The sequence below is a fragment of the Rhinopithecus roxellana genome, chromosome 16, assembly GCF_007565055.1.
Source record: "Rhinopithecus roxellana isolate Shanxi Qingling chromosome 16, ASM756505v1, whole genome shotgun sequence".
Lineage (NCBI taxonomy): Eukaryota > Metazoa > Chordata > Mammalia > Primates > Cercopithecidae > Rhinopithecus > Rhinopithecus roxellana.
In genome coordinates, this window is record NC_044564.1 from 23,551,417 (window position 1) to 23,819,305 (window position 267,889).

At 41.8% G+C, this 267,889-nt stretch overlaps 1 protein-coding gene across 5 annotated transcripts; it reads right to left on the minus strand.

Moving 5' to 3' along the window:
* Positions 1-7,257: 7,257 nt before the first annotated feature.
* Positions 7,258-237,148, minus strand: UNC13B (unc-13 homolog B). Of its 5 annotated transcripts, XM_030920050.1 has the most exons (40): positions 236,830-237,148; positions 180,696-180,725; positions 177,571-177,670; positions 171,916-172,033; positions 170,693-170,816; positions 166,185-166,258; positions 155,585-155,642; positions 117,084-117,318; positions 103,941-112,184; positions 101,588-101,902; positions 98,716-98,806; positions 45,273-45,319; positions 41,885-41,963; positions 38,721-38,795; positions 37,677-37,896; positions 36,202-36,429; positions 35,462-35,603; positions 33,278-33,447; positions 32,724-32,839; positions 32,215-32,378; positions 31,410-31,560; positions 29,603-29,671; positions 28,105-28,194; positions 27,626-27,754; positions 24,438-24,565; positions 23,721-23,806; positions 16,034-16,160; positions 15,693-15,789; positions 15,319-15,462; positions 14,915-14,992; positions 14,350-14,427; positions 13,969-14,057; positions 13,579-13,731; positions 13,351-13,474; positions 13,187-13,243; positions 12,909-12,989; positions 12,188-12,335; positions 9,323-9,415; positions 8,996-9,155; positions 7,337-8,838 (listed from the first exon to the last, which is right to left on the minus strand). In XM_030920050.1, exons 1-40 carry the CDS (start codon positions 236,849-236,851, stop codon positions 8,553-8,555), a joined length of 13,020 nt encoding a protein of 4,339 aa, XP_030775910.1. In that variant the 5' UTR covers positions 236,852-237,148; the 3' UTR covers positions 7,337-8,552. The 5 variants fall into 5 exon arrangements, with proteins under 5 accessions (XP_010384132.1, XP_030775910.1, XP_030775912.1 ...); XM_010385830.2 differs by lacking the exon at positions 103,941-112,184 and having other exon boundaries at positions 7,258-8,838; positions 236,830-237,121; XM_030920052.1 differs by lacking the exon at positions 103,941-112,184 and having other exon boundaries at positions 24,438-24,562; positions 236,830-237,121.
* Positions 237,149-267,889: the final 30,741 nt, after the last annotated feature.

The following is a 267,889-nucleotide window of genomic DNA, read 5'->3' on the forward strand; positions in this document are numbered from 1 at the left end:
CACATGAACAGAATCCTGGTTGGCTTAAACGCTTTTGAGAACCTGAGGAAAGGGCTCTCACAGAAGCAGATATGCCTATCATTCCCTAAAATAAAAGCTACATTTTCCCCAAACTGTTGTATAAAATTACAAAAACTTCCAATCTACTCTGTCCGAGTTTCTCTGAATTAGCTATTACACCCAATGCACAAATCCCCAGAGTTATTCCAGAAATCAAGGTTCCCCAACCTGATTCCCAGCACATGAATCTCAGCAAAGCTAACAATTACAGAAGAAAACAAAAGGTTTTTTTTTTTTTTTTTTTTTTTTTCTAATGCTATGGAATAACATACACACACACACACAAAAAAAGGAAATAGAAAGAAAGTCTTACCCCAAAATGCATTTAAAAGGCACAGTTCCAAAACTACCAGCACTCCACAGGACACTTCTCAGTTAAACTCCCTGTCTTGTCCCCTCCTCATTTCAACTACAATGTCTTTCTCACAGGAAAACACTCTAGGAGAACCTTCTAAACTTAGGAACTTTAAAATTCTGAGAGTGGTGGGAAGATGTTCAAACAGCTACTGGTCTATGATGCCATTTAGATGACTAGATCTCCTTCAGTTTATTACTTCTGATTCCCAGCTTTTGAGAATTTGCCAAATTCTTTTATTGTAGGTTTTTTTTTTTCTGTTTCCTCTACTGAAGGAAAATGAGTGAGTCTCAAAATCCTCATTTACAACTTTCTCCTTCCCAAAGTGGTTCATGGACCCCCTGATAACTTTTCAATAAACTTAGCTTTGGTTTCAAATAGTTTAAAGCAAAGAGCTGAAGATGAATATATAATAATATTTAAACACAAAATGGAATAGCGAGGAATCTTCAAAACACTAGTTTCTTAGCTACCACCTTTTTCTATTTCCAACCTCACAGTTTCCCTCAGGAGTTCTCAGTCTATAAGGCAGGCTTTATAAAGTAACTGTGTGCTATAAATACCCCTCTGTCTACAGTTTTCACTTGGGTCTGAACAAATATTGGAGGTCACACCATGTCCTTCTGGCACTTGTAACTTCTCAATCTCACAAAGTAAACGCCTTATTAGGTATCATAATACTGATCCTTTGGGATGGCTTTTCTTCTATTTCTTTCGGTCTATAAAAATGACTGAATGTTTACTGAGCTAGTCTTAACTATTTTGCACATAGTAGGTAGTTAACAATGTTTGTTGGCTGGGTGTGGTGGTGGCTCACTCCTGTAATCCCAGCACTTTGGGAGACCGAGGCAGGTGGATCACCTGAGGTCAGGAGTTCGAGACCAGCCTGGCCAACATGGTGAAACCCTGTCTCTACTAAAAATACAAAAATTAGCCGGGCATGGTGACATATGCCTGTAATTCCAGCTACTTGGGAGGCTGAAGTAGGAGAATCGCTTGCACCCAGGAGGTGGACGTTACAGTGAGCCGAAATCGAACCACTGCACTCCAGCCTGGCTGACACAGTGAGACTCTTTCTCAAAAAAAAAGTTTGTTGAAGAGCATCTTAGAAACCAAGTGTTGTGCTTTCCTTTAAACAAGTGTTACTGGTTTTAAAATCAGGAGCAAGGGTGAGATAAAAAAATAAACAAACAAAAAACTCTAACAGGAAGTTTGGAAACCTCAGTTCTGTTTCTTAGCTTGGAATCCTAAATCATTTATACCTAAAACAAATGATTCATTCCCAGATTTCTAGCTTTTCTCATCTACAATAAAAGGCAATACCTGTCACTTTCCTTCCTTACTGAAGAAAATAATGTCAAGCAGGGGTTTTCAAAAGGAATTTTGAAAGGGGAGGCTTCTCAGAGGCTGGAGTTAAGTGTGAAGGGGAGAAGGAAGAGCAAGAGGGCGCTTTCACTCAGCTTGAACAACTGCTTTTATCTGGAATATTCCATATATTTTCCACTGAAAAGGTAGAAATGGGGTCTGCTTTTTCTCAGTGGCAGGAGGGAAACTAATAGTCTGGTTCAAAAAACAAGAGACAAAAATAAAGTGCTTTTATGATGGGTTCCTATGGGTCCCATTTATTCGCTGTTCTAGTTATATTCTGTTTGGAAGGATTTATAACAAATTAGTAACAGTAAAGTAACTAAGTAATTGGGAGGCAGAACACTAGGGGTAGAAGGGAGACTCAATTTTCACTCTATATCCTTTTGGCTACTTAAGGTTTTGTAAAACAACTTTGTGCATGAATTGTTTTTTCAAAAAATGTGGAGACTGCAACTTCCCGTAAACAATATTCAGTGCAGGGATGATATATGTCTCTTTAGAGAAACAGAACCAACAGAAATTATCTATCTATATAGAGAGAAAGAGATATATTTATATATACATATATAAAGTCTACATAGAGAGATAAAAATATACATCTCAGGAAACTCAGGTAGGACTTTGAGAGTCTTGAGGCAGGATTTCTTCCTCTTTGGTAAACCCCAGATTTTGCCCTTAATTCCTTCATCAGATGAGGCTCACTCACATTATAGAGGGTAACCTCCTTTACATAAAGTCAACTGATTGTAGATGTTAAGCACACTTACAAAATATCTTAACAGAAAAAAATAAAATTTTTGTTTTTTTTTTATGTTTTGGGGACAGAGTCTTGCTCTGTTGCCCAGGCTGGAATGCAGTGGCGCCATGTTGGCTCACTGTAACCTCCACCTCCCGGGTTCAAGTGATCCTCCCACCTCAGTCTCCCAAGTAGCTAGGATTACAAGCCTGCACTACCACGCCTGGCTAATTTTTTTTTTTTTTTTTTTTTTGAGATGGAGTCTCGCTCTGTTGCCCAGGCTAAAGTGCAGTATGGCACAATCTCGGCTCACTGCCAGCTCCACCTCCCAGATTCAGGCCATTCTCCTGTCTCAGCCTCCTGAGTAGCTGGGACTACAGGCATCCGCCACCACACCAGGCTAATTTTTTGTATTTTTAGTAGAGACAGGGTTTCACCATGTTAGCCAGGATGGTCTCCATCTCCTGACCTCGTGATCCGCCCACCTCGGCCTCCCAAAATGCTGGGATTACAGGTATGAGTCACCAAACCTGGCTGTGCCAGGCTAATTTTTGAATTTTTAGTAGAGACGGGGTTTCACCATGTTGGCCAGGCTGGTCTAGAATCTTGACCTCAAGTGATCCACCCACCTCGGCCTCCCAAAGTTCTGGGATTACAGGTGTGGACCACTGCACCCAGCCAGAAAAACCTAAATTAGTGTTTGATTAAATAATACTATGGCCCATAGATGCTGAAAATAAATAAATAAATAAATAAATAAATAAATAAATAAATAGTAATACTGTCAGAGGTGTTTAAACACCTCCATCTTGAATAGAGCCTTGGTAAAATAAGGCTGAAACCTACTGGGCTGCATTGTCAGACAGTCAGGCATTCTAAGTCACAGGATGAGATAGAAGGTCGGCACAAGATACAGATCATAAAGACCTTACTGACAAAACAGGTTGCAGTGAAGAAGCGAGCTAAATCCCACCAAAACCAAGTTGGTGATGAGAGTGACCTCTGGTCGTCCTCACTGCTACACTCCCAACAGTGCCATGACAGTTCACAAATGCCATGGCAATGTCAAGAAGTTACCCTATATAGTCTAAAAAGGGGAGGCATAATCCACCCCTTGTTTAGCATATAATAAAAAAACCCATAAAAATGGGCAACCAGCAGCCCTTTGGGCTGCTTTGCCTATGGAGTAGCCATTCTTTCATTCCTTTACTTTCTTAATAAACTTGCGTTGACTTTGCTGTATGAATTTGCCTCAAATTCTTTCTTGCACGAGATCCGAAAACCCTCTCTTGGGCTTTTCTGTAGAGACACGGTCTCGTTATGTTGTCCAGGCTGGTCTTGAATTCCTGATCTCAGGCGATCCTCCCACCTCAGCCTCCCAAAGTGTTGAGAGGCGTGAGCCCCTGTACCTGGCCTTATGGATATGTCTTGTCAGGCAGTCCTTCTTACAAAGTTGTCTCCAGCTGGGCTCTGGTAACAACACTTCCCACCTTTCCCCTTCAGGTCTAGAAGTGCTACTGATTCACCACTGTTGCTAGTCTGTTTCACCATTCCTTGTTAGTCTCCTTAACATTGACCATACCTCTATATGGGTTCTTTTCAGTTCAACCATTTTAGACATCAACTATTTTTCTGCCAGGACCGTGATACACTAGAAAAATAATAAATGGCATATTTTCTTTTCCTTTATACTTCCATTCATTCACGTCCCAATATCTGCAAGAAAATCTCCCTTTTTCCTCTAATTCAAAGCTTCCCATCCTCCCAAGTCCAACAAGTCTCTCTAAATACTCCATTACCTACAGAGCAACACTGTTGTTACCACTCTTGTGCAGGACCTAGTGTGACATCAGCACTCTTGTCCCTCTAGTTCTATGACTGTTCAGCTTTGCCAGTCTGGTTATCACATCAGGGCAATAAGCTCTTTAGGGGTAGGGAACTTTAGCAATTAGAATCGCAAGTGATAAACATATTTTAGCTGGAAAGAGCCTTAGAGATTACCTTGTTTTACAGATGAGGAAGTTCAGGCTCACACAGGGAAAAAGTCTTTCTCACACAGCTATATAGTGACAGAGTTAAATCTAGAATCCAGATTCTTCCTACTACTTCACCATGCTTTGGCGCTGCACTGGGTAATGAGTAGGCACTTAACATGCTGATGACTCACTTTTAAATTTATAAGCGGTTTTTGTCTCTTTTTGTTCAATGCTAGGCCTCATGCCTAGATGAATACCTGGCACATAGTAAGCGCTCAAAAAATATCTGTTGCATTTGAACCCAGTACCAAGCAAGACAAATTCCTTGGAAGTTAATTAGAACTCAGAGGATAACTTATAATAATCCCCTATACACTGAGAGAAAATGTATAGTTTTTAATGTGCTTTCATATATATGAGACCATTTGGTCCCTCTGAGGTAGACATGGCAGGAATTATTAGTCCTAGATGACAGATGCAAGTTATTGAGGCTCTGAGAAGTTAAAGGTCATCTCCTGACTAGAATGTAGCAGAACTGGGCCCAGTCTTCTGACTCTTACTTCAATACCATCTCCACTATTTGCTGCTTTTTCAACTTTGCCTGTCTGCTTCTGGAGTTGGGAGGATCATTCAGGGAGTTAGTCCGAATATTCACAATGAATACGTCGGCGACAACTTAAGCTGAAAGATGTGATTTTTCTTTCTTAAAAGCCCACGGTTAAAGGTACTTCTGTTCTAATTCTGATTAGATATAGCCTACAGAAATCAGTGGCTAATTCAAATCTGAAAGCTTGCTGAAGCCATGGGTAGCCAGCCAGAGTTTGACTCTTCCCTCTAGAGTAGGTATCCTATGCCGAAGAGTGGGAGGGAATGATAGCAAACGTGCCACTTCAGATCAAGTATGGGACAAGGATTATGACTTCAGAATCTGCATAGTGCTGGAAAAGTGGAAAACTCCCTGAGTTAACAAGAATGTGCAATTACTGGAGGTTTGGGGGTATCTGCTTCATAACTGGAAAAATGTGTGCCCTTTAGGAGTTATATGGGGGATAAAGCCCCCCTTTCTTAGATAATCTCGACAAATATGTCGTCTGTGGGAATGTCTGGAAAACCAGTATACTCGAATATGGGGAGTGGTCTCAAGAAAGTATGAGGATGGACAGCTACTGGAAAAACTGAGATGGGATAGTCTCTCATCAAGGAATATTGGGACGGAGAAGGCGATAACCTCTACTCGGGCGCCCCCTTTGGGCTCCTCTTGCTCACCGTCACCTCCCAGTCTCCGACTCCAGCGACTGCCATCTTAACGCTCCTTCCTGCGCAGGCGCCCTAGAGCCTCAGGTTCCGGCCTAGAGCAGAGCCCCGCCCACAAACCACGCCCATCTCCCATGAGCCCGCCCCTGGCCACACCCCTGACCTCAGGTGCCGGACCCATTATGTTTCTCCAAGGAGGGGGCCCCTAGCTGCCGATTTGGCTTTGAAGTACCCGTACTATGCTGACCGCTGAGGGAATGGAGATGAAACACTCAGATCCTGCCTTTGGGTAGGTCACCGGCTGATGAGGGGAGAGAGACAAGTAAATTATAACAATGTAGAGTGCTGTGGAGAGGCGTCCAGATATCAGAACCTAGAAAGCAGTGGAAAAGGCTGGCTGACTTTCCAGCAAGGGAAGCAGCATGTGCAGGCACGGAGGGGTAGGAGCGCATGGTGCGTGTCGGGGACCTGCCGGGGCAGTGCTTTAGAATAGCTGCAGGATAGCGGCAAGAGGGGCGGTGCCTGTTGCACATATATTGGAGGGTCCTGGAGTTTCAGCCTGGAGGCTATCGGTGATCACTGAATAGTTTAATAGGAGAAGGACTTTATATTAGAGTGTGTGAAGAGAGCAGGGTAAGAACAGAAGCAGGGGATTATCACAATAACTCAGACATGAGGACGTAAAAGCTGCCACGACTCTTGTGGTAGTCGTGGGAACTTGAGGCGACCCAATGGATTCAACAGGTAATTTTGACACAGAAATGTTAAGTGGTTGGCTTGGGAGAGGAGCAGGGAGGAGGAAGTTTTTAAATGAGCAACTGAACTCTAAGGATTTATTTAGCAAGCAGTGGAGGCGGAGCAACCCCGCTGGTGCCCCGTTAGTCCCTGCCCCACAAGTAGTGATGGTGCAGGTTGAGAGAGTAGGTGAACACCATCTTTCTTGTTTCAGCTTTTCCCATTTCCATGCCAGGAGGCCTTTTACCGTATTTCTTCCCCTTTGGGAGTAGGCATTCTACTGCAGCTCTTCTTCCTTGAACAGAGCCTGAATGAAAGGCCAAGGTACAGTCCTAAGCCTAATCTTCTGTCCTATCTGTGGCAGCCTCAGTCCTCTGCCAAGATGGGCAGGCACACCTCTCCCCAGTGGGCCCCTGCCTTGTCCTCACAACCCAGGCTGTGATCTGTCCTAGCGATTCTAGACAAAAAGAAGAGAAGCATGGACGAGTTTTCACCAGAATACCTCTACTGCTACTCTTTTGGACCTTTTGCAGGAAGCCGGTGCCTTATGTCCCATGACTCTCTTAATTAGATTGGTGGTCTCAGCTCTAGGACAGGATGTTAGCCCAGTGGTGCTTATCCAGAACCACTGTAGGCTTCACCCACTGGCTGTCAGGTATGGGGGTGGAGGAGTGAGAAGCAGCAAAGGACCATTAGGCCAAAATCTACCATTAGAGACGACAGTCATTTCCATGGCTTTCCACACATTAGCAGAATTACCAAACCCCAAAGGCTGCTATAAGATAATTTATTACAGACTAGCCTATAATCTGTAACAATGGCACATATAATAATTAACAACAGCAAAGATGCTTGGTTTCTTGTTTCATGTAATGGCCAGTACATCTGTGGACAATGTCGAGTCCTCAGGAAGTCCAGGAGGCTGCTACAGAGGAAATCCAAGAACCATGTCACATCTCTGAGCAAGTCTTGAGAAGTCCATTTGACTCTCTGAAAGTTTGTCTCTGACCTCCCAGGGAATGTTGAGGGCCCCCTCCATCCAGCCTGTACAGAGGGATCAGAGTCCAGGCTCCTTCTACAGGGTTGAATATCTGAGGGGAATAGCAAATGACCCAGATGAAAGAGAGAGACTGAGACCAAAGTCTAGATTCCCTCTGCAAGGTGGAGGATGGCTAGAAGGCAGTGGACACAGATGAGCAGGACTTTTTTTAGACTGGTTTCTATTTGGCTTTGTTCAGGGCCTACCCAAGAAGAAAATACTCCTGGATCCTTCAACTACCCCTCAGGTAGATACATGTTAGAACAGCCTGTCACGTCCTGAAGCATCACTCCCCTGCCTAGAGGAGTGAGGCAGGGAGACTCCCAGGCAGGTGGCCCCTAGTGCCTGGGGTCCAAAGAAATATTCTTCTCAGGGCTTTGAAGCACCATGTGAACCTGGTTCTACTCATCATACAATCTGGGGAAAGGCATTAGCATAGTTCATTTCTAGAAGGTATCTTGTTCAGTTTCAAAGCCTTGTTCTCATTGGAGCCACAGAAAATCAGTGGATTCTGCTCAAGGGACAGTCTAAATTCTACTCTGTGTACTCCTGCCCTGGCCATACTCCAATCCAGACCACAGGGCTCAGCAACAGGCTCAACTGACTACCCAGCCAGCCAGGCACAAGTTCCACACCCTCTACACTTGTTTTTCTAATGATTGGTGTGTATGTGTCTAACTGGACAAGCTGTGGCATGGAGATGGTAAAGGTGGGATGAGGAGTGGAGGGGTGTCTACCAAGAATGGCTGACACTCTCAGAAATGTTTGTCCTTCTCTCTTTGTGGAAAATTTCTCCATATGGTAACCCCACATACCAGCCCCTAGTACCACAGTCCTGCTGGGTCAGGGCTTCATGACCCTTTCTGTGAAAAGCAATATTATCACCACCCCAAATTTTTCCTTAAATATCTTTAACTGAAGGGGTCAGCCTCTTGACTGCAAAGATCCTAAGCTGGTTACACAGCTAACTCCCACTGGCCCTGATGTGTGAAATTGCTGCTGCCTGATTGGCACAGGAGTCGAAGGTGTTCAGCTCCCCTCCTCTGTGGAACGAGACTCTGATTTGAGTTTCACAAATTCTCGGGCCACCTCGTCATTGCTCCTCTGAGACAAAATCCGGAGAATGGTCAGGCCTGTCTCATCCATGTGGATCTTCCGGCCCAAGGGGCACCAGCAGGCACAGCTGCCCTTGGCTGTGACATCCCTCAGAGGCATCACAGCCAGCCCTAGCATGCGATCTTCCCGGGCAAAGCAGTAATCCTTCACGCATATCTGCAACTCATAGGACTCGGGCCCCTCTTCATTTCCCAGGAGGCTGTGAGCACAAGATAGAAGTTAATGAGGCCAGAGTTGAGAGTCTTCAGCTGATTTCACCCTAGTCTGCCATCACCCGGGGCCCTCCTCCCCCCTCCCACCCCTCAAGTCTTACCCCCCATCCCAGAGTCCTGCAGGTCCCCCACCCTGTAACTTACAAGTGGAATGTCTCATTGTACTTGGGGGCCCAGTTGTTGCTTTTGGACTTGGTTGTGAACTTCCTCTTCTTATCACTTTGGTGTGGGCCAACCATGGTCACCTCCACAAAAGGCCGGAACATACCCGCTGTCTGCCACTTGAGGTCATTGGCAGCCACCACTGCCCAAACAAGGGAAACCTGTGAGGGATCCCACCAGGAATTCCCAGTTCTTGAACCCCAGGTGACCTTCCCCTTGGAGGAGGGCTGAGATGAGCAGCCCCTGCTTTTGAATGATGAGTGAGGCCACTGGGCAAGGAAAGGGCAGACCTGTAAGTCCATCACTCACCTTTCACTGTGACCTTGTGCTCCCCAGTACCAGGGTGTGTAAACAAGTCCACCTGAATAGAGACTTCTCCCACAGGATCGTCCACACCAGACCCTGAGGGACAAATGGAGAGATGATCCCCCACTGGAGAACTCTAGGAGGTAAAACTGAGGGGTGAGGAGGCCACCACCCTATACCCAAAAGCAAGAAGCAATCACCACAGTAACCATGGGAAGTAAGCAATAGAAGAAGGGAAAGAAATGGGATAAAGAACAAGGCTGTGTCTTGTAACACAAGTTAAGCTGACAGCATCTTAGGCACAACATTTTCCAAAAGTGCACTAAGACTCTCTCTCAAGGATCCCCAAAACTCTATCTCCTAGGCTGAAGGATTTTTCATTAAAAGATGTTGGGGTAGGACAGTGCCATCACCTTATATCTGTGTCTGGGAATTATGCTGACTTGGTGGTGTCTCTTAATGGAAAAATTGTGGGTCTTCTCTAGCCAAAAGCAGCAACCTTCCACCTATGCCCAGGATTCCTAGAGGTCCCTGCTTGGGAGGCTGCAGAATTCCTAGAGGTCCCTGCTTGGGTGGCTGCTGTGCTCTGAAAGACTTCATCCCCCTCAAACCTGGGCCCCTCTATAGAATGAACTCCCCAGTTCCAATCTCTGAAAAGAGCCAATCTACAGGCTCCCCTTAGCAGAGACCCCACCCTATTTTAAGAAAACACCGGGCTGGGTGTGGTGGCTCATGCCTGTAATCCCAGCACTTTGGGAGGCCAAGGCGGGTGGATCATGAGGTCAGGAGATTGAGACCATCCTGGCTAATACAGTGAAACCCTGTCTCAACTAAAAATACAAAAAAAATTAGCTGGTGTGGTGGTGGGCGCCTGTAGTCCCAGCTACTCGGGAGGCTGAGGCAGGAGAATGGCGTGAACCTGGAAGACGGAGCTTGCAGTGAGCTGAAATCATGCCACTGCACTCCAGCCTGGGCAACAGAGTGAGACTCTGTCTCAAAAAAAAAAAAAAAAAAAAAGAAAAGAAAAGAAAAGAAAAAAGAAACCACCACAATCTTACACCCCAGAGAAAATCCTTCTTTGTCCCGAGGTAGAAGGGTGGGAGAATGCTGAGAACACAGACAGGGATCAACAACAGAGCCCCTTCCTGGGCTATATGAAGGCATTACCCATCTCTAAGACTTGGGATAGAGCTCCTAAACTTTGAGAGCTGGTTCCCCCACCCCCAGCACGAGTTGCTCATTCTAGCTCCCAGGGGTCAGTGTTAGCCCATGTTAGATCCATATTTGCATGGTGTACAACATACCCTTTTCCGGCCGAATGTCCTCATTAGCAGTAAATCTAATACCTTTCCCATCATGCACTGAATGAGGGCAGGCAAGTCAGAGGTAGTAGCAGCAGCAGAACAGAGAAAGAAGAATTCGTTAGCAGTCTAAGGAGTTAACAGCCATTCAAAGCAGCTCTACACATATTCTGAGGGAGCACAGAGGTGGGGCAGAGTGGAGAAAGAAGTGAAAGAGCTGGAGTCAGTGTGTGAATGCTCCAAATTAGACTTCATGGGTCAGAGACCAACCAAATCATAGGCAGAAACAGTAGAAAAAGACAGAGAGTATGTATCTGAGACCAGCAAGACAAGAGAGAGGCTGGAGGCTCTAATTTCTTAGACCCTTAAATGATAAAGCAATGAGTAGAAAATGCACACACATACATACGGATTCTTCCTGCAGTCTCCAACCTTGCTCTCACCATATGTGCGCTCATTCCAGGCTCTCCTCATCTTTTATCAAGCTTAAAGCTTAATGCTTCTAAAAAGCCTTTCTGGATTAACTCAGATCTTCTTTGATGGTGTATGCCTGCACATGTACCCAGCTCTGTAAAAGTTCTCCCTGTCCACTTAAGTAAGACTCACAGCTCTTCTTTTGCTCTCTATTCTTCCCTCTCTGGATTGGAAATGAGAACAGATGGGGAATAGAGCAGTACTTTAGGTCCCTTCCATTTTCTCACCTCCCATCACCAGTCTACCTGCTTAGACCCCTCTCCCCTCTAGGTCAGCCCTGTGTCCCAGATTCACATACAGCTCAGTAATGCCTAAGCGTCAACTTCTGCCACCACTTTCACTCCCCTAGGCAGCCTGCTCAGGTTTCCTAGGAACAAGCAGTAAGAAATGTGCCTGAGGTGCCTCTGGGGAGGGCTCTGCTCCAGCATCAGAATTTCAACCTGAGCTACATCTATGCAGATGTGTTTTGTTTTCGACAGGCCACGCTAAAGGTAGGGAGGGGTTCTGAGCACTGAAAATCACTGGGAGAAAGCTGGCTTCCTGGGTCCCCTGTGCATAAGCAGCACCCCTGAGACTGGAACTACAGCTGTGCACAGGGCCCCGGGATCCACACCCTCCCTTCAGCAGCTGCCATGGTTTGCCTCTCTTCCTTGTCTCCCTATGCATGCTGCCGAGTCTGGAAAGTCTTTTGCCTTCTCTCCCCAGGACAACTCCCAGCAAAGCTCCCCACACTACGAGCCTTCATATTTCTCATGGCTTCCATTCATTCTCAAGGCTTCCTCACAGATTTTTCCTTCTTGCAGCTTACCAGTCAGGGTGTACTCCTTGAGCTCAATAAACATGCATGGGCCAGGCAATGTCTGGGAAAAGAAATCTTAGACATATCTCCCAGGCCTCTGTTATTCTCCTGCCTGGTAATGGGTATGGGGTGGAGGTAAGTACTGAGATCCCATCAAGCAATCGAGATCTGAATTTGAAGGGTTCTCTGAAGAAGTACCTGGATCTGCCCCCAAGGGCATGAAGATACAGACTCCCTAGGGGAAGATGTGTATCAGAGAGGAGAGGTGGAAACCCAAAGCCCTCAGGGCCTTACCTTGGGTGGTCTGCGAACGCACAAAGGTCTTGATGAGAGTGTCAGTAGTCTGTGTGTACAGAGACAGGGCATACCGTAGAGACTGCAGATCTGGGCTCTTCTCCAGGAAGGTTTTCTTCAGCCCATTGCCTCCTGCATGGAAGTATTGCTGCAAGATAAAAGAGCACCTGTGACTGCTTCATCCCCTTACAGAAAGCAGCTCCCCAACATTGTCCTCAGAGAAGCAAGAAGAGGACTGTGAGAACAGGCTGTTCAGGAACACCCACAGAACCAGAGTCATAGGCTCTTGGGTGAAGAGTATTATTTGGGTATTTGGCAGGATTGGTAGGGGATGGCCACATTTTTGGAGGTAGGGTGGTGTTTGAAGGATGGGTCTTTCTGGACAGGCACAGAAATGGAATAGAAGCATTTCAGGCAAGGAGAAGGACCAAAAGTGCTCTTTTACCCATCTGAACCTTAGAGAACTTGAGACCTATGACATACCTCTCCCAGGTGCCTTGAAGCACAGTTCATAGGTTCCTGCCTTATATCACCTTACCAATGATAAGCATCTTGAACTTAGGAACCGTATCTGATTCTCTTTGTATCCTTGGCAGTACATAGTAACTCTCTTCTGGATGTGGAGTGCTAGGAGTTGGAGGGACACCTGGTCTGGGAGAGTGGGATGCCAGGGCCAAGTGAGTGTGGTGGTAAGGCTGTCTGAAAAAGGGGGGGCCTCCACCTTGATGGTGTCCAGGGCGAGGTCAAGGACTGCACACTGCTTTGGAGTGAGATTCCGTGTTTCCTCTCGCACCATGTGATCCTGTTCAGAGAAATCAGCAGCATCAGGACAGCTCAGAGCAGTCATGAAAGTCTTGCACCCACCTGCCAGCCCACAGTGCATATTCATCTCCTTTTCCTCTTCAGTCTCCAAAGCTCCAATTTCCTTCCCCCCATCCACCCTCTCTCCATGACTTCAGAAGGAGCACACCTACCAGGAGGACCCCACACCCAGAGTACCTTGAGTTTGGAAAGATGGCTCAGCTCCTTGGCAGCAGTGAAGATCATCTGGGTGCCCTGGGCAGAGGGGGAATCAGTCAAAAGCAGAGGACCCCAACTCCATCAGCAAGCAGTAAGTGAGGGGAAGGGAGACAGCAGGAGGAAGTAGAAGGAGGTGTCCTTACCGTCTGGTCAGTGAGTGGGGGCAGAACAATCATCCTCTCCATTGTGTTCATCACCACGCGCCAGAGCTCCTTCAGTACACGCTTCAGAACCGTCTTCTCACACACAGTGGCAAAGAGGGTGAGGCTGCAAGTCCAGGCAACAGGTGAGGCCAGGGTGAGAGTTTGAGAACCCCTCTTCCCAAGGAGCTCCCCTGCCGGATGGCATCTGCTCCTGAATGCTGTACTCACTTGCCATCCAGGAAGTCCATGAGAGGCCGGAGCACGCTATCTGCATCCTGAGTCGCTGAGGCCCTGGCGTCTGGAGATGCATTCCCTGTGCCCCGAACCTGGCCCAGGATGTCGGCCATTTGTCGAACACACTCATCAATCCGTACCTGGAAACTACACACGTGCCCGCAGTGTAGCCTTCCTCTCCCCAAACACACGCTGCCCCTGGAGCGGCACCAGCTATTTGGTCCCATTCCCATATGCTCATGGTGCAGTTCCAGCAGGGACAGTCAGCAGGAGTACAGGGAAGATCTCATACCTGCAGCTATATGGAGAGGTGTGGGGCAAGGGCTCTGGGATTGGCTAGGGACCACATCTGGCTCTGAGGGCTTGTATTGTGGGGTCACTGACCTGTTTCCAAACACCATGCTGAGCTCATCCAGAACCGTATTCAGTTTCACCTGCAGCTCCTTCAGACTGTCTGCAGCTTCAAGGTCCAGCTGTATTCACAGGAGGTAAGCCTGGCTAGGCTGCTTTTCTTACCCTCTTCTACCCTGCCACACCCCTACTACTCCCTTGCAGGGCCCTACCCCAGTGCCTATTCCTCCTTCGCAGGGCCCTACCCCAGTGCCTATTCCTCCCTTGCAGGGCCTTACCCCCAATGCTTATCTCAGATTAAGCCAGCCCAGACCCCAAGCTGGCCTACACCTAGTAAAGAGAGGGTGGAGTTCTGTGGCCAAGGAGCTCAGGAATAAAGGGAAAATACAGTGACTCCCAAACCCTAAGACCTACCTCCTTGCCTCCCATGGCCTCAAACATTTTCTCCAGCTGGACCCTCAGTTGCTGCATGTTGTTCATCAGGATGCAGGGCTTTGGGGACAGATGTAGCTGTTGAGTCTTGGCTCCTTTCAGCATAGGGCCCATTAGCCTAGGGTCCCTCCCTCTCTCACAAAAGCCACAGGGACTTCACATATTACATAGGTTTCTCCCTAAGCACGAAGAGCTGGGGCCAGTTCAGAGAATTCTCCTTGACTAAAAGCAAACGTTTTGATTTTTAAGCTGGGTGGTAGGTACTCAAGTATTAATGTATTATTCTTTAGAACTCGTTGAATATCTTAAGTTTATATATAAAAGACTAAACAAAGGTCTAGCTTAGCAGAGGATAATGTACCAAATGAGACTCACAGGAACTCTGTCAAGTTCTCATAATTTTGTGGCATGGATCTGAAGCAAAGCCATGGTGGGAATCAGGCATCAGAAGTGTCACCCCAACCCTCAATTCTGAGGACAGCTTCAAAAGCAAGGATTCAAATGTCTTCCACTCTCTTTCTCTAAGAGTCCCAGGGCCTGAACCTACCAGTTTCTCCTTTGTGCAATAGGTTGGGAAGTCCTTTGACAAGATGTCTGCATATTGCATCAGCACCTTCCCAATGGTCTGAGAAGAGGAGAAAAGGAAAGAAAAGGAAAGGGAACTCTTAGCTCTTCTATGGGGATCTTGCCTGAGGTGGCACTTCTCATCACAGAACAGTAACAGCAGGGAGGTAAAGGGGGAATCTCACAGTACGGGACAAAGCTCTCTCTCAACCACAGAACAGCACTAAGACAGAACCATCTGTCTGCCCCAGAAACAAGCAAAGGAGAATGGGGGTCACATAAGGCTCTACCTGCAGGCCACAATGGAGAGGTGCTGAGCTCAGGCCTGTGATGAGACTGTGAGTGTGGTGGTGGTAAGGGGGAGGGAGTAGGAAGGGTTATGGTCACCTTAGCAAACCTCCTCATGTAGTGGGCAAGGATGCTGGGGTCTGGGCATTCCAGCTTCCGGATGATCTCAAAGCTCTGATTGAGTTGTGTGAAGACATCCACCACAGAGCAGGAAAAGAGTGCATGCTCTGATGTCTGCTGGAACTAAGGAAGACCACACACAGGGTCACCATCCACAGCTTCTATCTTTTCCCAAGCTTGTAGAGTTTGAAAAGGCTCTGACCCAGCAAGGGTGGCTAGTGGCCCTCAACAGCCCTCCTGTGAACTCCACAGGACAGGCATAGCCATCCTGGCTAAAACCCAGTAACTTCTGCCGATAGCTAATTGCTGGGAGACCTGGCCTGGACCCTGTGCAGCCAAAGCCCCTGACTTACTCCATCCTTCTTATCTCGCTCCAGGGCTCCATGCAGGAATTCCAGGGATACATCCTCATTCTCATCCAGCCATTGTAGCACAAACTGCTCAAACCACCTGCAGTCAGAGCAGGAGAACAGGGGGTTAGAACTCGTGGTTGGAATATGCCATTTCCTGACAGTTCCACTAGACTGGGATCCTCTGGATGGCAGGGCACAGTTTAACACTTTTCTCTGTCTACAGTGGTACCTGGAACAGGCAGTCCCCAAGACTGACTTGCTGAAATGAATTGGGGATACTAGCCCTGCCCACCCAGAGGGCCGTCTTCCCTTCCCTCTGTAGTGCCCACATGATGACTCACGCTGGGTACTCAGGCACCTGCCCCTGGAGGACAGGCAGATCCCGCACGTATTCATTGTGGAGCCATTTCACCTTGAAGTGCAGGTTCATGTAGTCAGCACTCTTACACAGGCGGTCTTTCTCATGCTCTAGTGGTAGGGAGAAAGGTTGGGTCAGGTCCCAGCAGTAGAGTCCATGGTTCCTGAGCCTTCCCAAGGCAGCAGATCTGGTCAGGCAACTCCATCAGATGTCCTAGGACAAGGGTGACTCCAAACCTCCTCCTCACAGCCATCTCTCCCCACCAGTGTTCTGCTCAGCAACTCTCCACAAGCTTGGCCCAAATCTTCCTCTAGAAAGACTAAGCCAGACTCCCCGATAAAGCCTGCAATCTTTTTGTTCCAGCATTTCGAAGTGGTCTTTTTGCTCTAGCATCTGGCCTCTGGTGAAGGGGAGGAGAAAGGGCCATGAGTGCTGATGCTGATTAGTAGGGAGACTGCCCATGACTGTAGAGGGCAATGGTTTTCCAGGGCCTTTCTGATCATGCTAGTTGAGCTTCAGAGAGGCTTAAAGGCAGAGATGAGCAGGTGTACATGGCATGAATGGGTCAATGACAACTACAGAGACAAGGAAAATCAAACTGGGCCAAACTGACAGAGCAGTTGGGCAGCCATGGTGTAATGGAATCTTGAGGCAAACTGAACGGCTCTAGGGCAGAGCTGAGACACTGAAAAAATGAATTCTCAGGGAAGTATGCAAATATGAATAGTCAGTTTGGAAACTATGGAAACACAGCCAGATGAAAGGACATATCATGCTGCAGAAAATGGGGCACTTATTATGAACTTGAAAAGTCATCTTGCTGAATCTCCAGAACCTTCTGGAAAATCTAGGACAAAGATAACTCACAATTTGCTCAGAGTCTGGAGCACTGGCCACACCCATAGGTTCTCTTCATCTACCCCCTTTATAGCTGAAGCACTAATTTAAATAATAAAAATCAATTGTATGCTGACACATCAACATAATGGTAAAAGCAAGCAAATGTGGGAGAGGACTAAGCGGCAGAGATGAGAAGGCCACTGTCCTTGGGGACTCTGTTGCTCAACTTTGAGTTGCCATGGGCGATGCTCCTCCAAGTCAAGGTGGAACATTCAGGCTGCGGCAGCTGGCCCTTGTGAACTAGTGCAGCAGACACTGAAGGAGGAAATGGAAGCCTGGGATTAAGCCTCAAAGGTCTTCAAGTCCCAGGAATTTCATTCCCTGGCACTACAGGCAGTACTGTCTCAACCTAAAGTTGCATTTGCAGTCTCTTCTATGAAGCAGTGAGCAGGAGAAGAGGGAAAAGGTATAAGACTAGGGGCAAAAGAACACTAAAAGTTCTTACCACCCAGAAAGAGGACTTTTCGTATACGAATGACAGTGGATGCTTGTGACAGAGCAGAGACACCAATAAGCAACAAAGAGAGTAAAAAAATCAGGGACATCAGAGAGACCCTCAGGACATCGAGAGAGACCCTCTCCTCCATCCCTCTCCCCTGCTGTTCTTGAACCAGTCTAAGAACCTAGAAACATCAGGAGGGCCCTCCTCCTTCCTTTTCAAGCAGGGCTGCCCATCACTCTGTAACTCCCTCTTTCTTTTTTTTTTTTTATTTTATTTTTATTATTATACTTTAAGTTCTAGGGTACATGTGCATAACGTGCAGGTTTGTTACATATGTATACTTGTGCCATGTTGGTGTGCTGCACCCATCAACTCGTCAGCACCCATCAATTCGTCATTTATATCAGGTATAACTCCCAGTGCAATCCCTCCCCCCTCCCCATGATAGGACCCGGTTTGTGATGTTCCCCTTCCCGAGTCCAAGTGATCTCATTGTTCAGTTCCCACCTATGAGTGAGAACATGCGGTGTTTGGTTTTCTGTTCTTGTGATAGTTTGCTAAGAATGATGGTTTCCAGCTGCATCCATGTCCCTACAAAGGATGCAAACTCATCCTTTTTTATGGCTGCATAGTATTCCATGGTGTATATGTGCCACATTTTCTTAATCCAGTCTGTCACTCATGGACATTTGGGTTGATTCCAAGTCTTTGCTATTGTGAATAGTGCCGCAATAAACATGTGTGCATGTGTCTTTATAGCAGCATGATTTATAATCCTTTGGGTATATACCCAGTAGTGGGATGGCTGGGTCATATGGTACATCTAGTTCTAGATCCTTGAGGAATTGCCATACTCTTTTCCATAATGGTTGAACTAGTTTACAATCCCACCAACAGTGTAAAAGTATTCCTATTTCTCCACATCCTCTCCAGCACCTGTTGTTTCCTGACTTTTTAATGATTGCCATTCTAACTGGTGTGAGATGGTATCTCATTGTGGTTTTGATTTGCATTTCTCTGATGGCCAGTGATGATGAGCATTTTTTCATGTGTCTGTTGGCTGTATGAATGTCTTCTTTTGAGAAATGTCTGTTCATATCCTTTGCCCACTTTTTGATGGGGTTGTTTTTTTCTTGTAAATTTGTTTGAGTTCTTTGTAGGTTCTGGATATCAGCCCTTTGTCAGATGAGTAGATTGCAAAAATTTTCTACCATTCTGTAGGTTGCCTGTTCACTCTGATGGTAGTTTCTTTTGCTGTGCAGAAGCTCTTTAGTTTAATGAGATCCCATTTGTCAATTTTGGCTTTTGCTGCCATTGCTTTTGGTGTTTTAGACATGAAGTCCTTGCCCATGCCTATGTCCTGAATGGTACTACCTAGGTTTTCTTCTAGGGTTTTTACGGTATTAGGTCTAACATTTAAGTCTCTAATCCATCTTGAATTAATTTTCGTATAAGGAGTAAGGAAAGGATCCAGTTTCAGCTTTCTACTTATGGCTAGCCAATTTTCCCAGCACCATTTATTAAATAGGGAATCCTTTCCCCATTTCTTGTTTCTCTCAGGTTTGTCAAAGATCAGATGGCTGTAGATGTGTGGTATTATTTCTGAGGACTCTGTTCTGTTCCATTGGTCTATATCTCTGTTTTGGTACCAGTACCATGCTGTTTTGGTTACTGTAGCCTTGTAGTATAGTTTGAAGTCAGGTAGGGACTTTCAAGTTACCCTTTTTACATATAATTTTCACTTTCTCTGTCAATTCATTATCTGCCCTCTGGCCCCTATCCCTAATTTCTGTATTAACTTCTCTGGTGTAAAAACTAACCGACAAGTTCTGAAACACCAGCCAGACTTTCAGCTATTCTAACAAGTCCCATGGAGTCATGCTCCAGTAAAGCTGTTTGAGGTGAGGTAGTCTGTCAGAAGGGCCAATCCATAACCTCCTGCCCCTGACTTCCACCTAACTCCCTCCTTTCCTCCTGGAGAGCTCTTCCAACCTCATGATTTCAACTACCCAGTTTGCTGGTATCTCCCCCTAATCTCTCTTTGGTTCTGGTAACGTCTATATACACTTCTTATTTTTTTTGAGATGGAGTCTTGCTCTGTCGCCCAGGGTGGAGTGCAGTGGTGCTCTCTCTGCTCACTGCAACCTCTGCCTCCTGGGTTCAAGCAATTCTCCTGCCTCAGGCTCCTGAGTAGCTGGGATTACAGACTTGTGCCAGCACACCTGGCTAATGTTTGTATTTTTAGTAGAGTTGGGATTTCACCATGTTGGCCAGGCTGGTCATGAACTCCTGAACTCAGGTGATCCACTTGCCTCAGCCCTGCAAAGTGCTGGGATTACAGGTGTAAGCCACTGCACCTAGCCCATATAAGCTTCGGATGGAACATTTCATCATGCCTAGATTTAACTTGCCCCTGTCTCTCACCATCTTAAAATCTCCAGCTGAAGTGGAACAGAGTACACCAACTAATCTTACCCTCTTGTTCAATGCTGAGTTTTATCCTCGAATCTTCCTTCTACCTCTTTATTCATACCCAATTAAATCACCAGCTCCCGATTTCACCTCCAAATGTCTCTGGAATCTATCCATTCCTTCTAGCCACACTATTACCTGCCTATGTCTCATTACCACCATCTCTAACCTGGATTACTACAATAGCCTCCAGACTGGTCATTCTGCCTCCCAATCCATTCTCCACACTGTAGACAGAGCGAGTGGCCTTTCTACATAATAATCTGATCATGTCAATCCCTTGCTTAACATATGTCAGTGGCTCTCAACTACCTCAAGATAGAGTCCAAAATTCAGCTGGGTGCAGTGGCTCACACCTGTAATCCCAGCACTTTGAGAGGCTGAGCGAGGCAGATCACTTGAAGCTAAGGGTTCAAGACCAGACTGGCCAACATGGTGAAACCCCGTCTCTACTAAAAATACAAAACTTAGCTGTGTGTGGTGGTACACGCTTGTAATCCCAGCTACCCGGGTGGCTGAGGCAAGAGAATCGCTTAAATCCAGGAGGCGGAGGTTGCAGTGAGCCAAGATCAGCCCACTGCACTCCAGCCTGGGCAACACAGCAAGGCTCAAAAAAAAAAAAAAAAAAAATAGAGAGAGAGAGTCCAAAAGCCTAGGCATGGCTTACAACCTCCTTCACAATCTGACTCTGTCACACCTCTCCATCTTCAGGTCTTACTTATCTCTTCCCCTACCCTCTGAAGTGCTAGTCACACTGAACTGCTGCTTCCAGTTCTCCAAGCATGCCAGCTCTCTTTAGACCCCAGGTCTTGGACATGCTGTAGCCTCTGCATGAAATGTTCTGTGTCTCCCTATCTTGTCACTACCACGCTCCCAGCTAAGTCTTATTACCCTTCAGGTTTCAGATTGTACATCGCCTCCCCCAGGAAGCCTTCCCAGGTCCTCAGAGTCTGGGTTACATGGTTCTCCTGTGTGCTCTCAGCACCCTATACTTACTCCTCTTGTGGCATTATAACTTTGTGGTTGTTTTTTGTTTGGTTTTTTTTTTTTTGAGACGGAGTCTCATTCTGTTACCCAGGCTAGAGTGCAGTGGCACGATCTTGGCTCACTGCAACCTCCGCCTCCCAGGTTCACACGATTCTCCTGCCTCAGCCTCCTAAGTAGCTGGGATTACAGGCACACACCACCACACCTGGCTAATTTTTTGTGTATTTTTAGTAGAGACAGGGTTTCACTATGTTGGCCAGACTGGTCTTGAACTCCTGACCTCGTGATCCACCCGCCTCAGCCTCCCAAAGTGCTAGGATTACAGGTGTGAGCCACTGCGCCCGGCCATAACTCTGTGTTGTAACTGCCAATTTATATGACTGTTTTCTAGACTGCTCTGTGAGCTTCTTAAGGGATGGTACTATGCCTCGTTCATCTCATTGGGTTCCAATAACCAGCACAGTGCCTGGCGCAGAGAAAATATTCAATAAACATTTGGTGAATGGAGTGGGGATTTACTGTAAAGTGGCAAGAAGGAACTTTTGTTTCATATTTTAATTGGGAGAGTTGTTACACAGTTGGGCTTATTTGTCAAAACTCATTAAATTGTATTCTTAAAGTGGTCTTACTGTATCATCTATAAATTATACCTTAATAATGTTGACTTACAAAATATTTGGCGAAGAACAGCATTTTCAACTTTCCTTTTATAGTCGGAGTCAATGCCACTCTCCTATCATCCAGGCCCCCAAACTCCTCCCCTTCTCTTGCCCTCCATATTCTGACCATCACAAAGTCCTGTTCTGGCTTCCTTCCAATGTCTATCAAAGCCCATTCTCATCTCTCCACTTCTCTTCTCTAATCCCAGCGCCCTCCATCCCTAAATTATTACAACAGCTCATCATTATCTGTGTTCTCTGATTCTAGTCTCTCCCTGTTCTAGCTGCCCTCATCTCCCACTGAGGTAGATCTTATTAAAATACTACTGGGTTCACATTTCATCTCTGCTCATGAGCCTGTAATGGTTTCTTATTGTTCTTAAGAACTAAGATTTAGTCAGTGCTGAGTAAGTGCCAGACAGTATGCTAAATACATCTCAGTACTTCATCAAAGAAATAGATGCTATCATCACTCCCATTTTACAGATGAGAAAATGGGAGCTCATAAAAATTAAGTAGTTTGGACCAAATTCACACTGCTACGTAGGCAGTGAAATTGATGTTTGAAATCAGGCCAACATTAATTCTTTCTCTTAAAGTAGAAGTTTTCAATCCTTCTGTGTTTGTTTTAAACATTAGCAGAACTCTCCTTTCAAAAGAAATTTCACCTAGAATTCCATGTAAGAATGATAAAAGCAGAGCTGGCTGAGCTGACATCATGTAAGAGGCCTGGAGCCTAGCCTTTGGGATTTCCCTTCAACTTAGCTCCTGAGATACTTCTGTTTGAAAACCTCTGCCCCACCTTACACTACTTCTCTTGTGGGGTTGATTCACTTTTCACAAGTATTTTCTCTTTTCCCCCAAACCCACTGGAGCCAGAGTTCTTCAAGAACTGAGACTGTACTCCCCATCAGGCTCACTAAGTGGCATCTGGAGGGAGAGACCAGTGACCTCCTTCCTGGCCTGACAGCAGGCAGCCCTGCTCTGGACTTGTATTACAGAATGTACGCGTGTAGTCTGTGGCTGGCTCAAATGTAACACAGATCTTCAAGATTTCTTTCAGTCTCAAGACTCACTGATTATTTTTTGTTTTTTTGAGACGGAATCTCGCTGTGTCGCCCAGGCTGGAGTGCAGTGGCCGGATCTCAGCTCACTGCAAGCTCCGCCTCCCAGGTTCACGCCATTCTCCGGCCTCAGCCTCCGAGTAGCTGGGACTACAGGCGCCCGCCAGCACATCTGGCTAATTTTTTGTATTTTTAGTAGAGACGGGGTTTCACCATGTTAGCCAGGATGGTCTTGATCTCCTGACCTCGTGATCCACCCACCTCGGCCTCCCAAAGTGCTGGGATTACAGGCTTGAGCCACCGCACCCGGCCTCAAGACTGATTCTAAACCTCACACATTCAAGAGTCTGAGGGTGGCCCATCTGCCCTGCCATCCCACCCAAATAACAGATCCGGACTCTGCTTTGTCCTTGCCCAGATGGCTCCTCCTCCTAGATGGGCTTTCACAGAATGAGGAGACAGACTACCACACCTAAACAGGCAGGAAAGGCTGCTGAATAGGTGAGTATAGATGGGTACAGATGGGAAGGTCTGATACAGGTATGGAATGATATCTTTGTGGACCAAGGTAGGAAATGAATAAAAGAACAAGCTGAATGAGTAAGATGAATAATAATTTGCCTGTGGCCCTGCTCTATAGGAGAAGTGAGGGAAGAAGTATCTTCCTAGCATTGTCATACTAAACCAGAGCAGCTTTCAAGAAAAGGCAGGCCAGAGAGTCCCCAACATAAGAAAACAATTATATTTTTTTCTGTATATTTATCAGAAATATCTGTATATTTAAGGTTCTGATTATTTAAAACTGAAGTTTCACAAGACCATTCTCCAGGAAGTGGACAACCTCAGAACACCCACCATGGGAGAAGTTCATCTCTGGGCTGGGAAGGTCTTGAATAGGCAGTTGCTCCAAAGCTGGAAGGAGGAACCTACAGCCACACAGCCATTTTCATATTTCCTTTGGCTGCAACTTTGCCTACCAAGGTCTCCTGGGGGCCTACCTCCCACCAGGCCTAAAATTCCTTTAGTTTCTCACTATACCACTCACCAAACAACAAGTTGTTGTAGTTGTCTGGAAGAGGAAAGGGACAGTGAACAAGGAGCTTGGGCTAGGAGCCTGGCAGCCTACCAATTTGGACAGATCCTTACCCTCCAATGCATATTTCATGTCTTGGGCAAACAGATGCCACATCACTTCTGCGCTGACTTTTCCCACATTCAACTCCTGAGGAAACCTGGATGACAGAAGAAACCACAGTCAGAGAATAAGGCAAGAGCCATTTGATTTGATTCATTTCAAGGCCAAAGTGCCTAGTTCTTGGAAGTCATATTGGAGAGAGGAGAAGCTTAGAGTACAGGGCTAGGTCCAATCTGGAGAAAAGGGGCCCAGGGGCCAGTGGCAGGACAAGTGGGGGCAGAAGGGATCCCCGTAGGCAAGATGGGCCTGGGGGCAGAAGATGCCCAGAAGGCAGGCAATTGAGAGGCAGAGACTTTCCAGGCAGTGGCTGGAAAGCAAGCGCAGGCTAAATAAGATGGAGGAGAAAGGGCAAGGGAGGGGTGGGCTATAAGAAGGCCCACTTCATTCAGAGTGGACAGACACATACACACATGGTCTCTGGATCCCCTGGGGCTCCTATGGCAGCCACAGTCCCAGAAGGAGGCTGGCTCAGTCTGGGCAGGGACCCCCATTATGTTTCCACACCTTTCTCCAGAAACAGTTACCCAGACAGATACAAGGGACAGAGGGACAGATGGACGGACAGGAAGAAGAGGTGGCACTGCAAACATACAGAGACAGGAAAGAGGTTGTTAGACAGATGGACAGACCAATCACCAACAGACAGGGCCAAAGAGGGTGATACTCACTGGTTCAGAACAGGTGTGTAGGAATTCTTATCTTCCTCTATGATTGACACGATAAGTGTGATGAGCTTGGGCCAGAAATCCAGGTTCCGAATGCTGGGCCCTTGTTCCTCTGGAGGTAGCTCCTGCTTCTTGATCCAGAGGACACAGTGAGAGAGAGGGAGAGAGAGTCAGAGTAGAATGTAAAGGGTGTCTCCAATGATCCTCTTTCTCTTCCCCTCCCTATACCTCTTCCTCTAGAATCAAGGACCTTTCCTCTCCTAGAGCCTGTCTTCCACAAGACTATCCCTGTTCTGTAAGAATGGCTATTGTGAGATCCCAGAACACAGGGAGCCTGTCGCTGAGAGGTTCTGTCCTCAGCCCCAGGGCACTGCTCTGATAAACTTGGTCAGTCCAAGAGATATAAAGATGCCCATCCTCCTTCTTCCTTCTCTCAGTTGCTACGGGCAGAGTAACTCCCTGGCTAACAGAAACAGCCCCTCCAGCCTCACTAAGTAGGTCCAGTTCTATGCGGCCCCTACAGGCAGGTAGCCCTCCTCTTCTGGTGGTGTTCCCCTACTGACACCACACCACAACCACACACACACACACATCTCAGTTCTGAGCTCTTTCAATTTCTGCAGGAGCTACTGAACAGATCTAGGGTGCATTTCAGCCTTTCAGTGGAGTAGGACTTCCCTTGACCCCCTGAAGTTATTACGGGGAAGAACTGCATCTAGGAAGCTATTTGCCTAGCTGGATAAGAAATGGCCTTACTTGGGAAGAGGCAAGCCTGAAAGCTTTACCTGAAATATAGAGTAAAAAATCACTCTATAGTCACAGCCCAGAAAAGTGAGGTAGGAGTCACCACAGGGAGCCTGGAACACATATTGTCTCCCACTAAGACAAAGACGAAGATGGAGCTGCCCAGAAGTACAGGAACAGGGCCTTTATGTGGGATGTCACATGCCACTGGAAAGCTTCCACAGTCCTTAATAAGCCTGCATTATCAAGAAGTTACTAGAAACCAGGACAGAATCTTTAATATCACTTAAATACATCTCTTCCTTTTATTTTTCTGTCATTGTCCTGGCTCAGGCTCTTATCATTCAAGGATTTCTGAACTGGTCTTTGATCTTCAATCCAATCCCTACTCCTCGCAGCTATCAGTGATCTTTCTACGAAGAAAATCTCAGCGTGTTACTCCTCTGCTTAAAGCCCTTCAACGGCATTCAATACAGTTTAAATTCCTTAGTTTAGATCTTCCAGAATGTGACTCTCTCTCAACCTCATACAACTCTTTTTGTTCCAGCTTATGTGCCACACACTCTGCTAAGACCTTTATACACATTATCCTATCTAATCCTCACAACGACTCCATTGAGTAGAAATTATTATCACCTTCATTTACAGATGAGGAGAGTGAAGGACAGCAAGGTTATATGACTTGTGCAGAGTCATGCAGTTGTAAAGAGCAGAACTAAGATTTGATCTCAGATAGCTGATTCCCACAGCCTGATGCTGTAAGTACCCTAAATTGCCATACTTCTTTATTTTTATTTTGTTTTTTTGAGATGGAGTCTCCCCTCTGTCACCCAGGCTGGAGTGCAGCGGCACGATCTCGGCTCACTGCAACTTCTGCCTCCTGGGTTCAAGCAATTCTCCTGCCTCAGCTTCCCAAGTAGCTGGGATTCCAAGCGTCCACCACCATGCCTGGCTAATTTTGGTATTTTTAGTAGAGATGGGGTTTCACCATATTGGCCAGGCTACTTTCAAACTCCTGACCTCAAGTGATCCACTCGCCCCAGCTTCCCAAAGAGCTAGAATTACAGGCGTGAGCCACTGCGCCTGGCCTGCTTATATTTCTTTAAATTAACATGCTTATACATAATTCTGTGCCTCTAAGCATTCTATTTGCTCTCTGTGGTATGCCCCTTCCCTCCAGCCCCTTTCTTTAGTCAATTCCTACTCCTTCCTCAAAATTCAGATTGAACTTTGCCTCTTCTGAGAGGTTTTCCTGACATCCCTGGTACGGCCTCCCAGAGCATGCTCGCTGAACCTTTGGTGTAGATGTATCAGAAAACTACAACTACAGTAAAACATAGTAACAAAAAAATAACAAAAACAACAAAAAATAAATGTAGTAATTTGCCCTGACCTCCACTAAACAATGAGATCCCCAAAGACTGAAATGCCTCTTACTCAACTTTGCCTCTAATGCTCTGTTAAGTGAATGGATGGACGAATAAACCAATGACTGAAGGTCAGCAGAAAGAAATTTTAAAAGACATGAAGAGTTTATGCCAGTGTAAATATGAAAAAATGAAATTGAAAGAAAGTAAAAAGCAGATACCAAAACACAAAGGCTAAAGAGTATCCCTGAATAGTTTATGAACTCTCTTTCCAAGTCTAGTTCATTCTCATGCTGGGGAATAGAGACCAAATCTTCAACCAGACCTCTCCATAGTTGAAAGATCAAAGCTGAGAACAGTGTCTTGCCTCGACCAGAGAGACTTCATACACGGATGACAGAGGAGCCCAGAATGTGTCAAGTAAAACAAAGGCCTCGGAAAACCTCCCATGGACTTCAGAACCAACAGGAGGCTTTATAAACCTTAAAAGGAGGAGGCTTAAATACATGGCTGGCACAGAAAGTGCACTTGGGAATGAGAAGAGGCAGTAGGAACAAGATCTTAGTCTTTATGAGGGTGCTCCTAGGAAGCTTTACAAGTTGGATGTATTTACCTAAAAATAAGTGTCCAAGACATTTAGGTTGTCCTGCCATCATTGGTTGTCCAAATCCCACTGCCTTTTAAGGTCTATCTCAAATGTTCCTTATTTTATGTATCTTTTTCCGGTATCTGATCAAGAGTGGGAAAAGACTCTTTCTCCTTGGAATTCCTTTAATTTTATCCCTTTTTCAAGGCCCTTCAAGTCAAAAGACTCTGGGATGGACTGAGAATTCACCTACTCAACCCCTGAACCCCATGAATTTAGGTTTACTTTCTTCAACATCATTATTGTTGCCATTGCCCAGGGGTCTCTTTCCATCCACATATCTCATGGTCCACATGGTTCATACTCCACAACTCACTTACCATTAAGAACATCAAGTACTTTGTCCTGAGCGCCTTTCCACCACCATGGTGAAGGAAAGCTGAGGCTCTAGAGAGCCACTGATAGCTGGCCCCACCTGATCCCGAACCTCTTACCAGCTGGTACTGGTGGCTGTATAAGTCGTGGCAGTTGTTGAAGATATATTCATATGTGGAGTTCAAACAGGCCTTCACACAATCCTTTACCACCTGGCTGGCTCTTGGAGGGCTTTGCAGTTCTTGTACCTGCCAATTAAAAGAAGAAATATGGGCCCAAGGTCCTGCTCATCTGGGTGGGATATTCTCCTAACACTACCCCAAACCTACTCTAGATTCTTTCATCCCTCTCTGGGTCCCTAGACCTTTCCCTGTGATGAAATTGCCAGGATAGCTGACAGGGAAAACTTCCAGCCCATCCTCATGGATTTATAGTCCTTATGCTCTCTCAGAAGTAACCCAGGGAACAGGTACACAGAACTGTAAGCTTAGAGGTGATGAATCCTGTAGCTTCAGACTCTGCCCAGTGATTCTTATTTTTGATGTTCCCGTAGCCAGGTCTCCAGCCCAGAACCACCCAAACCCAGTCCATTTCTTACCTTCATTCTGAAGAAAGTAATGCTGGTCAGCAAATCCACTGTGGATTTTAAGTCCTGAAGCCGTTCAGGACTCCCAGCAGGGAAATTATTCTGTTGCAAATCAAGCAAATGTAAGAAAGGAACAGAGGACTATGAAAACCTTCCCTGCCAAAAGTGATGATATCAAAAGCTTCCCTAATTGCTACCTACTGGGTTTTTCTCTAGTCGAGCTGGCCAAAAACACTGTAATGTTACAGGTCTTCTTCTCTTTTTTCTATTGATGCAAACAGGCTCTTGCCAAAAGCAGGGGTTAATACACTCCACCCTAGAAAGCAAGACATCCTCCCTCTAGCCCTACTTCCCATGCAATGTATAAGAACTTGTACAAATGAACACACAGGCATACACACACTTACACACATGCTTTTCTTGGATGAAGATTCTTACACACCAACAGCGACTTCTTCAAAAGTTACAATCTAACTGTATATCCTGGAATATAAGTGGAGCCACACTACAGGCCAAACTGAGGTCCAGGACCTGTACTTTTTATACAATAGACCCCAGCTCTTCTACTGTTCTGCAGCCAGCAGATGGCAGATCTCTGAGCAGAACTGCTTTTGGAGTGAGGTCCTTAGGAATTTCCAGCCATCCTTACTTCATTCACTTTGACATGAGTCTTAGGAGGGAGCTGCTATGAAGAGCTGAAGGGAGATGCTGAGCCTGTCTTCACATTAATGGTCAGTTTTTAAACCTTCAAATGGCTACTTATATGCCAAATATAAGACATACAGTCAGCTGTCCATTATTTGTGCAAATGGAGGGCACTCGAGCAGACAATTAAAACCTCACTTCTTTTTAACTTTAAGGTTGTTTTTATACTTACTTTTTAATGTGCGTATATTGCCTGTTCTGAAAATTCACAGCACTTTAAAGCAAGTAATGAAGCCGTTCTAAGATCTAACATAGGAGGAACTGAGAAACTGCCCATTTCCTTATCCTGTCCTGTCCCAGGTACCCATCCTCCTACTACACCTATTTCCTCCCTTTATACTACAAATGGACATGCTCTCTGATACAAATTACTTGCAAAAACCAAGCTACTCTCTCTCCCCCTAGCCAGATTCTCACACCTCCCCTGGAAAACGAGGAGAGTATGGAAAAATGCAAAAAAGAAATGCAATTAGGTATCTAATTTTTTAAAAGGGTACTCCCGGAAGAGATTAATCTCAGGAAACTCCCTAATGAGAATGTCACCAGAGAGTTTAGTAGAGTGTTAACAGTGAGGTTGGAAAGCCAACTGTCCATAAAAAGTAACCATACCTGCTGCTATTTATACACCACATGGTCCCTGGAGTTAAAAGAACCACAGGTGTCAGTAGCATTGGCCATTTGCGTGGATGTGATGACACAGACCAGCTTTCCCTGGCCTCAATCTTTACAGCCAAGATTGGCCTACAGTCTCTCTGGGACTGTGCTTGATATCTATTATCCTGCCCACAGCCATGTCTTCACTCACCCTATATGTAGAGAGGTCGATCCTCAGTGAGTTGTGTAGCTGGTCCAGCAGTTTTACAAATCTCTCTTTCTGAGGGTGAGAAACAAATAATGTGGAAGAAAAAGAGAACCTGTGTCTGAGTCCCCTAAACTACAACAGAAACAGAACCACCTCTGGATGAGTAGAAAGAGTTGGGAGGCATTGGGCTGGAAACACATCCCTGCCTATGGGAAGAACAACAAACAGTGTAATGAGATAGATAGTCCCTGTTCTATCTCTTTGCAGCTCTGTCCCAATCTGGGAAATCTCACACTGGCAAGGAAAAAGCCAAGTCCCTGGGAGGAGAAAAGGCTCCTTCTACCCAAGAGTCAATAGGGCACAACCAGTGCATCTCTATCCCTTTGGGACTGTAACTTATCTCAGTTAGATAAGAAGAAACTCCAAACACATTCTCTCTTGAGTCTGAGGTCTCCTGACTTATCTCGGGGTAGTGCATAATAGTTATACAGCCACAGCCTAGCAGTGATGACGGGAGAGAGAAACTGATGCATTTGAAAGATAACAGGGCAGGCCTGAAGGGGTCTCTCTTTAAACCACATTCCACACACACTTCCCATAGTGTATACTTTTTAAATGTTAAAATAACTAACATATACTATTTTAATAGTTGATTTTCATAGAAAAAGTATACTTAAACATGGAATCATATGCCTGCAGGATGTTGGCATCCCACTCCTAGAACTCATATATTGATTATATGAGTAGATATTGATTAAGTCAATACATAATGAGATGAGGCAAAATGGAACATATATTTGACTGGCTTAATACATTACACATCTACAGAAAGACTCTATCAACAACAAAAAATTCATTAGTACCAAAAAATCAGGGCTCGCAGACTCAGTGAATTGGGGTGACATCAGTAACTTTATGCCCAAAATGGTCATTTTTGTGTCGGGTCAGAATGATTTTATCTAGTTTATACTGAATTAAAGTCAGGTGACATTTTGAGCAATGACTCAACTTCTCAGGTACCTTAACCCAGGAAGGGCACACCCTGGATAGGGAAAACAGTCCAGACACTAGAAAAGGTACAGGTTCAAGTGCACGTGCACAATGGCATCGTTGCTTAGACATCAGTCTCATATAAACTCAAGTAATATGAATCCGTCACAGACAGATTGAACAAGATTTTTAAAAGTCCATTTGTGGACCTGCAAGACTAAAGAATATGGAAGAATATGGTAACTCAACCAAGTTGTTGGCCCAGAGAGATTCTGGCCAAGCCCAGGTGCTACCACCCCCAACCACCTTCTCTTCTTTATCTGTGTCTGTGGAGAGGCTATTAGTATAGTCTGCATACCCATAAGGAAACAAGGTTCATCTATCAAAATGGAAGCTACCTGAATTTTAAGCACATCAAGCAACTCTACAGGACCAGCCAAGAAAAATCAAACTTGGCCGAGTGCGGTGGCTCAAGCCTGTAATCCCAACACTTTGGGAGGCCAAGGTGGGTGGATCACAAGGTCAGAAGTTCGAGGCCAGCCTGACCAACATGGTGAAACACCGTCTCTGCTAAAAAAAAAAAAAAAAAAAAAAAAAATTAGCCAGGCGTGGTGGCATGTGCCTGTAATTCCAGCTACTCAGGAGGCTGAGGCAGGAGAATTGCTTGAACCCAGAAGGTGGAGGTTGCAGTGAGCCAAGATCGCACCACTGCACTCCAGCCTGGGCAACAGAGCGAGACTCTGTCTCGAAAAGAAAAAAGGAAAATCAAACTTTATTAATTGGTAATCAATGCAGACATACGTGTTTACATGATACTTACCCCAAAGTTGGAGGCTGCGAAGCGATCAGAGGCAGAGACATTGGTAGAGGCAGTTGTGTGGGCATAGTAGGCATTGATGTTGGCCAGTAAGGTGCTCATCACTGCTGGCACACCAGGACACATGTACTTGGATGATAAACATGCAAAGTGCCTGAAAAACACAGCACCCTCAGCCTCAAAGACTCTTCAGGGCTTGCAGCAAAAGCCAAGCAGGAACTCATTAAAAGTTTATGGGCTAAGTGAAGCACAGTCAAGGCAATTGCTGCCCTCTGCTTGCCTAGGGCTGCTTTCTGTGCACAGCTCTAGGGGCAGCATCACTGACAGAAAGGCTACTCTGCTTCTCATAGCAATCTGGAATTCCCATTTAAAGAGTCCTGATTGACTCCACACACAGCTGCTTTCCCTGCAGTTTAGTGTCCTCTTTGACCCCTAGGCCAGTCTAGGCCAGACCGGCTATCACAAACACATGTACATGAGCACACATATCCTGTCTGCTCAGGCCTGTGATGTCTAGGCAGATTTGTCCTTGCATACTCTCACATGCCTTTTTCCCTGCAGAGTTCCCTCAACTCTGAGGCAGTTACTGACAAAACATTCCCTTTTCTGTGAGTTACTGACAAAACATTCCCTTTCTACGTATACCCTTCTTGCCTTGGGGTACAGAACTATCCCACCCAGCTCAGAGAGGAAAGGAAAGGAATCACTGCATGCTAACCCACTAAGGACCTGCCCACCATGTCAGTGTGCCTTAGTTAGCCACCCCAGCGATTAGCAGCCACTTCCCAGCGCCCCAGCAGAGACTCACGTCATGGCCTGATATATGGACTCAATGCCATAACGCATGGCAAATTCATCCACAATTTCTTGGGCTGTCTCATCAAAGTACACCTTCCAGGCATCGTCTCCTCGAGCTTCAGGGATACGGACTCCTCCACTGCCCTGAATGTCTGTGAGGTAATGGAAAAGGTTCTGCAGAAGACAGAGCAGAGAAAGGGAATGGGTTAAATACATATGAAAAACAAAAACAAACTTGGTGGTAAAGCCCAGGAGAATGTGAATAAGGAAGGTTCCACAGAAATTCTGTTCTTCCAGTCATTGCTCAGTTCCTTCTATGGTCCCAACAGGCTGTTCTCACATTAGTGGAAGAGAATGCAGTCTGGGTTCAATCACTTGGCCTCTCCAGGGTAGCAGAGTGAGTCAAGGATAAAATTTAAAACGGGCCTCGGATCTCCAACCACCTAGCAATCCTACTTACGGCCACAGGCCTCTCCCAGCACTGCTTTCTGATCCCCCACCTACCAAGGGCTGGCTCACCTCATGGAGACACGTATACTGCACGTGGTATGGGGCTACTTTCTCCTCCCCCTTGATCTCCACACTGATTTGTAGTCGGATAGCCCCTGAGACGGCTGATTTGTCTGTCCTCTTCTCTAGGAAGGAAAGAAGACTGGAGATTGACACCAATGCAACTAGACAGCATAGATAGTTCCATTCTGGCTCTACCCAAGGAAAAGAAGGGGCCAAGCCAAGGACTCACCATATAGGGTGAATCATTCCAGTGACCATATATTCCACAAATACCCTTGAACTAGCTGGGTAGGAGAACAGGAGTGTGGAGGGGGGACAAAGGCACTAGTATGAAGATTAACGGGCCTTCTGAAACCTAGAGAACGTTCAGCCAGAGTGAGTTGCAGCCACTGCCACTCCTCTGTCCCCCATCCCTCCCCATAGTCAGTTCTTTGCAGGTAAGACGGGCTCTGTATAGAGATATGCTTTGGGGATAGATGGTGGTTTTGGTAGAAGGACTATTCCCAGGTCCCCTTCATGCTCTCCCTTCCAAGCAACTTTCTTGGGTCCAGTTTCCTCACCCAAGTTGTACCAGACGTCCATCTCGCCACTTAGGGTCCGAACCTCAATGATGGTTTGGCCGAGGAAATCATCGGACTCTCGCTTTAGGCGTTGCTTTACTCTTGACTTGATGTCATCATCCTCATCCCACACACGCACCTTAATGCGGTCAGAGGAGTTGTGGCACTCACTGTGAGAGAATTAGGCAGGCTCTGTTACGGGCAGACCCAGTAGCGCCAAATCCTGTTACTTCCTATTCCCTCCCAAAAGCTCTGACAGCTGCACTTGAGGCCCTGGAAGAGGAGAAGTCAGAGGACAGCAGTACTAAAGTTCCAAAAAAGTTGGGCTATCCCAGCAAATGACTCTTCATTCCTCAGCCTGGGTGGCTCTATCTACTACTGTACAGTTCTTATTGTCCTAGAACAAAGGGCAAGGGGTGGAGGGAAGAGTAATTCAGGTCAATTCTGACTTCCTATACAGCTAGCTGTATCAGCAACACCAAGAGGAAAATAGCTAGATATGCCACAGAGCTCCAGGAAGCAACTGCTAGCTCCATCCTCAGAGCCTAAGACATGAAGTGAGTAAAGGTGCTACACATGTCCGTGGTAGGCCCATATAGTTATAACCGTTTAGCTTTCTATCTAACTCCCCCATCTGCCTAACTATGTGCTTGGTGAGCTTCTATATTATCCTATCATATCCCATTGAAATGTCATCTCCTCTATCAGGTTTGCTTTGGAGAAAGTTTTCCCAGGTCTTCTCTCAAGCTGTCCTCTCCAACCGTTGCTTTCTGGGTTCTGTTGTTTCACCCAAAAGTTGTAACTGGCAAAATTTGCTGTTCCTTTCCCTATGTTCTTATGACATCTTTCCACATTCCATTATAATATTACAGTATAACCACCACTCTGTGGGAAGATAATAGACAAATCAACAATGAGCTTCTTGAAGCCAGGGATTGTTCTATTCATTTTTAGATACACTATTTTATGCATAGTATCTTGTACAGAAAATGAGCTTAAAAAACTGTTTACTAAAAGTGGGCAAAAACGACCAAGAGCTAGTTGATTTTAAATTAGTCATAAGAAGAATTCAAGCAGGAACTATTCAGATTCTCAAACAGGTGCTTCTCCTAGTAGCTATTAATATTATCTCTGGATTAGAGATAAATTTTACTATATCCTAATCCTTTTTTTTTTTTTTTTTTTTTGAGACGGAGTCTCACTCTGTTGCCAGGCTGGAGTGCAGTGGCGTGATCTTGGTGCACTGCAACGTCCACCTCCTAGGTTCAGGGGATTCTCTTCCCTCAGCCTCCCGAGTAAGCTGGGACTTATAGGTGCCTGCCACCATGCCCAGTTCATTTTTGTATTTTTAGTAGATATGGGGTTTTGCCACATTAGCCAGTCTGGTCTGGAACTCCTGGCCTCAGGTGATCCGCCTGCCTCGGCCTCCCAAAGTGCTGGGATTACAGGTGTGAGCCATCGTGCTGGCCCTAATCCCTTTCTACCTGAATCTTCTGAGGAGCCAACAGAAGGAGGCCTCTACATAGCCAGCCTGCTTGGCTGATTCAAATCCAAAATCTGGACCCTAGGCCTTATTGGGGAGTGATAAAGCATGTCTATTCTCCAGATATTAGTTTGTCATTTTTCAATAACCATCCTTTACTGTCATAAGAAATAGTTTGTAAGAAAGTGAGATAATAAAAAAATCAGTGAGAAGAAACACTACCCTTATGGGAAACAGCAACTTCAGAACCCAGATTTCCACTTTCAAGCCAGAATTACCCAGTTTTAGGACAAGGACACTCCCTCCCCACTCTGTATAACAGCCTTCCTTACGAGAGCCTAACCCTACTGTACCTTCCTAGGCAAGGGTAGGAGGTACAATAAGGCAGTCAGTCCCTGGTTCTGTCACTGAGCAGTAAAGTAGTAAAATCTTTCTACTGCTAGAAAAAGCAGGATGGAGTGCCCTAGGGCCCCTTTAATAGCCCTGGTGAAGACAGGGCATGGGCATAGTAACCCTGACACAACAGGTCATGAGAAGAAAACCGGAGAAAGAATGGCTGATGCCTGAGCAAAGCATGTGAGAAATGGATTTTTCTCCCCTGCCTTTGCCCAATCTTCAAGCTCAAGCCCAGAATGGCAGGATGTGATCCTGCTCCCCCAATACACACAGTCCCAGGTAAGACAAAGCTCTCTGTGACTTACAAATGGAACTTTTCCTCCCAAACAGGATTCAAGTTTCCAAAAATGGTCTTGGTACGCTTCTTGGTTTTGCCGACTTGCACAGTCACGTAAGGGTCACTGGATCCTGTTTTATCCTTGGCTTGTAGGCCCTGGGCACACACCACTGCAACCCAAGCATGTACAGGAGGCTTCAGAGTCGGTCAGAAGCCCTCCACAGCACTACTCATATGCTCTCCATCTTAGAGCAGTCTATGCTCCTTGCACAGACACCGTAATCCCATTCCTCCATATTTATTCTTCGTCCTGGGCCACAAGCCTTTCCTTTAAAGCCCAAGCATCCCATCTCCCTACCCAACCCCTAACTGACCACTTGTCTCTACATTGGTCCTCATACCCTCTGATATATACATGCTTTAGCCCCACCCATTTAGCAAACCACTGGTTGACTACTCCCTGGTCCCCTGCCCTTCCCCTTTCCCCTCCCCCCACCTCTTGTAATATCAAACTGTTAACCAATCTACAGTGTTAGGTTGTTAGCAAATCCTTGTATTATGGTTCATGTTGTTTGCAGATAGCAGTCTTGCCTCTCCGGCACCAGGGTCTAGGTAAGGAGGAGTGATGAATAATGAGGGCTTTCCTTCCCAGTGATTTCCTTTTTCTTTCTTCCCAATCCCTTGCTCCCTCATGCTCAGGATGCTTCTTCCCCAGGCTCCTCCCCATAGCCCAGGCCTTCCTGTCCCCTCAAACTGTGGCCTGCTCACCAGTAATGGTGATCTTGGCCGACCATTTGGAGGTGCCATCCAGTACACTCTGCTTCACTGTTTTCATCTGCTGCACATGGGCAGCTTTGCTCACTGTGAAGACGTCCCGGATAACTTCAAAGATCTCTGGCTTATTTCGCTCTCGGATCTTCATGCGGTCCTTCATGGCCATGATAATGTTCTGGGTCCGGTCCTCAGCTCCATGTTTACAGCTCTTTTCTGCAGCCCCTGAACGTGGCCAGGAACAGAAATTAGGATTAAGCAACAGGTCACCTACCAGACCAAGGGTTGAGCTGAGGAATGGGGCCCAGGAGAGGCTGCAGAGCAGTGGAGAAACTCTGCAGCCAGCCTGGTTGCTACTTCTCAGCAATTAAGGCAAGGGCCCTCTGGCACCTGCACTTGCCACCTCTTCGTGATAGTTTTTGGCCAAGTCATTACTAGCATCTGTCTTCAGGCAGTCTTTTCAGAGCCCATCTCTTCTGCTGACTCTGTCCTACCTGTCTCTTCATGTCTAACTTAGCCATGCCACTGGCACCAATTTGAGGCTCTTCAAAGGGCATTTTCTATGAATAATTTCTCAAGGCCTCTCCCTGGTCCCCTTTTATATGTCATAGCTATTTTTGGGATAATGAAGTACTTGTGGGTCTGTCTAGAGGTGACCTTCCCTTCTCCTAGCACAATCCTTAAAGCTTTCAGTGCTACAGCCTGACTTGTCGGTAATACCTGGGAGGTCTGGAGGGCAGGAAAATAGTTTCCACTTCCTTCACCCCTGCTTTTCCTGGGGTCCAGCCACAGTGAGTGCAAGCAAAGCAGGAGGGTAGCAAGGAGATATAAACTTTGACCCCTACCATTTTCTCTGACAAGAACTTGTTGCTTTTCCTGCTCCTATTCTCCCCACTCCATCATGGCAGGACAAGTCATATATTTAGCCAAGGCTGTGGGGGTCTGGCATACTCTCCTCTTGGACATCTATCAGATTCATTTGACACTTCTATTTCTGGCACTATTGTCTAAAAACAAGCAATGAATGCTGCCTTCCCTGAGTCCTAGATTCTAGGCTTCAGGAGATTCCTCTGTGGGGCCTGGAACCCCACAAAACTCTATTTCTTTCCTCTCATTAGTCTCAGATCCTGATGCTTTTGTCATTTGGACTATAAGGCCGCTGTGCTGTATACACTGCAAAGCTCAGTCTCTGGGATCAACAGAATCCTAGAAGAGATTCTAGCTACATTAGAAGGCCACAGAAAGCTCACCTAAAGGTGCTTAAGAAGGTAGTGTAAGACCTGTTATTTGGAAAGGCAAGGCTCCTTGATTCAGAATCCTACCTTCTCTGAAATGGATAGGGTTTCAGAATCAGGTGGACTGGGGGAATGATTGCTTCAGCCATCCCAGCTCTTTGCCACAGACTATTTTGGAGAGCCCTTGCAGAGCCCCTACTGCCCCACTCCCTGCCCCTCACCCCACAGGGCACTCACGCTGCAGGCAGTCAGCATTGAGCAGGTCCTGGCACTTCTCATGGCACTTGACTCCACATTCACTGCAGCGCATGCCCTGCCGGGCAATGCCCCAGAGCAGGCCTTCACACTCATAGCAGTAGGTTGGGGTAGTGGCTGTCCAGACCTCAAAGTTGTGAGGAGTGGTGCACGAAATGGGGTAGATTAAGGCCTGCAGGGTTTTCTTATACACGTGGGATTTCTGAAAGATACATACCCCATCCCATGATTTTTGTTTTTTGTTTGCTTTGAGACAGAGTCTTGCTCTGTTGCCCAGGCTGGAGTGCAGTGCTGCGATCTCAGCTCACTGCAACCTCCACCTCCCAGGTTCAAGCAATTCTCATGCCTCAGCCCCCGAGTAGCTGGGATTACATGCACATGCTACCACGCCTGGCTAATTTTTGTATTTTTAGTAGAGACGGGGTTTCACCATGTTGGTCAGGCTTGTCGAACTCCTGACCTCAAGTGATCCACCTGCCTCGGTCTCCCAAAGTGCTGGGATCACAGGCGTAAGCCACCATGCCTGGTCCCCATGACTTTTGGATTCTGCAGGGAGATACCAGAACTGAGACCCTGTGGGGCAATCAGGACCTTGATTTCGTGTCTCCTCTGGCAATGAAGAAGATGCTCTATCCTGGCCCAGCCCATAGTCCAGCCTAGCAGAATGAGGCCCACAATATAGTGTGCTCCTGGTTGTCCAACACAGGTTGGACCTGATGCTGGATCTGAGCCTTGTTCCAGCATTTACACTTTCTAAGAAAACAGAAGGTACTTGGTCCATCATAAAACCCTGAGTTCAGTGGTCACACCCTTCAACATGAGACTTGGGCTTACTCTCTGATCTAGACTCGCTTAGAGCCTTACCCACTGTGGAAAACTAACACCTGATGCTATCTGTCTTTTTCATCAGCAATGTGTGCCCAGCACTCTTGAATTCCCAGAATTCCCAGTTATTAATTGCATGGCTACAGAGATGATCACCAGTCCTGAGGCCAGTGGACTTATGAAAGCACATGGGTCACTTACCAGCTCTTCGTCCTTAAGAGAAGTGCGTGTAGCCATTGCAGAAGTGATTCCTGCCTTCCGAGACTGGACCAGTGACTGTGAGGGAAGATCTACTGTTAGCCCTGACCACCACCAAGGGCTGGCAAAGTCCTGGGAAGGGAGCTTCAGTGACCAAAGCCACTTGACTATAGCTTACTACAGTACTTTCTATTTTTATTGTCACTCACAGCAATGGCCTTAACAGGTGACAAGTGTCCCAGGTTAAGATGCAAAACCCAAGGCCCTCAGGGCTTCTCTATGTTAGAACAGCACTTTCTTCAGGGTATCTATCATCCAAAGAGTTTCTTTTTCCCTCACTCTTCTTAGTGTCCTACCCCACAGAAACTCCTTGTTTATGGGAAGGAAAAGGAAAATGAAAAGCTTAGAACTATAGTAGAAAACAGGTAATTAAGAATAACAGAGACACACAACTCTGTCAGAGTCACATTCAAGAGCCATTATGGAGAAAAATGATTCCATGGTAACCTCTATACCTTGGCACCTCCCCAAGCCCACATAATCCCTTGGTGGCTGCAGAGGCCAGCAGGCCTACATGTAGGGCACTTGGCAAGTGAAAGGGGCATTGAAGCCTCAGTCAAATCAAGCAGGACAGGGAGTTAAGTCTGAGAGCTGGGGTTACCTTGCTAGCCACGCTCTTGCATAGGGGGCCCCATGTATCTGCCAAGCCCAAGCTTTAGGGGCAGCCCCTGGAGAGGCACATGGGTTCCTAAAGGCAGAGGACACTGAGAAGACAGAAGTCATAATATCAGCCTGAGCAGGTGGAACAGCTGGAAAGGGCCCAAGTGATTTGGGATGCGGACTTTTTTTGTTTGTTTTGAGACGGAGTCTTGCACTGTCACCCAGGCTGGAGTACAGTGGTGCGATCTCAGCTCATTGCAACCTCCGCCTCCCAAGTTCAAGTGATTCTCCTGCCTCAGCCTCACGAGTAGCTGAGATTACAGGCACCCGCCACCACTGCCGGCTAATTTTTTTATATTTTTAGTAGAGACAGGGTTTCACTATGTTGGTCAGGCTGGTCTTCAACTCCTGACCTCATGATCCACCCGCCTCAGCCTTCCAAAGTGTTGGGATTACAGGCGTGAGCCACTGCACCCTGCCAGGGATGCAGACTTTTAAAGAGGATGGGAAAGGGCTCCGGAGACACTCACCATAGCCTGTGTAGAGGACAGCAGAGAAAGGAACAACATGATGTTAAAGACCCGAAAAGGCACGAAAACTTTCAGAGGCAACTGAGAGGTTCTTCCCTATAGTGTAAATCATTTCCCAATCCACTCTGCTTCTGTCCACTAAAAACCGTCTTCAACCCAGACCACTGGCTAGGACCCAAAGCCTAGAGTACCTACTCTAAGGAGTATTATGCCATAAAGCCAAAGATAGGGCAAAAGACAGAGAGGGAGAGCAAGAAATAAACTGGATACTTGCTTGTGGGCAAAGAGTGAGAAAGGACAAGGAAAAAAGTAGGAAGAAAAGGAAGAGAAAAAAGAGGAGATGAGAGACATTAAGGAAAGGAAAATGGTATTGAAGAAGAGATGGCATCAGAATTTATCTTCAACCAGCTAGATGAAGAGCTGGTAGAAGAAGAGGTACATTAGAAAGGAGGAGTCGGGCATGGTGGCTCACGCCTGTAATCCCAACACTTTGGGAAGCTGAGGCAGGAGGATCACTTGAGCCTGGGAGTTTGAGGCCAGCCTGGGCAACACAGTGGGATGCTGTCGAAAGGAAGGAAGGAAGGAAGGAAGGGAGGGAGGGAGGGAGGGAGGGAGGGAGGGAGGGAAGGAAGGAAGGAAGGAAGGAAGGAAGGAAGGAAGGAAGGAAAGAAGGAAGGAAGGAAGGAAGGAAGGAAGGAAGGAAGGAAGGAAGAGAGAGAAAGAGAGAGAAAGGGGAAGATGAACAAATGGTAAGAAATAATGGGCCGGGCGCAGTGGCTCAAGCCTGTAATCCCAGCACTTTGGGAGGCCGAGACGGACGGATCACAAGGTCAGGAGATCGAGACCATCCTGGCTAACACGGTGAAACCCCGTCTCTGCTAAAAAATACAAAAAACTAGTCGGGCGAGGTGGCGGGCACCTGTAGTCCCAGCTACTCGGGAGGCTGAGGCAGGAGAATGGTGTGAACCCGGGAGGTGGAGCTTGCAGCGAGCCAGGATCCGGCCACTACACTCCAGCCTAGGTGACAGAGCGAGACTCCGTCTCAAAAAAAAAAAAAAAAAAAAGAAGAAAAATAATGGAAGGGAAGAAAAATGATGAAGAGAAAATCGCAGATGATACTTTCATTCAGTCAACTAAGGAGGGAGAAACTAGTGGAGCAGGAAATGGGGAAGAGGGAAGAGGAGTGGATAGGAAAAACAATAGATAGAATAGAGAGCAAAAAAGAAAAACAGAAACAGAAAATGGTAGTAAGGGAAAAGGGTTCATGTTTAACTGAACCCTTATACCCTATTTCTGGCTTTAGAGCTCTGAGAGAACCTGGACCTCACTTCACCCCCAACTACCCACAAGGCTACAGAAAATTCCTTGGGCTGTTTGTGCCTCACAAGGTATGACCCAGAATGGGGCTTCTGGTCATCCTGGGAAGATGGGATGGAGGCCCTGGGATCAGCTTTAACTCTTAAGCCTGTTTCAATTCAATTCCACAAATTTTTATCATTGCCTCTCAGCGCCTGATACTAGGTTACAGAGATAGTCTCGAAAGCCTATGTCTTGAGAAGAACTTTTGCTTGACTTCCAAGAAGGCATCAAGCTCCAGTCATGCTCATCCCATACCAAGCTCAATGATCTAGGTCAAGGGCTGGAGGCAGTTTCCATTACAGGTCATCAAAGAAGGCTGTAGAGATACCTGTAAGAGCTAGATGCCTACAGGAAGACACAAAATCCTAACTTTGAGAGCCCAAGCCACAAATATTCCAGATAGGAGCTTGAGCTAATAAATTCAGGACTCTGACTAGGGAGTGAGGTAGAACACAGTCCCTGTGAAGCCATTGCTAAGTCTCAGAAGGCTTTAAATGGTTGATCATCAGACCAATTTGAGTCATTAAATGGACGACTTCCAATCCTGACAGCTTGTCAAGGCCCAATGGGGGATACCCCAAGGCTACTGCCTATGCCTGCACAAGAGTCTTTACTCACCAGATCACTGACAAGTGGCAGTGGCTTCTTTCTGCGTAAATCTGGCATGCTGTCAATGCCATAGAGCCCTCCGGCTGGCCTGAGGAGAGAAGGAAATATGTCAGGACCTTCAGTCTTGCTTTGAGTTAACTGGTGTTCAGTGTTCCATTCACCTTGCTCTCCCTCTCCCCAGAGGAAGATGAACTGACCTCTATCATGTGCCTTTGAGACGGAAAGGGAAGACAGAAAGTCGGGGAAATAAAGCCATGGAAGAGTGAGCAATAGAATCTGTTCTCACAGTACCCCTCAGTGTCTTTTACAGTTTCAGCTGAGGACTGAGCCTCTTTTATCCCACAGTGATAGTTCAAGACATTTCGGTTTATTTGAAGGCACTTTTGTGCTCCATAAGGCAAGGTAGTAATTGGCACTCAAGAGAGCTTCTCCCCAAACTCAAGGCAAAGACACTGCTCCTCAAAGATAAGTTTTGCCAAGCCTGTGCTGGAACAGAACCCACAGGGTGGCTCTACGGCAACAGTCTAGGTGAGTAAGACTACCAGATAATGGCACATAGAAGGACACCATCTCCATTCAAGAGTAAAAGAGTCACCCGTTCTGTCTACCTAGGCCTCCTGAAGAAAAGCCTTCTCCATGGAGAAAGGAGCCCTCAGAATCAAGTGGAAGCAGGGGAGGTGGTATGGGAGACTTCAAAAAGACCACTTAAGGGAAGAAAAACAAAACAAAACACCATTTAGGAAGGAAACAGCAAAGGGACTCTGTAAGTGTGGCCTAGCCCTATAGACACATCAATAGAGCCTGGGGAAAAATTACAGCTACAGCAGCTGAACATTTCTAAAACTTTTATACCTTTTCTATACTGATTAATTTTATTGTTCTTTTATCACAATATGCAATAAAAACAGAAAATGTACCCAAAAGAAATTACACTGAGATAACCTGGATTTTAACTCCAGTTCTTCTATTAACGTACTATGTCTTCTCCCAAAATTCCTTCCTCACTTTAGGCCTTGGTGATACCTCTATAAAATGAGATGGATGAGCAATAAAAAACTCTCTGGCCTTAATGAAAAGAACTCATATGCCTGGTCTTAATGAGAGGAAAGAGGTTGGGAAAGTTGGGTAGCTGGGCTGTATACCACGGCTGGTCTAAAGACAGAAATATTCCAACAGAAAAGGTAGGTACTTGTAGCTATCTAGGCAAAGAATGGAACCACAAATTGGGTCAAGTCCAGAAGTTGAAACAGGCCATTCAATATGCTGATTTCTAATAAACTAGCTCCCTGAACAGAGGCAGTGAGCTTTGTTTTTAATGAGATTACCAGACCGAGGGAAGTTCTATACTTAGGACAGCTTCTAAGGACTAAGGTGAAACAAAAGGAAGAAAGACAATAGGGAATTATTTAGAAAACTACTGCATGGCTACATTTAAAAATAGTCTGGATATGTCCCATTGACATGTATGTAGTTTACAATTATTAGAAGGAAAAAAACCTAAAGATCATTGAAGCAACTGGTGCCATAACTTTGTAGCTAATTCCAGAAACTACAATATGTATCTCTTAAGCCAATAAATTTTTTTAAACATAAACAATCTTTCAATAAAAGAAGGCAGTAGCTCATTCAATGATTCATCCTTGATTAAAAGAAGACAAACTAAAAAAAAAAAAAAAACAGATGCTGACAAAACTGCAGAGAAAAGAGAACACTTATACACTGTTGGTAGGAGTGTAAAATTAGTTCAACCATTATGGAAAGCAGTGTGGTGATTCCTAAAACTAAAACAGAACCACCATTCGACTCAGCAATCCCATTATTGGGTATATACCAGAAGGAATATAAAGTGTTCTACCATAAAGACAGATGGATGAGTATGTTCACTGCAGCAGTATTCACAATAGCAAAGACATGGAATCAAGTTAAATGCCCATCAATGGCAGACTGCATAAAGAAAATATGGAACTTATACACCGCAGAATACTATGCAGCCATAAAAAAGAATGAGATCATGTCCTTTGCAGGAACATGGCTGGAGCTGGAGGCCACTATTCTTGGCAAACTAATGCAGAAACAGAAAACCAAACACTGCATGCTCTTTCTTGTAAGTGGGAGCTAAATCATGAGAACACATGGACACAAAGAGGGTGACAACAGACACGGGCCTACTTGAGGGTGAAGGGTAGGAGGAGGGAGAGGAGCAGAAAAAATAACTATTATTATAGTACTTGGGTGATGAAACAATTTGTACAACAAATCCCTGTGACACGAGTTTAACTATATAACAAACGTGCACATGTACCCCGATCCTAAAACAAAAGTTAAAAAAAAAATTTTTTTTTTAAAGACAACAAATTGCAAGGGAAAGGAGCATGTAAAAATGTAGTAGATCATCTACCTGATCTTTCTTCTTCCCTGGCCACAAGAGGAAGCAACTACTGAAAATTCTGATGTCAGAAGCCTTTGTAGGAAAAAGGGAAAAGGAAGGTACAGATAAGTAATTGGTGATATTTGTGGGAAGGAGTGGGGAATGGGAAGGTACTTGAACTCTCTTCTCTCTTTAATAACACATTGAGCAGCTTAAAATGACTCTGGTACAATCACATAGGTCTGAAACTCCCAAACAAGAAGCACAGACAGAACATACAGCGCTCAGAAAGGGATGTTACTTATGTCCTGACTACAGTGGAATGGAATAAGTAGATGACTCACAACAGCTGGAACAGGACCAAGCCTAGGGAGTAACTTAATCAGCCACACCATCAACAATGGAATGGACTGAATGAATAATGTCTAGTATCTGATAGCACAGCAGGGTGACTACAGTCAACAACAATTTATTGCACATTTTAAAATAACAGAGTATAAGTGGATTGTAACACAAAGAAAGGATAACTGCTTGAAGTGATGGATACCCCATTTACCCTGATGTGAGTATTACACATTGTATGCCTGTATCAAAATATCTAATGTAACTCATAAGTAGACACACACACATAGACTACTATGCACCCACGAAAATTAAAAAACAAAAGAAATGAAAAGAACATGTTTCCAAATGCAGATATTTTTCTAATTTCCTCTTTGCTCTACCTAAAGAGTATATCACCACTATGAAAAGATGGACCAGAAGTTATAGAGGCAAGGATGAGAAGGCCCCAAAGCTCCCTCCCCTGCCCCAGCGTAACCATTCTGCAAAGATCCCTCTTCTGCGTCCGTGGAATCCGTCAGCAGAGTTCTCTCCTCTGCCTCAGAGAAGCAACCAACCTATAGTGGAACCTTTTCCTTCCCCAGGATGCAGCTTATGAAGCTCTTTCCCCTGCTTCTCAAGGGAAAAGCTAAAAGCGTCAAGAGATACTGAATACAATCCACAGAAATCTTGCAGGGAATCACTTACCCTTCTGGGAGCCACTGAGGCAGAGAGGGGTCACCATCATCTGGAATCTTTAAAAAGAGATAGGAAACAAGTTAGATCCTGGGAAAGATGGGAGATTGCCTGTAACCCAAGCAGCGAGCAGTAGAATACAAGCCCAGAGCAGTGTAAGTCACATTCACCATGTGGTGATAGCCTATCTGACATCTAAACCAATGTCCTGATCAGCCAGGGCAACAAGCAGGCTGCTGAAATGAGTGGTATACCTGTCTCCTTGGTGAATAGGACATAAGGGAGCTTTGGCTCACTGAGGTCCCAGGACTGAAGTCTACTGGAATGGCAGAACTCATATCACTCTTATATGAACCATTGGTATAGACAGTAGTAAACCAAGCACAGGAGAAGGGCCTATGTAGGCTTCCAGGCCTCACTAAAGCAAAACAACACCTTCATATACAGTCCAGTCTTCTTCCAGCTATGTTCCTAAACTCCCTTAATGTCCCAGAGTCAGACCTGGTCTCTCTGGATTCCTATCTCATTTTGTGGTTGGATTTAGTTTGGGTGCCTTGAACCCCTGACTCACTGACACTGAGTATATTCTCGCCATTTAATAAATTCTATATAACAACAGAACCCAGGGTAGACACTTGGATTATCATTCTAGTTAATTCTATAGGCCCTAGAATGAGAATTCAAAACTTGAGGCACCAAATAATTCAAGGAAGCGAACAGTTCAAAAATCACCTTTTAAAGGTTTCTGTACCAAAAGAAAACAAAATAAACAAAAGCAAATCCTTCAAGCGGCATGCAGAGAGTTCCACAGCTGCCAGAGTGCTCCAGAGATCCAATAGCACATGCTTTTTTCAGGCTAACAGGTCTGGGGCTTCCTGCCCCTCCTTGTTTTCTTCCACCCCCAACAACTTCCCTGCCTCCTAACTATCCTGGAGCAAATGAGCTCCAGAAGGGAGGCAAAATTAAGGTGCTTAGCTTTGAACAGTGAGCGATGTTTTGGAGAGCTGAAGTGGGGAGAAGTTATGGATAGAATGAGGCAATACAAAGGAGAATAGGGACAGACAGGACAGAGCTAACGGTGATGGAAAAGTGAGGGAGATTTACCTGGGTCAGCAGTAGGCTCACATGAATTTTGGATTTAAGACTCCTCTTAGGTTGTCTATGTTTTAATCAAGCCTATCTCCCTACTGCCCAGAGCCCCCATTCCACCCCATCTGCCTCCTATCCTTTCTATAGGTAGGATGATATTGGTAATGGGAGGGCCAGGTCCAAAAGGCAGCCAGAAGTGGCTGAAGCAAAAGACAATGAGGATAGTATAGAAGAAACAACAGTAGGTGGGAAGTAACAGAAAAACTGCAAGTCTTCTAACGTTGCTTATGGAAGGGGTAAGGGTTGAGTGTGGGGGAGCCAATCCCTAAGTCCCCAGATCTTACCAACCAGAACTTATCTTCCCTCTGGCAATAGCCACCACACTCAGCAGATTCTTATTTCCTACTTAGAGTGAGATATTTGCCAGAAACCACTGAGCTTAAGGAAACAAAGTCACAAAAAGTCTCTGAGAGCCTGGCTCAGATCATGCACATTTCCTGTGCTCAGAGGGGATAACAATATGTCTGCAAAAGCCTGCACACACAGCACATACAACTTGTGTCTGAAGGAAACACATGGTGAGCATGAATCCTAGGCTTATGGCTTCAGAATACAAGCTTCAGAGTATACAGTGATCTGCAGAAACTCATCTGAGGAGGATTCACAGTGTTTACTATGGCCCAAATCACAGGCAAAGCAAATCCTCATGGTCTTCAAAAGCCAGTGCCTGCAAGCACAGGGCATTAGTATACTATGCATTCATATGGTTTTGGGAAACCACACAATAGGTCTACAGAAGCCTGTGCTCAACTGAGAGGTCAGGAAGCCTGTTCAGAGCACAAGTACCTTCACACTTAGGGCCTCAGGCAAGAGGCATGAAATGCCTGCAGCAAAGCCTGCTCTCAAATACAAAGTACACATGCGTGCTAGGCTCAGCCAAGGTTTTACAGCATATGCCAGAGTTTGCAGCAACAGGTAGAAAATGGACACACACTGAGCAGAGTAGGAGAAAAGGAGGGTAATCAGTGTCTGGGGGAGTCAAACTGGGTATAAGTATAAGCACACACATGCTACATTGAATGCACATCCATGCTGGTACACATACATTCTCACAATGTGCTCCAGGGATATCTGCAGGAGCACACACAAGCAAGGAGCATGCACACAAACTGCTTTTCAGAAAAATGGACTGCATGAGCCAAAGCTCAGAGGCACAAATCATGCACGCACATGTGCATGTACACACACACACACACACACACACACACACAGTGCTCAGGAAGGAGGGGAGGGAAATAGACAAAAAAGGACCCAAAGGGTCAGAGGCACAACCTGAAGGGCTCCTCGCTTTCCTTCTGCAAGGAGAGAAAGAGCAGAAAAAAAGGGCAGAAAGGTTAGTAGATTCAGTCCTATAAGTAAGGAACCCAAAGAAAATGCCAGCTAAACTCCAATGGACATGGAAGAGAGGGAGAGGTCCTCCGGACAACTAGGCAGTTCACAGAGCCCAGCTGACTGGCTTCCAGAATCCTTCCTACCTGTATTTGCTGGCCAAGGCTTTTTAGTTTGGAACATCCCTGGAGCTACTTAAATCAAGGGACAAAATCTACCCAGGGGTTCCAGTCATCCTTTTCCCCTTTCCAAAGTAGCCTGCATCAAGGGTCAGGCTGCCAAGGCTGCAAGACCAGCTTTGTTACCAAGGACCACTCCAACAGGCTATCTAAGCTGGCTGAGCACAGAGTGATTTCCTTCCTCAGAAGCCACATGAGCTTATTCTAGATCTGGTGTAAGACCTCAAACTCCAAAGGCCCTGGTGGCTGAGCCTTTTCCATTTTGCAATGCAGGCTTGGCCACGCATTCACCCAATGAGCTTTGGCCTGTTTCTCAGACCCAAAATTAAGTTGGGCCAGGGTAGGGCCTAGAGTTAAGTCCAGGACCAGGATGCTGAATGGCTACAGGCCTGGGGGCATTGACTGGCTGCTTTCCTAATAGAAATCACAGTGATCTAGATGATAAAACCATGACTGCAATCCCAAATCTGATTATTTATCAAACCCAGGACAATACTCTAAAGGAAACTGACATTGCCAGAAGGGTCCAATAAAGCCATAACAGGATAAAAATAAAGATTACTCCTTTTCTATTCATCAGAGTCTGCACTGCCTTCTAGGCCATACATGGATAGGCCAACAGGCTTCTTTCTGTAAGGAAAGTCCACCCACCTTTGTCCATTAGTACCCCACCACATTCTTTTCTCTTTTAAAGGCCCATTGATATTACATCACAAGTAGAGGGAAGAATTCAAGAATCGAATTCACAGGTTCCCAATTTTTCAAGCTATTTCTGCCTACTTAATGCGTCACCTGTCCTGGACTAGCTGACCAAGAATCCTCCAAAACAGTACAGCTCCAGGAAGGTGGGAAAGATGAGAAAGACACTTCCTGGAATGGGGACATATCTCTTCCATATCTACATCCCAACCCCCCAGGATAATGTGTTCCCTTTGAGTAAGAAAATTAGGCAATCCTTTAACTGACCCCATGACTCAAAATGGAAATGTACCTCTCCCCCTCCACTATCTTAAATACATTCTACAACCATGTCAAAGTTGATTGTGTCCTTCTGTTCCCCACAGATCTCCCCATAATGCCTAAAGACTAAATCCAATCAATCCATTGACAGAATCATCAAGGCTTTCCATGATCTGACTCAAATCCCCAAATTCCTCTCCTCTGCCTCTTTCCTGACCCCATATACATTCCTAGAATCTAATTGTCTTATTTCACAAAGAAGTCACATACTCAAAACCCCACATATTTATTTACTCATTCTGTTCCATTACCCTGAAACAGCATCTCACACCTCCTTTCTATAGAGGAAAATTTAACTCCTCCTCCAAAGCACAGTTCTGGGAAGGCTTCTCTGATGCCCACGCAAGCAAGAGTTAATAAGGCCATCCTAGTGCACCTAAGTTACATTCATCCTTCTCATGGTATTTAACATATAATGCCTTGACAAGTCCCACTATTGTACAGATGAGAACCAGAGCAAATAGATGCAGATTTTTAACTTCAACTGGGCCCTCTGTGTCACTTGATAAGTTTCTCCATTCCATTAGTCAGGTCCTTCTTCCACTTCTCAAAGGAGTTATACCTAACCTTCAGATACCTACTTTATCACAACACATTAACCACTGTTTAGTGTGTATCACCTAGATATCGCATGCTTAGCTCAAATTCAACATATCCAAACACTAAACTTGTATCTTCCATCTCTAAACTTCTCCTCCTGTCCCCAGCCAGACAATGGATCTCTCCCTCTCTGCACTCTGTCCCTATCCAATCACTCAGCTCTGTACCTTCTATCTCCTAAATATCTCTGGCATCCACTCCTGCCTTTCCATTTCACACTACCATTATCATCTTCTCTTAACTGGACTATAACAGGAGACTCCAAGCTGACCTCTCTGCCACTAGACTTGCTCCTCTCCAATCCATACTCCACATTTCCCATTTCAAAATTCTGATCGCATTTTTTTCTTTGCTTAACTTCATCAATTCTCCCCGTTGCTTACTGTAGCACATAAAGTGCTTCAAGATGTGTACTCTCCCTACAGTTCTAGCTTACTTTCCTTCCGCTCCTCATGTGTCCTGTATTCAAGTCTTACTGAACATTGTCTATCACATCTGAGACTTTTCACACCTCCCTCCCACACCCAGCCTACTGGGTGGACTCAGGCATATTCCTTAAGACTTAGTTCAAATACTAATGACTCTGTGAAATTTCTTTATCTGCTTTCCTTCCCAAGGTAGGATTAGGTGCCTCTCCACTAGCTGCCCCGGTCTCCACCATTTTATGTCCATACTTCTAAGACAGTGTGTCGTTAATACTGTTTTGTAGTATGGTATATTGTAGATGTCTGTATAAACATCTTCCTTTATACTATTTCTCACTTTATACTACTTCTTCAGGAAAAAAAGGATTATATATTATTTCACCTTTGTAGCCTGAGGGCTTAGCACAGTATTTGGAAAACAACAGCTATTCTAAGAAGTGTCACCTGCCTAACCAGAGAAGGTATAAGTCTCTTAACCAGTAGCCAGTACCATTTCCAGACCCTGAGGAACTGCTATACTGGCTCTTCAGTTTGTCCCACCCATTGGACAAACATTAAAAAACAATTATTTTCTTGTTGAGAATCAAACTTTCTGTGCTTCCTAACTCCCTAAAATGTCTTAGGATTTTTCTACTTAGATTTGTTTGCAGGTTAAGTTATAAATGTCTACAAAACAACTGCTTTGCAGGAAAACCCCTGACCCCCCAAGAATGATCTCTCTCACTCTTTCAGATGGTCCATTTTATAAGGAAGTGACATTCCTCCTCACCAGCCCTCCCCTCAGTATACCCAATAATACAATCTTAACTCCATTATTGAGAGTCAAAAGACTTGAGATGCTCAACTTATTTGAGCCTACATTTCCTTACCTATAAAAAGATAGGTATAAGAACAACTACCTCTCAGCGTTATTGCAAGGATTCATTTCTTAAGAACCTATTATACTAAGGGCTGGTCATGGTGGCTCATGTCTATAATCCCAACACTTTGGGAGACTAAGGCAGGAGGAAGGATAACTTGAGGCCAGGAGTTCAAGAACAACCTGGGTAACAGTGAGACCTCATCTCTACAAAACATGAAAAAATCAGCTGGGTGTGGTGGCATATGCCTATAGTGGTGGCATGTGCCTGCATGTGCAGTGCAGCTACTTGAGACTGGGTTGGGAGGATCCATTGAGCCCAGGAGATCAAGGCTGCAGTGAGCTCTGATCACTCCACTGCACTCCACCCAGGGTGACAGACTGAGACTCTGTCTTTAAAAAAAAAAATTCAACTAAAAAAATTTTAAAAGAACCTAATGTGCACACTAGGCACTGTCCTCAGTCAGTGCTGGTGATGTGGCAACGAATGAAACAAACTCCCTGATCCTGAGAGGCTTTTATTTTTGTAAGAGGAGCAGATAACAAACAATGTTGAAGATGATGATAGTAGCTGATACTAATCAAACACTTATTTTGTATCTGGCATTTTATTTGGGTAAACTCATTTATTTCTCACAACTCCACACTGGGTAAATACCATTATTACCTCCACTTCTTTGATAATTAAATTGAAGATCAGAGAGGTTAAGAAAGATGCCAGCAAGTGGTAAAGCCAAAATTCATAACAGGCATTCTTGTTCCAGGGTCTGCTTTCCATAAGAAATAACAATATACTATGTCACATGTGATAGGAACTCTGCTGAAAAGTTCAGATAAGGGAAAAAGATAATGCCCCCTGACGATGGAGGTAGAGTTGTTATTAAAAATCTAAAAACAGGTTGCTAGGGTGGCCTCATTGACAGGTGGTATCAAAGCAGACACTTGAAAGAAATTAGTAAAGAAGTCATTTGGAGTTCTGGGAAAAAGTATTTTCAGAAGAACATATAGCAAATGCAAAGCGTGAGGTGAGAGCATAATTGGTGTGGAGAAACAGCAAGTTTGCAATAAAGTACCAGTTCAAATAGGGCTCTACAGACCTTTGTAAGAATGCTGGTGTCTATTCTGAGTGAGACAGGAAATCATTGAGCAGAGAAGTGATATAACCTGACTCATGCTCTATGGGGATTACTCTGATTGCTGTGAGAACAGACTGTAGAGGAACAAGATTCTAGAAGCAGGGAGACTAGTGAGACCATTGCAGTAATCTAGATGAGAGAAAATGGTGGCTTAAACAAAGATGACAGTCGTGGAGGTAGAAATAGTGGCAAGATTCAAGATATTTTTTAAAGGTGGAGGAAGTGGAATTTACTAATGGACTGAATACAGGTTGTGAGAGAAAAGGGGGAGTCAAGAATGACTCTATGGATTGGGCCTGAGTAGCTGCAAGAATAAAGATGCCACTGATGGGTAAGAAAGACAATAGGAAAGGCAGGTTTGGCAGGGGCTTGGGAAGAAGGATCAGGAGTTTGGTTTTGGATATGTCAAATGAGATGCCTTTTTACATCCATATGGAGGTGTTAGGTGGATTTGGAGTCTGGTGTTCATGGAAGATGTCTGGGCTGGAGATGTAAACCTGGGAATGCTTATGAAACTCACGGGATTGAAAGATTATCATCTAGGAAGTAAGTATAGGAAGTCAAGATTGAATCCTAGGATGCTACAAGGTTGGGGAGAGGAAGAGCAAAGATAACTAAGAAGGAATGGCCAGTAATGTTGGGGGAAAGGGGGAAACCAAGACAGAGAGGTGTTCTGGAAGCCAAATGAAGAAAGTGTTTCAAAAAGAAGGAATTGAGCACAAAGACAGACTGAATATCAATAGAATAAAATTGAGTCCAGACATAAACTCTTACATTTATAGTCATTGATTTTTGACAAGAGTGCTAAGAGTACTCAATGAAAAAAGAGTAATCTTTTCAACAAAATCATTCTGGGACAACTAGATATCCATATGCACAAGAATAAAGCATATGAATAAAGCACAAGAATAAAGCATACTCCTACCTGATACTATGCACAAAAATTAACTCAAAACTGGCTGGGTGTGGTGGCTCAAGCCTGTAATCCCAGAACTTTGGGAAGCCAAGGCGGGAAGGTCACTTCAGATCAGGAGTTCGAGACCAGCCTGGCCAACATGGTGAAACCACCTCTCTACTAAAAATACAAAAAATTAACCAGGCTTGGTGGTGGATGCCTGTAATCCCAGCTACTCTACTCAGGAGGCTGAGGCAGAAGAATTGCTCCAACTCAGGAGGTGGAGGTTGTTGTGAGCCGAGATCACACCACTGCATTCCAGTCTGGGTGACAGAGCGAAACTCCGTCTCAAAAAAAACAAAGCAAAACTCTTAAAAAAACATAGAAGCAAATCTTTCAGACTTCAGATTAACCAATGATTTCTCAGCTGTGACACCAAGAGCACAATCAAAACAAGAAAAAAATGGATAAATTGCACTTCATCAAAATTTAAAACTTTTGTGCTCTACTTCATACTCATTACAATGGCTATTACTTAAAAAAAAAAAAACAAAAAAACAGAAAATAACAAGTGTTGAAGAAAATGTAGGAAATTGGAAGGAACCCTTGTGCCCTGATGGTGGGAATGTAAAACAGTGCAGCCACTATGGAAAATGGTATGGGGATTCTTCAAAAAATTAGAATTACCATATAATTCGATCAATTCACTTTGGGGTACATAGCCAAAAGATATCAAAGCAAGGACTCAAAAAGATATTTGTACACCCCTGTTTAGAATAGCATTGTTTACAATAGCCAAAAGGTGGAGCAATGTGTGTCCCGATGAGTGAACAAATAAAATGTGATATATGTGTACAATGGGATACAATGCAGCCTTAAAAAGGAGTGAAATTCTGACACATTACAACATGGATGAACCTTGAGGACATTATGCTAAGTGGAATAAGCCAGTCAAAAAAGGACAAATGTTATTTGATTCCACTTACATGAGGTATTTAGAGTAATCAAATTCATAGAGACAGAAAGTAGAGTGGCAGTTACCAGGGACTGGGGTGAGATAGGGTGAGGAGTTATTATTTAATAGGTACAGAGTTTCAGCTTTGCAAGATGAGAAGCATTCTGGAGATGACCAGTGGTGACGGTTGCAGAACAATATGAAAGTACTTGATGTTATGGAACTATACATTTTTAAATGGTTAAAATGTTTCACATAACATTCAGAAAAAAATATGGTTTAAATAATAAATTTTATGTTACGTATATTTTAGCACAAAAAAATTGTTTTTTGATTTTTAGTAAAGATACGGTCTCACTATGTTGGCCAGGCTGGCCTCAAATTTCTGAGCTCAAGTGATCCTCTCGCCTTGGCCTCCCAAAGTGCTGGGATTACAGACCTGAGCCACCAGAACTGGCCAATAGGATTTTTGAAAAAAACAAAACAATAAAAAAATGTATGCTTCAAAGGACACTGTTAAGAAAGTGAAAAGACAACCCACAGAATGAGAAAAAATATTTACAAATAATATATCTGATAAGGGACTTATATCCAGAATATATAAATAATTATTACAGCTCAAAAACAAAAGGAAAGAAAACTCAATTTAAAAGTGGGCAAAGGCTTAAATAGACATTACTCCAGAGAAGACAGAAAAATGGCCAATGAGCACATGAAAAGATGTTCAACATCATTAGTCACTAGAGAAACACAAATCAAAACCACAATGAGATACCACTTCATATCCACTAGGATGGCTATAATAAAAAAGATAATAACAAGTGTTGCCAAAGATGTAGAGAAATTAGAACCTTCATCTGTTACAGGTGGGAATGTAAATAGTACAGTACTTTGGAAAACAGTCTGGCAGTTCCTCAAATGGTAAACAGAATTACCATATGACCCAGCAATTTTACTTCTAGGTAAATACCCAAGAGAACTGAAAATATAGTTCCATAGAAAAACTTGTATACAAATGTTCATAGCAGCATTATTCATAATAGGCAAGAAGTGGTAACAATAACTCAAATGTCCACAAACTGATGGATTAAAAAAAAATCCATCGGCCAGGCGCGGTGGCTGAAGTCTGTAATCCCAGCACTTTGGGAGGCCGAGACGGGCAGATCACGAGGTCAGGAGATCGAGACCATCCTGGATAACCTGGTGAAACCCCCGTCTCTACTAAAGAATACAAAAAACTAGCCGGGTGAGGTGGCAGGCGCCTGTAGTCCCAGCTACTTGGGAGGCTGAGGCAGGAGAATGGCGTGAACCCGGGAGGCGGAGCTTGCAGTGAGCTGAGATCCGGCCACCGCACTCCAGCCTGGGCGACAGAGTGAGACTCCGTCTCAAAAAAAAAAAAAAAAAAAAAAAAAATCCATCAATAAATATCGTTCAGCCAGAAAAAGAAATGAAGTACTGACACATGCTACAACATCCTTAAAAACATTATGACAGACTCAAAAGGGCACATATTTTATAAATCCATTTATATGAAATGTCCATAATACGTAAATTCATAGAAACAGGAAGTAAATTAATGGTTGCCAGAGGCTAGGGGGCAAAGAGAATTGGCGAGTGACTGCCAATGGGTAAGAGGTTTCTTATGGGGTGATGGAAATGTTGTGAAATTAGATAGTGGTGATGTCTGCATAACTGTGAATAAACTAAAAAACATTTGATTCTATACTTTTTAAGTGACTTTAAGGTGAATTTTATGGCATATGAATTATAACTCAATAAAGCTGTTACAATAAAAAGAGGGAAGTGATTATCAACTGTGTCAAATTGCTGACTGATAAAAAGAAGACTGAAAATGAACCATTACTTTGGCAATATGATGGACATCTAATGGCCCTGACCAAAGCTATTTTGGTGGAGTGACAGGAATAAAAGAATTGAATTTTATACAATACACCTGAGAGTACTTAAAACAGTACCTGGCACATACCAAGAAAAAAAAGATGAAAACTAACTCAAATTAATCATAAGCTACAACTAGTAAGTTTAGGCCCTAAAAGATCCCAGGCAGAACTGTAAAGAAAGCAGAGTTTTCAAATGCTTCGTTATGCTGGTAGTCTCTGTGATACTGAATCAGTTTACTAGGTTAAGGGACTGCTCCAATGAAGTCTATTTGGTGAGAGTCTGGCCTGTGTGCTTGTCCTGCTCTATGCATAGGAGTGCTGGAGCACCCTGTCCATGATTCTTTCTGCGGCCCTCAGGCCAGACAGAGTCTTGGATAGGACCCAGAACTGTGGCTTGCTTTCTTATTGGTGCTTTAGAAAACCTTCTATTCATCACGACTGCTGCTACTACCACCTGCCTACCACGGCGCCACAAGTTTCTGCATTGCCTAGAAGGATGCAGCCCAGAAAGGAAACTCTGCAAGCTGAAGAGTTAGACACAAGTGTCCTCGTCATTGGTGCTCATGCTAACATCAACTCCACCAATATTTAGAGTTTGTAAGAAGTATTGCTTTGATATTTGTTGTTTCTATTGTTGCTGTACTGAAATAATTTCTCAGTGCCTGGGAAGAAGAAAAAGAGACTGCAAAGTTATGAAGAGAGAGAAATCCCTTACAGCTGAGGAACTACTGCCTCAGAAAGCTTCCTGGAAGAGGTGATCTATGTTGAAGAATAGGTAAATTCTGCTAGGTTGAAATGGCAAACAGCATTTTATGTTAGAAGGAAGCATGTATATATGAATATGCTAAGAACAGAAAGTGCAAGGCAAATTTGTATGACAGCAAAGCTTCCTTTTGAAAAATTTATGGTGTGACAAAGGGAGATAAGCCTGGAAATATAAACTAGAGACAAATTGCAGTGACCCTGGATGCAAAGTGAAGGAATTTAGACTCTTTTTGATAAGTTCTAAGAAGGAGCTCTAGGGAAATTTGAAAAGAGAATGACATAATTTTCATTTTTAAATGTAACTTTATGGCTTAGTATTATATTCATATGATTCAAATTCTAAAAATTAAAAGAAGGCACAAAGAGAAAAATCTCCCTCCCATTCCATTAGTTCACCTAATACATTTCCCCATGGGCAACAATGTACCTGTTTCTTACATATCTTTCATTAGATAGTCTATACACATACAAGCAGACATTATAAGTATGTATATTGTATTTTTCTCTCTTTTTATACAAATGAAAGCATCTTATACATACTGCTCTGCACTTTGCTTTTTTTTGTATGTCAATATATCTTAGATAACTTTCCATTTCAGGAGAGCTACCTCATTCTTTTTATAGCTACATGTACTATATCCCATTGTTTGGACATGTCAATAATTTATTTAACCAGTATTTCCTGATGAATGTTTAGGTTATTTTTAATTTGTGCTATTAAAAGCAATGCTTCAAAAATAGCCTTGTACATATGTCACTTCCACATGTGAAAATATGTCTGCAGGATACATTCCTGTAAATGGTGTTGAGGACTTAAAGGGTATATATATTTGTAATTTTGATAAATTTTGCCAATTGTCTTCCTTAGAGATTATGCCAATTTATACTCCCATCCCACCAGCAATGTACAAGTGCATATTCCCTTACACCTTTGCCAACACAATATGCCTCATAATTTAGATGTTGCCTTAGGAAGATTAATCAGGTTACATGCATAAGAGGACAACCCCATTTAAATTTAAAACTGGATGAATATAGCATATGCTCTTTGGATAAATTTAATTTTGATTGGGAGGAGTAATTTTAAAGCTACATATCTCCATACTGCCTAGAAAAATGTTCTCTTACTTCTTGTAGTCAAAAAACATTCCATTTGCCAGCTCTCAGGTGAACAGCTTTTAGGGGGAGATGGAAGAAAGGGAGTAAGACTGGTGGAGGGCAACGCTGGGCTCTAGGGCTAGGTCAGCACTATAAGTAGCTCCTGGATGCCCCAAATCAGAAATAAGGTTCTGTGTCAGCAAGTCAGGTACTAGGAAGAGACAGGATGGGGTAGGGGAAATTCCCACAGAGGCCTGTGAGAGAAGCCTCACTAGCTACTGGGGAAATGGCAATCTTATCTCAGCAAAAAACCCACGGAGAATTTTTAAATGCAACACAGGATTCTTTCTCAGCCGTTCTAGTGCCTGTGAGCAAGTATGTCTCATCCCCAACTCCTGCCTCTCACTCCCACCCCTTCTTTACATCTGATATCCTAAAAGCTCTGCAGCTGCAAACTACTTCCGCTCCAGATGCTCCTCCCTCTTTTGAACAGGTATAGCAACCCAACAAGAGATTGGAAGCTCCCTAAGGACAGCTTCCTCTTGCTTGAGAACCCCCTTTCACTCCAGTTCCCACAGGATTAGCTTAAGCTCTCTACTTGAGTAATTTAGCCTGATTCAAGCTATGGACATCAATCAACACCTTATTAAACTTGCCACCACACCAGGTCTCATGCTGGCCAGATGGAGGTCATACTTTAGCCAGCTGGGACCCTGTTAAATAGGGACTCAGAATACCTGAGTGCATGTCTTCTACTGAGAGACGGTTTGCCTTCTGTACTAGCTCGTGCAAAAGTTTTTTCTGCCTTAGTCTTTTCTCTCTTAGAACATTCTTAAAATTGTTGATGCACTTGTTGAGATAAATGGTCTCTGTACACACTTGCTCTAGGCTCAGTCTGCCCTGTTTGGGAGATTCAGGCCTGGAACAAGTCTCACTTCCCAGACATGGAGCCAGAGCAAAACTTGGCAATGAGTTATTAGAAGCAAGAGAGAAGTTGCTTGGATCCTGAGGGGTTTGCTCTCCCTGTGTGGAGATGCCAACTCCACCAGAGACCACACTGAGCAAGCTTTCACTCCCCTGACTCCCAGGACTCTCCAGTGAGCAATCCTGGGCACCCCCTGAACTCACTGTCCCAAGAAGTCGATCACTGTTCTCTGACTGGGAACCACTCTCATTGCTTTCCAAGTCCTCAGGACTGATGGACCCACTGTTCTCCAGCTTCTGAAACACACCCTGCAGAGCAGAACGAAAGTGGTGAATTGCTCGGCCCAGTTTACTTGTATAAAACTTGATTTCCACATCCTCATCCTCCTGAGAGCCACCCAGAACACAAGAGGACTTGTCAAAGACATCCTTAAGGACGTGAGCAGCACACTCCTCCTCTTCATTCAGGTCAATATGAATCATGTCATTTAAAGTCTCAGGCCCTATGATAATTTCCTCCATCATGCTGTCGCAGCTCAGAGCTGTAAGCCTTCTGGACTTGTCTGCCAAAAGGTCCTCTAGTTCCTTTGAGCTCAGAATATCGAGCCCAGCTTCACAGCCCAGGAGCTTGTCCTCCGTGTTTATTCTCTCTGTCTTCAGCAACCCAGACAGTGACAGGCAGCTGCTGGCCTCACTTTTATCGTGGCAGTCATTTTCTGGTTTTCCTACTTTATATGCTTCACCTTTGTGACTGTACTGTTTGAAAAACTGCGACTTCCCAGAATCCTCCTCTTTTGAGATTAATACTACGGCAGGTTCCTCAGATTGATGGGGGGTAGACAGAGAAGGCTTTTTCTCTGACAGTTCATCACAGCTGCCACTGATAACTTGAGATGTTCTTGATGTTCCTTTTATTTCATCCCCTAGCTTGGGCACATCACTTTCCTTTGATAAATTGTTCTGGAGTAGAAAGCAAGGGCCTTGCTGCTCAGGGGCCTGGTGCTCTCTATGTTGATCCTGAGCCTTCATCTGATATGTCCCTGTTATGGGTCCCCTGTCCCCTGTTTCCATCTGAAGAACTGGTTCATCCTGGTTTAAAGAAGTCCGACTATAATCCTGATGTTGTTGTTGAAAAAATGATATAGACTCCTTTTGGGGATTCTTATAAGCCTTTGGGCAGCTTGGTTCTTCTCTGGTGGCAATTCGGACTCCCATATTCTGCAAGAGGATGGATTTCTGCAAGATGAAGTCTCTATGCTCTAGATGGGCAAGCTTCACAACAGTGGGTCTAGGGCAAGGGGATGTGCCTGCCCTGTAAGCCTTTTTAATGTACCTGTTGCACTGCATGCCATTAACGCAAAGGTGCTTGGCTAGAAAGCTTTCCACCAGTTCCATAGTATTTTCTCCATCTTGTTCAGGAAGGCCATACAAATATAGAATGGCTTCCTCACTGGGTCTGTCCGCATGGGGTTCCTGGGCCTTTTCCCCCTCACACACCTTGGCCAGGGAACAGCTGCTCACCTGTAAGCCTTCTATTTCACTCAGTACTGAGTCTACACAGCTAGAGACTTCATCCACGGAGCCCCGGACTTGGCTCAAGTGCTGCCGCAGCTCAGCAATCTCAGTCTGGAGACGGCTGATGCCTTGCAGCTCTCTGATGATGTATTCTACTACATCCCCCAAAGGTTCCCGCTGTTCATGGCTACAGCCTTGGCCATGGCCTCTGGACAAAAGGGTCTTGGCTTGGTTCCCCTCTGGGAGCTCATGACAGCTTGTGGTTATGCTGACAGATGAGGGATCCTGAGAACCAGACCCTGAAACATAGGCAGTGGAGCCCAGAGAACGCTGGCTGTTGTTCTGCTGCCCAAAGCTGCAAAGCTGGGCCAGGTCCCCATCTCTATCTCCACCAATGGCTAAGGCTGCTGACCCACAGCATGGGGGCAGGGAGTTGTCCTCTGGTAAGGATCCAGCAGGGCCAGAGGATTTGCTCTTGGTGCTACACATGGTCTCTGCTTTAGCCTTATCTGGGGAAAGCCTGGAGGAGGGTCCCAAGGTAACCATGATTTCTTCCTCTGACTCTTGCAACAATCGCTTCATTTTCTCCCTCAGGGTGTGAGGGGTTCTCTGCTTCTTCCTCTTATTTCTGGTCAGGATGCTTAATAGAGATTACCGTGGAAGGCAACAGCCTGTTCTGCTCTTTTCAGTTTGTTTCTAGCAATTATTGCTGGCTGATGCTTTGGGTTTAGCCCACAGTGCTGCCTGGAATGGCCCCATGTGTGGCCTCCAAACCTGGCACATGCCCCTGGATCCTGGCTTGATTTATCCTATAGCTAGTGAAAAAGGAAAATAGTGCACTCAGGTCAGAAAGTAGCAGGATGATTTTAGTTTGAATCAAGTTGTCAAGCAGGAATAAAAACATTATCTTCTAAGATTATAGGAATCAACCCTGACCTGCCTCCCAACCCCAGCCTTAAAGGCTATGGGCAGTCAGTTCTTTCTCATTAGCTTCCCATTAGAGTATCAGTGTAAAATTAAAATAAAGTCCTTGTGTTCTAGGCAAGTACCCAAAGTCAACGGTATTGAGACAAGCTGCTGGGAGGTAGATGAGGTAAGGTCAATGAGTAACTCCTTATTTGAACTTTCACAAAATTCAGTACTAGGAGTCTGGCTCAGAAATAAACAAACAAATGCTTAACCACCAAGGCTCGAACCACATACATAGTAAAAGACAAGACAAGGAATGTTTCTTTCTTTCTTTTCCAGTTTGTTGTTCTGGTGAAGACTCTATTTACTCAAAAGTTGACCTCTGCCTGTGCTTATAGCACAAAGTATTTTCCCTTTGTTGAGTGATGGCAACCATTAACTTGGAGAAAGGACTATGGCAAGTATTTTAAACTTAGCAGGAAAAATATTTCTTTACCTAACTCTAGAATAAAGTGGCACAGTATGCACACACTGTCCAGATGTAGGTGGCATTTAGCATGTTTAAATCTAGAGAGGCAGGTAGCCAAAGACACAGGTATCATGAACTCACAACGGGGGATGAAGGAGGTTTAGGCTTAGCTTGGTGCTCCTGAGCTCCACTTAATACTAAGGGCTTGCTGCAGCTAATCAATATCTGGGTTTGGCTTTTCTGGCCCGCAGAGGATCTTTCAGAGCACCACAATAAGTGATTGTCCAGCACACTGTCCACTGCTCAAGTATTAATAACAAAGGGTTGCTCTACCCCTCTGCCTGGCCTAGAGAGAATATCACATGGGACACGTGGGGGAGGGTTACCTCACAGAGGGCTCCAGGGTGTTTACTCTTCTCCAATTAGGTAAAGACAGACTTGCCACCAGTCTAGTCCCTACACCCTAAGCTATTGGTGACTGCATTACAGAGGCAGAGATGATGATTACCGCATGTGGAGTGAGAATACATTCCCTTTTTACCGAGAATGTGGAGAGTGGATGGAAGCAGTAGAGTGGAAAGTACAAGGGGGAAAGCAGAGATCCAGGAGGCACATGGGACAACTAACACTCCAGTCCTGCTAGGTCTCCTGGGAGGGGTAAGATGGATTGGTGGGAGACATGCTACTCTTCACGTTCTTTGACCAGGGATGCTTTCCCCATTTTCTAGATTTGATGGAGATTTCTAAATCTTCTAAACTCCACCTCCTTTTATTTTCCCAGTACTGAAGTTAACCCTAAAAGTGGGAAAATGCCTTAAAGAACACAGGCAGACTGCTCTCATGGCAACCCATTTTCAGGAAAGGCCACCACCTACATCTTGTCTGTGGGCCTGGAATTTAAAAGCATTGTGCTTCCCCAGACTAGGAGGAACCAGAAGGACGAGTCAGAAGACTTGAGATAAAGATGAAGCTGATTCTTTTTACTAGAAATAACTAGGCCAAGAACCAAGAGACAAAAACTGCATGTATTCCCATTTCACATCTCTCCTCTTCTTTCCAGCTTATCTAACAACTCTAATTCATTGAGGAATTCTTCATCTAAGAACCCTATCCATCATGTGAGGCATTACTGCTTCATCTCAAGGTCTCATGGGGCCAGGACCAGCCACGCCCCTAATCTGGCCAACTGAGTCTAGCCTGCAAAGATGCACTACGTGCACAACCAGAATTTCTGGGTCTTGGGCTTGGTGCCCAGCTGCCTAGGTAGACCATGCTCCCAAGTCTAGCGGATGTCAAATTCTTCCTTCTCTCTTTCCACAAGGACAAAACCTGAATTTCCAAAGATAATCTTTTTTTTTTTTTTTTCTCTCCCCAACCATGTAGGGATTGGGTATCCCTGATTTGCTCTTGGTATTAACCCTGAACAATGTTCCTGGCTCTACAAGGGCTGGAGCTGCCAAGTGGCCTTTCAAGTTTGTCTTTAAAAAAGAAGTACTGCGGCCAGGCACAGTGGCTCGTGCCTGTAATCTCAGCACTTTGGGAGGCCAAGGCAGGCAGATCACAAGGTCAGGAGTTTGAGACCAGCCTGGCCAATATGGAGAAACCCCCTCTCTACTAAAAATATGAAAATTAGGTGGGTGTGGTGGCGGGTGCCTGTAATCCCAGCTACTCAGGAGGCTGAGGCAGGAGAATTGCTTGAACCCAGGAGGCAGAGGTTGCAGTGAGCCAAGATTGCACCACTGTACTCCAGCCTGGGCAACAGAGCAAGACTCTGTCTCAAAAAAAAAAAATTAGAATTGTTTAGTAAGCTTAGTAAACCAAGATGGAAGCTCTGTATACAACTACATGAAGCCACGAGCAAGTGCTACTGGACTGACAATCAAGAGACTTAAGTTTGGGTCTTGTTCCACCAGTGACCTTGGATTAAACACTTGACCTCTTTGTGAATTAGTTTCCTCATCTGTAAAATGGGGAAGATAATTACAGGAATGTTATTATATAAAGCTAAAATGCGAGATCCGTACTTAGTAGACTGTAAAGCACTGTCCTGTTGTTATTGCTACTGATGTGGCAAGTATCTGAGTCAACAAAGTAAGGAAACCCATATCTAAAGCAAGCATCCAACCACCTAAATGGCACAATTTGAGTGAGCCATGACTTTTACTTCTGCCCCAGACTCCTGCCTTTCCCAGTCCCTTCTAATGGTCTGCAGCAGTGCCTGGAATCCTGCGAGGAGAGTGTCACCCTTAAAGTTAGTCCTGTTTTCTCCTACAAGTTTTCTTTTTAAGTTAAGGAGAAGGAGGAGTAAATCATTCAGTTCCCAACACCCCATTCAAGTGTCAGGAGGCTGGCCATCTCTCAGACACCATGAAAGCATGAGGAAGGTACAAACGGCTATAGGAGCCAAGCTTTATCTTTCCATTGGTGGTGAGGCCCAGAATTCATTGCCGGGTCTTCTAAGGCCAGCCTCACTTTGGTCCAGATATAAGGCAGTTTGTCGGGAACAATAATGAAGCTGACTTCCCTGCTACTGATTCAGTGTAGACCAGGCTAACCTGGGGCCTATCTGCTTCTGCCCCTCAGATCAATACTGCAGACATACTTTTCTTTTTTTTAGTAGAGATGGGGTTTCTCCATGTTGGTCAGGCTGGTCTCGAACTCCCGACCTCAGGTGATCTGCGCATCTCGCCTCCCAAGTGCTAGGATTACATGTGTGAGCCACCGTGCCCAGCCTTCCAGACATACTTGGCCTCATTTCCTGGACATCTTACAAGGTATTCCCTCCCAAACTGCAGTGCTTACAACACTGGCTGGCCAACCACACAGAGGGCAAATGGCATAGCCACTGGGTTCAGAGTCCTTTCCTGTGGCCTCCTGAGGACTGAAGACAGAGCTGCCTGGTTCCCTATGTTACTGACAAATAGGAAAATTTCAGCTAGAGCTGCCATAGCAACTTCTCCCAGCCTCAAACAAAGATGCTTGCTTCCATATTAAACAAACAAAACCCTCCACACCTTCTTCTGAGTTGGTAGCCACTGCCCTGGGATGAACTTTGAACTCAAGAATCTCTTCTGGTGATACAGAAGGGGCACCAAACTCACTTAGTAACCCAGTCTTTGGGCGTTGAAGCAGGGGATGGAGCTCGATGTGATGCTCAGAGGACCAACCAGTCACTGTGCTGAGCTCAACTGAATATCAGAAGCCAGAATGGGCTGAAAGGGCAACCCTCAGGGACAGGAGGCCCAATTCACCTCCTTCCCAGCCTCTCTTTGCTACTACTGTCCACAGAAGTGAAATGACAGCGAGCAAACTGTTAAGAAGGACCATTTGATCTCCAAGTCAGTTGAACTGCATGAGTACTTACTGTGTGTGCCAGGGAGATAAGATGCAGTCCCTGCTCTCTAATATATTAAGATTTGGAGAGAAAGTATCACTTTATATCACAATATAAAGTGATACATATTATAATAAAAGTTATAATAAAAAGTAAGCATTTAGCTGGGCACAGCGGCTCATGCCTGTAATCACAACACTTTGGGAGCCCAAAGCAGGAAGATCCTTTGAACCCAGGAGTTAAGAGACCAGCATGGGCAAGGTAGGGAGATCACATCTCTACAAAAAAATAAAAAATTAGCTGGGCATGGTGGCATGTGCCTGTGGTCCCAGCTGCTTGGGAGGCTGAAGTGGGAGGATCGCTTGAGCACAGGAGGTTGAGGCTGTACTCCAGCTTGGGTGACAGAACAAGACCCTGTCTAAAAAAAAAAGAAAAGAAAAACAAATTAAGATTTAATTCAGGAGTGGGGAATGGAAAGGAGGTGAGAGGCCCAGCAAAATGAGGCAGATAAGGCCACAGAAAAGTAATGTTTGAGCTGGGATGTGGTAAGTAGGCTCTGGAGTCCACCTAGCCTTGGAGTTTCCTTTAAGGCACCCAGTGTTATCACTCTGCCCTACCTTGTGGGCCTACTGACTCTGGACAACTCTCCAAATTTCATACACACGCATTCTGAAAAAAAACCATACCTTTCTGCACTCTTTTCCTAAGGACTGCCTAAGGCTGGGAAAAATTAGGCAGCCCTTTCAAGGAATATCTGCATTTGAAAAGGTAGCACATCAAAACAAAATGAATTAATCAAAAAGATTAAAGCTTTAATGATGGAAAGCTAACAATTACTGCAGGGAGTAGACCCCTTAAACCACATTGCATCGCCACCAGCCTACCAACAAAAAAGTGAAAATAAAACACCTCAGTTTTTTGAAATGGCTGATTCTTTTATCCTTCTCTCTGACTTGTCAAATAAATGTGATTAGGAGTGTAACTATTCCTTGTAAAAATTGCTTCTGACCCAAATCTGGCTTAGAGGAAACAACCAGGGTGCCTCTGGGAACAGGCCAGGGCTCGATGTACATATATCAAGCAGCTTCTCAGTTAGTGTGAAACAATCCTAGCAAGCAGCAATTCAAGAGCTCTGAGCCCCAACAGAGGACAGAGCATTTCTGGGTCATATGTCAATTATGCGGTATGGCTAATATGGGCTAAGAGGAATGGATTTCTAGGGCCACAGCAGGTATGGGGATTCTCAGGATGTTAATCATCAAAATGATCAGGGCACAAGATACGACAAGGGAGATTAGGCAAAGGGAATGGGAAATGCCCTAGATCAAAGGCTTAGCAAGGTCCCAGTATTGCAGTTCCTAGGACTTGCCATCCCTCCTCATCAGCATTAAAAGCAGCCCCATTTATAGGCCAGAAGCTAGACATATACAAGGGAAAGAAAACTTCAAGCCTCTATATCCAAGAAGGGAGACAATCTCAGGTAACATACAGTTAAAAGACAGTGGCATGAGAGCGGACCTAGCCTTCAGAGGGCGGGCATATCAACACCTCATAACGAAGACTGAATGCCAGGCAGGGGAGCAGGCTATTCTGTGCCCTGCCCAGGGCTCCCTTTCAGTGGTAGCAAGGTTTATTATACCAAGGAGTATAACAAACCATACAACAAATACAATCACACCCAGAATCTAACCCATGACAAAGACTCTTCTTTGTCCAAACATGAGTCAGGCTCCTCTGAGTCGTCTTTCTGAGTAGGCCCCTGACGTTGGCCCATTTAGTCCAGTTTTAACAAGAATCCAGCTAGGTTATTTTAGTGAACATTCCCACCCTTGATTTCTGATCAAATTCCTCATCTTTTACCCTTAGTATCTGTCTATGCTTGATATCTGACCAAATTTCTTATCCCCTACCCCTGATATCTTACCACCTTGGTCTGCCTTCAGCAAAAATCCTGTCAAGTAAGTTTAGCCAAAATCCCCTTTGATACTTCATCTTAGTAATTTCCATCCACTGATCCCCCACCCTGCTCCTTGGCTAAATTCCCACTTTTCCTTATATTTGGAGTTGAGCTCAATCATTCACCCCTACTACAAAATCCCAGTGTTGTCGTCCCCCCACATAAAGTCTGTCTTACCATATTTAACAAGCGTCAAAATAATTTTTTGTTTAACACTCACATGCCCTCTTTTTCCTTACTACCTTCTGCTCTTGTGAGTAGACTGAAAAAGATACGAGCGCAGGAGAATCTACTCACTGAACACCCCACCACAAAAAAACCCATCTCTATCCTCTTACTCTAGAATTTCCTTCACAGAACTTATTCCCAACTGATAGATAATATATTTGTTTGCTTGTTCATTATCTGTCTCCCTCCCCGACCTCTGCATCCTACAACATGAGCAGGCACTTTGTTTTGTTCATAACTGTATCCTCAGCACCTAAAACACTGCCTGTGCTCAAAACAAACAAACAAAAAACCAAAATGAACCAACCTTGTCATTGAATAAAAAAAAACAGAATATAGTTGGACAAACCCTTTAGAGGGTATCTAGGCCTGGAATCTCACATTACATTGTGATCTAGGCTATGGAGTAGTCTTATCATCATAGTGCTTTCCTAAATTTTGAATTTGAAAGTTTTTAGGCAGGGCAGGTACTCTAGCTTCTCAAAAGCCCTACTGCCCTTGACCTAGAATGAGACCCTTGTTGTCATTAATCTGTTTTGCTGTGGCAGACTACTAGATGGGAGGCTCCTATTCAAAGACCCACAGCGGGTGTGAACTCCATTACATTGGAAGCTGTGTCTTCTTTGTTTCTGAATTTCCAGTGCCTAGAACAGGGCATTACTATGCCTGTCACACAGTGATAATTCATTGCCATGGAAAGAAAAATGAACTGATGGCAGAGCTGAATTAGAATCCAGGTCTCCTAACGTTCTCATCCATTTCCGTTTCCATGACAACATGCTGCATTCAAGTTCTAGGTTTCCTTCTAGATTGATGGCTTACAATCCTCTTTCATTGTAAAACTAAAGTGGAAATATTTCCCCAATTGTACTTAAAATTCTCTGGGAACTCACTCAGGACAAAAAAAGAAAAAAGAGGAAAAAAAAAGAGGGTGGGGACAAGGCAGCACTGGTCTCTGCCAGACTGTCAATTAGCTGGTATCTCTCCAGTGTATGAGACTGGCAGGGAGAGGCCCTGCTGTGGTTCCTGTTATCCCAGGGATGCTGTGACGGGGCTCCCATCCCCCACTCCAAGTTGGAAAAGCTGCCCCAATCCTTGTGCTAGTGATGGGTGAGTCTAGAGCAGCACTAAAAGAAATATAATGTGAACCACATGTGTTATTTTAAAATTTCAAATAGTCTCATAAAAAAGAAACAGGTAGAATTAATTTTAATATATTTTATCTAACCCAATAGCCAAAGTATTATGTCAACATGTAATCAATATAAAAAATTATTAATCATATACTTGCATTTGTTTCCAATACTAAGTTCTTGAAATCTGGTACGTATCTTATGTTTAGAATGCATCTCAAATTAGACTAGCCACATTTCAAGTACTCAGAAGTCACATGTGGATAGTAGCTACCACATTGGACAGCACGGGTCTAGAATTCCGGGGTGGGAAATACTCTGGCGAGCCTCCCAAAGCTGACAGTAGAAGCTCACTGTAAAGGGTACACTGTCATCCCAGAGGCAGTCAAATGTTACGTTCTTTCACTCATCTTTTCACCTGCTCACTTTGATCCTGGCTGGAAGCAGCCCATTTCCATTTTGTGTGAGGTTCAATCCTCCTCAAGGCTACAAAGAACAAAGTATCAAGGCCCCAACCTGCAGAAGATGAGAGCTTTTCTCCCTCTCAACCTGACCCTTTCATGGTACCCTGCTTCTTTCCAATACTCTGCAGAAAACCACAGGATAAACCTGGTTACCTCAACAGAAGCTTCCCCTTCACATGGAAGGCTTAGCAACCTCTCACAGACAAGAACATAATTTCAGTGCAACTGGACCAAGAGTATGCTATCCTATCCAACTCATACTAGAGGGACACATAGTAGTAAGAGATATATTTGTTTAGAATTTTCGGTTTATATGATTCCTATTTTATCATCACAACAACCCTGTGAGGCAGGAGGGTTGTTGTTATCGTTCTGATTATACTGATTTCATAGATGAGAAAAATGAAGCTCAGTGAGGCTAAATGACTTGACCAAGGTCACTGAGTATAGCTAGGATTTAAAAGTGAGTCTTCATCAATCTGCAAAGTTAGTGCTCTTTTATCATACATGCAAGACACAAGTGGACACACTGTTTATTGCGCATGTGTGCATACATTCAAGACTGAGAAAACTCAAGATGACTTTTCTGTTTATATAGCATATGCACACATGAAAGAGATGAATTAATACATTAGGATGGTGGTTTTTCCTCTTTCTCTCTGTCTCTCTCTCGCTCTCTCACATACACACACACACACACAGGAAGGATGGAAAGGATACAGAATATATTCAAGAACAGAAAGGTTACTTGAGTACATGCATACACACAGGAGATGAAGGGATGGATTATATATGTATGTGCAAGTAGGGAGAGATGAATTTTGCATATTCATATATGCAAGCTGAATGAATGAGTTGTCTATACATATGCACATGCAGGAGAGGAATGGACAGGTCATTTATTCATTAACACATATGGACACATCAAAAGGGAGAAACAGATTATTTGTATATGAGTATGCACACATCCAGAGGGTGGCTGGGTTATCTATATACATAAAGTACCACAGAGGAATGGACGGTCAGATTATCAGCACACAAACACATGCATGTGAAGATTCTACCCCAGGGCCGCGTATGCTACTTTTCACTCATTATAATGACCCCCCTCACCAGCAAGTTGACTCAAGCAGTTATGTAATTAATGTAGCTGCTCCATATTCCACCCACAAATGCTTTCCTTTTGTCCCTGCTTGTCGTTCAGTCAGTCATACACACTCGGTACCACTTACCTTGCTGCTGCAACCAAAATAAGGGTTAAAGAAATTTAAAAAAAAAACACACACATTAAAATCATGAATTCTCAAGTTTTAGAATGCAAATGCTGTCTTTAAGAGGAAATCCATCCAGGAGGACTCCTTGGTTTGACAGAGAAGCCACAGGATGAACTTTCTGAGCCAAAACTCCACTGCTTGCCCAACCGACAAACACAGCCAAGGAGCTATTATTCTCAGTTGCACCCAGCTGGCTGGCTCCACGGTACAAAGTTGATGATAGAAACAATGCCCTGCAAAAAAAACCCCTCAGTGAAGGGCTGGACAGGAGTCTCACTGGCTGCAAACGTAGAAATCTAATCTGGTCCACCTCTCTGGCAAGGGGGATTCTAAGATCAGCCTGCTGAAGGCAACAGCAGCCAAACTTCAACTGGATGTGGAATTCTAACTCAATCGATTCTGGGCTTTGAGACTGAGGCAGAAAGCAGGGCAGCTCCTGCTCCTGCTGCTGCTCCTCCTCCTCTCCAGCTGCTTCCTGCCTGCAACCTCCCATAGGGCACCAGCCCTCCTCACACGTTCCTGGCGCACACACCCCCTTCCCAGCACACTCACGCACACACAACCCTTGCCAGCAAGCTCACTCACACACCCTTGGTGAATGTCTCTCCCTTTCGCTAAATATAGATCTTACTCTCTCCCTTCCTCCATTTCCTTCCCTCATTCTTCTCCTCCCTCCTTTCTTTTCCCCTATCTACCTCTCTCACATCTGGGCTATAGGATATAAACAGACACAGATGGCGACCTATACTTTCAGGAGCTCCTAGTCTCAGAGGGAAGCCAGAATGCAGCATGCCAGCCGTGGAAATGCTGGAGCACAATATAAAGGGAGTCTTCCCTTCTACTGAGACGAGCTCTAAGTTGGTTGGTTGGTTGGTTGGTTGGTTGGTTTCGTGTGTATATAATCTGTTGTCAGCATTTGGCAAAGCTGAAGAATAGGTACAGTGATCAAGTGCAGTTAAAATCACACAATGCCATGTTCTTGGAGTAGACATCTAGTCCAGTTCTTACTGAACAGCCGCCACAAGAGAACCAACTGGAAAGTAAGAGCTCCCTCAGGCTATGCCAAAGCAACAACCAGGGAGAAGGAGGGGAAGTTAGGTGAGCTGAGATGAACTCTGTACTGCAGAAGCCTAGACCAAAGATGGTTTTGGAATCCAGAATTAGGAATAAAGTAACCTAAAATGATACCACAGTGACCACAAAGCTGCCTAAGGTACAGGGCCCTTTTTATGACCCCAAATTTCATAACCCTTCTTTGCCAATGGATGCCCTATCTCCCTGGAGACTCACTAGCCAGGTGGCTCTCATGTGACTCTAATTCCTAATAATTCAACAATTCTAGTTAGGACTCACTGGGAAATTGAATGTCCTTATCTTCAAAGAACACTCAAGTTGTTCACTGCAACATAATGTCCAGGCACAAGCCAGGACCCCTTGAAACTCTGGAGAATAAAATCCAAAATACATGAAACATGATATCCCCTTTCCACTCTGCAACCACAGGACATGAAAAACATTGCTTAACGAACCTAGATAACCTCAGAATCCTTCTCAATATAGAGCTCTGATCCGCCAGTAACAATCCAGTGAAGTCATTCCTCTTCTACCTCCCCTGAGATTGATCTAATGAGAAAAGGCCCTCCTCCTCCTTAGGCCAACAGTAGGTGGGCAAGTTTAATTTACCCAGCATGTTCAAAACAGGTTCTCAAACCTTGTGACTTCTGCTGCCCTGCAACATTCCTCATGGCAATCCACAATACAGTATGGCCTCTTTAGCCCACAAATCAGGTACTCAGTCTATGGGGGCCATCCTAGGATCTGTCATTGCAGAACCCGCAGCCCTTTATGGTAGATAAAACAAGCTTTTAAATTAAGAATGATTTATTTGGCTTATCCAAGATCCTGAGAAGAAAGGGTTGATTTCAGAGCCAACATTTGCCTCCCTACTGCCTTCTTCCAATAACATTGCTTCCCCCTCAACCAAGGAAGAAAATTTAGATTCCAAGAGATGCTAAACAACCCATTTCTTAGCCATCCACCTCATTATGCAGCCAACACTGACAGCAGAGCACATACCTCCTAACCTAGTTGGGAGCTGGCTAGATGACAGAAGAGATAAGGGCTGACAGCACAACTATAACCACATCTAAATACAGAGGAAAAAAATAACTTGAAAACTGTCAAGTTTCTGTGGAAGTCACAGCCAATTTACTGTGGAGTTTCCCATCCTTCAGCCAGAAGAAGGAGGTAAAAGGTTTAAAACAAGAAATATAGGAAGACTGATTAAATTAGAATGCCCTCCCCCAAATCTGCAGCCACTCGTAAAGAGCCCAGAACAGTGGCTGTCATTATCAGGTTTGGTTGGGCTTCCTAGGCTAAGAAGAAGCTCAAACTTTCAAGAGTGGAAAAGATTCCCCAGAGGTAGGACCCTGCCAAAGGAACCTACTTCTTCCTGCCTAATTGACAAAGTGTCCCCAAGCCCTGGCTAAGGTCTCCAGATGGCATTCCTGAGGCTAATGGAACCCTGTTTGTCACCCAAACACATTCAGCCCATTTTTCTAAGCAGCTTGGGCTTCCCAGAAAAACAAAGGCTCAGGCAGTAGAAGATGTGGTTAGCATATGAGGCACAACAAATCTGCTATCTCCAGTTATAATCTTCAAACTTCACAGGAGAGCTCATGCAGCTTTGACCACAAATTACCTTTGTATCCTTCCACCTTCCCACGTTCCAGCAAAAGCAAGAAACAGAGTAAGTGGGGAAGTGGTAAACAGTCAGTTAAAGCTCTTGTAAAAGAGCATGGCCACTTCTGCCACTGCTCTACACGGCCCACAGAGTGCCAGACACCACATGGCCAAAGGACATCAGGACTCCTCAGTAGACAAGCTCTTTGGGACAAGCAGGCAATTTGTTTCGTGAGCCACATGAACAACAATGCAGCCCCCTCGTCACAGTGGATCTGGCCCTGGGGAAGCCTGAGTAGGCCGAAAGGATGGGGTGCTTTTAGAGTTAAGAAACAGCACAGCACCCACCTCAGTTGGGAAGCTTCCTCAAAGTAGGCTGCTCAGGAGCTAGCTGGGCAGAACTGGAAAAACAGATTGGGTTAAGAAGGAAAAGGCATTTATCCAGAAGCTGTGAAATGCTCTGAACAGACATTCTCAAGGTCTGGTTCCCAATTTAAATCCTTGCAGGGATCTTCGCCTAGAGACAGATGAGTCAAGATGGAAATTCAACATGATACACTGACACTCACGCAGAGTTGTGGGAAGGTTCAGACCTGCAGGAGTTCTAAAGGGGAGCCGAATGGGTGGGTTAGTCAGAAAACCACCTGGCATACAAAATTCATCTTCAGCTAAAGCAACTGAGTGGTGTCACAGGAATACTGGAGGAGGGCCTCACCAATCACAATTCTCCCCACTCATACAAACCAGTCTAAGTCTCCCTGATGCCAGATACAACTGGTCCAGAAGCAAAGAATATGCCAGCTCCAAACCTGGCCTGCCTTTTCAGGTGTCAATGCTAGAGACAGGCTGGGTCAGGACCAGCAGGTGCTTACCTTATTTCCCAATAACAACACAGATGCAAGGTACAAAGGATGGGTGTGGCCAATGTCTATATCATGCAGGAGTCAGCTTGTGACTGTTTTCCTTCTCTACTGCTAAGGAAAGCCAGAAGCAACCTGAAAAGCCTGACATATAGTCACACAGCTGGGATTTATTTCATGAGGAGGATGGTTTTACTGGTGGCTAAGAAAAGTCATTTTTCCCCCTGTAGAATGATGCCCTCCCTACACCACGGAGAAACCATATGCAGCAGAGAATGACGGGCAACGTGAGGTAATCCTCCTCCTTCCCTGAGGAGCATGCCATCCTAGGGGAGTGACGAGCCTGGCAGAGATGTGCTGACTTTACTGACATAGCTGCTTTGTTACCTAATCAGACCCGACAAGCTGCAAGGCAGGCCCTAAGAGTCATAAATTGCTGACAAGTCTTAGTCCTACAATCAGGTCAAGGACCATCCCTGATTAGCAGAAACTTGAACATAAGGAGCTGATAAACTTCTTGGAACTGCCCAGCTAACCAGTTAGGTTTTCAGCCTGTACCTCCAAAGGCTGTGGCCCCACATCTATTTCAGGATCAAATAATTAACAATTCGTGATCATAAGAAACCTAAATGTCTAACTGCCCTCTCACATAAACCTGATCAAAAGTCACAGCTCCCAGATTTAGGACTAATGCCGGTCCTAAAGTAGTATTTGTTTATATATGTATCTCCCAGCCCAAGCCACAGACTGCATTGGCCCTGCCTCAATCTCTATACCTGAAGGAAACAAAGAGGCCATATACTGAGGATCCTCTAAAAGGAATCCAAAGTTTGAAATCCCAGGGAGAAATGAACCTCTTGTACTAAGTGGAAACTAACTGGGTTCATATTGATCAAATATCCCCTCAGTTCTTTGTGGCTTGTTCTAAGATATATCTAAGAATAAGATATAGGGCAAACCCAAATCTGGAGAATTCTCTTGGCTTAGGCCCCTATTTCTACAATCTTGTGGAACTACGTCCCGAGCCAGTAGATGAGTTTCAAGTGTCTTGAGATTCAACAAAGGGACCCCAGAGAGGTGGGTTTTTCCCTATAGGATTCTCCAAATGTTCAAAAATATCTGATATGAGGTACTGAGTTACAGGAAGGCAGCTAATGTACAAAGGGGAAAAGAAGACTTAATGGAGACGTATCCTCCACTGGAGATCTCTGACAGTAAGAGGGAAGCATGGTGGAAAGAAAGGGAAGCACTCAACTAGGTAAGTCAGAAGAGAGAACTATGTGTTTAGAGCCCTAGGCTGCCAGCTCACCCATATCAACTCCATGCAGAGATTATTCTCTGCTCAGACGCTGGATCACTGGAGTTCATATATTCTAATTCTTTGCCCAGTGAGAGAAGCCCCTGCAAAGCCCTTTGTGCCTCTGTCGTAATCTATTTTACCTTCTTATCTATCGATGTCTCCTCTGCAATCTTTAGTCCAGGCTTATTTCTCACTTCAACTATTGCAAATATTCATTCTCCCTAGTCTCCACTCCTTCAGAACCACCTCCCACTCACTCCTCTTTACCCTTGATCCATGATGCATAATTTGCTAGGGGGATATTTCTAAGATGTACATAAGTTTTTGTCACTCATTTTCTTAAAAATCCATGAGTGACTGTGCTAAAAAAAAAAAAAGTCCTAGTTTTTTACCATGTTATCAAAGTTCTTTCTTGACCTGCCCATGTCTAGAGGAATTTTGCTTCCCAATACCCTAACTTTAGTCAAAGCAAACCCCTTGAACTCACTTAATGTCCCATCTCATCCTTTCTGTTTCCAGATGGCTCTATCTAGAGTGCCATCAGAGAGTAAATATGAGGATGGTGAGAAGGTAGGAACCTTTCCAAGTGCTTTGTCAGAAGATAAGATGTGTAAATAAACATGAAAAACTACTTTGGTACCTGTTATGGGCTGAATTGCCTGAACGTCTGAGTCACTCCAAAATTTGTATGTTAAAATCCTAACCCCCAAGGTGATGGTATTAGGAGGTGAGCCTTTGGGGAGGTGAATAGATCATGAAGGCACAGCCCTAATGAATGGGATTAGTGCCTTTATAAAAGAGGCCCACAGGAGCTCTTTTGCCCCTTCCACCATGAAGACACAGTGAGAAGATGCTGCCTATGAACCAGAACATAGGCCCTCACTAGACACTGAATCTGTCAGTGCTTTGATCTTGAACTTCCCAGCCTCCAGAAATGTGAGAAATAAATTGCTGTTGTTTATAAATTACCCAGTTTATAAGTATTTTGTTAAAGCAGCCCAAATGAATGAAGATAAATTTTGTTTTCCCAAATTTCAGATGTTGAAGTCCTAACCCCCAGCACCTCAGAATGTGACCTTATTTGGAGATAGGGCCTTTAAAGAGGCAATCACATTAAAACGAAGTCATTAGTGTGGGCCCTAATCCAATATGATATAAAAAGGGGAAATTTAAACATAGGGATACACAGAGGGAAGAATATGTGAAAAGAAACAGGGAGAAGATGGTCATCTACAAGTCAATAAGGACTATAAAGATCCTTCCCTTACAGCCCTCCGCAGGAACCAACCCCACCAACACCTTAATTTTGGACTTCTAGCTTCCAAAACTATGAGACAAGAAATTTCTTGTTTAAACCACCCAGTCTACGGTACGTTGTTATGGTAGCCCTAGCAAGCTAATATAGTGCCTTTCAGAATTACTACTACAATTCCACATAAAAATATTTTACAAAGTTAATAAATAAACACCTAGTACACCTGTAGTCCCATACTTGGGAGGCTGAGGTGGGAGGATAACCTAAGCCCAGGGCGTCAAGGTGGCAGTAAGCCATGATCACACCACTGCACTCCAACCTGGGTGACGAGAGTGAGAACCTTTCTCAAAAAAATAAAATAAATAAAAAACAAAAAATAAATGAATACCTATTAAGTAACAACATCTTGTTAACAGGCATAATGAAAAGATACAATCCTTGCCCTTAAGAAGTTCATAACCTAACGGGGGAAATGTTATATTATGAGGCATTGTTATACCCATGTTATATATTCTGAGGGAGAGGAGTGTTAGATTTTATGTTTGATGGGTTAGTAAGAAAGGATATATAGAAGAGGAAGTAAAGGAGAAAAAAAAGATGATGAGTACAGTGTGAACACAATGTATGAAGTGCCTATGAACATTCAGATGACAATATCCACGGGCAGCTGGATAAAAAAGTCTGGAGCTCATGAAAGAGGACTGAGGTAGAGACAGTAATTTGGGATTTATCAGTTACAGGTTAGGACATGGATGAAACTAACTAGAGAAGAAAATGAGGTAGAAAACAAAGCCTGGGAATGTCAAGTTTTTAAGGGGCAAGCAGAGAAAGAGAAATGCTATGAAGAAACCAAAGGTGGGGCCAGGCACAGTGACTCAGGCCTGTAATCCTATCACTCATGGAGGCTGAAGCAGAAGAACTGTTTGAGGCCAGGAATACAAGACCGGCCTGGGCAACATGGGGAGGACCCCATCTCTACAAAAAAAATTTTAAAATTAGCCAGGCCTGCTGGCACGTCCTTGTAGTCCTAGCTATTCTAATCCCATCTACTTGGAGGCTGAGGCAGGAGGTCTGTCTGACCCCAGGAGTTTGAGGTTACAATAAGCCATGATTGTGCCACTGCACTCCAGCTTGAGTGACAGAGTGAGACTCTGTCTCTTAAAAAAAAATAAAAATAAAAAAGCCAAGAAGGAAGAATATTTTAGAGAGAAATCAGTCAACGGTTTTATCTCATCTGTCATTAATAAATGCTCCAGGAGGTTGGTTTTCACCTAAAATGATCTTCCTAACTTGTCTTCTTTGGCTGTTTAAGTCTGAGTGTTCTCAGGTGAGGACTGAATAACACATTTCCTTAGCATGCTTGAAGGTGACAACCAGCAAAGAGAAGAAGAAGTTTAAGGAATGGGCTACAACTTACCTCTTCCCTTTGGCTTCAGGAAGTTTTACTGAAGTCTTACAATATGACTGCACTTCAGGGCATAGTGGCAGCTGCATTGTCCACAGGAAGAACACAACATGCCACTTGCAAGAGGCCATGGATCTCCCCATGACATACGCTTGCAAACACAGGAAGCAAGTTATCCCTTGATTTCCATCTTTAGAAGCTCATGTTATTTTATTTCTTGGCCATTTCCTGATACTTAACTGCTAACTTAGTATCCTCTGGGAATTCCTCTGAGAAGACGTCTCTGATCAGCCTAATCCAAAGGGCTTGTTCCTTAAAGTCCTGTGGCAATTATTTTTAGTTAAAAGAGTTAATCATTTCTTTTGCAACCAATTATTTAGGGCCTTGTAACACCACTTAATTTTTTTTCTTTTTTTGAGACGGAGTCTCACTCTCGTCGCCCAGGCTGGAGTGCAGTGGTGTAATCTCGGCTCACTGCAACCTCCACCTCCTGGGTTCAAGCGATTCTCCTCTCAGCCTCCTGAGTAGATGGGATTACAGGCACCCGCCACCATGCCCGGATAATTTTTGTACTTTTAGTAGAGACGGGGATTTCGGGTGGCCAGGCTGGTCTGGAACTTCTGACCTCAGGTAATCCACTTATCTCGGCCTCCCAAAGTGCTGGGATTACAGGCATGAGCTGACGCGTCTGGCCACTTAATATTTTTAAGTGTTCATTCCATAAATCTTTGCTGAGTTTTTAATAAGCATCAGGAGGAATTGATGCTAAGAATTGGTGATCAGTTCTTGACCTCAAGTACTATCTAGCAAAGGATTTAAAGCCTGTATGTATGCAAGGAAAACACATGTAGAAAGCTGAAATAATAAGAAAATAAGTGGCCAGGAACGGGGTCTTCCCTGAACTGTTTTTCTACCTACGTGCACTAGGGATATTAGGCAGAGAACATACTCCAGGTGAATGTCTACTCTTAATTCCTAAGACTTTAGACTCAAACATCTGCATGGCCTTTTACCTTGATAAGCCACGCTGGGCCAAAAGACCTCTTTAACAGAAGAGGTTTTTAACCAATTCAAAAGGCAGGTCAAACACTCTGCAACTTAAACTCTCGCCCCTAGGCCCATATTTTTTAATAGACATCTGAATTTCTCCCAGTGTAAGGGGAGGTAGAAAAACGAATATCAGGCCTAAGTGCAGTGGCTCATGCCTGTAATCCCAGCACTCTGGGAGGCCAGAGAGGGCAGATCACCTGAGGTCAGGAGTTCAAGACCAGTCTGGCCAACATGGTAAAACCCTGTCTCTACTAAAAATATAAAAGTTAGCCAGTTGTAGTGGCGGGCACCTGTAATCCCAGCTACTTGTGAGGCTGAGGCAGGAGAATCACTTGAACCTGGGAGGAGGAGGTTGCAGTAAGCCAAGATCACGCCACTGCACTCCAGCCTGGGCAACAAGAGCAAGACTCCATCTCAAAAAACAAAACAAAACAAAAAAATGAATATCAAAAGTCCAAAGCAGCTTTCTCAATCTACCTTTTCATTCCTAAGTTTGTTCCAAATGACAGAGCTCCTGCCTCCAGCATATTAGCCCAATTAGAGTGCTTATTCTTCTTTGGGCCTGAAGTGTGAGGGCAGCCTTCAGCAAGGTTAGAGTGAGTGACTAATATGTATCATAAGGGACACAGATAAAATGCACAAGAATTTGAGAGAGGAAAATATTTCCAGCATTAGAAATGCTGGTTTGGATGTGAATCAGAGAAGGCTCTGTGAAGAGCATGATATCTGAGCTTGATCCAAAGATTGGATAATATTTGGATATGTAGAAACTAAGAGGAAAGGAAATTTAAGGCAGAGGATAAAGCATGGGTTATGAGATGAAAGGGAGAAGGAGGAAGGTGTGGAAAGAAAAGGATATTAACATTTACTGAATGCTAATAACACGCCAGGCCCTGCTCTACATGTATGATATTATTATCCATCCACTGAGGCAGCTATGATATTCAGAGATGGAAAAATTATGTTTCCAAAGGGCTGGGTTACTGCCTAAGCCTAAGGTTACACAGGCCAGAAGTGGTGGAGCCAAATTTCAAACTCAGGCTCTGTTGAGACTATAATTTAATTACCAATGCAAAGAAAAATTAATTTTTTTGAAGATAAACTTTCATTCACTTCTTTATTCACTCACTCACTGACTCATCTACAAAGAGTTTAGTGGGTGCCAGGCATCAAGGATATAGAGTTAGACATTTTCTCTATTCTGTATTTTAATGCTATTTTTCGTTTAGCTTTTATTTAAACTTTTTATTGAATTATAATATACGTTATAATTATAACATAAACAAATCAAAAGTGTACTTTTACATCCATGTAAACAGGATCTAGATCAAGAAAACAATGTAACCAGAACTCCAGAAGCCCCCTGTGCTCATATCTAATCACTACAAATTCCACCCCCAAAGGTAATCACTATCCTGATGTCTGACACCACAGGTTACTTTTGCCTGTTTTTGAACATACAAAAAGAATCATACAAAGTATATTATTTTAAGAAATATATAATCTTGAGGGCAAATGCTCACATAATTCCAGGACAATGTGATTAACATCAAAGCTGATTACATATGAAATGCTATAGAAAGATAAAAAATGAGAATCTAACTTGGCCTGGGCACTTTGGGAAAGGCTTCAAAGAATGTGACATCCAAGTTGAGCCCTTAGTATAAAAGGTAGCCATGACTCACGCTCTATTTCAGAAAGACAAATCTGGCAGTAATATATACAATGGCTTCTAAGAAAAATAAAAGCAAGGAAACCATCAGAAGACTAATACTATAGTCTAAGCAATAAAGAGAACCTGAACACAAAGGGAAACAAAGAGACAGAGACTGATAAAAGAAACCACAAGGAAAAAAAGAGCAAGATCTGGCAAATGATCTAAGTGGGAGGCAAGAGACAACGAAGAATAAAAAGTGACACCGTGATTCTGAGTGGGTGACTAGTAGAATGATGTGACTTTAATATAAATAGAGAACAAAGGAAGGGGAATAGGCTCAAGAGGGAAGTTTTAAACATTGGGAAATTACAGTGAAAATAACTAGTAGATAACTAGAAAGGAAGAATAGAGCCTAAGGAAAAAGGGAAGGCTTAGATTTGGGAGCATCTGCTTACAAAGGCTAGTTGGGAGGCTGGGTGCAGTGGCTTAAGCCTGTAATCCCAGCACTTTGGGAGGCTGAGGCAGGTGGATTACTTGAAGTCAGGCGTTGGAGACCAGCCTGGCCAACATGGTGTAACCCCATCTCTACTAAAAATACAAAACAAATTAGCCAGGAGTGGTGACTCATGCATGTAGTCCCGGCCAATTGGGAGGCTAAGGCAGGAGAATTGCTTGATCCTGGTAAGTGGAGGTTGAGGTGAGCTGAGATCACACCATTGAACTCCAGCCTGGGCAAGAGCAAGACTCCATCTAAAAACAAACAAACAAACAAACAAACATAGTTGGAAGCCTACTGGCTACCTAGCACAGTAGGTAGGACCAAGCACACTACCTTCCATAGAGTAGTTGATTAATTAAAGATTATTGATTAGAGGCTGAAGAGATGCAGCTTTGAGACTGAAAGAGAAGCTTGAGGGAAGACTGTAGCAAGAAATGAGGCAGGAGCTAAGGAAGGAAGAGAATTGGGAGAAACTAAGAATAACAGAAGAAAAGAAAATAGGAAACCAAAAAAGGGAGTTTTAAAAACATTATGGAAAGCTTCACAGAAATAAGAATAAGGAAAAAGTGACTGAGAGAAAAAAGTATTTAAATACTTAACTGTTAATTATTTCTATCTCCCTTCTGGCCTATAAGCTCTTGGAGAATAGGAAAATGTCTTACAAATAGCCCCAATGGTACCCAAAAGTACCCACTTATTAGGGGCTTGATTTAAAACTGAAAAATTGCTGGGCACAGTGGCACATGCCTGTAATACCAGCATTTTAGGAGGCCAAGGCGGGCAGATCACTTGAGGCCAGGAGTTCAAGACCAAATTACCCAAGATGGCAAAACCCCATCTCTACTAAAAATACAAATTTAGCCAGGCGTGGTGATACACACCTATAATCCCAGCTATATGGGAGGCTAAGGCACAAGAATCACTTGAATCTGGGAGGCAGAAGTTGCAGTGAGCCGAGATCACGGCACTACACTGCAGCCTGGGAGAGGCTGCAGTGGGACGGAGAGGGACCTTGTCTCAAAAAACAAACAAACAAACAAACAAAAAACAAAAAACTCAAGTAATTACTTAAGTTGCATCCTTTTGGGTAACTTTGGCAAAAGGATTTTTTCTCACAGAGGAACAGAGGAACAGCCAGCAATGAATATTCTCATTGGTTGGATGGTCAAATAAGCAGCAGGAATCAGAGAAGGTGGTGGTAGAGAGTGAGAAAAGGTGCTTTGCTTATTACTTGGAAGCGAGTAATTTTGTATAGGAATCTGACTTATTCCATTAAGAGTTAACTATGTACCTCCCTTTATAGATACTATGCCTAACAGTTGGAGCTAAGGCCTGCAGCCAGTATCTGATACCCTTCACTAACTCTAGACAGGTTGATGATACTACGGCATCCCTTCGAAATGTTCTGTGTGCTCCTTGGAAACCAGAGCCCAGAGCCAAATCCACCCCTCCCAACAACCCACTGCCCCAAATCCCAGTCCAGGTGCGATATCCTGTAATTCACCAGGCTCAGTTACAGCCCAGAACTAGAAGGTTTATAGAAGATCGACCACTGATGAACATCCAGATCCAGACCATAAATGTGTCCAGAATATTTCAGAGGTAAAACAAACAAACAAAAATATCAGTATTGCTCCTGACAAGTACATGAAAGCTGCTCTTTGAAAATGTTCCCACATTGCACAGGTCAGCTTTTGGCTTCCATTGACTTCTCCCTCTTCTTTGGTGGTCCCAGAGAAGCACCAACATACCAGATAGCCTAGTTGGAGTCATCCATAGATAAGTTACCCTAGGAATCCTGTTACCACAGGGGAGACCTGGTGGCCTAGATCTCTATAAAAGCCTGAAATCCTATGGTATTGGCTGCTTGCCACATTAGCCAAAAAAGCAGCAGTGTCAATGGATCCTCACTTAGCAGCAAAGGTTCCAGCCATGGTCAGCAATGACCTTTGATGGGTCATTCAGTTGCCTCAGGTCTAGGCTACAAAGGTCATGACAGATCCCTGAAAGCCAACAGTTCTGGAAGGTACTAGAAGCTTGGCTAGAGACTCTTAAGCAAATGCTTGTACAGCTTTGTACTCAAAAATGGATTTTTCTATAATCTCACCAAAACCCTGTGAGAGAGAACAAGTCCCTGTCCCCTAATTTTATAATTGAGAAGAACAATAAATATGAATTTGTTAGTTCTTTGAGATTTTAAGGGTGAGCTAATACAAAAACCCAGTTCTTTGCACTTCTATCCATCCCTAAATTTTGTTAGTAACAATTTAACAGTAAACAGATACAAAAGACACACTATTGTGAATGGGCTCTTGGGCTCTGTGTCTACCAGTCTGGAAACCCCATTTCCCACCAAGTGGACCTCAGGAAACAAAGATTTACAGGCAAGAAATACTGAGGCTTGTGCCACCTTCTTCCCTCCTCTGTCATGGGAGGTATATTAGTTTTCTAGGGCTGCCAAAACAAAATAGCACAGTCTGGGTGGCTTAACCAACAAAAATTTATTTTTGACCAGGCATGGTGTAATCCCAGCACTTTGGGAGGCCGAGGTGGGCGGATCGTTTGAGCTTGGGAGTTCAAGACCAGCCTGGGCAACATAGCAAAACCTCATCTCTACAAAAAAATCTAAAAAATTAGCTGGGCATAGTGGCATGTACCTGTGGTCATAGCTACTTGGGAGGCTGGGATGGGAGGATCACTTGAGCCTAGGAGGTGGAGGTTGCAGTGAGCCAAGATCACACCACTGCACTCCAGCCTGGGCAACAGAGTGAGACCCTATCTCAAAAAAAAAAAAAAAATCTCACAATGCTGGATGTTAGAAATCCAAGATTAAGATGCCAAGAAGGTTGATTTCTCCCAAGGCCTCTTTCCTTGGCTTGTCAATGGCCATCTTCTCTGTCTTCAAATGGTCATTCCTCTCTGTGTCTGTGTCCTCATTTCTGCTTCTTCCAAGGACATTAGTCATAATGGAGTAAAGCCCACCCATATGACCTCAGTTTATGTTAATTACCCACTTAACGGCCCTATCTCCAAATAATGTCACATTCTAAGATACCTGGGGTTAAGACTTCAACATTATGAATGTTGAGGTGGGAGTGGGGACAAACTCAGCCCACGAGGGGAGGAAAAGGTGAAATCAGGAACTCAGTGGTATCGGATATTTAAAAGGCAGGGGAAGAAAGGGGACAATTCGGGGCCAGGCATGGTGGCTCACGCCTGTAATTCCAGCATTTTCGGAGGCCGAGGCAGGTGGATCACGAGGTCAGGAGATCGAGACCATCTTGGCTAACGTGGTGAAACCCCGCTCTACTAAAAATACAAAATAAATTTAGCTGGGAGTCGTGGCGGGCGCCTGTAGTCCCAACTACTTGGGAGGCTGAGGCAGGAGAATGGCGTGAACCCAGGAGGCGGAGCTTGCAGTAAGTGGAGATCAGGCCACTGCACTCCAGCCTGGGCAACAGAGCAAGACTCAGTCTTAAAAAAAAAAAAAAAAAGTAAAAGAAAAGAAAATTTGAAGCTTTACTCCTAAAGAAATCACTGTTGTCATCTACTTAGCTTCATCTTTTGAATTCTTTTCTACCAACAACTTTAGTCTTTACCTAAATGGTTGAATTCCAAGGACGGAGCTAGATGTGTATATTAGAGAAGCAGGAAAGGAGGGACTGAGACCATCAGGATGCTACATGAGCTGGCAGCTCCAGAACATGCTTTCATGGCTGTGATGCTTCAAAACATGCTTTCATTGACTGTAATGGTTAATATTAGGTGTCAACCTGACTGGAGGGATGCCTAGATGGCTGGGGAAGTACTGTTTCTGGTGTTGTGAGGGCGTTGCCACAGAAGACAGAAATTTGAGTTGGTGGACTGGGAGAGGAAGACTCACCCTCAATGTGGGTGGGCACAATCCAATCAGTTGCCAGTGCAGCTATAACAAAACAGGTGGAAGAAGGTGGAATAAATTTACTTGCTGAGTTTTCTGGCTCTTTTTTCTTCCCATGTGGACATTTGCTTCCTCTCCTGCCCTTGAACAGGTTCTTTGGCCTTTGGACTCTGGGACTTGCACCAGAGGCTTCCTGGGGTCCCTCAGGTCTTCAGCTGCAGACTAAAGGCTGCCCTGTCAGCTTTCCTGGTTTTGAGGCTTTCAGACTTGGACTGAGCCTCTACTTGTTCCTCTCTTTCTCCAGCTTGCAGACAGCCTATCATGGGACTTCACCGTGTAATCACATAAGCCAATTCTCTTTAATAAACTCTCTTTTATATATACATATATCCTATCGGTTCTCTCCCACTGGAGAACCCTAATAATACACTGACCAACTAGGCAAGCTACTTCCACACCCTAGAAAAAAACAGCTCTTCTTTATTGCTTCAGAGGCCTGGCTGCTGTGGCCAATTTCCCCGGAGATAGGCAAGAGAAAGAGAAGAAAGGTTGCATATTAGGGCATCATTAAGGCAAAACATGGCAAATTCTAAAGAGGTTTGAAAAAATTAAAAAGGAACAGGAGTAGGAGAAAATATTTGCAAATCATAAGTTTGATAAGGGACTTCTATCCAAAATATGTAAAGAATTCTTACAACTCAACAACAAAAAGTCAAATAACCCAATTTAAAAATGAGCAGAGGATTTGAATAGACATTATGGTAGTCCCTACTTAGCCACTGTTTTGCTTACCTGCAAAATTACCTGCTGTACAATACATTTTGAGAGAGATTTTAATTTTATATAATTAAAGGTATATCCACATACCTTTAATTACAGTATATGGTTATAATTGTTTTATTTTATTATTAGTTATTGTTGTTAATCTCTTATTGTGCCTAATATATAAATTAAACATTGGCTGGGCACAGTGGTTCACACCTGTTATCCCAGTGCTTTGGGAGACCAAGGCATAAGGATCACTTGAGCCCAGGAGTTGAAGACCAGCCTGGGCAACACAGCTCTTGTTTCTACAAAAAACTAAAAAATAAAAAAAAATAAAAAAATAAAAAATAAAAAATAAAAAATAAAAAAAAAAAAAAAAAAAAAAAAAAAAACTAAAAAATAAAAACTTAGGCAGGTGTAGTGGTGCATGCCTATAGTCCAAGCTACTCAGGAGGCTGAGGTGGAAGGAATGCTTGAGCCCAGGATTCGAGGCTGCAGTGCACCACTGCACTCCACGCTGGAGAACAGAGTGAGACTGTCTCTAAAATGAATAAATTAAACCTTATCATACATATGTATAGGAAAAAACACAGTATATGTGAAGTTTGGTACTATCCACAGTTTCAGGTACCCATTTGCGGTCTGGGAAGTATCCTCTATGTTTAAGAGGAGACTGCTAAACTCCAAAGAAGATGTAAAAATGGCCAATAAGCACATGAAAAGATACCCAACATCATTAGTTACTAAGGAAATGCAAATCAAAATCACAAGTTAGCACTTCACACCCACTAGGATGGCTATAATAAAAAGAGACAATAAGTGTTGGCAAAGATGGGGAGAAAATGAAACCTTCATACATTGCTGATGGGAAGGTAAAATAGCACAATCGCTTCAAAAAACATTCTGGCAGTTTCTCAAAATGTTAAACAATGTTACCATGTGACCCAGCGGTTCCATTCCTAAGTGTATACCCAAAAAACCTGAAAACTTATGTTCACGCAAGAACTTGTACATGAATGTTCACAGCTGCATTATTCATAATAGCCAAAAGTACCGATCCATGCTACAACATGGATGAACCTTAACATTAAGCTAAATAAAAGAATCCAGACACAGTAGGCCACATATAATAAGAATCCATTGATATGAAATGTCCAGACAATCTACAGAGACAGCAAGTAACTTCGTGGTTGCTACAGGCTGGTGGAAAAGGGAATAGGGAGTAATCCCTAATGGGTATGGGATTTCTTTTTGAGGTGATGAAAATGTTCTGGAATTAGGTAGTGGTGATGGTTGTGCTTAACTGTATACTTTAAAATGGTTTTATGTTATGTTAATTATATCTGAATTTTAAAATATTTGTTACTAAAAACAAAAGAACAAGAATCTGTTGTCAAGCCACTGAGGGGAAATGGTATGAAAGTAGGACTGAATGAGAAGGCTGCAAGAGTACAACGGCAGTGTATCCTTGTCTCTATGTCACTTAGAATAGTAAAAAGAAGTGGAGGCAAGCTGTGTGAGCCGAGGGAAGAGCCATGGGTAGCAGGTAAAAGATAAAATTTGGAAATAAAAACTTTTTTTTCTCAACCAAAAGTGAGAATAGGCAAGTATGGGTATGAACCTCTCCTTTTCTAGAGATTTTTAGGCAAGAAAACCCACCTCATTCCTCTTCACAACTCAACTGCCCAGAATGCAAAAGGACAAGCTTCCTTACTCTACATCCTGTTCATTCATCCTGCCAACAGATATTTATGGAGTACTTTTTATGTGCATAAGATAGTTACCTCATCCTTCTCTCCCTCTGAGGATAAGTGAAACTCCAGTTCCTCATTCTTCTACATCTTAGAAAGAATGTCTTTGCTTTCTCTTATCTCTCAGGAGCCCAATCACTTCTAGTGGGTTCAGGGTTGATTTGGGAAGCACGGGAACAAAATGCAGGACATAAAACAGGTTTTAGAGAGATGATGTCTTTTGATTGGCACAAGCTGAATTTGAGATGCTGATGGGACAAGTGAGTATCCAAGAAGTAGTTAGAAATATGGGTTTAGGGTCTAGGCTAGATAAGAGAGCAACCCACATACAGGTGAGAGGTGACATAATAAATGATATTTCAAAAGAAAAGTGTATAGATTTATATGAAAAGAGCATTGAGGAAAGAACTCTGGAAAGAACAAGATTTAAGAAATGAGCAGAGAAATCAGAAAAGAGAGATTGAAGACAGATCAAAGAGGAGAGTTGGAGATGGTTTCTTAGATGTTAAAACAGGAGGGACTGTTCAGAAGTGTCAAATACTGCAGAGAGGTTCAATAAGATAAAGACTGAAAAGCAACCAGTAAGTTATCAGTTAGGAGCTCACTGATGACCTTCACAAATACAGTTTTAATGAAATGACAATGGAATCTCTGACACAGACTTTTCTCAAATATATTCCTTGGAAAACTAGTCCCACATAATGTGTCTCTAAAAGAGTGTTTCATGGTCAAATAAGTCTGCAATAAAGCTGTGCATATTATATTCCCTTCTTAAATAATCACAATAAGCCTAAGTATATTTAAGTTTCTGAAAAGTCCTAAGATATAAGGCAATCCATTGGCTTTGTGCTCTGTTGAATTCTGCGTTTCCCAAATTTCTTTGTCATAGAACCCTGTATAATATGATACCTATTAATGACTCTAGAAATTGGAGTCCTATGGAACATGCTTTGGAAAGTAGGGTTCTAAGATTACTGTTAAAAAGACAAGCTCTGAAGTTAAATAGATCTAGATTTGAATCCTGGTCCTAAATTTTACTAGCTGGGTGATCCTGAACAAGTTTCTATCTTTCTAAACACTCAGTTTCTTAATCTATAAAGTGGGCCTAGTAACATAAGCCTAATTCACAGAATTATTTTTACTGAATTCATTAGGTAATGCATGTAAAGATATAGTGCCTAGACATAGTAGTATTTAATAAATGTGGTTACTATAATGATATTATTATTATGGCAAGAGTTGAGATTAAAAAGGAAAACTGTGATGCAGGTACTAAAATTTTCAATGAATAAATGCGGAATTATGGGAAAGTTGCAAGCTAATTGCAACAACGAAGGTGGCTGTAGAAACAGGTTAGGCAAGGATCTAGTAACGGCTTGGAAGTGGCAGAGGGAGCCAGAGAACACCAAACCTCACTTCTGACCCAGTAATGCACAGGGCATATAAAAGGCATAGTCTCTATCAAAGAGGGCTTCAGGGAACAGCCAGGTCCACTCAGGGTCACAAGGTAGAGAATATGTTGGTTCTGGTCTCAGGTATCAAGTAAGGGCACTGCAGTTTCCCAGAGGGCAAAAACGCTCTGTTGAGAACAAGGGTTGTCTCACAGCATTCAGAGGAGCCGCTAGGGCCAGGGAAGGTCACTCTGGTTTGTGAAGCAACAGTAAGGCCTGTTCTTGGGTAGGGCTTACCATGAAGTTTGAAGAGCGGTCTCAAAAGCTGTGGCTAAGATAAGTCTTGAAGTATTCAGGCTTATGTACAGGATTTGCATTGCAACTACATTAGAAACAACCTAAAGATCCATCTGTAGGGGACAGAGTATATAAATTATAACACATCTACAGAAATAAATACTATGTAGCTATTTACAAAGCAGTAGCTCTATTTATACTAACAGAAAAACCATGCAGCTGTTAATAGAGCATGAACTCTATTTATACTAATAAGGAAAAAAATCTCCAAGATAGAGCAATAAATGAAAAAAGCAAGGTGTAGGGCAATGTGTACAAAATACACATACAAGTTTGGGGGCACACACATGCTCATAAACGGATGGGTTAACTCTGGACCGATTCATGAGACACAAATAACAGTAAGACGGGGAAAAGGAGATGGGGGCCTGGGAATCTGAAGTAGGGAGACTGTATATTATATATTTATAAATACATATCTATATGTAATATCCTTTTCAATTTTATATTTTACATTTATTACTTATTCAAAACATTCTTCCATTTTTTAAAAAATGTTAGAATGGCAATGGCTAGGGCAAAGGATGCAAAGTTGTGAAGAAAAGGAGGGACTGGAAATTGGTAGTCTCCATGAGGGCAAAGAGTTGAGAAGATAGACAGACATGATCAGAAAAAAATTCAGAGTTTAAGATTATGGAAAGAGTATTTGCCTGGTGCAATTAAGTCTAAATGGTGCGGTTCTCAAAAGCCCTCTCCTTGAGCCTCATTATTTTTCCCCAAGGGACCCATTTTTGAGGCTTCAATCATAGAACAAGAAGGAAGTCACTTTTCTTGGGAGGGAGTAACAAGTGAGAATGGAACTTTGCAGAAGAGTTTCGGTTTGTTCTCTGTCTTAATGATCGCCCCTAAGAACATGCTGATGGTCTACCTCTCAGGCTGGCAGCTGTAATCTTACCTCTCCTGAGACTGCTCCATTTAAACCCAGGCCTCCTATCTATTTGCTCAGTTCTGTCCCTGCTTACCAAGGCTCTCCTTCCTCAGCTTTCTTCAACAACCCAAGAGCTCCTGTCAAGTTTTCTTCCTGGCCTATCTCCATGCCTTCTCCTGAACTGTCCCTTCCACCTGGAACACCCACCCACCCGCTGCCACCGCAATCTCCATTTCTAGAGCTAAAGTCTCACCTCCTCCCCCAGATTTTTCTGCAGCTAAGCCAAATAAGGTACAGATTCATATCCACTCCCACTCACACTACCAACATTACTGCCACATCAGCAATAGCAATGTCATCAAACACTTATTAAGTACATATGGCCATGTACTCAGCCAGCCCAGAAGACACAGAGATGACTCTATATAACCTCTTCCCTCAAGTGGCTGACAATCTTATAGGAATAGCATAAGTGTAGCTAGGTTTCTATGATTCTCAAAGTCTCTTTGATGTAATACTAGCTGAAGAAGTATAAGTGACCTATAAACTTAGGAGAAATATTCAAATCACAAATAATCAAAGAAATGCAAATTAAACAATGCTATACCATTCTTCTGTCAAATTGGCAAAAATTTTATAAAATTAGAATACTTAATGTTGGTAGAGCACATTCAAATACTGAAAGTACAAACCGGAAAAGCTTTTCTGAAAATAAGAAGTTTGTCAGAAGTCTTTATATATATATACATACACACCCCGAGGCCGAGTGTGATGGCTCATACCAGTAATCATAGCATTGCAGGAGGCCCACACAGGATGATCACCTGAGGCCAAGAGTTCAAGAACAGCCTGGGCAACGTAGCGAGCCCTGATCTCTATTTAAAAAATAAAATTTAAAATAAAAATAAAATTTAAATTAAAAAAATTATACCCTTCAATTCAGTAATTTAATCTATTTTAAGTTAAAGAAATAATCAGAAATGAAAACAGATGTATGCACAATGATGCTCATCACAGCATTATTCATAATAGTAACAAGAGGGGCCAGGTATGATGGCTCATGCCTGTAATCCCAGCATTTTGGGAGGTTGAGACAGGAAAATTGCTTGAGCCCAGGAGTTCAAGACCAGGCTGGGCAACAGAGGAAGACTCCATCTCTACAATAAATAAATCAGCCAGGCATGGTAGCACACACCTGTAGTTCCCCCTACTTGGGAGGCTGAGGCAGGAGAATCACTTGAGCCTGGAAGGTCAAGGCTGCAGTGAGCTGTGATTGTACCACTGCACTCCAGCCTGGGCAAGACCCTGTCTCAAAAGAAAAGAAGAGAAAAGAAAAGAAAGAAACAAGAGGAATATTATAAAATATCTATATGACAGAATATTAATCTATTAATAATCATTAAATTATGTTTTCAAAAATATTTAATAACCCAGAATAAAGCTCACAAAAACAAAGTGAGAAAAAAGTTTAAATCCACACATATTATGATCTAAATTCAGTAATTTATGTTCATGTATATAAAGCTTACATAAGAAAACTTAGCTAATGTTAATAGTTAATATTCTGCTATTACTGACTTTAAGTGCTGGGCCTTGGGGATAATTACAAATAGTATTAATTAGAAGATAAAGATGCACATGGAGACTTTTGTGGAAATGATGTGGGGCATCTCTGGCTGGTTAGGCATCCACAAAAGGTTAGCTAAACACACTTTGCCAGATTCCATACTGGGTTCTAGAATATCAGCCTTAAAAAGCTTAGCCTGACATTAAAGGATCTTACAAGAAGTACACAGAAAAGTAAGACATAGCAGTAAAGAAGTAACTCCATTACATCATCATGCAGTAGAAAAAAATATGCAAAGATTCTAGAAACTTTACCCCATAACTGACATGTGACTCGATTTTAAAAGATGTGAATGAAAAGTTAGCTATGTTAATTAAGAGAAAGAGCATTCTTTTTTTTTTTTTTTGAGATGGAGTCTCGCTGTGTTGCCCAGGCTGGAGTCCAGTGGCGTGATCTCAGCTCACTGCAAGCTCCGCCTCCCAGGTTCACGCCATTCTCCTGCCTCAGCCTCCGAGTAGCTGGGACTACAGGCGCCCGCCACCTCGCCCGGCTAGTTTTTTGTATTTTTAGTAGAGGCGGGGTTTCACCATGTGAGCCAGGATGGTCTTGATCTCCTGACCTTGTGATCCGCCCGTCTCGGCCTCCCAAAGTGCTGGGATTACAGGCTTGAGCCACCGCGCCCGGCAGAGAAAGAGCATTCTAAGCATGGGAAACAGCAATGTTAAAATCTCCGAGAATTTTTGAAATATAAGTAATTCTACATGTTGGAAGCATCTCACCTAAACAGGGTAGCAAAAAGAGCCTAGCAGATAAGTGAAAATCCAAAAGTTTGATACATTACTGATGGGTTAGGAAAGAGAAAACCACTCTTAAGACATCACTAGTAGGAGTATAAATTGCTACACTCCCTATAGGAAGCATATACTTTTGGGAGTAGGCATTAAAGCCACTGACAAATATCCTTCTCTATCTCTTTAAAAGTATGTCATACTGCTCCACTTTAATTAAAACAGAACTAGCATTCAACCCAGTAATCCCATTACTGGGTATATAATGAAAAGAAAACAAATCGTTCTACCAAAAAGACACATACACTCATATATTCATCACAGCATTATTCACAATAGCAGAGACATCGAATCAACCTAGGTACCCATCAACAGTGGACTGGATAAAGAAAATATGGTACATATGCATCATGGAATACTATGCAGCCATAAAAAACAGTGAAATGTCCTTTACAACATGGATGCAGTTAGAGGCCGTAATTTTAAGCAAATTAACGCAGGAACAGAAAACCAAATATCGCATATTCTCATGTATAAATGGGAGCCAGGGGCCAGGCCTATAATCATGCCTGTAATCCCAGCACTTTGGGAGTCCGAGACAAGAGGATTGCTTGAGGCCAGGGGTTCAAGACCAGCCTAGGCAACATAGTGAGACCCTATCTCTACACAAAAATTTTTTAATTTGCTGGGCATAGTGGCACATGCCCGTGGTCCCAGCTACTTGGTAGGCTGAGGTGAAGGGTTGCTTGAGCCCAGGAATTCAAGGTTGCAGTGAGCTGTGATCATGCCAGTGCACTCCAGCCTGGGTGACAGAGTGAGACCCCATCTCAAAAAAATTAAAACTAAAAAAAAGTTTTAAAAAATGAGTGGCATCTAAATATTGGGTACTCATAAAGATGGGAACAACAGACACTGCGGCCTACTAGAGGGAGGAAGGGGGAAGGTGGCAGGGATCGAAAAACTACCTGAGTACCATGTTCACTATGTGGGTGACAGGATCTATACCCCAAATCTCAGCATCATGCAAAATACGTATGTTAACAAACCTGCACAAGTATCCTCTGCGTCTAATTTTTTTTTTTTTTTTTTTGAGATAGGGTCTCACTCTGTCACCCAGGTTGGAGTGCAGTGGCATGATCTTGGCGCACTGCAACCTCCACTTCCTGGGTTCAGGCAATTCTCCTGCCTCAGCCTCCCAAGTAGCTGGGATTACAGGTATGCACCACCACACCCGGCTAATTTTTGTATTTTTGGTGGAGACAGGAGTCACCATGTTGGCCAGGCTGGTCTCAAACTCCTGCTGGGATTACAGACATAAGCCACTGCACCCAGCCCTCTGTATCTAAAATATTAATAGAAGTTGAAATTATTTTTAAAAAGTTAAATTTGGTTTCATGATTTTCTTTAGCTAGGAAAATGTGAGCAAAAGCGATATTAATAACTTCTGGGTAGAAGTTTTAAGAGCCAAAGTACAACTTGCTATATTTTCTTTCACTTGTTATCTTTCCCTTCTTTTTATCATTGTGACTGGCAGTGTTCCAGGTGTTGGTTGCTCCATCAGCCTGGACTGCCGAGAGAAGACAACTTTAAAGCAAAACTCCTTGACATGGAATATGAGCAAGAAACAAGCCCTTGTTATTTTAAGCCACAGACAAATGGAGGGCAATTTGGCAATATTTATCAAAATTATAAAGGATTATCCCCTTGGTATACTTGCAGACATGCAAAATGACATATGTACAAGGTTACTCATTTGTAACATGGTTAACAGCAAATGACTGGAAACAACCAAATGAACATCAACAAAGGACTCACTACTTGCAGAACAAATACTTCATTCAACGGAATATTATGCAGTTATAAAAAATAATGAAAAATTTTCTTCTTTCTGATATGGAAGGATCTCCAAATAGAAAATCAAGATATTCTCGGTATGTATAATATACCATCTTTTGTATAAAAAGGGGTAAAGAAGCATTAGTATATTCATATTTGCTTGTACCTGCAGACAAATATTCTAGAATGATAAATAGGAAACTAACAAAAAAGATGATCTTGAGTGGAGGGTGAAGGAGTGATTAGGTGGAACTTCCAATTACTTGGGGCAAGGGGGTGGGGGCGGGGCAAAAAATTTCTTGGTGTTGTGCTTAACTTCTTTCTCTCCCATAACTTAAACCAATATGCTACTAAATCTCATCTTCAGTATACATGGTATATTTCTGCTTCAATCTTAAACTGTTATCAGAACCCTCTTTAAACTCTGACTTGTTGTTCTCCTCTTGGACATTTCTAATCAGTTGCCAGTTACTTTACCTGTGTTAAGAATATCTTTACTATTGTTTTCTTATTCAAGTAAGTTCTTAGTTACTCTTAGGTAAACCATGCCTCTGTCTATATGATTCCAAGCTTTGGCAACTGTTTTCAGCTAGTCTTTTTGAGAGACTCTGAATTATGATACTTCTGAAAAAGAAAAGGCCATAACTTAAACTGTGTCTTCTCCAATATATTCTTATTTTTCTAATTCAGAGCTTTCCTTTTACATGGAGAAGGTGAATTACTTTGCTTTGCTTTATAGGAAGAATTACAAGGCCCTTACTTTTAAAAAAATTAGAAATAAAAATCAGTAAGTATTATGACATTCATTCCATAAATGTTCATTTTAAATGCTTGTTTAGGCCAGGCGTGGTGGCTCATGCCTGTAATCCCAGCATTTTGGGAGGCTAAGCCAGGTGGATCACCTGAGGTCAGGAGTTTGAGACCAGCCTGGCCAACATGGTGAAACCCCATCTCTACTAAAAATACAAAAAATAAATTAGTCGGGCATGGTGGCCCACGCTTGTAGTCCCAGCTACAAGGGAGGCTGAGACATGAGAACTGCTTGAGCTCGGGAGGCGGAGATTACAGTGAGCCAAGATCATACCACTGCATTCCAGCTTGGGCAACAGAGTGAGGTTCCGTCAAAAAAAAAAAAAAAAAAAAAAAAAAGCTTGTTTAGCCAGATGCAGTGGCTCACGCCTATAATCATAGCACTTTAGGAGCCTGAGACAGGAGAATCGCTCGAGCTCAGAAGTTCAAGACCAGCCTGGGCAACACAGTGAAATTCCATCTCTAAAAAGCATTTAAAAAAAATTAGCTGGGTGTGGTAGTGCATACCTGTAGTCCCAGCTACTCGGGAGGCTGAGGTGGGAGGATCACTTGAGCCCAGGAAGTTGAGGCTGCAGTGAGCTATGATCATGCCACTGCACTCCAGCCTAAGTGACAGAGTGAGACCCTATCTCAATAAATAAATAAAGAAATATTTGTTTGCCTCATGTCAGTCTATATCAACAGACTCCCAGTGTTTGCAATTAGGCAGCCCTATCCATGGAAAATTTTTTTAGCATGAACCTCTCAACACATGTACATTTATTCATTTAAAAATTATATAGATGTATAGCTGCATTAATATATGTTATAAAATTTAAAATGTGAAAAGCATAACAAACTTAAAATTTTAAAAATGTTTATTAATAACAAAACATTTTTTGCTGTAACTAAAAATATTCACAGTGATACATTTTTTAAAAATAATGTGATATAGGCCGGGCGCGGTGGCTCAAGCCTGTAATCCCAGCACTTTGGGAGGCCGAGACGGGCGGATCACGAGGTCAGGAGATCGAGACCATCCTGGCTAATACGGTGAAACCCCGTCTCTACTAAAAAATACGAAAAAATAGCCGGGCGACGAGGCGGGCGCCTGTAGTCCCAGCTACTCGGGAGGCTGAGACAGGAGAATGGCGTGAACCCGGGAGGCGGAGCTTGCAGTGAGCTGAGAGCCGGCCACTGCACTCCAGCCTGGGCGGCAGAGCAAGACTCCGTCTCTAAAAAAAAAAAAAAAAAAAAAAAATAATAATAATAATAATAATAATAATGTGATATAATATGCCTAATTGTTTCCTAAATCTTATTTTAATATTTTGTTATAGAATGACTTTAAGGTCTGACTGTACATTCAATTACTTCAATACATGGTTTTCATAGCTGTCACAGCTGAAAAAGATGATGATATATCAAATCTAATGAAAGAAGAGCAATTGGTTCCAACATACTAATTATTCAGAGATTTTGTTAAACTTTAGTAATTTTTCCTCTTCTCTGATGTCAGTCAGCTGTTCTTGCAAAATCATGAGAAATATTTTCATATTTTTAACAAATAAGTTCAAAACTCATTGGAAATTGTCATTAGAAAGTTTTTTAATATGTTAATAGTCTCTTTCCAAGATTTTAGAGAATGCAGTTATGAGTTTTTATCAGTAACACTGTTTCTGATAAAAGAACACACACACACACACATATATATATACACACAAATAGTAGCATTTTCAGATATCCGTATTCAAAATACCTTTTCCAAGCAGCTATCTTTTCAGTAATTACTAAAACATTATCTTCTCCCTGAAGGGTCAAATTAAGAGTGCTCATATGAAGCCAGAACAATTTGAGCACTAAAATAAATGACAGTAATGGATTATAACTCACGTAATAAGTTAGAAATGTAAGAGTCATAATGCAATATTGACATAAATAAATTAATGAGAGAAAAGGGAAATCTCTTCCTAAAAACAGAATGCCAACGAATTAATATAGAAAGAATAATAGAAACAAAGTTACCAATTGGCAAGCACCATTAGCGGTGGTAGATTCAGACAGGAAACGGCTACTTAGCTGGTAGGTAGAGATTTGATGAGGAAAGAGATACCAGCATATCCTCAGAGTACTGCACCACAAGGCACTTAACAATTACAAAGGGAAAAATGGTGCTTTGACAGTGGAGAAACCTGGCCAATACAATCTTAACCAAGTGATCAAGGCTAACATTATAAATGGTAGGACACATTGACATCAGGTACTTTCTGACGCAATGCTCTGAAAAGAGCACAGTATCATTTTATTGTGTAATTCCTGCCATGAAAGGATGGCTTCAGTCCGGACATGAGGAAACACAGAATGAACCCAAATTGGAGAATGCGCTACAAAATGAAAAGCCTATAGCATTTAAAACTGCTGAGGATGGGAAACACTGAAGGAAGCTAAAGAGATATCATGACTAAATGCAACGTGTCATCCCGGATTGGATTCTGGATTAGAAAGGAAAAAGGGGCATTGTTGGGATGGCTGGCAAAATATGCATAGGGTCTTGATAATAGTGTTGTTATTGTTGTTTGGCAGATTTGAATGGTTATACTGTGGTTATACAGGACAGTAGCCTTGTTTATAGGGAAATACAAAGGAAGATTTAGGAATGACAGAATATCATGTCTCCAATTTTCACTCAAATGATTCAGAAAAAGATTGATCATAATGGAGGGAAGGAAATGAAGTAAATGTGAAATGTGAATAGTTGGAGCATCTGGGTGAGGAGACATAGTAGTTCTTTACTGTTTTTGCAACTTTTCCTTAAGTTTGAAATTGCTTCAAAATAAATTAATTTTTAAAGTACATGTGCACATATGTGAGCATGATTGCACTTTTAATATCTGCCAGATATTATACTACCGATAGGCAACTGTCATTAAACATGTAACTTCAATAAATCATTATATCAAAAAGATACCTGCACCCATATGTTTATTGCAGCACTATTCACAGTAGCAAAAATATCATGGGCTGAATATAGTGACTCACACCTGTACTCTCAGCACTTTGGAAGGCCAAAGTGGGAGGATCGCTTGAGGCCAGGAGTTCAAGACCAGCCTGGGCAATACAGCAAGACCCTGCCTCTACAAAAAAAAAAATTTTTTTTTTTAAATTAGCCAGGCATGGTGGTGCTTGCCTGTAGACCCAGCTACTAAAGAGGCACAGGTAGGAGGATTCCTCGAGCCTAGGAGTTCAAAGCTGCAGTGATCATGCCACTGAACTCAGGCTGGGCAAAAGAGCAAGACCTCAACTCAAAAAAAAAAAAAAAAAAAAAAAGGAAAAAGATATGGAATCAACCTAAGTGTCCATCAACAGATGTTTGGCTTTTAAAAATGTGGTATATATATATATATATATACACACACACACACACACACACACCATGGGATACTGCATGGTTTCACTTATAAGTGGGAACTAAATAAATAATGTGTACACATGGATTTATAGACACTGTGGAATAATAGACACTGGAGACTTAGAAGGGTGGAAGCAGGTAAGGAAAAAGAAATTACTTAATGGAAATAATGTACACTATTCGGATAATGGCTACACCCAAAGCCCAGACTTCACCACTATGCAATATATCCATGTATCAAACTTGCACTTGTACCTCCTAAACTTACATGGAAAAAAAAAAGCACCTTCTGCCTAAAGACTGCCTACCTCCTGACACACAGATAAAGACACTTTAAACTTGTAACACTGAAAATGAAAAATATTTATCTTTGTTTTTACATTTTTTAAGTTGTTTCAGATCTTAGTGTGTTGATGCTTTGGTACGTCAACTGGCAAATTCCATAGATATTTTTGTACCCTGTTTTGGCCCCTACAGATTAGCCAGTATGAACTGGCTAGGTAAGGGAGACAACTATCCTAAGGGGCTTGAAATCTTCTCTTGCCCTAAATGCAAACTGCTTCAAAGAGACAATGAACAGTAATTGAAAATAAGCATCTAACTTTATGGTCAGACTCTCAGCCCACTAGGTCTATTTAATTTCCATTCATCAGCACAGAGGAAAGCCACTGGCCACTTCCCATCCCTTAAAGCTCTGGCTTAATTGTCATGCATTCCCAGAAGCACACTGTAAGAAGATGACTAATCACTGATTGCTTCTCCAGCACCATATGTCTCCCAATTTCAAAGGAAAAATTGTCCCAACCAGTACTAGAACAGATTTCCTACCTCCTGCAGCTGGAGTCGAACCTTGGTAACTGCTCGGATCCAATGTGCTCTGGCTTGGGTAAATGGTGAAGATACATTCTCCTCAGGAAAACTTGTAACAGAGAAAAAGTACATTTCTTAAAAACAGCCAAGGCCACAAGGTGACACTGCTCAAGGCAAGACTGCCAAATGTCTAAAATAAAATGGTTTGTACTCATGCCTACACTTATTTAGTGATTCAGGCTACTAAAACAGCATAGTACTGAATATCCAATGTGAAAACAATTCCTCTCTAAAACGATAACTCCTTTTAGCTTCTCATCTGTTCCCTCTTTTATTTATTTATTTATTTTTTTGAGACAGGGTCTCAAAAAAAGACCCTGCCCAGGCTGAAGTGCAGTGGCATGATCATGGCACTCTAAAATGACAATTCCTTTTAGCTTTTCATCTGTTTCCTTCTTTCCTACTCCTTTTTTTCATTTACCCAATGTGGTGGCTCCCTGGAACACTCCAGGATCAGGACTCTAGAGGCAATGGCAAGAGCCTTGAGTCAATACGAAGCATAGAAACCATGCAGAGAGGGGTGGAATAAGCCTTTCAATCCCTTTCACTGCACTTCTCAAAACAATCAGTTCCCTTGGGGGTTTTGCATAGCATCCTTAGGGCAGAATTTTGTTCCTGCAAACCCTTCCTGTTCCACTAAGTATTTTAGAAGTCTTACCCATTCCTTTTTACATGAAAAGTGCCAAGGGAAAAAAAACAACAACACACACAGCCCTTCTACTGCCATGATCTTGTTCCTTGAGCTGCTTCTAGAACACCCTCAGTAAAATGAACAATACACATAACAAAATACCTTTGAGACAGAAACACTACCCTGCATTAGAACAATTCATTATCCACACTAACTAGAATAGTGGTTAATTCTTGGCAACAATATTTCTCCTTTCTCTCTTTGAGGTCTACAGTCAATTCAGCAAACAAGTGTCCACCATCTAGACATGTAAAATATATGGTTGGTTCCGATGCCAACTAAATGTGTCAACTGTTCTAAAACATTTGTGGGCACTTCTGGCCAAGGTAGAACTGGATTTCACTCTCACAGATAGGACCTGAGAGGACACAACCAGTAGAGAAGGACAAGGACTCATGCTGGGCACTTCTGCTTCTCCACAAGGAGCTCTGCCCTGATAATAGTGACTGCCAAGTCTAAGGTCTATGGAGAGCCAGAGTCAGTTTTTCAGTGGGTCATCAACCCAATAAGAAGCCTGGTCCGCAGCTCACCTCCTGGATGTCTCATCTATTAGATGAGCTACCAGAGATGACTAAAAATCAAAAAAGGGAAGAAGAGAGAAAATAAGTTAATATCTTCAGAAAGGTTTGGGATTCATCTATTAATCCAGTAGTAAAGTAGAAGCATCAGCCACTCCCTAATTTTTACCATGTAATCCGCATTCAGTGCTCTGGTCTTTCAGTGAGAGGCTTTATTATTAGATCTTGAAATTTGAAAGTCTACATCATACCCATCCCTTATCACTCTACCCCAGTGGGCAACTGTCCCTCCAGGGGAAATCTGTCAGGAGACAGTTTTAGTTGTCATAGCTGAGGGTTGCGAGGATTGCTACTGGTATCTAGTGTGTAGAGGCCAGTGATGCTTTTAAACATCCTATAATATACACAACAAAGAATCACCTGGCCCAAAATGTCTCCAGTGCCGAGTCTGAGAACTCTGGCTCTGCTCTAACCTATTGGATAGTCTAACCAATTTAGCTAGTAATAACATTCAGACTCTGTACTCGGCTTCATTATGAGATGTTAAAGAGGACACATTTTAAATTTTTCTTCCCATGGATATGAATTGGCAGACACATTGCTAGGACCTGAGGAGGCCGAGGGGTGGGTTACATCTGACTTCTAGATCAATTCTTTCTTAACTCTGTCCTGGGTTTCTCAGCCAGGGAAAAACAAAACAAAATGTTCACCAAAAAAAGTTATAACAGAAATCACTGTTATTTTCCAATGGGATTTCCCTGAAGTTCCTCCTAATTACTTGGTATTTTCAGGCTGATTTCTAATCCTCTAGCCCCTACCAGCAGAATAGGTACCAGGTCACTGTTCTGAGTAGTTCAACACACATACACATATACCTGTACATAAGTCATGCACACACACTGACCCTGACCAACCCCTTTGAACAAGTTTGGGCCAGAGGCCAAAGTAGCATTCTTAATAGGTTAGGAAGTCAGCCAAAGTACCCACAACAGCCCCAGTGGATGAAATAACCCAACTCAAGTCAGTTCCTGACTCAGAGGCTGCCATATACAAGGTCAACTAGTAAGCTATGAACTGCAGACTCAAGAAGTCCTGGTACACTGCAGCTCACTAATGACAAAGAACCCAAGTGCTGGCCAGGTGCAGTGGCACACACCTGTAATCCCAGCACTTTGGGAGTCTGAGGCAGGTGGATTGCTTGAGCTCAGGAGTTCAAGACCAGCCTGGGCAACGTGGTGAAACCTTGTCTCTACAAAAAATACCATTAGCCAGGTGTGGTGGTGCACAGCTAGTAGTCCCAGGGACTCAGGAGGCTGAGGTGGGAGAATCGCTTGAGACCAGGCTGTCGAGGCTGCAGTGAGCCAAGATCGAGCCAGCCTGGGCAACAGAGTGAGACTCTATCTCAAAAACAAACAAAAACCCACATGTTCTTCAGAGATCTCCAAAATATCTTGGAAAGTACACCATAAATCAAAGGAAGCAATATAGAGTTGAGCCTGGGGGTGTTAACTACCACCATACCCAGCTGCAGGGAAACAAATGACAATCACTTATTTTCAGCAATACCACAGGGCAGGTACCGAGGAAGCCATGTGAGCTCCTCAAGGGAGCTGTTGCCTACCTTTCCTGGGGACCTAGGAAGTGGTCTTTGTGCTGCATCAGATCTGGGGGAGGAGGGGTTGTGGCATCTTCTTTCGTCTTCTTGGGTTCACATGCTGCCTCCTTCTCTGCTTGAACTGTCACCTCCAAGGGCTTCTCTTGTTCTCTGAAACCTGCTTGGCCATCTCTGGACAGGCTGTTAGAGCTGTGGCAAGAATGAATTGAGTCCCTCTCCCGATGGTCGTCATCTTGTTCATGATACTGGTCTAGTTCACTTAGCTGAGAGCTTCCTTGACTCACATTACAGGAGGAGCCATACCTACTGCTGCTGGTGGGGCTGTGAGAATGACAGAAAGACAGAAAAGTAAATAAATGCAATCAAGGACCAGGACAAAAGCATGGACAAAAGCATGGAGACATCCAGGAAATAATGACTATATCAGTAGCAAGAATCAAATAGGAGGTTCCTGGGAAGAGAGGACCAAACTTCATAATCTAGAAGAATTAGTCTCTATTCAGCAAAAACACAACAGGAAAACAACACAACATGCTGGGTTCTCCAACGACACTTAACCTCAGCCCTGTACTTGACTTTGAAGGATATTTTATCTTAATAGGCTATTTGTGAGTAGGATTAAAAATTATTAAAATGGCCTGTTACTTGTTCCTAAAATTCTTTATTCAGTCTTCTAAAGAAGCTTGTCCAGTGGCTGTGATTAAATTTTTTTAAATTTCCACACAGTAAAATGGAATGAATGAACTCCACTCTTTTTCTATTACTTATTACACTGAGGTCATTATCTCTTCCTCTACAATTGTAAATGTGTATTCTTGTACCTTAGGATGAGCAAAGGAGAGTAGATATGTTCCTTCAATTATCATCTCAGTTTCCTCATCTGCAAGACGAGTTAATAGAACCCACTGGAAGATGGAGGCCAGGACCAAGAGATTCCACAAAGGAATGGACTCATCAACATAAGTGCTACAATGATATCCCTGGCAGCACAGGAAGTGTCCCAAAGATGAACATCTGTAACTGAGCTTTTTTCAGGGCAAGGCTCAGTTTTGGAAAGAGTGGACAAAGTCCAACTCCAGGATCTGGGTCAGAGCTGTATTCATGTATCTCTGTATCTGAAGACCAGCAAGCCAATCTTTTCTCAATCACCTGTATTCCCACGTCCAGAAAGTTATGAGAGAAAGCAGTTATAGCAGAGAAAGTGACAGTGGCAAGAAGGGCAGAGTGGTGGAAAGAAGAGCAGTACCTAGAAGTTACTTCCTTGAGTTTTATGTCCGTATCATCTAAGGGATTCAGTTCTTTTCAAGAATTTTCTTACCACAGAGTCAAGCCTTTAAACTAAAGGGCTTGTGTTTACCCTTGGTCAAAGAAGAAAAATCACTGTTATTTTCCAATGGGATTTTCCCTAAAGTTCCTCCTAATTACCTGGTATTATCAGGCTGATTTCTGATCCTCTAGCCCATGACAGCAGAATAGGTACCAGGTCACTGCTCTGAGTAGTTCAACACACATACACATATACTTGTACATAAGTACACATACACACACACACTGACCCTGACCAACCACTTTGAACAAGTCTGGGCCAGAGGTCAAGGTAGCATTCTTAATCTGTACTGTACGGTACTGCTTCTTAGGGGAAATAATAGTACCCTCTGCAGATGGATCCAGCACACTGCTCGAGACTGAAGAACTACAGCAAAGGACACCTCTGAGTTCCTGTGAGATTTTACTCAAAGCATTTATCAAACATCCGCCTTGAGGGTAGTAAAAGGCAGAGACGATACCCTGGAAGAAGTTATGTAAATCTGTATGGAATACGATATGGAAATACAGACTATCCCAAGGCATCCTTTGCACTTTGTATTTAACTCGATACACTCATTGCCACTGGAGAAAGCATCTTAGAAGACTTGAAAAAACAAAGCAAAATAGGTCTATCCCCATCTCCTACAAGATATAAGTGCCTCAGGCCCAAGGAAGCATCCTAGCCTATCATGTAGTTGTAGTTAATATATACCACCAACTACTTGCTACCTCTTCCTGCCCTCCTTTCTCCGTTTCGCATTATACAAGGCAGAGCAAACCAGAGTGAGTAAATCTCCGGGCCCAGCCTTTGCTTTAAACAGGAAGCTCCTTGTTCCAATAGATGAATTACAATTGGCATAGAGAGGAGGAGGAGGAAAATACCCACACATTGAGTTCTTGTTATTTAACCCCTAATTAACATGAAGCTTGGGTACTAGGAAAGACACAGGAAGGATAAAAAGTAAGCTATGATTAATCTACCACTAAGTCACTTGCATCATAAATGGTCGATTCTTTAAAGCCATTTATGATGCTTGAGTTAAGAACAGGCCTTTCGTTGGTCATTGGCTCCATGATGTCATTCAGAGTGACTGGCTGCTGTACATTCAAATCAGAGTCAGTACTAGCAGGCACTGCCTCCTCTTCCTGTTTTTCTGGCTGGTGAAATATCTCAGAGACAGTGGAGGGTTCTTCCTCATGTTTCCCTGAAGGACAGGTGGGGCCAGAGAGGTTGCCTTTGGTATCCCAGTGTTCTCCGGATGCTGAGATTTCCTGCTGGTTTCCCCCTTCTTCAGGCCCTGAAAGCCCCTGAGCACAGACCTCTGGCCTGGCCGCCAGCTGCTCAAAGGTCCCAGAGGGCTGAGTATAGACTTTATCTGGCTGAGCACTGGCCCCAGATATCTGAGAAGACTCCAAAGCTTTGTTAGCCTCACTGGAGTTAAGGTCCTGATCACTACTAGTAACTAAAACTGGAGGGGAAGATTCTGTAGGCATTTGCTCAGGGCCCCCTTTGTTCTCTTTTGGCCACGGAAATGAAAGATCCACCTTTCCAAACCGTAGTTTTGGATCACTTGCTAGTACACTTCCTTTCCCCTCACTATTTCCCTCAAAGAGAGTTGACAACTTCTTAAAACTGGACATTAAACCAGTCTCTGCTGCTCTATTGCCAGGGGGGAGAGATGAGGAAAAGAAAGAGCTCAGTGGTTTCCCATGGTTAGTAGCAGAGGATGGCAAACGAAGCTTTGGCCAACTGGTCACATTTGGGATCTCAAAACGTGGTCTTGACTGCTCTGTTTCCTGGGGGACTGCAGGTGGATCTTTCTTGGCATGAATTATCTCACAACTTTCTTTGGCAGGAAGCACAGGGTCCTCCAGCAGAGGATGAGAAAAGCGCCCTTCGGTTTCCAGTGTGGTGCTCTGGCTCACACTTGCATCACTGAACAGTGTAGTATCAGTTTCTAGTGAACTGGCTGGATGCAGCTCCAGTAAGTCTTGGTTTGTGCAGGCAGTTTGAATAGCTGGCTCTGGCTCAAGAGGAAGAGGTGGCTGAACTGGAGGAAGCTCTTCGGCAATGCAGGTAGGATCTGATTGCAACTGTGTTGGCAGCGCAATGTTCTCTGCTTCTAATGATGCCTCTGTGTCTGTAGCTTGCAATATCCCCATGTCTCCTTCATCACTCAGAGACAATACTCCTTGCCCAGTATCATCGCCTGAGAAAGAAGATGTATTAATTGTTTCAGAACGTTTAAGTTCCAGAATATTTTCAGGTGTATTATTGTCTTCCATTTTGGTTGTTAGCTTAGGATCATCTGTCAAGATATCTGATTCTGGCTTTGCACTAACCACAGTCATTCTACAGTCACTGAGAGTAGATTCTGAATTGGGTGCTGTAAAGGCAACTTCTCTCCTTTCTGGAGGTGCTGATCCTACAGCATCTCTGGAACAACCATTTTGAAGCCATGAAGTAGCTGGGAGAGATGATTCTTGTTTGTATGGCTCTGGCTTGGGACTTTTGAAAATTCCAAATAATTCATCTTTGAGGGGCTGAGATGATGCATCAGAAGCAAGAAAGAAAAAGGAGTTTTTCTTTGGAGATTTAGCAGAGGAGAAAAGTCCAGAGAGTGTTTTGGGAGGTTCAATTAAGCTCCCAGAGAAAGATTTCACTTTGGTCACAAACCCTGAAAGCATGTCTACTGAAGATCCCAATGCAGATTTGTCTTTCTCTTTATCTACATCTTGGTTCTGAAGGTTCCTTGCACACCCTGGCTCTGGAGAGGAAGGGGCTGGCCCCAGGATCTGTGGTAAGACTTCATCGGGGGCCTTTTCTAATGGCAAGTTCACTGGTTCAGTAGTAAATTTCTCATTTTGGTGGTAGTTAGTACAACTATCTAAGTCATTGAATTTTTCAATTAACTGTTTAGTAAGTGAAAAGGAGTTGGACAGTGAGTCACTGGGGAAGGCTTTGTGGTTGAAAGCCTCTTCTTCATGGGGAACTATCCCAAGGTTCTCTGGGCCAATGCAGAATGTTTCAGCCTGTGCCTGAAATTCTGGTGAAGGAGGAACAATGTCTTTTTGCAACTCATTCATCTGGAAATCCACTGATGTTCGTGGTCCAGTATTGGAACTCAGTTTTTCCTCACAGTCCCTCTTCTCTACACTGAGCTCATCTGCAAGGGAGGTAACCTCAATTGTGTTGTTAATGGAAATACAAGGTGCCATTTGCTGTTCATGAACTACTTCTTGGGCTATGCTATCTCTATGACCACTGGAACTTTCTCTGGTCATTGTGCTACCACTGTCTACAAAAACATTTGTCTTCTTACAGGGCTGGGAGGTCACTGGAACAACAGTTGAAATGCTTTGTTTTTCCCCAGAGGTCTCCTTATTTTGATCCAAAAAGGGCAAGCTGAAGAAACTAAAAGTAGAGCTACTATGAGAGGTATCCTTCTTAATGCTTGAGCTAGCAGTGGAAAAAAAGGAAGGAAGTGTGAATAGCCCTTCTGCTTGAGATTTGGCTCTTGGTAGACTAGCAGAGGCTCTGTTCTCAGATTTTTCAGATCCAGTCAGAAAAGAAAATATACTCTTTTTGGTTGGTAACTCTGGTTGAGGTGAAGATGTTGTAGCCATGGAGAAACTCCAGTCTTTGTCAGAAAAATGATATTGTTCATTTGAATTTCTCTTGCTGAGGGTATCAAAAGATATTTCATTACTTTTTGAAGCTTCTGTCACTGTAGTCACACCACTAGTTTCTACTGAAGAATCCCTGGAAGACTCTTTGAGACTACTTGTTGAAAAAGATGAATTAGGTGACTGCTGGATTAGGTGGTCTCTGAATGGTACCTCTTTTACAGTCAAATCATTACCCTGGATCCCTCTAGTTGATGGTTCCTTTAACCTACTGTCATCGATAGTAGTCTGTTTGTTCAGTCTTCTAACTCTAGCCTTCCCTTTAGAGGAAATTGGTGCAGCAGGAAAGTTCCCAGCACCCTGGCTAGCTAGCTCTATAGGAGTAGGACTTGACCTGACCTCATCCTTATTAGTCACTGAAGAAACAGACATATTTTCAGTTGTCTGTATAGGAGATACATTGGCTTTAAAGAAATCCCCAAGGGTACCCCAAAAATTTGAAACACCAGAAGATTCTTTCTTTTCCTGAGGTGATATCTTGACATTTGTATCACCAGTCTTTTCTAAGTTTGGTGATCCTTCTTTATTCACCTGAGTTTTAAAAAGGTTCAAAAATCCAGATGACTGTTTTTCATTTGCTATCATACTAACTGAAGATTCTCTACTGAAGAGTTTCAGTGCAGTTTTAAATAATGTTTCCTCAGACTCTTTGGACGACTGGTCCTGGGGAAGCTCACAATTCTCATGCTCATCCCTACTATGCTGAGGTGCAGGAGAAACTGAAATATAGTCCATTGTAATGATTTCGTCATCTTTTACACCTAATTTAGCCTGAGGAGTTGTTTGGCTTAACTGGAAACCAGATTTTAACAAACTTTGCTTTTTCACATGAATGTTTTTATTTAAAAAGAATTCTTGCCTTATATTTTTGGTCAATTCTGGATGCTGAACATTGGATACTATCTGTCTTTCTGAATCCTTGAGAAGACTTTTTTCCTCATTTGGGGAGTTACCCTCTAATTGCTTACTCACAATTAATGACTGAAAGCCATCATCTGTGAGCTCTGCTAAATCTGACTGCTGACTGACTTTCTGCATGGCCAAAGACTCTAAGGATTCACTCTTATCAAAATTCAAAGTACTTCCAACTGAGGCACCCAAAACAGAAAATACTGAAGTCACTTTGTTCACTAATGATGTCTCTTCTGCTTGTTGTGAGCCTTTAGTCATATTTTCAGGATGAACCAAAGAGGCAACTTCTTCAACAGAAGGCTGAAGCCAATGGAAACTGGAAAGGTGAACTGATGAATCTTTAGTTAGAGGCTGGTTTTCATCTCTCTCTATAATTTGATCTCTGTTTAAGACATGATTACTAATAGTTTGGGGCTGACTTCTGAGATCTAATGTACATTTAGGATCTTCAGAACCACACGGCCTTTCTTTGAAAGATCTAAAATCTCCTTTAAACTTTTGACGATTATAGCCTGAAAAATCTAGTGGCTGATCGCTTTGGTCATAACTTGACTCTTTAAGTACTTGTGAAAAGGTTTCTAAATTTAGATATAAGGGTTCTTCACTTCTTGGCAAAGCTAAAGATAAATCAAGAGGGTCATCAATTGGTTCCTCTTCAACATACCAAAATATTTCGGCTTCCTCATCAAGTACTTTAAAACTACAGGTAGAAATAATGCTGTCATCCAACATAATACTTGATAGACCATTTGTCTGTAAATCACAATCCAAATAATCTTGATAAGAATCAGGTATAAATAAATATGCATACTGCCCAGTAGAATCAGTGAGAAGAGAATAGATATATTGACCATCATGAAACATATAATATCCATAATCCCCATCCTCTGATGGCCACCACACTCCATGTTCAAGACATGACAACCATTCCTGGTACTCATAACCAAAACTTGAAAAAACAAAGTTTTCATCCATCCTTAATGATTTTTGATCAGCTATGGGGCATCTAGTCTTTTCATGATCTGATGAAGAACTTAAGTCAATGGGTAATTCTTCTAGTGAATTATTAGCCTCATTAATTGGAAGAGGACCAGAGTTTCCATATAATGAGTTAGCTGCCCACACATCACCTCTTAATAAGTAATCTTCATTAAATGCTAACTGATTGAATGATTCATATGGTAAGTCACACCAAATGACACTGTTTGGATTTGTTCTCCACTCCAAGATATTTGCATTTTGATCTTTTTGGCAAAAATTTATCACTGAGTTTTCTGAGTCAAGCCACAAGAAAGCATCTGCTGATGGAAATCTATTTTGATTTAACATATAATAAACTGGCTGAAGTTTTCTGGAATTTTTAGACAAATCTTTTATGTCAGAGTCCCATTCAAAACAGAAAGGACTGTTCATCTCTTCAAAAGCCTGATAGTTGTTTGATTTATTGAGAATGTTAGTATTTAGTACAGGTGAATTTAACTTCTTTGAATTTTCATGTAGTTCTGCCTCAAGAACATGGTTTGGCATTTGCCTCTTAGCCATAGATTTATCCAAAAAACCTAGCTGAGCACTTGGAGCACAGTGAAGTACAATATTCTCAGAGGAGGGATGATGCTTTTCACTTTGCTGATTTTTCCCTGTAGGAGAACAATGATGATTATCAACCCCAGCATCAGATAATGGTATATTTTCTTTAGGTAACAAGGAAGCTTCTATGAAGCCAGAAGTTTCATGTTTTTCAACATGGTTCTTCGAGTTCTCAGAAGTCACACATGAAGTAGCAGGGACCTCATCCAAAGATAAATGCGTATCTCCATTCAAACTCTTCGTGTTGCCTAAAGACACGAACTTTGCTTCCTCCAGTTTATGATCAGTCATACTGCTATTTGATAGCAGGTTAAATATTCCAGAGATTAAACCTGGGGTATCATTCTTGTGATGGGAGTCATCATTTTTCAAATTTAATTCTTGACTAGACAAATTTTCAGCAGAAGAAAACCTATTAAACAGGCCAGAAAGGAAGCTTCCTTGGGTTTTTTTCTTGGAAGTCTTATCTATAACCTTATCTTCATTAATTTCATTAACCAAAGTAGATTTCGAAGTGGTAGAAATACACTCTAATGAAGAGTCTGATGCTACTGAAGATGCTGCTTGTATTAGACTCTTACCTTCTCCTAAAGGATCTGAAGTTATATGTTTTTTGGGCACAACTCCAGGGATAGCTAATCCATCTCTTTCAAAATTCTCTCCTGCTGTGTGGTCACTTGGATTTAATTCCTCTATGTTCCCAAATTTCCCCGGATCATTATTAATATTTGTAACTGAATCAGACTGTTTTATATTAAATTTGGCATCTTCAGGACTATTTCTTTGGTCATTCTGATTAAATCCCTCTGTACTGTCAAATTTCCCTAGATTATTATGAATATTTGGAACTGAACTAGATTTTATTGAACTAAGTTTGGCATCTTCAGGACAATTTACTTGGTCACTCTTATTAAATTCCTTTGTACTGTCAAACTTCTCTAGATCATCAGGAATATTTGGAACTGAACTAGATTTTATTGAATTAAGTTTGGCATCTTCAGGACAATCTATTTGGTCATTCTTTTTAAATTCTTCTGTGCTGTCAAATTTTCCTAGATCACTATGAATATTTGGAACATAACTAGATTTTATTGAACTATGTTTGGTATCTTCATGGCAATTTTTTTTGCTCTCCTCATCAGTGGTTACTGCTGAGCCATCATTAACAGTAACCTTGCTGTCAGTGAAAGAAAATTTAAACAAAGGAAAAATGCTTCCTTTCTCTTTTAACTCCTGTTGCTTTTCAGAATGACCAAGACCTCTAAAAAATGGAAGATTTAGTTTTCCACTAAAGGAAAAGGAACGACCATCTTTCTTAGAGCCCCTTTCCAATCCATCTTCCTCCACCTGGTGAATTTTCACAGATTCTGACAAACTTTCCTTTGAACAAGTCTCAGGGGAAGTGAGCAAAAACTGGCTAAATGATTTTCTGAGTGGCTCAAGGAAATCATCATTACCAGTAACTCTGTCTTCCTCTAATGGCTTTGAAGATAACTCTTTATTTGCAGTTCTACTGCCATCTATACAAGGATGTCCTGGAGTATCTTTGGCACATATTTTTTGTTGATCTGGTAACACAGACACATCTATACAGGGTTTTCCCTCCAATAGACTCTCAATGTCATCATTTTTACTTGCAGAACTAGCTAAGTTTGAAGGTTCACTAGTTACTTGGGAGGACAACAAATTCTCACTTGTGGGCATCTGAAACCAGCCCGTAGTTTCTTCATCACTACTATTTAATGCAATGATGCTACTATTGTGATTGTCAAGAGTGCCTTCCCTTTTTTTTAACTCCAAACCACACTCAACAAAGCTTTCTTTTCTCGGTGGCTTACTCTGCTCATCATCTTTTTTTGTTTCCTCCTTTTCTGAAAAGATTTTCAATGGATTTAACCTGCTGAAAACCGACTTTATAACCGAACTCTGACTCTGTAGAGCCGAGTCCTTTGCAATACTTTCTGTTGCATTCTCAAAGTCTAAGCTCCCAGTTTTATTGCCCATGTGCTCATTTTCAGAGGTTTTTCCATGTCTGCCTATATTCATATTATCATCTCTTTGAGAAGATAATGGAGATTGCATGGAAAGATCCTTTTCCAATACTGCCATGGCTCTGGGTTTAGATCCCAAATTAATCGCCTCTATTTGATTAAGAGTTTCTGCTTTTTCTGGAACTAAGGAAACCAACTTTTCCACAGAGTTTGTTAGATGCTTTGTACCTGAACCCACTTTTTCTGTGAGTGAACTAAACAAAGAACCAACAGCACATTTTACTCCAGTCAACTCAGGGAAAGAGATGGCCGTGTCCTTGTCATTCTTGACAATAGTTAAAGGTGGTATTTGATCCCCAGGCGTTCTTTGTTCTGCATCAACAGTACTATTTTGTTTATGTGATTTTTTAGTTTTTGAAAGTGAACCAAATCTATTAATCTCCTCTTCCTTCTCTGCTAAATATTCTGACACAGTTTCTACCAAACACTGAAGCTCATCCATTGTATCAATATGGTCCTCCTTGGGCTCCTCAATAGAGGAAGGGGTTATCTCTTCTATAGAGCACCCAGACAGATCTCCAAGTGTTTTTGCATCACAATTCATCCTTTGTAATGGCAATACTGAATTTGCTACATAATATTCTTCAGGAAAATCTCCAAGATGGTGGACACTGGATGAATGCCATGTTGGTGACTGTAAATTTTCCTGCTTATCAGAAATGGGGGAACCCAGAAGTTCATCAGAAGTACTACTAGTAGAATCTTCAAGAATATCTAATGAAGTAAAATTAGTGACATGCTGGTTTGAGCCAGATGACTTTTCACAGTGTCTTAAACAACGGGACAGATGATAATCATGACTTTCCAACTCAATGCGCTGCAGGCCACTCTTAAGCACAAATCCATTTTTGTAGGGGTACAAAACTGGGTACCCCATATTTTGTTTCTTATTTTCAGTATGGCAAAGGGTACAATTTTCAGTATTAGAGCATGTACTTTTGTAGTTAGTCTTAGTTTCAGATCTCTCATCATAATGCCTTCTTTCAGTGTCTTCAAAATAATTGTATAAGGGTTTCTTTTTTCTTCGTCTATCTAGTGTATCATATTTTTGAGGATACCTGGAGAAAACAGATGCTTCAACCTTAAATTCAGTAGATAATTCTGTTTGTTGGCTCTGACGTGGTGTCTTTTTCCTGTTCTTATACTTTGGTTGTTTCTGTTGGCTGTAGTATTTATCCATTTTTGAAAGGGTTCTAATTTCTTTTACCTCTGCTTCCTTCAAGTTTATGTTATTATTTTCTAGACACTCTTGTGATATTTTCCCCTCTATCTCCTTATGTATATCTTCTTGCTCTTCATAGTCAACATCAGAGAAGGCTGAAATAATCCTAATTTTTTCATCTTTAGCCCGTGAGCCTTGTCTGATGTGAAGGGATAAAATTGGAGGAACAATAAAGCAAAGAAAAAGGAAGAGACAGGGAAAGGGAAGAAAGAAGTTATAAGATTTAATACATGTTCAATGAGAAGACTAGAATAATAAAATTGCCAATGTGATAAAAAGCATTCAGACTAAAAAAATATGAAAAAGAAATCCACATGTTCTTAAATATTATATCAGTGTAGCCAAATAGCTTATTCCATATCAGAAAAAGAACAGCTATAATATCAATTTTTAAATGCTTCAACTTGCAAATTTTCATTGGTGAGCTTTTTTTTTTTTTTTTTTTGAGACGGAGTCTCGCTCTGTCGCCCAGGCTGGAGTGCAGTGGCCGGATCTCAGCTCACTGCAAGCTCCGCCTCCTGGGTTCACGCCATTCTCCTGCCTCAGCCTCCCGAGTAGCTGGGACTACAGGCACCCGCCAGGTCGCCCGGCTAGTTTTTTGTATTTTTAGTAGAGACGGGGTTTCACCATGTTAGCCAGGATGGTCTTGATCTCCTGACCTCGTGATCTGCCCGTCTCGGCCTCCCAAAGTGCTGGGATTACAGGCTTGAGCCACCGCGCCCGGCCTGGTGAGCTTTTTAGAATTCTTTTATTTTTCTAAGAAACAAACGAAAAAATTAAACATGTTGTACCAATATCTAGAATGTATTTGCAATATTAAAGTATACCATGAAAACATATCAAGGAATTTCAAGAAACCGAAATTTGCTGATAAATTTTTAGTCTAAAAAGAAGCCAAGCTGTTAACTTTCTGAAAGTTATATTTGAGGATGTATAGCCAAGAATATAGTCAAACATATTTCTTTTAACAAGAAAAAAATACATATAAAACATTTTTTTACTATCAGCAGAAGTCAAACTTTGTTATACTACAAAAAATAACAAATCATTTAAGGCATTATAATTTTTTTTTGAGACAGAGTTTCGCTCTTGTTGCCCAGGCTGAGTGCAATGGCACAATCTCAACTCACTGCAACCTCCGACTCCTGGGTTCAAGCAATTCTCCTGCCTCAGCCTCCTGAATAGGTGGGATTACAGGTTCCCACTACCAGGCCCAGCTAATTTTTGTATTTTTAGCAGAGGTGGGTTTTCACCATGGTGGCCAGGCTGGTCTCGAACTCCTGACTTCAGGTGACCCACCCGCCTCAGCCTCCCAAACTACTGGGATTACAGGTGTGAGCCACCGTGCCCAGCCTAAGGCATTATGATTTGCTGTTTGTGAAATCTAAAAGTTATATGCATTGAGGATCACAGTAAAAAGAAAATCTTTCGCTATACTGATTATAGCAGAAGTTACATGTGCGACTTATGAATACTGAAGATAGCCTGACCTTTCTTTCAGTTAGGTTACAGACTGCCTTCTTCTATGTACCAAGGTAGGGATGGAGAAAGAATCTACAGGCTAGGAGCTTATTAGGTCAGTGTGCTCTTTATAGATCTAACATCCAAAGCATTCATTTAGGAAACAGAAGCAAGATCAAAGCAGACACTTAGTCACTAAAAATCTTCCAGAAGGCCAGGTGCAATGGCTCATACCTGTAATCCAAGCACTTTGGGAGGCTGAGGCAGAAGGATCACTTGAGCGTAGGAATTCAAGACCAAACTGAGCAACAACGCAAGACCCTGTCTCTAAACTCACCATGTAGCAGTTTGGTGAGGTGGGCAAGAAAAGGAGATCATCCTATGGTCTGGTGAATTTTTTATTGATTGACTGAGACAGAGTCTTGCTCTGTCATCCAGGCTGGAGTGCAGTGGTGCAATCTTGGCATACTATAGCTTCAACCTCCCAGACTCAAGCAATCTCTCCCAACTCAGCCTCCCAAGTAACTAGGACTATAGGCATGCGCCACCAAATCCAGCTAATTTTGTTTATTTTTTGTAGAGATGCGGTTTCACTATATTTCTCAGGCTGGTCTCAAGCTCTTGGACTCAAGTGATCCTCCTGTCTTGCCTCCCAAAGTGCTGGGATTATAGGCATCAGCCACTGCACCTAGCCAGTCTAGTGAATTTTAGAAACTAAAAGGATAAGCTAAATTGGAATGATTTTTTGAAAACTAACCTCCAATCAATAAAATAACTGATTCAGGCAAGGATCAATGGATTCTAAGATCATTGAGTAAAAGACTATTGGGGAAACAGAGTATTGATACAGTCTCAGGTATCACTTCAGATATTATTAATTACGAAGGAGAAGAGGTTACTTTACACTGGAGAAATACAGCATATACCAAATTTCTTAACCATGAGATCAAACTAAACGTCACCAATAATAAGACAAACTATGTGCTTCCTGAATGCATGTGAAGGAAACATCCACCATTTTTGCCAAAAATGTTTAACCTGATTCTAAACATGAAGAAACAATCAGACAAAAACAAACTAGGGCATTCTCAAAACAACTGGCCTGCACTCTTCAGAAAAAAAAAAAATTGTGTCTTAGGCTAGGCACGGCGGCTCACGCCTATAATTCCATTTGGGAAGCAGAGGAAGGTGGATCGTTTGAGGCCAGGAGATGGAGCGCAGCTTGACCAACAGGGTGAAACCCCATCTCTAAGAAAAATACAAAAATTAGCCGGGCATGGTGGCATGCACCTGTAGTCTCAGCTACTCGGGAGGCTGAGGCAAGAGAATCACTTGAACAGGGAATGCTGAGGCTGCAGTGAGCCAAGATCACCCCATTGCACTCCAGCCTGGGAGACAGAGTATGACTCTGTCTCAAAAAGAAAAAGAAAAAGAAAAAGAAAAAGCTTCTTAAAAGACCAAAAAAACAAAAAGTAACGAAATTTTTGCTAAATTAAAAGAGGCTAAGGAAACATGAAAACCAAATGCAATGCACCACAGTTCTAGATTGGATCCTGGACCAGAAAGGAACAAATATACATACAGAACATTATGGAGATAACTGGGGAAATTTAAATATGGTCTAAACATTAGATAATAACATTGCATCATTAAACTTCTTGAATGTGATCATGATATTGAGGTTATATAAGAGAAAGTTCTTTTTCTTAGGAGTAACATGCTGAAATACTTTCTGATGAAGTAACACAATATCTGCAACTTACTTTTAAGTGGTTCAGAGAAAATGTATGTGTATATAAATACATATTAGGGAGAATGAGATAAAGCAAATGTGGTAAAATGTTAACACAACTGGTAAATCTAGGCAACATGAATATGGGTGTTCACTGAATTACTTCTCTAAATTTTCTTTAAGTCTGAAATTTTTTTTTCATCTTGGGGCAGGGGAGAGCACATAGGTATGTATTTGCTTTTATACTCATAAATATATGACAATAGTCTAAGGAAGGATACATAAGAAACAACAGTAGGAAGGGAATTATGAAATAGGAAGGGAATTATGAAATAGGAAGGGAATTATGAAACAGGAAGAAGATAGGGTACAGGAAGGTAAGTGTGGGTGGGAAACTCTTTATGCTGTATTGTACCTAAACATTTTTTTTTTTTTTTTTTTTTTTTTGAGACAGAGTCTTGCTCTGCCGCCCAGGCTGGAGTGCAGTGGCCGGATCTCAGCTCACTGCAAGCTCCGCCTCCCGGGTTTACGCCATTCTCCTGCCTCAGCCTCCCGAGTAGCTGGGACTACAGGCGCCCACCACCTCGCCCGGCTAGTTTTTTTGTATTTTTTAGTAGAGACGGGGTTTCACCGTGTTAGCCAGGATGGTCTCGATCTCCTGACCTCGTGATCTGCCCGCCTCGGCCTCCCAAAGTGCTGGGATTACAGGCTTGAGCCACTGTGCCCGGCCTGTACCTTAACATTTTTTAAACCACATAATTGTTTTATATATTTTAGAAATAAAATAAAATTAAAGTTCCAGTAAAAAAATATATATATATTTTTTGAGACGGACTCTCGCTCTGTCGCCCAGGCTGGAGTGCAGTGGCCGGATCTTAGCTCACTGCAAGCTCCGCCTCCCAGGTTTACGCCATTCTCCTGCCTCAGCCTCCCAAGTAGCTGGGACTACAGACGCCCACCACCTCGCCCAGCTAGTTTTTTGTATTTTTTAGTAGAGACGGGGTTTCACCGTGTTAGCCAGGATGGTCTGGATTTCCTGACCTCGTGATCCGCCCATCTCGGCCTCCCAAAGTGCTGGGATTACAGGCTTGAGCCACCGCGCCTGGCCTCCAGTAAAAACACTTAATCTGCTATAAGAAATCATATTGGTTTTCTTCTAAAGTTCCCAGGGAAATATTTAGGCAAGAAGGACTATCCAATCTGTGATTTTTCTGTTTTTAATCTTGGCGAAGGGTATAGCAAACTCACTGAGTCAGGAAGTGGGGCAGACACACCCCAAGTGGGCCTGTCCTGATCAGTTGAAAATCACTGATCATAAAAATAAGTATTCCTTATGGCAATGTATAAACATTCCTTATGGCAATGTACAAACATGTGGAAGAGAAAAAAAACTAATAATCGACACAAAATGACTGTAGTTTGGCCTGTGATACTGCTACCCTTCCACTTCCTCTTAAGGTTAAAGCATCCAAATTCTTGTTTCCAATTGCATCATGAGACCTGGATATTACGAAGAGAAAGTACTTTGTGCCCAATACCCACCTGATGGCCCGCCGCTCAGGATAATCAAAGTCATAACTTTGCATAGAATCATTACAAGAGTCCCGGGAACTGCCTTGAAGTAGCAGCTGCTGCGGCAATCCCACCGGCACAGGGAACTGGTGCACAGAAGTGTTGGGCTGGGAAGTTGTATGGTAAGGAGGTGGGATGCTGTTGCTGGTCTCACTGCGATAGTCACTATCTCGGTCATCGACGGCACTATCAGGGTCTTCAAAAGCTATGGAATAAGCACATTCAATGAAAGCACCCCAGCTTTATTTAGTTCTTCAGAATTATTTCTGCTTCTAACTTAGTAGTAACAAGTCTGGACCTTGAGAACAAAAGCAAGCTAAGCTTCACGTGAGCCCAGTGACCTCAGAGCCATGAGCAGAACAGTCTCAATTAATACCCACAAGTCTCTCTTCCTTATCACAGGAGATAGTATACTTAGTTTAATTTTAGTGCTTATTCTTAGAGGAGCTCCAGGTTGCATTTTCCCACTGCAGAATTCTTTGGAATTCTGCTTCTCCAACTATCATAACCATAATTAAAAACTGCTTTTAAATGTCAAAAATACAGTCTGGTCCTCTGTTATTAAAGAAAGGGGAAGGGAGCAGAGGTTTAAAAAATTAGCTTTTTGGCCAGGCGTGGCGGCTCCCACCTGTAATCCTAGCACTTTCGGAGGCTGAGGTGGGTGGATCACTTGAGGTCAGAAGTTCAAGATGAGCCTGGCCAACATGGTGAAACCTTGTCTCTACCAAAAATACAAAAAATTACCTGGGTATGGTGATGTTCACCTGTAATCCCAGCTACTTGGGAGGCTGAGGCAGGAGAATTGCTTGAAACCAGGAGTCGGAGGTTGCAGTGAGCTGAGATGGCACCACTGCACTCCAGCCTGGGTGACAGAGCAAGACTCAGTCACACACACACACAAAATATATATATATTCGCTTTTCATATCTTGGGAAAATAACAAAACTTTGTTTAATGTCTTGGTGTTTTCAGACTTTTAAACATACAGACTGTACCAAATAAGGTCCAACATCAGAAGCTGGTCCTGGAAATCAGGAGGGTCAAAGCCAAGGCTTGGAAATCAAGTCAAAGGCTCTAGATGCAGCTGAGAACAGTAGCACTCTTATGGTGCTGCTGCAGTGTTGGGTTTTTCTAACAATTCCTGTCAAGCACCTACAACCTAGGCTCAGAATTCCCATCCAGAGGATGGGCTGAGAGAAGAAAAAACATATGCACTGCCAATGGGATCTTGCTGACAATGCAGCCAATATCTAACAGCAGTAACTACAATTTCATAGAATTATTTCTGCCTTTCAGACCAGCACCTGACTGTCTACAGTTTTTTCTTAAAATTAGCTTAAAAGACCACACTTACAAATCATCGCTGTGCTTGGAAAGGGAGCTCAACCTAAGAGTGCTTTGTAGCCTATTTTACAAAGAGGAAGTCGTATCTGACACCATACCCTTATGTGTATGATTAACAGGGTTCCACATGTCCTTTCTTGACAAGTTCCTATTTGGTTCACAATGAGGAAAAGGAATGTTCACCATCTCAAAATACAGATACTTTTAGCAGAAAATGAACTCATGTTATTAATTTTAAAAGATGATCTTGGCCAGGCGCAGTGGCTCACGCCTGTAATCCCAGCACTTTGGGAGGCCGAGCGGGTAGATCACCTGAGATCAGGAGTTCGAGACCAGCCTGGCCAACATGATGGAACCCCTATCTCTGCAAAAATACAAAAATTAGCCAGGCATGATGGCAGGTGCCTGTAATCCTAGCTACTCCGGAGGCTGAGGCAGAAGAATCACTTGAACCCAGGAGGTAGAGGCTGCAATGAGCCAAGATTGTGCCACACTCCAGCCTGGGTGACAGAGCAAGGCTCTGTCTCAAAAAAAAAAAAAAAAAAAAAAAAAAAGATAATCTTGTAGCATTGTGGGCAGTGGAAGCCTCCTGAAGACCGTAAGGTTAGGCTTTTACAATTGCTCAGGCAGGAAATAAGGACTTGCATCTATACAGTGGAAACAGAAAAGAGTTAAAACTAGGAACAGAAAATTCCACACAGAATTGTAAAACATAGGGCCATATGGAAGATAATAGGGAAATGACCCCTTGGCTTCTGTTAGACAACCCGGTAGGATAAGAGTTCCAGTAAAAGAGACAGAGCACAAACATGTAGGTTTTATAGATAAGGAAGAAAATCTGAGCGTTGGACTCTCGATAATATTTGTGGGTACAGATGGGAGATGGGGTAAGATGATCTTATGAGCTTTTCCTATTTCAGTTTATGGTTACATGTGAACATAAAAAAAGGAGAGGAGAGGGATTAGAACCCCAGGAGGAAAAATATCAACATGAGAAAGAAGCTAATGTTCAAATGGTCAGGAACAATTATTAGTAATACTTGACATTTGGAGCAAGTAGTCCACTGACCAGGGCAGGAGTAGCAAAGCTTGAAAACAAAAGCAAACAACAGGGATGCAAAGCATTCTGCTTACAAAGCACTCTGATGACATATTAGGAAAAAGAGACTTTGGAAGCACTGGTTTTAGCCCTTGATGCATCTGCTGTTCTGAAGACAAGAAAAATAGGACCCAGAGACAAAACCATATGCCACTCAGACTTAATTCTTTCTGAACCCACAGAAAGAGCAAGTCTGTAGAAGTTAGTGCTGGACTATTCATGCATACAGATGAGGGGGCAGAGGCAACAAAGAAGACAAAACCAGAGTTCTACTAAACTCTGGCAGGAAAAGTATTAGCACATAACCCAGAGAACCAAGATTCAGTCTCCAAGGAGGCAACCGCGACAGACAATCCTATCGCTTTTGAGGCTGGAGAGTGCAGCTCAGCCAGAGTTAGAAGCCCACGACCCAAATCCATAGGTTTTACTTTCTCCCTGCATGCGACCCATTACTCCTAAATAATGCTCTGCTTTTTGTTTATTTTGCTAGGCTAACCGGAGGAATACTCTACAACTTAACTAAAGGCTAACAACATTTCTACACTAAAGAAATAAAGGGCAAATATTAAGAAACAAAGCATCCATGGAAAGAAGAGGTCGGGAGTATAAGATATTATGAAAAGCAGGAGAGGGCAGGAGAGAGAAAATACTAAGGAATAAAGTGAGACAAAGGAGAGAAACAGAAAAAAGTAGTGACAGGCAATCACCTCCAGTTTTCCTAAAAAGTAAAACCTCCTGGCACCAAGCCTGATTAGAAACTAAAAATGGAAATTCAGGAAAATGTGTAACACTTCAATTTGAATTAAATAACTGTGTTTTTAATGTGTCACTGACAATCTCTTATTGACTCCACAATTTACCCCACAGCACCATGTCGACTAGACAAGAAAAGCCCTGGCTTTACAGAGAGAAACTGAGTGCAGGTTTGGTTGGTTCAGCCTAAGAAGGAACTAGAAAGCCAGTTTGAGGGTAAAAGTTGAAAAGCCCCTGGTAAAGTCTATTTGAAAGATGGAAAATTAAAAGGCTGGGAACACCTATTCACTCAACTATTCAGTAAGTGCCTACACATGCAAGACTAAACAACAGAAGACTCAGAATATAGAGTCAGTCTAGTAGGAGACAGAATATATAGATACAAATATTGAATTGCTATACAAGGCAGTTAGTACCATGAAAATAGCACAAACCAAGTGCTATGAGTTAGAAGTAAAATCACTTCCTGATAGGGTAAGTAAGGAAGCTTTACAGAGGAGATGGCTTTGAAGAACTGGTTTGTTTTTAATAGGTGAAGATTAGAGGCAGAGGGGAAATATCTTCTAGAATTTGGATAAAAGCAGTGGCATGATTAAAGGCCCAGTGGTGGGAAAGGCTATACATTTTTGAGAAACTGTTTTGTAGTTCATTTGATAGGTAAATAAAAGGACACACAGGAAATGACAGAAAATTAAAACCTGCAAAAGTAGGCTGGGAAGGTCATCTAACCTGGGGCAAACAAAGATGGGCCTCTGAGCACACAGCAGGCACTCAAACAAAATCCAGTGAAATACAGAACAATGAGGCCCTCTAGTATGTGGTATTCCTGGATTGAGTCCTGGATTGGTCTTTAAATCCACAGCACACCTATTAATAGAACTTCAGCAACCAAAGAAAGGAAAGAAAATTCATTCACATTTTTTTCATGGCTTAGTTGCTTTTGCTACTTGAAAACCTTAACTTACTGAGCTCTGTTAACCTGTTTATGCCTGAGGTCACCTACTCTTGGGGATGACCTTGAGCAGTAGGATAACTCCCACATGCTTAGCATTCCACTAAGGGAACACTAGGCATAAATGGATCAAGCTGCTTTTGAGTAGTTTCCTAATAGCAGAAATACTCAGGATTCAAATCACAGAAAGCACACACTTCATGAGAAATTCCACTGACAGGACAAACTTTGGCCTCTCTTAATACCTACTGGATATCTAATCACTGAAACTCAACCAGATCCCCTGAGATGGGTAACACAACCAGTAATGTCAGCCTATGGCTACATGTTTTGCCACAAAGAACTGGCTGCCCACTCTCTAAGCTCTACAACAAAGGTGGCCTAGCTGGGCTGCTTCAAGGAAAGCCAAGCCATGTCCTCAGCCTCTTGTTTCCTTAACAAAAGCAGGTTTTTGGCTGAAATGGCATTCACAATTTGCTAGACCAATAAACCCAAGACAGCAGTCTGTTCTGCATATCCTCCTAGTCAAGAAAACCAGCCAAATCAGAATGCACACCAATTACCCTGACTCTAGTTCATCCTAGAATGAGCCTTCTCCTTCTGTTCACTGCACTCCTTAGCCAAAGGGACCAAAGGAGAAGGCTACATTCGTGGGCTGATGCTACTACTTGCCTCTGGGGAATCAAAATTAGGAGATCTTGTCAGGATTATGACTGGGACTTTGGTTTGAAATTTGTAACACACATAAACACACACAAAGTTGTCTTGACAACTAGCCTGAAAGGATATAACATTCCACCACAGGTAATTGTCTCCCAAGATTTAAGTAGGAGAGGAGAGGGAAATGGAAGTCAATGCATGAATATCCAGCTTCACAGTTCAGAGGGAGTATGTACTTTGTGGGTAAGATCAAGAAAATGATAAGGAATTTCAATTCTTACGTACTCTGTTGCTCTCCCCAGCCCAAATAGGTCCAGTGACCTAAGAAAACCACAAAGAAGGCCGGGCGCGGTGGCTCAAGCCTGTAATCCCAGCACTTTGGGAGGCCGAGACGGGCGGATCACGAGGTCAGGAGATCGAGACCATCCTGGCTAACATGGTGAAACCCCGTCTCTACTAAAAATACAAAAAACTAGCTGGGCGAGGTGGCGGGCGCCTGTAGTCCCAGCTACTCGGGAGGCTGAGGCAGGAGAATGGCGTGAACCCGGGAGGCGGAGCTTGCAGTGAGCTGAGATCCGGCCACTGCACTCCAGCCTGGGCGGCAGAGCGAGACTCCGTCTCAAAAAAAAAAAAAAAAAAAAAAAAAAAAAAAGAAAACCACAAAGAAGCAACAGATAATTTTTGAAAATACTTTTTGAAGGAATTCAAAAGTCATTTCCCCATCCCAGCAATTATTATGTGCCTTACCTTACTTGAGCCTACCTCACTTGTAGTCTATTAACTTTACATAACATACAGAGTTTCTGCCTTCTACCAAACGTGAGACAAATCTACATTCTTGCTCTCTGCCATTCACTATAGAGAGACTAACAACAACCAAAAAAACCCACAAAACAACAACAACAAAAAATTACTTCTTCCATATTGCTTTAAGCCCTCTTCTGGTCTAGGTCTCTCTGAGAACATTATCATTTAGGAGTTCATATGTCTTTCCTTTGTCAAAATAGGAAAAATTAGATCTCTGTCTCTAAGAAACCCTTCCCTGTCTCTGTGTTCACCAAACCTTAGCCTAAGATCTGTAAGAAGCTAAGCTCTGATACCATGGGTAAGGGAGTAGTTCCCTTGTCTGGGAGCGAAGATATTCAATTTTGCTACTCTCTACTGAAAATTAAAAGGTCAAAGAATGGCAATGTTTATCTCTTAAGAAATTAATCTTCTAATTAAGTTCCCAGACAAGGGAACTACTCCCTTACCCATGGTTATCAGGGCTTAGCTTCTCATAGATATATTGTGATAGGCTCGGGTTTGGTGAACACAGAGACAGGGAAGGGTTTCTTATCGACAGAGATCTAATTTTTCTTATTTTGACAAAGGAAAGACATATGAGCTCCTAAATGATGATGTTCTAAGAGAGACCTAGACCAGAAGGGGGCTTAAAACAATATGTAATAAACTAGCTTATTGGGTCCTCAAAAAGAGCCACTTCTTCTGAATTACCTATAAATTTTTAATAAAATCCAGTAAAACACAGAAGCTTTGAAGGACAGGAGAAAATTGAAAATATTTTTTATTCATTTTTCAAAATCAAAAATCCAATATTAATTAAGTCCTATCCCACACCCAAATTGAATTTCAGGGAACTAATTGTGACAAAGAAATCACTAAGACTAGGCCTTTCAACTCAAGAAACAAGAAGTAAATAGCTCCATAATTAAGAATATGGGTTTTTTGGCCGGGCGCGGTGGCTCAAGCCTGTAATCCCAGCACTTTGGGAGGCCGAGACGGGCGGATCACGAGGTCAGGAGATCGAGACCATCCTGGCTAACATGGTGAAACACCGTCTCTACTAAAAAAATACCAAAAAACTAGCCGGGCAAGGTGGCGGGCGCCTGTAGTCCCAGCTACTCGAGAGGCTGAGGCAGGAGAATGGCGTAAACCTGGGAGGCAGAGCTTGCAGTGAGCTGAGATCCGGCCACTGCACTCCAGCCTGGGCGACAGAGCGAGACTCCATCTCAAAAAAAAAAAAAAAAAAAAAGAATATGGGTTTTTTATTTTTTTATTTTTTGAGACAGAGTCTCGCTCTGTCACCCAGGCTGGAGTGTGGTGACGTGATCTTGGCTCACCGCAACCTCTGCCCCTGGGTTCAAGTGATTCTCATGCCTCAGCCTCCCAAGAACCTGGGATTACAGGTGTCTACCAACACGCCTGGCTAATTTTTGTATTTTCAGTAAAGACAGGGTTTCACCTTGTTGGCCAGGTTGGCCTCGAACTCCTAACCTCCAGTGATCCATTCGCCTTAGCCTCCCAAAATGCTGGGATTACAGGAGTGACCCACCACACTCAGCCGAGAATATGGGTTTTAAAGTCAATGTTCAGTTCTTCTGGCTCTGCGATTTACTAGCTATATGATCTTGAGAAAGTTCCTCATCTGTAATACGAGAATAATAATAACATAAGTGTCACTGGATTATTGTAAAGATCATACAGGAAAAAACATGTAAAATGCTAGGCACAGTCCCCGGATGATGGTGAGCAACTAGCATTTGTTGTTATTTTGTCATGTTGCCAGGTTTTTGCTTGCCTTACAGAGTCCTAATAAATAAGAAGCAGAAAAAAACCACAACTCCTAGAATTGCATCCTTTGACAGTCCCAAGGTCTGCTAAGGAATTTTCAATGTGGGGTCCAAAAGGCCCTCAAACTGGTTCTGAGTGTGTGACTCCCTTGAAAGTCGACAGAAGGACTCGAAATTCTAGTAGCATCAGATGATGCCAACCCAGGCTGTTTTCAGTACTTGAGCTAATCCTCAATCCTGGGCATACGGGACTACTAATCAATCACAGACTTTAATTTAGTGATATCCTGACAGCCAGTTTTCTTCCTACGCCCTTACTTTATTCCAACCACCTATGTCTCTTCTCATCTCTCAGAAAGGATATGTTGGCTTAGTGTGCCATTTTAAAATTGTAATAATTTATTTAACTTTCTAACCATGGGGGAAGGGGAGGCAGGAAAAAAAAACTCTCCTATAGAAGAGTTGCCATAGCAACTGCTAGAGTATAATTACTTCATTTCTTTTAAAAAGAAAATGGAAAAAAAACAATGATCACATAGCACCTCAGAATATGTCTATCAACCTAGATCGCTCCAGGCAAGTGACTGCTGTTTCTCATCACAACTGTGAGCCCAAAGAAGCCTTTCTCTGCAGGACACTGCCACTCATTTTTGAGCACTCCACAGCAGTTTCTTATACATAAAAGTTCTCAGCAAATCTCTGCTGTACTAATAAATTGAATGAGTAATCTGATCCCATCTACTGGGCCCATCTCTAACCCATGAAAAAACAAGTCACGTTCTCTGACAAGCCAGTTCCATACTTTCACCACTTTAGCTCAGAACCATCATAAGATAAATTACACCAGTTTAAATAAGCAAGTTTCCTTCCCTACCCCAAAAATGCATTAAAACACATAATTAGCCAGCAGAACAATTACTGAGGATAGTTAGGTTTTGCTAGGCATTAGTACTGAGAAAAGGAAGGAGAAAATGTCCCAGGAAAAGGAAATTATGCATGCAAAGGCATGTTCAGTGAGCTGAAAATAGTTCCAGAATACCTAGAGTGAAAGGCTACAGAATTATGAAAGAATCTAATGACTATGGGTCTTAGGTAATGTTTAGAAATTAAGTAATATTAAGGATTTGGAATTACCTGGAGGGCAACAGAGAGCTATCAGAGCTTTTAAGAGGGGAAAGACAGGATCAGATTTGCCATTTTAGACAGAGAACAGTGGAACAGTGTGGCCAATGGTGGTTGGTAGGGTAGAAAAGACTGGTGATTTGTAGGGAGGAGGTATCAGTGAGGCTCGTAAGGAGAATGGTGCACTCATCTGTTGATAGCCTGGACTAGGGAAGTGGCAGAGTGGGTAGAGAGAAGGGGATAGATTCATGAGATATTCTGGAGGGAAAATCAATAGCATTTAATGACTAAATAAATGTGGAAAGTGAGGAGAATAAGGATTAAATAATATTGCTTAGGTGTTTAGCTTGAGCTACTGGATGAGTGTGACATCATTCACTGAGAAAAGAATACAACATGGGGGCAGGCTGAAGGAGATGATTAATGCAGGGTTAGGTATATTGACTCTGAGATATCTATGGAACATCTCAAATGAACATGGCCAGTAGACAGCTAGATACACGGGTGTGGATGTGGAAAGAGATGTGGAACAGACTTGGAAGTTTTCAGACTATATGTTCCAATAAGGGCAGGGATTTTTCTGCTTTGTTAGCACCTGATAATGCATGGCACAATGTAAAAGTTCAACAAATATTTACAAATGAGTATAAATAAAAATGCAAGTAAATAAAAACACTAAGGCAGAGTGCAGGCCAAGAAAAAAAGACTATATGAAGCGGGGGAACCCTAAGGAACAATCACACTTAAAAAGCAAACAGAAATTGTAGAAAGAAGAAGAAAAAGAGTAAGAGAAGGAGGAGGAGGAAGAGGAACAATTGACAGTCCAAAGCATCGGTGAGGCTGTGGAGCAACTGGAACTGTTGTACATTGTTAGCAAGAATACACAGTGAAGTTGGGCATGGTGGCTCTTGCCTGTAATCCCAGCACTTTGGGAGGCTGAGGTGGGCAGATCACCTGAGATCAGGAGTTTGATACTAGCCTGGCTAACATGGTTAAACCCGTCTCTACTAAAAATACAAAAATTAGCCAGGTGTGGAGATGGGCACCTGTAATCCCAGCTACTCAGGAGACTGAGGCAGGAGAATCATTTGAACCCAGGAGTGGTGGTTGCAGTGAGCCAAGATCATGCCAGTGCACTCCAGCCTAGGTGACAGAGTAAGACTCCAACTCAAAAAAAAAAAAAGAAGAAGAAGAAGAAAAGAAAGAAAAAGAAATGAAACTAGCTCCAAAGGAATGATAGAATTCAATTTATAACAAGTTCAAAAACAGGCAAAACCAAAAAGTTAGCTGGGCATGGTGGTGCATGCCTGTGGTTCCAGCTACATGTGAGGCTGAGGCAGGACAACTCACAGAATTCAAGAAAACATTTTACTTATGTTTACCCATCTATGATAGAGGATATTACAAAGGACATATTTGAACAGCCACATGAAGAAATACACAGAACAAGGTCTGGAAGGGTCCTGAGCACAGGAGCTTCTGCCCTGTGGATTTGGATTCACCACCCTCCAAGCACATGGATGTGTTTGCCAATACAGAGGCTCCAAAAATCCATAGTTTTGGGATTTTTATGGAGGCTTTATCATATAGGCACAATCAATAGTAGTATTAGCGGTATTATTTTTTGTAGAGACAGAGTCTCACTATGTTGCCCAGGCTGGTCTCAAGCTTCTGGAGTGATCCTCCTGCTTCAGCCTCCCAAAGTACTGGGATTACAGACATGAGCCACTGTGCCTGGCCTGGCATGATCAATTGTTAACTCAATCTCCAGTTCCTCTCCCTTTCCTGAAGGAAATGGAATGGGGCTAAAAGTTCCAAGCTTCTTGGGAGGCCGAGGTGGGTGGATCATTTGAGGTCAGGAGTTCGAGAGCAACCTGGCCAACATGGTAAAACCTCTTCTCTACTAAAAATACAAAAATTAGCCAAGCATGGTGACAGGTACCTGTAATTCCAGCTACCTGGGAGGCTAAGGCAGGAGAATCGCTTGAACCTGGGAGGCGGAGGTTGTAGTGAGCCGAGATCACAGCCACTGCACTCCAGCCTGGGTGACAGAGTGAGACTCCATCTCAAAAAAAAAGAGTTCCAAGCTTCCAAACATGGCTTGGTCTGTCTGATAACTGGCTCCTACGCAAAAGCCCATCAAGAGTCCCTCATTAGAACAACAGACATCCATAAAATTCGAAGGGATTAGGAGCTCTGTGTCAGGAACCAGAGACAAAGACCAAAATATATGTTTCTTATTATAAAATCACAGTATCACAGCCCCCAGTGGTAATGGCATTGTATTTACAACGTTAAAAATTCTCTAGAGATATGGGAGTATAGCAAATACACCTCAAGTCCAAAACCACTGAACTCCCAATACTTTGAAATCAGAAACCACAGGACCAATCTTAAAATTACTCTTTACTTTATTCCCCATGTCCAGTCAGTCAACAAACTTAGTAATTAATTCTGCTGAAATCTCCTTCCTCTTGTGCTTTCCTCAAAGATTTAACTGTCCTTATCAAGAAACTTATTACCTTAAGAATTATTAGAGATTATAGAATGATTTTGAATTATTACAGATATTTGACTGGACTTCTTAAAAATTTGTTTTTAGAAACCGGGTCTTGCCCTATCACCCATGCTGGAGTGCACTGACAATCATGACTCATTGCAGCCTCAACCAATCCTCCTACCCTAGCCTCCTGAGAAGCTGGGACTACAGGCACATGCCATCACACTCGGCTAATTTTTATATTTCCTGTGGAGATGGGGTCTCACCATGTTGCCCAGGCTGGTCTCGAACTCCCAAGCTCAAGCAATCCACTTGCCTCAGGCTCCCAAAGTGCTGGGATTACAGGAGTGAACCATGTGCCTGGCCATTTTTTAATTTTAATAAGAATTACTTGAGACTCTTGTTTAGAATGTAAATTTTAAACTCTACTCACAGAGATTCTAACTCAAATGGCTTAGAGTAGCTTAGGAATCCACTATTTTTGTTATTGTTGGAATCTATCTTTTTAACAAGGAACCTGGTGACTCTCATGCCAATGATTCTTGAATTACATTGCGAAAAACACAGCTATAGAATTTCCTGTTTGAAAAAGCCATTAGTACTCCTGTGCTAATGGAGGAAGAAGGCAGCCAGACCCACTATCCTACCGAGCCTGAAGAAAAGTTCAATGTGATCATATAGTGAAAAACTTCTAGCCATTCTAAGACCAAAGTACATCCTCTTTCCAGGAAGGTAAACCTCTGCACTTATCCCCATCCCCTAGGCTGGGTGACTAGGCTATAGCAACACACTCACAGGTTTCTCCTTCTGCACATTTTATCTTGTTTCTAGTGGAAAATGTAAGAAATCAGAAATAGTCACATTAAAAAATAAGGTCTATGATTATCATAACACTCCCAGGCAACTGTTACACCACCCATTAGTAGTCCAGTACTGGCTAATTTTTCCATGACATTAAAATGATGGAATACTTAAGCCCTAGACTCCACGTGAACAGCCATCTGTTCAGAGAATGACAGGAACTCACCTATCAACTACTAAATTGTAGTAATTACCAGGTAGCTCATAAGGACCATAAACTCAAACACTAGAAATTATTCTCTTCCCTTTTTCTAGACAGTTGATTAGGTAAGTACTGTAGAACTTCTCTTTCTATGGAAAACAGTAGTAAAGAACCTATAATTAAGGAAAACACTTCAAATCTAACATTGGAGAATAACAGAAAGAAAAACTATTCACCAACCTTACTTGTGATATAGATAGAAAAATCCAAAATGAAATACAAGCAAATCAAACCTAGCATTATAGTAAAATAATAATTCACCATAACCAAGTAGGTTATATTTTAGAAAGGCAAAGATGATTCATTAATAGAAACTGATCAATGCATTCATTATATTAATAAGTCAAAGAAAAATACCCATGAATAATTGGTTAAGTACTATTAAGGCATTTTGAAATGTTCAACATCCACTAATATTTTTAAATATAAAAGCTCTACTGAAGTATAAGATAGAGAAAAATACACAAATCATAACTGTACTGCTCAACATTTTTTTTTTTTTTATTTTTTTGAGACAGAGTCTTGCTCTGTCAACCAGGCTGGAGTGCAGGGCCAAGATCTCGGTTCACTGTAACCTCTGCCTCCCGGGTTCAGACGATTCTCCTGCCTCAGCCTCCCAAGTAGCTGGACTGCAGGCGTCCGCCACCATGCCTGGCTAATTTTTTTATTTTTAGTACAGATGGGATTTCACCATGTTGGCCAGACTGGTCTCAAACTCCTGACCTCAAGTGATCCCCCGGCCTCGGCCTCCCAAAGTAATGGGATTACAGGTGTGAGCCACCATGCTCAGCCTGTACTGCTCAATAAATACTGTGAACACACTCAGGTAACCAGCACACAGATTAAGAAACAGCATTCCCAGCACCCAGCAAAACTCTTCCTACTCCTTTTTCAGTAGCTACCAGCTTTTGAACTAGCTGTTCACACTGCCTATCACACTCTTTCCCCAGAGAGCCACATGTTAATTCGCTTACCTATTTCAAGTCTATTCAAATGTCACCTTCTCATGTGGCCAATACTCAGAATTTTATTTAAAATTGCAACTCAACTCCAATTCTAGCATTACCAACTGCTTTTCACTATTTTATGGGTCCACACTCTAACATCTTATATTATTTCCTTATTACGTTCATTGTCTATCTCTTCCCACCCAGGATCTTTGTTTTGCTCTCTGATATATCCCAAACACCTAGAACAAAACCTAGAATGTAAGTGTCAAAAACATGTTTGTAGAAGGAAGTAACAAAAAGAAAAGAGGGGAGGGGGAGAAGGGGGCGGGTGGGGGGGCACGGTGTTGTTGAGTAGCCCAGTGAGGCTAAATGTGAAAATAAGTACCAGCAGCAGAAATATAAATAGGTAAAATACTTTTAGAGTACAATTTGACAGTATCTAACAAAATTGTATGATTCCACTTATAGAAATGCATTTATTCAACTAATATTTATTGGGCAAAGGTACTATGGATACACAGATAAGCATATTAATAAATCAAAGGAAAATACCTATGAACAATGAGTATACTCATGAAATGTATGGTCAAAGAAGGAAACAAATATTAATCAAATAATCACACGAACAGAGTAAGTGCTATAGAGGAAAGATACATAATATGTAATAGGGGATGGGAGACTCATTTGCACATGTTTATTAAAAAAATGTGTATAGGCCGGGCGTGGTGGCTCAAGCCTGTAATCCCAGCACTTTGGGAGGCCGAGACGGGCGGATCACGAGGTCAGGAGATCAAGGCCATCCTGGCTAACATGGTGAAACCCCGTCTCTACTAAAAAATACAAAAAACTAGCTGGGCGTGGTGGCGGGCGCCTGTAGTCCCAGCTACACAGGAGGCTGAGGCAGGAGAATGGCATAAACCTGGGAGGCGGAGCCTGCAGTGAGCTGAGATCCGGCCACTGCACTCCAGCCCGGGCGACAAACAGAGCAAGACTCTGTCTCAAAAAAAAAAGTGTATAAAGTTGCTCGCTATAGTATTGTGTTTTAGTAGCAAAAACTGAGGAACAATCCAAATGTCTACAAATAGGGGGAAAAATTTTAAATTATAGTATATTCAAACTATGCAATATGTCACACTTGAATATCATCAATCTTCTATGTGCAACTACAATTTACAGGAAATACAAAAGATGGAAGAGTGTGTTAAGCTAAACTATGCGAATGTTTTGAGCAAAATCCGGAATGTAAAAAACTCTGTAAGTCAAACAAAACCATATAGTCAAATGGCCTGATTTCTTCAATAAACAAATTGTAAGGAAAAAACGTAAGAGATGGAGGGGGAACCCACAGAATAAAAAAGAATTGTAAGACAGGGTCAGGAATGGTGGCTCACACCTGTAATCCTATCACTTTGAGAGGCTGAGGCAGGCAGATTACCTGAGGTCAGGAGTTCGAGACCAGCCTGGCCAACATGGTGAAATCCTGTCTCCACTAAATATACAAAAAAAAATTATCCGGTTGTGGTGGCATGTGCCTGTAGTCCTAGCTACTCAGGAGGCTAAAGCAGGAGAATCTCTTGATTCCAGGAGGCAGAGGTTGCAGTGAGCTGATATCATAGCCACTGCACTCCAGCCTGGGTGACAGAGTGAGACTATCTCAAAAACAAAACAAAACAAAACCAACAAACAAAAATATTGTAAGACATATCAAAAAGAGAAGACAAGCAAAAATAAACTGCAGTGTTTAAAGATACATACTTGGGTGATAATATATATAGAACAAGAAGGGAGTAATTATCATAAAAGTTGGGATAGCAGACACTTTTAGGGAAGGGGGGTTGTGATTGGGAAGAGGCATATGGAGGCTTTCCGGGGTGGTTGGCAAAGGTCTATCTTTTGCCTACCTTATACTAATACATTTAAACATCTGTTTTATAAAGTTCTCTATACATCTGTGTTATATTCTACCATTAAAAAGATTTTTAATGCAGCAAACTGCTCACATCACTGTAATCACTGCTATCTAATTGTTTCATTCCTCTGCAGAAAATCATCAAAGGCTCCCCCTTGCCTTCAAGATAAAATATAAACAGTTTGCTATGGCATTCAAGCCCTTCATGATATGAGTTCTCAGTCTCTCTAGCCTCATCTGACCCTTTCCCACTCTTCTTATTCCCTCCCCTTGAGCCATCAAGAATTTTCAACTTGCAGTACCCCAAGGTACCTTAAGTCATGCTTTTTCATCTTAGTGTCCTTGTACTATGAACTCTTTTCTCCTTCTTCACTTAACTGTCTGCTACTCATCCTTCAAGACTCAATTTATGTCAAGGATTTGGGGGAGAGGTAGAAATGAATAGGTAAACTACAGAGATTTTTAGGGCAGTGAAACTATTCTATACTATAAGGGTGGATATGTGTCATTACACATTTGTCAAAATCCATAGAATGTACCACACAAAGAGAGAACCATAATGTAAACCACAGACTTTGTTTGAGATATTTCCTCTAGGAAGCAGTTCCTAACCATCCCAAATTTGTATTACATTTTCTTTCTCTGTATTCCTTGAATATCAAGCACTTACCTTTCCCACAATGGTACTACTTATGTTTCTTCCTCTCTGGACTTGAGCTCCCTGAGGTCAGGGACTTTCTTTTTTTTTTTTTTTTTTTTTGAGACAGTCTCTCACTCCCAGGCTCAAGTGCAGTGGTGTGATCTCAGCTCACTGCAACATCTGACCCCAGGGTTCAAGCAATTCTCCTACCTCTGCCTCTTGAGTAGCTGCGATTACAGGATCACACCACCATGCCCAGCTAATTTTTTTTTTTTTTTTTTTTTTTTTTGAGATGGAGTCTTGCTCTGTAACCAGGCTGGAATGCAGTGGCGCAATCTTGGCTCACCGCAACCTCTGTCTCCCAGGTTCAAGTGATTCCCCTGCCTCAGCCTCCTGAGTAGCTGGGACTACAGGTGCACACCACCACACCCAGCTAATTTTTTCCATTTTTTAGTAGAGACAGAGTTTCACCATGTTGGCGAGGATGGTCTCGATCTCCTGACCTCGTGATCCACCCACCTCAGCCTCCCAGTGAAACCTATAACAAGAAGCCATCAGATGACCATGTTTTTATGGTAACAACTGACCTTTATGCATATACAACACACACTGTACTCAGCATAGACACTTAAGTGTTGCTAGCAAATGAAACTTTGATACATTAATCTGACGTTTTTAACATGGTTAATTGTGTGTAATTGTAATTGAACATAAATGATAATAAGTTGATGTAATGACTGCAATTAACCACCTCAAATTTCTTTTTGGAGGAAGGCAGGATAGAAATAAATAAATGAGTCAGAAGACTAAAATTAACAATATTTTTATCAGCCAAACCACATTGTAATAGTTTCTCTTTTCTTTGTTAGTTTGCCAGCACCTATAATTAGCATCAATATCAGCTGCTTCCACTGATACCACATATCTAGTGTAAAACTCATCACCCACCCTTACCAACAGTCCTAGACCCATTGCACTGCCCTACCACTAAAATAATACTCCCTGTGCACTCACTCTAAGGAGTCCATAACTAGTATTTTTTTTGTCTCTCAGAGTCTTAGTCCTAGACTGGAGGTACCAGAAGCTGTGGACTGGCTGATTCTTTACTCCCCACTCCCCAATGGGATAAGGTAGTAGAGAAAAAGAATGTTCCAGCCAGTAAGAGATTCCTTGACCAGGACTTGGGGAGTGGGGTGAGGTGGAGTATGTTACCTTTTGAACTCTTTCTTCCTACTTTTCATTTATTCTACTATGAACAATGTCTCCTTTCAAACAGTACATTCCAAATAACTTCTTCAAAGGTCATCTCTAAACTCATCTTTTCTAGAATGCCTTCCTGAACAAACTTTATACCATTCTCAACCATTTACTTCTTCTTCTGTCACCTCAGCACTTTCCTCTCTACTTCCACAATATTATTATTGAAAACAAAATCAAAGGATTACCCAAAATGAACATGTAAGCAGAAAGACAGAAGTTAAACCAGAGGAAGAACTTTGACCAGGACACTAAACAAAAGGCCCAGTTATCAAGACCTCTTTTTGGGGAATCAGAAAATCAGAGGACCCAGATGGTAGAGGAGAAAAAGATAGGCTAAGCAGGCAAGCAGAAAGGAAACTCAGTGAATCATGGCACAGGAACTGTCTGCTTATGGCTATCCTCAGTGTGCTATCTCTGCAATATAATTTGTAGGAAGGGTGACTATCCCTAAAAGCTAAGGGAAGATAAAGCACTCTCATACTTTGTTAATGGGAATGTAAATAGTACAGCGTCCACAGTGGGCAACTTTGTAATATATTTTAAAATTCAAACACATTGTTAAATGTACAATGCTTTGGCCCAGCAATCCTACTTCTAGCTATTCACCCAACAGAGATATTCACACATGTATAAAATTATGTATGTAAAATATCAATTTCAGTATTGTAACTGCAAATACTGGAAGCAACTTAAATGTACATTAATAGCAATTCTAATCCTAGTATATATCCAAAAGAATTCAAAATAGTTATTCAAATACTTGTATACTATTGTTCATAGCAGCACTATTCATAATAGCCAAAAGTGGTTAAGAAAACCATATTTCATCAACTATGAATGGATAAACAAAATATGGTATATCCGTACAATGAATTAGTATTCAGCCATAAGATGGGATAAAGGACTGATACATGCCACAATGGTGAATGAACCTCAAAAACATTATGCTGCTAAATAAACCAGTCACAAAAGGTCTACTACTATATGATTCCATTTATGTGAAATATTGAGAAGGGGTAAATCCATAGAGACAGAAAGTAGATCAGTGGTTGCCAGGGTTGAGGGGTGGAGAGAATGGAGAGTGACAGTTTAATGGGTACGAGGTATCCTTTGAGGGGGATAAAAATGTTTTGGAACTAGATAGGTAATGGTTCTAGAACTTATGAATATACTAAACGTCACTAAATTATATATTTAAAATGGTCTATTTTATGCTACATGAATTTCACCTCAATTTTTAAAATATCCATTATTATGAATATGTTCCCTACATGTAGTCATACATATATGAAAACAAGCAAGACACTAAACACAGTTCATAGCATACTACTATTTGTGGGGATGGGGAATATATACTTATATGTTTGTGAATGTATAAACTTTTTCTAGAGAAATCCACAGTAAATGGTAGTAGTGGTTACCTCTGGGTAGAAACTATATGGCTAAACGACAGGGTACAGAAAAAAAGCTGTTTTTCATAGCATACATTTTTATATCGAATTTTGTACCTTACGCACATGGTTCCTTTCAAAAAATAAAATAAAATGGGGAAAATATCCTACTTATAAGATAAACAAGAATCAGCTACCTATGGAACTCCAGAATGATTAGGATGCTTTAATGCAAGAGCCAATATAGGAGGCTCAGAAAAAAAAAAAAAGTGGCAAAAAGGTAGAAGAAAGGTGGCAAAAGAAGTATATGACCTGGGGACCTATACCTTCTGGGATTTTAAAAATGAGAAGGAGAAATACAGGACATTGAAGAAGTGGATGAATCTGCAGAGTGGAGGCCAGCTGGTAATGCAATCCTATTTTCCTGCAGGGCATGTGGTCCTGGGTAAATAAGTAAAAAGTAATCATAAGGCTCTTCTGCTTCCAGTGTTCACAGAAACAGGTCTTCCATCACAGCAACAAAATTTTAGCCACCAAAATATTAAGTGGCTCAAAACTTTCAATTTCTACGATGCATTTAAACAGAGAGAAGCTGATAGATGACAATGAGGACTCTAGGTATCTGGAGTGAAAGAAAGAAAAAGCTCCCAAAGAAATGAATCTGCCAAACTGAGCGAGCCCTGTACATCTTGGCTTTCTGCAGGCCAACGACGACAGGGGGATTCATTTCCTCTGGCAGATTAGCAAGCACAACTATGACATCACTGTACTGTAAGTCAGTGTGTCCTGCATCTTTGTAATCCTCTCCTCCTTCTTTTCATTTATACTACTGTGAACAACTTTTCATTTCAATGAACACATTTTGATTAGTTCTTTCAAAAGTAATTTCTAAACATATATTTCTGGAAAGCCTTCTTGAACAAACTTTATGCCATTCTTCACCATTTATTTATTCCTTTGCCACCTCGGGACTTTCCTTCTTTCCATGGTATTACTGTGTACCCATTGAGGGTACTTTACATGGTATTACTGGGTACACACTGTGAATATGTAATTATAAATTACATATTCAAGTTGCTGTCTTTGTACAATTACCTCTTCTGACTTGAGTCTAGGTTGTGATTCAGATCTTTTCATTGTTTTCGCATTCTCCCATTAATTATTTCCTGGCCTCTGCAAATATACTCCCTGGTTTACGTAGCTACTCACTAAGAATAAGAACTCCCCCAAGAAAATATAAAAGCCTTTGCAAAGGAGAAAATGAAAAGCTCTATAATGGATAAGCTCCTTTGTACTCAAGGGCTTTGGATTTCTTTTCTGTAATGCTGGAGTCTCAAAGCTTCACGGGAAAGATTAAGAAAAGTATGACAGTTCTGTCTGGCATCTCCTTCAATGTCATTTCTACTAGGGATACCCGTGAGCATTCTAATGCTTATAAATTACCTTACAATATAGCCAACAAAGCTTTAGTTATTGCCAACCTCACGTCTCAATTGCTGAATATGAGTCTAATAGTCGTAATTACAGAAGCATCCTAGCAATCTACAAGCTCTGGAGAAAGTAAATTTCCAACCCGAAGAAAAAGGATGCCATCTTCCAGAAAATACTGCAAATTACACTCTCTTTCAACGATCATTGTTTTTTTTTTTTTCTCCTTTATTTTTCCTCTAAAGGCTAAATTGTCTTCCCCTAAAACCTGGATGGGATGAGGTTCCTCAGGAGCAAACAACCAAGCATCACTCCCTGAGTACCTAACACATCAGACAGCAAAACTAAGAAACCAAAGACTGTGTCCCTACCCTTGCAATTCACCAGTCTCATGAGGGAAAACACGATCGCTCAGGGAGCAATGATAAATCTAGGAAAAAGTTTTGAGTACATTACTAAACTTACTAAAGGATAATGATGAGTGGTAGGCTAATGGGTATTAGTTCCATTATTATGCTCTAAAACTTTTTTATTTTACATTTATCCTTTCATAATTCAGACAAAAAGAACAATTTGGCCTCTGTGGGAGGGAAAACAATTATCATTGAAAGACATTGCATAACTAAAATTTTGACTCAGTTTTTAAAAATAAAAATTAAAATGTTAGGGGAATATACACGAAACTGTGAAAAGTAGTTATCCCGGAGTGGAATAGAGGCAGGAAATTGAAGAGTACTTTCACTTTCTATATTACACATTTCTGAATCATTTGAAGACTTTCATAGTATACATGTTACATATTTCTATTTTTAAAAAAGTTTAAGAAAGGGACTCAGTATGTTGGAAGAGGAAAAAAATAACTCTTCACAACACCACAAAAAGTGACCACTACGAATTCAAAATTAGTGAGGAAACTAACATATCCTATGGATATAAACTGCAGAAGTTCTTGACCCAGGAACAAATATGTGAAAGTCATTCTAGGAGGGTGAGTGCAGACAGAGGAAACATTTCTATTGTATTCAAGGCCAGGATTTTGGGAAACAGATCTTTGCTATGGAAAGCCATGGGGAAAATAAAATAAACCATCTATTTATTCCCTTTTTTTTTTTTTTTTTTTTGTCCTGAGACAGGCTCTCACTCTGTCACCTACGCTGGAGTGCAGTGGCATAATCTTGGCTCACTGCAGTCTCAACTTCCTGGGCTCAAGTGATCCTCCCACTTCAGCCTCCCAAGTAGCTGGGACTACAAGCACACACCACCACATCAGGCTAATTTTTGTATTTTTTGTAGAGATAGGGTTTCATCATGTTGCTCAGGCTGGTCTCGAACTCCTGAGCTCAAGCAACCTACCCACCTCAGCCTCCCGAAGTACTGGGATTACAGGCACAAGCCACTGCACCTAGCCCCTGTGGCTTTTAAATAAATCCTTAGAACACAGTGAGAACCCAAAAAGGACACTGATCAAGAATTATTCAAATCTCAACTATAAGTTAGCTGTGGACATTTTATTGTAGTATATGGTACTCTAAAACCAATTCAGGCCGGACACTGTGGCTCACACCTGTAATCCCAGCACTTTGGGAGGCTGAAGCAGGCAGATGATTTGATGTCAGGAGTTGAAGACCAGCCTAGCCAACATCACGAAACTCTGTCTCTATTAAAACTACAAAAATTAGCCTGGCGTGGTTCTGGGTGCCGGTAATCCCAGCTACTCAGGAGATTGAGGAAGGGGAATCACTTGAACCCAGGAGGCAGAGGTCACAGTGAGCCGAGATCACACTACTACACACACTCCAACCTGGGCAACAAAGTGAGACTCCATCTCAGAATGAATGAATGAATGAATGAATGAATGAATGAATGAATGAGTAAATAAAACCAATTCAAAGGATGGAAAGAATAATCAAAAGATCTCTCTGATGTATATACCTGTATATTCAAACAGCAGTAAAACTTCTCAGATGATTCACAAGAAAATGCTAATGATGATTACCTCTGGGGAGAAGACTCAAGTGGCTGGAGAATAGGAACAGGAGGGAGACCTGTTATTATACTCCCTTTAATATTTTAAAACTTCTATACCAAGTATATTAGCTACTCAATAAATGAATTAATTTTAATTAAAGCAAAGGGCAGTAGCCACATAAGAAAAGCACATGTTTCTGCATGGCAAATTATATCCCATGAGATTTTTGCCATCACAGGGTGGTGGTACTGTGGAAAGAACACAGACATTTGAGTCAAGCCAACCAAAGTTTTAACCCTAGTTCACCCATTTCCTAGAAACAAGTGATGCAGAAAAAGATAACTGGTTGGGAGACTTGGGAGAAAAAAAGACTGAGCTGCTCTTCACAATACCATGCAAAGTGGCCATTAAGAATTCATAACTTGGCCGGGCGCGGTGGCTCAAGCCTGTAATCCCAGCACTTTGGGAGGCTGAGACGGGCAGATCACGAGGTCAGGAGGTCGAGACCATCCTGGCTAACACGGTGAAACCCCGTCTCTACTAAAAAAATACAAAAAACTAGCCGGGCGAGGTGGCGGGTGCCTGTAGTCCCAGCTACTCCGGAGGCTGAGGCAGGAGAATGGCGTAAACCTGGGAGGCAGAGCTTGCAGTGAGCTGAGATCCGGCCACTGCACTCCAGCCTGGGCAACAGAGCAAGACTCCGTCTCAAAAAAAAAAAAAAAAAAGAATTCATAACTTTATCCAGCCAAAGTAAAGAAAAGAAAAAAAAAAAATTCAAAACTAACAAGAAAACCAATACATTCTACAACTTTAAATCACAAATGACTTGAGAACGCAGAATTTTAACCTAGAGGACACTGAATAAAATGCTCCAAACCCACGATATCTATTGAAGTATGATTTCACAGTATGACAAAAAGTGATTGGGAAATTATGGAGCTGGACATCTCTTTTATGAGAGAGCACTGCAATTTGGATGCAGCCAAAGGCCAGCTGGTGTAGGGACTGAATAGCCCACTCATAGGGTCCTAAATTTAAGTGAATAGCATACATATTATATTATGGCTTCAAGAAGTGGATGCATTTATACCCAAGGTAGCAATGTCCCAGAGGAACCTGGGCATCAGGAGAGAGTTCAATAATCTCTCAGGTCTCCCAGGATTATCTTTGGCATCTGTCCCCCAAATTTCATTGTGGGGCATTCTTTATGAAGGCTGTCAGAAGTTCTAGCAGGCCGTGCTAATGTCTTCAGAGGGCCTGCCACAGAATAGGAACATGTCATTACAAGGGGATACAGAGGACAGATTTTCTGAGTTCTGTGCCTTCAAAATTCAGTTACAGTGAGAGATTCTGGTTCTCTTTAAGGCATTATTAGGAACATGGATTAATCTACTATACACTCTTGAATCTGTAAGACATGCAAATTCTTGACTGGGTGAGGTGGCTCACACCTGTAATCCCAGCAGTTTGGGAGGCTAAAGCAGGAGGATCGCTTGAGGCCTGGAGTTTGAGACCAGCCTGGGCAACATGGTGAGACCCCCATTTCTATAAAAAAAAAAAAGAAAAGAAAAGAAAAAAAAAGAATGCTAGTATTAGTTGAGAGTGCGAGGCCACAAAGCTGTCTAAGAGATACATCTCCTGATAGGCAGGGGTTATCAGCATGGTGCCTACTGTCATATGGAAAATAAGTAATACAGATACAGATTTCTAGCCAGGCTTCTTTTTTACTTGGAGCTGTGTGAGGTAGTTAGGTCTGATCGTCAGGAAGCACTGATCCTCTCAAGATGGTGTCCTCTGGCATGAAATAGTGGAGTGATAGTCCCATACTCTACATGACCAAGCTTTGACACAGTAATTGCCACTTGGGTCAGCTCCCTCTGGCCGTGGTGGGTCCAGAATAAAAGAAAGGTATCCTGGACCAAAAACAAGTGGACAACATTACCTGTTCTACTGAAAGTCCATAAGACCCAACTAGGAAAGCAAGTCCTAGCCTCCATTGAGAGGCAGCCAACATAGCCCACAGGCCTAAAGCTAGTCTTGTTTCTGGTAGGTGTGAAAATGAGACTAAGGGAAGCACTGGCAGTACCTGACAAGAGTTTTGTTTGTGGTTGATTTTAGTTGGGGATTATACCATCATCACTTGTAGAGCAGGCAGGAACCTAATCTTTCAAGTGGGGAATACCTAGTTACACATACAGTATGACCTATTTCTCTGCCTCCCCTAACAGGTAGAATATTAGAAATAAGACAGGTAATAGAGTGGCAGTGAACAGTTTTAGATGGAGACCAAGAATAATAAGAGGCTATAAGAGGAGTATTTGAATATGGTGCACACTAGGGATATAAGTATCAGGTCTAATGGCTGAAAAGTAGTGGAAAGCATTGAAAACCTACTGCTTCCCATCTAAGAATTAACAAATATCAATGCAATGGACACTAGCACCAGGACATTTGACAGTAAGAGCTGAAAATGAGGAAGGGTAAGTAGTTTTATTAAACATGCCTCTTTTGGGTTAGCTGGTAAAAGAAATTCTTTTGAAGTTTGTGGTGGTCAAATAATTTGTCACAACCCAACAACTAAGCAGTTCATTACTGGCAATGCTTCCAAATGTTTGGTCACTTGTTATTCATGATGTGACTCACATCCAACTGTTCTGAACTGATTCATTCTTCAAGAAAATTTTTAAGCAATATGTTGGGTTATGCCCTGTTTTACTAATTTAAAAGAATGATTCATACTCAGGATATTTTGGTTTATGATTTGTATAGATCACTAATTATAGGCAATATTGTAACAAAACCAGTGAAACAAACCCTTAACAGATAACCAGAAAAATCTCTTTGAAACTCCAAGGTAGGCTATATCTCAAGCAAAAGTTCAAGCTATCTTTGAGATCATAATATATATAGAAATAACACAGACCCCAGAAGCTTTTTGTTTCAGACATGGTAAGTGGTTAAGGGAGGCTTTAGGGATATCATCAATAAAAGGTACATCACAACTCTAAAAGCTACTTAGAATTTTCAATGAAGGAATCACTGGTATTGCTGAACTAAACTATGTCAATCTCAACAATAAATTATCATTCAACTAAGTCTCAAATTCAGATTTAAAAAGTGAATCTATGATAACTTGCTTCTGTATTGTCAGGCTTGGGTCATTTTAAAATATTTATCCCATTTAAAATTATCATAAAATAAATGCATGTTCTTTGGAGGAAATCTGGAAAGTACAATAAAGTATAAAGAAAAAATAAAACAGGTCAGGCGTGGTGGCTCACTCCTGTAATCCCAGAACTTTGGGAGGCCAAGGCGGGTGGATCACTTGAGGTCAGGAGTTTGAGGCCAGCCTGGTCAACATGGTGAAACCCTGTCTCTACTAAAAAAACAAAAATTAGCCACGTGTGATGGTAGGCGCCTGTAATCCCAGCTACTCAGGAGGCTGAGGCAGGAGAATCGCTTGAACCTGGGAGGCAGAGGTTGCAGTGAGATGAGATTGTGCCACTGCACTTCAGCCTGGGTGACAGAGTGAGACTCCGTCTCAAAAAAAAAAAAAAAAAAAAAAAAGCTTACTTATAATCCTACCACTGAAAGCCATTATTAAAACTATATTTCCTTGTGGTTTTTCTATGTACATATGTATATAATTTATTTTTTAGATAACTGAGATCATCTTAATCAGGTTATGATCCTATTTTTAAAAACTGATACACATGAATATTTCCTATATCTTAAAAAATTATGGAAAAGTATACAATTCCATCATATCGAAATACCATAATTATCCATACTTCCTTTCTTTGTAATTTTTCACCATTATAAATAAAACCTATACATAAATCTTCCTTTGTACCTCTAGTTATTTTCGTTGAACACTTCCTAGAAGTAAAATCACTGAGTTAGAAAGGTTGTACTAATTTACATACCCTAGCAGTATAAGTAGTCATCTCACCAAACCCTCGTCAGATGCTCAATCACTTTTGATTCAATTCTCATTTGTAGCCAGTGATACTGTCATTAATACAGTGGGTAGGCAAAGCAGACATGTATAAAAACTGAAAAGAGCAGAAAGTTGTTGAACTTAGTAGTAGTCAGACTGTTTGGTATGGCCACATGGTGTGTTGCTACATTATTTGACAAGATATAGGTAGAAATATTATCCTTATTGAAGAGTGAAGTGTGAATACCTTAGAAAGTTTAGGTATGTTTGGAAAAGGAACAGACCAGTTTATCTTTCTAGCTTAACTTCTGACCATTTAGCCTTGTAGCTAAATGTTTATATTATACTGATACCATTTGTTGCAAGATTTGTATCAAATATGCATATCAGATTGCACAGCCTCAGAACAGCTCTATAAATTGAGGGGCAATAAGACCTGCAAAAGTAAACATGATGTACTGAGGCTCAAGCATGCAAAAAGCCGCATGCATCTCTTGCTACCAACTCCCAGCTGAGGCCACATCTGAAGAACATATCCTAAAAGAAAGTATATCCACCTTCTAATGTGAATATATAAAATCTAACCTGCCAAAAGGAAGGAAAGTAATGGGAATTTGTGGTGGTAGTAAGAATGATTTTAACAGAGATGCAAAGGCAATTTAAGCGGGGGCAGGGGGGTGTCTGTTTTTTGGTTTTTTTTTTTTTGAGACGGAGTCTCACTCTGTCACCCAGGTGGAGTGCAGTGGCATGATCTCAGCTCACCAAAACCTCCACCTCCCAGGTTCAAGTGATTCTCTTGTCTCAGCCTCTTGAGCAGCTGGGATTATAGGCGCCCGCCACCACACCCAGCTAACTTTTGTATTTTTACTAGAGATGGGGTTTTACCATGTTTGCCAGGATGATCTCCATCTCCTTGACCTCGTGATTCATCCGCCTTGGCCTCCCAAAGTGCTAGGATTACAGGCATGAGCCACCACACCCGGCCAAAAATGCCTTTTTAACACATGGTCTTAGAACAACTGGAAATCCACATGCAAAAAGATGATCTTCACTCAAATCATACCACATACAAATGCAATGTGTGAACCTTGATTAACTTCTACAATGGTACAAAAAGGACAAGAAAGTTTGTGGGAAAACTGGGGATACTTGAATATAGGATAGATACCAATGACATAAAATTTTGTTAAATTCTTGGTGTGTTGGTGGTTTTGTAATCTTATGTGAGTTTATATTCTAAGGTTAAAAAAAAAAACTTTCAAGAATCTTAAAGACTGTTGTCTTATTGTTGGTAATAGCACTGGGTATATTAATCCTAAAATTTGCTTGTGTACATTACTGGACACAGCAAATGAATAAATAATTTGGTGTTCTTGGGAATAGAGGTTCTCATTGGAAGATATATATGTATGTGTGTGTGTATATACGTGTGTGTATATATGTGCATAATATACACACACACACACGTATATATATATTTATAAGAGAGAGAGAGAGCGTGAGAGAGAGAGAATGAAAAAAGACCAGGAAAACCTTGTGATAAGGGTGTTAATCGGTGATACCAGTATGAACATAGTGTGTTTCCTAGTTCCATCCAAAGAGCCAAGAAGCAAGAGCCCTCCTGTAGCAACGAGCAAAACTAGTGCCAAGATCTTGATTTCTAAATACCATTCCCCACTGAAAATAACCAGGCTCATTGGAGAAACGACTTATTCTAGGACTGAGGAGGCAAAGTACAAGATGAACTTGGAATATTTTGTACTAAGGAAGGAAGGAAGTGGTCAAAGAATGATAGGGCCATGTCAAAATGACACAGGATCCAGTTAAAAGGAACACTCACAGGTCAAATTCAGAACAATTTGAGCATCAAAGAAAATGGCAGAACAGAATTACAAAACACTGGGTAAAAAAAAAAAATCATGTGTCCATAGTGATACTTTAAAAGAGGGGTAGGGAGTATGAGAAGAACGAAAGCTCTTCTTTACAAAAGACTGACAACTACTCAGTATAATAAAAGTGTGACACAATAAGAAATAAATATTTGGTCTCTGACCCCAGTTCTTGGCACACAGCTTCTAAAACCCTTTTAACTCCTTGATAGGGATAAGAAGACTGTCTTTTGTTATTCATAATAAGCCCCTTTCAATCATAACTGAGTTAGTGCTAATGTGATAACTCTTGGAGGACTGAGGCTAGTTGCCACAAGAACCAACTTTGTGATTAGAGGGTTAGAACTTTCAGTCCCACCCCACTAACTCCAGGGAGAAAAGAGGGGCTGAAGGTTGAGCTAATTAATCACCAATGATCAATGATTTAACCAATCATACTTACATAATGATGTGTCCATAAAAACCCCAGTCAAAGGGGTTTAGAGAGTTTCCATACTGGTGAACAAAAATGCACCCACAAGCAGGGAGAGTAGTGCACCCAAAACTCCACAGGGACAGAAGCTCCTGTGCTCAGACCCTTCCAGACTTCCCCCAGTGTATCTCTTCATCTGGCTATTTGTTTGTATCCTTTAAAATATCCTTTTAATCAATCGGTAATACCAAATTAACTGTTTGCCTGGGTTCTGTGAGCCATTCTAGAAAATTATCAAATGTGAGGAGGGGTTTGTGGGAACTCCAGTTTATAGCCAGTTGGTCAGAAGTTCAGGCAGTAATCTGGGATGCATGATTGGTGCCTAAAGTGTGGGGCAGTCTTGTGGGACTGAGCCCTTAATCTGTAGGGTCTGCACTAACGCCACATCTCTAGTGTCAGAATTAAGTCATGGGACACTCAGTTGATGTCAGCAGAGAATTGCTTGGTATGGAAAACATACTTGGTGTCAGAATTGTGCAAAACCGTTTTTTCCTTTTAAAAAGGAATGACAGAATTAGAAAATCATCATTTTGCAATCATAGTGTAATAATAAATTTAGGCAATGATCATAATACATCCTAAAACTAATGCATGGAAGTTTGTTTAAATAAAAGCAGTGTACACACAGTCTCAAAGTATCACTGCCACTACAGAGTTACACAGGAGAAAAATACCTTTGCAACAAAGAGATCCGGAAAATATCATCTGAACTAATAATTAACATCAGCATCACAAATAAAGGGACAAATTGACATCACCTGTGCAGTAACCTGAATCTAATTATGAGGAAATAATCAGACAAATCTAGATTTTAGGAAATTTTTTTGAGACGGAGTCTCGCTCTGTCACCCAGGTTGGAGTGCAGTGGCGCAATCTTGGGCTCACTGCAACCTCCGTCTCACAGGTTCAAGCAATTCTCCTGCCTCAGCCTCCCGAGTAGCTAGGATTACAGAAGCCTGCCACCACACCTGGCTAATTGGCTAATTTTTTGTATTTTTAGTAGAGATAGGGTTTCACTGTGTTAGCCAGGATGGTCTCAATCTCCTGACCTTGTGATCCGACAGCCTCAGCCTCCCAAAGTGCTGGGATTATAAGCATGAGCCACCGCACCGGCCAGGAAATTTTGTTAGGACAATTTAACTAGATCCTTGTCAGCTGTCTTGTACAATGTCTATGTCAATGTGGGATCCAGAAACCTTTGGAAGAGCAACTGTTGGTGAAGAGAGGTTACTCCTTCCCCTCTCCACCTCCTGGGGAGGGGAAAAATGAGTATTTTTCTGCTCTGAATCCAAGTGAGGAGGAGCTTCACAATTCACAAAGGTTAGGGATGCCTACAAGAACGGGAGTGGAGCCAGACAGGTTGGATGTCTGTTTGGACAGGAGACTTGCTGATGTGAAATGTGTACCTATCTAAGCAGCCAAAGAGGACAGAGGAGGCAGGGCTGGGAGACGGAGAAGAGAATGGAACTGCTTGCCTATATCCTTTGTTTCTCAGGGCAAGAATAAGTGAGTTCCCATGGGTCATATGAATTCTGTGGAATGTGGGTGAGTCTGAGTTATCTTGATATTTCCCTGTTCAAGAAGCCTCTAACTAACTGGATACCAGCAGCAACAAGCTAAGCACATCTTTTGGTAGTAGTCAATAGCAGGACAAAAGAAGTTAATCCAGAGCAATCACTCACATAAGACCCCAGGGAGTCCCCAAAAGTAACATTTGGAGACTCACACATGCACCCCAATGAGCAAGCCAGCACTCACCTACTCCTCAGAGGGGAGCAACAACCAAAAAATATCAGCCAGAGAGGCAACAATCACCAACAAAGAGATCAATGTCTCCTAGGAAAACTAATGTTATCACTCTTAGAACACATCTTCATCCTTCAGTCTCAACGTAAGTCTTGCCCCTGTCCCACGAAGACTGCGCTGACTACTGACACAGCATGTGAATAAGACACTGCAGTGTTTCTGCACATGTAACCCAGAACTTAAAGTATAATAATAATTTTGAAAAAGACACTGCAGTGAAGTGACTGCCCATGGCATGGATATGCCTCTCTGAACTGGCATTCATCAACACAGTCCAGGTCTCCTCCAGTCCTTAGTCACCAGGACACAGAGAACACTTCTGAGAGAGACCTCTCTTATTCCTGCCCAAGTGGTTCCAATAGGACCAGAGGCTCACTTTCCCACTTCTAGAAAGCCCAAGACTCATTTTCGAGCAGGTGCAACTTGGAGCATAGGAATCTCTTTGTGATGGTCCATCTGCCTAAGACACAACACCTAGCCATCCCCTCTTTGACTCCTGCTGCTTCACCAGTGCCCTAACACAGAAAGTAGACACAAGGTCCCAATGTATCTACCCTGGTCACTTACTTACTTTCTTTCCTCATTCTCCTTGCATTTCTCTCTCCTCCCATTCAAGTCAAAAGAAGCTCTTCTTAGTTACAAATTGGGAGATTCAGGTGAAACTCTGTTCCCTCGCATAAGAGTTGTCCAGAACATTTTGGATATTCTCCTAAAATCTTAGGCTTTGGGAAGTTAGAACTACAAAGATCATTTCTTCTGCTCTCTGCCTTTCCTGTCTTTCAAGAAATGGGCACGTCAGCCTAAATGCTAGAACTGGTAATAATATGGGGGATAGAAAACAAATGGACATAATAAATCACAATAATTACCCTACAACATTTTAAAATAAATATATCACAGTCAACAAACAAGACAAAAACTTCACAGAATAAAAGTGAGTGCAGAATGTTGTTACTGAATGTTAAAAGAGAAAGGTTTGGCTTGAGACAAAATATTCGGGAAAAGCAGATAGTCTGCCTCAATACTTTTAAAGAATCCCATCACCTTTAAGAGTATATACAAATAACTGGGGATAGAGTCACTCCTTTCTTCAATTTTTTAACTTATTTATTTTTAAATAGAGACGGGGTCTCGCGATGTCGCCCAGGCTGGTTTCAAACTCCTGGCCTCAAGTGATTCTCCTGCCTTGGCTTCCCAAAGTGCTGGGATTACAGGCATGAGCCACCACTTCCAGCCAGAGTAACTCTTGTATCAAAGGGAGAGTTTCTTTAGAGCAGTAGCCCAGTGATTTCTGAAAATACTTTGGAAACATCTTATAAATGGCTGCAGAGGATTGATCCTAACACACTGGGTAGTGGAGGGGCCATCCATGTGAAGGAATCTGAGGACTAGGAAGCAATAGAATCACATGATGCTACAGCTAGAAAAGTCCTAGAGATCATCTAGAACACCGCCTCCATTTACTACTTCAAGAAACTGAAGTTGACAGTGGGATGACTTCTAAAGTCAGAGAGAGACAGCAGCAAACCCAGGTTAAGAACAAGGACTCAACTGGGCTTGGTGGCTCAATGCCCATAATCCCAGCACTTTTGGAGACCAAGGCAGGCAGATCACTTAAGGTCAGGAGTTCAAGACCAGCCTGGCCAACAAAAATACAAAAATGAGCCCGGTGTGGTGACACATGACTGTAGTCCCAGCTACTCAGAGGCTGAGGCAGGAGAATCACTTGAACCAGGGAGACGGAGGTTGCAGTGAGCCAAGATTGCGTCACTGTACTCCAGCCTGGGTGACAGAGTGAGAGAGACTTCATCTCAAAAAAAAAAAAAGAAAAAGAATGAACAAGGACTCAATTACTTTTCTTAATAATAACTTTGTTTTTAATTGTAGAGATGGGGGTCTCACTCTGTTGCTTGGACTAGTCTTGAACTTCAGCCTTAAGCCATCCTCCCGCTGCAGCCTCCCGAAATGCTGAAATTACAAGCATGAGCCACTGTGCCTGGTCAAAAATAACTTTCAACTATTAAGAAAAATTTAAGACCATAATCCCATATCCTAGAGACAAATTTGGTTAATATTTTGATAATTATTTTCCTAATAATTTTTCTTATATGGTATAGATGCATTTACATAAGTGTATACATGTGCTCAGGCTGCCATAACAAAATAACACAGGCTGGGGAGCTTAAACAACAGCAATTTATTTTCTCACAGTCTGAGGCTGGAAAGCCCAAGGTCAATATTCCCACAAGGTTTGGTTTCGGTGAACATCTCTTCCTGGCTTGCAGATGGTCACCTTTTTGCTGTGTCCTCACATGGTGGAGAGAGCAAGTTCTGGTGTCTCTTCTTCTTAAATGGGCCCCGGCCCTATCAGATTAGGGCTCTACCCTAATGACCTCATTTAACCTTTATCACCTCCCAAGTCCTATGTCCAAATACAGTCAAATTGGGAATTAGGGCTTCAGCATATGAATTTGGAGGGGACACAATCAAGTTCATAAAATTCTGCCCTAGCCTCCCATAATTCATGTCTTTATCACACGCAAGATACATTCATTCCATCCCAACAGCCCCAAAAGTCTTAACTTGTTCAATTTCCACTTCAAAGTCTAAAGTCCCAAGTCTTATCTAATTATCATCTAAATAAGACTTGAGTGATCGTGAGTAAAGACTCATCCTAAAGCAAAATGCCTTTCCAGCTATGAACCTGTGAAACCAGACAAGTTACGTGCTTCCAAAACACAATGGCAGGGCAGACATAGGCTAGACATTCCCATCCCAAAAGAGAGAAACAGGGAAGAAAGGAAGGGGTGACAGGTCCTAAGCAAGTTCAAAGCCTACCAAAGTGAATTCCATTAGATCTAAGACTCAAGAATAATTATCTTTGGCTTGATATATCTATCTCCTTGGCTTTTCAGGAGCTGCCTCGCTGTGACAGGCCTGCCCTCTTACATAATGAAGTAAATGACCTTGCCCCCAGGTCCGTGGTGAGGGTGGCAGCCCTGATGACCTCTGTCACTTTGAGGGTAATTCTTTCCTTTCCCTGGAAAACAGCACAGATTCACAGTCAAATAGCTCTATGGTCCAGTCTTCTAGAACCTAAGAAGTCCAACAGTCTTCCTTCACTCATTTCTCTCCTCTTGCATTTTACCATAAGCAGTAAGGGAGAGCCACATCACATCTTCAAAACATTGCTTAGAAATTTCTCCTGCTAGATATGCAATTTAATTGCTCTCAGGTTCTACCTTCTATAAAACACTAGAACACAAGTCAGCCAAGTTCTTTGCCACCTTATAACAAGGATCATCCTTCTTCCAGTTATTTCCTTCTGAGACCTCACAAAAATTGTCCTTAAAATCTACACTCATACCAACATTCTGATCATGATTAATTATACATTTTCTAAGGTGGAAGTTTTCTCTGTAGCTCTCCTCTTTTCTTTCTAAGAAAAATCTTTCTAAGAAAAATCTTTCTAAGATTTCTGCCCTCACCAGAATCACCTTTCATGCCCATATTTCTAACAATAACCCCTTTATGGAAATCTCAGTTTTTTCTAGCATGCACCTCAAAACTCTTCCAGCCTCTACCCATCACCCAGTTCCAAAGCTACTTGCAAATTTTTTAGTATTTGTTTCACCAACGATCCATCTCTTAGTACCAAAATCTGCAGTAGTCTTCTTGGATTGCCTTAACAAACTACCTTAGACTGGGTATCTTAAGCAACAGAAATTTATTTCTCACAGTTCTGGAGGCTAGAAAGTCCAAGATCAAGGGGCCAGGTGATTCAATTCCTGGTGAGGGCTTTCTTCCTGGCTTACAGATGGCTACCTTCTTACTGTATCCTCACTTGGTAGGGACAGAGTTCTGCTATCTCTTCTTCTTATGAGGGCATCAGCCCTATCAGATTATGACATCACTTAACCTTTATCACCTCCTCACAGGCCATATCTCCAAATATAATAATATTGGGGTTTAAGGCTTCAATATATGAATGGGGGATAGACACAATTAAGTTCATAGCAATGAGTCTTAAATTGCTTATGTATATATATGCATATATACACACACACTGAGGGTTTTAAGTTGACCCTTAAACAACATAAGCTTGAACTACATGGGTCCTCTTACGGATCTTTTTCAATGAGACACAGACAGAAAATGCAGGATGTGAAACCCACATATACAGTGGGCCAAGTTTTCATATAGGTGGGTTCCTAAGGGCCAAGTGAGGAACTTGATTATGCACAGATTTTGGTACACGCAGGGGTCCTGGAACCAATCTCCCAAGTATACTGAGGGATAACTGTAACATTTTTTTTTTTTTACCAAGTTTCACGACAGTGTTCCTATTATCCAAAGCATGATTTTTAATAAATGCATAATATTCTACCTTAATGACTATTATTTTTTACTGCTGTTTAACTATTAAGTCATTTTCAAATTTTGCTACTTAAATAATTCTGCAGTGAACATCTTTGTACATATATCTTTGTCTGCTGTGATGACTGAGGATAAATTTCCAGAAATTCAGCTGCTGAGTCAAAGTCGATTACTATTCAAAGACTTGGTATATATTGATAAACTGCTTCCCAGAAACCTGTAAGAATGTATACCCCCATCTGAACACAGATTATAATTAGAATAAACTTTTTTTATAAACAAAAAAAGATCTATATCATAAATGACCAAAAAGGCACAGATTTTTTTTTTTTTTTTTTGGTGAAACAGAATCTCTGTTACCCAGGCTGGGGTGCAGTGGCATGATCACGGCTCACTGCAGCCTCCACCTCCCCAGGCTCAGGTGATCCTCCTGGCTCTGTCTCCCAAGTAGCTGGGACTACAGGTATGCAACACCATGCCTGGCTAATTTTTGTATTTTTTTGTAGATATGAGGTTTTGCCATTTTGCCCGGGTTGGTCTAGAACTCCTGGGCTCAAGTGATCCACCCATCTCCACCTTACAGAGTCCTAGGATTACAGGAGTGAGCCACAGTGCCTGACCAGATTTTTTTTATTATTATATTAAAGATTTGGCCAGGCGTAGTGGCTCATGTCTGTAATCCTAGCACTTTTTGAGCCTGAGGTGGGCAGATCACTGGAGGTCAGGAGTTCAAGAACAGCCTGGCCAACATAGTGAAACCCTGCCTCTACTAAAAATACAAAAAAACTTAGCTGGGAGTGGTGGCATGGCCTGTAGTCCCAGCTACTTGGGAGGCTGAGGCAGGAGAATTGCTTGAACCCAGTAGGCAAAGCTTACAATGAGCCAAGATCATGACACTGCACTCCAGCCTGGATGATGGAGCAAGACTCCTTCTCGGGCCGGGCGCGGTGGCTCAAGCCTGTAATCCCAGCACTTTGGGAGGCCGAGGCGGGCGGATCACAAGGTCAGGAGATCGAGACCATGGTGAAACCCCGTCTCTACTAAAAATACAAAAAACTAGCCGGGCGCGGTGGCGGGCGCCTGTAGTCCCAGCTACTCGGGAGGCTGAGGCAGGAGAATGGCGTGAACGCGGGAGGCAGAGCTTGCAGTGAGCCGAGATCGCACCACTGCACTCCAGCCTGGGCGACAGAGCGAGACTCCGCCTCAAAAAAAAAAAAAAAAAGAAAGAAAGAAAAGAAGGAAGGAAGAAAAGAAGGTAGGTTAAAGAGGACAATAAATGAAATGTACGGTTATTGATTAGATCATGGCAGGGGAGGGCTATAAAAGTATATCAAAGAGATATCTGCGCTCCTATGTTTGTTGCAGCACTGTTCACAACAGGCAAGAATTGGAAGCAGCCTAAGCTTCCATCAGCAGATGAATGGAAAAGGAAAATGTGGTACATAAACACAATGGAGTACTATTTATCCATAAGAAAAAAAAAAGATGAGATCCTGTCATTTGCAACAATATGGATGGAACTGGAGGACATTATGTTGAATGAAATAAGCCAGGCAGAGAAAGACAAACTTCACATGTTCTCACTCATTTGTGGGAGCTAAAAATGAAAACAATTGAATTCGTGGAGACAGAGAATAAAAGGATAATTACCAGAGGCTGGGAAGGGGAATTAGGGGTGGGAGGAGATTAGGGATGGTTAATGGGTACAAAAATATAGTTACCTAGAATGAGTAAGATCTAGTATTTGCTAGCACAATAGGGTGACTATGGTCAACAATAATTTATTACACATTTTTAAATAACTAAAAGAGTATAACTGGAATATCTGTAACACAAAGAAATGATAAATGCTTGAGATGATGGATACCCCATTTACCTCGATGTGATTATTACGCATTGTATGCCTGTATCAAAATACTCACGTATTCCATAAATACCTACTAGGTACCCATAAAAATTAAAAATTAAATAAAAAATTTTAAAATATAAAAAAAAGCTTTCAAAATATTTTGGGGGACAATTAGGGAGTTCTTAATATAGACTGTATTATAGACAATATTACTGTATCAGTCTTAAATTTCTTGATCGTGATCATGGTATTTCAGTTATGTTGACTTTCCTAGCTCTTAGCAGAAACATGCTGATGTGTTATAGCGTGTGCACCTTATATTCAAATGATTCATAAAATACTTGTATTTTTGTGTATGTATGTATGGAGAGACAGAGCAACATGAGAGAAAAATAAGAGGGGGATGAGGGAAAGAGCAAATCTGGTAAAATGCTTGTCACTAAACCTAGTAAAGGGTAATAAGTGCTCTTGGTACTGTTCTTTCAGCTTTTCTAAGAGGTTTTATTTCTCAAAACAAAAATATATGAGGAAGCAGGCAAAAGACAAGAATGGCTTATTCATAGAAAAATAACATAGCCTGTAAACACATGAAAAATGTATGAGAATAAAGTTGCTTGATTATTTAAGGTTTTTTATTTCCTCCTGCCCTCTTGGCATTTGCGCTTTAATCACTTCAATTGCATTTCATCAATGAGATTTGGAAGGAGTAGGAAGTGAAATCTCAATTACATTTTGCTTCTCATTAGCAGTCCTAGAAAAAGGTTTAAAAGATTAAATCAATCAAAATGAACTCATTACAATGAGTTTTGAAAAGGACCTGTAAACCTGGTTTTCAATTCAGATTCTTCTGACCTCCTATGACCTTAAATGTTCGGCCCTAAATAGCAAAAAACAAAAGTTAGTAATAAATCATATGAAAAATAGGTTTTCTTTAAATAAAGAAAAAAAATGTTCACCTCTACCATTGGCCTTTACTTTTATCAGGAAAGTGGGCCTATAGAATGTACCAAATTGAAGGCAACCAACGGATTCACAAACCATGGACAAAGGTTTTCCTTTTCAGAAACAATATGAAGGAAGCAATATAACACAGTGGCTCACACAGAGGTAGGGGCTACTAAGTCAGGTTTTCTGTGTTTGAATATTTACTTCACCAGTTACTAGCTATGTGATTTGTGGCGAATTACTCAATCTATTTATGCTTCAGTTTCCTGATCTCAAAAATGGGAACAACAGGCCTAAAATCTGTCTTAGGGGTGTTGTGAAGTTTAAAAAAGTTAGAATACTTAAGGTCTCAGAATGGCATCTGGCATACTGTAAGACCTCAATAGTGTTAGCTGCTATGATTTGTTTGTTTTGAAACATGGTCTTACTCTGTTGGCCAGGCTGCAGTGCAGTGGCACAATCATGGCTCACTACAGCCTTGATTTCCCAGGCTCAAGTCATCCTCCCACCTCAGCCTCCCAAGTATCTGGAACTACAAGCACGTGCCACCACACCTGGTTAATTTTTTTTTTTTTTTTTTTTTCCTGTAGAAATGAGATCTCAGTATGATGCCAAGGCTGGTCTCAAACTCCTTGCTCAAGCAATCCTCCTGCCTCAGCCTCCCAAAGTGCTGGGAACCATGCCTGGCCTATAGTTCTTATTATTGCTAATATTACAACAACAAATGATACAATCATTACCATCATCTTCAACTTATAGTTGATGAAGTTTGGCATGAGATTCAGAAAAAACAGAGTAACATAAAAGTATCACAATCCCCCCCCTACACACACACACACACCTACACACCCGTATACACATCACAGGTTGGAAAAGTGAAATAGATCAGACTCTAAGTCAGTCCTTTAGTGTCCCAAGCTGTTTTGAGGGAAACTGAGGAGAAGGTAACAATATACCAAAAATGTATGGCTCATTTCAAGAAGTAATCTGTGTGATCTTAACAAATCAATCTCAGGAGAAATAAGTCAATCATTTATCAAATTTTATTGAGGTGTACTATGCGTCAGGTGTTGAGTCAAATGCAAAGAACAGAAAATGGAACAATGTCTGTGTCTTTTAAAACTTGGTGTTCATGTCAAAGAAATATACGTATGTCATATGATGGATGTGCACACGGAACAGTGGAAGCACACAGGAGAGACCTAAGTTAGACTTGGGGGAAGCAGAAAACAGCACAAAGATTACCCAGAGTGATGATATTTAAGCTGAGCCTTAAAGAATAATAACAGGTAAACAGGGATAGAGGGGGTCAAATCATTCCTTCAGGGGTAGAAGCTAGCAAATGTAGAAAAAAAGATGAGCCCTACTCCCCTGCCTATAGCCATACAAAACCAAAAAACTTCTCCCTAAAGCTAAAAGACAGATAGCCATCAGAGGAAGGCACCTGAACAGATGTGCTTCAGGAATATCTTCTGCTTACACACATGACATCCCCACCCTCCCCAGCTCAGAATAACCCATATTCGGAGAAGCAACAGAAAGCTACAATTAAGAGATTCGTAGACAAGTTTCTCACTTACAACACTGGGCGGCAGCAGTGGGCAATGGCTTCCTCTGGCTTTCTTCTTGACTAGAATACTAGAAGCAGAAAGGAGAAAATAGATAAATAAATATAATCAGAAGCCCAAGTAAAGAGAGGGAAAAAATCACAGCTACCTATAAAAAAGTTTAGTGTTTGGAGACAAAATTTTTATTGAACAGAAACAGAACATCCTGCTCCTATTTTCTCTGTGTGATCCTGACATATAGGCCAGACTATCGGTTATGACCCTGGCCAAGTGAGACAGGCTAAATACAGCAGGATAATGAAGAACTGTCCTGACCAAGGGCACCTGGGCACCCACTCAGCTCTGCCAGGCAGCTGTAGAAGGTTTGGTCTTAGAATCCTTAGAATATTTCACAGTCCTCTGAGTTTTCCTAGAGCTAATGTTTAGGAGATTTCCCTATTCAGGTGATGCAAGTGACAACCTATCTGGGGTTATTTTCTCATTTTTAAGTAATAGTGCTTCTTTGCTCATAAGGTCACATGGGAAATAAGTGGAACTGCTTACCTAAGCATGTGGTGCAATACCTGGTATCTACAAGAGTTCCTCTCCCACTAGCACTGTAACCTCTGCCATCCCACTCACCACGACCACCACAAAAACAAGTACACAGTACTGAAGACATAAGAAAATGTTCCATAAAAGGAAAAGAATTATGTCCAAATCTTGAGGATGGGCCTGATTTAGAAGGCAAAACAGAAAGAGAAAGGCACAAACAAATCAACAGAGTCTGGAAGACAGTGAGGACAGTCTGGTTCAGAGTCCATTGGAGAATTAGAAAAATATATCTTTGGCCGGGCACAGTGGCTCATGCCTGTAATACCAGCACTTTGGGAGGCCAAGGCAGGTGGATCACCTGAGGTAAGGAGTTCGAGACCAGCCTGACCAACATGGAGAAACCCCGTCTCTACTAAAAATACGAAATTAGCCGGGCGTGGTGGCACACGCCTGTAATCCCAGCTACTAGGGAGGCTCAGGCAGAAGAATCGCTTGAACCTGGGAGGCGGAGGTTGCGGTGAGCCGAGATCGTGCCATTGCACTCCAGCCTGGGCAACAAGAGCGAGACTCTGTCCCAGAAAACAAAAGAAAAGAAAAATGTATCTTGGCCAGCAACTTGCAAACATGAGATTTGGAGTTCTCATCCTGATCTGGTCACTTATTCATAAGCTATGAGATCTGAGGCAAGTCAGAGCTTATCTAAAACTGCCAATGAATGAGTTACTTATTAACTCAACAAATATTGATTGAGTATCCACTATGTACAAAGCCTTGTTCTAGGCACTGGGAAAACAGAATTTGTAAATCATGGTAAGAATTCGAACTTTTCTAGTGTGCTGAGAAGCCCTTTTGGGTTTTAAGCATGAGAGGATTATGATTTGATTACACTTTTAAAAGATCTGGCTGCTGTATGAGATGAACTTTAGGGAACACTGGGGGAAATAGAGTAATTATTGCAACAATCCAGACAAAAGTTAATGGTGTTGTACAAAACATTATGAGTATCAGTAGTTAAGAGCATTTCAAATGGTTGGGATCCAAAATACAAAACACTTTTTGTATATAAATACACTTTATAAGCAATAAAGTATGGTACAAATGTCAGAGGTAGATACTGTTATTACTAATTTCCATGGAGAATAAGAAAAGTCAAGCACAGTGTAAACAATATGATAGCACTAGCAAAACTGCCAATCACAAAAATGTTCAAAACATCTTTTTTTAGACAGATTCTCGCTCTTTCGCCCAGGCTGGAGCGCTGTGGAGTTATTTCGGCTCACTGCAACCTTCGCCTCCCGGGTTCAAGCAATTCTCGTGCCTCAGCCTCCCGAGTAGCTGGGATTACAGGTGTGAGCCACCACACATGGCTAATTTTTGTATTTTTAGTAGAGATGTGGTTTCACCATGTTGGCCAGGCTGGTTTTGAACTCCTGACCTCAGGTGATCTGCCTGCTTCGGCCTCCCAAAGTGCTGGGATTACAGGTGTGAACCACTGCACCCAGCCAAGTTCAAAACATCTTGAAGGTCAAACATCCACTCCAAAGTAATAAAAGGACTTGGTTATAAATAATAGCCACTACAAATAATTATGATTTTTATAAACAGTACATAGACATAACCATGAGGAATCCCAAAATTTTAAGTATTAAGAAGAATTCAGACCTAAGAGATCAGAGTAGACATTTTCAGAAGCTATATTTAATGAATCTGTTCCAGGTCCAAAACAGAAAGCTTAAGTCCAACTAGAGTATAATTAATAATGTTAAGATGGCTAAGAAAAAAGCTACAAAATCTACCTACAAAAAACAGACAAGGATAGTAGAAGAAAGGAAAATTACAGGCCAATTTCAATTATGAATATAGAGACAAAAATCCTAATTAATAGATTACGAGGCCAAATCTGTCATATAAGTGTGTAATATTAATATGTGAATATGTATGTATATGTGTGCATACATATGTATGTTAGCATATAAATGTATATATATCCTGTCCAGGTGGATATTAAATGCTAGGCCAGTTCAATATCTGAAAATCTACTCATGTAATTCACCATATTAAACAGATCAAAGGAGAAAAACTATGTGATCTAATGGATGCAGAAAAAGATTTGATAAAACCCCATACTTTTTCATGACAAAAATGCTTAGAGAATAAAAAAGAAAATAGAATTTCCTTAATCTGATAAAGAGTATCTACCAAAATCAATGGCAAACGGCATACTTTAAAACTTATAAAGCAGTCCTCTTACAGTCAGAAGATGGACAAGGCTCTCCAGTCTTACAATGTTAAAAATTATACTAGACGTCTTAGTCATTGAATGTTTTAAATAAAAGGTCATGAGAAACAAGAAAAGTCTGAGAAAATATCACAACCAAGAGAAGCCTAAGGAGACATGACAACTAAGTGTAAAGCAATATCCTGGATGAGATCCAATAACAAAAACAAAAAAGATACAAGGTAAAAACTAAGGAAATCTGAATAAACTATGGAATTTTAGCTATTTTTTAGCTAACAATAAAACAAATAAAAAATTCTCTTTAGCTAATAATAATGTATCAATATTAGTTCATTAACTGTAACAAATGTATCATACTAATGAAACTGCCTTTGCAAAAATCATAACTAAGGAAAGTATAACAGAGAAAGAAATCAGACCTAACCAGTTTCATCATGCTTCTAAACTTTAAGCTGTCCTTGTTCATTCCTGGGCATAGGCTGAACTAACTTGATAATAGCCCTTTTCCAAAAAGAACCCCTTCTTGCCTGGGGACCACTCTGCCTTTGCAGGACTAACAAATTAGCTACAAGATTAGAAATCACTTTAGGGGTCATGCAGCCTCTGGCTCCAAGAGTGTCCAAGAGTCTGAACCTCCCCAAATTGCTCCTGGAATAACATCACTATTATAAAACCTAAGATCAGTGCTTGGGATATCTTGCAAACCCTGCACTAGATGGATCAGCTGACACCACCCATCTGGCCCAACCAGTTCTGCCATCCCACCCAGGAACAGAAGACAGCAAGAAAAACTCACTTCTACCTGCTATCATTCCATCTCCAACCTAACCAATCAGCATTCCCCACTTCCCAAACCCCTACCTGCCAAATTATCTTTAAAAACTCTGATGCCCAAATGCTCCAGGAGACTGATTTGAGTAATAAGAAAACTGCAGTCTCCTGCACAGCTGGCTCTGAGTGAATTACTCTTTCTCCACTGCACCTTCCCTGTCTTCATAAATCAGTTCTGTCTAGGCAGCACATAAGGTGAACCCGTTGGGCAGTTACACTAATGTAAGATGTTAATAATAAGGGAAACTATAAGATGGGGTTGGGGGAGGGGATGAATATCTGCTCAACATTTCTGTAAATCTAAAATGTCTAAAAAATGAAGTCTGTTTATAAAAATATATGTATAAACAGGCCTGGCACAATGGCTCATACCTGTAATCCCAGCACTTTGGGAGGTCAAGGTGGGCAGATCACCTGAGGTCAGGAGTTCAAGACCAGCCTGGTCAACATGGTGAAACCCCATCTCTATTGAAAATACAAAAATTAGCCAGGCATGGTAGCACATGCCTGTAACCCTAGCTACTTGGGAGGCTGAGGCAGGAGAATCACTTGAGCCCAGGAAGTGGAGACTGCAGTGAGCCAAGATCGTGCCACTGCACTCCAGCCTGGGTAAAAGAGTAAGAATCTAAGAAAAAAATATATATTTTATATATATTTATATAAAATGTATAAACAATCCAAACATGTAGAAACATAAAGTGTAATGACTGGAAGGAGAATAAAAACTAATTTAAAGATGCAAAACCTAGTTACATAGAAAATCTAAGGGAATCTCTAAACTATTAGAACTATTAGGGGTTGATGAGTAAGATCAATACTTTAAAAAGATGAGTAGCAAAGCATTTACTTATGATAGTAATGTGATAACCAACTAGATAGTGTAATTTTTAGAATGTACCATTTGCAACAATTAGGAAAAAAAAATCTAACAAAACTAGTATAACACTTACATGGAGAAAAAATATCTTCCCCCCGCTATAGTCTGAAAACTTGTATCCCACCACCCCTGCCCCCACCAAAAATTCACCTGTGTGATGATACTAGGAGGTGGGGCCTTTGGGAGATGATTAGGTCATGAGGGTGGAGCCTTCATGAATGGCATAAGCACCCTTATAAAAGAGGCTCCAGAGAGCATGCTTCCATCACATGAGAATACAGCAAGGTGCTGTCTATGAACCAGGAAATGGGCCCTCATCGGACAATGAATGTGCCAGTGCCTTGATCTTGGACTTCCCAGTCTCCAGAACTATAAGAAATAAGTCTCTGTTGTTTATAACCTATCCAGTTTGCATTTTTATAGCAATCCAAATAGACTAAGACATCCCCTATAGCACTTCTCAGCTTCTAATACCCAACTATATTTATTATATTTCTTGCTTACTTGTCTGATTCTGCCTATGTGATCCATGAGGGCAGGGATCTTCAACTTCTGATGTATATTAAACACAGAATAGTGCATGGTACATGGTGCTTAATAATTGGTTTGGTGAATGAACAAATCTCACCAATAAACAGGGAAATACAAATTAAAACAATTTCTATACTCATTAGATTAACAAAAATTTAAAATCTGATAACATCAAGTATCAGTAAGGAAACAGTGAAACAGGAAAAGGGTAAATGTAAATTGGTACAATCACTTTAGAGAGCAATTAAGTAATATCTAGTAAGGTTGAACAGAGCATATCCTACAACCAAGCAACTATCCTTCCAGGTATACACCCAGAGACTCTCTCAGATATAAGCATAGAGAAACAGGTTCATAAATGTTCACTGCAGCATGCATTTATAACAGTGAAAACCTAATTGCCCATGAGTAGGAAAAGTAATACAATGTGGTACAATCCAACTCTATAAAGTGGTAGATGCCTAAGTCAGTCTTGATTAGCGCTTTTAGGCCCACGAGGTATATGGGAAATGTTATACACTGTAGAATAAAAAAGTTAGACTCTATATTGTATTTTTAAAATGATTTTGCAGCAAGTGTGATGAAATCTTAATAATTATTGAATCTTAGGGATGGGTATACACATGGGTTTCCTTTTATTTTTCCTATATTTGTATGTATACTTAAATGTTTTCCATAATAAAAATAGAAAAAGAGAAGAGACAGAAGCCAACTTGAAGAAACTCCCATTGACCAAAGATGAGATCATTTTAGTATCAAAAACAATGTCCAGCCTGGGCAACATAGTAAGACCCCATCTCCACAACAAATTTTTTTAAACCTGAGTCTCCTGTAGTCTCTGCTACTTGGGAGGCTGAACTGGGAGGATCACTTGAACCTAGAAATTTGAGGATGTAGTTAGCTATGATTGTGCCACTGCACCCCAGCCTGCACAACAGAGCAAGACCCTGTCTCCAAAAAAGAATGATTGCAATGGGTCGAAATACATGATCAAATATACCCAAATTTATAAATACATAGTAATATTCCACTTAAAAAAGAAAACAACTTACTGGTCACCTTGAGAAGTTACTGAGGCGAAAGTTTATTTTTCTAAAAATAGATAAGAGAATATTTTTCTTATAAAGACTGTATTTCAGTGAACCAAATAGCTGGTAAGAGAAAATATTTTTTTATAGACAAATCATAGCTAATAAATGCTGAAGGGATAATATAATTAGACTATCAGGCCAGTCACAGTGGCTTCTGCCTGAAATCCCAGCACTTTGGGAGGCCGAGGTGGGCAGACCTTTAGAGGCAGGAGTTCGAGACCAGCCTGGGTAACAAGGTGAAACCCTGTCACTACAAAAAAATACAAAAATTAGCCAGGCATGGTGGTGCATGCCTGTAATCTCAGCTACTCAGGAGGCTGAGAAACTCGGGAGGTGGAGGCTGCAGCGCCACTCCAGCCTGGGCGACAGAGTAAGGCTGTCTCAAAAAAATAAAAATAAAAGAAAGAAAGAAAACCATCATTTTTCAGACTCTAACAAAATAATCATCATCATTTGCAGCTAAAACCACTAGCTAAAAGGCTGATGGAAAAATATCATAATGAATGAAATGGGCTGACAATACTTGAATCCACTGTTGAATTTTAACATCACGCCTATCACAAAAGTGAACTACAACTTAGTCTTCAAATAGATGCACTTTTCAGTTTAAAGGAAGTAAGAGAGATAAAGGAACACGGTAAATAAAACCTGGGGACACAATCAGCAAAATCCACAATGTGCAGAATTCTACAAAACAGATGAGGGTAAGTGAATGATTTTACAACTAAAATTATTTAAAGAGCTGAGCTTGGTGTCTCATGCTTGTAAACCCAGCACTTTGGGAGACTGAGGTGGGCAGATTGCTTGAGCCCAGAAGTTTGAGATCAGCCTGGGCAAATGGTGAAACACCATCTCTACAAAAAAATACAAAAATAAAATAAAGTAAAATGATTTAAGAGACATGATAGCCAAATGAGCACATCTTATCTGGCTCTTGAAACGAAAAAATCAACTATGAAAAAACATCTTCTAGATAATAAAGGAAATTGAAAAGACTAGGTATTGGATGACACTAAGAAATTGTTAAGTTCAACATGATAATGGCATTGTGGTTTTTTTTAAAAAAGCATTATCTGTTAGAGATCTATACTGACATATTTATGGGTGAGACAAGATAATACCTAGGCTTGTTTTTTGTTTTTGGTATGGAATCTTGCTCTATCACTCAGACTGGAGTGCAGTGATGTGATCTTGGCTCACTGTAGCCTCTGCCTCCCGAGTTCAAGCGATTCTCCTGCCTCAGCCTCCCAAGTAGGTGGGATTACAGGTGCCCACCACCACGCCCAGCTAATTTTTGTATTTTTAGTAGAGACGGGTTTTCACCATGTTGGCCAGGCTGGTCTTGAACTCTGACCTCAAGTGATCTGCCCACCTTGGCCTCCCAAAGTGCTGGGATTACTAGCATGAGCCACCACACCCAGCCAGATTCGTTTTAAAATACTCCAGAAAAAAAAGGGAAGAGTAACTGTATTTTTTCATGTTTCAAAATTTCCATAATAAAAAAGTTTTTAAATGGAAAAGCAACCAAAATGAGATAACACTTCATACATGCTAAGAATGGAAGAATGGATATAATAAAAAAGATAATAACAAGTGTTGACATGGATATGAAGAAATTGAAACTTTTATACACTGCTGGTAAGAGTATAAAATGTCACAGCCACTTTGGAAAATAATCTGGCAGTCTATCAGTTAAATACAGAGTTACCATGTGATCTAGCAATTCCGCTCCCAGGTCACATCCAAGAGAAGTGAAAAGATATGTCCACACAGAATTTTGTACGTAAATGTTCAAAGTAGCATTATCCATAACAGCTAACAAGTAGAAACAACCCAACTGTCCATCAACTAATGAATGAATTTAAAATGTACTACATCGATATGATGGAATGTTATTTGGCAATAAAAAGGAATTTATTTACATGCTAAAACATGAATGAAACCTTGAAAACATTATGCTAAGTGAAAGAAAACAAACAACCACATGTTATATAATTTCACTTATAAGAAATGTGCAGAATAGGTCCATAGAGACAGAAGGCTGATTAGTGAGTGGATAGGGCTGAGGAGGATAGGGAAGAATGGAGACTGATGGCTAAAGGCACAGGGTTTCTTTATGGGACAATGAAAATATTCAAAATTGTGGTGATATCCATGGGCACAACTATGAAGCTAGTAAAAGCCACCGAATTGTAAGCTTTAAATAAGTGAACTGTGTGGTATATACAAATTATATTTCAATGAAGCTGCTAAAAAGATAAATAGCATAGTGGAAGAAGGATGAAAGATAAAAACTTAGTGAGTGCCATACACTAGAATAAAAACAGAAGGCAAAAATCTGATTTGGAGTTGTGGTGACATCCATAGGGCACAACTATGAAGATACTAAAATCCACTGAATTGTAAGCTTTATATGAGTGAACTGTACAGTATATACAAATTATATTTCAATAAAACTGCTAAAAAGATAAACTGTACAGTGGAAGAGAGGATGAAAGATGAAAACTTGGTGAGTGTCATACCCTACAATAAAAACAGAAAGCAAAAATCTGATATGCAGTTGGGAACCACAGACCAAGAACCATTATTAGAACTTATAAAATTCCACAATTTTTGTATAAGCTATATCTGGTTTTCAAATTGTTTTAGTCCCTTCTTCTGATTCTGCATAATGACACACAGTAAAGCCTATAAAACAAAAAAAGTACAACATGCTTCTTTATCAGGAAAACAAAGATGATGGCAGTCTGAAAGTTTCAGTACCACTCCACAGCCAGGCTTGGGACGAACAAAAACACTAAGTAAAGTAGATGCAAAAAAAGCAGAAATGCTCAGAGTTACTAAGTGGAGAAGGAGGACTGGAGCTTTCAACAACAAAGAAAATTTGGGATGCTGGTGTGGGCATGAGAAGAGTTATACAGTTTAATAACAGAAAGCCTACCAAGAATAAAAGAGGTAAGGGAAAACCCTGAAAAGAGTAGATGTTGCTTGTCCCAAATGCCATTTCTTCATCTTTCATTTAACTCACTGTGGGTTGAACTATGTCCTAAAAGATATGTTAGACTTCTAACCCTAAGTATCTGTGAGTATGACCTTATTTTGAAACAAAGTCTCTGCAGACATAATCAAATTAATTCAATAACTAGTGTCCTTATAAGAAAAATGGAAATTTAGACACAGACACACAGAGACAGGAGAATGCTTTGTGAAGACACAGACAGACACACAGGGAGGCATGCGACAACGAAGGCAGAGATCAGAATGATACATCTACAAGCTAAGGAACAGCAAGGACTGCCAGCAGCCATCAGAGGTAGAAGGGTATAGGATGCTTCCTCCTTCAGAGCCTCCAGATGGAGCTGAACTGATCTTGCTGACAGCCTAATTTCAGACTTCCAGTCTCCAGAACTGTGTGAAAACAAATTTTGGTTGTTGTAAGTTACCTAGTTTGTGGAACTTTGTTACGGCAGCTGTAGGAAACAAATACAGCCATCAAACCACTGCATTTCGGCTTTATGTACTAGTCTATGGATGTGTACTCGTCATCAATCACCAAATCCAATAGCTCTATTTCATAATTCACTTGTTTTAACATGGGCTACTGTCAAGAATTTCTGCCTTGGATCTGTTTTTTTCTTTGTTCCATGAATCTTTCCTGGTTATCTTATTCTCGCTCTTTAAGGTTGCCCTTTCTCAGTCTCTTTTGTTTCTCAGAATTCTATGTTTAAGGTTTCCCAAGATTTTGTTCTTGAATCCTGTCTCCATATGCTCTACCTGAGGAAGTTTTTCCATTCCTATGACTTCAATTGTTTCTAATATATTAATGAAGCTCTATGCCTACAGCTCCCTACCCCATTCAAACCTCAGCTTCAGATTATCTCATGAAATTGTTTATCAAAAATTTCTGCTGAAATATCCTCTGGTATATTTTACAATTTACAAAGTATATCTTACAATCAGACCCATTTTTTAGTAGCCCACATGTCCAAAATAAACAAATTTATCATCTTTTCCCTCCCTCAGCAATAACAAAAACATTCTCCAATCCTGATGTCCCAGGTTGAGCTGAATGTGTTCTCTTATACACACCAGCCTCATCTCTGGAGGTAAGTTAGGACTGGCAAGACCAAACAATGCAATAGTCTAAACATCCTCAAAAACAGGACACAAATAAGAATAATATCCAAAAATCTGGGAGACAGTAGAAGCAAAAAAAATGCCTCCAACTCACACACAAAAGAAGACAGATTCCCTGGTGCAAGCTCCTTCCCTAACAGTCCAGAACCAGACTAGTACCACAGAATGGGAGAATGGGAAGAATAGAATAAATGGGAGATGGGACCTTCTAGTGACATTTCAGGAAATCTTCTAGCTGTCTTTTTTCTTTAACGCAATTTAAATGATTTCATTCTCAGGACAACATGCTCTTGGACCCCTTCCTGGGCAACCTATAAAGAGCATTGGAGATTTCCCCCTATCCCTCTATACTGCAAATAAGGCTGCTCCTACCTCATTATCAGCTCCCAAGGCATTGATTTGCTCCCATTTGTAGGTCCAATATCTGGCTTCCTCCTCTGGGATATCTATCATTAAAAAAAAAGAAGAAGAAGAAGAAGAAGAAAAAGAAAAGAAATCAGATCAGCAGGTAATAAATCATCAGCAGATAATACTTTATTCAGTCTAATGACTGAAGTCAGAGGGTAGTAGTGATGCACAAGTTTTCACTGGTGGTTTGATTCTTGTCATGAACATTATCTCTACTCTTCACAAAAGCCAATACAATGTACGTTATTCCCATTGTTGTTTTGTAGATGAAGAAGCTGAAGTTCAGAGTGGTAAAATAATCTGGCCAGGGTGACAGTTTATAAAGAGATGAGCCATGATTCAAACCACGGTTTGTATGATTCCAAAAACTACATTCTTTCTATGTAACATACTACCTTCCCCTCAGTAAGACCAAAACTATCCAAAGGATTACTCAGAAAAAAAGTCACATGCTGAGATATTGAGATGCTCAAAATTCAAAGGTTTTCTCCAAAAAAAATTAAAAGTAGAATTACCATGTGACAGTTCTCCCACTTTGAATTATATATATGAAAGAGGTGAAAGCAGGATCTCAAAGAGATATTTGTACACCCAAGTTCCTAGTAGCATTATTCACAGTAACCTAGAGTTGAAGCAACCCAAGTGTCCACTAATGGATGAAAGGATTAACAAAATGAGAGACTTGCATACAGAGCATTATTCAGCCTTAAAAGGAAGAAAATCCTGCCACATGCCATAACATGGATAAACTTTGAGGACATTACACTAAATGAAATAAGTCCATCACAAAAAAAGACAAATACTCTATGATTTCACTTATGTAAGGTAACTAAAGTAGTCAAATTCACAGAAAAGAAAGAATGGTGGTTGCCAGTGGCTGTGGGGAGGGGGAAATGAGAAGTTGTTTGATGGGGACAGAGTTTTAGTTTTGCAAGGTGAAAAAGTTCTGGATATCTGCTGCACAACAATGTAAATGTACTTAACACTAGTGAACTGTACACTTAAAAATGGTTAAGATGCTAAATGTTCAGTTATGTCTCTTACCACAATTAAAAAATTTTTAAAAAGAAGCTATTAAAAATACTCCATAGGTTTTATGCCTGGAAAATATTAGATGATCAAATATTTGCTAAGTGAGTCACTAACTGAAAATATTTGAATTCTTAAAAAATAATGGTATAATGGTATATCCTCATTTCTAAATATTTTAAATTGACTATAACACCTTATCCCCAAAACTCACCTTTTAAAAACATCAAGTATGACCATATTACCAGCAGTAAAGAGAAACACTCAGGCAATATATGGATCATATCAACTTCAGAGACATTTAAACAGATACACTTTCTAGTAGCCCACATGAATAAAGCAAATATAGCCCTTTCCTTTCTCCTTTGTTCCACCTGTCCAAAACTTCAGTTCTTTCCCTTCAACTAGCTCTTTAACAATTGGTAGCAATATTTCAAAGTCTTATTTAAAAACACACACACTCACCTTCAAATAGTCTACAACGTAATTTGTATAGTGCTTTCTCATACATATGGTACATCCATAAAATGGTATACTATGCACCTGTTACAAAGAAGGAGAGTGGAAGGTGCAAGGTGGAAGAGGAGCTGCTGCTGCTGCCGGTCTATATGCTCTGATGTGGGATGATTTACCAAGATATATTAAATGCAAAACAGCAAGGCACAGGGAATGTGTTAGAATATGCTACTATTTGCGTTTTAAAAAGAAGATGGTGGGGTGTGTGTGGGTGTGTGTGTGTGTTTGTGTGTGTGCTTATATTCAGAAACTGACTCTGGAAAGATACACAAGAAAGTATTAATAGTGGTAGCCTATAGGAAGAAAATGGATTTCTGAAGGGACTTTTCACTGGATAACGTCTTAAACCATTGTAAATTTATTCCTGCCTCACTCCACAAAAATAGTTTTAAGGAGAAAAAATATAGAGAGATACAAGCATGTTTATCGCAGTGCTATTTATAACAGTACAAACTTCAAACAATCAAAATACCCAACAAGAAGTAGTTAAATTTATTATACAAATAGTTAAAATTAAAAGCCCCAGCTCTAGAGTCAGACCATGGCCAAAATACTTAAATACTCTCTGTCTTAGTTTGCTTATCTCTAAAGTGGGGAATAATAGTTGGGTCTGCCTCAAAGGACTGAAATGAGGATTAACTGAGCTAACATATGTGAATACTTAGTGACATGCCCACCAGCACACAATAATTCACCATAAATGTTATTTTGTTATTATTGAATCTTTTTTTTTTTTTTTTTGGAGACAGAGACTCGCTCTATTGCCCAGGCTGGAGCGCAGTGGCGCAATCTCGGCTCACTGCAACCTCCACGCCTCCCGGGTTCAAGCAATTCTCCTGCCTCAGCCTCCTGAGTAGCTTAGATTACAGGCACACGATACCATGCCCAGGAAATTTTTTCTATTTTTAGTAGAGATGGGGTTTCACCATGTTGGTCAGACTGGTCTCGAACTCCTGACCTCATGATCCGCCCACCTCAGCATCCCAAAATGTTGGGATTACAGGTGTGAGCCACTGTACCCGGCCCTGATTTTTTTAAAAAATCAACCACTAAAAGTAGAAGAATAGTGTCTATTTTATATAATATTTGTAACTATGTAATTAGTGAGTGAAATCAGTCAAAAAGTAATACAACATTAAAAATACAACCATTTAAAGTCTCTGGAAATGGTCCTAAGTGCATGCATCAAACAAAAAAACATTTATTCAAGAATATCTACTAAAATTTGGTGAAAATGGAAAGCATCTGTGGTATCTGAACCAACACCCACTCCCTCCAGTTGATTTTCCCTTCACTTGCAGCTTGGTCTACGTCCCACAAGATAGACTTCCTATTTTTCTGAAATAATAGTTGTTCTGAGTTTAGTTCCTTCTGAGTTAGCTGGAAAATCATGTCATTTTTGCTTAAATTACCATAGGATACAAGATACAAATACACTGAGATCATAAAACAATAGCAATAACAACAGGATATGCAAATATCAATAATATGAATGGTAAAAAATTAAAATCAACTAAACTAAAACAAGACACCATACAAAATAATCAAATAAAGATTGATTGGGAAATACAAAAGACTGCCAATGATGTGCAGAAACAGGCACTCCTCAGATATAATTTATAAGAGTATAAAATGGTATAACCTTTTGGACAAGGAACTTAGTAGATTCCATAAAAAGTAATGAGGTACATACCCTTTGATCCAGCAATTCTACTTTAAGAAATTTATTCTAGACTCAAAATGGGCAAAGATATACAGAGTTGTTAGTTAGCAGTATATAACATCAAAAAAACTGAAAAAACCTACATATCAATCAATAAAGGAGTACTTAAATAAATTATGGTAGGCCGGGTGTGGTGGCTCACACTTGTAATTCCAGCACTTTAGGAAGCCAGGGTGGGCGGATCATTTGAAGTCAGGAGTTCGAGACCAGCCTGACCAACATGGTGAAACCCTGTCTCTACTAAAAAATACAAAAAATTAACCAGGTGTGGTAGCACAAACCTATAATCTCAGTGACTCAGGAAGCTGAGGCATGAGAATTACTTGAACCCAGGAGGCAGAGGTTGCAGTGAGCCAAGATCGTACTGCTGCCCTAAAGCCTAGGCAGAGCAAGACTCCATCTCAAAAAAATGAAAAAAAAACCCAAAAAACAAAAACACACACACACACACACACACACACACACACAAAAACAGATAAATTATGGTAGAGGCATCTGTTCAGATGAACAAGATAGATCTTAAAGTATAACACGGAGCGATGTCCAGGATAAATGTCTAAGTAGTTTGTAAAACACTATATATCAATATATACATATTATATAGAGTATGATCCAAATTTTGCCAAAATAAGTTTTTAGAAAATAAGTATCATGTGTCTAAACCAAAATACAAGAATGTTAACAGTGGTTTCACACTGGGAAATGCAAAGAAGGTTAAAGGAACTGGGAAAATAAACTTTTAACTTTATCCATGTACATTGTCTTACTATTTGAATTTTTATCATGAGCATGTATTGTGATTTAATTTACATTTTAAATTGTTATTCTATTTATCAGTGCTATTTAATACTTAAATTAACAAATCAGAAGGTATATATAGTCACTTCAAGACAATAAATATTTATTTTCAAAATAATAAATCTAACAAGCAAATATTTCGTAAGTCATTATAACAAATAGTCACAGAAAATTAAACGAGTTGAAGAGAATGCTTTTTAGTGTAGATTCTATAAAGAGCACCATTCTACTTTGCACCATTCCCTGGGTGAAGTGTTATAAGAAAGAGAGTGAATGAAGACAGAATATCCTCAAAAGAGATGGCTGAGGTGATAAAATATACATTAATGAAACAACTAGCAAACAATTGCAAACAATATGGTACAAACTATTAAACAGTTTTAAAATTTTAATCAAATAGACTCACCAAAAGGCAACTCAAATCTTGTATCAAGCAAAATTTTATGAGGAGTTGGGTTTCTAGTTCCACAGATCTCATCATCTTTCATTAACGCCTCTGCCTCCAATGTGGACCATTCCCCAGGCCCTTCCTAGGAAACAAAGATCTAAGATTAAAGTTTAATCTTTCTTGGCTCCCTCTTAGTTCAAGAGTCAGGTTTTTTTCTCTGAAGTTCCATGCTTGAGCTTCTGAGGGCCATTCACATCCTGATAAGGCAAACACACCACTGTCACCACCTGCCTCCACTGCATGTGGCTTCCGTTTTCCCTCTTTGGTGGGGAAAGCAGCTTTCAGTGCTCAGCTCTGCAGGTCTAATGAGGACAAAATGTCTCGAGTACCATACTCTAAAACTAAGCACCTCTATGGATCAATATTTAACCTGCACAGTTCTTAATGACTGTGTCACTGTTTCTAGTCAGTAAAAAGCTACTAACATTGCTGGCTAAATAGGACTGAACTGGGGTTGCAATGAAAATGAACTGCCCATCTGCCTGGGGGAGTAGAGACTTAGCGAGAACTAAAAGAAATACAGAAAATAGAGGCAACTTCAAATTCCCCACTCCCAGAGAAAACTCATGGTCCATGTTAACACCAACTAGGAATATAACAGATTTTGTCCAGGTGCAAAGTGGGAAAATGATGCTGAGTTATGGTCTAGTCTAGGAAAGTGAGGCAAGAGTTCAATCCTAGAAAAAACGTATAGAGACAGTGTGAATACAAATTGCCAAGCCTGGTAGTTCCTCAAACTCTGTTAGGGTTACATGCAGAAGAAGGGCACTGAAAATCAGCTCCTTGGAGACTGATAACTCAGAGAAACAAAGCAGAGAATAGCCAGCCAGGTGGCTAAGGAAGTTTAATGGGACTCCTCCCAGGGCTGCGACTTAGAGGAGAACATAGAAACCACAAGTACCCTAAGTAAACACACACACACAGACACACACATACCTCAGAAGGGACTATCTAGCTGATAAGGCTGAAGAGATGTTCTGGAGCCTGTGAGTTCAGTCACAGGACACAGGATAGGCCAGACTTAAATAAAATCATCTGAACCTTCAGGTGAAGTTAGGAACATGCAGGTTGCATGCCCTCTAATTAGAAAGGGGGAAGAATAATCCAAGATGCATGGATGAATATTAGCTAAAGTGGAGCTAGCATGGGGAGAAGCAAGGGCTGGGAACCATACTACTGACCTCATCCGACTGACGAATAGTCTTCAGTGCAATCCACACAGTCCCCACCATGGTGTCCCAGATCAGTCCTTTGTTCCATACCTCCACACTTAGACCCAGGTCCAGGCGACTAATCTCACTAAGAGAAAGAGGAAAGCCCTTTGAGAAAAGCTAGACAATATGAAACAAACAACTACATCTCCTGTTTTGCTAAACTTTGAATGCTTTCTCACCAGGATCCTGTCTTCAGGGAAAATCAAAATTTCCCAGAATGCCGTGATCATTTTTAGGCTCCGAGAAACCTATGTAAAGTGTCCACAGAAAACCGCCTTTGTTACAGTTAAATAAGTTCCAGAGACCTACTGCTGTACCACATAGTGCCTCCAGTTAACAATAAGGTATTGCGCAACTCAAAATTTAAGAGGGTAGATTTCATATTAAATGTTCTTAACACACGCATACAACAAAAAAAGGAGACACAAGTAAACTTGTAGAGTTGATAAATATATTTATTATCTTGATTATGGTGATAGTAACACAAGTGTATACATGTCTAAATTGTATACATTAATTATGTACAGTTTTTTATATACCATTTAAACCTCAGTGGGGATGGGGGAAAAAAGAAAGAAAAATGCGGCCGGGCGCGGTGGCTCAAGCCTGTAATCCCAGCACTTTGGGAGGCCGAGACGGGCGGATCACGAGGTCAGGAGATCGAGACCATCCTGGCTAACATGGTGAAACCCCATCTCTACTAAAAAAATACAAAAAACTAGCCGGGCGAGGTGGCGGGCGCCTGTAGTCCCAGCTACTCGGGAGGCTGAGGCAGGAGAATGGCGTAAACCCGGGAGGCGGAGCTTGCAGTGAGCTGAGATCCGGCCACTGCACTCCAGCCCGGGCGACAGAGCAAGACTCCGTCTCAAAAAAAAAAAAAAAAAAGAAAAATGCCTTTGTCTATCCATTCTTTCCACTTTGGAGATACAATCATGATTAGACTAATGCAGTTTCACACAATATGAGGCCAAGTAATGAGGACATTACTGCCAGGCCTGCCTGCCAATTTCCACCCACAGGCAACACTTGCATATGTTTTATTGTTAACTGACACTGCTTCAACTTAAACTACACATTGTAGACAGGAAACTTTTAGGAAAAGTAAGTCTATTTTACAAGATTTATGAGGCTAGGCATGGTGGCTCAAGTCTGTAATCCCAGCACTTTGGGAGGTGCACGGATCACCTGAGGTCAAGAGTTTGAGACCAGCTTGGCCAATGTGGCAAAATGCTGTCTCTACTAAAAATACAAAAATTAGCTGGGCGTGGGGACGCATGCCTGTAATCCCAGCTACTTGGGAGGCTGAGACACAAGAATCACTTGAACCCAGGAGGCAGAGCCAAGATCATGCCACTGCACTCCAGTCTGGGTGACAGAGCCAGACTCCATCCCCACCAAAAAAGCTAGGGGGATTTACGAAAGGGAGTACAGGTAGAAGCAGGGTCCCTGAGAACATGTCAGTTTGATAGGAACATGTGGTCACAGGCAAGTGAGGGGTGCTAGAATGTGCTAGTTCACACCACTCAGTCCCTGGAGACTCATTAATCATTATTAAGCTAGGCACTGTCACTTATAAGCAAAATTATTACCATGGGATAATGATAAATATAATGATTTTCCTATAATAATAACCAGGGGAAAAAAATTGAAAAGAAATCATTCCATAAAGAGCCAGATAAGCACTATTTAAAAGCAGTGTCATACATGGTTGAATATCTGTTCGGAAGGACTAACTCAAACATAATCCCAGTCTTAAACTAGAATATGCAAATAGCACTTGTGTTGATGCTAAAAACGTTCTCCAGAAAGCTCTTATTGAAACACAAGGCTACTTGAGGGGTAATCCAAGAAAGATGAGAAAAGACCAATTCTAGCAGAGAGAGCAGAAAGGCATTCTCAGGAAAATAACAGCTATTTATCACAAGTAGAAGTTTCAAGTTTGTACTCGGGTTCCCCGTTGGGCTATAAAATAAATGTTCTCAGATTCACAAGTTTGAGATATAGAATGACAGCCATAGAATTAATGTCAGGTGTTGAAAATGAATAAAGCAAAGAAAATTTATCCCTTTTATATAAATATAATACAGCATAGAATGTACTGAGTTAATTTATTCATTTAATTAGCATTTCCTGAGCACTTATAAGACATATGACTAGGTGCTTTCGAGAAGAAACATAATATAGGACTCAATTTTTGTGTCCAAAAACTTCTAAGCTATCTGGAGAGCTGTTCAGAGCCACAAAGTAGGTGAATAAGCCTAGCCACTAAGTTACAGTGTTCACAGTGGAGAAACTAAGCTTTCTGTCACATAATTTAATTCAGCCTAATTAACCAATTAGTCTTGGAAAATATAGGTGACATCCTCAAATCCATTGGACTTATCCGTCATTTGAATATGGAATTGAAAAATTGCTTGGGCCAGGTGCAATGGCTCATGCCTGTAATCCCAGTGTGTTGGGAGGCTGAGGTGGGAAGATCACTTGAGCCCAGGAGTTCGAGACCAGCCTGGGCAACATGGCAAAACCTAGTGTCTCCAAAAAAAAATTTTTTTAATTAGCTAGACATGGTGGCATGTGTCTGTAGTCCCAGCTACTCAGGAGGCTGAAGCCGGAAAATCGCTTAAGCCCAGGAAATCAAGGCTGCAGTGAGCCAAGATGGTGCCACTGCACTCCAGCCTGGTCAACAGAGTGAGATCCTGTCTCATAAGATAAAGAAAAAAAGAAAAATTGCTTGGGGATACATATATAATATTCCCAAATCAACTCCCAAATAGTATCTCAGCCAACAGACAGAAGAAATAGCCAGAGGTCTTTAACAGCTTGACTTGAACAGATAAAGAAGAAAATCTGTTCTTCAGAGAACTCTCTGGGGAGAAGGCCCAAACAATGAGTATATATTCTGCAAGAAGCTTCTCATCTCACCTACATTTGCTCAGCAGGTCCGGCTAAGAGAGGTCTGAGAGCTCTACTTATCCTTCATACCCAGGACCCTAGGGAAGTTTCTTTTCTGTTAATTAATTCAATCAACAATATACATAAACATGTGTATAGAAGACTTTGGGATACACAAATTCACACAAATAGTGAAGATGCCCACCTTACCCTTAAGAAATGAACAATCTAGTCCTAAAAACAAGATATGAAAAATATTAAAAACAAATAATATAAGAAATACCAAAATGGATAATAGATACTGCCACATAATACATCATGGAGAAGGAAAAAAGAGAACGGGAGAGAGGAAACCAACACTGGAGTTTCCGGTGACAAAAGGACAGGGTAGTAGACTAAATTCTGCAAGGAATGAACCAAAAAAAAAAAAAAAAGTAAATAAATAATAGGACAGGATAGGAGGAATAAGGAGTAGGAAGAGCAGAAAAGTAGAGAAAGTAGCTAATAAAACCCACGTCTAAAAGAAGAGACAGCAAAATTCACACAGCATCTCAATGTGGGAGACAGGAAGAAAATTCACACATATCACAGCAGGGTAGAAAGGGGAAGTGCCATGGGAAACTAGAAAATAAACACATAAGAATAATGCTAGCTATGCTGATGAGAGGCTGCAGAAGATCACTGTGCCTCACATAATGGGAACAGTTATAACTGGAAGTGATGGTTATAGCCAACTGGAAGTGCTAGGTTTATAAACCATAGCCAGGATTATGGCTAACACACTGGTATGGAAAGAGACTTGCATAAACCATTTGTAGCTGACTCTGTACACTGCATGTGTAAAGAAGGAAACAGGCGCTCTCAGTCTCATATCACTGTCACTGTAAGAGGGAACAAATGAGGCTTATATAATCTTGAGAAAGAGGCAACCAGTGAGAAAGAAACATAACACTATTGGCCTCCTTCTGTTTGAAGCCCAGTTCTCCCTCAGCTTCCAAGACACCATTATATCCTGGATCTTCTACAGCTCTGTTTAATCCTTTTTAGTCCCCTCTGGCCCCTCATTTAAATGCTGCCACTCTCCAGCTTCTACCCCAGTCCCTTTTCTCACCATACACATTTTATCCCTAAGCTTTCTCATCTTCACCTGTGGCTTCAACTGACCAAAATATTTCTCCAAAGCAGACTTCTTCCCTGAGTGCCGGCTTCAGGTTTCTAACTATCTTCTGCACCTCTCCTCCTTCCTATCTGTCCTATAAGAATCTCAAATATAAGACTGTCCATAACTTATATTAATCCTCATCCTACTGAATGGCATACCACTCACCCCATCATCCAAGCAAATCTTTTGGTTCTACTTCCTGAACACCCTCTATTCATCCTTTTCTATGTCTTCTGCTATTGTCCTAGCCCCAAACCTCATAATCTTTGCCTTTAACTATCACAATAATGGTCCTATAGGAAGCAATATAGGCTGAGTGCAGTGGCTCACACCTGTAATCCCACAACTTTGGGAGGCCAAGGCGGGAAGACTGCTTGAGCCCAGGAATTTGAGATTAGCCTGGGCAACATAGCGAAATCCCATCTTTACAAAAAATAAAAACATTAACCAAGGTGTGGTGGTACATGCTTGTAGTTTCCACTACTCAGGAGGCTAAGGCAAGACGATCGCTGGAGCCCAGGAGTTAGAGGCTGCAGTAAACTATGATCATACCACCATACTCCAGCATGGGTGACAAAGTGAGATCCTGCCTCAAAAAAAAAAAAAAAAGAAGCAATATACTAAGAGCCCAGAGGATTGGAAATGTCTCCCCATAAAAATAATAACCATCCCTATGTCCCTCTGAGCTGCACTATAAAACATGCAAATCGATTTCAGTTCCGTTTCAAATTTCACAGCAAATTTCAGTACGTTTTCTCATTCAGCCCCTTCATGTCCACCTCCACCTTCCAAAAAAACAAGCATAATCTTCTGAGAAAGTAAGACCTTTACAGATAAGGAAACTAGTGCCCTATGAAGCTAAATGATTTGCCTAGTCCTTCAATATATTCTACACTTTTCTCCCCTTTTCTAGAACAGGAACACAAAATTCCTGAAACTTAAGGAGACAAAAGAAAGAAATATCAAGTTTTTAAAGTCAAAGTTTAATTAAAATCATAATATACTAAACTTTGTCATACACGAGAAACTCTACTAATATTTATTCATTTTAATTAATTGAATATAGGACATTTTACTCCATAAAGCAAAAGGATTATAAGCACAGAAATCTTCAGCCTCTAAAACAGATGACTTAGGCACACACGAAGATACAGTCTCTCACATGCATGGCCATATTCCTTCAAAGAGCCTTCTGAGAATCAAAGAAAGATGAAGTTAAGTTGAATGTCATGCTAAGTCTGCTGTACTCCATTCTAATACTGACCACTGAGAAAATCTGCCTATGTAGTATTTGCACCAACACAAATCAATTAGGAGTTTACCTGCATTATCATTCATCTCTAAGAACAAATTACAAATCCATGAGAAAACAAAACTGCAGTTGTGCTTCACATACCATGAACCTCACTTATTTCTGTAACTCCCCAGTTTTCAAAAGAGTATTTAACAGTGCCAGTACATTTTATAAATCTCAAAAATACACAAAATCTTCTAATTGTTTCATCCAATGCAATTCCCTTTAAAAGATTATGAAATATGTAGGCACACTGCTGCTGCAAAATACTTACAACATGAAATCCTGTTCCCAGGAGGGCTGATCACCACGAACTGCTACAGTTGTGCTCTTCACATTCTGTACTTTCAGGGTCACATATGTGTTAAATTTATCTTTGAAAAAATACAAAATGGAGACATAATACTTAGTGCTCAGATTGTTACCCAATCTCACAAAGTCCTTGGAATTAAGCAATATAGAAATTAAAGTATTACATGTGCAGGAAAAAATTAAGCTATATATTATATAATATAGCTTCATTCAAGACACAGTAGAGTTGCCAAAATTATAAAACTACATACTATCTTCAAGAGCATAATCTAAAATGCTGTTTTTTAAATTTTAAGAAATTTTATGTATGACCCAACAGATATGCATACACACACACTCAAACTGAAAGATTCATGAATGCCAAGATATGATACATTGATATTTCCTATTCTAATTTATTTAATCTATTACAATGTTAATCCTAACCTACTAAGTTAATTATATAGCCTACTTGCCGTCTGGGGGGAAAAATCCAAATCTAATTGATCTGCTAGGAAAGATAAGGTACATAAATTTAATAAAATGTAGAAAGAGATAAGTACCAGAAGGAAAAAAGAAAAAAGTGATAAAGAACTGCAGAGCTGTCAATAAGGACAAAAATTAAGGAAAAATCTTCACAAAGAAATTAGATTTCAATCTCGATCTATTCAGTTTGGCCTAAAGCACAAATTACATAAAAAGAAATCTTTTTTTTTTTTTTGGAGACAGAGTCTTGCTGTGTCACCCAAACTGGAGTGCAGTGGCATGATCTTGGCTCACTGCAACCTCCACCTACCAGGTTCAAGCAATTCTTATGCCTCAGCTACCCAAATAGCTGGGATTATAGGTGTGCGCCACCATGCCCAGCTAACTTTTGTATTTTTTGTAGAGACAAGGTTTCACCACGTTGGCCAGGCTGGTCTTGAATGCCTGACCTCAAGTGATCTACCCATCTCAGCCTCCAAAAGTGCTGGGATTACAAGGATGAGCCACCGCGCCCAATCAAAAAAAGAAATATTATCAGAGTTGAGAAAAGGAAATTCTCTAACCTGAGAGTTGAGTACTAAACAAGTTGATTACTAAACAAAGGTGGTGGCCTGAAACTTCAGACTCAGGCATCTCACCTAATTCTTACTACAGCACATTTGGCACTCGCCTCACTACATCCACATCAGCCATGATTAGGGGCACTGAATTGAGGGTTTGCTTTTCTATGTAAGAAATTAATCCTAATTTTATACAATGAAAAAAATAGCAAACTATCACTTTGACTCATCGAATTGGCAAATATTGCTTAACATGATTACCTAATGTTACAGAAAATATAAGAAAATGGGACCCATTACACACTTTCAGCTGAAGGTAAATCTTTCTTTTAAATATCATTTAAAATGGTGTAGTTTTATACTTATCAACATGGAAAATTTACAATTATATTAAAGGTATATGAGGATAAAAGCCTATACAAGGAGAATCTCCATCCATATCTAGTAGTGGTAGTGCAGTAGGCCACTGAGCTATGTTTTATATCACATTACTTTGTACTCCACCCCAACATCCAATCACACATAGCTGACCAGACCAAGAGTAAATAACCCAAGAGCAGCCAATCCATGAGCTGGCCAAAAGCTGAAACAAACCTGATTCCCTCTCAAAAGATATTATACAGGGTAAAAGGATAAATATTGACAACTGGTGGTTGGTGCTGAAGCTAGAAGGAAGAGGTATAAATTCCATTGAGGCAGCTATTATGGGTGCAAGATGGGTAAGCATAGACAACCAGCTGGGAGAGAAACAACAGAGCAGATTCTCAGAAAAAAAGAGCCAGCAGACAGAGAAAGATAACAACCTTTAAAACAAGAAACTGCTCAGAAACTGCTTTCATTACTGTTGTACCCAAGGTCCAGTTTTTCAGGTTTTCCTGGGTTCTCAAGCATATTCACATATTTCCAGTAATCCTCCAGCTCCCCTCCCTTCTTCCCCAGCAGTAACCAGAGGAAATCTTCCTAATGTGACAATCAAAATTGAGGAAATGTATATTAAAATAAGGAAATACCATTTTTAATCTTCAGACGGACAAAGATTTTAAAGTTTCATATCAAATATTGATAAGGATTTGGGAAAATAAATATTCATAAACTTTTGGTCTCAGTATGTATAGTAAAAACTTGCAGAAGAAAAAGTTGGCAGGAGTTATCAAATTTTAAAAATATATATATATACTTTTGACCCAGCAATTCTACTTCTGAATCTAGTACACAGACACATTTGCAAAAGCAAGCAATGAGAAGTGCACATGAACATTTATTCTTTATAATGGCAAAAAGTTGGGAACCTAAATATTAATCAAGTATTAATCAATCAGGGACCTATTAATCAGGGTACAAATCTACAACAAAATTCTGTACAGTACCTTAAAAGAATGAGCCAGACACACACATACATACACACACACACACTCTTTCATGATGTGTTGCTGGGGGGGAAAAGCAGGTTGCATAAGATATGTTTCACATGGTCTATTTGTATATTTTAAATTTTATATGACCCAATAGATACATATACACACACTCTCAAGCTGAAACAGGTTCATGAACTGCAAGACATGACACACTGATATTTCAATATTTATCCATTACACATCAGGGCCTGTCGTGGGGTGGTGGGCTGGGGGAGGGATAGCATTAGGAGAAATATCTAATGTAAATGACGAGTTAATGGGTGCAGCAAACCAACATGGCACATGTATAACTATGTAACAAACCTGCACGTTGTGCACATGTACCCTAGAACTTAAAGTATAAAAAAAATTTTTTTCCACTAATTGTCAATATTTATCCTTTTATACTATTTCAGATTTTTTTCTGAGAAAAAGTCAGAAAAGGTATATCAAAACCTCTAAATATATAATTATTATTGAGAAGTAGAATTGGGTTAGCCAAGAGGTAAGAAAACTAATTTTTCACTAGATTAATGATTTCATGAATTAATTTAGTGAAGTAATGAATTAAATTACTGATTTTGATCAATGAATTAATAACTTTTTAAAATTGCTTTGAAATAACAGCAAATACAAGAGGAAAACACATAATAGAAGGCTGGCCTTACCTGGTGAACCCTGGAATTTGGCCCTTTTAACTGCAAGAGAAAAAAGAGGATACCATGAAGAATGTTTCCAAGTTCATTTTACTTAAGCAACATTTATTAGGCACTATGTATCAATGTTCAAGTTAGGTTTAGATTGTTAAATCTAAAACTGGAGAAAAAAAGCTGAGACTTCTGATTAAAACTTGAAAGGCAAAGAGTCAGACGAGCCCTTAAAAGTCTATCTAATCTCATATCCAATGCAAAAATCTCTGTTCCAGGTTCCTGACAACAAGGTGGAGAGATCTAAGTTACTCCTGTGGAGGCAGCCAGTTTCATGTGAGGTATCTTCTGAAGGTTTAAGTTACAAATGTTCCTTATTTAAAACCCATCACCTTACACCTGTGCTTTGCCAGGGGCTCTCAGGCCTTTGACCACAGACTGAAGGCTGCACTGTCGGCTTCCCTACTTTTGAGGTTTTGGAACTCGGACTGGCTTCTTGGCTCCTGGGTTTGCAGATGGCCTAGTGTGGGACACCTTGTGATGATATGAGTCAATTCTCCTAAAAAAAAACTCTCCTTCATACACACACAGTTCCGTCCCTTTAGAGAACCTTGACTAACACAGGTTCTTTCTGGGGCAGGGGGAACCTTGCAATCTACCAAGGCAGTGGAATTTCAAGCTTGAGCATACATTAGAATCACCTGAGGGCTGTTAAAGCACAGAATGCTGGGCCACATCGCCTTGGTTTCTAGACTCAGTGGAGTGCAGCAGGACCTGTGAAACTGTATTTCTAACAAGTTCCCACGTGATGTTACTGGCATTTACTAGCTAAAGAATAGGGATGCTAGTAAACATTCTACAGTCTGCAGGACAGTTCTCCAGAGCAAAACCTAGCCTATCCTGCCACCAGTGCCACCCATCACTGCATGCCACCTGGAGGTCTAGAGATTAGCCTATCAAGCCTGCTGCCACCACTAAAAGCCACACATGCTGCTGAGTGGTGCAAGGACTGACACACCACTGCTACCACCATCAACTCCTCACACGTCACCCAGGGGATCCAAGGACCCATCCACTTGGTCAGCCACTGGCACTGCCAGCACCCAAGCATACCACCTGGAGGCCCAAGGGAGCCCAAAGACTGGCATTCCTAGAATGCCACTGCTACTACTGATTTCAGAGGACCAGCCCATCTGGCATATCAGTCCCCAGCAAAGTCTTGTCACAGCCTCCACTAACAATTGCAGCCTACACCACTGAAGAGCCAGGAAACTAGTCTGAATAAAAGTGAAGAAATCATATGAAGACTACACTACTGCACCCATCCAGAATCAAAGCCAAAGCACCTTCCCCCAGCAACAATATAGATACATCTACAGAAAAAAAAAAAAAAGTCTTTCCCTAAAAAAGCCAATCCATAACATTAAAAGAAGGAATTGTTACAACACATACACACATATCAATGTAAGAAGAAAAGAAACATTCAGCCGGGTATGGTGGCTCACACCTGTAATCCCAGCACTTTGGGAGGCCAAGGTGGGTGGATCACTTAAGGAGTTCAAGACCAGCCTGGCCAACATGGGAAACCTCATCTCTACTAAAAACACAAAACTTAGCTGGGTGTAATGGCGCATGCCTGTCATCCTAGCTACTTGGGAGGCTGCGGTGGGAGACTCGCTTGAGCCCGGGAGGCAGAGGTTGAAGTGAGCTGAGATAGCACCACTGCACTCCAGCCTGGGTGACAGAGTGAGACTTGTCTCAAAACAACAACAACAAAAAACAAGAACACAAGAAACATGGGTTCTTCTTGTCTTTTTCCAGTTCTTAGAGGAAAGGCTTTCAGCTTTTCCCCATTCAGGAGGATGTAAGCTATGGGTTTATCACATATGATCTTTACTATGTTGAGGTATATTCCTTTAATGTGTAATTTTTTGAGAGTTTCTTTTTTTTATGATGAAGGGATGCTGAATTTTATCAAATGCCTTTTCTATGTCTATTGAGATGATCTTACAGTTTTTGTCCTTCATTCTGTTGAGGTGATGTATTGTATTTATTGATTTGCATATGTGGGACCATCATTGCATCCCTGGGATAAATCCCACTTGATCATGGTATATTATCTTTTTGATATATTACCTGATTTGGTTTGCTAGTATTTTGTTGATGATTTTCGCATCTGTGTTTATCAGGAGTATTTGCCTGTAGTTTTATTTTTTTTTTTTGTTCCGCCACTGTCTGGCTTAGTAGACAGTGCCCCACTTTCACAACTCTCATTCAACTTAGTACTGGGAGTCCTAGCCAAAGCAATCAGGCAAGAGAAAGAAATCCAAGGCAACCACACTGGAAAAGAGGAAGCCAAATTGTCCCTCTTTGCACATGACATGATCTTGTATATAGAAAAACCTAAAGACTCCACTGTGTGTTTTTAACTCTTAGATCTGATCAATAAATTCAGTAAAGTTGAAGAATACAAAATCAACTACAAAAATCAGTAATAATAAACTAGCTGAAAAATAAATCAAAAAAGTAATCACATTTACAATTGTTACAAAAAAGATTCAATACCTGGGAATAAATTTAACCAAGGGTGAAAGACCTCTACAACAAAAATGACAAAACACTGATGAGAGAAATTGAAGAGAACACAAACAAATGGAAAAACATACTATGCAAATAGGTTCTAAGAATATTGTTAAAATGACTGTATTACCCAAAGCAATCTACAGATTAAATGCAATCCCTATCAAAATACCAATGCTATTCTTCACGTAAATAGAAACAACAATCCTAAAATTCATATAAACCACAAAAGACCCTGGATAGCCAAAGCAATGCTGAGTAAAATGGACAAAGCTGAAGTCATGCTAACTGACTTCAAAATACACCATAAAGCTATAGTAACCAAAACAGGTTACTACTGGTATAAAAACTGAGACACAAGCCAATGGAATAGAATAGAGAACCCAGAAATAAATCCATGTATTTACAGCCAATCGATTTTTCAACAAAAGTACCAGAAAAACACAGAAGAATAGTATCTGCAATAAATGGTGTTAGGAAAACTGAATATCCATATTACAGAAGAATGAAACTGGGCACCTATCACAAAAATCAACTCAAAATGAATTCGAGAGTTAAACATAAGACCCAAAACATTAAAACTACTAGAAGAAAACATAAGGGAAACACTTCAGGACATTAGTCTCGGCAAAGATTTTATAGCTAAGACTTCAAATGCATAGAAATAAATAAAAATAGACAAATGGGACCCTATAAAACGAAAAAGCCTTTGCACAGCAAAAGTAACAATCAATAAAGAGACAACCTACAGAATGGGAGACAATATTTACAAACTATTCATCCAACAAGGGACTAATATCCAGAATATATAAGGAACTCAAATCAAGAGCAAAAAAAAAAAAAAAATCCCATTAAAAAGTGGACAAAGGATCTGAACAGACATTTCTCAAAAGAATGGCCGACATGTATATGAAAAAAATGCTCAGAGCACTAATCATCAGGAAAATTGAAATCAAAACCACAGTGAGCTATCATCTCACCCCAGTTAGAATGGCTATCACCAAAACCACAACATGTAACATATGCTGGCATGGATGGCGAGAAAAGAGAACTCACATACACTGTGGACAGGAATGTAAATTAGTACAGCCCTTATGGAAACCAGTATGGAGGTTTCCCAAAAAAAACTAAAAACAGAACTACCACATGATCCAGCAATCCCATTACTGGGTATTTATCCAAAGGAAAGGATGTCAGTATATCAAAGGGATATTAGCATCCCCATGTTTACTGCAGCACTATTCATGATAGCCAAGATATAGAATCAACCTAAGTGTCAATCAACAAATGAATGAAGAAAATTTGGTATATACACACAATGGAATACTATCCAACCATTAAAAAAAGAATGAAACCCTGTCATTTGCAGCAACATGGATGGAACTGGACAGCATCATGTTAAGTGAAATAAGCTAGGCACAGAAAGACAAATTTTGCATGTTCTCACTCATGTGAGAGCTAAAATAAAGGCGATCTCCTAGAGGCAGAGAGTAGAATGATGGCTACCAGATGCTGGGAAGGGGGAGAAGGGCGGTAAAGAGAGGTTGGTTAATGCGTACAGTCATATTGAAGGAATACGTTGTAGTGTGTGATCAGTGACAGGGGTGATTATAGTTATCAATAATTTGCATATTTCAAAATAGCTAGAAGAAAAGATTTGAAATGTTCCCAACACAAAGAAGTGATAAATATTTTAGGTGATGGATATCCTAAATACCCTGGGTTGAGCATTATACATTGTATGCAGGTACAGAAATATCACATGTACCTCATAAATATGTACAGTTATTATGTATCCAAAAAATGGCCTTCCCATCTGGCCCCCAAAAGATGGTATAGAAGCATGAACCATCTTATCCTTCTCTGAGTATTTATATCTTGCTTGACTCCCATGCACACATGTGCATGTAATAATAACATTTATATGTATTTATTCCCGTTTAAAAAATCCTATCTACAACAGCATCCCCCCAAAATATTAAATTATTGGAATAGATTTAACAGAAGAAATGTAAGGCCTGTCAGTTAAAAACTACAAACACTGAGGAGAGAAATCAAAGAACTAACTAAATGAAGAGATATACCATGGTCAATGTTTGGAAGACTAACTATTGTTAAAATGACAATTCTCCCCATATTAATCTACATATTCAAGACAAACCCAATCAAAATTCTAGCAGACTTTTTTTTTAGATACTGACAAGCTGGTTTTAAAATTTATATGAAAACGCAAAGGAACAGAAGAGCCAAAAAACATTTTGGGGGAAAAAGGGTGTTGCAGTAATTATATTACCTGATCTCAAGTTATATTATAAAGATACAGGAATCAAGACAGTGTGGCAGTGGCATAAAAAGACATAATGATCAATGGAAGAAAATAGAAAGTTCAGAAACAGACCCACACACATATAGGTCAACTGATTTTCAACAAAATTGCCAAGGCAATTCAATTGAGGGAAAAGATAATCTTTTTAACAATGGTACTGAAAAATTTGATATTCATATGCAAGTACATATACATATTTGCTTATTTTATCCTTACTGTACACAATATGCAAAACTTGAAATGAGGAATAGGAATAGAACTAAATGTGAGAGATACAACTATCAAATATCTGAAAGAAAACATAGGAGAAAACCTTAGTGACCCTGGGTTAGATTTCTTAAATTGTATGCAAAATGCATGAAGTTTAAAAGAAAAAAAATTGTACAAACTAGTGCTATGATTTAAATGTGCTATGATCTGAATACCCCATGACAATCAAAACAAAAATGGACTAATGGGATCACATCAAGTTAAATATCTTCAGCACAGCAAAGGAAACAATCAACAAAGTGAAGAAACAACCAACAGAATGGGAAAAAGTAATCTGCAAACTATTCTTCTGACAAGTGATTAATAACCAGAATATATAAGGAGCTCAAACAAGTCAATAGGAAAAAAATCTAATAATCCAATTTAAAAACAGGCAAAAGACCTGAATAGATATTTCTCAAAACAAGATGGACAGGCCAGGCATGGTGGCTCATGCCTGTAATCCCAGCACTATGAGAGGCCGAGGAAGGTGGATTGCTTGAGCTCAGGAATTCCAGACCAGCCTGGGCAACGTGGTGAAACCTCGTCTCTACCAAAAATACACAAAATTAGCCGGATGAAGTGGCACGCACCTGTGGTCCCAGCTACTCAGGAGGTTGAGATGGGAGGATCACTTGAGACTGGGAGGCAGAGGTTGCAGTGAGTTGAATTTGCTCCACTGCACTCCAGCCTGGGTGACAGAGTAAGATTGTGTCTCAAAATAAATAAATAAATAAATAAAAATTTAAAAGACAGACACACAAATGGCAAACAAGTACATGAAAAGGTGTTAAACATCAATGATCATCAGTGAAATGCAAATCAAAACTACAATGAGGTATCATCTCACCCCAGTTAAAATGGCTTTTACCCAAAAGACAAGCAATAAGAAATGCTGGCAAAGATGTGAAGAAAGGGAACCCCTGTACACAGTTGGTAGGAAGATAATTATTAGAGCCACTATAGAGAACAGTTGGAGGTTTCTCAAAAGACTAAAAATAGACCTACCATATGATCCAGCAATACCAATGCTAGGTATATACCCCAAAAAAGGAAATCAGTAAATCTGCACTCCCGCGTTTACTGAAGCATCATTTAACAATAGCCAAGATTTGGAAGCAACTTAAGTGTTCATCATAACAAAAATGTGCTATATATACACAATGGAGTACTATTCAGCCATAAAAAAGAACGACATCCTGTCACTTGCAACAACATGGATGGAACTGGAGGTCATTGTGGTATGTGAACTACACCAGGCACAGAAAGACAAACTTCACATGTTCTCGCTTATTTGTGGGAACTAAAAATTAAAACTATTGAACTCATGGAAACAGCAGAACTACCGATAACAGAAGCTACTGGAAAGAGTAGTTGGGGGGGAAGTAGGGATGATTAATGGGTATAAAAATATAGTTAGAATAAATAAGATCTAGTATGTGATAGCATAACACGGGGACTACAGTCAATAATAATTTATTGTACATTTTAAAATAACTAAAACTATATAATTAGATTGTTAAACAAATAAAGGATAAATGGTTGAGGTGATAGATACCCCATTTACCCTGATATGATTAAGCACTGTATGCCTTTATCAAAATATCTCATGTACCCTATAAGTATATACAAGTATTATGTACCCTAAAATTAAAAATTAAAGAATACAAAATAAGGGGAGAACGAATAAAAATATATATTCAAATTTGCTTATACCTGCATAAACAAACTCTGCTAAAGACAAAACTAGTAATGATGAGTTATTCATACAAAAAGACAAAATTAAGCCCTTACCTCATACTAACACAATTATGAATTATAAATGGATTAAATATCTAAATGTGACACTAAAGCTTTAAAACATTCAAAAAAATAAGAGAATAAATATCTGCACGATAGACAAATAGACATATACACACATTTTAGAATAATAATAATCCTAAAAGGAAGGAATGCACACCAACTTTGAGAGTGACTACAACTTGGGAGAGATTGAGACAATAAAGAAAATTTCAACTTTATCCACCATACACTATTTTTTAAAATCTTGATTAATGTAACAAATCATTAACATTTGTTAAATCAAGGTGGCAAGTACATGAGTATGCAATATATTATTCTCTGTTCTTTTTTCTTTTTTTTTTTTTTGAGACGGAGTCTTGCTCTGTCGCCCAGGCTGGAGTGCGGTGGCCGGATCTCAGCTCACTGCAAGCTCCGCCTCCCGGGTTCACGCCATTCTCCTGCCTCAGCCTCCCGAGTAGCTGGGACTACAGGCGCCGCCACCTCGCCCGGCTAATTGTTTGTATTTTTAGTAGAGACGGGGTTTCACCATGTTAGCCAGGATGGTCTCGATCTCCTGACCTCGTGATCCACCCATCTCGGCCTCCCAAAGTGCTGGGATTACAGGCTTGAGCCACCACGCCCAGCCTGTTCTTTTTTATAAGTTTGAAAATGTAAAGAAAACAATGTCTTCACTTTTTTTTTTTTTTTTTTTTTTGGAGACAGGGTCTTGCTCTGTCACCCAGGCTGGCATGCACTGGTACAATCATGGCTCACTGCAGCCTTGACCTCCAGGGTTCAAGCAATCCTCCCGCCTTAGCCTCCCAAGTAGCTAGGACCACAGGTGTATGACACCACACCTGGCTAATTTACCACATCTTAATATTCAAATACCCACTGTTAGAAAACCATTTTTGTCTATACCTTACTGTTTATACACTGGTTTTCTACAAATGTAGCAAGGTACTGAAACTGGTGTGCTATCTGCCAGCCATGAGTCAAGTGGCTTCTCCTAACGGTGAAAGCAGGGAACAACCAGGGCAAAGGCTGTGCACTCAAGGGACCAAAGAAGGGACCCCCATCTGGTACCACCAGCCACTCCATTGCCAATGAGGTTTCTCCCCAATGTCGAGTGTACGGAAATCTAAGGCCATCAGCCTAACACACACTAAATATATTTGTTCTATAGAATTTTTTTAATTTAACCATGAAGAAAAATCTAAACTCTCCTCCAGATTTTGATTCTCACTCAGTTCCCTGACTCTATGAAAAATAAACACGAATACTGGCTGGGCACAGTGGCTCATACCTATAATCCCAGCACTTTGGGAGGCCGAGGCAGGCATATTACCTGAGAAAAGAAAGCTCCCTTTTGAATTTACTATGAATTTTTATCATGAATGCTGACTGAATTTTATCAAATGCTTTTTCTGCATCTGTTGAGATGATCCCAGGATGTTTCCTCTTTAGTCTGTTAATGTTACGGATTTTAGATGATTAACAGATGCATTAACAGATTTTCAGATGATAAACCACTCTTTTATTCCTAAAATCAACTTAACTTGATAATGTTGTATTATTGGTTTATATAAAGCTAGATACATTTTAACAATGTCTTTAAGACTTTTGGTCCTTTATTTAGGCTTGAAAATGGCCTTAGTATTTCTTTACAAAAACATTATTGTCTGGTGATAGTAATATTAAATTACTATCATCATAAAATAAGTTAGGTAAAGTTCCCTCTATTACTATTAAAACTCAGGCTCACAGACACCAGGAATCAGAAGATGCTAACAGGCAAATGCTGGCTTTAGCACCTGCTCATCTGTTTTCTTACGGTTTCTGGCCTTCCAAGAATTCAACTATGTAGGAAAAAAATTGTTTCATTTTGTCCCTGTCAATAGTATATTCAGGTGTACTAGAATGAGAATAGTCTCCTCAGAAAACTAGCTTGTCATAGTCCAGAAAATAAAAACCCTACCCTTGAAATTATTACATCTGAATTTTAACTAAACCACATCTCTAAATTCTTCCCAGAAAAAAAAAACACAACCTTAGACTACTTTAACTACAATCTCTACTTTCTGCTTTACATCCTATTGTTGTCAGGAACTTTATTTTCATCTTGCTTGTAAAACTGTAATATATTAGACATAATTAAAATTATAGTAGTTTTATAAAGTATATTTATTTATTTTTGGTTTGTTTTTGAGACAGTCTCACACTGTCACCCAGGCTGGAGTACAGTGGTGAGATCACGGCTAACTGCAGTCTTGACCTCCTGGGCTCAAATAATCCTCCCACCTCAGACTCCCCAGTAGCTGGGATTATAGGCGTGTGCCATCACACCTAGCTAACTTTTAAAATTTTTTGTAGAAACAGGGTCTCACTATGTTGCCCACGCTGGTCTCAAACTCTTGATCTCAAGCCATCCTCCCACCCCAGCCTTCCAAAGTGTTGGGATGATAAGCATGAGCCACCACTAAAGTATATTTACTTACATTTACTCGTGTTTAACAATTGTTTTACTCAATAGTCTTTCTTGTATCTCAATCCTTCCTTCTCATTTCAATTTCCCTCTTCCAGAAGCAAGTGTGATAGACTGTTCAATTTTTCACTTCTTCAACAAATACTTACTAAATGCCTACTATGTGTCAAGGATTGTTCAAGTTACTAGAGATAGAGCAGTGGAGAAACAAAAATCCCTTTCATCATTGAGCTTACATTCTCACATTTTTGTCCGAAATGTCTATTTTACTTTCAATTTTGAATAATTTAGCTAGTAAAAAATTTCTAGATAGAGAGTAATTTCTCTCAGGATCTCTATTTTTACTTTTACAGTCTTAAATCAATCTGTCTTAAATACAATTCCTTTGTGGATAATCTGTCTTTTCTTCTAGTTAACTTTATGAAGTTTAGCCATTTCTCATTAAATATTGCCTCTCCTCTCTTCTCCTTTTTCTCTCCCTAAAGAACTTCTATTAACTATGTTGGACTTTCTCATTTTATCTGCAATGTCACTCAGCCTCTCTCTTTCTCCCTCTGTTACATAATGGGCAATTTCTTTCTAGTATACATTCAAAAATTCAGTAATACTCTTAACTTGTTTAACTTTTCCCTTGAGTTTTTAACTTTAATGAAATTTTTTCTATTAGTATTTTTTCTTTTTGGTTCTTTTCCAAATATACCTAGTTTTTTTTTTTGTTTTGTTCTGTTGTTTGTTTATTTGTTTTGAGACAGAGTTTTGTTCTGTTGCCTAGGCTGGAGTACAGTGGTACGATCTCTACTCACTGCAACCTCTGCCTCCTGGGTTCAAGTGATTCTCCTGCCTCAGCCTCCTCAGTAGCTGGGATTACAGGCATGCACCACCACGCCCAGTTAATTTTTGTATTTTTAGAAGAAAGGGGGTTTTATTGTGTTGGTCAGGCTGGTCACGAACTCCTGACCTCAGGTGATTCACCCATCTCCACCTCCCAAAGTGCTGAGATTATATGCGTCAGCCACCGTGTCCAGCTGGTCTTTTTTCTAAATATAGTATCCTTACTTTTTCGATTCCTTTTTAAACGTCTATAATCATTTCATACTCATTTTGATTTATATGCAGCCAGCTATCACCAGTTAATGAAGGTCTGATTATGTTCTATGTCATGTACCATGGCACTCTGGTTGATTTTTTTTTTTGTAGGTTTTATAATTTTGCATTATGAACTCATATAAAGTATAGCTCTATCCACAGAAATTTGTGTAACCTGATGTGAGAGTGTGGCCCAAAGTTGTTTTCTAGCTTTGGACTGTCTTTTTGGGGTAGCTTCTTGGCTTAGGGATTGCTGAGCCATGTAAATCAAACAAATATCAATCTCAGACTTTCATGAGCACAAGTCTATGGTTGTGAATACTCAAGTCAGACATTTTTTCCCCCATCCACCTAGAACTCAGACTACGATGAATAAACTTGCTTTTCATCTTCCCGTGAATATTTTCTAGGCCAGGCTTTAACTGAGCATATGATCCTTTGAGAATCCCAGCTTTATGGAAACAAGGATCTTATTTTCAGCTATCTGACTCATCAATTTGTCTCTTGTCACCAGGAAGCCATTATAACCTATGTCTTTACGGTAAGAATGTCTTTGCTGCCTTATGTATTAGGTCAGGCTGCCTTAATAAGACACCATAGATTGAATGGCTTAAACAACAAGAATTTACTTCTCACAGTTCTGGGGGCTGTAAAGTCCGAGATCAAGATGCCAGCCCATTTTGTCCCACAGTAAGGGCTCATACTTCCTGGCTTGCAGCTGGCTGCCCTCTGTCTCCCGATACCAGATGCAGGGGAGACAGGGAAAGCAGACAAAAGGCCTGGTGCTGTTCTTATAAGGGTACTAACCCCATCACGAAGGCCCTACCCTCATGACCTCATCTAAACCAAATGACCTCCAAAAGGCCTCATCTACAAATACCATCATATTGGGAGCTGGGGCTTCAACATAGGGATATGGTGGAGGGCATCACAATTCAGTCCACCTTATGAAGAGAAGTGAATTTATACATACCACTTAGGGCACTGCCCTGGAACACAGCACTCAATATATAGTGTGTTATTTCCATTTAACTTAACCTATACAGCCACTAGAAAAGGTGGGTACTATCATTTCCCCATTTTGCAGGTGAGAAACCTGGAATTCAAAGAGGCCTTGCCCAAGGTCCCACAGCTCAAGGTCTGGAACTCAAATCTAGGTGTAACGGCATAAATTAGCTGGGCTATTTATTAGGGGGTGGGAGGCTATTCCACTAGGAGTAACAGGTCATTAACAACTGCTCCTCCACCATCTCCCATGTTCTTAAAGCATTAGTTCTTTAATTCTTTTCCATTTTAGCCCACGGGAGAGTTGTCTTACTTCCTTGGGAGCTAAATTATATCCTTAATGGGATATTTATTATATTTGGTCAGTATCCCTAAGCTTTTGCAGTACAAGGATTTGAGGTCATGTAGTTTATAATATTCTGCTTTTCATGCTTTCATATCTCACGTGGCTTTATTCTTAACTATTTTATTTTTTTGAGACAAAGTCTCACTGTGTCACCCAGGATGGAGTGCAGTGGCACAATCTCAGCTCACTGCAATCTCCACCTCCTGGGTTGAAGCGATTTTTATGCCTCAGCCTCCTAAGTGGCTGGGACTACAGGCACACACAAAAAATTAAAAATAATTTTTGTATTTTCAGTGGAGACAGGTTTTCGCCATGTTGGCCAGGCTAGTCTCCAACTCCTAGCCTCAAGTGATCCGCTAGCCTCCGCCTCCCAAAATGCTGGGATTACAGGCGTGAGCCAGCATGCCCGGCCTATTCTTAGATATTTTATACTTCTGTGCTACTGTGGATGGGATATTTTTTTTCTCTTACTTTTTGTGACAACTTATTACTAATGCATAGAAAAGTTATTCTTATAGATTGCTCTGATTACCTTAGGGTCTAACTTCATGCAAAAGTGAAGCAGTCTTCCAACTAAGCTCAGGTTTTTTAGTACATGTTAGCTCAGATATTTTTATCCAAAGTATATAGATAAGGTTGTAACTCAGTATAGCTATACTCAAAGCTCTTAATTTATTTCCATTATAGAAAGTACATTACTGGCTGGGTACAGTGACTGATGCCTGTAATCCCCACACTTTGAGAGGCCAAGGCAGAAGGATCACTTGAGCCCAGGAGTTCAAGGCCAGCCTGGGCAGCATAGTGCAGCCTCAACCTCCCAGGCTCAAGCCATCCTTCCACCTCAGCCTCTGGAGTAGCTGGGACTTCAGACATGCACTACCACACCCAGCCAAAATTTAATAAAATAAACTTTTTATTACAATCTTTAATAATGCTGCTCTACAATGAGTTTTATGATAAGCTGTAATGATGAGGGACAGAAAAACAGACATTCTCATACACTGCAGGTAAACGTGTAATTTGGAACAGTCTCTAGGGAGGGCAATTTGGCAGAATCTATCAAAAGTCCTAAAAAGCACTGACCTGTGCTCTCCCAGTACTACTCACATTGCTATCCTTGCACATTTGCAAAAAATAAAGATACTCATTGTAATCTATTTGGCAATAGTAAAATGTTAGAATCAGCCTAAATATTCAATAGAAGATGATTAGGTAAGTTAAAACACACCTACATAATGACATATTATGCAATAAAAATAAGGCAGATTTACGGGTACCCACATGGAATAATTTCCAAAATACATTAATGTGAAAACACAAATCATACAGACTTAAGACCTGACACACACACACACGATAAAAGGTGTGCATAGAATGCTACTACTTACATTTTCCAAAGTGAAGACAGGCACACATATGCTTATAAGATAAAAACTCTAGAAGAACATATAAAGAACCTTGTTTCAGTACATGCCTCTCTCCAAGGACAACTGAGAGGAAGACATGAGAAGATTTACTTTTCACTGTATATCCTTTATTTTTGCTTAAAATTATCATGTGAATATATTATGTGTTTAAAACATAAATAGGATGCTGACTTAAAATATTTCAGCTTAAAATGACTTTTGTATTTGCCACACAAAACTGCCAAAAACAATTTTAAAACTTCTCCCAAGCACAGTATTGCACTCCTGTAGTCCCAGCTACTTGGAAGGCTGAGGCAGGAGGATTCATTGAGCCCAGGAGTCAGTACAGCCTAAGCAACATAGAGAGACTCCATCTCTTTAAAACAAACAAACAAACAAACAAAACACTTCTATGGAGCATTGCAAGATTTCTGCAACAATGACCACTAACAAGAGTCCATTAAAGGTTAAGTTTATACGCCAGACGCAGTGGTTCACACCTGTAATCCCAGCGCTTTGGGAGGCCAGTGTGGGCAGATCACTTGACGTCAGGAGTTCAACACCAGCCTGGCCAACATGGTAAAACCCCATCTCTACTGAAAATACAAAAATTAGCCGGGCATGGTGGCACATGCCTGTAGTCCCAGCTACTCGAGAGGCTAAGGATGATAATCGCTTGAACCCAGGAGGCAGAGGCTGCAGTGAGCTGAGATCGTGCCACTACACTCCAGACTGGGTGACAGAGTAAGACTCTGTCTCAAAAAAAAAAAAAAAAAAAAGGTAAGTTTATAAAACAGGGAATGGTTTACAATAATTTCAAATGTCAGCCCCACGAGTAGGAATAAGTCAAACAGTGTAGCAGTGCCAGTAAATAAAACTTTCTGCGATGATGAAGGAATTCTGTGTCTGCACTGTCAACTGTAGTACCCACCAGATTTATGTGGCTAATGAGTATGTGAAATGTGGCTAGTGTAACTGAGAAAATGAATTTTTAAATTCATTTAATTTTAACTAATTTACATTTAAATACCCACATGTAGCTAGTGAAAACTATACTGGACAAGAAACTATATACAAATCGAGTTGAGGAAAAGGTAAGCAAGTGTGCATGGATATAAAATCAATTGCTCAAAATATGGAATAAGGTCAATTTTAAATGTTTATTAGGAAGTACTTGTTCCTGAAATGCATAAGGTAGCCAAATGCTTTCTAGAGGAAAAAAAAAAAATTTTTTTTGTTTTAAGCAACTGAGTCTTACTTTGTTGCCCAAGCTGTTCTTGAACTCCTGGGCTCAAGCGATCCACCCACCTTGGCCTCCCAAAGTGGTGAGATTACAGGCATAAGCCACCATGACTGGCTGAGAAAACTGTTCTTATTGCTGTGTGCTTAAAGGAAGGGTAAGGTACCTAAGGAAAGTATTAGTCCACTAGAAGGGAAAGATAACACTAAAAATAAGGTTTTCTTACTGTTAGCTCAAATGTCAGTCTGGGAATAATTAAATAAGTAATAAAATTTGTCATGTAAAATGGAAATAGAATGAAGAATGATGTAGGGAAAAGAAGCGGGTAGAAAAGGGAATAAAAACAGCAGCCATGTATAGAACTATATCATTGCCAAGTTTTCTCAAGATTCCTCATTTGGCGGGGCATGTGGCCCATGCCTAAAACCCCAGCACTTTGGAAGACTGAGGTAGGTGGATCACTTGAAGTCAGGAGTTCAAGACCAGCTGGGCCAACATGGTGAAACCCCATCTCTACTAAAAATGCAAAAATTAGCCGGGTGTGGTGGTGCATACCTGTAACTCCAGCTGTTTCTGAGGCTGAGGCAAGAGAATTGCTTGAATCTGGGAGGTGGAGGCTGCAGTGAGCCAAAATCACACCACTGCACTCCAACCTGGGCGACAGAGCAAGACTCTATTTAGAAAATAATAATAATAACTAAAGTGGAAGGGAGGCTGGGCACGGTAGCTCACGCCTGTAATCCCAGCACTTTGGGAGACTGAGGCAGGCAGATCACTTGAGGTCAGGAGATCAAGACCAGCTTGGCCAACATGGTAAAACCCCGTCTCTACTAAAAATACAAAAATTAGCCGGATGCGGTGGTACATGTCCATAATCCCAGCTACTCGGGAGGCTGAGGCAGGAGAATCGTTTGAACCCGTGAGGCGGAGACTGTAGTGAGCCGAGTTTACACCACTGCACTCCAGCCTGGGTAACGCAACAAGACTCCGTCTCAAATAAACAAACAAACAAAGTAAAGTATAATGTCAGGGAGACATACTGTTAAGTGAGAAAGTTATAGATAATTTTCATCATTTTGTGAGATACGACACTTTTATTAATTGCAAAGTGGATAAACAGTGAGAAACAGATTTTGTGAGAGAATTCCAAGTAGTAAAGTCAGTAAGGATCATAAATTAGAAAGTCAACAAAAAGCAACAAAAATATTCCTTGAAAACTATCAGTGATATGGTTTGGATTTGTGTCCCCACCCAAATCTCATGTCTAATCGCAATCCCCATTGTTGGAGGTGGGGCCTGGTGGGAGGTGACTGGATCATGGGGGTAGAGTTCTCATGGAAGCTTTAGCCTTTAGCACCATCCCCTTGGTGCCATTCTGGTGATGGCAAGTGAGTGAGGAGTTATGAAATCTGGTTATTTTAAAAGTGTGTAGCACCTCCCGACTCTTGCTCTTGCTCCTGCCATGTAAGATGTGTCTGCTTCCCTTTCACCTTCCATGATTGTAAGTTTCCTGGGGCTTCCCCAGAAGCAGAAGTGCCACCATGCTTCCTGTACAGCCTGCAGAACTGTGAGCCAATTAAACCTCTTTTCTTTATTACCCAGTCTCAGGTATTTCTTTATAGCAGTACGAGAACAGACTAATACACAGAGTAAGAGTCTAAAGAGTATGAAAGGGCAGATCTATTTCAGATTGTGCCCCTTCCCTAGTTGCATTTTATTATATGAATTCCAAGGAGTCACTGAATGTTCCAAGAAGGGTATTATTTCATCTCAAAATTAGATGGGTGCCTTATTAAAATGGAATAAACATTTATAAAATGGAATAAAACAGAATAAGGAACAAACAGCAGGGATGGCAGGAGTATTGTTCCAGAAAGGGGAGTTTACAAGTTGGCAAAGTGACACCCTATTTTATCCACAGACTTAAAAACGACAGTTATCTACGGGCTGACAGAGATATCCAAGACATATTTTAAGTAAAAATGCATAATACATTTTGTAAAAGCAAACCAAAAACCTCAAATCACATACAAAAATTAACTTAAAAACGTATCAAAGACCTAACTATAATAGCTGAAAGTATACAAACTCTTGCAATGGTTTCTTAGCTATAATGACAAAGACACAAACAACAAAAGAAAAAATATGTAGATAAATTAGGCTTCATCAACATTAAAACTTTTGCACTTTAAAGGATACTATTAAGAAAGTGAAAAGCACAGAATGGGAGACAATGCTTGCAAATAATATATCTAATAAGAGTTTTGTTTCTAGCATATATATAAAGAACTCATACGATTCAATAAAAACACAAATAATCCAATTTTTAAATGGGCAAAGGATCTGAATAAATATTTCCCCAAAGAAGATATACAAATGGCCAATGAGGCCAGACATAGTGGCTTACACCTGTAATCCCAGCACTTTGGGTGGCCTAGGCAGGAGGATCACTTGGGCCCAGGAGTTTGTGACTAGCCTGGGTAACACAGGGAGATCCCCATCTCCACCAAAAAAAAAAAGTTTCTTCTCTGCAGAGTTCATAGAAAAAAAATTATATATATAATTTTTTTTTTTTTTTTTTTTTTTTTTGAGAAGGAGTCTCACTCTGTTGCCCAGGCTGGAGCGCAGTGGCACAATCCTGGCTCACTGTAAACTCCGCCTCCTGGGTTCAAGTGATTCCCCTGCTTCAGCCCCCCGAGTAGATGGGACTACAGGAGTGCACCACCACACCCGGCTAATTATTGCACTTTTAGTAGAGATGGGGTTTCACTATGTTGGCCAGGCTGGTCTTGATCTCTTGACCTCATGATCTGCCCACCTCGGCCTCCCAAAGTGCTGGGATTACAGGTGTAAGCCACTGCGCCGCGCCCAGCCTACGCTATGGTATTACTCAGCCGTTAAAAAGAATGACATACTGATACATACCACCATATGGATGAACCCTAAAACATTATGCTAAGTGAAAAATGCCAGTCACAAGAACCATAAATTATATGATACCTTTTATATGATATACCCAGAACTGCAAAATCCATAGAGACAGAAGACAGATTGGTGGTTACCAGGGGATAGAGGGAGAGGGAGCAATTATTTAATGTGTATGGGTATTTTTCTTGGGATGAAAAAATTTTGGAAGTAGAGAGACACAGTAATTGCACGACACTGTGAACATACTAAAGCCACTGAATTGCACACTTTCAAATAGTTAATTGTATGTTATGTGAATATCACCTCAATTTCTAATTTTTTTTAATTTTTATTTTTGAGACAAGGTCTCCCTCTGTCGCCCACTCAAGCCTGGACAACAGAGGGAGTGGCACAATCTCAGCTCACTGCAACCTCTGCCTCCCAGGCTTAGTGATCCTCCTGCCTCCCAGCCTCCAAGTAGCTGGGACTAGAGGCATGCGCCACTATGCCCAGCTAATTTTTGCTTTTTTTTTTTTTTGAGATGGGGGTTTCACCATGTTGTCCAACCTGGTCTCAAACTCCTGGGCTCAAGCAATCCATCCACCTCAGCCTCCCAAAGTACTGAGATTACAAGCATGAGTCACAGTGCCTAGCCTAACCTCAAGTCTTTAAAAGTCTACACAAAATCTTATACACAAATGTTCATACCAGCATTATTCATTACAGTCCAAAAGTGGAAACAACCCAAATGTCCATCAACTGATGAATGAATAAGCAAATTATAGTACACCTATACAATGGAATATTATTCAGGCATAAAAAGGAACAATGTACTGATACACACTACAACTTGGATGAACCTAAAAAACGTTATGTTAAGTGAAAGAAAGCAGCTACAAAAGACTATATATTGTATTATTCCATTCATAAAAATGTCCAGAATGGGTAATTCTACAAAGACAGAAAGCAGATTCATGGTTTCCTAGTTGGTGGAACCTCCCTAGTGGGAGGTTGGAGAAAACGGAACTGATTGCTAGTGGGTAAGAGGTTTCTCTTTTACAGTGATAATAATATTCTAAAATTTATTGTGGTGACAGTTACACAACTCTGTGAATACATTAAAAACCACTGGATTTATATTTTAAAGGGAAGAATTGCATGGTATGTAAACTACACCTCAATAAAGCTATTTAATTTAAACTAAAAGGGCATGTATATATTTGTGTGTGTTCGTGTACGTGTATTAGTCCATTCTTGTATTGCCATAAATACCTGAAACTTGGTGATTTATTTTTAAAAAGAGGTTTAATTGGCTCACAGTTCCATAGGCCATACAGGAAGCACAGCTGGGGAAGCCTCAGGAAACTTACAATCAAGGTAGAAGGTGAAGGGAGATACAGCACTTTACATGGCCAGAGCAGGAGGAAGAGAGTGAGGGGTGAAGTGTTACACACTTTTAAATAACCAGATCTCATGAGAACTATCACAAGAATAGCACCAAGGGATGGTGCTAACCCATTCATTATCCATCACCTCCCATTAGGCCCCACCTCCAACACTGGGGATTACAATTCAACATGAGATTTGTGGGAGGCATAGAGGCAAACCATATAATTCCACCCCTGGCCTCTCCAAATCTCATGTCCTTCTCACATTGCAAAATACAATCATGCCTTCCCAACAGTCTCCCAAAGTCTTAAAACATTCCAGCATTAACTCAAAGGTCCAAAATCCAAAGTGTCATCTGAGACAAGGCAAGTCCTTTTCAGCTATGAGACTGTAAAATCAAACAAGTTAGTTACTTTCAAGATACAATGGGGGTACAGGCATTGGGTAAATACTCCGCTTTGAAAGGAAGAAATTGGGCAAAAGAAAGGGGTGATAGGCCTCATGCAAGTCCCAAACCCAGTAGGCAGTCATTAAATCTTAAAGCTCCAAAATAATCTCCTTTGACTCCACGTCTCACATCCAGGGCACACTGATGCAAGGAGTGGGCTCCCAAGGCCTTGGGCAGTTCCAAACCTTTTCAGGGTTCAGCCTTCAGGGTTACTTTCACAGGCTGGTGTTGAGTGCCTGTGGCTTTTCCAGGCACAGTGTGCAAGCTGCCAGTGGATCTACCATTCTAGGGTCTCGAGGACAGTGGTCCTCTTCTCATAGCTCCACTAGGCAGTGCCCCAGTGCAGACTCTGTGTGGGGGCTCCCACCCCACATTTCCACTCTGTACTACCCTAGTAGAGGTTCTCCGTGAGGGATCGACCCCTGCCGTAGGCTTCTGCCCAGACATCCAGGCTTTTCCATACATCCTCTGAAATCCAAATGGAGGCTCCCAAGCCTCAACTCCTGCACTCTGTGCATCCACAGGCTTAACACCACATGGAAACCACCAAGGCTTATAGTTTACACTCTCTGAAGCAGCAGCCCAAGCTGTACCTGGGCCCTTTTGAGCCCAGCTGGAGCTGGAGATGCCAGGATGCAGGAAGCAGTGTTCCAAGGCTATGCAGTGCAGCAAGGCCCTGGGCCTGGCCCAGGAAACCATTCTTCCTTCCTAGGCCTCTGGGCCTGTGATGGGAGAGGCTGCTACAAAGTTCTCTGAAATGCCTTCAAGGCCTTTTCCCCATTGACTTGAAAATTAGCACTTGGCTCCTCTTTACTTAGGCAGATTTCTGTAGCCTGATTGAATTCCTTCACTGAAAATGGGGTTTTTCTTTTCTACCACATGGCTAGGTTGCAAATTTCCCAAACTTTTATGCTCTGCTTCCCTTTTAAATAAGTTCCAGTTTCAGGTCATTTCCTTGCTAATGCATATGAGTGCAGGCTGTTAGCAGCCAGGCAACATCTTGAATGTTCGGCTGCTTAGAAATTTCTTCCACCACATACCCTAAATCATCACTCTCAAGTTCAAAGTTCCACAGATCCCTAGGGCAGAGACACAATGCCTCCAACCTCTTTGCTAACACATAACAAAACTGACTTTGCTCCAGTTCCCAATAAGTTCCTCATCTCCATTTGAGAACTCCTCAGCCTGGCCTTCACTGTCCATATCACTATCAACATTTTGGTCACAACAATTTAATAAGTCTCTAAGATGTTCCAATTTTTCCCTCATCTTCCTGTCTTCTTCTGAGCCCTCCACACTCGTCCAACCTCTGCCCGTTACCCAGTTCCAAAATCACTTTCACATTTTCAGGTATCTTTATAGCAATGCTTCACTCCTTGATACCAATTTTCTGTTTTAGTCTGTTCTCATACTGCTATAAAGAAACACCTGAGACTGCATACTGTATAAAGAAAAGAGATTTAATCAGCCCACAGTTCTGTAGGCTGTACAGGAAGCACGACAGCATCTGCTTCAGGAAACTTATGATCATGGCAGAAGGCCAAGGAGAAGCAGGCACATATTACATGGCCAGAGCAAGAGGAACAGAGAATGGGAGAAGATACCACACACCTTGAAAAAATAAGATCTCAAGAGAACTTACTCACTAACAGGAGAAAAGCACCAAGGGGATGGTGCTGACCTATTCATGAGAACTCCGCTCCCATGATCCAATCACCTACCACTAGGCCCCACCTCCGAAACTGGGGATTACAATTTGACATGAGATTTGGTAGAGACACAGATCCGAACCATATCAATACGCTTGTACATTTGTTATGAATAGGAAGATAAGTATGGAAAGATACACACCAAGTGGAGTGCTAACATTATTACCTTAATTGATAAGATCGAGACAGATGTGTACATATATTTTTTAAAGTTTTTAAATCCTTATACATCTTCTAATGGCTCGCATATTGCATTAGTCTGTTCTCACATTGCTATAAAGAACTACCTCAGACTGGGTAATTTATTTTAAAAAGAGGTTTCACTGGCTCACAGTTCCACAGGCTGTACAGGAAGCATGACATGGGATGCCTCAGGAAACTTATGATCATGGCGGAAGACGAAGGGGAAGCAGGCACATCTTACGTGGGTGGAGCAGGAGGCAGAGAAGGTGGGAGAGGTGCTACACATTTAAACAACGAGATCTCATGAGAACTCATTCACTGTCACAAGAACAGCAAGGGGGAAGCTCGCCCCCATGGTCCATCACCTCCCACCAGGCCCCTCCTCCAACATTAGGGATTACAATACAATTCAACATGAGATTTGGGAGGGGGACACAAATCCAAACCATATCACATATTAAAACAAGCAGGTGTTTTGAAAAATGGCTGGGTGTAGTGGCTCTGGCCTGTAATCCCAGCACTTTGGGAGGCTAAGGCAGATCACTTGAGGCCAGAAGTTCAAAACCAGCTGGGCCAACACGGCGAAACCCCATCTCTACTAAAAATACAAAAACTAGCCGGGCATGGTGGCACACACCTGTTGTCCCAGCTACTCAGGAGACTGAGGCGGGAGGATTGCTTGAACCTGGAAGGCAGAGGCTGTAGTAAGCCAAGATCACACCACTGCCCTCCAGCCTGGGTGAGAGAGCGAGACTCTGTCTTAAAAATAAAAAATAAAAAAACATTAAATATTTAAATAAGAAAGCACTATATTGCTCAATCAATATCAACGACTTCCTCAAGACTGTTAAAAAAATACCAGATTGAATAAACTTGATATTCATCTAATTATGAAGCTAATTTAAAAGAAATATTTAGGCCAGGTTCAGTAGCTTAAGCCTGTAATCGCAACATTTTGGGAGACTGAGGCAGGAGGAATGCTTGAGCACAGGAGCTCAAGACCAGCCTGAGCAACACAGGGAGATCCTGTCTCTACAAAAAAATTGAAAATTAGCTGGGCATGGTGGCACATGCCTGCAGTCTCAGCTTCTCTGGAGGCTGAGGTGGGAGGATTGCTTGAGCCTAGGAGGTCAAGGATGCAGTGAGCCATGATCGTGCTACTGTGCTCCAGCCTGGGCAACAGAGCAAGACCATGCCTCAAAAAAAGAAAATAAATAAATAAATAAATAAATAAATAGATTTTTTTAAAGTAGTATTTTCAGAGTCAAAGCTGGGAGGTACTTTAGCACACAATTCCTACCTCATCCATATTACTACTATAATATGTAAAAAACGAAAAGATGTGTGGAAAAGAACTATTCATTACAAAACACTGAGATTCTTATAAAACTCCAGCCAATATGAAAACCCTGGAAGTCAGGGCTAAAAAGAAAATGTCTGGGCAGCGCATTCTCCCCAAGATCCTTACAAGTAAAGACAGAAATAGGAAAATATACAAGAACTGTACCTAACCCTCAAAAAAATTTGTAACTTCAGCTCCTGAGTCTCTCTGACCTTGATACAGAACCAAAGCTACAACAGGCACCCTTGAGATTATGGGAAATAATCCTATTCACACTGATTCTGCAGCCAGTGACCTGGTTCCTCTGGCACAGGGAATGGCTAACTTGCCTTGTTCTAGTCAGTTCTATGCATGGAACAATTTCCAAAGCATTGTGGCACTAGTTCCCGTGTTTGTAACCCATCCATTTCAGAATCTAGAAGTAAAAAGGGGTGTCACCTCCCAAATACAATAACCACCATTTCTTATGTAAAACTTAACATTTTAAAAGATAGAAATGAAAAAAACAAGATAGGAATGATACATAATCACACTGCCCTGTATATATATGTATGCATATAGATGTGTATGTGTATTAGCATGGTTACAATAATTAATTTGCATATTCAGCTATATTTTTACATTTGTCAAATATTTGGACATAAAAATGGACTGTGACATCCAACTGACCAGTTGACTCAGCTGTTCTGACTGGCTAGCAAGATGTTGATGAAGGAGGAGCAAGAAAAAAAACAACTCTAACAAAGCTGAATATTCCGTCTGCACAGACAGATCTAGCTTTTTAAAACAGAATCCCTAAGACTAACTTTAAAAAGTATTTTTCAGGGCCAGTATGGCCCTCTGAGAATTATGAAAAAGCGTATCTGAGACCTTATGAACGCCCTTTTCTTGGAAAGAAAAGGCTAAAATCATAAATAAGATAAAAAAGGCTAAAATCAGGGACAAGATTTAACAAAACATAACCCATGAGGATGCAAACAAAAAAGTATCTGAGACAGATCTCAATCAATTTAGAGGTTACTTTTGCCAAGGTTAAGGACCATGGCCTGTGACACACCCTCAGGAAGTCCTGAGAACATGTGCCCAAGGTGATTGGGTTACAGATTGGTTTTATACATTTTAAGGCAAGGACAAAAATTGATACATGTTAAGTATACGTTGGTTTGGCCCGGAAAGGGGGCACATTGATACAGGAGTTATGAAGAAATTACTTAGGCAGATAGTAAGGGTACAGAAGTCCTTGGTAAGGTTTTGTTTTTAATAAGAAGCAGCCCCAAATCATTTTTTAACAAAGAACAGCCTGTAAAATCAAGCTGCAGACATAAATGCTGGCAGGTGTGCCAATCATGTTCAAAATAGTGGCTCCATCTTCCCTTCTCTGCCAGCCATGTGTATAGAAAGGAGCAAACAAAATGGCATCAGCCAAGGGGAATGTTCATTTGCACAAAAAGATTAGGGTGGGGTGGCCAGTACTAGTAAATGTCATACCTGATTGAACCAATTTGTGAGCCCTATGTAAATCAGACACTGCCTCCTTAAGACAAAAGGCGCCACCAGCCCACCTTTTGCTCTCAGAAGTCCCCTCTCTTCCACTAGAGAGAGAGAGCTGTTTTCCTTTCTCTTTTTCTCTTACCTATTAAACCTGCATTCCTAAACTCCTCGTATGTGTCCGTGTCCTAAATCTTCCTGGCACGAGATGACGGACCCCGGGTATTTACCCCAGACCATGTAGCCAATTCATATCAGGGGGCTCACTCAGGATACCAAGGTACAACATTCACCAAAATGGTGAGTAGAGGAGTGGACTCCAACTCTGTCCTTTCATTTTGGGGCTGTTGACCTCCATTTTAGAACTAAATAAAATCAATAATGGGCATCTGTTAGCCAGTTAAAAACACAGTTAGCACGGCTGCCTTTCTTAAGGACTCGGATGTGAGATTTACTGGGAAGAACACGGAGAATCCCCCAGCACCCATGGGTTGCTGGGCATGTTGGTCATGTTTGAACCAGCTTCCTTTCATGGAGGACTTAGCCATTGTGTGGTGCTGTAAGAAGTTATAGAGCAACTGAGGATTTCTGGCTGGGGCTACCTTCAGGTGTTATCCAAAGGCTTCTGGACTGATCCCAGCCTCCGACCACCTGATGGGGTGTTGGCAACAGGATCTCCAACTTTTCTATCATAACTTCCTCCTTTCCTGTCTGTGACTGTCATATCTCCTATTCTCTCTGTGTATGCTATATGAGGGAAGTTTTACAGTTCAGTTAAGTAATCTTGTTTGGCAAGATCAGGAAATGTTGTAGGGGATATAGCTCAAGGGAAGGTGTCTTTGTGATTTTTTAGAAACAGAGGGTTCCCCCCACAGTGAGCATCCCTGTCTGCCCTTGGTCTGAAGAGCATATGGCATTTGCAGGTCTCTCTCTGCCTTTGGTCTAGAGAGCAAATGCAACTTCCAGGTCACTCTGCCCTTGGTCTGGAGAGCACATGGCATTTCCAGGTCTCTCTCTGACCTAGGACTGGAGAGGACATGGCATGTCAAGGTCACTCTGCCCTTGGTCTGGAGAGCACATGGCATTTCAAGGTCAACAGCACCATCTAGTGGAATAGGGATCCTCTCCATGAGGCACATTGTCAGTCCTTTACCAAAAACAGCCTAGCTTCCCAATTCTCTTCCCTTTTTGAGCCTCTCTCCTACAAACCAGGCTTCATGCTGCTTCTGTAAAAGGGAAAATTCTGGCTTCAACAACTAGGAATAAAACATCCTCTGAAGCCAAATTTTATTCTTGATACTGCCCCATCAACATGAAAACAGTCATTTAGTCCCTACAATCCTTTTTTTTTTTTTTGAAACGGAGTCTCACTCTGTCACCCAGGCTGGAGTGCAATGGCGCAATCTCGGCTCAATGCAACCTCCGCCTCCTGGGTTCAAGTGATTCTCCTGCCTCAGCCTCCTCAGTAGCTGGGATTACAGACACAGGTGGATTACATGCTACCACGCCCAGCTAATTTTCGTATTTTTAGTATTGACAGGGTTTCACCATGTTGGTGAGGCTGGTCTCGAACTCCTCACCTCATGATCCACCTGCCTCGGCCTACCAAAGTGCTGGGATTACAGGCATGAGCCACCACACCCAGCCCCTATGATCTTTTAAGGAACCTATTCTGCCTCCAATCAGAATAGTACTTAATTAGTAAGGGGATTTTTAAGTTCAGAAGTTAACCAGAACCATTCTCTCAGGGTAAACACTTTAGCATGGACTGTAATAGGAGGATATAGAGCTCAAACCAGCACACTTTCTCTATTAAGGAGGGAAGTGCAACAGTTGCCCAAATGCAACTGTCACATAGTCTCTCCCAAGATCCATTTTTCAGAGAGCCAGGCAGGTCACACAAGTCAGGAAGTCAAAGGGAAATCACAGGCAGAGGACTTGAGTTGCATGAATGAGCGTGACTAATCCCAATCACTTAGTTCCTCTGGTTCCATGGCTGGGGGTCATACCTGCAACTACGGGTGGCACATTCAACAAGGTGCCAGGACCCGGAAACCATGGAGGGAAAACAGCAGGAGGGACGTCCTCACTGTTTTCCTCTCCACCCCAGGTCATACCAAAAGGAAGGTGAAAACAAGAGATGACTTTTTTATCACTTCTCTTTCTAGATGGGTAACAGATCATCTTCAGCTTGCACCCCTCTGGAGTACATTCTGAAGCACAAGGACTCCTTTGACTCTAATAATTTAAATAAAAATCAGCTCATTTTTTTTTTTTCACAAGGGCATGGCCTTACTAGACCTTTGCAGGTGTTACAAAATCAACCCAGCTCTTTTAGCAGTCATATCAGGTGGGCCTATAGCAAATGATTCTCCAAAGTTAGAGAAGTAACTTCCAGGGGAACAATCTAAGGATCTCCCTTATTCAGGGGCCCTTCAAGTTCCCTTTTCATTACAGTACTTTAGGCAAATAAAGGGAGACTTAGGCCAAGCCTCCAACGACCCTGATAGGTATATAGAAACTTCCTGAAATTTAACTCAGGTGTTTGACCTCTCATGAAGGGCTGTTATGCTGCTTCTAAGCCAAACCCCAACTGCAGCTGAAAAACAGGCAGTTCTGCAGGAGGCAGAGAATCTGGGAGACGTACAATGTATCTCCTACAATAAGCAAAAAGGGAAAAGAGAAAATAGAGAAGGTAAAGAAATAGAGGAAACACCATTGTCAATAGGAAGGGAAGTAGTACCTCTTAATAACTCTAATTGGAACCCCCAGACTTTTCTACGGTATTTTTCCTTCTTTTACAGCTTAAAATGGCTCCTATATGCTTTTATAATGTTCTTCCAACCTGGGAAAAGTGAATTTTCCAAACCTTAAAAATGCTTGGCTTAGAGGTGAGCTAGGGGGAAGGGAACTAGAAGCCTGACGTCCTGGCAAAAGGGTAAAATTTTCTTACCAGTCAGGCTTTTGGCTTCTCTCTCCCTGTCCAAACTGGCAAAAAGGATAAGGATTATTGTTTATATTTGTGCTAAAGTTTTAATTAATGAAAAAGGATTTGTGAGGTTGGTCTTAAACTGTAGACAATCTGGTGTGCTTCGTGTGTCTGTCTGTATGGTTCTGTCCAAAGAAAGGGTACTTTAGGTTAAGATGCAGACCCAGGACTCTATAAGCCTGCTGTTCAAGCCAGTTGAACAAAATGGTCAGTAACAAACTTGGCTACAGGTCTCCATCTTGTTTCATGTACCTGGAAACCTGACCTGTAACCATGTGGCAATACTTTGTGTTAGTCTCTGCCATTTTACAATGGTGGCTGTCTTCTTGTGCTAAGTCAGTTCCTGGGGGTGGGCCACAAAATCAGATAAGCCAGTTTATCAATCTAGGCAGGGCCAGTAGATCCATCAAGGACAGAGTTTACAAAATATCTTAAATACTGATCTTGAGCAGTTAAAGAAGGGTAAAATCTTGTAGCCTCCAGCTGTGTAACTCCTAAGCCATGGTTTCTCATCCTGTGGCTAGTTTCTTGGTCTGGTCCCCAGGCAAGAGGGAAGTATATCTTAGGAAGGGGCTGTTACCACCTTTGTTTTGGACTATAAACTGTAAACCAGACACCTCCCAAAGTTGGTTCAGTCTTTGCCTGGGGATGAGCGAGGACAGCTTAGGGGCTAAAAAAAAATAGAGTTGGTTGGGTCTGATCTCTTTCCCTGTGTCAGTCACAATTTTGCAATAAGAGTTTCAAAAGTTGCTTATCATCCCTTTGAAAATACCTCATACCTGGCAGATGTGGTGGCTCATGCCTGTAATCCCAGCACTTTGGGAGGCAGAGATCACCTGAGGTCAGGAGTTTGAGACTAGCCTGACCAACATGGTGAAATCCGATCTCTACTAAAACAACAAAAATTAGCTGTGTGTGGTGGCGGGCACCTGTAGTCCCAGCTACTTGGGAGGCTGAGGCAGGAGAATCACTGGAACCCAGGAGGTGGGAGTTGCAGTGAGCTGAGATGATGCCATTGCACGCCAGCCTGGGCGACAGAGTGAGACTCCATCTCAAAAAAACAAAAAAAAAAAAAAGAAAAGAAAAAAAGAAGAAAAAAGAAAATACCTTGTATACTGGTGGTTAAGTCTTAACCTAAATAAGGCTTGTTGGTCTCACCTGTGAGGTTACTTTTCGTGACGTTCAAAAGCTGAAAATCTTAACTGCTCAGCGTGGCTAAAGTTTAGTAACAAGGGATTTAAAAGGATTTTCTTAAAGAGTGTTCAGCTTAATTAAAAGTGGACATCCCAGTTATAGGTATACTTAAAAGGCTATTATGTTTTTCTCTTCTTGGATCATATTTTTCTGGAAAAAGGCTTTTTTCTTTTTAGTTGACTGAATTATTTTTCTCTATTTTTTGTCTTGCCACTCTTAATGTACGTATGACAGACCCTAAGATAACTTCTGGTAGCCTGGGACTCCTTGGGAAAAACAGAGGAGGCACTAGAGACCCTGTTTTGAGGGAAAAAAAAAAACAACTGTTTTCCTCATGAAACCCTAGAAATTAAAAGCAGATCATTTCCTCTCAAACTCAAGGGCTCTGTTTTGCATTGTGTTACCTGATAGTTTTGAGTTTTGGGGATGTCAAATTACTTCACATTATGAGAGAGATTTGGTGTGTAATAACTAGGTAGGAAGTATACTTTAAGGGACGGCTAATAGTAGTTATGGAGGGATACTTAACTTTTTGCACATCTGAATCAGAGAAGCCATGCTCTTGGCCACCTAAAAGATACGGAAACATTCCCACCCCCTACTGAGAGATGAGACTCCCATGAGGGATGGGCCAATTACAAAATAAGCCATTTGGCTTTGGGTTGCCTTGAAATGAAATGCACAGTAGAAGCACTGCACTGTGTTCTTCCACAGTATCTCTCTCCTTTGGGGGATCCAAGATCCAGTATAAAATGGCACCATTAATTTTGCGGCTCTGTCTTTGCCTTCAGCTGTGCCTGCTTCTTAGGCCCTAAAAGGCATGCTATCCTGGTGCTGTTCCCCAAAGGCTCCATCCTGAAACCAGTAATCCAATTAAGAAACTGGCAGGCCGAACGTGGTGGCTCATGCCTGTAATCCCAGCACTTTGGGAGGCCAAGGTGGGCGGATCACCTGAGGTTGGGAGTTCAAGACCATCCTGACCAACATGGAGAAACCCTATCTCTACTAAAAATATAAAAAAGTAGCCAGGCATGGTGGTGCATGCCTGTAATCCCAGCTACTCAGAAGGCTGAGGCAGGAGAATCGCTTGAACCCAGGAGGCGAAGGTTGCGGTGAGCCGAGATCGCGTCATTGCACGCCAGCCTAGGCAACAAGAGTGAAACTCCATCTAAAAACACAGAAGAAAAGAAACTGGCAAATGAAAAATATTACAAGTGCTGAATCTTCTATTTGTGTCGCTATATACGTGTTGTGTGTAATGTCTATAAAAAGAGCTCTAATTGATTGGCTTAAAGAAAAATAAGCACTTAAACATTTTTTAGTTCACATGACTGTAATCTTTAAGAAATAAAAACAGTCTGAAGGAATATTGGTAAAATGCAATGTAAGTGTCGTCAAAATGCAACTAGATGGTCTAAATCATACAACTTAGATACTAGGTTTGCTAAATGTTCCAAATTGCCTGCTTTACAGATAGGTAAGTCCTGGGACACATGAAAGTTAGATGCTGAAGAGACACCTGATCTGCACTTCTGTCTGGGTCCTAGGCTCCACACCTGGTACATAATTAAAATCACTTACTAAACATGTTTTTCACCAAAAGTAAAAGTTGCTAAGAGTTAACAGGGCAACACATATTTGTGGTCACCAAACAGTTACATGCAAGGCATATAAAAACAGTAAAATGTGTTTTTTAGTAAAAGATTATAAGAATGCATGGAAATGTAAATTTTGCCCAGGGATGAGGGATTATCTTAAATTTGATAAGATAAAGCTAGAGGTTTAAGCAAGTTACAGAAAGACTGTAAAAATCTTGCAAACAATGTGTAAACATTAAATTCAAAAGGGCATTATACGGTCTTTTCATAAATTGAATATTGAAATAAAAGCATAGCAAGGTTGTCTAAAGATGCTAATCTGCCCTTTATTAAAAGGGTTTACAAAAGGTTTGTAAAGATTTCACCTCATGGTCAAATTGGTTAAAATTAGATGGAATCATCTATAAGGTTTCATTTAAACAAATTGGGGTTAACATTAATAAACTAATGCAAGGGTAAATTTTGGCTTTGAATAGGATTTTCATGTAATAGTAAAGGTTAATAAAAGGTTTTTGCCTTTTGAGTCATTTTGGCAAATAAGTAATTTACAGCAACCTGAAATTCTATTTCATAACGTCAAGTATTTTAAACCTCTGACACTTAATGGGTGTCCCAAAATCAAACTTCAAGTTTCAGAATTGTCTTTCCTGATGCCTGGCTTTCTGGATGGTTCAGAGGGCCCTTGAAAAATCCAGAGAAGAGGTAAAAAGGATTATTTGGCATGTTTAGTCACGTAAGATTGCCAAAATGATGTCCAATCTTCTTTAAGTTATATTTTGGTGAATACTAATATATGTTCCAAAATTGCATATGACTTCTAAAATTCTAATGTCTAAGTATATGCTATCAATTGTAATTATGGTTAGAGTTATTGTAAATCACAGAGATAACTAAACTTCTTTGTCAGTCATGTTTTTAACTATAACTACTCTGAAAATTTTGTCATTTTCAGACAATTGTTGTCTTGCTTTGTTCTTTCTCAAAAGAGGGTTTATAATAAAGCTATAGGACTTTAACAGGTGTTCTCAAATGTGGGTTTTTAATAGCTTTCAAGATCATAACATGGAATAAAAAAAAAAGTGCAGGACTACGAAGAACTAAACTGTTCATGCATATCAAGCAAAGTAAGAGTTAACTTACTGGAATGCACTCACAAAGCTAAAGCAACCTTTCTGACTTTTGCTTGGAATATTGCTCATCCTTGTTTTTTCAGAGTCAATGAAACTTATTTTGAACTATTTATGGCCTTTAATAATTAAGTAAGGTATACTCTTGTGAACAAAATTTGGAGCATGTTTGTTTCTCTCTGCCTAGTTCCTCTAGAATTTGGAAACTATTTCAGGAGTCAATCTAGACTTGCAAAGCCAATAAAAGCCCCATGAGAAGAAATGGCCCCATACCCTTACCTACACACTCCCCATACAAGGTTCCTGACCTGTAGTCAGCAAAGAATGTCACTTTCTAACAGATCCAGGAGCTCCACATTTATCTTGGGACCTTAAAAGGAGGGGATCACCCAACTCACAGGTATTTGAGGATATAAACCCATGGCTGGACTCAGCTCTAAGAGGTTTTATCTAAAATTCCTTGTGGGGCCGGGCGCGGTGGCTCAAGCCTGTAATCCCAGCACTTTGGGAGGCCGAGACGGGCGGATCACGAGGTCAGGAGATCGAGACCATCCTGGCTAACACGGTGAAACCCCGTCTCTACTAAAAAATACAAAATTTAGCCGGGCGAGGTGGCAGGCGCCTGTAGTCCCAGCTACTCGGGAGGCTGAGGCAGGAGAATGGCGTGAACCCGGGAGGCGGAGCTTGCAGTGAGCTGAGATCCGGCCACAGCACTCCAGCCTGGGCGGCAGAGCGAGACTCCGTCTCAAAAAAAAAAAATAAAAAATAAAAAATAAATAAATAAATAAAATTCCTTGTGGAACAGAGTTCCATCAAAGCCAATTCAAAAGGCCTATGTAGAAATTATTCTTTCTGTACCTTATGCAAATTATCAGGCCAAGTATAAGACTAAAGTTTATCATACAAACAACACGGTCCTATCATAATTTGTTTTTGCCTAAAATAAAGCCTGGAGAGAGAAAAATTATGCTCCAAAGCTTATCATCCATTTGTCACTAAATTCTTGTCTCAACGATTATTTTTTAAGTTTTTTGACTACATTTTAGAGTAATCCTGTTTATTCCTGTGAATCAAGTGGTGACCTCCTGAGGCTTGGAAGAAACAAAAAGGGATGGGTAATGTAAAAAGCTGGATCAATATGCTAGTTCTGGGCAATTATCCTGCAACATCTGCCAGGTAATGAAAGTGAAGAGGGTGCCCATAACCCAGATGTTTCTTTGTTTGGGAAAATGAAACCAGGGAACTTCACAGATCCCCAAAGGGAAATTCTACATATTGGCAAGTAAAATTTTAGATGGAAATTATCTACTACACCACACTTGCAGGAATTGCTATACTCACTCTACTATTTGCAGTAAGACTATAGATGGTAGCATCTTCTAACTGGAATATCAAACAGAGAATTTCCATTGCTATAGTATTTTGCTTAATTATTATCCTAATAGCAGAGATAATAGTTCCCAACAAAAAGGAAGCATGAAAGTTTTACTATCACTGAGTCTGCCAGAACTTCTTACTGGGTTTGGTAATATATCACACCCTGGCTATGCAAAGAAGGTTATAAAGGAAAGAGTTTTTTATATAAGAAAGCATCTTATGGCCGGGTGCGGTGTTTCCTTCTCTGCCAGCCATGTGTACAGTAAGGAGCAGACAAGATGGCACCAGCCAAGGGGAAAGTTCATTTGCATAATAAGATTAGGGTGGGGTGGCCAGTGTTCCCCACGTGCTATGTAAACATCATACCTGATTGAACCAATCTGTGAGCCCTATGTAAATCAGACACCGCCTCCTCAAGACTGACTAAAATCCAGCACATCTGCCACCAGTTGGCTTTTTCCTCTTGGAAGTCCCCTCTCTCACACTAGAGAGATAACTGTTTTCCTTTCTCTTTGTTTCTCTTTCTCTTGCCTATTAAATTCTGCTCCTAAACTCGTGTGTATCTGTGTCCTAAATTTTCCTGGTGCAAGATGACAAACCCCAGGTATTTACCCCAGACAACACAGATTCTTCAACATCTCAAAGTGGGACAGGGGTGGGAGGACCTTCCAGGTCATAAGTGGATTGAAAGATTTCCTGGTTGACAAATGGCTGGAAGTTAAGCCCTGCCTGAGGAGGTGAATTCAGCATAAAGAAAATGTTTGAGTTCAGATAAGGGAGCTGTGAAAGCCAAGATTGTCATCATGTAGATGAAATCCCCAGGTAGCAGGCTTCAGAGAGAATAGGAGATGAATGTCTCTTATCAGACCTTAAGAGATGTCAGATCTAGTAGGGTCTACATGTAGTAGGATGCTACAAAGAGTCATGTTTTGTCAGTCTTAAGATCTCTATTTTAATGTTAATGCTGGTCAGTTGTGTCTAAACTCCAAAGGGAACACTGTATGATGAGGCATATCAGATGCCCCTTCTCATGCCCTGAAGTAGTTTTTCAGATTTCTTTGGGTTTCCCTTGGCCAAGGGGGAGGTCCATTCAGCCGGCTGGAGGGTTTAGAGTTTTATTTTATTGTTTTTTTTTTTTTTTCTTTGAGACAGAATCTCGCTGTGTCGCCCAGACTGGAGTGCAGTGGCATGATCTCAGTTCACTGCAACCTCCACATCTAGGGCTTAAGCAATCCTCCCTCCTCAGCCTCCCAAGTAGCTGGGAATACAGGCATGTGTCACCATATCCAGCTAATTTTTTTTTTTTTTTTTAATAGAGATGGGGTTTCATCATGTTAGACCAGGCTGGTCTTGAACTCCTGGCCTCAAGTGATCTCTGCCCACCTCGGCCTCCCAAAGTGCTGGGATTATAGGCATGAGCCAGCATGCCCAGCGTAGAATTTTATTTTCAGATTATAGAGAGTTTTTTTTAACAGTTGCAAACTAGCAGGATTTGAGAAAAGCTGTGGCAAGAGCCCAAAGTGAAGCTCGGGGTTGGAAGAACATTCTTGCTAAATAAATCAGGGGGATTCTCTTTGGATGCAATGAGGTGCAACACCCAGAGAACAACTTGGCAGAATTTGAGAACAACTGTCTTGCAAGACATAGGACATAGTAGTTGGTTGCACTAGTGGCAGACCATTTTCTAGTGTACCAAAGGAAGCTACACAGAGCTGACACATACTCTAGGAGGAAGCAGGACTATTCTAGTGCAAGGGAACGATGTGGCCACACCAGATCTTAACTTGGCATAGCATCTTAGCCAACTACAAATAATATCCTCCACAAAGAAAAGTTTCTCTAAAAGGGTTATTTGCAGCCAGGACTTCCTCCTCATTGTCCTGAGGCACTTAACTGGCAATCTGAGCTCTTTTTGTTAAAATCTAAGAGGAGCCTTCTTGCTACAACAAAAGTACCTTAGGAAAAGTAAATAAATAAAATCTAAGAGGAGGCTTCTAATAGGAAACAGAAAGTGAGATCATCTAAGAATACTCAGTATGTTTGAGGTGGGAGGAAGGGAACCCCCATATGAAGGAATATCTTATTATTCATGGGAGGAAAAAATATTTTATTGTTTTGAAGACCAAGAAAAGATTATAAAACAATGTAAGAACGTAGGACTCAAAGGTAAAGAAACACTTTTAAACTTTTGTGTTACCAAAATAAATTTTAATCAGCATTGGTTTCACAGCTTCTAAATTTTAAAAACAGGGGGGTCACAGAAGCAAAAGATGAAAAGCAGAAGACTAAGGAACACTGCTGAGAGGCAGATAAAAATCAAAAGGAAGCTCCCTGAGAAAGAACATTAACTTAAACATGAGAAAAAGTATAAAAATGTACTAGAAGCAGCAATAGAGGAGTCAACTTTCAAGAAAACTGGTGATTTTATAATTTTTAAAGGAGAGAAATAGGAAGATATAATGAGAGTTAGCAGAGCTCTAACACACCGATTTTGGAGTTACTGAAAATGATATAGGAACAAATGGAAAAGAAGTAGTATTCAAAAATAAAGGCCAGTAGGACTGGTAATCCTATAATCACTCCACAGGTTCTTCCTGTCCACTGCACAGACAAAACCAGTTCACCAAGACCATGGCATTGCAGTAAAGAAAGAGTTTAACAGATGCAGGTCCAGCCATCCACACAGGAGATGGAGTTATTACTAAAATCAACCTCTCTGAAGACTCAGAATTTAGGGTTTTTCAAGGATAGTTTGGTGGGCAGATCTATCTTTATTTTTATTTTATGTATTTTATTGTTTGTTTGTTTGTTTGTTTGTTTGTTTGTTTGTTTGTTTGAGACAGACTGTCACCCAGGCTAGAGTGCAGTGGCCGATCTGGCCTCACTGCAACCTCCACCTCCCGGGTTCAAGCAGTTCTCCTGCCTCAGCCTCCTGAGTAGCTGGGACTATAGGCTTTTAGTAAAGACAGGGTTTCACCATGTTGGCCAGGCTGGTCTTGAACTCCTGACCTCAAATGGTCCACCCACCTCGGCCTCCCAAAGTGCTGGTATTAGAGGCATGAGCCACTGCACCTGGCCAGATCGATCTTCATTGACATAAAAAGTTGTCCAGGCCAGGCATGGTGGCTCATGCCTATAATTCCAGCAATTTGGGAAGCCAAGGAAGGAGGATCACTTCAGCCCAGGGGTTCGAGACCAGCCAAAGCAACATAATGAGACTCTGTCTCTACAAAAAATACAAAAATTAGCTGGGCATGGTGGCACAGGCCTGTAGTCCTGGCTGCTGAGTAGACTAAGTTGGAAGGATTGCTTGAGCCTGGGAAGTGGAGGCTACAGTGGTCTGTGATCACGCCACTGCACTCCAGCCTTGGCAACAGAGTGAAATCCTGTCTCAAAATAAAACAGAAAATAAAAGTTGTCCAAAGCTAAGTGAAAAATCAAGAAAAGCACATATATGATTTATGTTTTATATATGTTTGTTGATATGTATAGAAAGCTGTCAGATAAGATAAGGGAGCTAAACTTTTCTGCATGATAAATAATAAGAAGTATATATTTACTGAGTGCTTCTATTGGCAAGGTCCCATCCTAAGTGTGTTATATGTGTTTTGTCATTTATTCCTTATTAGGAATATTAGTACCTATAAGATAGGTACTAATATTATCTCCATTTTATAGGTGAGAAACATGAGGAACAGATTAAATAAATTCCAGGTCACAACTAAGTTACTATATGTCAATAAAACACAGCTTCTAAATCACTGAGACAGAGCAATTCCAAAAGACATTAACTCAATTTTTTTAGAAAACAGAATCCAACATCTTGCTCTAAGAGACTTGCTTAAAATCATGAAACATAGAAAAACAAAGATAAAGGATTTTAAGATTAGTTACATCTATGAAACAAGGAAAATAAGGGTCCTTATCAAGGCACTAGAGAAAATTTTTTGAATGAAAATAAAAGAGAAAATTTAGTCAGGACACTAATATGGAAAGAAATGCCTATTACATTTTTTTTTAATTAAGTTTTGTTTTTGTTTTTGTGTTTTGTTTTGTTTTGTTTTTTGAGATAGCGTCTCACTCTGTTGCCCAGGCTGGAGTGCAGTGGTGTGATCATGCCTCACTGCAGTCTTCACTTTCCAGGCTCAAGTGATCCTCCCATCTCAGCCTCCTGAGTAGCTGGGACTACAGGTACCTGCCAAAACAGATCCAGCTTTTTTTTTTTTTTTTTTAAAAGACAGCGTCTCAATATGCTTACCAGGCTGGTCTGGAACTCCTGGGTTCAAGCAATCCCACCTTGGCTTCCCAAAGTGCTGGGATTATAGGTGTAAACCACACTGCCTGGCCAAAACTCTGTATCTTTTTCCCCTAAGGCTGGTCACCCACTTAATTGATTTCAGATCTAATGAACAAAAGCAAAAACAAAAACAAACACTGCTACAATTTTTAAAAACACTGTTGTAGAGTGTGTAATTTACGATTTACAGATTAAAACTCAGAAAGGCTAAGTACCCCAAGTCTGGCTTAATTAAACAGTGCAGTATGAAATTGAAACATATTCAAAAGCCCATAATTTTTGAAGTCCACAGCTCTTTCCCTGCAGTACTGATACCAAATTCACACTGACTGAAATAACTAATGCTCCAATTTATGCTCACATGAACTAAGTAAAAAAAAAAAAAAAAAAATGAATAAATTTTATTAAAATATGGTGGTATGGATAGAATAGTAAGTAAAACTAAACTTGCAAAGCAGCCATATATCTTTAGTTTCATTCATTCACAAACATTTCTCAAAACTCTTAGATATCACTGCTGGGCTTCCACTTTACTTCACAGCGACTTATCACAACTTAAAAAGAATACAGATGAAATATACATAAATATGCTACCCTGTCCTTGAAAAAAATAACTTAATTTCTCCAAGAATCAATAAAATGTACTCCCTATAAGGTCTCTCTCAAACCAAAAGACAAACAAGTACTTACGTCAAACCTCAACTAACAAAAACAATGACTAATTATAAAGTAAACATAGTTCAGGTTATAACTGAGCATGTACAAGTGTTCAAGTGTATCTTTTTAAATGTTTTCTAAATAAATAAACCTCAATTGGAATAGAGTTTACATTAATACACAGATTTCTATGGTTACTGTTTATCAGAAATAACCCAAGTTTGATTATACACAGATAGGACAAGGTCATTCTAGCTACCCATCTACCTAATTCCTACATTAGGCAACTGACTCTTACAGTCTATAGTGAAGTGTAAAGGAAAACTAGGATGTTACCCAATTAACTCAACTTAATGCTTTAACTTTACCTAGAACTAAAACCGTTAAAGTATGCCTCTATTTTTTTTTTCTTCTCTTTTTTTTTGAAACAGAGTCTCACTGTCCCCCAGGCTGGGCTAGAGCACAGTGGTGTGATCACGGCTCACTGCAGCCTCAACCTCCCAGGCTCAAGCAATCCTCCCACCTCAGCCTTCCAAAAAGCTGGGACTGCAGGCATGCACCACCACACCCAGCTAATTTTTATATTTTTTGTAGAGATAGGGTTTCATCATGTTGCCCAGGCTGGTCTCAAAATCCTGGGATCAAGCTATGCACATGCCTCAGCCTTCCAAAGTGCTGGGATTACAGGTGTGAGCCACTGCACCTGGCCAGAAGATGATTCTCAGTGAAGATGATTCTTAGTGAAGTTAAGAAATTTACTTATAGATACAATTTTAGTCACTACCTAGTGAGATTCAAAACAGAGTTCTCTGGAATCCCAAATTTTCCATTATACCACACTCCCTCCCAAGAAAAAAAAGGGACTTCATTAAATGCCCTTTATTTATTTTTTATTAAAATATTAAACTAGAGCCATAATGAACTCTCCAGTCTATGAAACACCTGCTATAATGCTGTCCATGAATATATCCTAAGCAAACAGAAACCACAGCTATAGTGGGACTCTGATTCACAGCCAACAATGCATAAGAGCCATCTTTCCCTAAATACTTCCATTTAAAAAAAAAGATTTTATTCATGTTCCAAAGTACTACCCTGTATAATTAATTTGGTATTGTATAGTTAAGAGTAAAGCAAAAAAAGTAAATTCAGCTTTTCAGTATGTAAAAGGACAAACTTCGGTAGGCCAGTGCCCTCATTTGTAAAATGAGGATAACAAGGTTATTACAAGAATTAAATGATTAATCCTTACCTGCTTATTAACAAAAGCTTGGCAAAGAGTAAAGACTCACTAAATGCTAGCTTCAGTATTTCACTGATTCTAAGATGGTGAGACATTGTCTTTTTTTTTTTTTTTTTTTGAGATAGTCTTACTCTGTCACCCAGGCTGGAGTGCAGTGGTGCAATCTTTATTCACTGCAACCTCTGCCTCCCAAGGTCAAGCAATTCTGCCTCAGCCTCCAGAGTAGTTGGGAATCCAGGCATACACCACCACACCCAGTTAATTTTAGTATTTTTAGTAGAGACAGGGTTTCACCATGTTGGCCATGCTGGTCTCAAACTCCTAACCTCAAGTGATCCACACGCCTCGGCCTCCCAAAGTGCTGGGATTACGTGTGTGAGCCACTACACCTGGCCTATTTTCTCATATTTAACCACTCTGAAATTGAAATGAATCTTACAATCAATGACATGTCATAGAGCAATCAACTGTGTGTGTGTGTGTGTGTATATATATATATATATTTTTTTTTTTTTTTTTTTTTTTTTGAAACAGGGTCTTGCTCTGTCCTCCAGACTGGAGTGCAGTGGCGGATCTCAGCTCACTGCAACCTCCACCTCCCGGGTTAAGCAATCCTCCCACCTCAGGCTCCCAAGTATTAGGGACTACAGGCATGTGCCACCATGCCTGACTAATTTTTGTGGAGACAGGGTTTTGCCATTTTGCCCAGACTGGTCTTGAACCCCTGGACTCAAGTGATCTATCCGTCTTGGCCTCCCAATAGTGCTGAGATTACAGGCATGAGCCACTGTGCCAAGCAATAGTTTTTTTTAAATGATAAATAAAAGAATGATGCCTCTTATAATCCATGGCATCGTATAGTGGATGAAATGGAGTTTATTATAATGATGATGCTGAGTATATGTTTATCCTGTCACCATGCCACCACACAACAGATCCACAAAGAACAGACCAAATCTACTCTAACCCTGATCTCCCGAGTCATGTTTCCAACCTTAACACGTGGACTGCCAACTCTTCAAATTCAACACATCCAACACCCAAAACATCTCCCCAGAAGCTGTTATTCTTTCTTTCTTTGCTTCCTATCCCAATTAATGAGTGACATCATAATGGAAAACTTGACTTTTTCTACAGTTCTTCCCTGTCCCTCAGTTGAAATTTCTATAATCCATTATATTTTTCTGTTTTAGAAATTATCCATTTGTGTCTTGTATCATGCTTAGCTGTACACATGGTTGTCACCCCTTCTTTGCCCTCAATTTCTTGAGGGCAAGGCCCACTTCTTACTCATTTTTATATACCCAGGGTGACTAGTTCAATGCCTCACCCATAGTTAAGTGCTCAATAAATGTTTATGGAACTGATCACATCCTGTTTGTTTATAAGTTTCAAAACAGTTAAGTCTCTACAAACAAGAGATAAAAAGGACTGAGAGTAAAAGTTACTATACAATAGAATTTCAAACACATGACCTTAGAGTTTAATTATCATCAACTTTATGAAGGTACATGGGGCAGATATTAACACTTCCATTTTAAAATTGTGGCTTGGTAGTCAAGAGGTTTGCCAAAAGCTTTCACTGGTAGAAGAAGAATTCAAACAAATCTAAGTACAAACCCAGTGCTTTCAGTTTATAAACTTCTATACTTCTGCCCCTTCCTTGGTCTTATTCCTGCCAACTTTCCACCTTATGTTGCCTACAAGGCCCTATAGTTTTGTTTTTTTGTTGTTTTGTTTTTTGAGACGGAGTTTCACTCTTTCACCCAGGCTGGAGTGAGATGGTACAATCTTGGCTCACTGAAACCTCCACCCCCTGGGTTCAAGAGATTCTCCTGTCTCAGCAGGATCCCAAGTAGCTGGGATTATAGGCACCCACCACCATGCCCGGCTATTTTTATTTTTTTATTTTTAATAGAGACGGGGTTTCGCCATGTTGGCCAGGCTGCACTGTGGCTCACAGCTGTAATTCTAGCACTTTGGGAGGCCGAGGCGGGTGGATCACCTGAGATCAGGAGCCCCAGCTTCATCTTTTTTTTTTTTTTTTTTTTGACACGGAGTCTTGCTCTGTTGCCCGGGCTGGAGTGCAGTGGCCGGATCTCTGCTCACTGCAAGCTCCGCCTCCCAGGTTCACGCCATTCTCCTGCCTCAGCCTCCCGAGTAGCTGGGACTACAGGCGCCCGCCACCTCGCCCGGCTAGTTTTTTGTATTTTTAGTAGAGATGGGGTTTCACCGTGTTAGCCAGGATGGTCTCGATCTCCTGACCTCGTGATCCGCCCGTCTCGGCCTCCCAAAGTGCTGGGATTACAGGCTTGAGCCACTGCGCCCGGCCGCCCCAGCTTCATCTTAATCCACGTTTTCCCTTTCTCTTGGAATATCAGCTATACTTGCCTTCTCTCAGATCCTTCTCCCACTGCAAAGCCTTTGCACAAACTATTTCCTCTACCTAGAATATTCTTCTCCTTCTCTCGATAGTGTTCTCTTCTTCTAGATCTCAGTTCAATCTTCACTTCGTTAGGGAGGACCTCTCTGATCTGTGCAGGTAACTTTCCTTAACACATGCTCTCATAATAACATGTACTCTCGTTATAGCACAAATCAGTTGTATTTTTTCCTATTCATAATTTTATATTAATTTGTATGATTCTTCCTTGTTTAATGTCTAACTCCTCCGTAGTCCTACTAGTCTATATAAACTTCCAAGAGGGAAAGGGGTTTTTTTCTCACTATTCCTCCCAAGTGCCTAGCACAACAATTGTGGGGTTTTTTTTGTTTTTGTTTGTCAGTTTGTTTGTTTGAGACAGAGTCTTGCTCTGTCTCCCAGGCTGGAGTGCAGTGGTGCAATTTCAGCTCACTGCAACCTCTGCCTCCTGGGTTCAAGCAATTCTCATGCTTCAGAGTCCTGAGTAGCTGGGATTATAGGTGCCCGCCACCACGCCCAGCTAATTTTTATATTTTTAGTAGAGACAGCGTTTTGCCACGTTGGCCAGGCTGTTCTCAAACTCCTAACCTCAAGTGATCTGCCCACCTCGGCCTCCCAAAGTGCTGGGATTACAAACGTGAGCCACCACACCCGGCCCAATAGTTGTTGAAAGAATAAATGAATGAAACCTTTGCACTTTCCTCAAGCTCTCTAAATCATCCCCACTACCTCACTACCAGCTGATAATTTTGCATCCTACTTTACAAAGAAATCAATTATCATCGCTTCCTTCCCCATCTCATCTTGACTTTCCCCTTCTTACACATTCCTTCCCTTCAAGCTACAAATACTCAAATTTCTTCTTAAAACTACTCTTTTTTTTTTTTTTTTTTTTTTGAGACGGAGTCTTACTTTGTCTGTAACCCAGGTTGGAGTGCAATGGTGTGATCTTGGCTCACTGCAACCTCTGCTTTCTGGGTTCAAGCAATTCTCCTGCCTTGGCCTCCCAAATAGCTGGGATTATAGGCATGCACCACAATGCCTGGCTAATTTTTTTTTTTTTTTTTTTGTATTTTTGTAGAGACAGGATTTCGCCATGTTGGCCAGGCTGGTCTCTAACTCTTGACCTCAAGTGATCCACCCACCTTGGCCTCCCAAAGTGCTGGGATTACAGGCGTGAGCCACCGCACCTGGCCTTTAAGACTACCCTTAACCCTTCTCTTCGCTACAGAACTTCTGAATGTGTAGCCTACACTTGCTCATTCCACTTCTTTACTGCCCAAATACTCATCAACTACTATAATACACTGCCTGCCCTCACATTACCCGAATGAAACTGTTCTTGTTTTCAAATCCAGTGATCTCTTCATTTTTCCTAATTCTCATCGAGTCTCCTTCACCTCTATCATCTGATCGTTCCTTCTTGAAACTCCCTCTACTCTAGGCTACAGACCCTAACACAACACACTCCATTTTTCTGCAGTTCTGACCACATCTGTCAACTCCTCTTCTGCCCATTCCTATACACTGGAGTTCCTCAGCTGGACCATCAGCCCCTTTTTCTCCTTTCTGACCCTCCATAAGCATTTTAATTCAAGCTAATGTCTTTATTACCAAATACCTGCAACTTCCAAATATTTATCTCTAACAGATTTCTCTACCAACCTTCAAACCTACATTTGGGGTTCCATTTTCAAGGATCATCTGCAATGAAACTGATACATTCAATTCAGCATATCTCACATGTAACTTACCTCACAGATCCCATAAACTCAACTGAACCCAACTTTCCTCCTTCTTTGTATTTTCTTCCTCAATTGAGAAGTCTAGGCTGAACACAGGGGCTCACGCCTGTAATCCCAGCACTTTGGGAGGCTGAAGCAGACAGATTGCTTGAGTCCCAGGAGTTCGAGACGAGCACGCAGCCACATGGCAAAACCTTGTCTCTACAAAAATGGTGGGGCACAGTAGCTCATGCCTATAATCCTAGCACTTTGGGAGGCTGAGGCATGTGGATCACCTGAGGTCAGGAGTTCAAGACCAGCCTGGCCAACATGGCGAAACCCCATCTCTACTAAAAATACAAGAAATTAGCCGAGCATGGTGGCACACACCTGTAGTCCCAGTTATTTGGGAGGCTGAGGCAAAAGAATCGCTTGAACCCGGGAGGCAGAGGTTGCAGTGAGCCAAGATCACACCACTGCACTACAGCCTGGGGAACAGAGGGAGACCCTGCCCCCCCCAAAAAAAAAATTAGCTGAATGTAGTGGCACACACCTGTAGTCCCAGGTACTCAGGAAGCTAAGGTAGGAGAATCACCTGAGCCCTGGAAGTTGAGGCTGCAGTGAGCTGTGATCAAATCACTACCCTCCAGTTTGGGAAACAGAGTGAGAATGTCTCAAAAAAAGGTGAGATCCTGTCTCAAAAAAAGAGAGAGAGAGATCTAGGAAGACTTTCAGCTCCCTGTCTTAGATGAATAGATATCATAAGGCTGGATGAAGAATATTAATATTGTTTTATATTAAAATAAGTACTCATTCTATGTATTCTATGTCTGGGATAGTGCTAATCATTTTCACAACAATTATGTCAGCAATACTTTGCAATAAGTATTTTCACCATCACTGGTACTATTACCCTAACAAATATATGAATTTTAAAGATGTGGAAATTAAGGTTCAATGAGATGAGGTAACATATGGAAAGGCACAACTCATAGTATTGGAGCTGACACCAAGCCATGTCTGTCTAAAACCAAAGCTTTTAACATCTAGCTTATATCACAGTGGTTAAAGCATAGCAAGAGTAAAAGCTGTAAAAGAATACGATCAGACAGATTCTGACCAGGCGCAGTGGCTCATGCCTGTAATCCCAACATTTTGGGAGGCTGAGGTGGGCGGATCACCTGAGCTCAAGTGTTTGAGACCAGCCTGGGCAACATGGCAAAACCCCATCTCTACCGAAAATAAATAAATTAGCTGGGCATGATGGTGAGTGCCTGTAATCCCAACTACTTGGGAGGCTGAGGCACGAGAATCGCTTGAACCAGGGACGTGGAGGTTGCAGTGAGCCGAGATTGCGCCACCACACTCCAGCCTGAGCTACAAAGTGAGACTCTGTCTCAAAAAAAAAAAGATAGATTCTGAAGATTAAGCTTACAAAAGGAGAGCACCATTCCAAAGAATGACATGCTCTCTGGTATAATTGTGGGAATGGAGGGCTGAAGTGAAGTAGACATACAGGTTTATATCTATCATTTACCCTCCTTTCCTTGGCAAGGAGATTTCCTCTATCCTTTTGCAGACAAAGTCTCTAAAATTTGCTTCATAACTAATTTGGCTCATGTAAGTAATCTAGCCTTTTGAATCATCTTTGCCCTAACTCTAATTATATAAAAGCAATTATCTTCCCACTGTCCAACTGCCAGCCCCTTCTTGGTTGCTAGGCAGATCTCCCTCCCTGCCCTCTAACCTCTTCTCAATATCATTTACAATGAAACGCTATAGAAATCAATAAAGCAAACAGTTGCAAGAGAAAATTAACAGCCCAACACAGTCCACAGGCCTGTCTTCTACAGCTCTAAAGAAGTACTTACTATGACAAAAGAGAGAACCGAGCAGCAACAGGAAAACGACACTCTTCTTTCTGGAAACCTGTATTTCCTAATGACTAAGAATTGCTTCTCCCGGCCGGGCGCGGTGGCTCAAGCCTGTAATCCCAGCACTTTGGGAGGCCGAGACGGGCGGATCACGAGGTCAGGAGATCAAGACCATCCTGGCTAACATGGTGAAACCCCGTCTCTACTAAAAATACAAAAAACTAGCCGGGCGACCTGGTGGGCGCCTGTAGTCCCAGCTACTCGGGAGGCTGAGGCAGGAGAATGGCGTGAACCCGGGAGGCGGAGCTTGCAGTGAGCTGAGATCCGGCCACTGCACTCCAGCCTGGGCGACAGAGCAAGACTCCGTCTCAAAAAAAAAAAAAAAAAAAAAAAAAGAATTGCTTCTCCCTACTTATAGGATAAAAGTAGTTTACACACAAACACCTTAGCACAAACTTCCTCCTATCACATTGTTACCACATATTTTATCACTGCAGGATTCATTAGCACAAAAAAAAAAAGACTTCATGATTCTTTTTCCTTTGATTCTATTGGCCTTTCTCACATGCCCAGTGGATAATTATTTCTGGACATCACACTTGAGAAAGCACATTTCATTTTTACTAAAGATAACAAAAGAATTATTTTAATATACTTTATAAAGCTGAACACAACATTTTAATCATATGCTTACATTTTTATTCCATTTCCCAGTAATCAAAGACTGCAACAAAACAGGAAATGCAAAGCTGCTTATCTAACCTTCCTCATCCAGAGCAGTTACACCTAAATACAGTATATGAAAGGAAACAGGAGAAGGAGGATTAAGAAAGGTTGATTAAAGATTACAAAAATACAGTTGGATAAATGGAATAAGATCTAGTATTCGATAGTTCAGTAGGATGACTATAGTTAATGAAAATCTATTGTAGATTTCCAAATAGCCAGAAGAGAATTTCAGTGTTCCCAGTATGAAAGATGCTTGAGGTGACAGATATCCAAATTGCCCTGAATTGATCATTACACATTATATGAATTTATCTAAATATGACATATCCCCAAAATACGTACATCTATGACATATCAATTAAAAGAAAAAAAACAAAGGGGCCAGGCATGGTAGCTCACGCCTGTAATCCCAGCACTTTGGGAAGCGGAGGCAGGAAGAGGTCTTGAACCCAGGAGTTTGAGAACTGCCTGGACAGCATAGTGAGACCCCATCTCTAAAAAAAAAAAAATAATAAATAAAATTTTAAATGAAGGAAATAGGGCTTATTTTTGAAAAGCCCTAGAAAAATAAATTTCATAGTTTTTCTGTGGCAGTTCAAATTTCATCAAGAAATTTTAATTTCTGGGCCGGGCACGGTGGCTCAAGCCTGTAATCCCAGCACTTTGGGAGGCCGAGACGGGAGGATCAGGAGGTCAGGAGATCGAGACCATACTGGCTAACATGATGAAACCCCGTCTCTACTAAAAAAAATACAAAAAAAACTAGCCAACCGAGATGGTGGGCGCCTGTAGTCCCAGCTACTCGGGAGGCTGAGGCAGGAGAATGGCGTAAACCTGGGAGGCGGAGCTTGCAGTGAGCTGAGATCCGGCCACTGCACCCCAGTCCGGGCGACAGAGCCAGACTCTGCCTCAAAAAAAAAAAAAAAAAAAAAAAGAAATTTTAATTTCTGTTTAATCTAAATCATTCCTGCTATAATTCAAGTGCCTACATAATCTAATCTACACTATCATGAGATTAAGAAATACATTAAATAAATAATGGTGTATTCATCTAACAAGATACTACATAGCAACGAAAATCAATCAACTAACTGCCACACACATCAAGTGGCAGAATCTGATAAACATGTTAATCAAAATAAACTAGCCTGGGGTGGGGAACAGTGGCTCATGCGTGTCACCTCAGAACTTTGGGAGTCCTGGAAAGAAGGATTGCTTGAAGCCAAGAGTTTGACACCAGCCTGGGCAACACAGGGAGACCCATCTCTAAAAAACTTTTCAAAAATTAGCCAGGTGTGGGGGCACATGCTTGTAGTCCCAACTACTTGGGAGGCTGAAACAGGAGGATCTCTTGAGTTGAGGAGTTTGAGGATACAGTGAGCTATGATCACATCACTGCACTCCAGTCCGGTCAACAGAGTGAGACTTCTTTCTTTAAAAAACTATACTTGAGACCAGGCATGGTGGCTCACATCTGTAATCCCAGCACTTTGGGAGGCTGAGGTGGGTGGATCACCTGAGGTCAGGAGTTTGAGACCAGCCTGGCCAACATGGTGAAACCCTGTCTCTACTGAAAATACAAAAATTAGCTGGGCATGGTGGTGGGCGCCTGTAATCCCAGCTACTCGGGAGGCTGAAGCAGGCGAATCTCTTGAACCTGGGAGATGGAGGGTACAGTAGGCCAAGATTGAGCCACTGCACTCCAGCCCGGGTAAAAGAATGAGACTCCATCTCAAAAAAAAGGAGCCAGGCATGGTGGTTCATGCCTGTAAACCCAGCACTTTGGAAGGCTGAGGCGGGCAGACCACTTGACCTCACAGGTTCAAGATTAACCTGGGTATAGTGACAAAACCCTGTCTCTACAAAAACTACAAAAATTAACCAGGCGTGGTGGCACAAGCATACAGTCCCAGCTACTCAGGAGACTGAGGTGGAAGAATCAGCTGAGCGCAGCAAGATTGAGGCTGCAGTGAGCCCTGATTAGCACCATGGCACTCCAGTCTGAGCAACAGAATGAGACCCTGTCTCAAAAAAAAAGAAGGTATATATAGAATACTCCCCAAACTCAAAAACTCTTACTTTAAATGCTAAAGACGGTGGCTAATGATTATAATCCCGGCATTTTAGGAGGCTGAGGCAGAAGGATTGCTTGAGCCCAAGAGTTCAAGACTAGCCTGGGCAACATAGCAAGACCCCATCTCTAAAAAAAAAAAATTTTTTTTTAATTAGCCAAGTATGGTAGTTCATGCCTATAGTCCCAGGTACTCAGAAGGCTGAAATGAGCACATCACTTGATCCCAGGAGGTCGAGGCTGCAGAGAGCCATGTTTGCACCATTGCACTCCAGCCTGGGCAACAAAGCAAGATCCAGTCTCAAAAAACTAATAATAAAATAAGGCTGGGCATGGTGGCTCACACCTGTAATCCCAACACTTTGGGAGGCCGAGGTGGGCAGATCACTTGAGGTCAGGAGTTAGAGACCAGCCTGGCCAACATGGTGAAACCCCGTCTCTACTAAAAATACAAAAATTAGCCAGGAGTGGAGGTGGACGCCTGTAGTCCCAGCTACTCAGGAGACTGAGGCAGGAGAATCGCTTGAACCTGGGAGGCAGAGGTTGCAAGTGAGCTGAGATTGCACCACTGCACTCCAGCCTGGGCAACAGAACGAGACTCCATCCCAAAAACAAAACAAAACAAAAAAACAGTAATAATAATAACAACAATGTGAAAATAAATGTTAGAACAAGACAGTGCAGTTATTTCCCTACTCAAGGAAGAACTTAATTTATTCTGCTTATTCCAAATCAGACCTAATAATCCTAATGGATTCTTTCGGTTTATATAAGAACACTCACTGTATAACAGACATTTTAAAACATATCTAGATTCCATGGCCTCTTATCTACAATACAGATTTGTGTCATAAACATGCACAGAGAAAGTATTCAACAAATATTTGCTAATGATACACAGCCCAAACTTTAAACAAATTCATTAAAGTCTGAAATACACAGCATAGGTAAATAGGATACAAATTAAGCTTATTGGCCTAAAGAGCCCAACTTTTAGAAACCGCACTTTTAGAAACTAAATTACAGAATACACTACTTATAAGGAACAGAACAGTTTATAGCAATAGCATAGCAGAGGAAATTGGTCCTTTCCCCCATCACTGCCTGGCTCACACAAAGCACAGTCAACTTCCTGAGGCCCTAAGTGAAAGGAACACAGCCACAGCTCTGCTCTAAGGGCAGGGACTACTAGAACCATGATCGATGGAAGCCCAGCAAAAAGGAGTTAGCTGAGGCAGATGACAATAACATTCAGCGGCAGGTGGTGGGTGGGGAAGGAGATGAGAAGTATCTGACCAACCTATCCTTATGTCTACAAACTCTAATATCATTATCATTCCTACTTTCCACAATGGCTGTAAACCGAAATATATTTTCGGACTCTCCCTAGAGTAGAATCAATGCACAATCAACGTGTCTAGTTAGATGGATGATTAATGATAAGCCATGAACTTTTTTTTTGAGATGGCTCTGTCGCCCAGGATACAGTGCAGTGGCATGAACATGGCTCACTACACCCTTAACCTCTTGGACTCAAGTCATCCTCCTGCCTCACCTCCCAAGTAGCTGAGACTACTGGCATGCATCAACACGTACAGCTAATTTTTGAATATTTTTTGGTAGGAATGGGGTCTTGTTATGTTGCCCAGGCTGGTCTCAAACTCCTGGACGCAAGTGATTCTCTTGACTCAGCCTCCCAAAGTACTGGGATTACAGGCATGAGCCACCTCACCTATGCAGTAACGAGTTTTTTAAAGCGCAAATCACAATATAAATCAACTTGGTCCTGTTACCATCACCAGTGACATTGTTTTGTTCTGTTTTAAAAATGCAGTCGGGCACAGTGGCTCACACCTGTTAATCCCAACACTTTGGGAGGCGGAGACAGGCAGATTGCTTGAGCCCAGGAGTTCAAGACCACCCTGGGAAACATAGCAAAACCCGGTCTCTACAAGAAAGCCTGTAGTTCCAGCTACTCAGGAGTCTAAGGTGAGAGCATCACCTGAGCCCAAGGAGGTCAAGGCTGCAGTGAGCCGTGATCACGCCACTGCACTCCAGCCTGGGCAACAGAGCGAGACCATGTATCAAAAAAAAAAAAAAGCAAGTAATACATGTTCATATGGAAAATACAATACAAATAAGAAAGAAAAGTACATGGAAATCACAGGTCAAACTTACTTACAAGAGCAGAGTCTTTGGTCGTTTCAATAGGCATAGAAAAATATTACCTGTTGATGAAGGATCTGCCTTTAATAGAGGATGTTGATCTGAGACACCAAGGCATCTGGTTCAACTGAGTATAATTATATGCCAAAGAAAACAGGAATGAGCAAATCACACACCAAGTCCAGGTGGAAAGCTAACTGGAGATCTCCAAACATATAACAAAAACCATCTATGGAGTGGGAGGAGAGTAAGGACTGAAAACTACCTATTTGGGTATTATGCTGATCCCTGGGTGACAAAATTATCTGCATATCAAACCCCTGCAATATGGCACAATGCAATTTACCCATGTAACAAACCTGCATATGTACCCCTTGAACTTAAAATAAAAAAGTTGGAAAGAGAAAAATTAATAATAAAAAAAACTGGTCAGGTGCAGTGGCTCACACCTGTAATCCTAGCATTTTGGGAGGCCAAGGTGGGCAGATCACTTGAGTGCAGAAGTTCAAGACCAGCCTGGGCAAAATAGGGAAATTCCATCCTACAAAAAGTAGAAAAATTAGTCAGGCATGGTGGCATGCACTTGTAGTCCCAGCTACTCAGGAGGCTGAGATGGGAGGATAGATTGAGCCCAGGAGTTTGAGGATGCAGTGAGCCATGATTGTACTACTGTACTCCAGCCTAGGTGACAGTGCAAGACCCTGTCTCAAAAATAAAAACAACTGTTTAAAAACCATCTACAGGTTGGGTGTGGTGGCTCACACCTGTAATCCCAGCACTTTGGGAGGCTGAGGAGGGCAGATCACAAGGTCAGGAGTTCAACACCAGCCTGGCCAACATAGTGAAACCCCTTCTCTACTAAAAATACAAAAAAAAAAAAAAATTAGCCAGGCGTGGTGGCAGGTGCCTGTAATCCCAAGTACTCAGAAGGCTGAGGCAGGAGAATTGCTTGAACCCAGGATGTGGAGGTTGCAGCAAGTGAAGATGGCGCCACTGCATGCCAGCCTGAGCGACAGTGTGAGACTCCACTTCAAAAAAAAAAAAAAAATCTACAAAGATGTTCATTGTAGCACTGCTTGTAATGGTGAAAAGAAAAATATCCTGAATATCATCAATATAAAACTGTTTAAATTATGTGTGCTTATATAACAGAATACTCTGCAGCCACTCAAAAAAATGGTATAGACCAGGGTATCCAAACTTTTGGCTTCCCTGGGCCACGCGGGAAGAAGAATAATTATCTTGGGCCATGCATAAAATACACTAACACTGGCCAGGCGCAGTGGCTCACGCCTGTAATCTCAGCACTTTGCAAGGCTGAGGCAGGTGGATCATGAGGTCAGGAGATTGAGACCATCCTGGCTAACACGGTGAATCCCATCTCTACTAAAAATACAAACAATTAGCTGAGCGTAGTGATGGGCGCCTGTAATCCCAGCTACTCGGGAGGCTGAGGCAGGAGAATCGCTTGAACCAAGGAGGCAGAGGTTGCGGTGAGCCGAGATCACGCCACTGCACTCCAGCCCGGGCAAAAGAGCGAGACTCTGTGTCAAAAAATAAAAATTAAAAAAAAAAAAAAAAATACACTAACACTAATGATAGTTGACAAATTTCATAATGTTTTAAGAAAGTTTACAAATTTGTGTTGGGCCACATTCAAAGCCATCTTGGGCCACATGCAGCCCATATGCCACAGGTTGGACAAGCTGGGTATAGATTCACATGATCTGACAGGAAAATACATCATTGAGGTCAAAAAAAAAAAAAAAAAAGCTGAAGAATGCTGTATACATTCAACTGCAGAACCTATATACTCATCTGTAATGAAAATTTCCAGAAGGATAGGTAAGAGACAGTAAACGGTAGTTAGCTCTGGGAAGTAAGAATACAGAATGGGGACAGGAGAACTTTTCCTTCTACTTCACACTCTCAACTGTTTCAACTTCTTATCTGCATATTTATCACCTTATAATAAAAACAAAATGAAAACAATGAATCAAAAAGTTAACAATAGTTGGGTATGGTGTTATGTTCCTTGTAGTCCCAGTTACTCGTGATGCGGACAAGAGTCACTTGAGCCCAAGAGCTCAAATCCGGCCTAGGCAACATAGTGAGATCCCATCTTTAAAAAAAAAAAATTAAATTATAAAAAGTTAGCAATGGTATTGGCAGGTGGTGAGCCCATGAAAATTTTTTTCTTTTTTTGTACTTTTCTGCATTTTCTTAATTTTCTATAATTAGCAACGTATTACCATATACATTTCCTTTTTTTTTTTTGATACAGAGTCCTGCTTTGTCACCCAAAGCGTACAGTGGTGTGATCTCGCCTCACTGTAACCTCTGCCTCCTGGGTTCAAGCAATTCTTACGCCTCAGCCTCCCAAGTAGCTAGGATTACAGGTACGCACCAGCACACCTGGCTAATTTTTGTATTTTTAGTAGAGACAGGGTTTCACCATGTTGGCCAGGCTGTTCTCAAACTCCTGGCCTCAAGTGATCCTCCCATCTCAGCCTTCCAAAGTGCTGGGATTACAGGTAAGAGCTACTACGCCTGGCCTGCATGTATTACTTTTGGGGGGAAAAAACCCATAAATTATCTAAGCACTGTTATGAACACTGGGAATTACAAAGAAATACTATGGAAAGATCTGATTCTAAAAATGCTTTATAATTTGCTTGGAGAAACTTGGTCATGAATACCAAGACAATGAAAGTCAAACAAGGCCGGGCGCGGTGGCTCAAGCCTGTAATCCCAGCACTTTGGGAGGCCGAGACGGGTGGATCACGAGGTCAGGAGATCGAGACCATCCTGGCTAACACGGTGAAACCCTGTCTCTACTAAAAAATACAAAAAAACTAGCCGGGCGAGGTGGCGGGCGCCTGTAGTCCCAGCTACTCGGGAGGCTGAGGCAGGAGAATGGCATGAACCCAAGAGGAGGAGCTTGCAGTGAGCTGAGATCCAGCCACTGCACTCCAGCCTGGGTGACAGAGCAAGACTCTGTCTCAAAAAAAAAAAAAAAAAAAAAAAAAAAGAAAGTCAAACAAAATCCTTCATTTAGTTTATTGGAGTTGTTCATGTGGCACTGGTTCCTATGGAAGCCCAAAAAAAGTATCAGTGTTATAAGTAAAGCTGTGCCAAAACATGTTAAAGACTTATATTTCTTTATACTTAAGGAAATATTTAAAGAAAGACTAAGTGAATTATATAAAAGAGTGGTTTCTTAAAAATTCAAGTCTAGGCCAGTTGCAGTGGCCCATGCCTGTAATCCCAGCACTTTGGGAGGCCGAGGTGGGCAGATCACGAGGTGAGGAGTTTGAGGCCAGCCTGGCCAACATGGTGAAACCCCTTCTCTACTAAAAATACAAAATATTAGCCAGGCATGGTGGCAGGCGCCTTTAATCCCAGCTACCCTAGAAGCTGAGGCAGGAGAATTGCTTGAACCTGGGAGGCGGAGGTTGCAGTGAGCTGAGATCATGCACTGCACTCCAGCCTAGGCAACAGAGTGAGACTCCGTCTCAAAAAAAAAAAAAAAAAAAAAAAAAAAAAAGTTCAAGTCAAATCTCCGACTCAATGGTCAATATCCCCTTTAGAACATCCTTACCACTCATTCAATTTCTGTTTAGTGTCAAAAAAATCTAACTAGCCCATTCCATTTGTTATGAACAACCCAACGGTTCTTATGTTAAGCTAAAATCCAATTTCCTGTCATTTTCAACCACTGATCCACACTTGTCCCAGTTCTGTCCTCTGGAATGACAAAAAAAAAAGGTGATATAACTTCTACAAGACAGTTTTTTAAAGTCTTCCTGTACTATTATGATCCTCTTCCTCTTAAATCTTCTAGAACTAAATTTCAAGCAATTGAAACTGGGTTCAAGCAATTCTTACGCCTCAGCCTCCCAAGTAGCTAGGATTACATATTCTTCAAATGGTTCAGTTCCTATGTGTTTCATTATTCTAATCATTTCCCTCTTAAGATAATCTAGCTTCTCAATATGCCTCTTAGAAGGAAATACCACAGCTGAACACAAAATTCCAGATCTGATCTGACCAATGCTGTTACTTCCTTTGTCTGGGTCACCATAAGCACCACAATACAAGACCAGTTGCAGGCAGCATATGATTCATTTCCAAATTAGTGGCACTGTTCAGACCACAAGTGTTCTGGGGGTTTAAAGGAAAACCCTCAAAAAGTTTTCAACAACAAAAAAGTAAACTGTTAGCTGGGAAAGGAAGAATACATTTTAGATAAGCAGAAAATACAGAATGAGTATTTCAGGGGGCACAAGTGCAGAACAGAGCAGAGAGGAATAAACAGAGTTAGTGCTAGAGCAAAGTCTGCATACAGATAGGCAAGAATAGGCCATTTTTTTTAAGGAGGGCTCGGGTCAGAGTATTGAGAGTCTTAAAACCTGCAGGCAATAAGGCATGATTAAAAGGTAAGACAAAAGAACTGGCTTCTTGAATGAAATGTTTAGGAATGATTAAATCAATACCAGTTTGCCAATTTCTATATCAAGTTAGCTACTTTTTGAACTCTGACTGCATAGGAAGTTTCTAATTGATTCTACTCCAAGATAAATTGAAATTGAGTTGTAATAAATATCACTACATAGGCTGCTTTCAGAATATAACATTCCTACTGCCAAAATATAATGCAAGGAATGTCATTTTAGAAAGATGTATTTTGTGTGGGTGCGGTGGCTTATGCCTCTAATCCCAGCACTTTGGGAGGCCAAGACAGCTGGATCACTTGAGGTTATGAGTTCAAGAGCAGCCTAGCCAACATAGTGAAACCCTGTCTCTACAAAAAATACAAAAATTAGCTGGGCCTGGTGGTTCACGCCTGTAGTCCCAGCTGCTCGGGAGGCTGAGGCATGAGAATCGCTTGAACCCAGGAGGCGGAGGTTGCAGTGAGCCGAGATCGCGCCCCTGCACTCCAACCTGGGTGACAGAGTGAGACTCTGTCTCAAAAAAAGAAAAAGAAATGAAAAGAAAAATGTATTTCAATTCATTTCTGTAAGTTTTCCCAGAATGAATACCTTGCCATTCATTATGAATATCTGCATATAAGGTACCTGTTTGTTTCAGTAATTAAAATCTTCTGGATCTCTATTCAAAAAGACAATGACCTGCTGATCTCTGTTTATCCAGATTCAAAATAGAAGAAACTTCACTAAGGTAACATTAAAAAGGAAAGAAGTTAGCTAAATAGCAGAATTTCTAGACAATGAAATCTGTCTGCTATTAAAACAAATGAAAACACCAGTAGTTATTTAAATTCAGTTAAATAGAAATTTCTGATTTACAACTGCTCCTGCCTAAAGGGTCTTCCATAAGGACCAGCTCTGTAATACAGCGCGGCAGTAGAGAATTAAACTGTCAAAGAGACACAGCAAAGCCCAACCTCTCCCAAATCCTGCTACTCAGCAGCAGGGATCTAAAGGAATAAATACATTCCCAGCTGCTGAGAGAAATGTCTTACTAAAAGCAAAGCAAAATTCTCATTAATGAAAAATCAACCATGAAAAACTGTATGTCTCATAATCCCCGGAAATGGCCAAATCCATTTTGGGTTAACGCAGATTTAACAAAACAGTGGAAGAGAACAGAGCAAAGCAGTTCCATTTGCCAGCAGCTGGGGGAAACACCGTTGCTGGGGCAATCACAAACAACAACAATGCTTCTAATCTGCAGAGCCAAAAGAAATATGAACTCTATCCAGTAAAAGGTATCAGGAAAAGGCTCTAGTGAAGGCTCTAGTTGATAAATGCTCTCATTTACAATCAAGACACATCAGATATGATAGGCTGTAACTTGAATTTCCCGAGATCAAATTAAATGGCTAATCCAAACCCTGTGTTTTTCTGATTAGATAATCTCTCTGAAGTCACAGTACTTGCATTCATTCAAAACCAGCATTAAGCTTCTACTACGTCAGACACTAGGAATACAAAAACTAGTAAGAAACAGTCTCTACCCACATGGAGCTTAGTTTGCACACCATGCCTCATCTTAAACCCCAAAGCTCTTGCTTTAAGGTATCTTCTTAGATGGGTCAAGTGTCCTCAGAGGAAAAGCAATAATGGCCCTTCACCTTGAGTTACTGTGAGGCAAGCTAAAATAAAAATAAAAATAAGTCATACCTCTTATCCTCAAAAGCAGTCACCACATCCTCCCAAGTGGAATACAATAATCATCTTATAATCAGCCTATACTACAGGTTAGTGTTCAGGGAAGTGGCAGGGCACAAGACAAGCAATAGAAGGGATGTGACAGCTGTACCACTAACGCATTCAAAGTGTGATAAAAAGAACCTGCTACTAAGCATACTGTAGTGTTACGGTGCAAGGAGGAGGAAGAAAAGAATGAGAGGCGGCCCACCATTCACAGGCACCAACCATCCGCGGTCTCCTAACTTGTCCACTCTCACTAGAGAACCTCAGTCACTGTTTAATAGGATCTGAGCCTGCCGGCCAACGACGTTGTCACGTGGCTACCAGAATGGGGAGATAATCTTCCCTTGCAGGAACGTGGGGGAAAACAAGAAAGAGTGGAAAGAACTAAAGCGTTTATAAGTGATTATCAACATAATCGTTCCCCAAAGCACGGACGGGATGTCAAGTTTGGGAGAGACGGTCACCGGACGCCCACTGGAAGGGTGCGGGGACCTCTACGCCGAAACTCCGCCTCCCCGCCCCAGTCAGCGCACTCACCGCGCACGCAGAGCAGTGACATGGCCGAGGCGCTGGCAAGCCTCTACCGCGCCCCAGCCGCGCTGCTCCCTCTTTCCGCTCAGCAGGTGCCGCGACTGCTCCCGTTACCGGCCCTACGGGTCTGGCCGCTCCTCATGGTCCCGGTCGCAGGTAGCGTCCCGCCGCTGCCTCGGACCCGCCCCAAATCTCACCGTCTGAGCTAACTCCGGGTAGCGGTGAGTACCGACGGGCAGGCTGGGGACTGGGCGCGGCACCGCGACGCCATCGCTGGGAGGTAGGAGCGGCCGGGACTCCCTCCCGTCATTCCACCCAGGATCTGCGCGAGCGCCTGGGCAGAGCCAACCCGTGGCGCCCCGCCCCCCAGCCAATTAACTCACGCCCAGTCCACCGACCCCGCCCCCCCCCCCCCGCGAGCACGTAGGAGGCGGGGTTCCCTTCCTCTTTCTGAGATCGTGAAGGCAGCTCCGCCCACTAATCAGGCTTACCGTAGGGAGCAAGGGGCTGACACTCACCTGTGTGAGGCGGGAATGGAAGCCCTCTGTTCCTCATGCATGGGCGGGGCTCCCACCCAAGAACAGATTCTTTTCATTGAAGGATTTCCACTGGACTTTCTTACAGTCTAGCCCTCATAGCTGACAGCCTGTAATTTTAAGTTAATGAGGTCGCACCGCACCGCAAAGTAAGTTTTAATTAGCAACTAGGGCAAAAGACAAAACTGAGTGGGTGTGAAGTATGTCTGGAGACCTCAGTTCTTATCTAGACCGTTTTTCATGCTCATCATTGTATCTCCAATGTCTGGAATAGTGCCTAGTGTACGGTAACCAGTCAGTAAATATTTACTGAATAAAGTGTCTCACGTGACCGTGTGAAGAGACCACCAAACAGGCTTTGTGTGAGCAACATGGCTGTTTATCATGGGGACATGATGGTTTAGCTTGTGCTCAGAGGCCTGACATGAAGGATGGTTACCACGGAGGGATTCTGAGTGGAGATACCTCTGATCTTTGACAAATTTCCTATCGGTGCTTGGTACCAACATGAGCTAACTTCATGGCTCAAACCAACAGACAATTTTGCTAAGGTCTGGGAGCACCCCCTCCAGAGGATCCCTGACCTCCCAAAATGTGGTCAAGATCTAAAGTTTATTTTGTTGTACAGCTCCCTTTTATTATTATTATTATTATTATGGAGTTTTACTTGCTTCCAACAGGGAAGGCAAATTTTCCTGCTTCCATAATGAAAGAAGGCAGGTAACTCCTTTATGGAGTTTGAGCTCACTTCCAACAGGGAAGATGAGGGGTTGTTTTTTTTTTTTCCTGTTTCTAGGATGGTAGAGAGCCATTTTCAGCCTGAGACTCACTCCTAGATAAGTAGCTGAATAGGGATTTTGTCTTAGCTAAAGTTAACAACCAACTGGTCTTAATTTCTCCTTACCATTAGAATGCTCAGTGATCATATTGTTGGGTTTTTTTTGTTTTTGTCTTTTTCCCACTGACCAACACTGCCTCACTTGGTCAAATCCAAGTGAGAATTCCGAATTATGGGTAACAAGGCCTCTCTAATTTGACTAAAATTCATCACAGCTGCAAAAGAAAAAAAAAGAAACAGAAAACAAAAAACCGTGTATTTGGTTTCTGTGTTTGCTTCCTGGTCTTAAAAATTCACCTGTTCTGCCGGGCGCGGTGGCTCAAGCCTGTAATCCCAGCACTTTGGGAGGCCGAGACGGGCGGATCACGAGGTCAGGAGATCGAGACCATCCTGGCTAACCCGGTGAAACCCCCGTCTCTACTAAAAAATACAAAAAACTAGCCGGGCGAGGTGGCGGGCGCCTGTAGTCCCAGCTACTCGGGAGGCTGAGGCTGGAGAATGGCGTAAACCCGGGGGGCGGAGCTTGCAGTGAGCTGAGATCTGGCCACTGCACTCCAGCCCGGGCGACAGAGCTAGACTCCATCTAAAAAAAAAAAAAAAAAAAAAAAAAAAATTCACCTGTTCTTAGGCTGGGCGTGGTGGCTCACGCCTGTAATCCCAGCACCTTGGGAGGCTGAGGCTCATTAGGATCATGAGGTCAGGAATTCAACACCAGCCTGGTCAACACAGTGAAACCCTGTCTCTACTGAAAATACAAAAAAAATTAGCTGGGCATGGTGGTGGGTGCCTGTAATCCCAGCTACTCAGGAGACTGAAGCAGGAGAATCGCTTGAACCAGGGGGCGGAGGTTGCAGTGAGTGAAGATCGCACCACTGCACTCCAGCCTAGGGGACAGTGTGAGACTGTCTCAAATTTAAAAAAAAATAAAAAATCAATCGTTCTTTTGCTTACTTTTCTTCCACCCTATACCTCCTTCACCCTTTGCCATCTGCATTGCCAAAAAATCGTGACAAGGCTTCTAATGACTTGAACCTCCTTATAGAATTTAGAACAAAGGTGCCACTCACCCCCTTTTGGGGTGTTCTCTTGTCTTTGTGGGATTTCAAGAGTCATGGGCAGATTCCTTTTTTTTTTTTTTTTTGAGACGGAGTCTCCCTCTGTCACCCAGGCTGGAGTGCAGTGGAGCGATCTGGGCTCACTGCAAGCTCCACCTCTCGGGTTCATGCCATTCTCCTGCCTCAGCCTCCCGAATAGCTGGGACTACAGGTGCCCGCCACCACACCCGGCTAATTTTTTGCATTTGTAGTAGAGAGGGTTTCACTGTGTTAGCCAGGATGGTCCTGATCTCCTGACCTCGTGATCCACCCTCCTTGGCCTCCCAAAGTGCTGAGATTACAGGCATGAGCCACCACGCCCGGCCGGGCAGATTCCCTTAGGTCTAAAGCTCTGTTTTCCTCTATTGCATGACCTGACCTCTTTGGCTTTGGGTGCCAGAGATGACCTTGCACTGTAAGAGGATTTGACCTTGGTGTGTATAATGTTGTACAAAAGCTACAAAGTTACCAGAGGCTGAGCACAGTGCGGTGGTTCACGCCTGTAATCCCAGCACTTTGGGAGGCTGAGGCGAGTGGACCACTTGACCCCACAAGTTCAAGATTAGCCAGGCGTGGTGGTGTGCACCTGTAATCCCAGCTTCTTGGACGGCTGAGGTAGGGCAATTGCTTGAACCAGAGAGGTGGAGGTTGCACTGTGCTGAGATCACGCCACTGCACTCCAGCCTGGGCGACAGAGCAAGACTCCATCTCAAAAAAAAAAAAAGAATCCTAATTCTAGTTTGGAGATGCATTCTGAAGGATCCTCTCTATTGCTTTTTCTCCCAACATTAATCTCAATTCCGTTTGTCTGTGTATATTTGCATGAGGAACTGAACTGTTGCTTTCATAGGTATATGAGAGACTGAATTTTCTCAGCTCCAAAAAGAAAGGGCATTCGCTCCTCCCAGCTGATAGGTGCTCCTGAGTGACTGGGGGCTTTATGGGAGTGTCTGGAAGTTTGACCCCCTACGATGTACAGCAAGCGGTCCTGCAGGGAAATCCACAACAAAAATTAATTTAGGCCAGGTGCAGTCACACACACGTAATCCTAGCATTTCGGGAGGCCGAGGCAGGCAGATCACTTGAGGTCACGAGTTCAAGACCAAGCCTGACAAACGTAACAAAACCCCATCTCTTCTAATAATACAAAAATTATTCAGGTGTAGTGGTGTGTGCCTGTAACTCCAGTTACTTAGGAGACTGAGATGTAAGAATTGCCCGAACTCAGGAAGTGGAGGTTGCAGTGAACCAAGATTATGCCACTGCACTCCAGCCTGGGCAACAGAGTAAGACCCTGTCTCAAAAAAAAAAAAAAAAAAAAAAAAATTTAATTTAAAAACTGGCTCATCCAGGAAACACATTGAAGGGCTGATCACCCAGTGTTTTGAGCCCTCTCAGAAGTCATAAACCTCTGGAGACAGAAACTGAGACATGTAAGAGGGTGGAAGCAATTCAGTGGTGGCACATTGTGGAGTCCTGCCCACAAGCAGCACACAATAATCCACCACACAAAAACTCTAGGCCAAGTTCAGTTTCTCCTTTTAAGAAAAAAAGAAGTGGAAAACAATCTGAGAATGAGAAGAAAACAAGGAGAATGACCCTCTTTTGAGCACTCTGTAGGTTTTATGGCACCTCTACTTCCAAAGTTTATGTAAAATGGAAATAATATGGTCTTTGTGCACATTTACTTTAAGGAAAAAGAGCCCTAAGGTCGACCTACAAACTATAGAGTTCCTAAGACCTCTTTTCTCTATTCTTCTTTTCTGCCTGCTCTAAATCTGCCATTATTTTCTATTAAGATAAAAACCACAGTTTTGATCCAACAAGTTCTTTTTGCAAACTGGTAAATTTGTATTTATCTCATGACTAAAAGTTCTGAAGGAAAAGCTATAGGTTGTGTGTGTGTTTGTGTGTGTGTGTGTATTTAAAAGGCTTTTATAATTTCTATAACTTTATGTTTAATTGGCAATTAAATCTGTTTTAATTTCCTTCTAGCACACCAGACTTTTTCTATCCACACTTTATAATGTAAATTTTGCTATGTGGAGTTCACTTGAGTTGTTCTCTTTAATATGCAAATTTAAGGCTATTTAGCTGACAATTTCCTAGGGTTGTGAAACAGGTTATCAAGAATCTGAAAGTAGGGGGGAGGGGGCAGGGGAAAAAGAAGAATCTGAAAGCCTAAGAAAAAAAAGGTTTTTATGAATCTATAAGAGTTACCTCCAGGCCAGGTGCGGTGGCTCACACCTGTAATCACAACACTTTGGGAGGCCGAGGTGGGCAGATCACCTAAGGTCATGAGTTTGAGACCAGCCTGACCAACATGGTGACATCTGTCTCTACTAAAAATACAAAAATAGGCCAGGCGCGGTAGCTCAAGCCTGTAATCCCAGCACTTTGGGAGGCCGAGACGGGCGGATCATGAGGTCAGGAGATCGAGACCATCCTGGCTAACATGGTGAAACCCCGTCTCTACTAAAAACTACAAAAAACTAGCCGGGCGTGGTGGCGGGCGCCTGTAGTCCCAGCTACCCGGGAGGCTGAGGCGGGAGAATGGCGTGAACCCGGGAGGCGGAGCTTGCAGTGAGCTGAGATCCGGCCACAGCACTCCAGCCTGGGTGACAGAGCGAGACTCCATCTCAAAAAAATAAATAAATAAATAAATATAAATAAAAATAAAAATACAAAAATAACCAGGTGTGGTGGCACATGCCTGTAGTCCCAGCTACTCAGGAGGCTGAGGCAGAAGTATCACTTGAACCCAGGGGTGGAGGTTGCAGTGAGCTGAGATCATGCCATTGTAATCCAGCCTGGGTGACAAGAGAAACACTCTGGCTCAAAAAAAAAAAAAAAAAAAAAAGATGTACCTCTATCACCATGCCTAATGTGTCTATGTATTTATGTGTTGTATACACAATGTTTCAATACTGAAAATATATAAAAGAGCTCTAATTAATTGGCTTAAGAAAATAAAACTGCTTAAATCAAATACTTAATCAGGAAAAAATAAAATAGTCAAATGCTTTTTCAAGTTTACATAAGTAAAATATTTACTAATGTTGATGGAAAGAGTCAAACTCTGTAAAATATTTGAAGAGATTTATTCTGAGTCAAACATGAGTAACCACGGCCCATGACACAGCCCTCAGGAGGTCTTGAGAACATGTGCCCCAGGTGGTTGGGGTACAGCTTGGTTTCATACATTTTTGGGAGGCATGAGACATCAACCAAATACATTTAAGAAATACATTGGTTTGGCCGGGCGCGGTAGCTCAAGCCTGTAATCCCAGCACTTTGGGAGGCTGAGACGGGCGGATCATGAGGTCAGGAGATCGAGACCATCCTGGCGAACACGGTGAAACCCCGTCTCTACTAAAAAATACAAAAAACGAGCCGGGCGAGGTGGCGGGCGCCTGTGGTCCCAGCTACTCGGGAGGCTGAGGCAGGAGAATGGCGTAAACCCGGGAGGCGGAGCTTGCAGTGAGCTGAGATCCGGCCACTACACTCCAGCCTGGGCAACAGAGCAAGACTCCTTCTCAAAAAAAAAAAAAAAAAAAAAAAAAAAAAAGGAAATACATTGGTTTGGTCCAGAAAGATGGAACAACTCAAAGCGGGGCTTCCAGGCTATAGGTAAATTGAAACATTTTCTGGTTGAAAATTGGTTGAATTTGTCTAAAGACCAGGGATCATAGAAAAGAAATGTTTAGGTTAAGAAAAAACACTGTGGAGACCAAGGTTCTTTTGAAGTCTTATAGTGGTTGCCCTTAGCTACAACAGACGTCAAATATTTCCAGTTCAGATCTTCAAAGGGTGCTAGACTTTTAGTTAATCTCTTTAGGATTGAGAGGGCCTGGAAGAAAAAGATCTAGCTATGTTAATAGAGATTCTTTACATATGCACATTTTCGCCCACAAAGGACACCTTTGCAGGGCCATTTCAATAAATGGCAAAGAAACATGATTTAAGGTAAAATATTTTGTTTGCTTCATAATGTTATGCCAGAGTCAGGTTGGAAAGTAAGTCACAATATATAGGGTTAAGTAAAAACCAATTTATTATTTGTAGGGCACAACTACCCAGACCCCTTACATAGGAATTTGAGCAAGATATAAAATCAGAATTTAGTCCTCACTAAGCCAGGTTTAAAATTATCAGTACGTTAATGTTAGAAATGTCTTAGGAATTGCCAGCATTTATTTTTGTTTATGTCAGGCCTCTGAGCCCAAGCCTGCACCTGTACATCCAGATGGCCTGAGGCAACTGAAGAACCACAAAAAAAGTGAAAATGACCAGTTCCTGCCTTGACTGATGACATTACCTTGTGAAATTCCTTCTCCTGGACAATGAATCTCAGAAGTTCCCCCTAACTCCCTTTGCTAACTCTCTTCTCGGACTCAGCCCCACCCCTAACTCCCTTTGCTAACTCTCTTTTCGGACTCAGCCCGCCTGCACCCAGGTAATTAAAAAGCTTTATTGCTCACACAAAGCCTATTTGTTGGTCTCTTCACACGGACGCACTTGACATTTGGTGCCGAAGACCTGGGACAGGGGACTCCTTCGGAAGACTAGTCCCCTGTCCTCGCCATCACTCTGTGAGGAGATCCACCTAACACCTCAGGTCCTCAGACCAGCCCAAGGAACATCTCACCAACTTCAAATCAGGTAAGTGGTCTTTTCACTCTCTTCTCCAGCCTCTCTCTACCCTTCAATCTCCCTCTCTACCCTTCAATCTCCCTCTCTTGCTACCCTTCAATCTCCCTGTCCTTCCAATTCCAGTTCTTTTTCCTCTCTAGTAGAGACAAAGGAGACACATTTTATCCGTGGACCCAAACCACCGATGCTGGTCACAGACTCGGGAAGACAGACTTCCTTTGGTGTTTGATCATTGCAGGGACGCCTGCCCTGATCATTCACCCACATTCCATTGGTGTCTGATCACCACGGGGACACCTGCTTTGATCATTCACCCACATTCCCTTGGTGGCAAGTCAATTGCAGGGATGTCTGCTTTGGCTGCTCACCCACATTACAGTCCAGGGCAGCTCACTCCCTCACCCCACTTCTCTGAGTCTCTACCTTTCTATAGGCAACATTCTGCCCTCCATTCCCCCTTCTCCCTTAGCCTCTGTTCTAAAGAACTTAAAACCTCTTCAACTCACACCTGACCTAAAAACCTATGCGCCTTATTTTCTTCGGCAATACTACTTGGCCCCAATACAAACTCAACAATGGTTCTAAATGGCCAGAAAACAGCAGTTTCAATTTCTCCATCCTACAAGATCTAGATAATTTTTGTTGTAAAATTAGGCAAATAGTCTGAGGTGCCTGACGTCCAGGCATTCTTTTAGATGTCAGTCCCTCCCTAGTCTGTGCTCCCAATGTGACTCGTCCCAAATCTTTCTTCTTTCTCTCCTGTCTGTTCCTTCAGTCTCCACCCCAAGCTCTATGTCCTTTAAATCCTCCTTTTCTACGGACCCATCTGACCTCTCCCCTCCTTTCCCCTCCTCCCCAGGCTGCTTCTCGCCAGGCTGAGCCAGGTCCCAATTCTTCCTCAGCCTCCACTCCCTGACACTATAATCCTTCTATCACCTCCCCTCCTGACACCCAGCCTGGCTTACAGTTTTGTTCCACAACTAGCCCTCCCCCACCTGCCCAACAATTTCCTCCTAGAAGGGTGGCTGGAGCTGAAGGCATAGTCAAGGTTAATGCTCCTTTTTCTTAGCTGATCTCTCCCAAATCAGTTAGCATTTAGGCTGTTTTTCATCAAACATAAAAACCCAGCCCAGTTCATGGTCTGTTTGGCAAAAACCCTTAGATGCTTTACTGCCTTAGACCCAGAGAGGCCAGAAGGCCGTCTTATTCTCAATATGCATTTTATTACCCAATCCACTCCTGAGATTAGAAAAAGCTCCAAAAATTAGATTCTGGCCCATAAACCCCACAACAGTACTTAATTAACCTTGCCTTCCTGGTGTACAATAATAGAAAAGAGTTGCAGTTACTTGCCTGCACTGTGAGAGAAACCTCAGTCACATCTCCAGCACACAAGAACTTCAAAACGCCTAAACTACAGAGGCCAGGCCTTATTATAGGACCTCCTCCCTCAGGATCTTGCTTCAAGTGCTGGAAATCTGGCCACTGGGCCAAGAAATGCCTGCAGACTGGGATTCCTCCTAAGCCATGTCCCATCTGTGCGAGAGCCCACTGGAAATCGGACTGTCCAACTTGCCCGGCAGCCACTCCCAGAGCCCCGGGAACTCTGGCCCAAGGCTCTCTGACTGAGTCCTTCCCAGATCTTCTCAGCTTAGCAGCTGAAGACTGACGCTGCCCGATTGCCTCATAAGCCCCCTGGTCCATCACAGGCACTTTGGGTAACTCTTACAGTGGAGGGTAAGTCTGTCCCCTTCTTAATCAGTACAGAGGCTACCCACTCCACATTACCTTCTTTTCAAGGGCCTGTTTCCCTTGCCTCCATAACTGTTATGGGTATTGATGGCCAGGCTTCTAAACCTCTTAAAACTCCCCAACTCTGGTGCCAACTTGGACAATATTCTTTCATGTACTCCTTAGTTATCCCCACCTGCACAGCTCACTTATTAGGTTGAGACATTTTTACTAAATTATCTGCTTCCCTGACTGTTTCTAGGCTACAGCCATACCTCATTGCCACCCTTTTCCCCAGTTCAAAGCCTCTCTTTGCTTTCACTTGGGCTGACCCTGACACCCATCAGTCTCAGCAACTTACCTGGGCTGTACTGCTGCAAGGCTTCATGGACAGCCCCCATTACTTCAGTCAAGCCCTTTCTGATTATATACTTTCTTTCTATCCATCTGCTTCTCACCTTATTGAATATTTTGACAACCTTCTATGTTATAGCCTCTCCTACAAATCTTCCGAACAGGACACCCTCCAGCTCCTCCAATATCTATTCTCAAAAGGACATCGTGCATTCCCCTCCAAAGCCCAAATTTCTTCCTCATCTGTTACCTATCTTGACATAATTCTTCATAAAAACACACATGCTCTCCCTGCTGATCATATCTGGCTGATCTCCCAAACCCCAACCCCTTCTACAAAGCAACAATTCCTTTCCTTCCTAGGCATGATTAGGTGCTTTCGCCTTTGGATACCTGATTTTACCATCCTTACTAAGCCATTATATAAACTCACAAAAGAAAATCTAGCTGACCTCATAGATCCTAAGTCCTTTCCCCACTCCTCTTTCCATTCCTTAAAAACAGCCCTAGAAGCTGCTCCCATGCTAGCTCTCCCTAACTCATCCCAACCCTTTTTCGTTACACACAGCCAAAGTGCAGAGCTGTGTGGTTGGAATTCTTACACAAGGACTGGCACTGTGCCCTGTAGCTCCTCTATCACTCCCAACTATTCTTCTTATAAAAACCTGCTGTACCAGGTTTCTTAATTTTTATTTTACTTTGTGGAAAATTCATTCTGCCTGCCTCACAAGCCCAGTCTATTCTCTCTTCCCTTCATGATCATTTCCATGTAGGTATAAGCCTCTGGCTTACCTCCTACAACCCCTCATTTCCTTCCCATCATGGAAATCCATCCTTAAAACCATCACCTCTCAATGCTCTGCCTGCCATGCCACCAACCCCCAAGGTTTTCTCAGGACTCCTCCTTTTACTATGCATCAGGCTCATGAATTTACTCCAACACAAGATTGGCAGATTGACTTTACTCATATGCCCTGTGTCTGTTGGACAGCCAGCCTGATCTCTCCTCTTGCTCCTAGAAGTCACAGGTACTCTCCCCTACTTCCCTTAAACTCAATTGCATTTCTGAAGAACAGTAATAACCCTTATGAGCCTAATACATCCCTTCTTTCTATTAGGTCTATTCATCCTAACCCTGCTTTTTGCAACAGAGCTTTATGCAATCACCCCCACTACTTGAACTGTGCCCAAAAAACTTGTCATCCCTACTATCTTCTATCTAGTCATACTCCTATTCACCATTCTCAACTACTTATAAATGCCCTGCTCTTGTTTACACTGCCAGTTTACACTGTGTCTCCAAGATATCACAGCTGATATCTCGTGGTGCTATCCCCAAACCACCACTCTTGACCCCCTCTTGGAGTGAGTAGATGATCTTTGCTGGCAGGGCACCTTCCAATACTTTCACCCTGATGAAGTTCTATTCTTCACTTTTGTACTCACTCTTATTCTCATTCCCATTCTTATGCCACCCTCTATCTCTCCCCAGCTATCTCCACCACACTATCAGTTTCACTCATTCTCTCCTAGCCATTTCTTATCCTTCTTTAACAAACAATTGCTGGCTTTGCATTTCTGTTTCCTCCAAAACCACTCAGGCCTCGACTTACTCACTGCTGAAAAAGGAGGACTCTGCGTATTGCTAAATGAAGAATGTTGTTTTTACCTAAATCAATCTGGCCTGGTATATGACAACATTAAAAAAAAAAAAAGAAAAGAAAAGAAAAACTCAAGGATAGAGCCCAAAACTCGCCAACCAAGCAAATAATCACCCTGAACCCCCTTGGGCACTCTCTAATTGGATGTCCCGGGTCCTCCCAATTGTTAGTCCTTTAATACCTGTTTTTCTCCTTCTCTTATTCGGACCTTGTGTCTTCCATTTAATTTCTCAATTCACAGAAAACCGTATCCAGGCCATCACCAATCATTCTATACGACAAATGCTCCTTCTGACAACCCCACAGTATCACCCCTTGGCCCAAAATCTTTCTTCAGTTTAATTTCTCCCACTCTAGGTTCCCACACTGCCCCTAATCCTGCTCAAAGCAGCCCTGAGAAATATCGCCCATTATCCCTCCATACCACCCCCAAAAACTTTCACCACCCCAATGCTTCATCACTATTTTGTTTTATTTTTCTCATTAATATAAAAAGACAAGAATGTCAGGCCTCTGAGCCCAAGCCTGCACCTGTACATCCAGATGGCCTGAGGCAACTAAAGAACCACAAAAATAGTGAAAATGGTCAATTCCTGCCTTAACTGATGACATTACCTTGTGAAATTCCTTCTCCTGGACAATGAGTCTCAGAAGCTCCCCCACTGAGCACCTTGTGACCCTCACTGCTGCCCGCAAGAGAACAACCCCATTTGACTGTAATTTTCCACTACCTACCCAAATCGTATAAAACTGCCCCACCCCTAACTCCCTTTGCTGACTCTTTTTTGGACACAGCCTGCCTGCACCCAGGTGATTAGAAAGCTTTATTGCTTACACAAAGCTTGTTTGGTGGTCTCTTCACAATGATGCACTTGACAGTTTGCATTTATTAATCAAGGAATTTCAGACTTATCCCTGCCAAATACTGTTAAGGTGTTGAAATTTGGCATAGGGGTTACAAAAGTATAAACCTAGCCCAAAAGAGAATAATCTTTGCTTCTGTGGCCAGGCACGGTGGCTCATGCCTGTAATCACAGCACTTGGGGAGGCTGAGGTGGGTGGATCACCTGAGGTCAGGAATTCGAGACCAGCTTTGCTAATATAGCAAAACTCCATCTCTACTTAAAATACAAAAATTAGCCAGGCTTGGTAGTGGGTACCTGTAATCCCAGCTACTTGGGAAGCTGAGGTAGGAGAATCTCTTGAACCCAGGATGTGGATGTTGCAGTCAGTTGAGATTGAGATTGAGATTGAGATTGAGCAGTGCTTGTAAAACTGGAGCCCTGGCTCTGCAGCTGTGGTTTGGGCAGCTGCAGCAGACTGGGGAGCTCCCATCCCAGCTCAGAAGGTCAGGGCTCCCACTGGCTCCATGGAGTGTGCAGCCCCAGCCGTGCTTCCCTGCTGCAGCCAGCATGATGGCAGCAGCCACTGCCATCATTCCCCCCTCTGAAGAGGTATACCTAACTGCTGTTAGTAGAGGGACGATGGTCACTCTTAACTGCTTCATGCTGAGAAGGGATGTTGTTTTGGGAAAATGACAGTCAGTTCTCTCTCTCAGAGGCCTATCTAACGGTCCCCAGTGGCTTAGGAGCCATTGTCTAAGGCTCTATTTTTATGACCATTTGGAGTTTGATGACCCATCCCTTGTTTCTTCTGAGCTAGTCTGACATCACTGGTTGGTTCACCCTACAATTGTTAAAAGCTAAAAATAATTCAAAAGAAAAATTTCCTTGATTATGAAAAACAGAACATAAAAATCAGCAGTGTTCCAAGCAAAAAGCAAAAAGTCAAAAAAGATTAGTCTTCCATTAGTACGGTTCACCCAGTCAATTCCCAATTACAATCTCCGTTATCAGAAACCTGCACTCGAGGGTTATAATCCATCTTTTAAAGAGGATCAAACAAAACAATTGTCTATGAATGTCAAACTATCCTGGGGTAATTACAGTCAAAAACACAATTGACAAAAAAAATTTGGTCACCTCTGTGATTTATAATAATCTAATACAATAACCCTAATTATGATTGATAGCACAAACTGAGACATCAGAACTCTAAAAATCCCATACAATATTGAAACATGCATTTAACATTTTTCACTAAAATCTAACCTGAAGATCAACCACCATCTTATTTCAACAATCCTATGTAACAAAACATGTCAAATAATCCTGTTTACCTCTCCTCTGGATGCTCCAGGGGCCCTCTGTAGCATCCAAAAGTCAAGGATTAGGAGAGACAATTTTGAAGCTATAAAGGCTTAAAACACTTAATAGAAGTTCCGGTTGCCATAAGTCATCCATTTGAATGACTCAATTATTATTATTATCATTTTTTTTTTTTTTTGAGACGGAGTCTCACTCTGTTGCCCAGGCTGGAGTGCAGTGGCTGGATCTCAGCTCACTGCAAGCTCCGCCTCCTGGGTTCACGCCATTCTCCTGCCTCAGCCTCCCAAGTAGCTGGGACTACAGGCGCCCGCCAGGTCGCCCGGCTAGTTTTTTGTATTTTTAGTACAGACGGGGTTTCACCATGTTAGCCAGGATGGTCTTGATCTCCTGACCTCGTGATCCGCCCGTCTCGGCTTCCCAAAGTGCTGGGATTACAGGCTTGAGCCACCGCGCCCGGCCTCGACTCAATTATTTTTTTTAAAGCAAAAGCCTTTACTCATCAAATGTGAAGATACAGTTTTCCAAACAATCTGTCCCTTGTCCTTCACCTATTTTTTCAATAGTTTATTCACAAGCCAAACAAAAATCTTTTTCAAGAGAGAGAAAGCCAAATTTCACCCTTGCATTACTTTACTTTTTTTTTTTTTTTTTTTTTCCAGACAGAGTCTCTGTCGCTCAGGCTGGAGTCCAGTGGCATGATCTCGGCTCACTGCAAGCTCTGCCTCCCGGGTTCACACCATTCTCCTGCCTCAGCCTCCAAAGTAGCTGGGACTACAGGTGCCCATCACCGTGCCTGGCTAATTTTTGTATTTTTAGTAGAGATGGGGTATCACCATCTTGTCCAGGCTGATCTTGAACTCCTGACCTCGTGATCCACCCACTTCAGCCTCCCAAAGTGCTGGAATTACAGGTGTGAGCCACTGTGCCCGGCTTACAAATTTTTGTTAAAGAGCATGTCAGTGCTTCAAGAAAACCATGTTGTGCTTTTATTCCAGTGTTCAATTTATGGAAAAACCAAATAATACCCCTTTGAATTTAGTCAATATGTTCACATACAAAATTCCTTTTACAAGATTAATTTTTATAAACCTTCCATAACTTGTTTGAACTTTTAGCTTTATCTTATCTAACTTAAACAATTCTTTAACCCTTTAAACTAGGCAAAAATTTACATTCCCATGCCTTCTTATATTCTTTTACTAAAGACACATTTTACTTTCCTTACACCTTGCATGCAAATCTATTTTCAGTGGTCTCCATTACATGTTATAATGGTAGACAAATATAAAATCTAGAAAAAATGTATGCTGACAATTTTGAAAGACTTCTCTAATTTATGAGCCCTCTTTTACTTGAATCCTTATAACAATAAGTGTATATACAAATAAACACATCTAGACATGTATTTATACATACAAACTAAGATTCAATAGCTTAATTTGGATCCATGGAACCTTAGCCATGAGATAGCAATACAAGCTCACCAGTTTTACTTTGTTTGCCCAGTAGATAATCCAATGAAAGCTATGAACCAAAATTTCGGGTAAAGCAGTTTCCATGGCAATTTGATTTAAAGGCCAAACCTCCCCAGACTCCAAAGAACACTGGGACCAAACAGCACCAAAGAACATCACACTTTAACCAGGCCCCCTGCTTAGAACAACAGCACAAAAACCCGGATACATACAATGCCATCCCACTTTCCCATTCAACAGTAACCTTCAGATTCCATACAATACTGGGTGCCAAGCAGTATTGCAACTATGAGAGAAAAGTCTAAGGAGGATTCAGTGCTAGACCTCAGAATCTCTGCAAAGGACATCCTCTTTGGAGAGGTTGACGTCTGGAGGATCCCCTGGGGCATCCCCCTTTGGGATCTAATCTTGGAGTGTCAAATATCTCTGACCTTAGGTGGGCACTAGTGCCACTTTATGTTTTCCCCCCAGAGGCAATGGCCTAACTATGAGCCTTACAAGGCCACACTTTCCCATGCTTTCCATTCCACTAGAGTGATAGCCATGAACTAAAAGCCATTACAGCTTTACTATTCTTTCAAAATATTTGATCTAAGTGCTATTTTTCTTTCTTTCTTTCTTTCTTTTTTTGAGACAGAGTCTCTGTGACTCAGGGTGGAGTGCGGTGGCACAGTCTCAGCTCACTGCAACCTCTGCCTCCTGGATTCAAGTGATTCTCGTGTCTCAGCCTCCCAAGTAGCTGGTACTACAGGCACAAGCCACCACACCTAGCTAATTTTTTGTATCTTTGGTAGAGACAGGGTTTCACTGTGTTGGCCAGGCTTGTCTCGAACTCCTGACCTCAGGTGATCCGTTCGCCTCAGCCTCCCAGTGTTGGGATTACAGGCGTGGGCCACTATACCAAACCTAAGCACTATTTTTTTTTTTTTTTTTTGAGACAGAGTCTCACTTTGTCACCCAGGCTGGAGTGCAGTGCCATGATTTTGGCTCACTGCAACCTCTGCCTCCTGGGTTCAAGTGATTCTCATGCCTAAGCCTCCCGACTAGCTGGGAGTACAGGTGTGAGCCACCACACCCGGCTAATTTTTTGTGTTTTTAGTAGAGACGAGGTTTCACCATGTTGGCCAGGCTGGTCTCAAACTCCTGACCTCAGGTAATCCACCCGCCTCAGCCTCCCAAAGTGCAGAGAGTACAAGCATGAACCATTGTGCCCAACAGTGCTATTTTTCTTTAAGCCAATCAGTTAGAGATCTTTTCTTTAAGCCAATCAGTTAGAGATCAGACAAACAGATGGAGATCGAGTAGTTGTAAGATTTTTCATATGTCAATCTGTTTTGTTGTTTTGTTGTTGTTGTTTTTGTTTTGTTTTGTTTTTTTGAGACAGAGTCTCGCTCTGTCACCCAGGCTAGAGTGCAGTGGCGTGATCTCGGCTCACTGCAAGCTCCGCCTCCTGGGCTCACGCCATTCTCCTGCCTCAGCCTCCCAAGTAGCTGGGACTACAGGCACCCACCACCATGCCTGGCTAATTTTTTTGTATTTTTAGTAAAGATGGGGTTTCACCATGTTAGCCAGGATGGTCTCGATCTCCTGACCTCGTGATCCACCCACCTCAGCCTCCCAAAGTGCTGGGATTACAGGCATGAGCCACCATGGCTGGCCTCATGTGCCAATCTCTTAATTGCATTGCTGGCCCTGGGGTGGAGCCCTTCAAGAACCAGAGCCAGGAAAACATATAGTTTCTATGGTCTAATAAGTAGGCATATATGGAAGATAAAAAAAAAATGTTGAGAGGGATCCATCCACCTCTAATCTCTGAGGCTCCATGAGGAAAACAGAGGTTTTCCCCAAAAACAGGTCAGTGGCACCTCCTCCATTTTCCCAAGGAGTCCCAGGCCATCAGAGGTTGAGTTGGGGCCCCTCACGTTGCACATAAAGAGTGGCAAGACACATATGGAGAATTGAGTCAACTGAGAAGAAAAGACCTTTTCCTGAAATCAAGATCCATGAAGAGAAAAGACATAAAGGCCTTTTACATATACCTATAGCTCGGATATCCATGGACATCTACTTTTAATTAAGCTGACTTAACTAACACTCCTTTCTTAAGAAGTCCTAAGTCTCTTATTACCTGACTTCAGCCCTTCCAAAATGGCTAATAATTCTGGCTTTTGAACTCATGGAGAAGTAGATAATATAGTGATTTTTATCATTCCTGCAACAAGTTTGCACACAGAGAAGCCAGAAGTCTAACTGGTAAGAATTTTTACTCTTTTGCCAGCATTCAGACTTCTGGGTTCCCTTGCCCCAAGCCATGGAGCCCTATTGACTCTGGAGTCTTGTTCAGTGATTTAGTATATACCTGAGGAGTGCAGGCTGAAAATGATTTGTTGGTTACCCATCTGGAAAGCAGGGGAAAAGACATCCCTTTGTTCCTCTCTCTATCCAGTGAATACCCAGGGTATATGACACAGAGCAGAAAAGGCATTCCTCTTTCTTTTTCCAAGCTTATATACCCAAGTCCTGACAACCTGTTCAGGTGCCAACCATGGGTGCGAGTGTGACCTTCATCCATGAAGCGGGAGGCATAGCCAACAGGAATATTCATACTCACTTGAGCAGAGCCTAAGCCTTCCACTGTCAGTAACCTTTGAGTTCCCTGGACCTTATCTATGCCATGGATGTGAGCATGACCTTCATCCATGAAGTAGGAGGATCTAATTGGCAAGAATTAGTCATACTCACCTGCACTGTGCCCCTCAACTCCCGCTGTCATCTACCTCAGGTCTAGTGTTCCATTCCAGGGTTTCAAACTGAAGCTTGGGACAAAAAGGTGCCTCAGGAGGGTGGATGAATCCTTTAAATTAGTCCCAGATGGTCCTCACCAAATTGCAGCTAGCAACTGCTACAGGCTGCTCCTCTGTTGCCTCCCTACCAACAGCAGGTGAAGCTGTGGGGCCATGTCCTCCTCAAACAAGGGAGATAAAGGGAGTCCCAGGAATTGGGGGCCTAGCCTAAGAAGGTGACAATTAAGAGGCTGGGCTTTTCCTGAGATGACCCTCACAGTCATGCTAACAGAGGTGGGGGCCTAGATTGGAGAAGAGAACTGAATGGCCTGCTCAAGTCCAGGAGGAAGTCCATCCTCCTTCCCTCAATCCCCCAAATCACCCAGGGCTCCAGGATGGCAACAGCAGTCTGAATCACCAAAGCAAGGGAAAGGAACCCTGGGACCCATCAGCCCTATTGTACCATTTGGGAGACCAGCCCTGGACCTGGCAGCCCATGTCTCAGGGACAGCTAGCCCTCCAGTGGTTTACATTTATAGCAGTCAACAGGTACAGCTTAGGAATTCTGGAACTTGTGCAAGGTGGCTATTAGAGCCTTTGCCTTTTTCTTGTGTCTCCTTGCTCTCTCTTGGGCTTCCTGATCTCTATTATAAAAGACCAAGGTGGCCACTTTCAGGAGGTCCTCTAAAGTATTACCTGGTCTTATGGCCTTTTCTGCAGTTTCCTCCTGCTATCAGGGGCTGCATAAGTAATAAACTCATCCCCTAGGACCAGCTGTCACCCTGTTGAATCAAGAGATAGGTGTGTTTTACCAAGACCCCTCTTAGCCTTTCTAGGGAGGCAGTAGGACTCCCATCCAATCCTTGATCTACCATGGATGGTAAAGGGCAATTGAGAGGCCTAGGCTCATTCCCAGGCAAGCCCACCAATATGCACGCCTGAAAGGGTTTCTTCCTCCGTTCTCCCATTTCATCATCGAGGTCCCATTTAGGGTCCTCCAATGCTACTGCTATTCTTCCAACTAGATAAGGCTCCTCCCCTTCTCTGACCATATGCAAGATGTAAAGCTCATTCCCAAAATTTTTTGCAACTTACCAAGAATGGCCTGCTTTTCAGCATTGGTCAGGGTTTGATTCAAAAGTAACATGGTGATCCTTCCAGGAGAGCTCAAATACTTGGGTTAAGCTCTGGAAGGCCTATATATACCCGTAAGGGCCATCTGAAATCCTGCCAAGATCCCCCTTAATTTGCAATAAGTCCTGAAAAGAAAGGGGGACTTGGATCTTTATGGGGCCATATTCACCAGGCATCTGTTGTGGGAGCAGTTAAGACTGGGACCTGCCTAAAACCAAGATTCCTAGGCTGGGGTAAGCTTGAGAGAACCTGGATAGGAAGGATTGGAGGGGGTTGATTCCCCTGCTGGTGGTAACTTTGGGGTTTTCTTCCCCAGTTCCCTGGGATTACCCCTTGCAGTCTCTCCTAAGATTGCCACTAGGAGGGCTGAATCAATGCTACAATGTTGGTAAAAGTCTGGGTTACCCTGCAAGGGAAAGAAGGTCTGCACATAAGGGACCTTGAATCATTTGCCCTCGTGTATACAGAAAAGCTTCCTTCCTAAGGCAATGCTTCTTTTCTGTGCCTCAAGGTGCTAAGTTGGCAACCAAGTAAATTACAAGAACATTTTCACCACAAATTTACTTACAGATACTAAGGCACACTTTGCTTCATCTGTGCTACTCTAAACTTTCCACTTTATACTTTTGATGACTAAGCAAAATGCTCATTCTGCCCAGTAATATTTCTGGTTTGCAACATTTTAAACATTTAACATTGTGTATAAAATAGGAACCCCCAAAGAAAGAAAGAATGATAGGAAAGACTGGAGGTCCTAGTGCCAACACTCTAATGGATGGTCAGGGACTGGAGTTAGTCCAGGAGCATTTGGATAACACTGAGGTGTAGCCCCAGCCAGATACCCTCAGTTGCCCCACGGCCTCCTTCTGGTCCCACACAACAGCTAGACCTCTGTGAAGGGAAACTATGTTGGAATAAAAGCCAGCATTCCACATCTGAGGGTGATGGCGGATTGACAGTGTCCTCCCCAGCAAGCCTGTCCTCCATGTCTTAAAGTCCATCAGCCACACTAGTCACTTTTAAGTGGCTGACAGAGGCCCAGTATTTTTCTTTAATTTTGACTATTGTGGAGTTTAGAGACTCCAAAAAAAAGAATAGAAAGATTTGCTTTTATTCACCCATCTGCAGACCCCAGTCAGCCCCCAGAATTTTACAGAAACTCTAGGGTATCAATTTTTCTGGCTGGAAAGTCTTTGGCTGTGGTGTCATTGCCTGAGTTCTTGTCCTGCATACAGAAAGAATGAGGTATACAGATAAGTGAAGGGCGAATAAGAAGAAGAGTTTTATTTAATGTTGGAACAGCTCAGAGGAATGAGTAGCTGCTCTCTATAGGCAAGTTGTCCTGACAAGTGTTCAGCTCTCAGCAAAGGTGAGGCCCTGGAACAGGTGGCTCCTCTTTGCAGGCAAGCCATTTGGATGTCTCTGAAAGTCTCTGAAGCTCTCAGCAGAAACAGTAGCTCCTCTCTGCAGCAGGTTCTCCCATCCTATTTTCTCTCTGCCCTCTTTGTCCTCTGGCAGTCCTCTACCCTGCTCTGGCTGAACCCAGGGCTTTTATGGACCTCAGAGGGGAGGAAATGCCTGCCAATTGGTCCATAGGTGACCATGAGCGGCCATGGCTGGCCCAGAAATGGCACCATGTGTCCCCCCTCTGGTCTGTGGGACTGGTGGCATGGTCCCTAGTTTTCAGGTTCTCCCTAGTCTGAAGGTAGGGCCTTACTGGGGACCTGTCCCCTTCCACTCAGTTATCAATCTGCCTCCCACTACCATTCATGGACCCAGGGCTCGACCCCAACCCCCGCTCTGAGATGGGAGCAGGCACCGGGAGGGGAGAGAGGCCAGGAAATGGGAGCAGAAACCCCCGAAACCAAAAGGATGGGGGTCCTTTCTGGGGCCCCCGACGGTGCAGACTACAGAGACATCCAGGTCCTCTGCCTGGGAGGGCAGCAACAGCCACACCGGGAGCTCTTGCCCTGCCAACTTGGAAGGGCAGGGCTCCCACTAGTCGCCAGCTCCTGCCTGCTTCTTGGAACAGGAGGCCCAGGTCTGCAGCCCCGGGTGCAATGGCTACAGCTGCACCAGGGAGGGCCAATCCTGCCTACTACCGCCTCCCGCAAGAGCACAGGAAGGCTCAGATCCACAGCGGCAGTTTGGGTAGCTGTAGCCCCGCCCAGAAGGGCGTGACTCCTGCCTGCTCCATAGAACAGGAGGCCTGGCTCTGCAGCTGTGGTTTGGGCGGCTGCAGCAGACCAGGGAGCTCCCATCCCAACTCAGAAGGGGAAGGGCAGCTGGGCGCGGTGGCTCACGCCTGTAATCCCAGCACTTTGGGAGGAGATTGAGACCATCCTGGCTAACACAGTGAAACCCCGCCTCTATTAAAAATACAAAAAATTAGCTGGGCGTGGTGGCATGCGCCTGTAGTCCCAGCTACTGAGGAGGATAAGACAGGAAAATTGCTTGAGCCCGGGAGGCAGAGGTTGCAGTGAGCCAAGATCATGCTACTGCACTCCAGCCTTGGCTCCAGCCTTGGCGAGAGGAGACTCTGTATCAAAAAAAAAAAAAAAAAAAAAAAAAAAGAAGAAGAAGAAGAGGCAGGGCTCCCACTGGCTCCACAGAGTGTGCAGCCCCAGCCGCTGCGCTTCCCTGCTGCAGCCAGCATGATGGCACCAGCCACTGCCGTCACCTGCTACTAAGGATGGTGAGGCAGGAGGATGCTTGAGTCCAGGAAGTTGAGAATACAGTGAACTGTGATCATGCCACTGCACTCCAGCCTGGGTGACAGAGCAAGACCCTGTCTCAAAAAAAGAAAGAAAGAAAGAAAGACTGCTCCGTCTATGGATTAGCCATTCTCTTATTCCTCTACTTTCTTTTTTTTTTTTTTTTTTTTTTTTTTTTTTTTTTTTTGAGGCAGAGTCTCGCTCTGTCGCCCGGACTGGAGTGCAGTGGCCGGATCTCAGCTCACTGCAAGCTCCGCCTCCCGGGTTTGCGCCATTCTCCCGCCTCAGCCTCCGGAGTAGCTGGGACTACAGGCGCCCGCCACCTCGCCCGGCTAGTTTTTGTATTTTTAGTAGAGACGGGGTTTCACTGTGTTAGCCAGGATGGTCTCGATCTCCTGACCTCGTGATCCGCCCGTCTCGGCCTCCCAAAGTGCTGGGATTACAGGCTTGAGCCACCGCGCCCGGCCTCCTCTACTTTCTTAAACTTGCTTTCACTTTGCACTGCATACTCACTCTGAAATCTTTCTTGCGCGAGAACCAAGAACCCTCTCTTGGGGTCTGGATCGGGACCCCTTTCCTGTAACATACTTCTGGTGACCACAGAGGGGACTATAGTGCAGAAACCATGATCCAACGGCTACCTTTGGGTAAGTGTTGGCGTCCTGTGACAGCTTTCTCGTGAACCACAAAAAGGACAATGCTGAGGAGACCCCCGACCCAAAGGAAATAGACTGCAACACTGATTGGATGACTTTGGGTAAGTGGTGGGGTACCATGGTAAAGAATAGGTTTGAGTTAGAGGCTCAACTTAGAGGAGTTAGAGTCTCTTCTAGGACAGAGTGGGTTAGAGGCCCCTCTTAATAAAAGGCAAGGATTCTTGACCAATCTCGGGTTAGAAGCCCGACTTAGGAGGGTTAGAGTCCCTTCTAAGATTTAAGGGGTTAGAGGCCCCTCTTGGTAAAGTCCCTCTCGGCACTATGGGATGTTAACTGCTGTTCTCTTTGGATTAATCTGCGTTGCAGTTTTTGCTGATGGCTGTGGGTGACAGGGTTAGGCATGTACAGGATTGTGGGACATGCAGAGCTTTTTGCTGTCCTTCACAACAGCAGCCACAGCCACCTGAACTTTTCAGTGTTGCTGCAGTGGGTGGGTCTTTCTCCGGCCTCCCTGAGCATTTTGTCTTCCCCACCATTCCACCAACAAAGCCTTTCTCTATCTCCTTTCCCTTTCATATCTTTTCTGTTGCTCAGGGCAACCATCTTGCCCAGAGACCACATATTGAAACTCCAAGTCGGGAATTGGATTAAGATGATGGGGCCCATCTAGGGGCAAACTTAAGCCTTGCCATTTTGATATTGGGTGCTAAGCAGAGTGGCCAATGTCTATGTTTTATCACTCGTATTTTGCTCTAGCCAGATTTTAAAAAATAGATTTCCTTTATGATGCAGCTTGGCCCCACGGCAATGGCATCACAAGCTAAATCACCAGGGCTGCTCAGGGAAAGGGAATCCAGAAGCCTGGCATGCCGCAAAAGGGTAAGAATTTCTTAACAGTCAGATTTCTGGCTTCTCTCTCTGTGTAGACTATTGAATGAATGGTTAAAAAAAAAATGCAAAAAAAAAAAAAAAAAAAAAAAAATGCAGGGCCGGGTGCGGTGGTTCACACCTGTAATCCCAGCAATTTGGGAGGCCGAGGCGGATAGATCACGAGATCAGGAGATCGAGACCATCCTGCCTGACACAATGAAACCCCGTCTCTACTAAAAATACAAACAATTAGCTGGGCATGGTGGCATGTGCCTGTAGTCTCAGCTACTCGGGAGGCTGAGGCAGGAGAATTGCTTGAACCTGGGAGGCAGAGGTTGCAGTGAGCCAAGATAGTGCCATTGCACTCCAGCCTGGGCAACTGAGCAAGACTCCATCTCAAAAAAAAAAAAAAAGAAAAAAAGAATCAGTGTTTATCTCCTCTGTAATGGATTAATGGAAAAAAGAATTATAAGGCTAGTCTTAAGCTGGTGTACTTTGTGCTATAAATTCGTTTTTCTATGTCAAGGGGTACTTTAGGATAAAACACAGGCTTAAAATACCTGTAAGCCTGCTTTTCAAGATGAGCCAGCAAGCTGGTCAGTAACACACTTAGCTGCAGTTCCCTGAAACAAATAAAAAACTGGATGAAGTCTTCACCCTGTTTTATGTCCTTGAGAACTCGACCTTTTACCCACGTGGTGATACTTTCTTTTGGTTTCCACCTTCAGGGAGCAGGAATTTTAGGGTTCATGTCATAGCCCTAAAAATCATATTAATTAGTCAAAAGCCTTTGCAAGTTCAAAATTAATTACTGTGGGCTTCTTCTGGGAAAGAAAGTGGTCACTGCCTCTTTATGTAGCTCAGTGGTCAAGATTTTGCACTTTCATAGTGGCAGTCTGGGTTCAGTTCCCCACCTAGGAAGTAAGTAGTTTCTGGTTTAATATCTGCATGACATTGTCTATTAGCTTCTCTTCCGTGGACTATCAAATTTTCCCTTCTGTAAGTACCTACGAGGTTACTTTTGGTAAAGTTAAGAAGCTAGAAATATCAGCTCACTGCATCTTCTGTCTCCTGAGTTCAAGTGATTCTACTGCCTCAGAGCCCTAAGTAGCTGGGATTACATGCCTGTGCCATTACATCTGGCTAATTTTTGTATTTTTAGTAGAGTCAGGGTTTAACCATGTTGGCCAGGCTGGTCTGGTCCTCAAGTGATCCACCTGCCTAGGCCTCCCAAAGTTCTAGGATTACAGATGTGAGCCACCACACCCAACCACATTTTAAAAAAATAAATAGAGATGGAGTCTCACTACATTGTTCAGGCTGGTCTCCAATACCTGGTCTTGAGTTTTCTTAAGCAAGCACTTTAAGAGGGGATAGGGTTATCCTAAGGATGTGGCCTTGAGTTGTTAGAAATTACGTATTGCGGCCGGGCGCGGTGGCTCAAGCCTGTAATCCCAGCACTTTGGGAGGCCGAGACGGGCGGATCACGAGGTCAGGAGATCGAGACCATCCTGGCTAATACGGTGAAACCCCGTCTCTACTAAAAAATACAAAAAACTAGCCGGGCGACGAGGCGGGCGCCTGTAGTCCCAGCTACTCAGGAGGCTGAGACAGGAGAATGGCGTGAACCCGGGAGGCGGAGCTTGCAGTGAGCTGAGAGCCGGCCACTGCACTCCAGCCTGGGCGGCAGAGCAAGACTCCGTCTCAAAAAAAAAAAAAAAAAAAAAAAAAAAGAAATTACGTATTGCCTGTAATCCTAATACTTTGGGAGGCTGAGGCAGGAGGATTGCTTGAACCCAGGAGTTTAACACCAGCACCAGCAACATAGCAAGATGCTGTCAAAAAATATATACGCATATACAAAAATAAAATAAAAATTAGTTAGGTGTGGTGGTACATGCCTTTAGTACCAGCTACTTGGGAGGCTGCAGTGGGAGGACAGCTACAGCCCAGGAGGTCGAGGCTGCAGTGAGCTGTGATTGTGCTTCTGCACTCCAGCCTGGGTGACAGAATGAGAAACTGTTTCTAAAAAACAAAACAACAACAACAACAACAAAAAAACAGCAGATATGAAAGCATGAATGATGAAACCCTTCGCAAACAATATCCTTGGAACCTGAGCACAAACTCACGATAGAGGCAGGAGGCAAACATGATGTGTAGTCTGGGTTCTGTCAGTCGTCTTCCTATAGCACACTTCTTATCTTGGTCTAGCCACACTGACATGATTTATTTTCCTCAAAAGTATGAATCCATTCCTGCTTTCCACCCCCCCAAAAAATGAGTCCTGCTCTGTCACCCAGGCTGGAATGCAGTGGTGCAATCTCTTCTCACTGCAACCTCCACCTCCCGGGTTCAAGCAATTCTCCTACCTCAGTCTCCCAAGTAGCTGGGATTACAGGTGCCCACCACCACACCCGGCTAATTTTTGTATTTTTAGTAGAGACGAGGTTTTCCAATGTTGACCAGGCTGGTCTCTAACACCTGACCTTGTTATCCACCCACCTCGGCCTCCCAAAGTGCTGGGATTATAGGCGTGAGCCACCGCACCCGGCCCCATTCCTGCTTTTAAGATCTCTGCACTTATTATTCCCAATGCTGGAACAATTTGCCCCAAGATCTTTGCCCATCTGGCTTCTATCATTCAGGTTAAACTCTCAGGTACCTCCTCCGTAATGCCCTCCCTGGACATCCAAACTAATTGGGTCCCCATTACTCTCTATCACATTATCTTGTTTTCATTAAGGCACACCCTGAGTTATCTATTAATTTATCCATTTTTATTTATTGCTTGGCTCCCTCATCCAGAACACAATTTTTTTTTTTTTTTTTTGAGATGGAGTCTCACTCACTCTGTTGCCCTGGCTGGAGTGCAGTGGCATGTTCTCAGCTCACTGTAACCTCTGCCTCCTGGGTTCAAGTGATTCTCATGCCTCAGCCTCCCAAGTAGCTGGGACCAGAGGTGTACAACACCACACCCGGCTACTTTTTGTATTTTTAGTAGAGACAGGTTTCACCATGTTGGTCAGGCCGGTCTTGAAGTCCTGGCCTCAAGTGATCCACCTGCCTTGGCCTTAGAGGCATGAGTTACCACGCCCAGCCTGGAATGTTATCAATTTTTAAATTGTTTCCTCTCTTGTTATACAAATTTGAAATTTGTTTCCTCTCTTGTTATGTAACTACCTACATAATAATGTGCCCCTGACAGAGCCTGAGGAAGTCTGGATGACATGTGCCCAAGGTGGTCAGAGCACAGCTTGGTTCTATATATTTTGGGGAAACATGAGAAAGGTGAAGACAACTCGAAGCAGGGAGAGGGCTAGCAGATCACAGGTAGATGAGAGAAAAATGGTTGCATTCTTATGAGTTTCTGGTGAGCCTTTCCAAAGGTGGCAATCAGAATATGTATCTATTTCAGTGAGCAGAGGGATGACTTTGAACAGAATGGGAGGCGGATTTGCCCTGAGCAGTTCCCAACTAGAATTTTTCCTTTAGTTTAGTGATTTTGGGTGCCCAAGATATTTTCCTTTCACATTTACCCACTTTTCTTTATAAAAAATCTTTTTAAAAATCTTTTGGAGAAAGCATTTTAAAAGAAATGAGTGTCTGCTCTTAGGTTTCTTCTGAATAGGATAGTTTATTTCTAGACAGGTAGATCCCAAAAGCTCATTTTTAGCAGGTTTTGAAGCCTCGTGTCCTATGAAAAGAAAATAGGCAGAGAAAGGGAGAAAAAGAGCAATCGTGCAAAATCAATATAGGTCACATTACTCTTAAGTCTGTACATTAGTAGGCAGATATGAAAGAGGCTTATGTATGTAAACTTCTGAAGTTTAAGTTGTCTGGTTTCAGTTCACAGGGCTTTAAGAAAGCACAGCTTAGTTTTCAGTGACTCCAAATTAGAAAAATATGGGAAAAAAAAGAAGGAAAAAACAAGAAAAATTGAAAACATTATTTTGAAGATTTGTAGAAATTTTGAAGAAAAAATTAGAATTCAACCCCAACTGTAGAAAATTATAAAAAGTAAAAAACATTAGGCAAGACTAGACTCTAACAACAGATGTATTATAGCTTGTGAAACATAATTTTTCTCTCTCTCATTTTCTAATTTTACTAAGGACGAATTATGGTAGGACTGATTTGCTTTATTATACTTGGCCAGATTATTTGTATAAAATGCAGCAAGAATAATTATTTTTCACATAGCCTTGTTCTTTTAATTGGCTTTGATGGAACTTTGTTTCATAGGAGGAAACTCAGATAAGACTTTTTTTGAAGCTGAGCCCAGTCATGGATTTGTGCCATCAAATACCTATGAATTTGGTGATCCTCTCCTCTTGAGGTTCCAAGATAAACCTGGGGCTCCCTGGCCTGTTAGAAAGTGACAAAGTTTACTTACTATAGGTTAGGAACCCTGTACAGGGAAGATGTGGGGCCAGTTTCACCATGGGGCTTTATTTGCTCCATAAGTCAAGTTTAGTTCCTTAAAGGAAAGCACACCATTCCAGTCAAAGCCCTGGTGAAATAACCAGTTCCTCCCATTGCATCCTGTTACAAATGAAAACAGATTCTTTTTTTTCTTTTTTTTTTTTTGAGATGGAGTCTCACTCTATCACCCAGGCTGGATTGCAGTGGCACGATATCAGCTCACTGCAAGCTCTGCCTCCTGGGTTCATGCCATTCTCCTGCCTCAGCCTCCCAAATAGCTGGGACTACAGGTGCCCACCACCATGCCTGGCTAATTTTTTTTTATTTTTAGTGCAGACGGGGTTTCACCATATTAGGCAGGATGGTCTCAATCTCCTGACTTTGTGATCGCCCGTCTCGGTCTCCCAAAGTGCTGGGATTACAGGAGAGAGCCACTGCGCCTGGCCAAAAACAGATTCTTATTGTACTTATGCAAATAACTGCATTGCCATAAGTTAAGAATACTCAAAAATTGTTCCAAATTTTGGAGAAGTCGGGTAGAGAGAAATATATATGCTCCAAATTTTGTTCACAGGAGTATACTAAATTGTTAAAAGCTGTTAATAGCTCAAAAGAAAAGTTCCAAGTCTCTGAAAAACAAAACAAAGGATTAGCAACATTTAAAGCAAAAGTTAAAAAGATTACGTCAGTTTTTTATCAGTTCAGTTTATGCAATTAACTCCTGTTCTGTGTTCTGCTTGCTATTTGTTAACATTTAACTCTCCATCCATGAGAGTCTTAAAAGTTTTTTTCCCTCTATTCTAAAGTCACAATCGAGACAAAGGTATCATAAACTGACATTTATGAACTCCTGTTAGTGTTCTGTGGCTGATTACAGAACCACCTTCTAAAGAGGACCAAAACAAGACAACAATTGTCCATAAATGACAGAAAGGTTTTGGGCAGCCATTGTCAAAGACAGAATTGACAAGGAAATTTGTTACCTCATAGCATACAATAATTTAACATAATAATTATAATTATTACTAATAATGTACACTAAGTTATATCAGAATTATGGGAGTTTCCCTTAATTTTGGAGCACACATCAATTAGATATTTATACAAATACAGCCCAAAGAAAACCAAACACCCTTTCATATTTGACAATATTTCCTGTATAATTTTTGTACCAAATAAGCCAAATTATGTCATATTTAGACTTTAGGAAACTTATATCTTAAAGGATTAATTAGGTCAGAAAAAACATAATTTATAATTTGATTTTGGAAAGTATGTCAAATATCAAAGGTTTTAAACACTTGCTATTACAAAATAGGATCACAAGTTATTGTAAAATAAGTCATTCATGTAACCAAAGTGATAACTCAAGGATTTTTTTTAAAGGTGAAACCGTTCATTCTTTGAGAGAGGAGATTTACTTTTCCAAACGATAAGCCCTAATAAAAAATTGAATGAAGCCAATTAAATTTGTTTTTCAAAGTTTTGTAAACAATCTATAAAATTTTAACCTTGACCGTAAGATATAGCTTCCATAAGCCTTTTATAACCTTTGTAACTATTATGCTACATAGTTAGCTTTAAGGAGTCAGTTAATGCTTTAAGAAAAGCTTGTTAATCTGACACAGTGGCCCATACACTAGTCTTGCATCCGTGTGCCTTTGATGTTAATGATTAATTTATAGAGAAACTGAAATTATTTTATCTTTCAAAATCAGTCCTTATAATTTTATGTGCCCACCTTTTCCGTGATAGTCCTTGGGCCTTGAGTTGAATAGCCTTCATTTCTTACCCTGTGTCTTAGGAATGCAGTTTATTTTGATTGGCATCTTCTGCAGGGCATGAAGATGAGGCTTTAATTGCTGTCAGTGTTTAAGATTTAGCAGGACTTAGTGTCCATTTTAGGCCCAGGAGTCAAAGCCCTGTAACCCAATGTCACAAGGACTTTAAAAGCACATACAGGAAGATACATAGATGTAATAACCTTAATTTTTTAAAAAAACTTTTTCATAGTTTTTTTTTTCCCTAAGCAAACCAATACTTACTATGACAACTTGAACATATAAATGCTCTTATTGTGACTTACACTGACCGTTCATGACATGCTTGGACTTTCTGGGTTGTCCTGAACATCCCTCCTTAAACAACCAGTCATTTCATTTTAGGACTAAATTTACCATACAAGATTCTCTCTCATATAAAATTATTTCTCTTTAAGCTTTCTTACAAAAAACAAAGCAAAACAAAACAAAAACAAAAACAAAAAAATCACCTTTTTATTTTTATAACTTTCTTTATGTCTCTTTTATTTCCTGGTTCCTTTTACCTTGTTCTATACATAACCTTTAAATAAGCTTTGAATTAGACAAAACTTGTTCATCTTTTTTAAAAAGGACACACTTTTTTTTTTTTTTGGCAAGAATGTTTTCCTACAATATATATTTATTGGAAAATACCCAAATAATGAAATATCTATTATTTAATTATTTTTTGTTTAGATGGAGTTTCACTCTTGTTGCCCAGGCTGGACTGCAATGGCACTACCTCGGCTCACTGCAACCTCTGCCTCCCAGGTTCAAGTGACTCTTCTGCCTCAGCCTCCCGAGTAGCTGGGATTACAGATGCCCACAACCACGCCAACGAATTGTTTGTATTTTTAGTAGAGACGGGGTTTCACCATGTTAGCCAGGCTGGTCTCTAACTCCTGACCTCAGATGATCCACCCACCTTGGCCTCCCAGAGTGCTGGGATTACAAGTGTTATAAGTTTGAGCCACTGCACCTGGCCTATTATTTAATTTAATATAACTTAAGAGTCTAAATTATGACAAGTTTGTTTACAAGTGTTCATTCCATTACATTCACCTAATTATTTTAATTGTTTACTTAGATTATTTATGAAAACTACAATAGTCATGATTTAAAGTTATGAAATCACCATTGCAAAATTATAACTGAGACAGTGAAAAAGATATGACCTAGCTGACTCCGTCTTGCTTCTAATCTCCAAGCTGTCCTTGTGCATTCCTGGACTTTGGGAGGAATTTAATTTATAGTTTAGGTTTGAAACAAAGGTAGTTACAGTCCTTTCCCAAAACAAACGTCCTTAAGGCCCACAGACTAGACTGCCTAAAGGCAGAAGATTAGAAGTTATGGTAATTTTACTAAGCAATTCAAGATGTAGTTATTTTCATTAAACCAATATTAATGTTTTATTAAAAATTATACAAGCAAAGACATAGATCATTCTGTTTTGAGCTGGGTTTATAGTTTTGTAACCCCTATGCCAAATTTTGACACCTTATAGTATTTGGTAGGGATAAGTTTTGCTTGAAATTGCTTGATTCATAAATGCAAACAAAAATGTATCCTGGCCATTCTTAAGACATTTCTAATATTACTTTACCAATAATTTTAAACCTGGCTTATTTATTAGATTTTATTTAAGTTATATAAACTTGAAAAAGCATTTGACCTGTCTTTCCTTTTTTCCTGATAATGCATTTGATTTAGGTACTTTTAGTTTTCTTTAAGCCAGTTAATTAGAGCTCTTTTATACATTTTTAGTAGTGAAACATTGTGTATGGGACACAAAAATACATAGACATATTTATAGATTCATAAAGACCTCTTTTTTTCTATCTTAGACTTGCAGGTTTTTGATTACCTGTTTCACAACCCTAAGTAGTTGTCAGCTAAATAGTCTTAAATTTGCATATTAAAGAAAACAACTTAGGTGAAAATTAAATAGCAAAATTTGCATCATAAAATCCAGAGAGAAAAAGTCTAGTGGTGCTAGAGGGAGACACTTTTATTTTTCTTTGAGCCAGATGAAACATAAAATTATGAAAATTTATCATAAGATTGTCTAAGGAGACCAATTTTATTTAGATAGGGACTACCTATCTTTTTTTTTTTTTGAGACAGAGTCTTTGCTCTGTCACCCAGGCTGGAGTGCAGTGGCACAATCTCGGC

Excerpts from the sequence above, each read along its gene's own strand:
- UNC13B (XM_030920050.1), bottom strand. The coding sequence starts at position 236,851 with ATGTCACTGCTCTGCGTGCGCG. Across the intron at positions 15,790-16,033 it reads CAGGTGCCTGAGTACCCAGC|GTGGTTTGAGCAGTTTGTGC; the intron begins GTGAGTCATCAT and ends CTCTGACTGCAG. Across the intron at positions 8,839-8,995 it reads TACAATGAGACATTCCACTT|CCTCCTGGGAAATGAAGAGG; the intron begins GTAAGTTACAGG and ends TTGTGCTCACAG.